Source organism: Oncorhynchus gorbuscha, linkage group LG03 (genome assembly GCF_021184085.1).
Source record: "Oncorhynchus gorbuscha isolate QuinsamMale2020 ecotype Even-year linkage group LG03, OgorEven_v1.0, whole genome shotgun sequence".
In the NCBI taxonomy this organism is placed as follows: Eukaryota; Metazoa; Chordata; class Actinopteri; order Salmoniformes; family Salmonidae; genus Oncorhynchus; species Oncorhynchus gorbuscha.
The window spans coordinates 70,402,434-70,608,149 of record NC_060175.1 but is presented as its reverse complement, the minus strand read 5'-3'; the positions used below and the strand labels follow the sequence as shown (position 1 = coordinate 70,608,149).

The 205,716-nt window shown below is 43.4% G+C and overlaps 2 protein-coding genes and 1 non-coding gene across 9 annotated transcripts in view; 2 read left to right on the top strand and 1 right to left on the bottom strand.

Moving 5' to 3' along the window:
* Positions 1 to 28,248, top strand: part of LOC124031824 (paired box protein Pax-7-like) — a 64,516-nt gene extending 36,268 nt beyond the window's left edge. For both annotated transcript variants that reach the window (XM_046343536.1, XM_046343535.1), the window contains exons 7-10: positions 4,357 to 4,522; positions 4,887 to 5,086; positions 24,194 to 24,449; positions 27,327 to 28,248. In XM_046343536.1, coding sequence (XP_046199492.1) covers positions 4,357 to 4,522; positions 4,887 to 5,086; positions 24,194 to 24,449; positions 27,327 to 27,442 — 738 coding nt within the window. In that variant the 3' untranslated portion in view covers positions 27,443 to 28,248. The remainder of the gene's footprint in view (positions 1 to 4,356; positions 4,523 to 4,886; positions 5,087 to 24,193; positions 24,450 to 27,326) is intronic.
* Positions 28,249 to 32,264: 4,016 nt separating this feature from the next.
* Positions 32,265 to 32,319, bottom strand: LOC124032466. Its single transcript, XR_006838284.1, has one exon. It is a non-coding gene; the product is annotated as a U7 small nuclear RNA (small nuclear RNA).
* A 48,922-nt stretch (positions 32,320 to 81,241) lies between these two features.
* Positions 81,242 to 205,321, top strand: LOC124031823 (voltage-gated potassium channel subunit beta-2-like). Of its 6 annotated transcripts, none has more exons than XM_046343534.1 (16): positions 81,242 to 81,665; positions 90,873 to 91,025; positions 91,605 to 91,658; positions 172,662 to 172,705; positions 173,038 to 173,075; positions 173,759 to 173,838; positions 174,578 to 174,622; positions 181,453 to 181,497; positions 186,305 to 186,348; positions 186,579 to 186,665; positions 192,821 to 192,906; positions 193,039 to 193,159; positions 193,674 to 193,768; positions 194,815 to 194,935; positions 195,380 to 195,468; positions 201,476 to 205,321. In XM_046343534.1, the coding sequence occupies exons 2-16, from the start codon at positions 90,949 to 90,951 to the stop codon at positions 201,563 to 201,565; spliced, it is 1,116 nt and encodes a 371-aa protein (XP_046199490.1). In that variant the 5' UTR covers positions 81,242 to 81,665; positions 90,873 to 90,948; the 3' UTR covers positions 201,566 to 205,321. The 6 variants fall into 6 exon arrangements, with proteins under 6 accessions (XP_046199490.1, XP_046199487.1, XP_046199485.1 ...); XM_046343531.1 differs by lacking the exons at positions 81,242 to 81,665; positions 90,873 to 91,025; positions 91,605 to 91,658 and adding exons at positions 105,062 to 105,233; positions 113,962 to 114,335; positions 187,239 to 187,283; XM_046343529.1 differs by lacking the exons at positions 81,242 to 81,665; positions 90,873 to 91,025; positions 91,605 to 91,658 and adding exons at positions 113,724 to 114,335; positions 187,239 to 187,283.
* Positions 205,322 to 205,716: the final 395 nt, after the last annotated feature.

The window sequence follows — 205,716 nt, the reverse complement described above, 5'->3', positions numbered from 1 at the left end:
GTGTGTGTGTGTGTGTGTGTGTGTGTGTGTGTGTGTGTGTGTGTGTGTGTGTGTGTGTGTGTGTGTGTGTGTGTGTGTGTGTGTGTGTGTGTGTACGTCTGCATGTTTGTGCGTGTGTGTTCATGTGTGTGTCTGCATGTGTGTGTGAGGATATATGTGTGTGCCCTGGTTCATGTGGACCATCTGTGGGCAGTAAAACAGCATATCATACCATCTCCAGTGGAAAGAGAGAGAGAGAGGCCCCGCGGCCCTCTATCAGGGCTTGACCTCTGGATGCCTATGTCATGTAACCTCAGCCCTTTACTCTCCAAAACCCCTCTGCTCTGATGCCCTCACCCTGCCACCTAGAGCTACAGAGAGAGAGCGACAGAGAAACTGAGAGATAGAGAAGAGGCTACTGCAAAAGAGAGAGAAAAGATTGATGTTGGGCTTTTTCATGCCTCTTAGTCGCTGTTATGTTGGACTTTTTGGCTGTGAAATTCAATCACGTTATCCAGGTTTTACTCGTCATCGTGCCCGTCTCCAAGTCATTCCCCCCGCCAGCCAGCCCAACAGTAATCCCAGACGATATCTCCCCAACTGGAGAAGATACGCTCGCACACACGCACACAAAGCACACACACACACACACAGGCACGCACTCACACAGGCAGGTATACACACAAAAAAATAGAACAGAATGATTTTTAGCTCTGTTGTGAGCTAAACTAGGTAATTTACTACAGTCTTTATTTAGGGGAGGAGCTGGGGAGTATGAGAGAGAGAGAGAGAGAGAGAGAGAGAGAGAGAGAGAGAGAGAGAGAGAGAGAGAGAGAGAGAGAGAGAGAGAGAGAGAGAAAGAGAGAGAGAGAGAGAGAGAGAGAGAGAGAGAGAGAGAGAGAGAGAGAGAGAGAGAGAGAGAGAGAGAGAGAGAGAGAATCCTTCCAAGGTGACATTGCAGTCAGACTCCAGAGCAGAGTATCAAGTCCTTGGTGGTGCTCAGAGCAAGCCTCTTAGGAAATCCACTGAGCCCTGCAGCCGCACTCACACAGAGCAGACTTACTGTAAACACACACAGTGAAAAATCTAAATAAAACCTACAATGTGACTGGTATGTTAAATGCAATGAGCTTTCAGTAATGATTTTATTCATAAGGAGTGGACGTAAAAACCTGTCACAAGTATCTTACGCAGTTGTATGGATGAGATTCAGTTGTCATGAATCTTTGGTACATCGTTTGTACACCGTTGGTGGTGATTCTGAAGTGAAGCAGAGAAAAGGCTGCCAAGTTTGTGAACTGAGAGTGTCTTAGCTCACTCCTCTCACTCTTAGCACCTAGGGCAAACACTGCCTCGTGTAATTATTAGAGTCTACCCTTCGAAAATAGAACTCCAAATGATATTCTACACTTGAAAGGCATGTTTTTCATTTGCACAAATGTAAAACTGCAAATGTAGTCGGTGAGGAGAGGAAGAAAGTGGGTAGCCTGGGGGAAAGTATAGGTGGTGTGTGTGTGTGTGTGTACTTTCACTCACTTTTATTCTCATATTTTGTGTGTGCGCATGTGCGTGTGAGCGTGTAAGTGCGAGCACGTGTGTGTTTGTGTGTGTCTGTGCCTAATCGTGCGTGTTCAGGTGTGGTGTGTAGGCTATCCATCTGCGTGTAGGCCCATACTTGTACAGGGTTTCTCTCTTTTATTTGCCACGTTTAATTAAGACCCGGCAATTAGTGTCCTGTGGAGTTGAAAGATGGGTAATTTGTGCCTATAGCCACGCACTGCTCTTTCATTTACCATTCTGCTTAATCTGGGCCTATGGGAGTGGAGAGGGAGGCTGACAATACAAGAGGGACAGGAGGGCTGGGGGGCTGAGGGAGCTATAGCTGGGGGAGTGGGTGAGGCCGAAGTCCTGCTGAGCCTGAAGCTGGGGGGAGGTGTTAGCACCTGGAATATCAGTTTGGGCCTATCACTTTTGCATATATTGTAGGATTAAATTAAGTTGAAACTTTTTGTCGAGAATGAGTCATTCATTGATGTCTATGGGAGAATGGTGTGTAAGTGTAGAGTTTGACACACTTCTCTGAAGTTAAGATTCTCTCACAGTAATGTTATTCAGCAATCACGCAAGAGAAGCATCTGTGTTTCAGACCTGATCTGGCTGAGCCATATGGACGCGCGCGCGTGTTTGTGTGTGTGTGTGTGTGTGTGTGTGTGTGTGTGTGTGTGTGTGTGTGTGTGTGTGTGTGTGTGTGTGTGTGTGTGTGTGTGTGTGTGTGTGTGTGTGTGTGTGTGTGTGTGTGTGTGTGTGTGTGTGTGTGTGTGTGTGTGTGTGCAGTGGAGCACAAATGTGCATCCCTGTCCTAGGCCATCCATCCGTTGATCCATGCGAGCCAGCTGAAAGGTAGCGTTACTGGGGCTGAGAGAGAGCCTGTTTAAAAAGGCCTCTTTGTGGCCCATTCAAGCCAAGCCTCCATTGTAATCCTTCTTTCAGCGGCCCTCTCAATGGGCCGGGCCCATTTGGGAGACAACAGGAGATTAACTGCACAGACAGTGTATTAAGTGCTGATGAATCGGCCCCAAGAGCCATAGATCAATGACACAGGCCAACAGTCTCCTACTGCATATGTAGAAACATACATACAAATTTAGGATCTTAATTTGATCACCCAAATCAAATCAAATCAAATTTGATTTGTCACATACACATGGTTAGCAGATGTTAATGCGAGTGTAGCGAAATGCTTGTAAAATAAGCAAAGAACGTTACAGTCTCTGATGACCTTGTTGCAGGATAACTTTCCCGCAATGCAAGACATTTAAAACTTGTAGTGTATTTGAGGTTTAAAAAGGCTCCTGATGTCTGTAATTTCCACTTGATTTTCCCTTACAAAAAAATGGATCAACCCCTATTAAAATGTCAATGAATTATAATCCACATAATAATTCACATTTCCTGTTGGTGCAGGATTATTGTCCTGCTGTAGCAAACTGGAGCCTTTAACTGGTTATTTAAACACACATAGGTAGGTCAGGGAGGGGAAAGATCCCTTACTGCCCGTTTTAGTTGCATTGCAACATTCATGTTCGTCTTGAGTGTCTGACCTGTGTTTTGTCTTGATGGCCTCAGTTTGAGACAGCGTTGACTAGGTGCTCAAAGACACATACAACGTTTGTTTATCAGGAACACCTTCCTAATACTGAGTTGCACCTCCCCCTTTTGCCCTCAGAACAGCCTCAAATTCGTCAGGCATGGACTCGAAAACGTTGCACAGGGATGCTGGCCCATGTTGACTCCAATGCTTCCCACAGTTGCGTCAAGTTGGCTGGATGTCCTTATTCTTGATACACACGGCTGGATGTCCTCATTCTTGATACACACAGGAAACTGTGCAGGGTGAAAAACCCAGCAGCGTTGCAGTTCTTGACACAAACCGGTGCACCTGGCCCCTACTACCATACCCCATTCAAAGGCACTTAAGTCTTTTGTCTTGCCCATACACCCTCTGAACGGCACACATACACAATCCATGTCTTAATTGTCTCAAGGCTTAAAAATCCTTCTTTAACCTGTCTCCTCCCTTTCATCTACACTGATTGAAGAGGATTTAACAAGTGACATCAATAAGGGATCATAGGTTTCACCTGGATTCACCTGGTCAGTCTATGTCAGGGAAAGAGAGTCCTTTATGTTTTGTACACTCAGTGTATAATGCCGGCAAAACCTTAAGCCCAAACCTATTTTCAAATAAAATTAATCTACTTTTGCCTTGTCCCAATTGGTACCCTATTCCTTTTAGTGTCCACAGATCTATGTTCAAAGGTTGTGCACTACTTTGACCAGAGCCCATAGATCTCTGTTTAAAGGTAGTGCACTACTTTGACCAGGGCCTATAGATCTCTGTTTAAAGGTAGCACACTACTTTGACCAGGGCCCATAGATTTCTGTTCAAAGGTAGTGCCCTATAGGGAAAATTTGGGACGCACACGGTGTGAATCAGCCTTTCAACCCAGCTGTCCCATTATGTATGTATTTGATGTATTCCAACACCAGCACATCTGAAACTAGTCATCAGCAAGCCCCTGTTAATTGAAGCAGGTTTTTTTTGCAGTAATTTTGCCCATGGTGTGTGGGGCCCTCACACTGATGGTGTTAATTAAGATTTAAATGTGTTTGATTGACACGATAGCGATTATCACCCCCAAAATAACACTGGGTCAACCAGTTTGAATGAACAGTTAAACAGTTAATTGCAGGTTCTTTGCCTTGGTCTGCCTCCCTCCCTTTTAAGTCTTTGTTTTCTATTTTTCTCTCTTCTTATTTTCCTCCTTCCTGCCGTGCAGTCTCTCTTTCATTCATGAAAATCCTCTTTCTCTCTAGGTGTGGTTCAGCAACCGACGGGCCAGGTGGCGTAAGCAAGCGGGAGCCAATCAGCTGGCGGCATTCAATCACCTGTTGCCAGGCGGATTCCCAGGCAGCGGCATGCCCACGCTACCCACCTACCAGCTCCAAGATTCCGGTTACCCCACAACCACACTATCACAAGGTATAGACATCTCTACCACCACCTGCAAACACATGGCCCTAACATGTAGTGTTGAGGTACCATTATCAAAGTTGGTTAGCCACGTAGTGCTAGTGTGATCTAATGCTAATGTATTTTAACCTCGTCTGAGACCTGAAGGCGAATGTTATTGTAGCTCCTTGAGCTACTGCCTAGGATTTAGGTCAGTGGGCTAACACAGTCTCGTGGCGCATAGATGACATCTGAGTCACGTGCTTGATTCGACCTGTTACAAACACCCAGTAGCGCTAAGATGATATTACATTCCTATGGTGCTGTGTATGTGATCATCACCCATGACCTTAAATGTGATTTCTCCCTGGTCCTCCTTCTGCATAAACCCCAGACGTTAGTGGCACGGTTCACCGCCCTCAGCCATTACCACCGTCCACCATGCACCAGGGAGGGCTGTCGGGCGGGGATGGCGGCTCGGCCTACGGCCTGTCGTCCAACCGTCATGGCTTCTCCAGCTACTCCGACTCCTTCATGAGCCCCTCGGCACCCAGTAACCACATGAACCCCGTCAGCAACGGCCTCTCCCCACAGGTAGGTGCTGGGGTTCAAATGGTGGCATGTCAGGGTGTGAGGCAGTGTAATTCCACTGCTCTGAGGGTGTGTGTGGGTGTGTGTCCAAGTCACGCTGGTGTGTGAGGACAAGTCTTCCGCACTAAGAAATGTACCTGCAACCCATAAAGAAAACACTCCAAAGAGAGTATACTTTTCCACGTCCCATTCAATTCAAATCTAAATATTGTGCTGTAAAGAAAAGGACTATTCTTGCTACAGCGCCAGAAAGCGAATCTCGATTGATAGTTTTTTCTTTTCTTGTCCTACTGTTTATTGTTATTGTTTATTAGGATCTCTGATAAATGCTATGATTGTTGGTTGCATAAGTCCAAAACATGCATTCTTGCATTTAGGAGAAGAGTCGTGTTTTTGTCATACCTTGGAAACCCAGTGTCTATTTTGATAGAGTAACGCTCAGTGGCTTGTCTCTGATTAAGAGGGTCTCTCGTGGCTTTGACTGTAAACGTGTCAAGTACAGAAGATACCAATATCCTCTTGCTACAGGGGGATTTTGGATGATAATGTTTGACAATTAATTTCATCCCACATCCCTGAGCCTCAAATCAAACGAGGACGATTGTTTGACACACGTGGATTCTAAACGAATTAGAGTTTGAACTCGAAACCCACAACCATGTTCGACAAATCCTTCGCTCGACTCAGTAGGCACTACAGGGAAACAACTAAGACGAAGATATCCTAGCAAAGAAAAGACGTAATCACATTCAACTAATGAGTCTTTTCACGCAATTGTCGAGCTGTGTCTACCGACATCATTTTCGGAATTAACAGACTTCGCCGTCAAAGCGCTCTGTCCTAATGCATTGTAACTGATAAAAAAAAAATAAGGCTTAGCTACCCAAGACAAACTTCCATAGATGAATATTACATGGTGAATGACCTAGGCATGAAGTATTTTTCACTCAGAAAATAGAGATGAATTCATCATTGAACGTTAAGGCATTATTCTATGAGACAGGTATACCATTTTAATGTTATAGAGCTTCTTCCTCAGATTCTAAGTGATAACTCGATGTTAACTAGCCTGCTCTGCCTCTTCTGTGGGAGGTCCATCGGGTTTTTACATAAGAGTCTTTCTTTTCTTGGTCATCTCTTATTAGAGGACAGTGGACTCGATAAGGGAATGCTACACCGCTGTAATCAATTGGTGTCAGAGGCCTTTAATGTTTCCTTTCCCCTCGATCGTCCGCAATGCCATTGTTGTGCGTGCTCGTGTGTATGTGTGTGCGTCCGTGTGTCATGCAAATAGGAATTGTCCACTTTATCCTCTCACGGCATCTTGAACAATAACCATTGAGAATGAGAATTTCTGATCGTGCTTGATTTTTAACGGCCACAGAATAGAGAATAGGACGGATGTTGATGCAAACCACTGGTGAGGAGGAAATTATATGCAATTACTCACCAAAACTGGGCAGTCCAGCCCACCCTGAGCAACAAGATCTGACTAACAAGCAGAAAATAAGATTGAAATGGTGTTTAAAGAGTCTCAAATTTAATTCAATGCCACATTTGTCCGCAATTACCCCCGCATTCACACATATTTTATTGCGAGCGCCCCCCCCCCTGAAATATATCTCAAAGCAGATTGAGAAAACTGGTAATACTTCCACTCTTTTTTTCGGTGGAGAAGAGAAGAAAGAATGAAGGATTTGGGTGACAAAAAAGAGATTTTCTCTTGTACTGGAGAGTTGGGGGATAACAGGCACGTTCCTCAGCGTTTTCTGATTGTTAATCGTAGTGGTGAGGCTTTGGGAGGCTAATGCTTAGCGCTGCAAACCTGCATAAATATCAGGGACATGGGTTGGCTTTTCCTTATGATTATTAACGTGACTCCCTCTCTCCCTTGCTTGTTCGCCGGTAGAACAGATCAAATAACAAGACTTCCCTGTTTTACATTAGGGATTACGACGCTATAGTTCCCAAGCCTACTGTATGGGCAAGAAGAGATTTTTCTATTAAGAGGGGCCTTTACTTTGATTTTGCATACGTATGCGTTTATGTATTAGCAAAGGCATTTGAAAGTGACTTTTTAAATTCAATTTGATTCTAATAGGAAATAACTGAACTCTAGTATTTTGTCAATTTAATTTCGAATAATATTACTCTAAGAATTTAAGAAGACGTGTTTCATTTGCATTTGAAGTGACAGAAACATTTCAATCACGTGATGTTAATTCACAGCACCTCAGAAAAAGACATGAAATCCGTAACAATGCGAGTTGTGTCAGCAACAGAGAAATGAGTTGTTAAAGCAGGTGGATCAGTGATTCACAACCACAACCCATCCATTCTAATACGTCGCTCCAAATGGGTGCTTTTGTAAAGGTGTGTGTGTGTGTGTGTGTGTGTGTGTGTGTGTGTGTGTGTGTGTGTGTGTGTGTGTGTGCGTGCGTGCGTGCGTGCGTGTGTGCGTGCGTGCGTGCGTGCGTGTGTGTGTGTGTGTGTGTGTGTGTGTGTGTGTGTGCGTGCGTGTGTGTGTGTGTGTGTGTGTGTGTGTGTGTGTGAAAAAGTTGTACATTTCTCCAGTCTTAGCAGCACTTAGCAGCACTATCTCTTCTCAACTCCCTTCTCTCTCTCTCTCTCTCTCTCTCTCTCTCTCTCTCTCTCTCTCTCTCTCTCTCTCTCTCTCTCTCTCTCTCTCTCTCTCTCTCTCTCGCTCTCTCTCGCTGTCTTTCGCTCTCTCTTACCCATTCGCCCAGGTCCCCATGTGACATGTGGCAATCCCATCAACCTCTCATTGTGGGAGAAATTAATGTCGTCCCTGACAGCAGGACTATCACAGTTCAGCCCTCCAGACCACCACACTGCGCTCTGCGCAAGCAACCCCTGGCCGTGCCCCTGCAGACACAAATACTATCCTCTCCTCCCCTTCTCTCCTTCCCTGTCTCCCCCTTTTCTGCAGGGAAGGCTCATAGCATATGCTGAAGAAGCTGACCCCCCTCATTTTTTTCTAAATCGAAATTCCTCCTCTTCTTCTCTTTCTTTTAAACCCCCCCTCTCCCTAAAATGTCATGCTTTTCCCGTTTCTCTCTTTCTCTCTGTGGAGTATGTTTCTCTGTCCTCAGTGTGGGCTACTATTTCTCCAATCCTTCTGTATGCCTTTAATAAAGCGTTCTATATGCGCACAGCAGAGAGAATATTTCCTTTACAGCAGGCAGGAACATATGGGAGGAGATGCAGCTTTCCCCAGTATGATTAGCCCGTACAGTGCCAAAGCACGGGAATATATATGGAAATGCACGTGAAAGTGTGCGTGTGTAAATACAATTATTTTATTCCCCCGTGCTTTTGTTGTAGTTTGTTGTTGTGTGTTTATTGGGGATGTGAGCAGAGGAGCATTCTTCAGCCAATCCAGTCTTTACAACTTCTTCTTTCCCAAAGGAACATTTCTGTTCCAAAGTGGTTGTTTGTTCATTTCCTTTCCTCGTTACAAGACTAAGGTGTTTTAGGGAGTTTGTGTCTTGTTGGTTGTAATTGGTTTGACAAAGCTTGCAATGGAAAGAGCTTTACTTTGATCCAACTGTGGTTTATGCAACTAACATCAGCCCCACAAAATATTTATTCCACCAATTCTTGTACCAGGACAAGCATTGTGTCTTGAAGCGATACAGGTATTTGCACATATTCCATACTGTCCCACTTTCTTTTGGTGGGTTGGTGTTAGTGTACAAATGCATACTATTGAGGTTTTTAAATAACTTTTAATATCTCACCTTTGTAGCTGGCGTTTAATTTTTTTTTGCTTTCTATGTTATTTTATTATTGTTTTAATGTAAAGTGTGTAGCGATTCCAAATGCACTTTAAATAAAGTGCATTTATGTTGTCAACAACAGTAAACAGCACTTACAATTGCCAAGTACTGTACTGTAGATGTAAACACAAGCCAGCTGCACCTTCTTTTCCCTCCCTTTTGTGCACTACATGAAAAACCTGTTCCAACCACATTCTATTGCTTATTTCATTCCCCGATTCCGATATAACATGTTATAGACAATAGCAATCTGCATACTGCGTACCTCAGACAGATTACTAGTCAAGATGAAATAGTTCAAACTGAAGATATGAAGATAATATGTTGTAGTAGCATTGTGCCAGAGTTGAACACATTTGTTCTCTGTGGGTGTTGTCTTGTTTGGTGTCCATTGAACGTTCCTGGAGGCTGCCAATCATTGAATGCTCCTGGAGGCTGCCGATCATTGAATGCTACTGGAGGCTGCCATTCATTGAATGTTGCTGGAGGCTGCCAGTCATTGAATGTTCCTGGAGGCTGCCATTCATTGAATGTTACTGGAGGCTGCCATTCATTGAATGTTGCTGGAGGCTGCCAATCATTGAATGTTCCTGGAGGCTGCCGATCATTGAATGTTCCTGGAGGCTGCCAATCATTGAATGTTCCTGGAGGCTGCCAATCATTGAATGTTCCTGGAAGCTGCCAATCATTGAATGTTCCTGGAGGCTGCCATTCATTGAATGTTACCGGAGGCTGCCATTCATTGAATGTTACCGGAGGCTGCCATTCATTGAATGTTCCTGGAGGCTGCCATTCATTGAATGTTACTGGAGGCTGCCATTCATTGAATGTTACTGGAGGCTGCCGATCATTGAATGTTGCTGGAGGCTGCCAATCATTGAATGTTCCTGGAGGCTGCCAATCATTGAATGTTCCTGGAGGCTGCCAATCATTGAATGTTCCTGGAGGTTGCCAATCATTGAATGTTTCTGGAGGCTGCCAATCATTGAATGTTCCTGGAGGCTGCCAATCATTGATTGTTACTGGAGGCTGCCATTCATTGAATGTTACTGGAGGCTGCCAATCATTGAATGTTCTTGGAGGCTGCCATTCATTGAATGTTACTGGAGGCTGCCATCCATTGAATGTTCCCGGAGGCTGCCAATCATTGAATGTTCCTGGAGGCTTCCATTCATTGAATGGTGCTGGAGGCTGCCATTCATTGAATGTTACTGGAGGCTGCCATTCATTGAATGTTACTGGAGGCTGCCATCCATTGAATGTTCCTGGAGGCTGCCATCCATTGAATGTTCCTGGAGGCTTCCATCCATTGAACGTTACAGGAGGCTGCCATCTATTACATACTAACCTCAAATTGTTTGTTATTTGTTTAAAATGTAGTTTCCCTCTCTCTCCCCCCACCCTGTATTGTAGTTATATCTAACCTTGTCCTGGTAAAACTGATGGCTGGCATGGCTAAGACTTAGACTAGTTCCATTAAGCCCCTTTTGTCCCTACCAGTGAGAGGTAGGGAGTGATTTCCCAGTCTTGAACATGTCTTGAACATAACTCTCCATATCTCAGTCTGTGTTTGACAGCCTATCATCTTATACAAGAGCCTGTCCAGTCTGAGCTCAGGGTAATAAGGGAAGGCTTATAAGACAGGCTTCTCACCACGATTTGTTGCATTCTTTTTAATCAAGTACGAGCACTGGGATTTAACCTCTAGAAAGTCCATAAACAACAAAATAGTTGTATAAAACTTACTTGAAATTGAATCATTTGTCTTTTTTTGATGACATGACAACATGCACCATCATTCTGAGCAAGGGGGGGGGGGGTGAAATGAATAGAATGAGAAATACATTTTTTTTTTAAATGCAGTTTATGATACCACTGCATTAGCGTTTTCATTGCGAGATCAACCATCTTGACCCCTCCGTCATGTTTCCAATCATTTACATGAGATAACAATGTCGGGTGTGTTTCCAAATGATGAGCTTGAAAATAGCATAATGTCTATGCCCTCTGACAGGCAATAATTCAATTTGGATAGTGCATATTGCTTTTGGCATCTGATGCACACACAAGACGTTTTGTGCCTCCCCCCTTTCAAATTGAATGCGAAAGAATTACTGACTTTCATGTAGGAAACTAGCAGTAGAATGCAGCCAATTCCAAGTATTATTGAGTGAGAAAATTACAATATGAAAATGCTAGCCTTGTGATGGGAAAGTGCATTTGATATGTATGCAGCCTGGCTCTCAGTCATTCTGTTACAGCCTTGGATTCTTGATGAAATAAAGCTGATCTTATTGAACCACGTTTAAAAAAAAAACTCTATTTGGCTATTTTCGGTCACCCCATTGTCAGACTGTTTTCTATATGAAATGTCAGATGACAGGCACAACGCAACGTTGGTCCCCTAATCCCTCGCTGTCAGGACACACAACTTGTTGACCCGTCACAGATAAACAAACAATTACCCACAAACAAACCCCAACTAAACCCATAAATTCATCATAAAAGTCAACAAAAGCACACACACAAAAATACTGAGAAAAAAAGTCAAGGTTTTTCCTCCTTAATTTCAATTGCTGTGGTGGTGAAGGAAGATTTGTGTTTTGGAATGGCGGAAGAGCTCTGGCTAGCATTTGATGTCGGGGAGTGTGTGTTTGGGTGTGTGTGTGTTTGGGTGTGTGTATGTGAGCGAATAAGGCTGGGGTTTCAGCACTAGGGGATCAGAGCCACTGTAGCGCTCCCCGGCTCTCCCTTTGATCCATATCCCCAGGCCTGCCTGCCTGTGCTGCGCGCGCTAACTCAGGCCTCACTAGTGATTCCTGACAACTGTCTGCCCGAGATAAGGGGAGGGGGCCCTCTCCTCTCCCTCTTCCCTCCCTCCTGTTCTCTCTCTCTCTCTTTCTCTCTCTTTCTCCCTCTCTCTCCCCTCACCACAGCACTTCCATTAGCACAGCAGCCACTTTTTAAAAAGGGGATGAATATTTAAGAAGCCTGCACAGGAGTTGCCAAAAAAAAAAACATTTACCAGGGGAGATGTTTTTGGCTCCCTCTCTCTCTCTCTCTCCCTCACCCAGCCCCCTCTTGCTTTTGACAAGACACTGTGCACCTGAATGTCAATGAGAGAGAAATAAATAAATATATATATATATATATATATATATATATATATGTCTCTCTCTCTCTCTCTCTCTCTCTCTCTCTCTCTCTCTCTCTCTCTCTCTCTCTCTCTCTCTCTCTCTCTCTATATATATATATATATATATATATATATATATATATATATATATAGATAGAGAGAGAGAGAGAGAGACTTGTGCCTCCTTAGTCTCCTACATTATGAAAACTTGGGGGTATTAAGCTCTTTCACTGGGCACCGTGTCAGCTGGCAAGCTCCGGTGTCAACATATCAAAAAGGATGAATGCATATATTTACATCACTTCCATACTTAGAGAGAGGGAAAGCGGGGGGAAGGGAAGAAGAGGGTACATACTTGTTAATTAGAACTCATCCTAAATACAGATGCTGTTTCAATTTGGCAAGAATAAAAAAAAGTAAGAAGCTTTAGAAGAGAAAAAGATGAGACCTGCCAAGAAAATCAGGCGAATTTAAATCATATCCACTGGCGGAATGTTTTTTTTTAGCATACATTTTTAGCATTTACTTATTTATTCATTTTGCTTCTTCTTCTTCTTGCTATTTTCTTCTTCTTCTTCTTCTTTTTGCTATTTTCTTCTTCTTCTTGCTATTTTCTTCTTCTTCTTGCTATTTCCTTCTTCTTGCGATTTTCTTCTTCTTGCTATTTCTTCTTCTTCTTGCTGTTTTCTTCTTCTTCTTCTTGCTATTTTCTCCTTCTTCTTGCTATTTCCTTCTTCTTGCGATTTTCTTCATCTTGCTAGTTCTTCTTCTTGCTGTTTTCTTCTTCTTCTTCTTGCTATTTTCTTCTTCTTCTTCTTCTTCTTCTTCTTCTTCTTCTTCTTCTTCTTCTTCTTCTTCTTCTTCTTCTTCTTCTTCTTCTTCTTCTTCTTCTTCTTCTTCTTCTTCTTCTTCTTCTTCTTCTTCTTCTTCTTCTTCTTCTCCCAGCGCTGGAAGCGTGGAAATAAGAAAATACGAGTCTTCCTGGTCTGGTAATTGTAGGTAGTAGAGTTTCAGTGGTACGAATGAGTGGAAAGCCCTCCTCCTTCCTCCTCTTCTCTTTCTCTGTGGTGCTCCATTGGAAGAATGGACTCAATAGCCCTTAAGCCCCTTAAAAGGTGTTTGAGTTATCTCACGCAGTGCCTCCTGGTGGTTAGGTAGGCCTATCGCTAGCCGAAACCGTCTGGAGGTAAAATAATTCAGAATATAATACGGTACTGTACTGAACAATGGGAATTTGAGAAACCAGACATAGGGGTTAGGGCAGGTGAATGGTTATCAAAATGATAGGATGTCCTTGTGATTACTGAGAATACAGACAGGCCCACAACATGGTGAAATTTAATATTTTCAGGACTCACTGGTTAACTTGGTTGCTCATTCATTTACTTTGATTGCCTTTCTGTTGTCAAGTGGTACTTGGTATTATTGGACCTTGTCAAATCTAGTCTTTGTATTCCTGACCTCAAGATACTATTATATTATTTATTTAGATTTCTCTGTTGACCATTGGACATCTCTCTCACTCTTTTCACATTCTCTCCAATTCACTCTCACTCTCTCCCTTTAGGTCTGACATCACCTCCGTCTTCCTCTCCTTCTTTCTATTTGCATATCTCTCCCTCTATACCCTATCTCTCTCTCTCTCTCTCTCTCTCTCTCTCTCTCTCTCTCTCTCTCTCTCTCTCTCTCTCTCTCTCTCTCTCTCTCTCTCTCTCCCTCTATACCCTATCTCTCTCTCTGTCTGTCTGTCTGTCTGTCTGTCTGTCTGTCTGTCTGTCTGTCTGTCTGTCTGTCTGTCTGTCTGTCTGTCTGTCTGTCTGTCTGTCTGTCTGTCTGTCTGTCTGTCTGTCTGTCTGTCTGTCTGTCTGTCTGTCTCTGTCTGTCTCTGTCTCTGTCTCTGTCTCTGTCTCTGTCTCTGTCTCTGTCTCTGTCTCTGTCTCTGTCTCTGTGCCCTCACTCTCCCCAGAGAGGCAACATTATTCCCCCTCTCAGAGGTGAAAGGCTAGGGAGGACAATAAAAATGCTATTTAAATGCAAGGTTGTTTGTGTGCGGGTGAGAGATATTTCTCCTGCTGAAAGTGAGGATGCTGTTGCATCCTGATAAATAGCGAATATAAGGGAATGCGATTTACATTTATCTTGCAGAGGCAGCCAATATGAATTTCAGTAAGTCGTAGAAAATGAGGATTTAAGTGGAGTGGTGGAGACCGAAAAGCACACTCTGGGACCCACGCAGTTGCAAAGGCCTGTTAGATCAGTAGCTGTGTTTCTTTATTACACTCTATGGGCTTGGCATTAACAGGATCTTAAATACTGATCATATAGGCATATATATAGTATATACACTGAGTATACAAAACCTTAAGAACACCATCTTTTTCCACAACATAGACATATTAGGAAAGTATACTCATTGTATATACTGTACATTTCCATTATTTCCATAAGAGACTTCATTATAGAGGTTCTGAGTTCCTTTTAACAGCTATTTTCACAGCCTGTTATCTAAACCACAGACAGTAAGTACACAATGGCTATCAAATATAATGGAATATATGAATGGAAACACAACCCTATCTTGGGGATGCAGGCGGGCTACAGCATACACTAACAGCCTTGGAGAGTGGTTTTCTCAATCTAAATCACCCTTTTCCCCATATAGTCTTCCTGCTACTGTAGGACAACAACACTACCTCAATTGTCCCATTGACCAGTAGCAGGGTTCAATTTCAATCAGAAACAATTTCACTATGGGTACAGATCGGTGTTCTTATTGTGCCATAACCTCTGTGGGTCTTTTTTGTGACTCCTTGGGCCTCAGCCTTTCACAAGGTGGAACTGTCCGGTCAAAGTTCAGCATCCGGTCAAAGTTCAAAGGTCAAAAGGTTGGAAGGTCATTGAGTCTGGACTGTAGGGGGGCTCTGGCCACTGCTGTGAACCTGCACCAGACACCCAGAGGTGAAAGATTAGCAGGGTGCATGTGCTTCCTGTTGGTCACAGATACCACTCTGACAGGTGGGGAAGCCGTGATTGATTAGCCTGGATGGTGAGTGTAGGGTTTAGTCTGGTTTAACCAGGCTAATAAGTTATTGATAAACCTTAGCATAGCAAAAGGTGCGACTGTCACTCCGGTCAATCAGACCATGTTGGTGTTGGTCCAATGTTACTGTACCGTAGGCTGACTTTTCACCATTGATGAACAGCCTTTCCGTTGCTCCTCTTTGAAGAAACGTATACAAAACTTCAGACAGGAAAGTAACCTATTTTTTCAATTATTTGAAATTGAAGTCTCGCTCTCTCTCTGCACTGCGGTCACCAGCTGGCTTGTGCTAACAGCAGCCCTCTCCCACTCGGTCTCCAGCTGAGAGCCATTTCACAATTTATTTGCATGTAATTATGGGCTATGAGGTTCCAATATTAGCACTGTCAAGAACAATTTGACCTGACATTCTTCACTGGGCCAACTCCCCGCTGTTTTTAGCAAACAAAACTCCCCCCTCCGTCCCCCTCTCTCGCTTCCTCCCTCGCCTCAGTGAGTTCCCACTTCCCACCATCCGGTAGCAGCACCGGCTCTCGCGGGCTGGTCGGAGAAAAAAACCCACACTCTGGCGAAATCATTAAAGGCTGCCGTTTAATTTGGTGGAGGCGGCGGAGTGGAGAGGCGAGAGGCGTGGGAGGGAGCAAAAGGGGGAAGGGGAAGTGGAGAGGGGTGCAATGGGGGAAAGCTTACCTTGTTCCTGGCGTTCCTGAATCTATCCCGGTTCCATCGCTGTCATATTACCCGGAGAGGAGAGCGGATTGCTGCTACGCCTCCTCTGCGATGTGAGCCCCATAGAAAGCATTAACCTTTGGTTAGTGAGGGGCCTTGTAACACTTTGGAGTTGTTAAGAAGCGCTGACGGGTTTCTCCTGTGCCACGGCTTCACTCTACTAAGCCAAGGCACACACATACAGAGCAGTTAGCAGTGCAGGCGAGAAATGTCCACGTTCAAAATATAAAAAAACATGGCAAAGGATGAATATTGATGACGCTACAGTATCACACTGATATGGTTTTAGTGGTAGCTCATTTACATAATAAAAACATGGGCATTCTCGGTATGCGTGAGCCTAGAATGTTAATATTTGTTGCTTACTGCATACATTTTTACAAAAGAGTACATACTAAATAGTATGTAGTAATTAGTCCACAGTATTTCGTTTTAGTACGTAGTAGGCAAGACAGATTCCGGCTACGGCCCATGTCACAGTGTGTGGTAGGAAGTGTGTTGCAGATCACTGAGGGTTAAAGGAGCCATATGGCCAGTGTTTCCCATAGCTAAACGTGTTGTGGTAAAATGACAGCTTGTTTGGTTACACGTTAATCGCTGTCATCTGCGCCTGGCTTGTCCCTGCCCAGTTCCTGTCACTGTCAATCAAACGCCTAGTTTGAATCAATTAAAGACTTCCAACGGAGCACCCTTCCTCCCTCCATTTCTCCCTCTATCGCTATATCCTCCTCCCTTCCCCAGCCCCAGTCTCAGCCCAAGCCTCAGCCTCAGCTCCAGCCTCATCCCCAGCCTCAGCTCCAGCCTCAGCCCCAGCCTCAGCCCCAGTCTCAGCTCCAGCCTCAGCCCCAACCTCAGCCCCAGCCTCAGCTCAAGCCTCAGCTCCACCCTCAGACCCAGCCTAAGCTCCAGCCTCAGCCCCAACCTCAGCCCCAGCCTCAGCCCCAGCCTAAGCTCCAGCCTCAGCCCCAACCTCAGCCCCAGCCTCAGCATCAGCTCCACCCTCAGACCCAGCCCCAGCATCAGCCCCAACCTCAGCCCCAGCCTCAGCCCCAGCCTAAGCTCCAGCCTCAGCCCCAACCTCAGCCCCAGCCTCAGCCCCAGCCTCAGCCCCAGCCTCAGCTCCAGCCTCAGCCTAAGTTTCAGCCTCAGCCCCAACCTCAGCCCCAGCCTCAGCCCCAGCCACAGCCCCAACCTCAGCCCCAACCTCAGCCCCAGCCTCAGCCCCAGCCTCAGTCCCAGCTCCAGCCTCAGCCCCAGCCTCGGGTCCAGATCCAGCCCCAGCCCCAGTCCCAGCCTCAGCCCCAGCCCCAGCCTCAGCCTCAGCCTCAGCCTCAGCCCCAGCTCCAGCCCCAGTCTCAGCTCCAGCTCTAGCTCCTACCCTTCAAAATCCCTCACCCACGCCTCCCATCGTTTGTTGTATTTTTGGCCGACGCCGCTTTTCACTTTCAATTAATGTGCTGTGGCCAATTAAGGCACTGACATGCGACCGGGTGCCCCAATCAGCACTGTCATCTGCTCCCTGCCACCCTGCCACCACCCTTGGGTCTGACAGAGCGATGGATAGAGAGATGGATGGAGAGAGAGAGAGAAATAGAGAGAGCACAAGAAGGGGGAAATTGTGAGAGAGGCAGGATAGAGAGGACATCAATAAATGGAGAGAGATAGACAGAGAGAGGTTGAGTGAGTTAGAGAGGGAGATAAAGAGTGAGAGATAGAGGGAGAGAGGTCCCGTCCTGTTGGCTGCTCAGAGATGCTAATTACCCAGCTCTGTCTCCACGGTGACAAAACCTGCTAATTGTATTTATGCATTGGCTTTTACTTTGACACCCCTATTCTAATACTGTAGCCCAGTCCCCCCTTGATGGGGGACTGGGCTACAGTATTATAATAGGGGTGTTAACTTGTAACTGGGTTGCAGTATATATTAGAGTTGTGCAGTTTTTGGAGACACCCATTTTATTATTTTCTATCTTTCATGCCATGGACCTCTTCTTTGCAGATTTTAAATTTCAATATTTAATAGAATTTCCAACTGTATGGTGCTGAAAATGTTATATTTTTTCAGTGCGCGAACATACTTTCACCTGGTGGCCATGGCTGATTCTCCTAAATAGCAAATAGTAGCTACTTCATTTACATTACAATTGAATACAGCAATATAATCTGAGGTCACTATTATCTGTCTCTTGAATTGGCATGCGATTACATCAGATATGCCAAAATGATCTATTTTTCAAAAGCAGCATTGCTCGACGAATACATTTGTTTTTCATTTGGGGTTGATTTGTTTGCGTACAACTCAGGCTTCATGACATTGAAATCTTCTTTTTTTCAATGATGGGGGAGTTGGGATTTCAGGATTATTGCCTTTGACAATGAACCCATCTGCTTGCCGTAGAATGGCATAAGCTGATCTTGTAATTACTGATGATTGCATCAGATATTCACAATTCAATACTGTCATGCTTCTTAATTAGCTGTTTTCATCTCTGCTTCATATAGTTGCACCGGTCGCTGACTTCATTTCCATATAGGCGACATACTCTACATTTATGCTACGTTAATGAGATATCAACCTACGTTGAAAAGCCTTCAACAAATAACTCAGTATGAGGGTTGGCAATGGGAGTCATTCTGTGGCCATACAGATAACCTGGTGACATTTGGAGGGCTCAACCTTTGTTCAACCTACAACCAACATATCAACATTGTAAAAGGCTACAACCTACACTGAGAAGCCTTCGACAAACAACTCAAACCATCATAAGCTGGTATCACGGTTGGAGATCTGGTGGTGAGTGGGAGATGTCATTCTGTAGACTTGAACCTGGTGACATTTGGAGTTGTCCGTCTTTGTTCCACCTACAACTAACATAATATCAACCTACCTTGAAAAGCCTGGCAAAAGACTCTAGCTAACCCCCGTAAGCTGGCATCACGGTTGAAGATCTAATGTCGAGTGGGAGACATTCTGTGGCTTTCAGATAACCTGGTGACATTTGGAAGGCTCAGTCCTTCCCACTCTGCGCCCGACCCCTCTACCTGCCGACCACTGAGGGGCATGAAGGCACCATTCGGGGGTGTTTGAGTCAGGGTGAGAGGAGAGGCTTATCCAGTCTCCTCCAGAATTTGTGTGTGTGTGTGTGTGTGTGTGTGTGTGTGTGTGTGTGTGTGTGTGTGTGTGTGTGTGTGTGTGTGTGTGTGTGTGTGTGTGTGTGTGTGTGTGTGTGTGTGTGTGTGTGTGTGTGTGTGTGTGTGTGTGTGTGTGTGTGTGTGTGTGTGTGTGCATGCTTGTGTGTATTTGGAGCATGGAGTGGGCTGATGGCACTGAGGTTGGCTACAGACAGACAGAAGGTCCTATCAGCTCGGCAGGCAGGCAGGCCCGCAGGCCTACACAGCAGTCCTACAGGGGCCTTTGTTACTCATCCCTCCTCCATCCATCCCTTTCTGTCTCTCTCTTTCTCGCCCCTCTTTCCTCCTACACCACTCCTTTCCATCATCAGACCTGTGCTGTGAGAGGGAGAGGGAGAGGGGAGGAGGGAGGGAAAGAGAGGGAGGGAAAGAGGGAGGAAGAGATATGGGCCAGGTGGAGTGGTTTTTGGTTGTGTGGGGATGTCGTGGTCTTTAGTGCACAGTGTGATCTATATTCCCACGTGTGGTTTATTAAGACAGTGTTTCGTACCTTGCCAGTTTACAGTGCCTCTCTGTAGGTGGAGTCCTTCTATGAAGCTTTACTCTGGGTAATGTAGTCTGTCGTATTGTTTGGAAGAGGGGAACTTTATTCACAATGACAAAGAGAAATATTCACGATATTGCAGTACAGGTAATGAACACGTTCAGGCAGAGTAGAAAGAGATACTCATTGTTGAATTATTATCAATCAACCTTGAAATGTGTACATGCAGTATTTAGACATTCCGTCGTATAAGTTATGAGGGCACGGCTTGACAGCGCATCATACTGAAACCAGCATCGTGTTCATTCCAGATGAAATAGGACATCTCATTACAATGCAAATAGTATGTATCAGTTCCAGTCGTGTGAGACTACCACTCTATTTTGGGGGGCTATTAGAAAGAGAAGGCCATTAAATTGGTTCTGTCTCCGCCTCCGTAGCATTTCCACTTCGCTCCAGCTGAGAAAAAAACTGCCGCAACCGGGTCTGTCTGTTTCGGTGCCGGAAACCCAACAAACAGCAAGCTCTCGTCGAACAGTCACACAGAGACAAAAAATATAATTTAACAGTTCAGGAAATTAGGATTGCATGAAAGGCGGCTTTTTTGTGTTGCAAACGTGCTATTTATTTATCTGAAAGGATGCACATTGTATCAATTTACACTTCTCCGTTTACACGGCCGGAGGCTAGGGGGCTCAGAAGTTGAGAGAATTAATTACTTGTTTTATTATTACTTATAAAGTAATCTATCTGGTGTGTGTGTGTGTGTGTGTGAGAGAGAGAGACAGACAGACAGAGAGTGGGAGGCAGGGAATGCCCTGAGGCAGTGTCCTTTAAACTAGGTCCTGGCTTACATTATCTCCCCTTCCAGAACTGGCACAGACAGCAGACAAATGAAAACTGAGCTAGTAAAGGGGATGTTTCCCAAAATGAGAGAGGGTGAGCGAGGAGGGGGAGGAGGAGGAGGAGGATGAAGGGGTAAGTAAGGGGGAGGGAAATAGAAGTGAGAAGGGTGGCGAGGGTTGAGAGGGTTGGAGAGCCACGGAGAGGAGCACATTGTTAAGAGAAGAGGGAAAGTTAAGTGTGTTTTTCGACCAGGGGGTATTTTTGCACCACTTCAGAGAAGCTTTGTCCCCCTCTCCCCCCTCCCTTCCTCTCTCTCTCCCCTTCTATCTCTCTCTCCCCTTCTCCCTCTCTCTGGCCTGATCGTGGTCTTTGAGTTGGAGAGTAGAGAGCCTGGGGATATTGTTTGTCAGCCGGGTTGATTGGCAAATGTTCCCTGCTTCCTCCCAGCAGTCCTATCAGATACTAAGAGGTTACACTCAAACATGTGGAAAGAATATAGATTTTTACTTAGTGACGGTGGTAGTGGAAGTGCAGGAAATAATAGATTACAACGGCAACCCATGGCCGAGGTCTGGACCTCACTGTGCCTACACTCCCCTCCACCAACCATCTCTGTCTCCACACACACACACACACACACACACACACACACACACACACACACACACACACACACACACACACACACACACACACACACACACACACACACACACACACACACACACACACACACACACACACACACACACACACACACACACACACACACACACACACACACACACACACACCATACAGATAACCTGGTGACATGTGGCTAGGGTCACAGCAGATCGTGTCGCTACACTGTGTGGCTTCCACAACTGTAGAGAGAGCCAGTCACTCACATCCCAGAGACAGCCTTCCATTGACTGCAGTGCTAGAAGGGGCTGGAGAGACCAAGCCGACAATATCTCACAACATCTCTCCATGAGTCTCACATAAAGGCTTCGCCTATAGCTCTTGCTGCACTCTCCAAATATTCCCCTACGAGTCGCCGATTTAATTGACGTCAATAAGGTTATGCTAAATATGAAGATTTGAATAATTTGGGCTTTCAGCGCCACAATGGGCTCACCATGGTGACAGAACGCTTACCCGCTGCCCTGAATAGAGGTGTCAGGCCCCCTTACCTCATCCCCCTCGTCCCCCACACGGAGGCTTTGACACCTCCCGGGTCGCCTCTACCCCACGTAGGGCTCTAAATCGCCTTCCTGGGGAGACTCAAGCCCCTTAAACGCTCCTCAGACACACACTAATGCCCTCACCGGGCGCTGGGGGAAATTCTGTCAAATGAAGGAGAAAATAACGGCCTGGGTCGGGCAGAAGAATGAGGATTGAGGATTACAGGTACTTTACTAAAAGAGTTCTTAACGTTTCGTTACGATGTGTCCATCTTGGAAAACGAATATAATGTAAAATGGAGAATTCCATACTTGGCCATCATTAATGACTTTTTCCTCTCTCCAGAAAGACTAAAAACTACGAGATAAAACATGTATATCGGCCTATAAATACACTATAACACCATTAAAATAATTACCCCATTTTAAAAGGAGGGTGACATGACTGTTGAGGAAGTGTGCATGGAATGTGGCGTGAATTCTAATTGGAACCACTAGATTTAGCATGGCGCTGATAGCATTGCGTTTAATTTAAGGGACAGATAAGAGAAGAGTGGAGGAGAATGGAACCGCAATGAAGCGCCTGTTAAGTCCCTCTCCCTGCCCTCCAGCCGCTTGCCTATCCTAGACCCCCTCGCAGAGTCCCCTGTCCCCATACACTCATGTTCCCTACACCCTACTCAGCTAGCACATAATGTATTGAGAACCATACGCTTCTTAGAGCTTGGGAGAGCGCTTTTATTGGAATTTACTTCAGCGTAACGTTTGTTTACAGGTTTCCTCATGGTTCTCTTTCAAGTCATGTTCTCAGAACATTAAGAAAACATTCCATAAAAACTACAAGAACACATTAGTAACGTTCATAGAACGTTCTAAGAATGTAATTTAAAAACATGCATTCCGTTCTCAGCATCAACAAAACTATCTCTGTCCTCTATCTTGCATGATTAATGCCTAAGCAAATACATTTCCTTGTCCTATCTGTACTTGGAGTTCAAAAACGTTAACCCAAACTAAGCTAGCAGTGTTATTAAAAGTCTTATTGTTTTCAGAACGATATTTAATTACCTTCAAATAACCTAGAATTTCCCTTCTCAGAACGTTAATAAAGCCTCCTAGGAAAACTTTCAGCGAACCATAGTAAAACATTCTCAGAACATCCCTGGAATCTAAAAATGTATGTTCCCAGAATAGGTGAAATGTTCACTTCTTTTTCTCAGAACGTTCTAGAAAACGTTCTGTTTTACCGGTCAGGAAACATATGGCTTCGTTCCCAGAACCAATGACAAAGTAAAAATATGTCGTTCTGCACCTGAGCAAGGCAGTTAACCCACTGTTCCCCGGGCATCGAAGACGTGGAAGTCGATTATGGCAGCCCCCCGCACCTCTCTGATTCAGAGGGGTTGGGTTAAATGCGGGAGACACATTTCTTTCCATTTCCCTTTCCAATGGAAAACCAAAAACATACGTTCCCACAACATCCAATGAATCAAATGTGCTAGCTGGGTATGTAGTGTACCCTTGTCCTCTTACACCCTACATGTAGTGCAACCTTGTTCCCTACACCTACGGTGTGTACCATTGTCTCTTATGTCTCTTATGTGCCCCTCTCCCCTACACCATATGCACTTGTTTGTGCACACGTAAATGCATGAAAGTGTGAGTGTCTGTGTGTGCACTTTGAAGGGCTGATACATCTGTCCTGGTCTTGGTACAGTAGCTGGTGACCTCACCCTCTTTCAGGGACCTCCTGGCCCTTATTTAAAACAGACAGGTTCTGGGTTGGGCTGAGGCTGCATGTGGGCTTGATTGTGTGGCCCGCTCTATTACTGGCTAATTGGTTTAGCAGCAGGAGTGTAAAGGAGCCAAAGGGCACTAGAGCGTAGCAGAAACTCAACAGGAACCTGATGTTGTAGCTAGAGGAGGCTCAGAGTGTGTGTGTGTTTATTTTGTATTGTGTGCCTTTCCCTCCATTTATCCATGCACTTCTCCCCATTCCCATCTTAGCTTTGCGACATACTCTAATGTCAAGTTTAGTTCAAACAGCTGGGTTGTTGTTTCTCTCAGCCCGCTGACCCTTGCATTCTTACTTCCACTGTGATGATCACCATGTTCCTTATATACTATACTACTTTTATAGGGTGCCATTTCAGAATGTCTTTTCATGACACCAAACCAGGCAGCACTGGAAGTTTAGCATGTTATCACCTACAGTGTGTTATCTGTGCCAATCAAAGCTGAAGGAAGACATAGCTGCTGTGTCTGTCTGCTGAAGTCTCCAGAGGCATCTAATGGAGACTCCTTAGGATCTTATTTAAACAGTGTGAATCATTCATGAGCTCTGGGAGACAGAGCTGCTCTGGGAGAGCTGCAGGGGCTACTACAGATTAGGAGGGCTCCCCAAGTGCTTGTTGTGGAGCAGGCCCCGGGACGAGAGGTGTCTGCCTGTGCCAAGAGAACCCCCCCCATCTTTATTTTCATCTCTACATCTCTTTCTCTGCCCACCCTCCTCTTGCTAGTGTCAAAAGGAACACTGCTTGCCTCAACGTTAGTTCAGTCATCCACTTAATAACTCCCAATATTATAGACTGAGCAACTCTCTATATTTTGTCAAGTTTGTTATGCAATAGTTGAACCCTTTGCCTATATATACTGTACCATTGATCCACAGCACACTGACTGAGCTTCTCCTCTCTCCCCTCCCCCCATCCCCCCAGGTGATGAGCATCCTGAGTAACCCCAGCGGCGTGCCCTCACAGTCCCAGCATGACTTCTCCATCTCGCCCCTCCACGGCAGCCTGGAGTCGTCCAACTCCATCTCGGCCAGCTGCAGCCAGCGCTCCTCAGACCAGTCCATCAAGACGGTGGACAGCATGGCCTCCTCCCAGTCCTACTGCCCTCCAACCTACAGCACCACCAGCTACAGTGTGGACCCTGTTACGGCCGGCTACCAGTACAGCCAATACGGACAGAGTGAGTCGTGGGTTACTAGGGGTAACGACATGCAAGGGGTTTAGGATACGTGTCGTTTGAGAGACACCGTCACCTCTTCTGTTGTAGCGCAAGACATGAAGTGCCTGACAGCTATAGTCTTGTGCCATTAAAATGGCTAGGTGTGTATCAAATCAAATCAAATTGTATTGGTCACACGCACATGGTTAGCACATGTTATTGTGAGTGTGGCGAAATGCTTGTGCTTCTGGTTCTGACAGTGCTGTAATATCAAACAAGTAATCTAAAAAATTCCACAACAACTACCCAATAAACACAAATCTAAGTAAAGGGATGGAATAAGAATATATACATATAAATATATGGTTGAGCGATGATCGAGCGGCATAGGAAGGATGCAATAGATGGTATAAAATACAGTATATACATATGAGATGAGTAATGCAATACATGTGTGTGTGTGTTTGTGTGTACGCCTCCGTGGGTACACACCCATCTAATGGAAGAGGTTTGGAGTGTGTGTGTGTGTTTGATGAGCTTTTATTTAAGATGTGTAGCCTGGGTGACAGGAGAAAAGAGCTTCCCTTCGAGGGTGAACAAGTATTTACCCCCTTTCTGATATTCTCTATTTTTGTTATCAGATAAAGGGAACCAGAGCTTACAAATGATTTATTATTATTTGATTTATTTAATTAACAAATCAAATGTATTTATATAGCCCTTCTTACATCAGCTGACATATCAAAGTGCTGTACAGAAACCCAGCCTAAAACCCCAAACAGCATGCAATGCAGGTGTAGAAGCACGGTGGCTAGGAAAAATTCCCTAGAAAGGCCAACACCTAGGAAGAAACCTAGAGAGGAACCAGGCTATGAGGGGTGGCCAGTCCTCAAAGTTACGCAACATCCATTTTCCTTATGTGAAAAAGTAATGGCCCCCTTACACTCAATAACTGGTTGTGCCACCTTTAACTGCAATGACACCAACCAAACGCTTCCTGTCGTTGTTGATCAGTCTCTCATGTCGCTGTAGACTTGATTGTGTGTTTTGGATCATTGTCTTGCTGCATGACCCAGCTGCGCTTCAGCTTCAGCTCACAGACGGATGGCCTGACATTCTCCTGGAGAATTCTCTGATACAGAGCAGAATTCATGGTTCCTTCTATTAAGACAAGTCGTCCAGGTCCCGAGGCAGCAGAGCATCCCCAAACCATCACACTACCACCACTATGCTTGACTGTTGGTATGAGGTTCTTACTGTGGAATGCGGTGCTTGGTTTTTGCCAGGCATAATTACTTTTTCACACAGGGGAATTGCATAACTTTGTTAATTAAATAAAATACGTATACCATTTTAGTGTTGTTTGTAAACTCGGGTTCCTTTGATCTAATATTAGGTTTTGCTTGAAGATCTGATAACAAAAATAGAGAAAATCAGGAAGGGTGCAAATACTTGTTCATGGCACTGTAGGTCTCCCCCCCCGCCCCACACACCACACACACACACACACGCACACACATTCCCTACCCAGCTGTCAGGGTGACGGACAGGTCGGCAGACGTCCTCCCCGCCCACAGGTGTGCCTCTCCTACCGTTACACCTCTACTCCTGACAGCTTCCTTTCTCTACTTACCGTCAGCCCCGTCAACATCCCCGACAGCAGTCTGGCACGGTCTACAGTAAGACGCACACAAGCGCACACAGACACACACACACACTGTGCCTCTCTTCTGTCACACCCTCTCCACTTCCTCCTCTTATGACAAAAGAAGGGGTTCAAATCACCTGCAGCGGGGAGGAGCATCAGAAAGAGCGACAGACTAGACATGTTTATAAAAAAGAAGGGAAGACGGGCCAATAAGCCCTAATGCCAGCATGCTAATATCCACCTTCAGCAGCCTGTCTGTGCCATGTCTAAGGCTGTATAAGCTGGCCTCCGGTTGGCTCCTTTGTTCGGCGATGACACATTTTCTCCTAATATCAGTCATTTGAATTGGACACAATCTCAAAAGAGCCAATTGAGGCACGCACACAGGACAGATAGAGACGCAGACATCAATGCAGACGTGCACACAGCAAAGACAGACAGACAGAGCTACACACAATCTATTTCTACCTGCACGTTCCGTAACGTTGTTCCATACGTGGCCCATCACTAGGATGGAGGGTTAAATGGAGGGCTTCCTTAGTCTTGCCCCCTTGTTCCTTCCTAGTTCTCCTGTCCTCTGTTTGTCCCCCCTGACGCCCAGCCCTGCGGCCCATTGGCTACACCTCTGCCCCAACCAATCAGCCTCTCCTAATGTCTTTTTAGCTTGTGTGGGGAAATTGAAACAGTGTGAGGTGTGAGCTAGATCAATACCCAGCCCCTGGGTTGTCATGGGGGAATGTAGGTAGTTGGGGTTTGACCCCATGACCCAGTGTCTGCCCGCAGGTGAGAGTATACACGTGTTCCTGATAAAGTTCTATTCTAGTATTCGGTCAGTCAATTCAGGAGATCAGAGATCCGTCCAGTCACAGCCCTGCCTGGTTGGATGACTGGCCGAACCCTGGGGGCCGGGTTAGTTAGTTAGTCACACCGTGGCCGTGTTGAACAGGATGTGTGTTTTGAATGGGACACACACATGCACACACACACACAAATGTTTGCCTCTGTAACACGCATACACACGCACGTACACACGAATGGGTAGTGACTATAGAGAAACCATTTGCAGGCGGGGAACCAAAGGAAGCACCAGGTTACTGCTAAATAAGGTACATGTGCCAAATGTATTTGTAAAAATCTCGATAAAATCAAACATGATTGATTGCTTGATTGAATTGTATTCATTCATTATGATGGTGTCTTTTCACAGTAGGCTAAGTACGTGCGTATTTGTCCTGTGCTTCCATCGACAGCTGCTGTGGACTACCTGGCGAAGAACGTGAGCCTGTCCAGCCAGCGGAGGATGAAGCTGGGAGACCACTCAGCCGTCCTGGGACTACTCCAGGTGGAGACGGGACAGGCCTACTAGATTAGTCGCACTACAGTCCCCCATCTCCCCCACACTAGCCCCTTGACCTGCTACCGGCGCCTCTCCCTCACCCCTATCTCTCTCACTGCCACCGCCATCACCAACGGGAGAGCCAGAAGTGTGTGTGTGTGTGTGTGTGTGTGTGTGTGTGTGTGTGTGTGTGTGTGTGTGTGTGTGTGTGTGTGTGTGTGTGTGTGTGTGTGTGTGTGTGTGTGTGTGTGTGTGTGTGTGTGTGTGTGTGTGTGGGTATGTGCAGACGTGTTTCTGTTTTTGTGTGTGTTTGTGGGAGAGAGACAAGACAGAAGATCAAAGCACTTGTAGTCTTGAAGAGAGAAATGGACTGAAATTGAAGCAGCCATTCCAGGAGGAGGAGCAGGGAGCTGTAGCTACAGTCTCTTTCCACTGTTCAACCATTTCACAATTCCTCCTCTCATCCTCAACCAAGAGACCCTTACAGGGCTATGGCGAGCTAGAGGGGAATGAGCTCCTACTGTCTTGGGCCCCATATTGAAATGGCCTGCCCGACCTACGCTACCAAGAGTTAACACATGCAGGCCGAACAAGTGTAGCTTATCTTTCATTCCCAAGTTTTTGGACCAGGTCATTTGTTACGGTACTTAGCTACTGGTGTTATAATTCTATTTGTCATTATAACTGTGGCTGTTCCTATTGCTGTTCAAAATTATAATTATTGTTACAATGTTGTTTACTTTCCATCTTGTCAAAGATTTCATTGGCGTTTGCTGGTATTATTTGAACAGATGATTTAGAGGAGCTTACAGAGAAAGAAGGGAGGGGGGTGAAAGAGAGAGAGAAAGAGAGGGAGGAGGGGCTTACGGAGAAAGAAGGGAGGGGGGTGAAAGAGAGAGAGAAAGAGAGGGAGGAGGGGCTTACGGAGAAAGAAGGGAGGGGGGTGAAAGAGAGAGAGAAAGAGAGGGAGGAGTGGCTGAGGGGGGAGAAAGAGAGGGAGAAAGTTGAGAAGGTCTGATAGCAGCTTGCTACTGAAGCCTCTCATGTCATGGATTTTGACCTTCCCACTCTAATCTCGTGCCCGACATTTCTAAAGGAACTTAAAGGCTACTCTGTGGGACGTTGAGCTCCTCAGAATCATCTGGGAATGAACGGCCAATGGGAAACTCCTAATTCCAGAGGTCCGCTTCACCCAGCCTCCCCCAGGCATTGATTGGCTACAGGGACCAGAGGATTGTTTTGAGGGGAAGAAAATGTTCAATGTTCAAGGACATCCATGTGTTTAGCTAACGCTAGGTCAATCATTACTTGCCATTACCCTTTCGAGGTTGTTTGGAGGTCTTTTCATGGGTAGTGGCGGTTTTAGTGTGTCATACTTAATGTATGTGTGTCTTACAAAATTATGACCAATATATTTGCATTATTTCTCTCTAAAACAAGAGTGGTGCAGCATTCCAAAATCACAAAGTCCTTGAACTATGGAAATTCATTCTATTTTTTTATATTTTACATTATTTTGTTTGAAAACTATTCCAAGATATGACAGTTTGTATTGGATATTTGTGCCATACAAACTGTTTTATTATCTGCATCTCACATTATGCATCCCAGAAAATGACTCTAAGTTCTTAAAAGGTATAGTATTCACATCAGTCTGATATAATATGAAATAGCCCCCCAATACATAACAGATGTAAAATAAAACTTAAATATTAAAACTGTAGAATCTGATCGTATTGGAACCAACCATATTCTGGTTAAGTAAAAAAAAAAAACAGTGAATATTTCATTCAAAATCTGATTGTGTATGGGTTGTTTATATGAAAACATGTTTTGTACTAAAACATATCAATGATGATTATGAGTTGAGATGGTTGAGAAGACATTGATGGTTGAGTGAATGCTGCATCTCTTGAAGTCTTACAATGTATATTTGTGTTACATTCCTGAATATTTGTTTGTTTCATTTGCTCCTTTTACTATGTTGTATTGATGTAAAAAAAAAAAAAATACAGATTGTATTTTAGCTTTTGCTCTTAAAATTGATTGATGAAAATGAACAATACCACTCAATTCACCAATTTCTGTAACCGGAAAATATGGATGTTAACCAATATCCGCTGATCAAGAGAACAGCAGAGACATTTTCACATGAAAAAGTGTATCAGAGCAGGAATATTGAATTGGAACTCAGACCTGAGAGAAAAAAAGTCATTATTCACATTTACATTCCTATTGGAAGTTGATTCTTCCCCCATTTTAACAGACGTTCCCCTCCTGTTGGGACCAATGGATTGTTCCTGTCAACCCTCACAGACAACATCTTACGTTCCCCCACTTACCTATCTCTTCCTGGGGCATAACATGAGGCGCGGACACTGACCCTTGAACTTGCTGTGGGGTTTCATGGCCTCATATGCTCATTTTGGACACACACATACCTGAATGACTTTCCAGGACCTTAAAGGGATACTTCGAGATTTTGGCAATGATGCCCTTTGTTTACTTCCCCAAAGTCAGATGAAATTGTGGATACCTTTCATTAATGTTTCTGTATCCAATATGAAGGAAGTTAGAGGTAGTATTGTGAACCATTGCTAACTAGCGTTAGCACAATGACTGGGAGTCTATGGGTATCTGCTAGCATGACTTCCAGCCATTGCACTAACGCTACTTAGCAATTCCCCTAGAGCAATTTAGCAACTTCCTTCAAACAGCACACAGAGCCATAAAAATGGTATCCACGAGTTCATCTGACTCCCGGGAAGTAGATCATTGGCAAAATCCTTGAAATATCATACCCTCTCATCCAAACCAGTCCAATCAGTATTTTCAGGAAACCCACACAGACTTTATGGCTGCTGTGCCAATCAGTGCTCCCCACAACCCTTCCAATTGGTGTATTTTCTACGAAAAGAAACAGAGAAAAAAAAACCCACGTCCCTGACCTCCCCCTCTACACCAGTTGCCCCCGCCTCCCGCCTACCTGTAGTTTTTTTTTACTCTTGCTTTATTCTATTTCTGTTCAGCATGTGTGTATATTACCATGGCATAATTTATTCTACTGTATGAAGTATTAGAGTAGTGGGAAACTTGTATTGGCATTTACTACCCTCAGCCTGTTGGTGTGTTGACTGTAACACTGGCGTAACTGTTATCAATTAAAGCTCTAAAACTGGACCAAGACCACTGCTTGGTCGACTCTTTTATTTCACTGTCCTTTATACTTATTTAGTACTTTATACAGTACCTAAGTACCATACATTTGTATAAGTACTGCTGTATATTTCATACGGGATCTGGTTCTGGTTTACTGTGATCAAATAGTGTTGACCTCTGCTTCTCAAATATACTGTTATTTTCCCCATGATAATCAAATCTTTAATCGTAATAGGCAGAATAGAAGAGCAATTTAATGCAGGCGTTTTACATTCAGATATTCACATTAGCTCATAGGACAAAATACCCGATCATAATATCCCCTTTCTACTACATTCCAGAAAGCTTTGATGTCAAGTACATCTATAAAGTAACAGTGATCAGTGATTTAAGATCCCAAGAATCCCCGTTTGTACAATCCAGCGTTGAATGAGCCAGTGTTTACCAGGGGCATCACTACATGACCTCACAGAGGAGGCAGTATGGGGATGTCAGGCCCTCGGGGCATTGGGGCCCTCGTTATGTGTCGGTCCCCAGTAAGACTAGCTGTCGCCATTGGTGTCGGCTAATGGGGAGCCGAGCAAATCAAATCAAATCAAATTCTCAGGCCCAGGCCCATATAGACAAAGCATCTTAGAGTAGGAAATTGGGGCTGAGAATGGAAACATTTTACTCCTACTGTTATGGGTCAAAATAAAACCTTATGCACGAGCCTCTTTAGTTTAGATTTGGGAGAGCTGTCCAAACCAGTTGAGAGTTACCAGGAGGTGTCTTGATAATAGAAAAAGGCCGTGTGTTTTGTGCCACATGCAATTGCTTTGGAGTTGTTAAAATAATGTTTCACGTGGCCTATTTCACATGATATGCCTAAATACTTAGAACCACTAGCTAGGCTAATCAGTATCACACGTTTTTCTTTCGATTATTTATTTAACACACATCATGTTATTTCAAGTGATCCTTTTGGAGTCCAATATCACATCATCATCATCATCATGTTGACAAATAGGTTGTGACTTGATGCCTACTGTGCCAAAGCAATTTAGAGTTGTTAAACTGAAGTGACGAGTGTAATATAACGGTAATATTATTTTTTTAAATCCACTTTTAACAACTATCAGAATTTGTTATAAAAAAGGTTAAGCATGCCAACAAATTGATCGTATCAGGCGAAAATGATATCAAACATTTTACCATTGCATCTTTTGATGGTTGTCTAAAGCTTGCTATAGCTGGCGATGACTCATCATAATTGGTTATTCCCCATCACCCACATGGAAAAATAATATAGTGTATACTATGGTAGGACTACTATAGTTTTCACTGTAGTGTTTTTGGAGGACTTTACTGTAGTATTCACTAAAGTGTTTCTGCAGTCTTTCAGCCCGCAAAAACACTACAGCGAATACTGTAGTATTTACACTTGACTATAGTATAAATACTGTAGTCTGAAAAAGAGTAGAATATAGCATAGCAATAACTGTAGTGTTTTTGCAAACTATAGTGTACTGTAGTACTTACTGTAGTGTTTTTGCAAACTATAGTGTACTGTAGTACTTACTGTAGTGTTTTTGCAAACTATAGTGTACTGTAGTACTTACTGTAGTGTTTTTGCAAACTATAGTGTACTGTAGTACTTACTGTAGTGTTTTTGGGGACATTTTTGTATTATTATCTTTGATATAGAGGTGGGGGGGGCATTCTCCTTGAGGATACCTACTGGAGAAATACTAAAAGAGCAAATGTTCCATATCTTGTAGGTAGAACTGGGTTCTGAACAGAGTTAAGCACTTTTGCTCTTTCCTAAAACCACAGGGAACACAATGTATTGTCTAAATATTGGCATGTAGGTTTCTCACTTATGGGTGGCACAAATTGGGATATGGGGGAGGGGGATTGGCAGGATATATGCAAATTAAATAATGTGGTATTTACTAGAGTTTCTTTGGACTGTAGTGCTTTTGCAGACATTTCTGTAGTATTTACTACAGTGTTTTTTTGTGTGGATAATCCTGTAGTATTTACTATAGTATTCTACAGTACAGTTCAAAATTCTATACAAAGCACTAAACATGATCGAGGGATACTACAGTGTGTAGAATAGTATTTTACAGTATACTACCGAATTATATAGTAAGTACTGTAGCATTCTATAGTAAACTGTAGTATTTATTATGTGGGCATATGCAACAATGTCAATGAGCATCATCACTATCTTTCCTTTGAGGTACCTCAAACTGTCGTGATTACCAGCTGAGATAACATTTTATGAATTGATTTTACTCCTGTCTGAGCAGTGTCTTAACATAATCCTAAAACCCACTTTGAGCTGGGAGTTTTTTTTTATGTCTTAGAAAAGGATTCCAAGGACCTTTTCTGAGATGCTTTGTGGATACTGCCCCTGACCACAGAGGCTATTTCTGGGCAGCATGTCTTGGGTCCATTTATTAATTTAGCAGACACTCTCATCCAGAGACACTTACAGCAGTGAGGACATACATTTTCTCATACTGGTCCCCTGTGGGAATCAAACCCACAACCCTGGCATTGCAAGCACCATGCTCAATCAATTGAGCCACACATGCACAGTACAGTACAGTACAGTACAGTACAGTACAGTACAGTACAGTACAGTACAGTACAGTACAGTACAGTACAGTACAGTACAGTACAGTACAGTATAGTGTCTATAGTGTCTATGTGTGTGGTGTGTTTGTTTGTTTTGAATGTCTCTTCTCAATTTCTGTACTGAAAATATTAAAAGTGATCACACTTAAAAGCGCACTCTGTCACTTTAACTTATGGTCAACATTGCTGCCCACGGCCTGTACTTGTTTTGGTAAATGAGGTGTGTTTTCTGTGCAAATTCTAGGCCAAATGTGTTTGCAGTAACTTCGGTTGTAGCTGCTTGGGAAGTTAAAGTTACAGATTCTACCTTTAGAAAAATATGAACCTACTTGCATTTTTATCTTGTAATTTATTAAAGTGAGGTACTGTACATGACTGACACTTGGGAAAGAGGAGCATGTAACCCCCCATTACATCAGTTCCCATCCACCTTGAGGAGAACCCCTGGCTAAAATATTCAAATCCAGTCAATAATCTCAAACCTGGCTATGGAGTGAGGGCTTTGCTTCAGGGGGGCTCAGCTCACTGGTTCCCCACTCTCTGTGACCCAGCCCTTCTATCCTAACACACTACTGTTCCTCGTGACGAATAATGGGTTAGAGTTGGCCCTCAGAGCAGCCAGGCTGCATCCAGGACCTTGATTGGTTCACCCCACCCCTGGGTAGGCTGATTTAACCAGCCACTCAGTGCATTCTATTTAATGAAGACTTGGCCATAATGGCAAACTGGATCAAGTCATCACAGTTGACTTTATAGCCCCTAGGGAACATTTGATGCAGTTTCGCTGATATATTGATACAGTCAGCAAATCTAAGTTCTTCAATGAAACGTCACGAAAGCGTGATGACCACACACGCGCCCATCATTGGGGAAAACATTGGAGGAGTCTCAACAGGGCCGCCCATCAAATGTAGAAAAAAATATTTAAATGCTACGTTACATGCTATATTCCATGTTACAAGTGGAAATGTATAGTAAAGATTTTATTTGATTTATTATGATTAATTACTGCATGTATTGAATTGGCGTTCTGGTCTGAGAAGACAAAATATTGGCGCCTTGAATTCTAATTATACAGAGATAACATATTGAAAACACTTGGCAAGGGAGTAATCTATTAAAGCAATTAACCTGGCAGCCGAGAGTACAAGGTCCCGCACTTTCTCAGTAATGAGTATTTTGGGTCAGTTCAACGTTATCATTACGACAGAAGGGAAAACCGCCAGGAGGTATGGAATGATTAAAACCTGTTTGAAGAAGTTTCGAGGGCCGCTCTCCCGCTCTCCCGCCCCCTGGCCTTTCCTCTCCTTCCCTCTCTCCTCTGCTCCCTACTCCCACCAGCCCCCTGGGGTATTGTGTCGTTCTGAGTCTGCTGTGTCAAACACTTGAAAATGTCACAATGAAAGCACTTACAAAGCCTAACATCTCCCTAAATCCTATAATTATTCCAGGATACATTAGGTACCTGAGCCGCGGCTCTCAGATGGGCGCTGAGGGGATTCCACTGGATTCCGACATTCCCACAATCAGCTTACGGAGACAGATCGTCATGATTGGCTAATAACCTGGAATGGTAAGTAGTGCGCTTAAGTCAGGAGAGATTGTTGGGGAGAAGAATGTATCCTTTTTAACTAACACTGTCATTCCTGGGCCGCCTTTTATTTCGGTGACAGATTTTATTCTAGCTGACTACAAAAGGGTACGAGGCAATATTTTCAGAACTAGTCCCCCCCACCCTACCCTTCCACCCACCCTTCTTTCATTTCAAGTTCCTCTTAAAACCTCCATCTTTCATGTGCTAGGCCTATATCACCAATCCCCTGAATGTACGATTACAGTCCTCAATATCAACCTCTGGTGTTATGCACCCTACCCTCTCCCCCTCCCTGCCCTCTCCTAGAACCCCGCTCTCTAATCCCCACACTCCAGCATCACTCTCAGTATTAAGCTGGGAGGAAACTGGAGGTCTTTACTAACCCCGCTGCTCTCCGAAGACACTCAATCAGCCTCGTTGACGAAAAGAGCCCAGTCGACACATTTGAACCAAAAGTCTTTAGCCCCGTCTGTAAACTCTCCCTTTCAACGCCAGACGAAGTGTCAATAACGCCACCCTCATCGCCCGCCATCTCACCAAGGGAAAAAAGGAGGCAAAGAAAGAACGCCCTTGGGATTTTAACTTGAAAGAGCCTTAAGTTGTTGAATGCAGAAAAGTACAAATATGAGATAAGATAAAAATGCAGAGGTCTTGTATTTATTTACATAAGTAAAGATCAGTTGAGTTTTCAGACTGATTCATATTAATGCAGAGCATGAAAATGAGTTGAGACAGTGGCAAACCCAAATAAAGAAGAAACCCCACCACATATTTAGTCAGGGAATACGTACATAAACCCTTTTTTAAAAGAAGGGAGCTCCTAACAGGCGTGAAGCCTGTGCATAGACTAATACACAGAGACAATTTTTCTAGATAATAGCCTATCACGCAGGATACAATTTAAATAAAAAAAATGTAATTTTCACCTTGAAATGAACAAATGATTACAATTTCTATACAAATTAAGGCATCCAGGCTGTGCCTCAGTACTGTGCTGGGGCCATGAAACTTGACATAATTACCATGAAATACATTTTCAAATATTTGTATTTTGTCCATCGTTTTCGAACATGCCCGTCTCTGCCTTCTGCAAGCTTGTGATCTCACCTTCTGGGGATGATACAAAAAAAGAGAGAAGAAAATCATCTAAGATGAAAACCCCCTTCAACAGATGAGATAACAATTTGAAAAAGGGGAGAGAAAAAACAAACAGTAAATTGCAGCGGTTGAGCCTGGCACCCCCTGCAGTTATCTCTTAGAGCCAAATGATGGCTTCTTATCGTGGGAATCATATCTAATGGTTATCTGCTCAGATGCTTCTCACCCCCCCCCCCGCCTTCCCCTACTCTCTTGCCTCTTCTCTCAATCCACACCAAAGTAGTTGTTTATACCTGATTATAAATCTGCCTGAGCAGAAAAGATGTTAACTTGTGCGTTTCAGATTGAGAGTCAGAATAAATTGGGAGCTATATGAAAGGAGAGGCGTTTAATTTCAAGGAGAGGCGTTTCATTTCTTGGCGGGTAGAGGAGCCGTGGGGGGCTCTGGGTGATGCATACTGCTGTAAAATGTTTGCTATTGCTTCTCCACTGATGAGGCAGGTATTATCACATGTTAAGACATGATAAAGTGACATACCCATCCCGTAGCTGTGGTTGACACCACACATGCACCTACAGGTCCCTACACCTTCCTCCTCAATATATGTTGTCTGTCAGATTCCGGGACCTGAGAGACAGACATACATCAGATCTCAGCACTTGACCCCATAATACCGGAGGTCAGTGCTGGCGATTTCACACCCGAGATGAGAAGGAAATGAACAGTGAGGCCCTCTGAAGCAGTGGCTTGTGGGGAAAGTGGCCATGCTGCAGGCTTGGCTTCCTTACAGCTGCGCTCCCCTTTTCACTGTGGGGCCACAGGTACAACGGAGAGCTGCAGAGACAGAAAGGAAGAAAGAGAGAGAGAGAGAGCAAGAGAGAGCGAGAGAGAGAGAGAGAGAGATCGCTTTGCCTCAACCCGGCCCCCCGTGGCCCTCCCTCTACCCCCCCACCACGGGTTAGCGGACACAGCTGGAGAGCAGCTCCTTATGCATTCATGAGCCGACGTTGCGGCTAAATAAAAAGCTTCATTACAACGCTAAAGTGTTACTAATTACATGTACCTGCCACCCGGCAACCCCTGAAAATCTAATGTGACACACTCGATTGGAAAATCTATTCCATCGCACTGTGCCCCTCTGCTCCGTGGAAATGTCCCTAACCTCCACCCCACCCATTTTAGCTCTCCTCATATTTACTATTCTGTTGCCATTATGTCCAACCAAGCCCTTTGCGCTGTCTGTCACGACCCTAATATTAGCTGAAAATTGGACTTTGCAAACGTAACAGGGGAGGAGGTGAGGGGGACTGGGGGAGGAGAAGCCCAGTAGGGGGGCCCAGCTACATTAACCCCCTTCTGAGACGAGGCAGAGAGGAGGAGAATCTCAAGTCCACTGGTGTTTACTTTCACTGACAGTGTCTGTCTGTGCAGCATTAAGCTAGCTATGCTTAACTGAAGGTGTTTCAACACAGCACAAATGAGGTCAAGTAGCATTGTTAATCAATTCATTGGAATGAATTGAATAAGGGTTCGGGGAGACAGACAGATTAATCAAATAGATTTTTGAACAACAAAAATATGAACAACAATTGCTGTGCTATTCTTGGCTTTCTTACTCGCACGGTTTCGGTAATAGCTGCTTTTTTTATACTTACAATGTCTTCGATGCGATTGTCTTACCGCACCGACTGTAGGGCGTTCTGGACAAGAGCATCTTCTAAATTACTTTAATGTAAATGTCTACTTCCTTAAACCCTTTAAGGGGGAGGGGTACTAAGCTTAAATATGGAATTGTTTTAAGATGGTCATACAATGGGGGCTATAATACCCCTTTAGGTACTATAGCCCATAGAAATGCATAGAATAACACATTCATAAATTGCAAATAAATGCATCATAAAGATTAAGGTTTTGAAGTGTCTTTGTTATATCTAGGAGATATAAGAAAGCTCAGGAAATATATATTTTGGACACATTTATTATCCCCTTATTTTTGTTGCCACAAAACACCTCCATACTACCATTTGCATTACCTCCAGACCAGACCCGTGACACTTGTGGGGGTCAAAGAGCAAAATGGAGAACATCCTTTCCATAGAGTTTGTAGGTTAAACCGTTCGGACGCTACAGACGTTTTTTTGACAAGAATGCATTGTCTGACAAATACTGCTGTAGCTTGGCCACCTTCCACCACCAGATGAGAAAGGACGACATAGGCGGATGCGGGAGATTGAGAAGCAGCTTGAAATAGCTAGCTTAAACTGATGGATTTTTTTTTGTTATGTTACTTAGATTGACACATGGCTGCGTCAATAGCGTAAGGACAGACGCTGGGAGATGAGAAGCAATTACGAGGACTGAACATTTAATGGATAACAGACAAGAAACAAACAAAGACAGCGTCTGGACAGGGGAATACATAACGGCATCAATGCTGACACGGAAACAAACTGAGGAACAGACAGATATAAAGGGGCAATCAACAAAGTAATGGAGTCCAAGTGAGTCCAATATTGCACAGATGCGCGTAATGATGGTGGCAAGTGTGCGTAATGATAGGCCACCTGGCGCCCTCGAGTGCCGGGGGGGGGGGGAGCAGGAGAAGGCGTGACAAATAGACTCTTATTAATTCTCAACTCGGAAGGCACTGGTGTCTTTTCAACTTCAATCGGTTTGGAATTTAGGAAGTGCTACGTTATAAAATTAAATACACATTTTTGTGTCATGAAGTAATAAAAAAAAATACAGTATTTACTGCCATCTTTTTGGTTTCGGATATTCTCTCATTGATAAAGACAGGTGAGTGTCACTTAAAGTGACGCTTGTTTTATATTGTAGTTGACAAGACGAATAAGAGTATTTTCCAGGTGTTTTACCAGAATGTCTCTTATCATGTGCACCTCATCATTTGATGGGCCTTGGTGTGGATGGCAAGGTGGCTGTGCATCATAGAGATTATCTCATCGGTGCTCACCAAGACCTGGTTGGCGAAACCTTTGCTTCTCCCCCTTTCAGAGGTAATGCAGCACACAGCATGCCAAGACCACGGTTTTCATGAAGGTGTAGTGGATGTCGGAGTGTTTTTGTTAGCGGATCCTTCATCTCCCCTTGAGGTGCCCAAATGTGTGCTCCATAACTACTCGGATAGGTTCTGCCTGGAGAAGCCCTTCACCAACCACAGGAGGAGAGGATATGCAGGATCTCCTGCGATCAGGAGAGGTACTTACACTCCTTCTACATCAACCTCAGCCTGGGTTCACGTCTGAGGTTATCTGTACAGGTTGGATGTGGCCAAGACAACAACCCTGATTAGGTATTTGTTATCCACAACCACATGTAGGATGTTGGATGGCAAGCCCTTTCTGTTAACCAAATCCTAGTATCCCTCTAATGGGGGAAGAATTGGGGTATGAGTCCCGTCCAGTGCTCTGTAGACCCGTGGCACACCATGTGTCAGGTAGTTGTGACGCGTTATCTCCTGTGCCTCTATATCTCCAGGCAGCTTGATATGGCTCCTCATCCTCCTTTTGATGGCTGTACAGACAGTCTTGCTGACTCCAAACAACTCTACAATCATCCGATATTGGCACATGTGGCAGCTTGTCCAGTGCAATGGCAATGCACTTACTGGTGGGTACAGGAGCACAAGGGCTAGGCATTATCGGTCCAATAAATGGTCCTATGCTCTCAGACAAATGCTTAAATGTTGGTGGGGACATTCTAAAATGTTGAAGCCAAAGGCTCTCCGTGAAATGCCCCTGGAAACCATCTCCCGGAACTGCCTAACGCACTGCCGTTGCCAAGGGTTTGGCGCAGTGGCACAGTGGAGGGGATTTGCAATTGTTTATGTTCCTGATAGGTCAAAATGTAATTGAGGGCAGGAGCTGAGAACTTGAAGCAGCTGTCTGGTATTAGACTCATTTGACACGGTAACAACATGAGATCAATAGGGGCCTCATTTATAATCGTTTCATGAATTTCACACAAAATTTCTGCTTTCGCCATTTCTAAAAATTCTGAGCATATACAAAAATATTTCGATTTATAAACTTGCCGCATGCCATAGATACGCATGTTTCCCATAAAGCATGTGTGAACAAGCATTAATACTCCACCTGGTAAACCATTCACCTTTTATGGTTACAATAACGCCCATTATTTGCTGTATTATTTGAAACTATTGAAACTAAGGCCATGGAATGCAGCTTCTATAAGAAAGAGCAATAACAATTTTCATCACATTTCTGTAGAGGTGTGGGCAGAATGTTTCGATACTTTGCAGTGACATTCAGTGGCGTGTATTCATGGATGCGAAGGGAAGCCAGGCCCCCCCCCAAAAAATAAAAAATGTATAAAATAATTGATATTTCGTCTCTCAGTGTTAATTATTTTCCTTTAATTCGCAAGAGGCTGAATGTATCTCACCCGGAGAAAGCATCCAAGCAAGCAAAACAGCACCCCCTGTCTCTGTATGTGTAGGCCATCTATATGATGCTGTCTGGTCAAAAAGAGTATGACATTGTTGTCGCCATAGCATTGAATGCAAGGGAAGCCAGTGAGAATTTGGCCTCCCTTGATAAAAAGGATAAAATAATAGCCAATCAGTGTTGAGCTAAACTGAGTGAGCTCAACTGTGAATGGTCCTGTAGCGCCCCCCCAAAAAAGGGTCAAGGGAAGCCAGTTTGGATTTGGCTTCACTCCAATAAAATTGAGAGCAAACATCATTGACAGAAACAACATGAATTGTTGCATCTTATTGTGTTATTGTCCTCCGGTGGCTAGCTAGCTACCAAAAATTGTCCCTTTCCTAAATTAGCCATGCATGGAGATAGGGATCTGGACTTGTGGTTTTACGTAATTCTTCTGTACTGGGCAATGATTATAACCACGATTCTGATCCAACCATAAATTCATACATTGTGTCCCTGACCTGAGAGGATAGAAGTTAGATCTAGATGTAGAAGGATAATGTTAACTAGCTTAACGTTACCCATGAAAGAAAGTTAGGCTAGAGAGCAAGCATTCTAGCCAGGTAGCCTAGGACAACAAAAATAAAAGCCTGTTCTGCATGACGGAGTCATAGACCGTTTCTTTCAAAATTAAAGAGTGGAGGATGGCTTTGGCGTTTCTTTACAAGTAGCGTGAGTCAACATGTTTTATCTAGGCAAATGCACCCCAATTTGATGATGTTGAAATGATGAAGTTGAAATGCTGCTGGAATAATGGAGGCAGCTCCTGTTTTTTTTTTGCAACTTGAGATAACTCTAAATCAATAGTTGTTTAGTAGTCGGAAAATGTCAGAAACATTAACTTGCTTGACCATACAGTAGGTCATGTAACTGTTTGTTACATGCAATATGCTTTGTGGACTTCACAGGACAGGGGTTGCTCTCTGGTTTTTGTTTCTCGGCCTTTAGGCCTATATATCAGCAAGGCATATGAACTAACAGATTATAGAGCAAACAACGCAATTTTGACAATACATTCAATGCCTTCGAAAAGATTGATGAGTAAAAACAAATATTGTAATCAATTTTAGAATAGGGGTGTAAAGTAACAAAATGTGGAAAAAGTCAAGGGGTCTGAATACTTTCCAAAGGCACTGTAAGTTGCTACATGGCGTTCTTTTCTAGCTTGGCTTCCCCAATGATTTTACCCACGCACTGCTACTGGTGACTTTTTCAAACTAAACACCAATGCTGCCTAGTGTCTGTCTGCGCATTCTGCAAGATTGATTGTAATATTCAAAACAATTTAAAACTAGGCTAAATGCTACAGCCCACACCTCTATGTAAAATACTAATTGTTCAATTTTTAGTTTATCAATAGATTATTGGGTTTTTGTGTCCTGCCTTGGTATAAGTGCTTCTATTGCACAGCAATTCTGCAGGACTACCAGCGATTTCTGATGTATTGTTAAGAAATCAATCGCAGCATCAAAGGCCTTACATGGCCTACTTCAGTGGTTCCCAACCTTTTTCGATTACTGTACCACCAACTGAATTTTTCTCTGCCCAGATTACCCCTGAAGTACCCCTTCGTGTGCATTTTTCCCAGTAAGCCTATAGTCTCACCAGTTTTCTCAAGTACCCCCTATGGATAGGCCAAGGACCCCCAGAGGTCCTAGTACTCCTGATTGGGAACCACTGGTTTACTTCAATGTAAAATATCAACTGTTCCCCACTTTTAATGCAGAATAAATTCCTCACCTTTTCTGGCCATGATGTGAAGTAGCCATACAACAAATTACCATGCGCATCTATCATTTAATTGGAACTTGTAGCCTAATAAATAGGTAGGCTAATGTATATGGAGGCTATTTCAAGTTTTGCAATCCCATAGGTAGTTAATAATATACAGTGAAACTTCTCAGGGATAGCCCCCTTTTTTTGCCTCAATGATATACCCAAATCTAACTTCTTGTAGCTCATGCCCTGAAGCAAGGATATGCATATTCTTGGTACCATTTGAAAGGAAACACATTGAAGTTTGTAAATGTGAATTGAATGTCGGAGAATATAACAAAATAGAGGAAAATACAAAGAAAAAAACAACTGGTGTTTTTTTACCACCATCTTTGAAATGCAAGAGAAAGGTCACAATTATAACCATCACTCTGATTGTAATTCCAATAGTGTTCACAAGATGGCAGCAGTGTATGTGCAAAGTTTCAGATGGATAACTTGTGACTCAAGACTTTTAGTGTGAAGTCCCCAGGTACATGTGGGCAAATCGTGAAGGAGACATTCGCATACATATTCCATTTTATCTGCAAGAATATTGTCAAATCTCTATACTCGGACACACAGTGGTCCTGTGTGGCTCAGTCGGTAGAGCATGGCGCTTGCGACGCCAAGCGTCGTGGGTTCGATTCCTGCTTTTGTCGCTTTGGACAAAAGCGTCTGCTAAATGGGATATATTATTTATTTTATATATACTTTGTTTTAGCTTTCCAAGTATTAGTAACCATATTATAAGTTCAACATTTGTAAAACAACCCATTTTCATAACTTCTTCTCTGAATATCCTTATAATTTTTGTCTAAAATGAAAAGGCATGCTGTCATACAAGGTTAGTAGCTACAGTTTAACACATATACATGGTTTACAAGCCCAGCTCATTGGCTATCTAGCTAGCTTCGTTTGACCCCGATTGTTGCTTTTTTGACAAAGATACAGTCGTTCAAGTGATGGCCGCCATGAATGCGTTGCTCTCTGACCAAATATGGTGTCCTATAGGATATACTACACCAATAATGAAATAGTGAAGTCTTGTTACCTTCTAGGATCTCTGAGGAATAGATATGAATGTGATTGGACTCTTTGAAACAACGTTTAGGGTGAGATTTTCACAGATTCCTTTCAAATTGAACGATTGGTAATTCAAAATCAATCGTGCATTCTATGTGGACCTTTTTAGGATATGAAAAAGGATTTTATGTAAGAAAACAACACTTCATGTTATCTCTAGGACCGTTTGGATGATAAATCAGAGCAAGATTTCAGAATGTTAGTACACATTTCACCTTCAGAGGCGAATGTATCAAACCTATCGCAGTGAAAAAACTGTTTTGTCATTGGGTGCTCTCCTCAAACAATAGCATGGCATTTTTTCGCAGTAATAGCTACTGTAAATTGGACAGTGCAGTTATATTAACAAGAATTTAAGACACATATATATACCGACATTTGTTGTTTCTCTACAATCTGCGATCTTGACATAACTCGCTGCATGATTTACAAAAAAATTAAACACTAATTTTTACTTTTCTCTCAAATGGAAAATGGCTGCATTCTTGTTCATGTTTTTCTGTTGTTTTTATTTTATATTATATTTTATATACGCTTTTAATCATATCCCCATTTGCACAAAATACTTTCTTGCCAGCTTGCAATACAATATTTCATTGACTACCAGATGTGTGGACACATGGTTTAAAGTTTGTGAAGAGTTGAGCACATTCTCATGTCAAGTACATTCTTTATAAAATAACTTTTGCATAAAAACTGGTGCATGCACATTTTGGGATATAGTTTGTACACACACAGGGTTTAAAAATGAGGCCCCTGATCTGATGATTTATTATTTCGGCTCTTTGGGTTGCAAGCAAGATTGTTTTAAAGTAACTGTCCAGTGTTTCCAGGTTTTTATTAAATATGACCTATAATGAATTACAATATCAGTTAAATAGTTTTCCTTCCAAAAAATAGTAAATAAGTATGTTAAAAAAACAACTTTTCTGTGTTGGAATGGTGTGGGCTCACGCCAACAATAGAATGGTGTGGGCATATACCGGTCATTCAAAATATTCATGCCAGTAGATGGCTGATTGGCCAGCTCAGCCAATGAGGCAGGATGACATCATTCTCCATGAGGAAACAGCAAGCATTTTTTAAATGTCTGTTTGATACAAGTTTGAGGTGGGGTTGTTGAAGTGTTTTTTTCTACAGTTTATGCTTTGGCCACACGAGTATAAAGTGAGTCAACAACATTATTTGGGTGTGAGTTAAAATAATATTAACTTTTAAAAATGAGATTTTCACTGGACATTTACTTTAACACGCAGTGCATATAATGTAGCATTAGTAGCATTTTAAGAAATCCAGCACTACTGTATCTATCGTGCAGCTTTGTGTTACGTACTGAGATTAAATTAGGCTGTTATTGTTGCAAACACTTGTGTAGCAGTCTGCTAGCTCGTAGCATGCCAAGCTTCATTGATAGAGAGCATGGTAGCTTTGTTAGCCAGCATTGCTAGCAGGCATCCATTCAGTAGCCTAGGATTTTGTGATGACTTGCCTGTTAATTGTATAATAAATGTTGTGTTATAACAGGCCTACATGTCGTGTTAGGCCTATGCAACCTTGTCATTTGTTCATTCAACATGTCTGCCTGTTTGACTGATAAATTCATATGATGTCAAACCCAATGTTCTGCATTTTTCTAAATGTTACATCAGTGTTTTGAGCCCACTTTGGTATTCATTGAGCTCCATTATTGCCGTTGTTTGGCAAACACTAATAACCCTATAAGGTCCGGGCTTCAAAAAGTCTGCCATTCAGCTATCTGACACATCATTAATTATTCATGTAATAATAGGTAACTGTGGTCCACCTGTGAGCATCTGCCAAAAGAAAATCACTACTCCACTAAAATCAAATCAAATGTTATTTGTCACATGCCACGTAATCAACAGGTGCAGACTAACAGTGAAATGCTTACTTACGGGTCCTTTTCCAACAATGCTGAGTTGTTGGTGAGTTTTCCCCCCATTATTTTCTGCATATCCTCTGAAGCTCTGTCAGGTTGGATGGGATGGATTTTCACATGTTCAATCGGGTTCAAGTCGGGGCTCTGGCTGGGCCACTCAAGGACATTCAGTGACTTGTCCCGAAGCCCTGTCCTGTTGGAAGGTGAACTTTTGCCCCAGTCTGAGGTCCTGGAGCAGGTTTCCATCAAGGATCTCTCTGTACTTTGCTCCGTTCATCTTTGCCTCCATCCTAACCAGTCTCCCAGTCCTTGCCGCTGAAAAACATCCCCACAGCATGATGCTGCCACCACCATGCTTCACCATAGGGACGGTGCCAGGTTTCCTCCAGACATGACGCTTGGTCTTCAGGCCAAAGAGTTTCTTTTTTCTCATGGTCTGAGTCCTTTCTTGGCCTTTTGGGGAAACTCCAAGCGGGCTGTCATGTGCATTTTACTGAGAAGTGGCTACCGTCTGGTCACTCGACCATAAAGGCCTGATTGGTGGAGTGCTGCAGAGATGGTTGTCCTTCTGGAAGGTTTGCCCATCTCCACAGAGGAACTCTGGAGCTCTGTCAGAGTGACAATCAGGTTCTTGGTCACCTCTCTGACCAAGACCCTTCTCCACCGATTGCTCAGTTTGGTCGGGCGGCCAGCTCTAGGAAGAGTCTTGGTGTTTCCAAACTTCTTCCACTTAAGAATGATGGAGCCCACTGTGTTCTTGTGGACCTTCAATGATGCAGACGTTTTTTGGTACTCTTCCCCAGATCTGTGCCTTAATACAATAATGTCTCGGATCTCTACGGACAATTCCTTCAACCTTATGGCTTGATTTTTGTGCTGACATGCACTGTCAACCTTATATATGTAGGTGTGTGCCTTTCCAAATCATGTCCAATCAATTGAATTTACCACAGGTGGACTCCAATCAACTTATAGAAACATCTCAATGATGATCAATGGAAACAGGATGCACCTGAGCTCAATTTCGAGTCTCATAGCAAAGGGTCTGAATACTTATGTAAATAAGGTATTTCCCTTTTTATTTGCTTTGTCATTATGTGGTATTATGTGTAGATCAATGAGGAAAATGTTTTATTTAATACATTTTAGAATAAGGCTGTAACATAACAAAATGTGGAAAAAGTCATGGAGGCTGAATACTTTTCGAATGCATTGAACAGTATGTGTAGTACCAGCACCGAGTCGATGTGCAGGGGTACAAAGTAATTGAGGTAGCTACATGTATGTACAAATAGGTAGGGGTAAGGTGACTAGGCAACAGGATAGATAATAAACAGTAGCAGCAGCATATGTGGTGAGTGTGAAAGTTTGTGTGTGAGTTTGTGTGTTTGGGTGTATGTAGTGTGTGGGTATGTGTGTGTCGGGGTGACAGTGTAAGTATGTGTGAGTGTGTGGGTAGACTCCAGTGTGTGTGCGTACAGTCAGTGCAAGAACGTTAGTGCAAGAATTGGTAAATGCAGGTAGTCCGGATAGCCATTTTTGTTTTGCTATTTAGCTGTCTTTCTTAGCAGTCTTATGGCTTAGGGGTAGAAGCTGTTCAGGGTCCTGTCGGTCTTAGACTTGGTGCCTTGGCACCGCTGCCGTGCGGTAGCAGAAAGAACAGTCTATGGCTTGGTTGTCTGGAGTCTTTGACCGCCTGATCCTCTACTCTCTGGGATGGGGGATGTATTTAATGAATTTAATTCTGGGGAACCGTATTGTGTGTTATACCAGCAGTGTCTTAGACATGTGGACCCATGGTATCTTCATCTTCGGTAGCTAAGGGACAGCTGTACACAAATGACCATAACAATTTACTCTCTGCTGAGTCCGACTTGTAGTGTTTCTATCTATTCATTACTGAAGAGTTGGGGGATGGGGACTGGGATGAAACACACACAAACACAAACACAAACACAAACACAAACACAAACACAAACACAAACACAAACACAAACACAAACACAAACACAAACACAAACACAAACACAAACAATGATTATCTCGAGAGATTCCCTTGCGTCTTGTAAAACCTATAAGCCATGTAAAGATGAGAAACCCATAGATCTAATTCCCATCTTTTCTAATTCAATTTCTGGTCTTCCCTTTGATTCACACTCATGCTCTCTCTCTCTTTGCTGCGGCCCACTCGAACATTTGTCAATTGTTTTGTCTACACAAAGTTGTGAGCACATGCACAGATGAAGAATGCGCACATAGAGAAAAAGACATTGGTTCATTATTTTGCAAACATGGCTCTATTCGTAAAGGACTTTCAACGAAGAGTTCTCATGTCTAACACTGTGAGTACAGTCGCTAACCCCATCTCTCTGGCTTATTGAGTGATGCGACAGACAGGCAAACTCCAAACACAAAAACACACCATGGTGCACACAGGTTACATGGCACAACCGCTCCTCTGCTTTTAGTGCATTGCTGCTCCTCTGTCCTAAGTCCCTTTACACTCGGGTGGTAAAGCACCGGGGCTTTAGCTAGCCATTGTCACTCTCCTGCACGGATCAGGGTGAGCTCTAACTGGCTGCCACACTGATGTGTGAACAGGCAAAGTCAATCTCCACTTTAGCCACCATCGAAGACGGATTGCGGATGCTCCCGATTAACGTGTGACAACGGGACCTGGGGAAGAGGATCCTGGTGCATGGCTTGCAAGTCTGCTGCCGTGTGTTCATTGAACCAGGCGGCTCTGCTACTGCCTACAGGACAGAGCATTTGATGTACACACAATGACAGGGTGCAACAATGACCGACCGACAGACAGACAGACAGACAGACAGACAGACAGACAGACAGACAGACAGACAGACAGACAGACAGACAGACAGACAGACAGACAGACAGACAGACAGACAGACAGACAGAGAGACAGACAAACATTTCAATAACACACTTTTGATTCTCCTATAGCTTGTCTCAGTATTCATTGTCTAGCATCAAGATAGTCAGCAGAACTGACATAGTTCCCTTCTGAAGCACCTGCGCTAAAGATATTCAGCCCCTCAGGAAATCTGCATAGGAACTAAATCCTCCTCCCATTGTCCTTGTGAGCTGCCTGTAGAACAGGGAATATCTCCACTCTAACCCACCTGCCTTTGGATGGGAGGCAATTACAGTAGGATTTAATGTACGGGTTAGCCCGGGATTACAAAGCTTTATAACACTGTTGGAGCAACAATGGAGCGACCCTACCCCATATCGTGGTTGCGTATGTATGGGCTTCTTGGCGAAATGAGGAAACTAGCTACAAGGCCCTCAATTTAATTTGAAGGATCAGACGCTCGGCTGATAATGGAGTCAGATCCCATACGATACTGCAAGACGTTTTAGACGTCTGCAGGATTACAGGCTTTGGTGACTCAATCCCCCCCCCCCCCCCCAAAAAAAAGGACAAAGCGCTCAGCTGAGAGGCTGTCTGACATGAAAAAGCGTGAATGAAAGAATCAAATTAAGAGGAGAAACAGCAGCTATGCTAATGATTTGTTCCCTATCTATAATGTAACCTAGAACACGGACACCATAGCACATAGCCTACTGCAGCTTTTGGAAAGCAACTGTTGACATTGGATTGTCCGTGGTTTGGGACACTCTGAATTATGTTTTTTTATATCCTTGAAACCTATTTGAGATGATTTAAGTTTATGTCCTTTAGGAAATAGGGTATGAATGTTGATTTTCCCTACTCTTAACGAAAGACTGTTAACACAAACGGACACATCTCTTAAAGGGCCAATCTGCAGTTCACCAACAACAAAGCGGTCACCTGCCGCTGTTTTAGTAAACATTTATAAGTTAAATTCTTCAAGGATCAATGGGTATATTTTATTAATTTAAAAGTCAATCAAATGTATGTACCAATTACAGATTGCCCCTTTAAAACTGTCTACGTTTGTTTAGGCTTTATTTAACCAGGTAAGTCATTGATAACACATTCTCTTTTACAATAATGCCCTGGCTCCACATATTCATTTGCCTACCAGTGTGCTTGCAAGACTAGAGAGTACATAACAAAACAGTTGCCATTGAGCCTCTGGACAGACCTGCCTGTCCTATATACCCTCAACTGGGCGGGACAGCTCACAGAACTTCTCATGAATCATCGGTTAAGAGATCTCATGCCTTCATCCCAAATGGCTCCTTAAGCCTCCTGGCCCCGCTCCTCTCTCCCAGCGCTCAGTCACCCCCAAAATATGATCAGAATCGGGCTGCTTCAGGTTTCAGCCGGCCATGACTTTGGTTTGGGGAGGGGGCACTAGCAGTAGCAAGACCTCAATCGGGGGCGGGGAAGAAGATAGGAGCATCACTTTCCCAGGGTTCTGACAACCAGAACAGCTGAGATTCCTCCCCCCCACACCATCCCACCAGCAGCCCACCCCCCTGCTGTCCCTTTGCCCAGGGATGTCTCACTGCTGGTCCCACACAGATGTGTGAGGGAGAGTGTGGTTGTGATGTGGTGCCAAGCGGCGAGGCATGTGTAATGAGAACGAGAGGGACCAAACGTAGCTGGGTCCTGGGTAATGTTTTTCCTCCCATGGACGACGAGAGTACAGGAGCAGCTGTGCTTTTTCCATTCCACTCCCTCTCTTTTTCTCTCCATCCCTCTCTTTATTTATTTTCTCTGTCACTCACTCTCTTTCTTCTCCCTCTCTTTCTCTCCCGCTCCCCCTCCCACTCCCCCTCCCGCTCCCCCTCCCGCTCTCTCTCTCTCTCTCTCTCTCTCTCTCTCTCTCTCTCTCTCTCTCTCTCTCTCTCTCTCTCTCTCTCTCTCTCTCTCTCTCTCTCTCTCTCTCTCTCTCTCTCTCTCTCTCTCTCTCTCTCTCTCTCTCTCTCTGTCTGTCTGTGGTTGCCCTAGACTAGAGTAAGAGCCAGTCACTGAGGAGGGCCAGCTGGAGTGGACGAACTGGCATGGTGGGGGTGTGCTGGGGATGTTCTGTACACAGACTAGCACACATGGCAGCTTGCTGGCACGTAGGCATGCACACGCAGGTCCCAGCACCAACACATACAGTAAGCCAATCCACTGCCTCAGACATGAAAAAATAGCTCCTCCATATTGCAGAACTGACTAATGTCTTCCTCATCACGTCAAGTCACTTCCTTTATTGGCACTATCGTGTGAATCAGGCTTCCATGTTAGTGTCCAAGGCCTGTCTATGCTGTCTCAACATGACTATAATGCATAGTATGTTGTATGTCATTATTACATGCCCACCTGAAATCATATGGCTCATAATTTGAGTAATGTGAATAAATCATGCAATACATCCTATGATCATATTCCAATCCCCTGGGCTAAGAATACAAGGCCTGTTCAGTGGTCTGAGCTGTGTGGCCATCAGGATCTGCTGCAGGAAGAGGTTCGTTAGTGGCTTAAGTAGATTTAATGTCCTGATGGTGTGGGTGGATGGGCTGGTGTGTGTGTGTGAGCCTGTGTGTGTGGCTAACAAAATGTACTTTTTGACGGTTATTCGTTGGTCTAAATGGTAGGTTATGCAACGTGGCACAAGTCCCCATTCATGTTGGCATGCGCTCTCTTTTTTTACATGACAGTAAATGTGGAGAATATGGGTCCCATGCTTACACACAGAAGACACATCTGTGAGTAAAGAAGCTGGACATGTGAACTGGATATGTGTCCTATTTGGGGTCCAAGATAAAGATAGAGAGACAGACGGACAAACCGAGAATGGCAGACAGGCGGACGTGACACTGTATACATATGTGCATTACTGGACTGATCGCAAGGACCCAGTCAAATAAAAACGGTCAACTCTAAAGACAGAAACGCTTTATTTCTATCCTATGATGGGTGCGAGGCAAATGGTTGAACGTGGGGTTAACGTGGGTGGCGGTTTTACTTGTTCTCATGTTTTCCAGAGATCTTCAAGTGAGGGGGAGAAACTGAGAGCAGGTGTCAGGCAGATCCCATGCTCTCCTGCAAAACATTGTGAATGTCAGAGAGGAAAGCACGAGTTGAAAAAGGTCAACATCTGTTCATATCACCATACCAACGCAGCTGGTGGGCAGCTGCTCTTCCTACAGACACTGCCATGTGTGTGTGAGTGTGAGAGTGAGTACCCACAGCTCAAATTGTTTCACACTGACTCTACCTCTGGAGATTTGATTCTTAGAAGAGGTTTGACCTCCGTTTGTCAGGAATATGGGTATGCTTGTTGGTAGTATGGACCTTTCCAGCCATGTAGTCGGGTTGCCTCCCTGTACATTTCCAATGGAATTGCAATAAAAACGGGCTTTATATTTGGGAGGCTAAGCTTCGGCCTGCTGAAGAGAAAAGAATAGAAAGATAAAACACCACAGGCCTGAACCCCATGTTTCAAAGGAGTGTGTGTGTGTGTGCGTGTGTGTGTGTGTGTGTGTGTGTGCGTGTGTGTGTGTGTGTGTGTGTGTGTGTGTGTGTGTGTGTGTGTGTGTGTGTGTGTGTGTGTGTGTGTGTGTGTGTGTGTGTGTGTGTGTGTGTGTGTGTGTGTGTGTGTGTGTGTGTGTGTGTGTGTGTGTGTGTGTGCGTGCGCATATGCGTGCGAGAACATGTGTGATGTTAAAGGGAAGTAGGATTACATATCCCTTTCACCATATTGCTCAACAAAACCCCCAAAACGTTAAATGTTTTTAATGGCATTTTGTATAATGTTGTGTGAAAAAATCTCGCTCACATTGGCCCCCAGTTTCTCAAACTTTCCCAATTACAATTCCAACAACACCTCATGCCCTCTCCCATGGGCGGTGTCAAGAAAGCAAGTTGTCGTACACCCAGAAGGGGACAAAGTAGTTCATGACAGAGTGACAAACAGACATTTTCCTGGGGGCGGGGGGAGACATCTCTTACACAAGAGACTGGGCTTACACAAGCACCCAGTGTACTGCCGCAGAGCCCCCCCCCCCCCTCTCTCTCCAATCTAGTGGATCCTCTTAACATCCCACCCCTCACGACAGCCCCTCACCCCTCATTCCTATATCAGTAGAGGCCTACAACAGCGCTCTATGGTGGCATGTCGCTGATCGCCGACCCTTGCTGCATGCCTAACAACTACAGGGAGCACGCTGCTTTTAAGTAGAGTAGGGGAGTGGGGGCGAGGGGAGGTGCCATTTCCTCTGTTGGATTTGGCTAATAAAGATGGACACGTAAGCCTGTTGACGGCTCGCGGTTCAAAAAGCCTCTTCGTGAAAGCCAGTGCCACATTCCCTATCTGTCTCGGAAGGGCTTTTTTTCCTATTGAAGTTGTCGCTGAAGGCACTGCAGGGTTGTTTTTTTCCATTCTGAGAAGCAGCACTGTGATTACCTCTCTTTAAGTCATTAGAACACAGAGCCCTGGGATCTTTTGTTGCAGCTCTGACTCACAACCAGACGTGTTCGAACAGTAGGCAGGTGGAGTGGAGGGAATACATTGGCAGGGGGAGGCCAGAGCTGCATCCATTCACTCTAAATTATTGGTGCCTGTTTTCCCCCCACCTGGTCCATCCTGATCCCCACAGCTGTTTCCTGCTACCTGATCCCACATAGTGGCTCGTAGATGTGTGACTAACACGTTTGTGACTGACAGGTCGCTGTCAGTCAGAGCACCTACAAAACAACACCCTCTCTTTGGGAAACTCTATGGTGACCCACTGACATTGTGCTTCAGTCCACGACGCATGAGGCCAGTGATAGTATCATTTATTTATGTTCCAACGGTGCAAAGAAAAGCATTAAGAACAGTTTGGAATTTGTTTTGTCACACAGCTAATTTGATTTACAGTTAAAAAGTAGACGGAATAGAAAAAGATATTCACACACACACACACACACACACACACACACACACACACACACACACACACACACACACACACACACACACACACACACACACACACACACACACACACACACACACACACACACACACACACACACACACACACACACACACACAATCGCTTTGGTGCTATTTTGGTGCTATATGCTACAGTACATGACACTGTTTTCACATTAGGTAATACACTTGCACTGCCCACCAAAATGTACTGAAAATCAAATGTCCGTCATTTCTATCCCATGTGTGATCGAAGCTGTGATCATTGAATCACAGTAAATGTCCTCATTGTTCATGCACGTTGGGAAAAAACCTTTTGGCATGGCGAATCCAAGCCTGACATTGATCTGTATTGATGTCATCGCATGCCTCATCCATGGCTTGAAGATGGATGGCACGCTCATGAAGATGGCAATCATACACATGTAGTGTATTGTACTTGTGTATTGTTGTGGTTCTGCGTGGCTCAGCTAATAAGAGCATTGCACCAGAGTTGTGGGTTCAATTCCCACTAGGGTCACACGGAAGAATAAATAATGGACTCACTGTTGTCACTGGATGAAAGATGAAAGCATCTGCTACAACTATGTAAATGGCAGGTATTAGAGTATTAGAGTACTGTATTGGCCAATGCAATTTTTGTGGAGCAAAAAGGACAATCATTTCAAAAGTAATGTGAGTATTGCATTGTGAAAAACAAAAACGTTCAATGAATTGCAATATGCATTGCAATATGAAACATGTATTTATAGAGGAAAAGTTTGAGGACAAAGTTACTTTATGATTGTGTGTGTTGTACTTAGTCAATTGACAATGTTCTTAGAGTTTTAAAACAGCCTTTTTCATGATTTGTTTTGAGTTTTGTACCAAGCGGTGCGAAAGTCGCACCAAAGCGATTTAAAAAAAGGTCATTTGTTCATCCTGACCTAGGAGTGAAAGGATGGTGGGAGTTGCCTCTAAGATGATTCACTAGCAACATTTGACATGTTGTGCTTTTTTGGGGGTTGTTTGTTGATAATGCTGCCCTCTATTGACAGTACCCAGTACTGCTGTGATTAACCATATACAGAGGAGATTCCTGTCTTACTTTGAATGATTTTGTGTTAAGTATCAAATATTTTTGGAACATCAAGAGATGTCATTGACGTGACCTGGGTGAATGGGGCGTCACTGATGCTGAATAAGTGATTCAACTTGTCGAATATACGCTTATAATTCATAGGTCTACATCAAGGAAAGTGTTCACTCTTTCACAGTACACTATACACAAAAGAAACAGGCAAGAAGCTTGTCACATTGACTCAGATTATTGTCGAGACGATCAGAATGGTCTCAACCGGTGTGACTCACAACCGACGCTGGGCGGCTGCGAATTCAACAGGTTTCGCGGGATTCTTTGAGGGGATTAAAATGAGGGGGAATAGCACTTCATGTCTCGGATTGTGGAGTGAATCAGTGGAGTGATGAAGACTGGTGGAGGAAGAATAGGAGGAAGACCCTGCATGTGTTATCCATCATGGCCTGGGATGAGGATATTGGCCGTTTGGGACCCCATGTGAGCACAGATTGGAATGTAGGTGTCACAACAGCTGTGCAGAGGTATGCTGAGAAGTGGATGCCTGCCTACATGCCGACAACATGCCTGAGATGGCTGCTGAATTCCTCTGTGCACCCCCCCCCCCCCCATCCCCGAACCACACACACCTCCCCACCCCCTGAAAGCATAGCCCACAACTCTCTCACACACATAAACACACAGACGTGCAGCAACACACAGACACACTGACACAAAAAAAAATCACACATAATACACACACACACACACACCATGCCTCCCCACTGCAGACCACTTACATCTGCTGACTAGTGGGAAGACAATGAGGACATTAATATGACCCATAGTCCTTTGCTGCGGTGTCTGTAACATGTTTCACTTGTCAATTGGCTGAAACATCAATTTCCACCCTTTTTAAAGGGCCGAATATCCGTTCAAAATTTAAACAAACCGAATCAGCGTGACTCTTCCGAGTTTTTCTAGGATCTTCACAGCTCTTCCCTGGCGTCGATGTAAAATTGTGTGACCTCATAATTAGCTTTGCTCAGAAGACGGTGGTCAGCCTTTTGGCAGTTCGCCATTTTCTTCTCATTTCCAGTTCATCTGCATTCATTTGAATAAAATAACTGAGACTGAGGACTTTCTGGATTCTACTAAAAACACACCTATTACATTTGAGTTAAAAACATGACATTTGGGTTAGAGAAATAAGATGCCATATGTGCTTCTGGCAAACAGAACGGTGGTGAAACCTTGAATATCGCCCATTTGACCTTCAAACTCAAAGCACAGATTCAAATCCTTACTTGTGGAATATTGTACTATTTATCAAACAGTACTATGTCTCAGTTAAAGTATGAATGCATGTTATAAGTGTTTATTTCAAGTGTTCCGTTAAAGCTAGAATCCTTAGTTGCAACATACATTTTTCCTTTACTTAGAAATGAATGACATGCCCATTGATTCTTGGAGTAAAGCAATCTTATATTTTGGGTTATCATGGGGTAGTTGAACCAAGGTCATGAGGCATTTATACCTTATATTTTTCAATGTTTGTAAACCATGTAAATGTAAACAAACACTGTATAGCCTCAAAACATGGTTAAAGCTACAATTTTGATATCATGGATGGTCAGTCCTTGCATCCATTGCTCTGTCTATACATTTGATTTTGGTTAGAATTCTCCAGGCCCATCATCTTTACCAAAACAGAGGCAGGGTGATACACTCGATTTAGTTTCTAGCTTATATTCTTTTGACACAACGTTACAGTGCACTTATTTATAAGGTTTTATTTATTTAACTAGGCGAGTCAGTTAAAGAACAAATTGTTATTTTCAATGATGACCTAGGAACAGTGGGTTAACTGCCTTGTTCAAGGTCAGAGTGACAGATTTTTACCTTGTCAGATCGGGGATTCAATCTTGCATCCTTCCGGTTACTAGTCCAACGCTCTAATCACTAGGCTACCTGCCACCCGAAAGTATCTGTATGGATACCGGAAATAATACTTTGGCACATAATTGTATTACATTATGTCAAAAGAAGAGTTGACGAGGTTTGGCAAGGGTTTTGTGACTGGCATTGTCCTGACATTTACCAACATTTTGTGAGATTTGATTTTGTCTCATATTTTTCAACAAGTTCCAATTAAATTAATCAAAAATACATAGGCTAACTAAATGTATTTATTTAAAGTAAAGCAAATAAATGACCCCGTGACAATCTTTTTCTTTATAGAATTGAAGGAAGAAAAACAAAGAGAATTGTGACCTACAGGTCATATCACGTAAGTTATTCAAACTGGAAAAACAAAACATTTGTGTTCATATTTTCCCCCAGTACAATTTCAGGATTTCACTCATCTAAAAGTGATTCATATTCTAACTTGATTGCATGTGAATATGGTCAGTCAAAAACTGCCGCTGTTGCGATATCGCTTAACGCCGGTCACAATTACTGCTGGCCATTTGACTACGAGACTTAATTAGAAATTGAAAGAGAACTCGGTACAAGGAAGCACTTTGGAATTACCCTTTGATGCCAGGCATTTAGTACAAAAGCTCCGAGTTCACACACAGTTCCATGGAGCATGTCCTATCTGCAGAGAGAAGCTGAGGAAAAGAAAGACTACGAAAGAAGAGAAAGCAGTCTTTGGATTGTGACACACAGCAAAACTTCTTCTCTGAGGCTGTGTGTGAAGGATAGATTATAGGAAGGAAAAGATGCAGATGAAGAAACATCTGTCTCTTTCTTCCACCGTTGTTTTCCTCTCCGGCCTCCCCCGATGAAAAGTGCCTTCCCTCTTTTCCTCAGCAGCACATTTGTTTTCCATTCATGATTATCCAGTGGTGGAACGCCAGGCCTGCTTTTCATGGCGAAAAAAAGCGGTGAGGGGACATGATCCCAAGTTGATTAATTTCTTATATCTCCGGGTGATATGGCGCAGAAATAATGGATTGCGGGAGCGGCCACTGTTGGATCTCCATTGTGATGCCAAAATGTCACCTTTCTGATGTGACAGTGGCAGAGATATTAAAGGTTCCATATTTGTTATTTCGTCCTATCGCACTGCAATGGAGAAGGGCCATTTGTCAAGGTTTATTTTTCAGTCTGGAGAATCATACACTCTCTGTCTTATCTGCTCTGGACAGTAAACCCAACACTTCACTACATTGACAATAGGAAATCGTGAAAATAAATTAATACATTTACCATATCTTTGTAATATGGTCATTTCCTATCTGAATGAAACACATAGCACAGCTAACAGAAAAATCTATATACGTTTCTCTGTATGTATGTGGAACAGTGTTGCTTCTGCCCCTCTCCTCGCGCCAACAGTCACACTAAAAGCATTGCTACCTATCGCCCTAAGAAAGCCGGGTCCTTTCAGAGCAAGGGAAACAACGACTTCAAGGTCGGGTGAGCGAGTGACGTCACCGATTGAAACGCTACAAGCACGCACCGCTAACTCACTAGCCATTTCACACCGGTTACATATGCACGTTTATAATTTTAAATCAAAACTACAAGGGTTTAACATTGAGTAGCCATCCCACCACACTTTTTCAATCATCCCCCCCCCAACTCTTTTGAACATGCATTTCCGTCTCTGTCAAAGAGTCTCAACATGCCACACTTTGCCTGGTCTCATACATTTGTAAAAGAAGCAAACATGAAATAGAATAAAAGTGGTTAGCTAGTGTTAATAGTCTCTTTAGCAGGGACTTAAGGGGAGAATGCATAGTGGGGTGGATGAATATAGGGGGATCCTGAGGTTAACTCTACTAAGTACAGCAACACAAAGTGAAGCCCAAAGTGATAATAACAAAAAAATGCAGTACAACTCGACATTACACAGAATTTACTGAGCTGTCGAGCCTTTGGCTTGTACTGTCAACTCCACCGGTTTGAATTAGGGGTAAATATAATTGTGAAATGTATTAGGGTTGTTCTCTTTGTTGCGGGTCCATTCTTTATCCTTAAGGACACGAAACAAACTGTCATGGCGAGACAAGACAGAGAAATCAACTGCAGGATACTAGATTTACTGTCTACAGGAACAGTATTCCCTATCCTATAATATGGTATAAATCTTTCAAACATTGTACTTCCATCCAAAATAGCAACTTATGGCTTTACTATTTAAAAACGGCAAAGCTACAACACACATACCAATGCAAACATTTGAGCTTTTATTAAAGGTACATACCAGAAGTTTATTTGGTCATTATTTACCTTACATTTTGGCATTAGGCTTAGAGTGTATCTTTAATTGTAGATGAAGTAGCAATATCGCTGTAATATTATAGAATAGTTCTCAGCTAGGTGAAACAGTCTGATGCTCTGCCACTTTGATTTCCCTCATTGGTTACGAATGGTCATGTTCATTTGTCACTGTACCCACAACAGGATTTTTCAGCCTAACGAAGTGTGAACGAACATGTAAACTTAGCCAAGTTTTAACAGATAAGGCTTTCTACCCACGCCTACACACACACACACACACACACACACACACACACACACACACACACACACACACACACACACACACACACACACACACACACACACACACACACACACACACACACACACACACACACACACACACACACACACACACACACACACACACACACACACACACACACACAGCCGTGCGAATCCCAGCCACCGTGACCAGCAGTCAAAGCGCAAACAGATTTGAGGGGGATAAAAAAAAAAAGTTAGAAAGAAATGGCTTCAATATCTGGTGTGTAAATCTCGGCATGAGAGAGATGGGGGGACTTAAGGGGTAAGGGAGTTGAGGGAGTTTTGCAGATGAGGGGATGGAGGGGGAGAACATAGCAAATTGATGGCCTCCATATGTTCATGGGTGCTGGGCTCGTCCAGTGAATGACAATACCCTGAGCCGACTACAAGGTAAGGAGGATAAGGTAGCTTATGACGGCTACCGTGTGAAAGATTGTGTGACTCAGTCTGTCACGCTTCTGTTGCCATCCACTGTGCTGGGAGCTCCTCTCTATCTGGGAGGTTTTTAGGGGCCCCACGGGGAAGGGGCTGGGGCTTTAGCCATTCTGTCTGTACCCACTTATAGTGGTTCATCATCAGTCCAGAACTGACTAGCAACATTTTTGCAAAAAAAATGGCCACCGTTGTGTACTTCATTGACTGCCAGCTTCCATAGAGTTGTTTAAGTCAATGAGCACACGAGTTTGATTATTTGCTAATTATCCTTCCGTTAGCCTATCTCTCTCATTATTGATTTAATGATATGTGTCTTGTCAGTTTTGATAATTGTTACTGTGTTGATTTTCGGCAAAGAGTGTTTAAGTTGGAATCAATCACCGTGTGAAATCTGAGAATCCAGTAATTATTTATTTCCTGAAAATACTTGGTGTGTAGGTCTCTGGCACTGCATACTGCACATTTGAGTCATTCTCATTTGACATGGCTCGCACAAGGGCCCAACAACCTGGCCTTATGATCCAAGTATCTACCCACTGGGCACAGATGTCAATTCAATGTCTATTCCACGTTGGTTCAATGTAATTTCCTTAGTCACTGTCATAGCCAGCTACCACCCGGTACTCTACCCTGCACCTTAGAGACTGCTGACCATTGTACATAGAGTCATTGAACATTGGTCACTTTAACAATGTTTATATACTGTATTCTCGTCATAGCTCATCCTATAGAACATCTGCTATACACACCTTTTCTATTCATATACTGTCCATACCGTCTTTACACACCAATATATGTATATATATTTAAAGACTGTGTGAATCAGGCCTTCATGGTCGAATTGCTGCAAAGAAACCACTACTAAAGGACACCAATAAGAAGAAGACGCTTGCTTGGGCCAAGAAACATGAGCAATGGACATTAGACCAGTGGTAATCTGTCGTTTGGTTTGAGTCCAAATTTGACATTTTTGGTTCCAACCGCTGTGTCTTTGTGAGATGCAGAGTAGGTGAACGTATGATCTCCGCATATGTGGTTCCCAACGTGAAGCATGGAGGAGGAGGTGTGATGTTCCGGGGGTGCTTTTCTGGTGACACTGTGGGTGATTTATTTAGAATTCAAGGCACACTTAACCAGCATGGCTACCTCGCATTCTGCAGCAATACGCCATCCCATCTGATTTGTGCTTAGTGGGACTATCATTTGTTTTTTCAACAGGACAATGACCCAACACATCTCCAGGCTGTGTAAGGGCACCTTGACCTAGCCTCCACAACCACCCTACCTCAACCCAATTGAGATGGTTTGGGATGAGTTGGACCGCAGAGTGAAGGAAAAGCAGCCAACAAATGCTCAGCATATGTGGGAACTCCTTCAAGACTGTTGGAAAAGCATTTTAGGTGAAGCTGGTTGAGAGAATGCCAAGAGTGTGCAAAGCTGTCATCAAGGCAAAGGGTGGCTACTTTGAAGAATCTCAAATATAAAATATATTTAGAATTGTTTAACATCATTTTGGTTACTACATGATTCCATGTCTTATTTTGTAGTTTTGATGTCTTCACTATTATTCTACAATGTAGAGAATTGTAGAAATAAAATAAAGAAAACCCCTTGAATGAGTAGATTTGTCCAAACTTTGGACTGGCACTGTATGTATATTCCAGGTCTCTGACATTGCTCGTTCTGATATTTCTTATTTTCTTTATTTTTCTGGATTATTTTCTTAGACTTTAAAAAAAGTAACCTTTATTTAACTAGGCAAGTCAGTTAAGAACAAATTCTTATTTATAATGACGGCCTACCCCGGCCAAACCCGGACGACGCTGGGCCAATTGTTATCCTCCTTATGGGACTCTCAATCACAGCCGGTTCTGATACAGCCTGGAATCGATCCAGAGTCTCTAGTGATGCCTCTAGCAATGAGATGCAGTGCAGACCGCTGCGCCACTCGGGAGCCCAAAACATTCCAATTAATTTGTTTTATTGCTAGGTATTACTGCACTGTTGGAGCTAGACACAAGCATTGCACTGCACCTGCGATAACATCTGCAAAGCTGTGTACTCGACCAATAAACTTTTATTTGATTCAACCACTGTGCTCTCTCTCTCTCTCTCTCTCTCTCTCTCTCTCTCTCTCTCTCTCTCTCTCTCTCTCTCTCTCTCTCTCTCTCTCTCTCTCAATCAGCCATTTGAAACCATATCCTTCATTTCCCCTACTTAGTCCAGTGTATGGTAATGGAAACAAGCACCAGACAAACACACTGGCCTCCCAGTGTAATACAGCCATAACTCTCTGTGTTTGAGCAGACGGAGTGGAGGAGAGGCACTCCAGAAATGGGACTCACAGCATTAATCCCTGTGTCTTTATTACATTCCCACTCAACACACTGGTCAGCTGGCCCCTGCTCCAGGAACAGTGGGCAGTAGTCTCTCTCTCTCTCCCGCCCTCTCTCTCTCTCTGTGTTTTATATTATTAGAAGAAAGAAATGGATGGCTTGATTTAGTTGTGCAATATCTTGAACATTATAATAATGATGGTTAGTCACCGTGCAGCTTATTTCCCTTCAACAGTATAAGCAGAGCCAAGTAGATAGTTAGATACAGTTCAAACATAATGATTCATAAGTACTACTATTGGAGACTCACGCTTTGCCCTTTACCTCGGCTGTAATAGAGCTAGCACCATCTTGTGGCACTTGAGAAGCTAAAGTAAATTCCTGGCCATTTGTTGGAAACCTACATTGTGCTAAGACAGCTAGAAACAGGGGTTTCGTGTGCGACAACAGTGACTTCAAGTTGAATTACAACAGTGTAACTGAAATATGTTCTGTTGTTCTGCCAAGTGTAGATCAAGCCACCTGACACTTGTTCTCTGCCTGTTTCTCTGGACGACTGTTGTCATTACAGCTGGTGGAGATTTAGCATGATTTACACCCCTCAGTGAAGTGTTTTAGCGGGGTCTAAGGGTGCGTCTCAATAGTCAAACATTTCCCCCGATTCTCTGCCCCTCTCCTTTAACTGCACTAATCTGGAGAGACAATATATGAAACCAAAGATTTTATGTGTCCAGTGTTTTCAGATCAGCTTGGATAAAGGGAAGGAAACAAGACCTACTTTTGACTTTTGAGGTGTACCTTAGGTACCTGTTCGTGAAACGACATGAGTGGAATACGTGGTCAGAATGTAGGCCTATATCTGGTGCAGTATAGGAGACATGATATGCCATCGCACAAGTATGGCTGTCTGTTGCCTTGACAAACATAAAGACATCATTCACTGCTTTTATGACTATTGGACAACATCTTGAAAGATATAGACTCCAAAACAGTTTTTATTAACAGCTTGCAAGATAGTCACTGCAAAGAGATGTAATGTTCCTCAACAAAGTTGAGAAGATGCGCTGGGTCTGCTATCACCACGTTTTTCTTTCTTATTGTTTGTCGGTGTAAACCAAAATTGGATTCTAACCGGAATTCAAGGGGAAGAAATAGGGAATTAATCATAAAAAGAGGTGGAGGAGTAAGCAAAAGAATAGCCGGGACAGTAATTAGTCTATAAAAGCTCTTTGTTTGTTCCCTCCTTGTTGTTGGAAAGGCTTTCCCCCCCTGCTTTACAAGACAACAAAGAGGGCCTAGAAAAGAAAGTTGGATCTTCAGGAGGATGCTCTCACCATGGCAGATTTAACTTTACCGCGCAGCACAGATGGCTCAGCGGGCGAATTTACATCGTCAGCGTCCCCCCCCCCCCCCGCCTAATCCCCATTCTTCCGAGGTTACCTGGTTTACAAGCAAGTTTAATAAGCATTTGCTCAGTATGTTCATATGCACACTATAAGCTCCTTTTGTGCAGAATCAAATAAATAAATAAATAGAAAGAGGGGAAAGAGGGTGCCTGTGTAGAGAGAATAGCTGGGGTATCTGCTGCTGTGTTGAGCTGAACCGTACCCAGCTGCATATTTGGGTAATCATCTTGACTGCCTGGTGGATTTGCTCACAGATGTAGGAAATAGGCTGGCTCGAGCAGCTAAAATCTTTGTTTGATCCGTTGTTTCATTGGGCTCTTTTAAGAAACACAAATACAGAATATCTCAATGCAGCATAATGCACGGCAGTGCATTAAAACAGGACGAGTAGAACGCCTGGTTATTCAATCTCTCCCAGATTTACACTAGGAATGTGATTCTCAGTTTTTCCACAGGACTGTTTGGAAGTGGGAAGGTCTTTGTCTGCGAAGATGCATGTGCCGAGATCTTTGCTTTGGCGTTTGAGGACTGGCTTGACCTTTCTCCCGTTTACATAATCCTGTGAGACAATGATAGCCATTGTGTCTACTACATGGATAAGATGTGAAAACCTGCTCTTTAAATCAGTTATTTCAGACCAGTCTAATTATTTTCCACAATAGACAAATTAGACAAACTATGAACATTTGCACAGTGCAGATTTGAAAAGCCTACAAAATCATGTATTGTCCTATATCGCCCCCTGGTGTTAATCTAATGGCAAAGCAGTGAATGATTTATGATGTTCTCATTTTGCAAATTGTTCAACCCCCACTCATTCCTTATGCGTTTCAGTTGTCAATATAGTGATACATACAGCATTTTGGTAAAAAGGTAGGGAAGAACAGGGTAAGGTAACAGATGAGTTACCCAGACTATCTAGATAACTGACCAAACCCTAACCCGGATGATGCTGGGCCAATTGTGCGCTGCCCTGCAAGGCAGCATCCCGGAGTTGCCACTTCACTGTTGACATTGAGACTGGTGTTTTGCGTGTACTATTTAATGAAGCTGCCAGTTGAGGACTTGTTTCTCAAACTAGACACTCTAATGTACTTGTCCTCTTGCTCAATTATGCACCAGGGCCTCCCAATCCTCCTTTTATTCTGGTTAGAGACAGTTTGCGCTGTTCTGTGACTGGAGTACATCATTGTGCGGGATCTTCAGTTTCTTGGCAATTTCTCGCACGGAATAGCCTTCATTTCTCAGAACAAGAATAGACTGACGAGTTTCAGAAGAAAGTTATTAGTTTCTAGCCATTTTGAGCCTGTAATTGAACCCACAAATGCTGATGCTCCAGATACTGAACTAGTCTAAAGAAGGTCAGTTTTATTGCTTCTTTAATCAGAACAACAGTTTTCAGCTGTGCTAACATAACTTGTTATGAGAATTTCGTTATCAATGTTCATAAACTTCAATTAATCTACTCAGTCTGCAACCGAGAGTTTGTAAGGTTCTGGTTTAAATGAAACAGACAGATTTCCCAGTTTACAATAGTCAAAACGTTTATTCACGAGAGCACTCTGAAGTCCATTATACAAACCCAGTCTTTATAACACACACAAACAAGTTCAAATCTTAAGCTATGCCTTGCTCAGACAGTCTGTGTTTTCCCACTACACAGATACATTGTTCAATCTGCAACATGTTTCATAATTTTCTGCAAGCCTAACGGTTTCTCCCCTCCATGGGTGGAGACAGAATGTCCTGTAAGGAACACAGTAGTACAACTCGTCTGTCGATAGCTCCTCTTATCATTTGTTTCCCACTTCCACCCTGCTTACATACTAAAAAGGAACAAAGGTCCTTGTTCTAATTCTGACTAAAACTACTAAAACTACACACATCATGATTCTAATACATTTCATACAATTATATGGTTTCAGGGTAGAAATATTTAATCATTATCTTTTAAACATATAAATTATTTTATCAAACTGCAAAAGGGTTTTCTAATGATCAATTATCCTTTTAAAATTATAAACTTGGATTAGCTAACACAACGTGCCATTGGAACACAGGAGTGATGGTTGCCTATGTAAATATTCCATAAAAAAATCTGCCATTTCCATGTACAACATTAACAATGTCTACACTGTATTTCTGGTCAATTTGATGTTATTTTAATGAACAAAAAATGTGCTTTTCTTTCAAAAACATGGACATTTCTAAGTGACCCCAAACTTTTGAACGGTAGTGTATATTGTCCTGCGAATAGCCCATCCTAGAAACGTTGTTTGCAAAATTCACAGCCTGCTACGCTTGTGAAAAACACAGTTAATAATAATAATAATAATAATAACACTTTCCCCCCCTTCCACTTGTTAAAGGTTCCAATTTATATATATATATTTTAATAAATGTGTATATTTGAGTTTAACCACAATATTTGTTGTATTATATGTTCAGTCTTTTCTGGTGGAGTAAACTGAAATTGCAACCAACTTTTTATGGCTTCTTTAAAAAATAACGATATTTTGGAGATATTTTTGTTTTCAAATAACAGAAAGTGAGCGAGAAAAAGGTCATTCTTGAACATGAGGTGAGACAGTCTTACTAATTTGTAAATAAAGCCAGTTTGGTAATTTAGAATGATTTATTTCTGTTTTTAGAGGGAGAGAAACCAAAAGCCTACCGTCGCCTCATAAAACCTGTTTTTTGTAAGAACATTGTACATGGAATTGATTTTAGGAAATGTAGTCTAATTAATTTGATTATAATTATGGCGTTTCTATTCCAAGAAAAACTCAAAACTAAACCCTCAGGGGTTTATAGAGCTCTGCAATGCAACCTATATTTAACTAGGCAAATCAGCTAAGAACACATTCTTATTTACAATGTTGGCCCACACCAGTCTAACGTTGCTTCCAGAGGCGGTTTGGAACTCGGTAGTGAATGTTGCAACCATGGACAGGTGATTTTTACACTACACGCTTCAGGACTTGGCAGTCCTGTTCTGTGAGCTTGTGTGACCTACCACTTCGTGGCTGAACCGTTGTTGCTCCTAGATGTTTTCACTTCACAATAACAGCACTTACAGTTGACTAGGGCAGCTCTAGCAGGGCAGAAATTTTATGAACTGACTTGTTGGAAAGATGGCATCATATGATGTTGCCACGCTAAAAATCACTGAGCTCTTCAGCAAGGCCATTCTACTGCCATTGTTTCTCTATGGAGATTGCATGGCTGTGTGCTCGATTTTATACACCTGTTTCAGGTGTGACTGAAATAGCCAAATCCACTCATTTAAAGGAACATCCACATCATGTTGTATATCTAGTGTATCTATGACCAACAGATGCATATTTGTATTCCCAGTCATGTGAAATCCATTGATTAGGGCCTAATTAATTTATTTCAATTGACTGATTTCCTTAAATTACCTGTAAATCTAAGTAAAATCTTAGAAATAATGCATGTTGCATTTATATTTTTGTTCTGTATAGTGTAATTGATGATATACGACTTATAAAGTATTGTTACATTTCATTTGCTGTGTTAAACCTACACCTTTGGAATGAATAGCTGTTGATGAATAACTCTCCACTTGGAAGTTTTGCCCAGCCTATTGTTTTTTTGCTGATAGTGGATACAACGTTGAAGCTCTGACATTGTTTCAAAAGTACAAATTCAACATGTTTTATACAAGGTTTGTCAATGTTGAAAATTGGTTACAACGATGACATAATCCTGTGGTTGAAATTTCAACCTCAAAACAACAGTTGATGACTTTTATTCAAATCCAAAGTATTTTCCACGTAGATTCCACGTCACAATATGTTGACAAATTAGGTTGAAACAATGTTTATTCAACCAGTTTGTGCCCAGTGGGTAGTGTATTTCTCCTCTAGAGGACACCATCTCATTACAATAACTTTGACCCTGGGAGGACTACACTTTTAATAGGTTTACATAGATATAGACAGTGAAAAAAATATCAAGAAGAAAAATCTTATTAGGGCTGTGAAGGAGTTTAGGCTATTAGCCTATATAAAATAGGCTGTAGGCTATGCTACTCAGTGCAGTGTCTCGTTAGGGATATCTATACCTTCTACCTGCCGCCATTCATTATAGGCTATCATCAAGCTGAGGCTATTGAAGGCTGTAGCCAAAGACAGTGCTGTAGCATAATCTGCATTAGGCCTTCCTTTTCACAGCCATTGGCTCGTAGGATTATGCAACTTTTATTGACTAACCTGTCATTCGGAGATTACATTTGCAGCGTGTGTAGTAGGCCTAGATGACACCAAAGGGAGCCTGGGAAATAGACACATTTCTGAAAACAACTGCTTGAAAAACATACAGCAACGGTGACGTAGGAATCTTACAGGAACATGAATATCAATGACAATTTCAACTGTAGGATCAAATGGCGCGTGGTTTAGGTTGATTATATATGGCCCAATGATGGACCAGGCTGGCACAAATCATTGGTGGTAAAAACATGAGGATTGGGCGCGAGACATGATTGGGAATTCTGCTCTTGCTGTCATCTATTGACAACAATTTACAAAGCAATAAGCCATTCGACTTAGAAATGCAGGAAAAAGAGGCACACACCTGTTTGTTTTGTAGTTGGATGCAAGTGCTGAAGAAGGCTTAGCATTTGGCAGGCAAATGTCAGTCAGTTCACCAAGCTTGTAGCTATGGCAAACTAATTGTGTTGGCTACATTTCCCTGATAGCATAAATATCTCAAAACAGAATGCAAAGCAAATCGCTATTCATGTCTCATAGATTAATAAAGTATGGTTCCATTTCATTTGCTCTGTTGAACCTACCCTTTGGAATGACTTTGATGGAGAGTGGTACTTAGTAATGTATTCAGTAATGTATTGTATTGTATTTCCTCTAAGCATAACACTTTGTATTCAGGACAAAAAGTGAATTGCTTTACCAACTTTTTGACAGTTTTACTTTAGTGCCTTGTGTCAAACAGGATGCATGTTTTGGAATATTTGTATCCTGTACAGGCTTCCTTCTTTTAAATTAGGTTAGTATCATTGTTGATCCAACCTCAGTTTTCTCCTATCACAGCCATTAAACTCTGTAATTGTTTAAAAGTTACCAATCCCTGAGTGGTTTCCTTCCTCTCTGGCAACTGAGTTAGGACCGACGCCTGTATCTTTGTAGTGACTGGGTGTATTGATACACCATCCAAAGTGTCATTAAAAGGGAGGTTCAATGTCTGCTTTTTAAATGTTTACCCATCTACCAATAAGAGCCCTTCTTTATAAATGTTTTTGTTTTTTGTTTGTTATTTATTACGGCAGGGTAGCCTAGTGGTTAGAGTGTTGGACTAGTAACCTGAAGGTTGTGAGTTCAAACCCCCGAGCTGACAAGGTACAAATCTGTCGTTCTGCCCCTGAACAGGCAGTTAACCCACTGTTCCTAGGCCGTCATTGAAAATAAGAATTTGTTCTTAACTGACTTGCCTGGTTAAATAAAGATAAAATAAATAAAAAAAATTACAAAAAACACAAGGAAGGGGTAACATTAAAGTATTAGAACATGAAGGACAAACAATACAATATCAAACATGTATCAGTCTTTCCACAACAGAACCATCCTTAAGAGCCCTTCTTGTCACGCCTTGGTCTTAGTATTTTGTGTTTTCTTTAATTATTTGTTCAGGCCAGGGTGTGACATGGGTTTATTGTGTTGTCGTATTGTTTTTTGTTGTTGTAAGCATTGGGATTGTGGCTGATTAGGGGTGTGTCTGCATAGGCTTGGCTGCCTGAGGCGGTTCTCAATCAGAGTCAGGTGTTTCTCGTTGTCTCTGATTGGGAACCATATTTAGGTAGCCTGGGTTTCACTGTGTATTTTGTGGGTGATTGTTCCTGTCTTTGTGTAGTTGTTCACCAGACAGGCTGTATAGGTTTTCACGTTCCGTTTGTTGTTTTTGTATTTATATTAGTTATTTCATGTATCGTCTATTTCTTCATTAAAGAACATGAGTAACCACCACGCTGCATTTTGGTCCGACTCTCCTTCAACAGACGAACGCCGTTAGAGAATCACCCACCACACCCGGACCGAGCGGCGTGGTAACAGGCAGCGACAGCAGGAGCAGCGAAAGAAGGAATGGACATGGGAAGACGTGTTGGATGGCAAAGGTTGTTACACTTGGGAGGAGATACTGGCCGGAAGAGATCGCCTCCCATGGGAACAGGTGGAGGCACTTAGGAGAGCAGAGGCAACCGGAGATAAGAGCCGACGATACGAGGGTACACGGTTGGCAAGGAAGCCCGAAAAGCAGCCCCAAAAATGTATTGGGGGGGGTGATCAGGGAGAGTATGGCAGAGTCAGGAGACAGACCTGAGCCAACTCCCCCTGTTAATCGTGAGGAGCAGCGTTCAAAGGACTTCTGGACTTGGGAAGAGATATTGGACGGAAAAGGACCATGGGCACAGCCTGGAGAATATCGCCGCCCCAAGGAAGAACTGGAGGCGGTAAAAGCGGAGAGGCGCTGGTATGAGGAGGCAGCACGGCGACGCGGATGGAAGCCTGAGAGTCAGCCCCAAAACTTTATTGGGGGAGGCTTACAGGGAGTATGGCTATGCCAGGTAGGAGACCTGCGCAAACTCCCTGTGCTTACCGGGGGGCTAGAGAGACCGGGCAGGCACCATGTTATGCTATGGAGCGCACAGTGTTTCCAGTGCGGGTGCATAGCCCGGTGCGGTTCATACCAGCTCTTCGTATTGGCCGGGCTAGAGTGGGCATTGAGCCAGGTAAGGTTGGGCAGGCTCGGTGCTCAAGAGCTCCAGTGCGCCTGCACGGTCCGGTCTATCCAGAGCCACCTCCAAACACCAGTCCGCCGGTGGCAGCTCCCCGCACCAGGCTTCCTGGGCGTGTCCTCGATCCAGTACCACCAGTTCCAGCACCACGCACCAGGCCTTCAGTGCGCCTCGCCTGTTCAGCACAGCCAGAGCCATCCTTCTCTCTAGCGCTGTCGGAGCCTCCCGCCTGTTCAGCGCAGCCAGCGTTTTCCTCCTCTCCTGTGCTGTTGGAGTCTCCCGCCTGTTCAGCGCTTCCAGAGCCTTCCTCCTCTACAGCGCTGCCGGAGCCTCCTGCCTGTTCGGAGCAGCCAGAGCTGTCAGCCTGTATGGAGCAGCCAGAGCTGTCAGCCTGCATGGAGCATCCTGAGCTGTCAGTCTGCATGGAGCAGCCAGAGCTGTCAGTCTGCACAAAGCTGCCAGTCTGCATGGAGCAGCCAGAGCTGTCAGTCTGCATGGAGCAGCCAGAGCTGCCAATCTGCATGGAGCAGTCAGAGCTGTCAGTCTACATGGAGCAGCCAGAGCTGCCAGTCTGCACGGAGCAGCTAGAGCTGGCAGTCTGCACAAAGCTGCCAGTCTGCATGGAGCAGCCAGAGCTGCCAATCTGCATGGAGCAGCCAGAGCTGCCAATCTGCATGGAGCAGCCAGAGCTGTCAGTCTGCATGGAGCAGCCAGAGGAGCTCGATCCGCCAGTCAGCCATGATCTTCCAGATCTGCCAGTCAACCAGATTCTTCCAGATCTGCCAGTCAACCAGACTCTTCCAGATCGGCCAGTCTACCAGACTCTTCCAGATCCGCCAGCCAGCCAGGATCTGCCGGAGCCAACTACCTGCCTGAGCTTCCTCTCAGTACTGGGCTTCCCCACAGTACTGGGCTTCCCCTCAGTCCCGGGCTTCACCTCAGTCCCGAGCTGCCCCTCAGTCCCGAGCTTCCCCTCAGTCCCGAGCTTCCCCTCAGTCCCGAGCTCCCCCTCAGTCCCGAGCTGCCCCTCAGTCCAGTGGGGTTCTGGGTGAGGACTATTAGGCCATGGTCGGCGGCGAGGGTGGATTATCCCAGGACGCGAGGGGGAGGAACTATGACATTTATGGAGTGGGGTCCACGTCCCGAGCCGGAGCCACCACCATGGACAGACGCCCACCCGGACCCTCCCTATGGTTTTGAGGTGCGTCCGGGAGTCCGCACCTTAGGGGGGGGGGGGGGTTCTGTCATGCCTTGGTCTTAGTATTTTGTGTTTTCTTTAATTATTTGTTCAGGCCAGGGTGTGACATGGGTTTATTGTGTTGTCGTATTGTTTTTTTTGTAGGCATTGGGATTGTGGCTGATTAGGGTTGTGTCTGCAAAGGCTTGGCTGCCTGAGGCGGTTCTCAATCAGAATCAGGTGTTTCTCATTGTCTCTGATTGGGAACCATATTTAGGTAGCCTGGGTTTCACTGTGTATTTTGTGGGTTTGTTCCTGTCTCTGTGTAGTTGTTCACCAGACAGGCTGTATAGGTTTTCACGTTCCGTTTGTTGTTTTTGTATTTATATTAGTTATTTCATGTATCGTCTATTTCTTCATTAAAGAACATGAATAACCACCACGCTGCATTTTGGTCCGACTCTCTGTTATGCAGGTGAATGAGGACCCAAAAGCGACTTGGCGAAAACAGAGTCTTTATTCCAGTAAAGGAAATAGGCAATACTCCTAGACAAATCAGAGCAGAAAACAAAACATAAAAAACTAATTCCACTCGTAGTGACGAGGACAGACTGGAGACTCGACCATAAACTGTAGGTTGCCTCGGGAAGGCACCGACCGTAGCAGACTCAGACACCTGCTCACACGCAGCATCTGAGGGAAACAAGACACAGCACGGCGAACAATATACAAGGATCCGACAGGACAGAAACGGAAGACAAGGGGAGAAATAGGGACTCTAATCAGAGGAAAAGATAGGGAACAGGTGTGGAACAACTAAATGATTGATTAGGGGAATAGGAACAGCTGGGAGCAGGAACGGAACGATAGAGAGAAGAGAGAGAGGGAGGGAGAGAGAAAAAAGGGAACGAACCTAAAAAGACCAGCAGGGGGAAAACGAACAGAAGGGAAAGCAAAATGACAAGACAATATAAGACTAAACATGACACTCTCCTTCAACAGACGAACGCCGTTACACTTCTTTGCGAGGCATTGGAAAACCTCCCTGGTTTTTGTGGTTGAATCTGTTTGAAATTCCATGCTCCACTGAGGGACCTTACATATAATTGTATGTGTGGGGTACAGAGATGAGTTAGTCTGTTATGCTGGTGAATGAGGACCCAAAAGCGACTTAACGAAAACAGAGTCTTTATTCCAGTATATGACAAAAGTAATAATCCTGGATAAATCAAGAAGAAAACAAAACAGGAAAAAACTTAAATCCACTCTTAGTAACGAGGACTGACTGGAGACTCGACCATTGACTGCAGGTTGCTTCGGGAAGGCACCGACCGTAGCAGACTAAGACACCTGCTCACACGCAGCATCTGAAGAAGACAAAACACGACAGGGCGAGACAAGGACACAGAACAGCGAACATCATACAAGGATCCGACAAGGACAGAAGCGGAAAACAAGGGGAGAAATAGGGGCTCTAATCAGAGGGCAAAATAGGGGACAGGTGTGAAAAGAGTAAATGAGTGAGTTAGGAGAATGAGGAACAGCTGGGAGCAGGAATGGAACGATAGAGAGAAGAGAGAGAGGGAGGGGGAGAGAGAGGGATAGAAAAAGGGAACGAACCTAATAAGACCAGCAGGGGGAAACGAACAGAAGGGAAAGCACAAGGACAAGACAATATATGACAAAACATGACATAGTCATTCAAAAACCCCGTTAAACACTATTATTGCACATAAAGTGAGTCCAAGCAACTTATTATGTGACTTGTTAAGCAAATGTTTACTCCTGAACTTATTTAGGCTTGCAAAGAAAGGGGTTAAATACTTATTGACTCAAGACATTTCAGCTTTTCATTTTGAATTAATTTGTTTAAAAAAATAAAAAATAAACATTTCCACTTTGACATCATGGGGTTTTGTGTGATGGCCAGTGACCAAAAATCTCAATGTAATCAATACATTCAGGCTGTGTAAAAACTTTCTGAAGCCCCTGTTGGCCTAAATAGCAGCATTGATGATTGATAAATTATAGTCACATTTAATTTGCTCTCTTAAACCTACCCTTTGGAATGACTTTGGTAGTAACAGTGAATCTATTTAGTTTTTAAGTGATATCTCAACACTCGTTCTCACTATAGCACATTGGTAATAGTGAGAAACAAATATCATAGCTAGGCTGCGCTTGGTAAAAACATTGGATAGGAGACCAAAGGGTATCTGTAGATAGATCAATTCTCCAGTAGGAGGTGCTGCCCAGGCTATTGTATATATCTTTTTTTCTGATAGTGGGGATAACGTTGAAAGCATGACGTTGTTTTAAAGGTTCAACATATTTCATACAAGGTTTGTCCCAAATTTGACATTACATTATTCAGATGTAGTAGCCTACAAACATCAATACATTATTCAGTAAATACCACCCCTAGATGATTAAACAAAAAACGTTTGGTTATAACACAATAGATTTAAAGAGAAAAAGGGGGGGTGGGGCAGAGAAATACAAAGGAACATAGGTCTCTATCGGACATGGGAAGCTATGAATACATATGCACTTGCTCGTTCGGATAACTTACTTACTTACGGACTTTATTGTCCTTATGGGGAAAGTTTGTTACAGTGTCGTGTACACATTTAAAGTGGCGTTTAACTACAAAACAAAATTGACAATACAACTGTCATAACAGTTATGCACCAATAAAATTAAGAATAGTAAGAAATAAGAAATAAAACATTAAATGAAAAAAGAAGAAAAGACAAGGCTGCTGGCCTTACGGAGTCAATGGGAACATTCGCCCAAGCTGTTTAGGAGGGATATCACACCTGGCACAAATGATTGTCTCGTTCTGTTTTTCCTGCTAAGGGGTGCCCTATACCTGCGCCCTGAGGGGAGTAATTCAAAGTCCAGGTACAGGGGGTGACTTGGGTCTAAAATGATTTTGTGAGCCTTATGGAGGGCCCTGACCTTAAAGATCTCATCCAGGCCTGTCTGTTTGACTCCAAGTACCTTGCTTGCTGTGGTAATAATCCTTCTCAGCATGTTTCTCTGGCTGACAGTGGCATTGCCAAACCATCAAACAATACAAAAAGTTCAAATACTCTCAATAAAGGATTTGTAAAACAGAGTCATTATAGTACAGTCTATATTAAAAGAACCCAACTTTTTTTTAGAAAGTACATACTTTGTTGGCTCTTTCTGTAGATCAGGTCTGTACATTTACTCCACTGAAGCTTATTGTCCAAAAGGACACCCAGATATTTCTATTCCTCTACAATTACGATATTCTGACCTCTGATAGATGTTGCAGAGGAAGGTGTTGTACTCTTCCTGAGGTCTATGCACATCTCTTTGGTCTTGTTGGGATTGAGGACCAAGTGTGATTCCTCACACCACTCTACAAAGTCATCTAGGACCGGGCCATGATGTTCCTCATCATCATGCAACAGGCTGATCAAGGCAGTGTCATCAGCGAACTTAACGAGGTGTCTGTCAGTATGGGAACGAGTCAAGGAATGTAAATCAGTATTTACGATTGAGCTGGTGATGTGAGGCTCTGGTTTGCCCAGTCGAGGTCGCCATTGTCCTTTGTAGATTCTGCCAGGTCGTCGTGGAGTGAGAGGTTCATCTGCGTCGGTCAATGTTTTTACTAGATTTGTTACCTTTGCAGCTGCAGTCTGTTAGGCTGGAGTCTAGGACTCACTTCTTCTTGAGTGATCAATAGTTCAGAGGTCATACCATTTCACGCGTGGTGCAAGCTCACGTTTTCTGGCCTGTAGAGTTGAAATTAGACTTAGCCAATTTTTAACTTGAGGACAAGACATCATGGTATTTGGAACTGAGTTGACTTTTCATCACGGGGCTTTTATTCTAGAGTGGAAAAGGGGTTGGTTCATCATTTCCAACCAATGCCTGTTCACTTGGATGTGGTGACTGACTGGGCACCAGTTACCATAAAACAGACCATTTTCATTTTATAAGACTAAATCACATTGTTATCTTTTCAAAAGTATTCTTATACTTTGTTAAACATTTTATCCAACATTCAGATGCAAGCCTCATAACTGAGGAACCTGTATAAACAGAGTTAGGGTAATGTGGCTGTATTGTCATGAGGTCACTGTCACGGCCGATGCTGGAAGAAGACCAAGGTGCAGCGTTGTGAGCGCACATTTTCCATTTTTATTTAAAATGTCGCCAACAAAACAAGAAACGAAAGAAACAACCGTGAAGCTTATAGGGCATTAGTGCCACAAACAAAGTTAACTTCCCACAAAGAAAGGAGGGAAAAGGGCTACCTAAATATGGTTCCCAATCAGAGACAACGATAGACAGCTGTCCCTGATTGAGAACCATACCTGGCCAAAAAATCATAGAAAAACAAAACATAGAATGCCCAACCCACATCACACCCTGACTTCACCAAATAGAGAAATAAAACATCTCTCTAAGGTCAGGGTGTGACAGTTACAAACATGAGACAGAATGGACAGGGTCGTAGCTGGCTTCTCCACTGATTGTTTCCACATTCTCTAAATTAGGAATACTTTTTAATTCTCCAATTCGGGGAGGTAGAAGTATTTGGCAGGAGAGTTCCTTTGTTTTACTGTGAAACTCTCTCTCTCTCCATACTGCATGGTCAGGGAGAGATGAGTCTCTGCGCTGAATGTATGATGTGGTTGTTAAAGTCATTTCTGCTAGAGGGCTAGCATCATGACACAGATGTGCCAAGCTTGTGCCAAGCATCATATCCAAGAAGACTCAAGGCTGTAATTGCTGCCAAAGGTGCTTCAGCAAAGTAATGAGTAAAGGATCTGAGAATGTACGTAAATGTGATATTTCCCCTTATATTTGAAAACATTTCTAAAAACCTGTTGTTGCGTTGTTATTATGGGGTATTGTGTGTAGATTGATGAAGATTTTTAAAGAAATCAATTTTAGAATAAGGCTGTAACTTAACAAAATGTTGAAAAACTCAAGGGGTCTGAATACTTTCCGAATGCACTGTATCATAACCATTGCAGATTAAATTCCTCACCTTTTAAGGTCACAATGAGTTCATACCATGCACACCTCTTATTTAATTGTGCCTATTTGATAGGCTGTTATAATTACAACTTACAGTATAATTTACCAGTCAGTTGATATTTTGCACTGAAGTGTGTAGGCCTACTGCAGTTACATCTTTTTTTTAAGAGAAGACAATGCTTCGGAATCGCGGGCAGTGCAGCATATTTAGGTTCATGAGAAGAAGTTAATGCAAAACGTTATTGTATTCATTATTATAATATTTGCAATGGTTGTTGTCTTTCAGAAATGGTCAGATACAGCAAATGTCCCTGCAAAAGAAAACATTTTCCCAACACCTCCAAGGACATTTGATTAAGTTCTCCATGCATTGGCTATTTCCTTTAAATATTGTCATGGCCTAATTCCATTACTTCCAAAGTATACAGAAAATAAGGGCTCTATTGTCACCATAAAAGGTGAATGATAAGCATTTTTTTTAGGCGGAGTTATAATGCACGTTGACACGAGCACAGTGTTACGACAGGTCTGATTTATTACGGGAAACATGTGCACGTATGGTGTGATCCAAGTTTAGAAATCTCTCTATTTACATTTATGGTTATAAATGAGGCCCCGTGTACCTAAAACTGAAACCTCGTGACCAGCTGGAGAGCCGTTTGACTGCAGTGCTAACGTCTGGCATTGAAATTGGTTGGTCTCAGTTCAATGTGATGCCGTGGTCTCAGGGAAGTTGATCAAGTAAGATGTTAATGTCAAGGTGATAGTCATTGTGTTAAGTAGGTTGCGCTCAGAGGCCCTGAAGCAATATCTTGGATTACCAACGCCAAAATGAAAACCTGAAAAGCCTATGCATGTTCGTCAGGCATCTCTATTATTAGCTAGATATAGCAAGATGGCCAAGCCTATGAGTCTTGTTCTCAGCCAAGCAGAGCACATGCTGCCAGCACTACCCAACAGACCCTGCACCAGATGCTCTCACCACATGAGATGGCGTCAGGGGAGATGGCTGGCGTTTTACGGGCTCTTAACCAATGTGCTATTGTGTGTGTGTTTTTTCTCGCTTATCTGTAACTTATTTTGTACATTGTGTTTCTGCCAACGTCTCTTATGAACGAAAATAGCTTCTGGATATCAGGACAGCGATTACTCACCTCCTCATCAAAACCCAGCGCAGCAACACAATTAGACCCAACCAAATCACGAGAAAAAAAGATCATTACTTGACATATTGGAAAGAATTAACAAAAAAACGAAGCATACTAGAATGCTATTTGGCCCTAAACAGAGAGTACACAGTGGCAGAATACCTGACCACTATGACTGAGCCAAACTTAAGGAAAGCTTGACTATGTACAGACTCAGTGAGCATAGCCTTGCTTTTGAGAAAGGCCGCCATAGGCAGACCTAGCTCTCAAGAGAAGACAGGCTATGTGCACACTGCCCACAAAATGAGGTGGAAACTGAGCTGCACTCCCTAACCTCCTGCCAAATGTATGACTATATTAGAGACACATATTTACCTCAGCTTACACAGATCCACAAAGAATTTGAAAAACAAATCTAATTCGATTACCTCCATTATCTACTGGGTGAATATTGCTGCTGTCCCATCACAGCAGCAATATTTGTGGCCTGTTGCCACAAGAAAAGGGCAACCAGTGAAGAATAAACACCATTGCAAATACAACTCATATTTATGTTTATTTATTTTGTACTTTAACTATTTGCACATTGTTACAACACTGTATATAGACATACTATAACATTTGAAATGTCTTTATTCTTTTGGAACTTCTGTGAGTGTTATGTTTACTGTTTATTTTTGTTGCTTATTTCACTTTTGTTTATTATCTACTTCACTTGCTTTGGCAATGTTAACATATGTTTCACATGCCAATAAAGCCCTTAAATTGAAATTGAATTGAAATTGAAGTGATATCATTGACGTAGGTCCGAGTGTCTTGAAAGGATCCAATGGCGAGTACATAATCCCCCTCTACCATCAGTCCTATTAGCCAACGTGCAATCATTGGATAATAAAATGGATGAGCTCCGATCAAGATGATCCTACCAACGGGACATGAAACACTGTAATATCTTATATTTCACGGAATCTTGGCTGAAAGACGACATGGATAACACTCAGCAAGCTGGGTTTAAGGTGCATCAGCAAGATAGAACAGCTGCCTGTGGGGTGGCGGTCTGTGTCTATTTGTAAATTACAGCAGGTGCACAAAATGTGATATTAAGGAAGTCCCTAGATTTTGCTCCCCTGAGGTAGAGTATCTCATAAGCTGTAGACCACACTATTTACCAAGAGTGTTATCATCTATATTCTTTGTAGATGTCAATTTACCACCACAAACCAATGCAGGCACTAAGACCGCACTCAAAGAGCTGTAGAAGCAAACAAGAAAATGCTCATCCAGAGACGGCGATCCTAGTGGCCGGGGACTTTAATACAGGGAATTTCTACCAGCATGTTAAATGTGCAACCAGGGGGAAAAAATTCTAGCCCACAATTACTAAACACACAGAGATGCGTACAAAGCTCTCCCTTTCCCTCCATTTGGCAAATATGACCATAACTGTTTACAAGCAAAAATGAAAGCAGGAAGAACCAGTGACTCGCTCAATACGGAAGTGGTCAGATGACGCAGATGCTAAGCTATAGGACTGTTTTGCTAGCACAGACTGGAATATGTTCCAGGATTCTTCCGATGGCATTGAGGAGTACACCATGTCAGTCACAGGTTTCCTTATTGTCCCCACAGTAACCTTACATACATACCCCAACCAGAAGCCATGGATTACAGGTAACATCCTCACTGAGCTAAAGGTTAGAGCTGCTGCTTTCAAGGAGTGGGACTCTAACCTGGACGCTTATAAGAAATCCCGCAATGCCATCCGACGAACGATCAAAGTGTCAATACAGGCAAAGTGTCAATACCGGACTAAGTTGGACCATACCACACTGGCTCCAAAGCTCACTGGATGTGGCGGGGCTTGCAAACTATTATGGACTACAAAGGGAAGCACAACTGCGAGCTGCCCAGTGACACAAGCCTACCAGAAGAGCTAAATTACTTCTATGCTTGCTTCGAGGCAATCAACACTGAAACATGCATGAGAGCATCAGCTGTTCCGGACGACTGTGTGATCACGCTCTCCAAAGCCGATGTGAGTAGACCTTTAAACAGGTCAAAATACACAAGGCTGCAGGACCAGACGGATTACCAGGACATGTACTCCGAGCATGCACTGACCAACTGACAGGTGTCTTCACTGACATTTTCAACCTGTCCCTGACCGAGTCTGTAATACCAACATGTTTCAAGCAGACCACCATAGTCCCTGTGCCCAAGAACACCAAGGTAAACTGCCTAAATGACTACTGACCCGTAGCACTCACGTCTGTAGCCATGAAGTGCTTTGAAGAGCTGATCATGGCTCACATCAACAACATTATCCCAGAAATCCGAGACCCATTCCAATTTGCATACCGCCCCAACAGATCCACAGATGACGCAATCTCTATTGCACTCCACACTGCCCTTTCCCACCTGGACAAAAGGAACACCTACATGAGAATGCTTTTCATTGACTCCAGCTCAGCATTCAACACCATAATGCCCTGAAAGCTCATCACTAAGCTAAGGACCCTGGGACTAAACACCTCCCTCTGCAACTGGATCCTGGACTTCCTGGCGGGCCACCCCCAGGTGGTAAGGGTAGGTAACAACACATCCGCTACATCCAACACTGGGCCCCTCAGGGGTGCATGCTCAGTTCTCTCCTGTACTCCATGAGATCCTCTCATAGTGTGTATGGCCCAGTACATCACTGGGGCCAAGTTTCTGCCATCCAGTACCTCTATACCAGGCGGTGTCAAAGGAATACCATGAAAATAGCCAAAGACCTCCCCCCCTCCATTTTTACGCTGCTGCTTCTCTGTTTATTATCTATGCATAGTCACTTTAACTCTACCTACATGTACATATTACTTCAATTACCATGACTAATCTGTTCCCCCGCACATTGACTCTGTACTGGTATCCCCTGAATATAGCCTTGCTACTGTCATTTTATTGTCGCTCTTTTATTAATAGTTATTTTCTATTTCTCTTCATTTTTGTCTCTACTTATCAAATGTAATGCACTGCAGTGCTAGCTAGCTGTAGCTTATGCTTGAGAAGATTCGTTCTCATATCCTTTGATTGCGTGGACAAAGTGTCATGCTGCAAGAGCTCTGATAGGTTGGAGGACATCCTCCAGAAGTTGTCATCATTTCTGTGTAAGTCTTTGGAAGGGGGTGAGAACCATGAGCCTCCTAGGTTTTGTTTTTGAAGTCTGTACCCAGATGAGGATGTGAACTAGCTGTCCTCTAGCTACACAATAGCGCGACCCTACATAGTGCTGTTGAGGCTACTGTAGACCTTCATTGCAAAACAGTGGGTTGAATAAATTATTTGGTGATGTGTATATATTTGGTGTAGTTTTATCTGTGTAACCTCGGTGTAGCCTCTGAGGGGCCTCCACTGCTCAGCACGCTGAGTCTTTTACACTGCAGGTTGTGACATCTGTCACCCAACACACCAGACTATAGTATCGCTACAGCCTGGCAAGCAAGGGTAACCAATTACTTTCTTGACGCATGGCATGTGCCCAGTTTAGTTATAAACCCAATATCAGAGCTGGAAACAAACCATTAGAAATACAATTGAAAATGTATTATTGTGCAACGGAGATAGACACCCTTGGGGTGTCAAAAGTTCCTCATTGGTGCTTACTTTTCTGAGTCAAGCTAGTGTTTTTGAGCTGAGTCAAGCTGGTCAAGCTAGTGTTTTTCCTCATGGCAGCAGTTCTTTCTTTTGATAACGATGACCTTCGGGCAGAGTTTCAGCAAAGTGCTGAATATTTGAGTCTGATGGAAAAAAATAACCACAATACATTCCATATGACCATATACACCTCTGTGACAGAAACTTGAGCCTCTCTGGAAGAAGTGCTCATCTCCCTTTTTGTGACCCTGCTTTGAGAGGTGACAGATCCCATTTAAACTTCCATTCACTTTGTGTGGCAAGACTAACTTTGCTTTGAGCCAGTGTGTCAGAATCTTAGGAGAGGAACTAGCATGATGAGCAGCATTGTCTGAGACCTGAATGCTTGTGTTAGCTCCCCAAGCTTACACTCAGGAGACACACGGTCTTGAGGTGGGCAGAGGACCTGGGTTTGATACCATGTCTGTCACACAAGGAACAAAATTAGAGCAATCACTTGAGGTTCAAGATAATTTCCAGAGTCAAAAGGTTTCTACTGGGCACATATGTCAGTTTAACATCTAGTTTTGATTTACATTTGGTTGAGTTGTCAACTAACATGAATTCAACTTGAACTCAACAAAAAAAAATCATTGGATTTAGGTGAAAAAAACACGAGATTGTTGATTCAAGCGTCATCACATGTAATTTTTTTGTTGAAATGGCGTGGAAACAACGTTGATTCAACCAGCTTTTTTTTGCCCTGTAGATATTGTGCATTGTATCATTTGATTGAATATATTGTTAGGTCAATATATGTCTAGTTTCTATAGTAGATCTGATATTGCCACAAGTGTGTGCATGTGTCGGTGCCTGCGCCACGGATAAAGAGGGAATGCTCCTCCACTATGACTCTCAGATACTCTGAGTTTACTCATCACATTATCTCTCTCGCGGTATAATTTCTCTCTCCCCCCTCACTCCCGATATGCTGTTGCGCAAAAGCAGACACTGCAGGGAAGAATACAGCAAGTGAAGCCTAGCCACCGGCATCCCCCTTTTTCTCCGTCTTTGTCCCTCTCTCACTCTCTAGAAGAGATCTCTGCTTACCCTTCCATCACCACCCGTCATCTCCACCGTCTGAGCCAGGTTGGGGTTAGCTAAACTGGGCATTGGCAAAGGACAAAGGTGGGTACTGAAGCTCAATGACATTTCTCAATAACTAGTGTTCTGTTTTAGTCTAATAGCATGCAGTAGCACTGTGCTGGAGGACAGAGTAGACCAGATACCGGTGTGCTGAATGTGCATTATGGCTGGTTGCTGTATAGTAACATTGCAGGGCTGCAGTGGTCTCTAGCAGACGATTATATCATCTTAACATGTTTATATTTTCTTGCTGTGCAAACCAGACTTGAAAGTTACCTGCATGATTGCCTCACTAGAGATGGTCTGCCACCAGTAGTCATCTTCAGTGAATGTCCTCTTTGAGGTATCTCTTAATTATGATGAACTATTTGTTTGCTATTTCTGCATATGGTTTAGGTGTCAGTTTGATGCATGTTTAGAGGACACTTTCAGTTTCCGTGGATATGAAACTAGTTTTTTTGTGCAGACTTTGCCTTGTCAAAGATTGTTGGCCGAGTGTTACACATGCAGTTTAATACTCCAATCTGCTCTTGCTCAATTACTGAAGTGTTTAGCTAGAGTGTTTTGGTTTTGCGCATTCATTGCATGTGAGATTGGGAATCATTCCAAAACGGGGGTTGTGACTGTTGCATTGTTTGGTGCAGTAAACTGTTGAATACTACAAGCGAGTGTCCTGGATCAAGCGAGTGTCCTGGATCTGTGAGTTTGAATACGCTTTTAGAGAACAACATTTATCCATTGATCAAAATATCCGTTTTTTTACCATGGTCCAAATTCTTGACTCAGCAATTATAGACCAAGCATTAGCAACAGATTTAAAAATACTAGTGGAAGTATGGCTACTAGTCATACACAACTTTGTACCATACATGCTCCTGTTTTGTATATGAGATGCTTGTTTATCTATTGTTTGATCATACATAAATCATTTAATCCCGTGGAAAGAGTATTTGGCGCATCTGTCAGTGGTATCCTCAGTTCAGCTAAGAAGTGGATCATTATGCTCTGCACACTTACAGCACTGTTATCTGAACATTGACACGATGTGTCCAGCGATGATGTCAGGAAGTGGGGTCGTGACTTGTTGCAAGGCGTTGCTCCCTACCTCACTGGATCGTATGTTATGTGCCCTCTGACCTGGGGCTCTACAGACTGACTGGGTTGTGACAAATATTAGATGATGGATCTGTCCTGTGAAAGGAGCAACTATTTACTATAGGCTATTTGGGTCATATGATTATCGGGACATTATTTTTACCTCAGTAATAGTAGAAAACGCTATTCCTGTGTCGTCTGCTGAAGTTATTGCTTGTGAATTATGTATTTATGCACTTATGTGGTAATGCTGTGCTGTGGTTTGTTGAGATGCAAGACAAATTACCCGAAAGGGACAAAATAAATTATCATAATAATAATCATTATTATTATTTTTGGAAGTAGGAACTGTTTGGATCAATGGATTTGTATCTGAAGCAACCTACATTCTCCAAATGTTCTGTTCTTAGAGTGAATATGAGCCATGCTTTGGTTATTTGGCTATTTTGTTTAAATCCCTGATAGTAAACTTCTAACATCCTAGAAACCTTCTAATAGCCATTTCAAAATGGTTACTAATACCCTCCCAACCCCTTAGAGCTTTGCATCTGGTGTCACATATCCTGCTGTTTCCATCTGAGTTAACACCATTAAATATTGACGACTGTGAAACGGAATCACGCTCTGTATTAAATAGTCACAAAGGTTTACTCAGAGCAAGGAGTTGATGGTCCGAGGAACATTGGAGAAGGAGGATGAGATAAAAAACATAGCCTAATTACAAATGGGCTTCAGATGGAGACCTTCAGTCAAGATCAGTCTCTTGGTCTTGTCATTTTTTCTCTAAAAGTCAAAAATCACTTCTGGACCCATAGATTCGTAATGTATCAATGCTCAGTTATAGAAATCCATCCGATATCATTCAGGGAAAAAGAAGTTGGAAAAAGAACACGGTCAAACCTGATGCAAGTCTAGGTTTGGTTATTGTAGGTGGTGCTAAACAATTGACACAGTTTGTTGTAAATGTGTAGTTACAGAAAGGTAGCACAACTGAAGGTCCTCTCCTCTCTGCCTTCATCGTCCAGGAGTGCTCTTCAAATCAAATCAAATCAAATTGTATTTGTCACATGCACTGAATACAGCAGGTGTAGATCTTATAGTGAAATGCTTACTGACAAGCCCTTAACCAACAATGCCGTAAGAAGTTAAGAAAAATAACAGTTCAGTAAAAATTGAAAATAAAAAATAAAAGTAACAAATAATTATAAAGCTGCAGTAAAATAACAATAGCAATATGTACATGAGTTAAATCAAATCAAATCAAATGTATTTATATAGCCCTTCGTACAGCTGATATCTCAAAGTGCTGTACAGAAACCCAGCCTACAACCCCAAACAGCAAGCAATGCAGGTGTAGAAGCACGGTGGCTAGGTAAAACTCCCTAGAAAGGCCAAAACCTAGGAAGAAATCTAGAGAGGAACCAGGCTATGAGGGGTGGCCCGTCCTCTTCTGGCTGTGCAGGGTGGAGATTATAACAGAACATGGCCAAGATGTTCAAATGTTCATAAATGACCAGCATGGTCAAATAATAATAATCACAGTAGTTGTCGAGGGTGCAGCAAGTCAGCACCTCAGGAGTAAATGTCAGTTGGCTTTTCATAGCCGATCATTAAGAGTATCTCTACCACTCCTGCTGTCTCTAGAGAGTTGAAAACAGAAGGTCTGGGACAGGTAGCATGTCCGGTGAACAGGTCAGAACAGTTGAAACAGGAGCAGCAGCACGGCCAGGTGGACTGGGGACAGCAAGGAGTCATCATGCCAGGTAGTCCTGAGGCATGGTCCTAGGGCTCAGGTCTTCCGAGAGAAAGAGAGAATTAGAGAGAGCATACTTAAATTCACACAGGACACCGGATAAGTACTCCAGATATAACAAACTGACCCTAGCCCCCCGACACATAAACTACTGCAGCATAAATACTGGAGACTGAGACAGGAGGGGTCAGGAGACACTGTGGCCCCATCCGATGATATCCCCGGACAGGGACAAACAGGAAGGATATAACCCCACCCACTTTGCCAAAGCACAGCCCCCACAACATTAGAGGGATATCTTCAACCACCAACTTACCATCCTGAGACAAGGACGAGTATAGCCCACAAAGATCTCCACCACGGCACAACCCAAGGGGGGGGGGGGACCAACCCAGACAGGAAGATCACGTCAGTGACTCAACCCACTCAAGTGACGCACCCCTCCTAGGGATGGCATGAAAGAGCACCAGTAAGCCAGTGACTCAGCCCCTAAGTGATTGCATAAATAATAAACAGAGAGTAGCTGCAGCGTAAAAGGGGGGTCTGGGTAGCCATTTGATTAACTGTTCAGGAGTCTTATGGCTTGGGGGTAGAAGCTGTTGAGAAGCCTTTTGGACCTGGACTTGGTGCTCCGGTACCACTTGCTGTGCGGTAGCAGAGAGGACAGTCTATGACTAGGGTGGCTGGAGTCTTTGACAATTTTTAGGGCCTTCATCTGATACCGCCTGGCATAGAGGTCCTGGATTGCAGCAAGATTGGCCCCAGTGATGTACTGGGCCATACGCCCTACCCTCTGTAGTGCCTTGCGGTCGGGGCCGAGCAGTTTCCATACCAGGCAGTGATGCAACCAGTCCGGATGCTCTCAATGGTGAAGCTGTAGAACTTTTTGAGGATATGAGGACCCATGCCGAATCTTTTCAGTCTCCTGAGGGGGAATAGATTTTGTCATGCCCTCTTGATGACTGTCTTAGTGTGTTTGGACCATGATAGTTTGTTGGTGATGTGGACACCAAGGAACTTGAAGTTCTCCACCTGTTCCACTACAGCACTGTCGATGGGAATGGGGGCGTGCTCAGTCCTCTTTTTCCTGTAGTCCACAATCATCTCCTTTGTCTTGATCAGGTTGAGGGAGAGGTTGTTGTTCTGGCACCACACGGCCAGGTCTCTGACCTCCTCCCTATAGGCTGTCCCATCGTTGTTGGAGATCAGGCCTACCACTGTTGTGTCATTGGCAAACATGATGATGGTGTTGGAGTCGTGCCTGGCCATGCAGTCATGAGTGAATAGGAAGTACAGCAGGGGACTGAGCACGCACCCCTGAGGGGCCCCCGTGTAGAGGATCAGCATGGCGGATGTGTTGTCACCTACCCTTACCACATGGGGGCGGCCCGTCAGGAAGTCCAGGATCAAGTTGCAGAGGGAAGTGTTTAGTCCCAGGGTCCTTAGCTTAGTGATGCGCTTTCAGGGCACTATGGTGTTGAATGCTGAGCTGTAGTCAATGAATAGCATTGCAACATAGGTGTTCCTTTTGTCCAGGTGGGAAAAGGCAGTGTTGAGTGCAATAGAGATTTCATCATCTGTGGATCTGTTGTGGCGGTATGCAAATTGGAGTGGGTCTAGGGTTTCTGGGATAATGGCGTTGACGTGAGCCATGACCAGCCTTTAAAAGCACTTCATGGCTACAGACAGGAGTACTACGGGTCGGTAGTCATTTAGGCAGGTTACCTTACTGTTCTTGGGTACAGCGGCTATGGTGGTCTGCTTGAAACATGTTGGTATTACAGACTCAGTCAGGGACAGAATGAAAATGTCAGTGAAGACACTTGCCAGTTGGTCAGCGCGTGCTCGGAGTACACGTCCTGGTAATCCATCTGGCCCTGCGGCCTTGTGGATGTTGACTTGACTATGGATATACATTCATTTATGAATATTGAAAAATATAGACATGAATATTGAAAAAACACAATTTTGGATTTGGCACATTTTGTAATATATTGTTGAGCATAATATACTGTACGGGCATATCAAAGTTCCAAAATGGAATCTCTGCTACTTTAAGAGTTATGATCCAATTTGTAGGCATTACCAACAGAGTGAATGTGAAATTGAATTCAAAGTGGCCGTCATCTGCTGGTGATTTTCAGGATGTGCAATGATACAGGAGGGCTGTGTTACATTTCCTACTATACCAATTTCTCTATAAAATAACTTTAAAACTGGCAGAGGTCCCACTCTGAAACTTTGATCTGACCATAGAGTATGACCACATGTTCAACAATATATTGAAAAATAATCCAAATCCAAAATTGATTTTTTTTCAATATTCAAATACATGTTTGTATTTGCCAATATTCAGAAATATTGAAATAAAAAAAATACATATATATTGTGGTATTTTTTTCTCCTGGTTTCATATGGAATCACTCAGTAGGCAATTTATTTTCATCACAATATTATTATTAAAATGTTTTACATTTGATTAATTTAGAAGACGCTCTCATCCAGAGCGACTTACAGCAGTGAGTACATACATTTTCGTACTGGTCTCTCATGGGAATCAAACCCACAACCCTGGCACTGCAAATGCCATGCTTTATTAACTGAGCCACACAGGACCTGATTATGATTTGGTCGTAGATTGTCTGCTGATTGGGATTGTATCAACTATACACTCTATGTCCTCTCTATACTGTAGCTGCATCCCTGTGTGATCCCAGGCTCTAGTCTTTCCCATCAGTGTCACTTCAGGCATAGCTGCAAAGTGAGCACTCTGTCTCTCCGACACCTCTCCTCCCTCCCTCCCTCCCTGCTGCTGAAAGCCGATGATGATGGCATGAGACAGCAGAAATGCGAGCTGAGGGTGATACATCAAACGTCCTCTCCCGTCGGAAGCCAGCTGCGGACGCCCGACCATCCACTTGTGTTGGAGTTTGTCCCAGATGAGTTGTCATTGGCTGAGAGCAAGCTGCAGAGTCCCCATGTGTTGCTCCACGATACACTTTCAATGTATTCCTCCTCCCTTTGCCATCTCTCCTTTCTACCTCTTTCTATTCCCCTCTTTGTTTGAAAAACTGGAGTCTACCTGTTGGAGATTCATGTAGAGGTTTGGTTTACGGTTTCTATATGTCGTGTCACCTCATGCAGCACTGACTTTAGAGAGGACGCACACATTTAGTTGACTATGGATACGTTGGACACCTTCCCGTCTGACATCTTGGTCTCTAGCTCTTGGGAGTTGTTGATCCACGACCATGGCTTGTGTTTGGTTCAAAGAGAGCTGCAGTCGGAGGAATGTGGTGGGTTGTTTCAGTTGCTAATTTAGGCTCAAAAGTTCCAGGAACGGTGGAACTCAGACTCTTCACTTGTTTTATGGCACCATTTCTGTCGTGTTTCATTCGGTGCCAGGAAAATTCTTCTTGGCTGGCTCTCTGCTTCCTTGGCCGGAACAAGGCCGGGGTGCAAGAGGCAGGAGCAGGTCGGCCTCCCCGGGCTCCTCGTCAGCACAAACACACGCTCTCACGCACACACATAAAGACACACACGCACACACACACACACGGGAGGCAGGAGAAAAATGGAGAGGGCATCTGGGATCTATGTATTTTTAAAGTAGAAACCAGGTTACTGCTTAGTGTAATGCCTACAGCTATGCACTACATTTTCAACACCAAATTCCATGTGTATGTTGGCAGTCAATTTTTATTCATCTGAAAGGATTGTATAGGTGTTAGCAATTTGGTGAAAATTTCACCCAGCCTATCAGAGGGAAAGGTGGAGCAACCCCCATATTGCTTATACTTTAAAAAAATCACATTCTGTTCAAGTGCCTAGGGGGAAAGGGGTTCTTTTTGGACTGGGCCATAGTCTGAATTGGTCCATGTCCCTCTTGGTTGCCATTCTCCCTGCTCAGCCTCCTATTGTAATCTGTTATTCTTGGATTGAGTCAGACCTTTCCACTTTTTAATGAACTTCTATTCTTAGATCGAGGGAGTATACATTTCCAATTACACCAGCGGTTTTAGGCTGATTTATTAGACCAAGGGCAAGGGACGGATTTAACAGTGAAACTCTATGACAGTGGGAAAACTATGGTTGCATTCATTAGTGCAGAGCGTAGCAAAATCTACTGTTTGTACAGTGACATCAATTTAGGCCTATTGTATGTTATGGACGATGATGCCTTTGTGTGACTAAATGCAGAGTTGGCCAAAAGTGCTGTATTACAGGGGCACCATAGTTCACATACTGTATCTATATCAAATTCAGATTCAGATTCTTCTTGCCAACTGATTCCTCATTACGATTTAGAAAGGAACATTGTCACAGATGACTAATGCTGAATCTGAATATTGAAATGTCGGGTGTGTCTGAAATGAGACCCTTTTCCATACTGTATATAGTGCAGTACTTCTGACCAGGGCTCTGGTCAGGGCTCTGTCCAGGGCTGTGGTAATGCACCATTTAGGGAAAAGGGTGCCATTTCAGACACATCCGACATTACAATATTCAGATTCAGCATTAGTCATCTGTGACAATGTTCCTTTCTAAATCGTCATGAAGAATCGGTTGGCAAGAAGAATCTGAATTTGAAATAGATATGTGAACTATGGTGCCCGTGTCATACAGTACTTTCAGTAGATGGAGCACTATTTCTAATTGTATAGTGTCTCTTTTCCCGATGAAGAGCTGTGAGGGGAGGGGGGGGGGTGAGACCTCTCGTTGTTTGGATTTGAAAATCAAACCGTTGTGATGGAAGGGGGGCTGTGCTTGTGGGTGTTTGAGTGCGAAAGACATGGAGGAGAATCAACCAGTAAAAGCACAGCCCCCTTCATTATCAAGGCATAATGTCAAAACAGACTTTCCAGACTGAAGTCAGGAGGATTTTGAGTTTGGTATCAGCCAGACTACAGAATATCTTCCAGAAACTGCTCAATGGCTAGTAGGCAACCATCACTGCTGTGGCCAGCCCTGCTCTGTATCTCAATGAGTTGGAGGGGGGAGTTTGGAGTCACCTTCACATGATCTGCCCCTGCTTTTACATGACCGCTCCCTCATAATGCTGAGGGTAATGAGTCGTAACATTGATGCACTTCAGCCACAGAGACCACACCAGAGCATGCAACAGCCCTCCTTTAAACAGTGGCTTGAGGCCTATATATTTTGACCTTTATTTAACTAGGCAAGTCATTTAAGAACCAATTCTTATTTACAATGACGGGCTACCCCAACCAAACCTGGATGACGCTGGGCCAATTGTGCACCACCCTATGAGACTCCCAATCACTGCCGAATGTGGTGCAACCTGGACCCAAACCAGGGACTGTAGTGATGCCTCTTGCAATGAGATGCAGTGCCTTAGACCCCTGTGCCACTCAGGAGCCCCAAAGACTCACCTTACATTCTCTATCTGTGACCTGGAAGGTGAACAACTCTCTTGGTTTTACAGTGGATTTTATTTAAACTGTGGGTTTCAGTGTCCATTTTTAAAAATCATACTGTTGGACATGACCTTCACTAATACAGTGAAAAAAAGACTAACGTTTCGAGTTGGCCATTTTATTCAACAGCCATGGCCCCCTCCTTGCATTTGGATCGGCATTTTTAGATCTGAACCAAATCTCTAACAATGACACCACATCATCTGCTACAATTGTATTTATATCAATCATCCTACAACATTTGGTAGAATTTTTTTAATTTTGCCTTTCCGTTTCTTCTCAAACAGAGTTAGGGGAAATAGAATCCAACGGGGGGACAGAATCAGAGAGAACACTGGCCTTTTAGTAGATTGGTTCAGAAAATAAATCCACAGGGTCTCAATCCAGGGACTGAGGATTGATTGTCACATTTTTGCAGGTAGAAATGTGTAAAAAGCAATAATGAAATGGGACTTTTATTAAAGGGATTTGCTTGCTTTGTTCTGATTGAGCATGGTCAGGTATTGTTAGAGAACAGCAACATCTATTGGAGGGTTTGTCCTTAGAACATTATACAACTAATGACACTTCTGATGCTTCTAGAAACACTATCAGATAGGCAAACATCTTACCAATACTTGTTTCCCTTTGGCTATGTGCAGAAACCCTTAAAATAACCCAGTCTGACTTCAGAAATGTATTTCATGAAGGGTGCTTCTCCCCCTCTGAAATGGTGATGCACACCCCACATAAGTACAATGTGACAGTTACAACCCTTCAAAATACCCTACATTGTCATGAAAATCCCTTAGCAGACTCAAGGAGGCACTATAGAACAATATAAAATTGAGAGCGCTGAAGCCTCTGGAAACACTATCTAGTTTCAGAAATTGTATTTATTTAAAGACCTTATGGAAGACTCACCATACATTCTCTAAACCCAGCAAGTTCAGTCTTACCCTGTCATTTCTTGTCTGTCCACAGAGGTAAGAGATCATAGGTGAGAGAGTGACCCCACAGCAGGCGTTCCATCCCGGCACGCTCCCCTCCTCGTGACCTCATGTATCCTGAATCCAACCAGGACTCGCCGGCGCGCCTCTCCCATAAACAGCATGCATCCCCTGGCATGATCTACAGGTACAACAGACACACACACACACACACACACACACACACACACACACACACACACACACACACACACACACACACACACACACACACACACACACACACACACACACACACACACACACACACACACACACACACACACACACACACACACACACACACACACACACGTACACCTAAACCTTACCCTAACACTATCCTAATTCTAACCCTAACTCCAATTCTAATCCTAAACCTTAAGCCATTTATCATTTCTCCGCATTTTTGAGGGTTTATTATTCCTGTGAGGACTCTTGGTCCTCACAAGTTGAATAAAATGTGTACACACAGAAACACACGCGCACACACACACACACGCACATCGACACGCTCACGCACACGCACACACAGAATCAACACTAGGTGGAGCCATACATGTATGGCTGAAAGATTACAGCCTCACAGCAGCAGGGAAATTTGGCTTAGTCCTGTAGATCTGTTTTATTTTACCCTTGTATTACTTGTAGGTTTCCTTGTATCTCTCTTGCTTGCTTGACAATGCTCTCTCGCTCCTGCTCGCTATTTTTCTATTTTTCTCTCCAGTGCTCGGTATGGGAGCCATGGGAGTCCCAGCAAGCGACAGCTGCAGTACTACAGGTACAATTTGTCTGTCTTATATCCCTCCTCCCTGGATATACAGTCATATTCTCTGTCACTCCTCGGTCAATGAACCACAGTGGTATGCCTGTGGAACCAGCTCATAAAATATTAAAGATGCACTATGCAGAAATGGCTCTGCCATTTCCTGTTTGCTAAAATTAATTTCTGAACGACCAGCTCGAGTCGGTCTCATGTAGCAAAATTTGAAATGTTTTTTATTTATTTTTACATTGGATAAAAGTACAGCTACAAAATTGTATATCATACACTACAGTTGAGGAACAATGGGAAAGTAATTCTGCTTTGAAAGTTGATAAACTTGTAACCTCACTTTTGAGAAAATGGCCCTTGCATGTTTTGGTACCTACTGGAGAGCTCTTTTTTGTCTACACCCTTTCAGCATCGTTCACACCCTCTTAAGCTTTAGCCCCACCCATCTCTTTAAGGAGTCACATGTGAGGCTATGTACTAAACATCCAAAGATTTCAAGACTAACGGCTGGCTTATACTACGGGTGTGTTCATAAATGTAATTTGGAGTGCCAGAGTGTGCTCTTGGTGTTTGTAAACTCATAGCATTGTCAGATTGTCCATTCATAAATTCAGAGCATTTCGCTCTGGGAGCGTTCAGAGTGCACACAGGATGCTCTGGCTGAGGAGTGGGGTTGATCCGAGCTTTCTGACCTAACAACAGCAGTCAAGCACCTAAGCTAACTTGCTAACGTTGGCTCGCTTGCGAGCCACTTCCAGACACAAATGAGAGAACAGCTCACTTTGACCATTTTATTTGCCCCACCAGAGCTGGTTAGGCTGTTTTTATGTTATCCAGAGCATTGGTGACTGCAACTGTGCTGCTGGCAAACATTTTGTGACGCTTTTCTGCCAACGTTTACTGACACCGGCCATATTCAACTGTTGTTGAGCGTTCGTAAATTCGTCAGTTATTCTGCACTCTTGCACACTTAGACGAGAGTGCTCTGAAATCTGAGTAGATAGCCCGAGCGAATCTACCAGCTACGTCTATTGACAGTTGTCGCAGTGACATCATAAACATTCTATTGAAATAGTTACTTGCATAGTGGAGTTTTTGTTAAGACTTATAGCTAGCGAGCTAAACAATAATATGAATAATATTACTACACAGATCATACACGGAATGTTAGCTCGCTGGCTAACAGTACAGTTAAACTTTAAATGAAAAAGACTTTGTGATAAAATTACAAATGTATAATATCTGAAAATGAAAACTCTCTTACCCATATACATGGATGGATGCTTCTCCCTCTCTGTCACGGATGCCATGGTTGCCCTTAGTTTGAAGATGTAATCCGGAGACAGGTGTTTTATACAACAGCCTTCTGTGTGTTCTCTTTTCGACTCTGTCTGCATATTTGCAATCAAACACCAGAATATTTTTCATGTCCTTAGCTATCATACTCTAATTCCACTGATTTCAAAACTCTGTCTTCCAGAAAGTGGAGAGCAACACTTATGCAGTTCTACTACGTGATATCTTCCCAAAAGGCCGTGTTAGAAAGGATTACCTACACATACTAACCAGCTCATATTATAGACAGAAGCTTGCTTTATGGCAGACCAATCCGAACTCATCTCTCGGCATGTCCATTCCAATCATTATCTCAGACAATCATGGCTAGTGGGAAGGTTTTCTAATTTTTCTGTGGCAAAAACCAACTAGGCTCGTAATTGAACACTTTTATTCATATTTACAGATGGTATACACGTTTGTTATTAAGGTACGTTAAAGTTCACATGTTCCAGAAGGCATTACTGCCCAAAATTGCATTTTGATTTAAAAAAAGATTTACGCTCAAATGGCTCTCCTGTTTCCTGAAACAAGTCACATTTCAGTTTATTTGACAAAACAAGCAAGTATAGTGTAGAGAATCATTGTACCATCTTAACCGCTGTGAAATATGTTTTCCATAACCAAAAATATAGTATTTTCAGCTGTTTGAAGCTAGTGTACAAAACTGAAAGTAAAATATGTAAAAACAACACTTAAGAACGGGAAGCATAGAAACAAAGCATATAGAAATGATCTAACGCTTCTTAGACTTGCTTTCAATGAGAATGACAGATGTGAAAAACCCAGCAGTGTTGCAGTTCTTGACCAAACGGTACACAAGAAACCTACTCCCATAAAGGAACTTACATTTGTTGTCTTACCGATTCACCCTCTTAAAGGCACACGTGCATAATCCATGTCTTAATTGTCACAACGCTTAAATATCCTTCTTTAACCTGTTTTCTCCCCTTCATCTACACTGATTGACGTGACATCAATAAGTTATCAAAGCTTTCTCCTGGATTCACCTGGTCAGTCTGTGTCATGGAAAGAGCAGAGCTGTGTTCGAATACCCATACTAACATACTGTATACTACATACTTAGTGAGTATATACTACATACTATATACTATTAGTTCATTTTAGTATACTGTAAATGAAGAGTATCGTTTCAGTTGAGTGTACGAGAGCTTTGCCTGTCTATCGGAAATTGATGTGGTTGTTATGCAACCTCTTGCTAGCTTGTTAGCATAACAAATGACTAGCTAAACATTTTCCGATTTTGGGTGCATTCGTAAATTTAATTGCTAGAGTGCGCTCTGGTCATTCGTAAATCCAGAGTGTTGTCAGATTGTCCATTGGTAAATTCAGAGCGTTTCGCTCTCGGAGCGTTCAGAGCGCACACTGGACGCTCTGGCCGAGGAGTTGGGCTGATTCCGAGTGTTCAACGCCAGTCAAGCACCTAAGCCAACTACTTCCAGACCCAAATGAGAGAACACCTTACTCTTATCATTTTACTTGCTCTAGCAACTGTGCTGCTGGCAACGATTTCATTATACTTTTTTGCCAACATTTACTGACACCGGCCATATTCAACGGGTGTTGATCATTCATAAATTCATCAGTTATTCTGCACAAGAGTGCTCTGAAATCGGAGTAGATAGATAGATAGAATTAACAATGTCCATTGAAACACACAACAACTCTACCACTTAGCTAAGAATGATGTGAATAATCAAGTCAATAAATGTCAGGTAGTTAGTTAGGTAGTTATTATACTGCCTGGCAAGTTTGATATATTAGTAACCAACTAACGTTAGGTAATTAGCTAACATACTTGTACATACTGCTGTAATGCTATGAGGTTCATAAGGATAACGTAGCTAACAAATTGTCAGCCAACATAACGTTTAACTTATTTGAAAAGTCATTGCTTTATTACATTGCATGTAATAACATGCTAACATGCTAACAACATGCTAACATGTTGTTAGCATTTGTCATAATTGGTTAAAGCAATGAATTTGTATCCGCTGTCGTCGGACTTCGGCTGCATATTTTCTGCCATTTTCTTCAAATCTGAAAATGTTGTAAAGCCATGCCCATTTTCTGAAGAATTGCATTATGGGCCCTAAAAGCACAGAAAAGGTGTCCACTGCATAGATACTTCGTATTTTGGAGAATTTAGTACGACATCCGGGAACTTTTGGCATACTAACTATATCCATACTATGACCAATAAGCATATGATATACTCAAATCACATTACAAATAGTATGGTTAGTGCGGTTAGTATGAGTATTCGAATACAACTCAGGTGCTCTTAATGTTTTGTATACTCAGTATATATACAGTAGGTACAGTGCCTTCGGAATGTATTCATACCCCTTTATTATCCCCTTATTCCACATTATGTTGTCTTACAGATATAATTCAAGATGGATTACATTTTTAAAAAGAATCTCATCCATCTACATGCAATACTCCATAACGATCAAGCGAAAACATGTTTTTAGAAATGTTAGCAAATTTATTGAAAATAAAATACAGAAATATGAATTGACAGTATTGCTAGACAACCATTTTCAGGTCTTGCCATAGATTTTGAAGTAGATTTGAGTCACTCTGGAACATTCCCTGTTGTCTTGGAAAGCAACTCAAGTACCGTCCAAAAGTTTGGGGTCACTTAGAAATTACTATTGTAGCTGGAAACGGCTGATTTTTAATGGAATATCTACATAGGCATAACGATGCCCATTATCAGCAACCATCACTCCTGTGTTCCAATGGTACATTGTGTTAGCTAATCCAAGTTTATCATTTTAAAAGACTAATTGATCATTAGAAAACCCTTTTGCAATTATATTAGCACAGCTGAAAACTATTGTGCTGATTAAAGAAGCAATAAAACTGGCCTTCTTTAGACTAGTGTTGTGTCTTTGGCATCATTAAACTGAATAATTATTTATCAAACAACTCTCTGTAATTATTATTACACGATTAAACTGATTAATCATGTAATTGTAATTAACTAGGAAGTCGGGGCACCAAGGAAAATATTCAGATTACAAAGTTATAATTTTCCTAATACAACTTTTCAGATATTTTAATATCTGATCAATTAGTCTTCTGATTAATGAATTCTTCTTTCCGTCACGTTAGTCTCATTCCAAATGTCGTAAATTGTTGATAATCTCCACGAACCCAGTCTTCACTATGAGTCATCCATTCATCAATTGTTTTAACTCATTTATTTATGAACTAACTAAACAATCACAGAAGTGCACACACAAACAAACAAAGTAAATATGGTTACAAGAAATGATAGGGGAATGTGCCCTAGTGGGCTAAACCGGCATGGCGGCTTGTTAGACAAAAGGGGAATGGGGGTCAGCTGAGAAGTCACTACAGAGTTGATAATTATAACAATTGAAATGCTAATCCTTTGAACATGAATGCTCACTCATTCGGGAACAATTGCAATCAATATATATATTTACGATCAGTGTCGTCGGGATCTCTGTTGAAAAGTTTGTTTCTTTTGGAGAGTCTGTCTGCCCTAGGCTAAGAATTTAACCACGTGGGATGGTTAAAAGATTCAGCAGTCTGGTCTCAAACCTTGGCCCTCTCGTTATCGAGGTAAGCTGGTCTGCAACGTTTGTCTTCTCGTAATTGAGAGAAACATGGTCTGGTGAAAGAATTCTCAAGGTGGGGGTTTTATTCGGAAGAGCAGAAAAAGGCTGTCTCATAACGCCAGGTCCTAACTGTGTTCATGGGGGCGTGCCAGTGACTTAAGTGAAACTTTACACAGAAATACAATTCTCTCGCATTACATCATAACATAGCTTCCCATAATTTCACAAATAGTTTAATCTTTCCTCATTCATCCTGTACATTAATTAGATGCACGCCTCATATCTGAGGCTATTGTATAAACAGCGTTATGGTAATGTGGCCATATTGTCTCCCATGAGTTTCACAAAATTGTACCAAACAGACCAGTTTGTAGCTGGATTCTTCACCAATCTTTTATACCTTCTCCAGAACATAAATGTTGTTTGGACCTCAACTTCTGTGATGTGGAAGAAATTCCTTTGTTCTCTCTATGAAACTTCACTCTCTCTCTATACTGTCTGGCCATGAGGCAGGATCTTCCCTAGGAATTTACGACCTCTTTGACCACAGCAGCCTGGGTGTAACAGAGAGGGAGGTAGGGGGATGGTGCATAGAAAAGGCTGGTGCAGAGGGAGGGTGCGGTTCTTTTTCCCATCTTAATCTTTTCTTTTTATTGGCCAGTCTGAGATATGGCTTTTTCTTTGAAACTCTGCCTAGAAGGCCAGCATCCCGGAGGTGCCTCTTCACTGTTGACATTGAGGCTGGTGTTTTGCGGATACTATTTAATGAAGCTGCCAGTTGAGGACTTGTGAGGATCTGTTTCTCAAACTAGACACTCTAATGTATTTGTCCTCTTGCTCAGTTGTGCATTGGGGCTTCCCACCACTCTTTCTATGCTGATTAGAGCCAGTTTGCATTGTTCTGTGAAGGGAGTAGTACACAGCTTTGTACAAGATCTTCAGTTTCTTGGCAATTTCACACATGTAATAGCCATTTCTCAGAGCAGACTGATGAGTTTCAGAAGAAAGTTATTTGTTTGTAGTCATTTTGAGCCTGTAATTGAACCCAAAAATGCTGATGCTCCAGATACTCAACTAGTCTAAAGAAGGCCAGTTTTATTGCTTCTTTAATTAGAACAACAGTCTTCAGCTGTGATAACATAATTGTAAGTGTTTTCTAATGATCAATTAGCCTTTTAAACGAAACGTGCTACTGGAACACAGGAGTGATGGTTGCTGATAATGGGCCTCTGTACGCCTATGTAGATATTCTATAAAAAATCTGACATTTCCAGCCACAAATAGTCATTTACAACATTAACCATGTCTACAATGTATTTCTGATCACTTGGACAAAACTTTTGCTTTTCATTCAAAAACAAGGACATTTCTAAGTGATCCCAAACTTGTGAACGGTATTGTAGAATTGGCAGTGTGTTTTAGGTTATTATCCGGCTAAAAGGTGAATTAATCTCCCATTGTCTCGCAGAAAGCAGTCTCAACCAGGTTTTCTTCTTGGATTTTGCCTGTAATGTGTATGGAATTTTCCCCGAACATAACACTTTGTATTCAGGACAAAAAGTTAAACACATATTTTTTTTGCCGCATTTTTTGCAACATTACTTTACTGCCTTGTTGCAAAAGGGATGTATGTTCTAGAATATTTGTATTCTGTATTGGCTTCCTTCTATTCACTGTCAATTAGGTTAGTATTGAGGAGTAACTACAATGTTGTTGATCAACCCTCAGTTTTCTCTTATCACTGACATTAAAATTACAGTTTTTTTTTACAGCCTGTTAAATTCAGGCTGAAACACAACAAAATGTTGAACAAGTGATGCACTGTATATACAGCGAGCTCCAAAAGTTTTGGGACAGTGACCATTTTTTGTTGTTGTTTTGGGTCTGTACTCCAGCACTTTGGATTTGAAATGATACAATGACTATGCAGTTGAAGTGCAGATTGAGTTTTAATTTGAGGGTATTTTCAGCTATATCGCATAAACCACTTAGAAATCACATCACTGTTTGTCCGTACTGCCCCCATTTTAGAGGACCAAAATGATTTGGACAATACAGTCGTGGCCAAAAGTTTTGAGAATGACACAAATATTAATTTTCACAAAGTCTGCTGCCTCAGTTTGTATGATGGCAATTTGCATATACTTCAGAATGTTATGAAGAGTGATCAGATTAATTTAAATTAATTAATGCCATGCAAATGAACTGAATCTCAAAAAAACATTTCCACTGCATTTCAGCCCTGCCACAAAAGGACTAGCTGACATCATTGCCGTGTTGACGAGGACAAGGCTGGAGATCACTCTGTAGTGCTGATTGAGTTCGAATAACAGACTGGAAGCTTCAAAAGGAGGGTGGTACTTGGAATCATTGTTCTTCCTCTGTCAATCATGGTTACCTGCAAGGAAACATTTGCCATCCTCATTGCTTTGCACAAAAAGGGCTTCACAGAAAAGGTTATTGCTGCCAGTAAGATTGCACCTAAAACAACCATTTATCGGATCATCAAGAACTTCAAGGAGAGCGGTTCAATTGTTGTGAAGAAGGCTTCAGGGCACCCAAGAAGGTCCAGCAAGCTACAGGACCGTCTCCTAAAGTAGATTCAACTGCGGGATTGGGGCACCACCAGTACAGAGCTTGCTCAGGAATGGCAGCAGGCAGGTGTGAGTGCATCTGCATGCACAGTGAGGCGAAGACTTTTGGAGAATGTCCTGGTGTCAAGAAGGGCAGCAAAGAAGCCACTTCTCTCCAGGAAAAACATCAGGGACAGACTGATATTCTGCAAAGGGTACAGGGATTGGACTGCTGAGGACTGGGGTAAAGTCCATTCCTCTAATGAATACCCTTTCCAATTGTTTGGGGCATCCGGAAAAAAGCTTGTCTGGAGAAGACAAGGTGAGCACTACCATCAGTCCTGTGTCATGCCAACAGTAAAGCATCCTGAGACCATTCATGTGTGGGATTGCTTCTCAGCCAAGGGAGTGGGCTCACTCACAATTTTGCCTAAGAACACAGTCATGAATAAAGAATGGTACCAACACATCCTCTGAGATCATCTTCTCCCAACCATCCAGGAACAGTTTGGTGACGAACAATGCCTTCTCCAGCATGATGGAGCACCTTAACCATAAGGTAAAAGTGATAACTAAGTGGCTCGGGGAACAAAACATCGATATTTTGGGTCTGTGGCCAGGAAACTCCACCGACCTTAATCCCATTGAGAACTTGTGGTCAATCCTCAAGAGGCGAGTGGACAAACAAAAACCCACAAATTCTGACAAACTCCAAGCATTGATTATGCAAGAATGGGCTGCCATCAGTCAGGATGTGCACCAGAAGTTCATTGACAGCATGCCAGGGCGGATTGCAAAGGTCTTGAAAAAGAAGGGTCAACACTGCAAATATTGACTCTTTGCATCAACTTCATATAATTGTCAATAAAAGCCTTTGACACTTATGAAATGCTTCTAATTATACTTCAGTATTCCATAGTAACATCTGACAAAATATCTAAAGACACTGTAGCAGCAAACTTTATGAAAATTAATATTTGTGTCATTCTCAAAACTTCTGGCCATGACTGTACATTTGTATTAAAGTCGTAAAAAGTTAAATATTTGGTCCCATATTCATAGCACACAATGACTACATGACGCTTGTGAATCTACATACTGTATCAGGTATTAAGGTAAGAGCAAAGTGCAGACTGTGTGAAGTAACAATGTTTATTGTAACAGCAGGGGCAGGCAAATGACAGGTCAAGGCTGGCAGGGGTCGATAATCCAGAGTAGGAGCAAAGGTACAGGACGGCAGGCAGGCTCAGGGTCAGGGACAGGCAGAGTGGTCAGGCGGGTGGGTACAGGGCCAAAACGCTGTAAAAGGGAAAAGGTGATAGGACAAATGCTGGTAAGTTTGACGAACTGTCAACAGACAAACAAAGAACACTGGTGTAAATACACAGGGGATAATGGGAAAGATGGGCAACACCTGGGGGGGTTGTTTTAAACAATTCTACATTTATCTGGATGCTACCATGATTACAGATAATCCTGAATGATCTGTTAATAATCATGAGTGAAAAAGTTACAGACTCACAAATATCATACCCCCCCCAAACAATGCTAACCTTCCCTGTTATTGTAATGTGGAGAGGTTAGCATGTCTTGGGGATATGACATTTGAAAGTGGAGTACAGAGTACAGAGCCAAAACAACAAGTATTCAGACCGTTTGCTATAAAACTCTAAATTGAGCTCAGGTGCATCCTGTTTCCATTGATCATCCTTGAGATGTTTCTACAACTTGATTGGAGTACACCTGTGGTAAATTAAATTGATTGGACATTATTTGGATAGGCACAAACCTGCCTATATAAGGTCCTACAGTTGACAGTGCATGTCAGAGCAAAAACCAAGCCATGAGGTCGAAGGAATTATCCATAGAGCTCAGAGACAGGATTGTGTCGAGACACAGATCTGGGGAAGGGTACCAAAACATTTATGCAGCATTGAAGGTCCCCAAGAACACAGTGGCCTCCATCATTCTTAAATGGAAGAGGTTTGGGACCACCAGGAATCTTCCTAGAGCTGGCCACCCAGCCAAACTGAGCAATCGGGGGAGAAGGGCCTTGGTCAGGGAGGTGACCAAGAACTCAATGCTCATGCTGACAGAGCTCCAGAGATCCTCTGCGGAGGTGGAAGAACCTTCCAGAAGGACAACCATCTCTGCAGACTCCACCAATCAGGCCTTTATGGTAAAGTGGCCAGACGGAAGCCACTCCTCAGTAAAAAGCAAATGACAGCCCGCTTGGAGTTTCACAAAAGATTGTCTGGTCTGATGAAACCAAGAATTAACTCTTTGGCTTGAATGCCAAGTGTCACGTCTTGAGGAAACCTGGCACCATCCCTACAGTGAAGCATGGTGCTGGCAGCATCATGCTGTGGGGATGTTTTTCAGCGACAGGGGCTGGGAGACTTGTCAGGATCGAGGGAAAGATGAACAGAGCAACGTACAGAGATCCTTGATGAAAACCTGCTCCAGAGTGCTCAGGACCTCAGATTGGTGCAAAGGTTCACAATTCCAACAGGACAACAACACTAAGCATACAGCCAAGACAACGCAGGAGTGGCTTCGGGACAAGTCTCTGAATGTCCTTGAGGGTCCCAGCCAGAGCCCGGACTTGAACCCGATCGAAGACTCCCCAAATACATGTGTGCCAAGCTTGTAGCATCATACCCAAGAAGACTTGAGTCTGTAATTGATGCCAAAAGTGCTTCAAATCAAATCAAATTGTATTGGTCACATACAGGTGTTTAGCAATGTTATTTCAGGTGTAGCGAAATGCTTGTGCTTCTAGCTCCGACAGTGCAGTAATATCTAATAAGTAATATTTCACAACATATACCCAAAATACACGTAAATCTAAGTTCGGAATGGATTAAGAATATATATACATATATGTCAGTGCGGCATTGGACTAAAATACAGTGGCAAAGTGTAGAGTACAATTTTTACGCCTTATTCACCACATTGTCTGTGTGGGTGGATCATTTCAGTTTTCCAGTGATGTGTACTTTAGAGTGTTTTCTATCCAAATCTACCAGTTATATGCATATCATATATTTTGGGCCCGAGTAGCAGGCCTTTTAATTTGGGCATGCTTTTCATCCAAAATTCCGAATGCTGCCCCCTACCCTAGAGAAGTTAAAGTAATTATGGACTGTCATTTCTCTTTGCTTATTTGAGCTGTAATATGGACTTGGTCTTTTACCAAATAGGGCTATCTTCTTTATACCACCCCTACCTTGTCACAACACAACTGATTGGCTCAAACGCATTAAGAAGGAAAGAAATTTCGCAAATTAACCTTTAACAAGGCACACCTGTTAATTGAAATGCATTCCAGGTGACTACCTCATGAAGCTGGTTGAGAGAATGCTGAGAGTGTGCAAAGCTGTCATCAAGGCAAAGGGTGGCTACTTTGAAGAATCTCAAATACATGATTCCATATGTGTATTTCATAGTTGTGATGTCTTCACTATTATTTTACAATGTAGAAAATAGTAAAAATAAAGAAAACCCCTTGAATGAGTAGGCGTGTCCAAACATTTGACTGGTACTGTATGTCAAACACATTCACATGTAGCTGCTTAGTAAATGAAACCCCTCAGTAAATTAGGGATAAAAAAGTATATTGAAAGCAGTTGCTTCCTCACAACTGTGGTTCCAGAGTTAATTACATGTAAGCAATTAACATCCCATCATGCTTAGTGTCATGTATAAAAATGACCAGTTGCCCATTGTTGTGGCCTCCATGGCTAGAAGAAGAGTTCTCGGTGACTTTGAAAGAGTCGTTTCAAAGGAGCATATGGGCGTAAAGGGTGTGTGCGCGCGCATGTGTATGCATGTTTGTGTCTCAGTCACCAGATCTCAACACTTATGGGAGATTTTGGAGAGGTATCTGAGACAGCTTTTTCCACCACTATCAAGAAAACACCAAATGATGGAATTTATTGTGGAAGAATGGTGTTGTGTCCACCCAATATAGTCCCAGACACTATACCATGGCACATTGAAGCTGTTCTGGCTGCTCGTGGTAAACCAACTCCCTATTAAGACCATTTATGTTGGTGTTTCCTTTATTTTGACAGTAACCTGTGAATGTACTGTATACATATCTCAAGCACAATGTAAAACCACATTATCTCTGATGACCTGTGTCCCCTTTGATTCCAATGAAACCCTTAGACACTGTCGACAAAACCCACTGCCCCGAAGATTGGATAGCTATGCAATACAATATGGCAAAATGACATGTAGCCTACCGGAGAGCATAGTGGAGCTATTATATTTCTTATAACTATGCCAGTCTCTCCAATCAATATGAATTGGCTAATGGCCCAGGGGGTAGCAGGTACCCACGGAGCATGTGCACACATGCACGCAAACACACACACATGTTTTCCTTACCCTCTACCCGTGGGAAGCACTGGGATGTTACAAACTGACACATTCCGACAGCAGCGAACTTAAAGACTCCATTAAAAAGTACCAAGCAGTTAACCAATGGATATCAGAGTTTTCTATTTAGGGTTGGTTGGGACATGGCTGGCAAATGGTAGATCCTAAATAATAGATAGGACAATTTTCAGACAAACCTGGTCCTGTTAGTTGCGTTGGAACTGCAGACTTTATGCAGCCGTGCTTTTGTACTTCCAAGTGGTACAACGTTGATGGCTATCTTTGTATTGATGGGAAGTTGGACAGTGATTTCAGCATGAAAGAAGAGCTAGTACAATGTGTTTGAATGTTTGGTATTTGGTTGGACTCTTATTTGTTATACAATTCCAACCTTGTTGGATGGATGGAAGGAAGATTTTCAAATGATTCACAGGGCCAACGAGTTATGGAGAAAGAGCAGTTCATGCAGTGATGGGAAAGTGGTGTTTTAGGAAACTTTACAGAGCAGGCATAAACATGGTTTATGTCCAAGGTGCTATGTGACTGACACACACACACACACACACACACACACACACACACACACACACACACACACACACACACACACACACACACACACACACACACACACACACACACACACACACACACACACACACACACACACACACACACACACACACACACACACACACCTTCTGTGCCCCCAGACCGCAACTAACTATGCAACATCCCATTAAACACTATAATACGATTTTAATCATTGGCCCCTCATAAGAGATTAACTTGCAGTCCTTATTTGACCATTCTTGTGAGGACTTCTGGTCCACAAGGATAGTAAAACCAAACACACAGACACAGACACACACAGACACAGACACACACACACACAGACACACAGACACACAGACACACAGACACACACACGCACGCACGCACGCACGCACGCACGCACGCACGCACGCACGCACGCACGCACGCACACACACACACACACACACACACACACACACACACACACACACACACACACACACACACACCTTCTGTGCCCCCAGACCGCAACTAACTATGCAACATCCCATTAAACACTATAATACGATTTTAATCATTGGCCCCTCATAAGAGATTAACTTGCAGTCCTACAAATTCGCCCCTTGTCTGTAGGTTATCTTCCTCTAGCCCCTTAGTATGCATGGAGCCAGTGAGGGTGTGTTTTACATTTTATATACACACACATACATCAGAACAGGCAAAAAATGTCTTTCTAGTGGTTCAGACAATCAAAAGCTTTTAGTGCAAAAGCGACCTGAATAATTTACTTGGGGGAATATTTTGCTGGTGTTTGTAGAACAGAAAGGCGTCCTCTGATAGGCACAAAAAGCACTTCCTGTCTGACATGTCATGGTGAGGGGAGGAGGAGAGGAAAAGGTGGGGGTGTAGTGCTGGCCGTTGCTCACTGGCTGGCACACCACTGTAACTGCTGTAACTGTCCTGGACAATTAGTAGAGCAGCTTGACGCCTCTGCGCTTCTTCCTCTTGTCTCTTTTGGGGCGGTGACAAGATATCCTCATTTTTGTTAGTTCGGGCCACCATCAGTCGTCTGAATGACTAGCGCTAGCGTGGTGCAAAACCCCTACATGAGTCGACCCCCTACCCGGAACAGGGTAAGTGTTAGCCTCACACAAGCTAATGTTGGGAAGAATGGATGGAGAAGGGATGAAGGGAGGAAGGGAAGGGGGGGATGCTGCATGGAGATGCTGCCCATGGCCTGGACTGCGTGTGGGACCCTGTGTCCGGCCAAGAGCACGCTGGGTAGGGAGAGCAGGGTGGTGGAGGGGAGGATGGATGGTTGGATTGATTTATTTCCCAATCCTCGGACACTGACTTCAGCATGACTACTGCTGCAAATCCTCAGTCAGCCAGTAAGGCAGACTCGCTGCTGCTGTTTTCTATCTTAGTCATGAAGAAGGGATAGGGAGAGGAGGCTTTTGAAAAATTTAGTCGATTCTTTCCCATGGCTCAGTAGGGGCTTGTGTTGGCTGCTAGTCGGGAAGATGGAGGCTGACTGTCATGGAGGGAGAAACACAAAGATGCTCTAGATTTGTTTGAAAAAGGATATCGTACAACATATGTGTTTGTTTCGTTTAGATTTTGTCTGGACCCAGAGGTATTACTGTACTGTATGTCCTCCGTTAATATTTGGTGTGGTTGGCGAGTGTAGTGTTTTCTCTAGTTGGACTGAATTCAGTATTTACATGCTATGTACTGTATCAGAGGAGGTGTGAACAGTGATGTTTTATAGCATAATTGATCTGGGGCCTGTTCAGAAGGGTGCAATGTTACAAAACTTTCAGATAGATACAGTGTCTAATGAAATTCTACACACACTTTGCAAAGTTTCACATTTTGCTGCCTTAAAACTAAATCTAAAAAGGGATTCAATTAAAAAAGATTCCTATGTATCTATTCAACCTGCTCTACATTCTCAAAGTGACAGAAATATATATATAAATGTATCTTCATAAAAAAATATGTATGTCTTGATTGCGCATGTCTTCACACCCAAGAGTTGGTACTTGTTGGAAGCACCTTTGGTAGCAATTATAACTGTGAATCATTTTGAATACCGTAAAACTACAATTAAATGCTGAGTCTCTGGGCAACGGAACACATTTCAGCAAATAGACCAGTTTCAAATAAACGCTGGGTCTAAATTAATTGTTTACTGGGCTACCATTAATTGTTTACCATGTTTATTGTTTAATTTGTTAAATGAAATAATTCTGTAATGACTTGAAACAATTATGGCAATCATCTGTATTTATTGCCAGTAAGAAACTTCTTGCCACCGAACTGCTAGCTAACTTGCAAGCACAAAAACAGTAAACAAACCCCCAGAAATCGACTAAAATACTGGAAGTGAATGCTGGAATGAAATAATTAACTAGGAAAATCAGCAAAAGCTGTGTGCATTAAGGAAACTGACGCCTGGCTCAAATAGAAGCCTGTCTCTAATAAGCGTCTGTTGTGTTCAGTGATTTAAGCAAATACATGCACAGGCTATCAATTTAAGTTTTACGGTAAGTGCCTATTCTCATTGACAAACATTTAAGGAGAGGCAGAACCACAAGATTTCAATTTACATAGTATGTAGATAAGCTTTTCAATTTACATGGCATCCTTGCCTTATCTTTTGTTGTGGCTGGCAATGTGACATTCTTGCTCACAGTAGACACTGACTAGCCAGTAAGCTTGCAAACTATTCAACAATGCAAATACATTTTCTTCTAAAACATATTAGCTACAGTACACTCTTGAATTGTCAGGTTTCAGGTAAGACCCAAATGCAGACTGTGTTGAAGTAACACAGTTTATTACAGCAACAGGGCAGGCAAACGACAGGTCAATGCAGGCACGGGTCGATAATCCAGAGTAGTGGGCAACGGTACAGGACGGCAGGCAGGCAGAGACTCAGGACAGGCAAGGGTCAAAACCTGGAGGGCAAGAAACCGAGAGACTAGGGAAAAATAGTAGCTGAGACAAAACGATGTTTGACTCGACAAACAAGAAGAAGGGCTGTGAGACATGGGTTTACATCTAGACACATGAAAAGTAGGAAGTATATGGAGAGTATGATCTTGAAGCAAGGGGAAAGGTCTCAGCTTCTGGGGGTGTAACCGCGGGGCTATAGTGGCGTGCCAGCGCATCCGGTTTAACATCCCTGGGGACCGGTCAATGTTGCGGAAGCGAACCATTAAGCAAAGCATCAATACAGGACTAAGATTGAACTGTACTACACTGGCTCCGACGCTCATCAGTTGTGGCAGGGCTTGCTTGCAACCTGTTACAGACTACAAATGGAAGCACAGTCGAAGCTTCCCAGTGATACGAGCCTACCAGACAAGCTAAATAACTTAAATGCTCGCTTCGAGGCAAGTAACACTGAAACATTCATGAGAGCATCAGCTGTTCCGGACGACTGTGTGATCACGCTCTCCGCAGCTGATTTGAGTAAGACCTTTAAACAGGTCAACATTCACAAGGCTACAGGGCCAGACAGATTACAAGAACGTATACTCCGAGCATGCGCTGACCAACTGGCAAGTGTCTTCACTGATATTTTCAACCTCTCTCTGTCTGAGTATGTAATGCCAACATGTTTCAAGTAGACCACCATTGTCCCTGTGCCCAAGAACACTAAGGTAACCTGCATAAATGACTACCAACCCGTAGCACTCACATCTGTAGCCATGAAATGCTTTGAAAGGCATTGGCTCACATCAACACCATTATCCCAGAAACCCTAGACCCACTCCAATTTTCATACCGCCCCAACAGATCCACAGATGATGCAATCTCTATTGTACTCCACACTGCCCATTCACACATGGACAAAAGGAACACCTATGTTGGAATGTTATTCATTGACTACCGCTCAGCGTTCAACACCATAGTGCCCTCAAAGCTCACCACTAAGCTAAGGACCCTGGGACTAAACACCTCCCTCTGCAACTGGATCCTGGACTTCCTGACAGGCTGCCCCCCAGGTGGTAAGGGTAGGTAACATCACATCTGCCACGCTGATCTTCAACACGGGGGCCCCTCAGGGGTGTGTTCTTAGTCCCCTCCTGTACTCCCTGTTCCCTCATGACTGCACGGCCAGGCACGACTCCAACACCATTATTAAGTTTGCTGATGACACAACAGTGGTAGGCCTGATCCCATCTGATAACCTATAGGGAGGAGGTCAGAGACCTGGCCATGTGGTGCCAGGACAAGACCCTCTCCCCCAACGTGATCAAGACAAAGGAGATGATTGTGGACTACAGGAAAAGGAGGACAGAGCACACCCCTATTCTCACCGACAGTGCTGTAGTGGAGCAGGTTGAAAGCTTCAAGATCCTTGGCATCCACATCACCAACAAACTAACATGGTCCAAGCACACCAAGATATTCATGAAGAGGGCACAACAAAACCTATTCCCCCTCAGGGTTGCATCACTGCCTGGTATTGCAACTTCACGGTCTCCGACCACAAGGCACTACAAAGGGTAGTGAGTACGGCCCAGTACATCACCGGGGCCAAGCTTCCTGCCATCCAGGACCTCTATACCAGGCGATTTCAGACGAAGGCCCTAAAAATGGTCAAAGACTCTTGCCACCCTAGTCATAGACTTTTCTCTCTGCTACCACACAGCAAGCGGTACCGGAGCACCAAGTCTAGGTCCAAGAGGCTTCTAAACAGCTCCTACCCTAAGCCATAAGACTCTTGAAAAGCTAGTCAATGGCTACCCAGACTTTTTGCATTGCCCCCCCCCCTTCTATGCTGCTGCTACTCTCTGTTATTATCTATGCATAGTCACTTTAATAACTTTACCTACATGTACTTATTACCTCAATTACCTCGACACCGGTGCCCCCCTATATTGACTCTGTACCGGTACCCCCTGTATTTAGCCTCACTATTGTTATTTACTGCTGCTCTTAAATTATATTTTATTCCTATCTTTCTTTTTTATTTTAGGTATTTTTCTTTAAACTGCATTGTTTGTTAAGGGCTTGTAAGTAAGCATTTCACTGTAAGGTCTACACCTTTGATTTGATTTTCTCATTCATACTAACATTAAATGTAGCTTGCAAAATAATAACACAGCTAGCTAGCTATGAAACATTAACATTTATTCCTCTCATATCGAATATAATAGTACAGTTTCAGCGTATTAAAGTTACCTAATTTGATCAATATTATGAATGTTATGATGAGGTAAAAGCAAAATTGCGATTGAAAATGTTGATAATTCGCTGATGAGTTGATCAACTTCTTGTTGCATGCTTCTTGCCTGGATGATGGCTCAGGGCAGCATAAGCTTCCCTTTCTTAAAGACAATTTTCAGAATGTAACAGGTGAAAACTCAATAAAAAAAGTCTAAAAGTTGTTTTCATTTGAAGTTAAAGTGTACTGTTAGCTAGCTAGCTAACGTTAACTGGCTGGCTCGCTAGCTAACGCTACGTGTATGATCTTATTATTCGTATCTCAGAACCATTTGCTTTGCTAGTTATAGCCTTAAGTTCGCTAGCTAACATTGAACCTGGTTGGTAAGCTACCTTTGGATTCATACAGGGTCGTAATGTCATGAGTTGGGATTAAGGTTCATTGTTTACCAAGCTAACTAGCTACAGTTGAAGTCGGAAGTTTACATACACCTTAGTCAAATACATTTAAACTCAGTTTTTCACAATTCCTGACATTTAATCCTAGTAAATATTTCCTGTGTTAGGTCAGTTAGGATCACCACTTTATTTTAAGAATGTAAAACAGCAGAATAATAGTAGTGAGAATGATTTATTTCAGCTTTTAATTTTTTCATCACATTCCAGTGGGTCAAAAGTTTAAATACACATAATTTTTATTTAAATTGTTTAACTTGGGTCAAACGTTTCGGGTAGCCTTCCACAAGCTTCCCACAATAAATTGGATGAATTTTGGCCCATTCCTTCTGACAGAGCTGGTGTAACTGAGTCAGGTTTGTAGGCCTCCTTGCTCGCACACGCATTTTCAGTTCTGCCCACAACTTTTTCTATAGGATTGAGATCAAGGCTTTGTGATGGCCACTCCAATAGCTTGACTTTGTTGCCCTTAAGCCATTTTGCCACATCTTTGGAAGTATGCTTGGGGTCATTGTCCATTTGAAAGACCCATTTATGACCAAGCTTTAACTTCCTGACTGATGTCTTGAGATGTTGCTTCAATATATCCACACAAATTTCCTACCTCATGATGCCATCTATTTTGTGAAGTGCACCAGTCCCTCCTGCAGCAAAGCACCCCCACACCATGATGCTGCCACCCCCGTGCTTCACGTTGGGATGGTGTTCTTCAGCTTGCAAGCACCCACCTTTTCCTCCAAACCTAACGATGGTCATTATAATCAAACAGTTCTATTTTTGTTTCATCAGACCAGAGGACATTTCTCCAAAAAGGACGATCTTTGTCCCCATGTGCAGTTGCAAACCTCAGTCTTGCTTTTTTATGGAGGTTTTGGAGCAGTGGCTTCTTCCTTGCTGAGCGGCCTTTCAGGTTATGTTGACATCGGACTCATTTCACTGTGGATATAGATACTTTTGTACCTGTTTCCTTCAGCATCTTCACAAATTCCTTTGCAGTTGTTCAGGGATTGATTTGCACTTTTCACACCAAAGTACGTTCATCTCTAGGAGACACAATGCATTTCATTCCTGAGCGGTATGACGGCTGCGTGGTCCCATGGTGTTTATACTTGCATACTGTTGTTTGTACAGATGAACGCGGTACCTTCAGGCGTTTGGAAATTGCTCCCAAGGATGAACCAGACTTGTGGATGTCTGGTATTGGCTGATTTCTTTTGTTTTCCCCCTGATGTCAAGCGAAGAGGCACTGAGTTTGAAAGTAGGCCTTGAAATACAGCCACAGGTACACCTCCAATTGACTCAAATGATGTCAATTAGCCTATCAGAAGCTTCTAAAGCCATGACATCCTTTTCTGGAATTTTCCAAGCTGTTTAAAGGCACAGTGTATGTACTTAGTGTATGTACACTTAGTGTATGTACACTTCTGACCCACTGGAATTGTGATACAATGAATGATAAGTGAAATGATCTCTCTGTAAACAATTGTTGGAAAAATGACTTATGTCATGCACAAAGTAGATAGTTTGTTAACAAGAAATTTGTGGACTGGTTGAAAAACGTGTTTTAATGACTCCAACATAAGTGCTTGAAAACTTCTGACTTCAACTGTACATGTCTTAACAATGCAATGCAAGTAACCATTTCAATAGAATGTCACTGTGACTACTGTCGATAGACGTAGCTGGTAAATTCCTTCTGGCTATCTACTCTGATTTCAGAGCGCTCTCATCTGAGTGTACAGAGTGCAGAATAAATGAAGAATTTACGAATGCTCAACAACCATTGAATATGGCCGGTGTCAGTAAACGTTGGCAAAAAATGTAAATTGTTGCCAGCAGCACAGTTGCAGTCACCAACGCTCTGGATAAAATAAAAACAGCCTAACCAGCTCTGCTAGGACGAGTAAAATGGTCAAAGTGAGATGTTCTCTCATTTGTGTCTGGAAGTAGCTCGCAAGCTAGGCAACGTTAGCCAGTTAGCTTGGGTGCTTGACTGCTGTTGTTAGGACAGAACACTCTGCTCAAACCTTAAATAGATGGGTGGAGCTAAAGCTTAAGAGGGTGTGAACAATGCTGAATGGGTGTAGACAAAGAAGAGCTCCCCAGTTTGTAGAAAAATATATAAATGCCATTTTCTCAAAAGTGAGGTTACAAGTTTATCAACTTTCAAAGCAGAATCCATTGTTCCTCAAATGCAGTGTATGATATATCATTTTGTAGCTATGTGTCTCTGCTTTCATCCAATGTATATAAAAAAAACACAATTTCAAATTTTGCAATGTAAGACCGAATCAAGGTGGTCGTTCACACTTCTATACATTTCAGCTGTTTCAAAAACATTGCTCTGCTATTAGTATTTTTACTGTATGAATGTTGGGCTCAACAAGACAATTCTGTTAACACTGGCCATCTTAGAGCAGGGCAACTGTCAGGCATTACAATATTGTCTCTTGAGAATCTCTCAAAACACTGTATTTTCAAGTATTGTGGTGGCAGCACCACAAGTTTATCAGGATAAAAATACATGAAATTAGCAAAGCCCAGGTAAAAGGTTAGTCTTCTTCATACCTAACCCTGGGATAGAGTTTTTATTTTCAGCTGGACAATTACACAAATGTGTAAGCCAAAGACACACCAGAATGGCTTTCCAAGAGGTGTAATTGCTGCCAAAGGTGTTTCTACCAAGTATTAACTCTGAGGTGTGAAGTCATACACAATCAAGACAACTTCATTTTTAGATTTTTTTATTAATACATCTTTTTATATGTTTCTTTCACTTTGAAAATGTGGTGTAGGTTGTGTAGATAAGTATTGAAACAGTCTAATTATATCCCTTTTTTTAGATTTCAGCCAGCAAAATGTGAAAACTGTGCAAGAGGTGTTATTCCACTAGGCACTATTTTGTAGAATGGATATGATTGTCTGTTATGAAGGGAATTGAGTCAGTTATAACTATAACATTTAGATAAGCAACATTAGCGACCAGATCACTTCAAATTGACTCAATCATTTGATGTTTCTTCGAAGTGAGATGTATACAAACGTGAAACATTCACAACCATTGTTTTATGGTAAGCAGTGGCAAACAATAGCGGAAGTAGGCAATGGGTATTTAAACGAATCAGAAAGAAGGATGACTAAATAAAAAATGAACGTGAATCTAAAAATAGTGAACTTGTCTTTTAAAATAGCATTCCACGGGGCCTGAAGCTATAGTGACCTCTAATTATGAAAGAGAGTAGTAATGTAAACACACGGTTGAACATGAGAGCCACATGCAGGGTCTCTTCGTAAACATTTTACACCACATTTCTTCACATGTCAACGGACAAAAGCATTGCCCTGTGCATTTGCTGTTGACTTTTATATGTTGACACGTGGCGTTACAATGTAGTTCTCCAAAGACGGACCTTATCTGAAAGTTGATTTGATTAAAAGGCTAGCGACCCGCTCTCTCTCCGTCTGTCTATTTTTTGACAATCCCACAATCCCAAGTTAGTGGACAGCTTTAGATAATTGGGTGCTGGCCAGTTCTCAAGAGAGTCGTCACTCAACTTGCCTCTCACTCCCTCCTGCCACGGCTGGATGTGGCATAATGCTATGCCCTCCTCCTCCCCCCAACATTCTCTTTGCATGCCACTGTACTCACACACGTTTGCTCCTGCCACCAGAGAGTTTCTGACAGTGCCACACTCGAGTAACACCACACGTTTCACCTTGCTTACTGGACCACACCCACCCCGGAAGAGCCCCTATATCAGTTTTAAATGGCGCCCTTGTGTTTGTGTCTCTTACACAATGGTGCGAGGGCTAGAGGTGGCGGTGCTGGTGGAGGGGATTGCCTGCCAGCTCTGATTACAGGCCGTGATGCATGGGGCTGGGGGTGTTTTTGTCCTGTCACCCACTCAGAGCAGAGGAACAGGTGCTATTTAAAGCCACTGCTTTGTCCCACTCCCCTCCGCCTCGCCTCAGGGGCTCAGTGGCCACACACAGCACCAGCACTGCACTCTCTGCATCCGTACAGTCCGTCTGTCCTGTCTGTCCGTTTGACGACACTGCTTCGGGTGGCAAACCTATACTGTCTCTGACCGGGGTGGGCACTGGCAGTGCTGCCTGGGCATGTTTGGCACACACAAAAGCAGCCTGAGCGAGGTGCGGGGTGGGCACGGGCATGGAGGGGCCGGACGTCGTATGAGCCGCCAACAGAGTGTCCCTGACCACCAGATGCCCAAGCCGGGTGGCAATGGAGCTGGCAGTGGTGGTGGCGTCAGTAGCGGCGGGCAGGGGCCTCCTGTAGCCAGCATGAGGCGGAGCAGCAGCATCAGCAGCGGCGGAGGCAACACCGGCAACTCCGGCACGGGTAAGATGCTGTCCTTGTCGTCGATGAGCGAGAGCGTGCGCAGTGGCCTTAGCTGCTTCCTGTCAGAGCAAGCTCTGGATAATGAGGAGCGGCAGCAGCGCAGCGACCAGCTGGCTGAGATGCAGCGGCTGAGGGAGGTACGTGCCGCTGCCCAGCTCAAGAACCTGGAGGACTTTCTGAAGATGAACGCTGTGTCCCTGCGGGAGTGTGTGTCCTACACCACCGGGATGAGGTACAGGTAAGGGCTAAGTGGGGAAGTGGGATGGGAGGCTGGCATGAGCCACAGGTTAGCGATGAGGTAGAGATGAGGTACAGTCCTAACACATCTTTAGTAAACCAGCACCTAAGGAAATACGATCTATTTTGCACTCCTCAACTGGGCTAATGGCCTTGGGCAGGCATAATGTTGAGGTTGAAGTTCTCAAAGGTTTAGCAAGATAAGGGCTAAAGGTTAGCAATGAGATTGGGATGAGTTTTAGGTAAAGGGGAGGAGATTATCCTCATCCTCAAGCCAGGCTCAATGTATGAGATTAGAGTGGTAGATTGTTCTACTGTCCATAGCAAGGCCTACTGTCCATAACGTATACAGCCTGAGAGAGAAGACAGAGGGAATCAGCCACACACTGCTGATTTAACGGCAATCTCAAGGAACTATTTACGAGAATGAAAGGTGGCAGTTTTCTGTGAAGGTATAATGAGTCCATTATCTCTACAGTTGGCATCCATAAATAGCCAATGGGAAGGATTATCGTGCCTGATAGCAGTAGGTCTTTTTTGGAGTGTGAGCACACCGGGGTGCGGCCCGGGCTCAGCTTTTAGTCTGTTCCCCTGGATTAGAGGATTCTCTCCTGTTAAGCCTTAGGGACAGCTCTGTCATTGACAAACAACTAAATGTCCAAAACCAAGTCATTTAAAAAAAAATGTGATGACGTTGAATCAATGTGGAAAACTGATTGGATTTGCAAAAAGTTAACGCGTAAAGGAATTGAGTCTCTTTTTCACCCAATGTACGTGTCATCCCTAACTAGACATAGGGGAGTGACAATTTTTTTTTTTTTTTTTTACACGTTGTGTTATATTCCACTTAAATCCACTTTACAATTCTGTAAATGATTGGGAAAGACATGTAGAAAACAAATAGCCCTTTATTCAATTCATTCAGTGCTCCACATACAGAATCTTACATGAAACACATTTTGTACATGCTAAATATCATTCTTGAAACACCTCAAACAAGATATTTATTATGTCAGTCAGTTAGATATGCAGTCCAGAGAGACCAACTCAGAATGTTGTACCTGGGATACAGGAGAACAGACTGAAGTTGGATCGGATATGATAAGTTGCTAACCCAGTACAGCTTGAAGAGTTTGTCAATTGCTCAGGTTAGGCCCTCATCCTCCAGTCGGATGGCAACGTTGTCGTTCCTCGCAATGTTCAAATACTGGCGGGCTGCTCTGTTCGGAAGGCGAAGGCACACCGTACAGGGAACGGATGCTAGTTCCAGGCTGAAACCAAACAAACACAAAATATCTTTACAATAAAACTGCTATCTTAGATACAGAACCTTACAAGTTCTAGGAGAACTTACCTCAGATGCCAAAAATATATATTGAGTGTGCTACTCTATTTATTTGTATAGATTACAGTGTATTATGGAGGAAAACAGGTTCAAATGAACTGGGACATTTACTATTTGTATAAAACAGGGCTAAAATGTTACCCGTATGAAATGTTCCCCTTATTCTTATAAAGAGTACATTTACCTTGTTCTTGTTTCTTATTCCTCCTGCTAGCTGGCTCACTCCAGGCTGTCAGTTGAACTTCTCATAGTGTGTTGCGTGTGGGTCACAGTGTGGGACCGTGGCCTAGATGCACAATGATGTCGGATCTGCAAAGTCAATAATCAAGCACATTTAGCATGTGTTGTATGGTTTTCAGCTTTTAACACATTAATTGCAGGAAGTGACACAAAATGTGTCAGAGTAGACACTACACATAAATTGTGTTGTTCAACAACACATTTTATATGAATGTATACACTGGCAATGGTTACCATTCTTTACATGACAGCAGACACCAAGGTTGGGGTCAATTCCGAATGTCTGAGTTTAAGTAAATTCAAACAGTGTATTTGAATTTAATTCGAATTGGCCACACCTCACAGGAAGAATAATTAGAATGTTATTTGAATTGAAGCAAGTAGAATTTAATTCAAACCAATTCAACTGAGACGTGAACGTCTCATTAATTTGACAAATCTTTCATCAAAATATATTAATGCAAAGAATACACATACCATTTCGAATATTAGTTTGATCACAACTCAAAGATGTAAAACAGTATTTGTCTTTGTCATGAGGTGTTACAGATGTCGGTTCTTAATATGACCAATTTTGTCACAGAAGGAAAATAATCCTGCAGCAGGAGGATTTGAAGGGATTTTTAATATTTAGAATTGCCGCCAGGTGGCAGCTAGGAGTGGTGTTTGTAGGATATACAACAACTTAGACTGGAGGTCTACTGTGCGACAGTTCAAGTAGCCGATGTAAGCTACGTGCAGGCTTCCGCGCGTCTCGTGTGAATTCTTATGTGGATTGTAATAAATTTACAATATTTGTAGGGGGTAGATGTATTTTTTTGTTAGGGTAAATCCATGTTTTTAGATTAATTATTTTATCATATGTTCAAGGCAAGCATTAGGTAAAATGCATTTATGTTTATCTCAGCACCAGCAGCTGCTGACAACGGCACACATATGCTAGCGCAGACATGGGTTCGAATCCGGCCCATTGTTGACCATAGAACTTTTGGAGAAACTAGTACTTTTCTACTTACTCTTTTTGGGCTGTACTTGTACTCTTACTCAAGTCATTTCTGAGGATTTTTTTGTTCTTTGTTTCTCAGCCAGACACAATCTAAGGTAAATTGCGCTTTAATTACCTTCTGCCTTTGTAATGTTGTATATTTCTGGAGTATGATTAGTATTTCTAAAATATAATTCTTGTGTTGAAATGGTGTTTCGATGAGTGCAAATCAAATGACTAGTTAGTTAGCGTTGGCTGAGAAAATGTTTTTTAGCTCCCCATATGATCTCTGTTCGTCTATCCACCTTGTCATTGGCATAAAGAGTGAACAGATTAATTAGATGTGTGTGGAAATAGCTAGTTACCTTTTGGTTGCCACTAAATAAACTGGCTAAGCTAGCTAACTACTGTAGCTGCAGTGTCAACAATTGTTCTAGCTAACTTTAGCTAGCTGCAACGGGTCAGTCCACCCCAGCATCCTCCCATGCATTGCTCTCTTCTGCTCTGTCTGTGTGTGTGTGTGTGTGTGTGTGTGTGTGTGTGTGTGTGTGTGTGTGTGTGTGTGTGTGTGTGTGTGTGTGTGTGTGTGTGTGTGTGTGTGTGTGTGTGTGTGTGTGTGTGTGTGTGTGTGTGTGTGTGTGTGTGTGTGTGTGTGTGTGTGTCATTCTGTTTTTATGGGTCTATAAGCATCTCTGTCAGTGTATCATCTCAGTAAACTTTTTTGTACCATGTACAAGAAATCACATTTTTTCTTTTTATTGACAGCTTGTAAAGGCACAACCAAAGGAGAGGAGAATAAAATAGAAAATACCCTTCAAAGTGGAAAGGAAAGAGAAGGAGGATGAAGGGTAAATCTAGAAGGGACACAGCTTTTGGCAAAAAATGTACTTTTCGTAACATAGCAGGTTAGGAGGAGTATGTTAAGGTTAGGAAAAGGATTAGGGTTAGCTAGAATGCAAAAAATAAAAAATGTATTGACATCAATTTAATTCCATAGTAAAATGTGTCTGATTTGCATACAGTACCATTCAAAAGTATGGACACACTTACTCATTCAAGGATTTGTCTTTATTTTTGAGCCAGTTTCATCAAAGTGCTTGATGTTTTTTGCGACGGCACTTGAAGAAACTTTCAATGTTATTGAAATTTTCCGTATTGACTGACCTTAATGTCTTAAAGTAATGATGGACTGTTGTTTCTCTTTGCTTATTTGAGCTGTTCTTGCCATAATATGGACTTGGCCTTTTACCAAATAGGGCTATCTTCTGTATACCACCCCCTACCTTGTCACAACACAACTGATTGGCTCAAACGCATTAAGAAGGAAATTCCACACATTGACTTTTAACAAGGCACACCTGTTAATTGTAATGCATTCCAGGTGACTACCTCATGAAGCTGGTTGAAAGAATGCAAAGAGTGTGCAAAGCTGGCATCAAGGCAATGGGTGGCTGCTTTGGTGCCTACATGTTTCCATACTTATTATTTCATAGTTTTGATGTCTTCACTATTACTTCTACTATTACAATGTAGAAAATAGTAAAAATAAAGAAAAACCCTTGAATGAGTTGCTGTGTCCAAACTCCAAATCTTTTTAGTATACATTCACCAACATCACCGTCATTGAAACTGTACAGCCAATGGACTGTTTGATGTCATTCTTCATTAAAACTACCTGTGCTGGGGGACATCTGCAAGATGGTGCTGGCAGGCTTTAATAATAAAGGAATGTAAAATCACAATTGCACTAAGTTGTATTCTGTCACAGTTTACCATAAGGTGTACAAACTACATTTGTACCTAGTACTTAAGTACTTTTCTGAGTGGATACTTTTTTACTCTTACTTGAATAGTTTCTTTAGAAAGCTAATTTTACTTGAGTAAATTACAATCTAAGTAACACTACTTTTATTTAGGTACGGATTTTCATCACTCTACCCACTTCCGCAAATTATACACTATAAAACGTGGACGAGCATCCACACTGGAGGCCTACATCTGTCAATCAACTGATGGCCTTAATCAATTTACCAATTTAGCTAGGGAAACACAAACAGCAGATTATTGGTTTTCACACCTTTCATTATGTGACTATTGATAGGCTAACGGGTAGCCTACAAAATGTAGCCTATTGGAATATAATCAAATAGCAAGGGGCCTATTATAACCATCGATGACACTAGATTATCACCAACTGATGTCTCGTTAAACCATCAATATACATTAAACCATCAAAATTCACCTGCACAACTGATCTCAATTCCAACCATTGTTGGTTACATCATCACCGTTCCCTAAAAAATTTTTTTCGATGTTACCTTAGTCGCAGATCTGTAAATATTGACGAGATGCTCATTGCTCCACCCTAACAACGGTAGTCGTCCCAAAGGCAGGAATGCAGGCGACAAGCTTAGGCCTGCATATTAGCCCATAGAAACACATTGGGCTTATTCTGGACTTATTTTTGCGAGAGTGAGCCCACTCGCTTCGCCTCTTCCTCTCTAACTTAGTGCTACTTGCAACCAAAGTCAGTCAAGATATGTTCGCCCTCTTGTTGGTATTGTAATCCAAACAATTTAGTCCTTTTTGAACAGACTAGAAATAAAGTATTTCCTCATTTACCACAGCCAATCTGTAACAATTTATCCGACACTTTGTGTGAATTTGAAACTAATGTTGCTGTACTTTTATAATTTTATTTATTTACTATTCATGTTATCCAAAAGTGGCTGGTATGGTCATTTCTTATCAAGATCGGGAGTAAAATGATCCTGGACTGTCCATATTTGAAATGTGTTAATATATCAAGTCAAATGGGAGATTGCGTTATTTGTGCCAGAAGGGCTTGGGCAGGAATAGAACCCACGCTGACACAGTATCCTATTTACACTTTGTAGTACATTTTGACAGAAGGATACATGTTTCTGACTCATATCAATGCCACAAAGGCTTCTTTCTTACTGAGAAGTTGTTTTTAGGGGCAGTTGCCCTTTAAGTTCTAGGTCAAATGATGCTAAACAAAAATATTAACACAACATCTAAAGCGTTGGTCCCATGTTTCATGAGCTGAAAAAAAAAGATCCCAGAAATGTTCCATTCGCACAAAAACCTTATTTCTCTCAAATGCTGTACACATGTTTGTTTACGTCCCTGTTAGTGAGCATTTCTCCTTTGCCAAGATAATCCAACCACCTGACAGGTGTGGCATATCAAGAAGCTGATTAAACAGTACGATCATTACGCAGGTGCACCTTATGCTAAGGAAAATAAAAGGCCACTCTAAAATGTGCAGTTTTGTCACACAACAAACACAATGCCAGAGATCTCAAGAGGTCTCACGTTTTGAGGGACCATGTGTTATGCAGGTGAGTGAGGACCCAAAAGCGATATAACAGAAACAGAGTCTTATGTCCAAACAGGGAAAACACAAATCCTCTAGTTTAACAGGAGAGTCCCCCTTCTAGTTGTTGAGGAGAGTTGCAGGGCTAGCGGCAACAGACTGCAGGTCCCTTCGGGTAGGCGCGGGCCGTAGAGGATAGAGACACCTGCTCACACGCAGTATCTGATGACGAGGCAGAATACAACAGGACGGAACAAAGGCAAAGCAAACAAGGATCCGACAAGGACAGAAGCAGAAACAGAGAGAGAAATAGAGACTTAATTAGAGGGCAAAATAGGGGACAGGTGTGAGAGAGTAAACGAGGTCGTTAGGAGAATGAGGAACAGCTGGAAGCAGGAACGGAACGACGATAGAGAGAGAGAGGGAGAAAGAAACCTAATACGACCAGCAGGGGGAAACGAAGAGAAGAGAAAGCACAGGGACAAGACATGACAATACAATACATGACAGTACCCCCCCACTCACCGAGCACCTCCTGGCGCACTCGAGGAGGAAACCTGGCGGCAACGGAGGAAATCATCGATCAGCGAACGGTCCAGCACGTCCCGAGATGGAACCCAACTCCTCTCCTCAGGACCGTACCGGGAAACGATGAACAGGGAATCTTAGTGCAATTATTATTATAAAAATGAGACACGGGTAGAGAACTGTAAGAGTTTGAGCAATCAGGACCAAACAGGCCAGGAGAGTAACAACTTGGGACAGACTGAGACACAGCAAGGCTGAGACCAGGAACAGGAGAGAGGTGGTGGCTGAGGACAGACTGAGACACAGAAAGTGCAGGAGAGATGCGGTGGCTGGGGACAGACTGAGACACAGCAAGGCCAGGAGCAGGACCAGGAGAGATGCGGTGGCTGGGGACAGACTGAGACACAGCAAGGGCAGGAAAGATGCAGTGGCAGGGGACAGACTGAGACACAGCAAGGCCAGGAGCAGGACCAGGAGAGATGCGGTGGCTGGGGACAGACTGAGACACAGCAAGGGCAGGAGAGATGCGGTGGCTGGGGACAGACTGAGACACAGCAAGGCCAGGAGCAGGACCAGGAGAGATGCGGTGGCTGGGGACAGACTTAGACACAGCAAGGCCAGGAGCAGAAGCAGGAAGAGAGTTACCGGACTTAGTCTGCGCGCAGTCCGAACAAGCAGCCACGAAACGACGCGTGTCACGCTCCTGAGTGGACCACCAAAAACGCTGGCGAATCTGTCTGCCGAGGTGGCCGGCTAACTTGGCAGAGTGAGCCCACTGAAGAACGGCCAGACGAGTAGGAATGGGAACGAAAAGAAGGTTCCTAGGACAAGCGCGGAGACGGAGTGTGAGTGAGTGCTTGCTTTACCTGCCTCTCAATTCCCCAGACAGTCAACCCGACAACACGCCCTCAGGGAATCTCCCCTCGGGGTCGGTGGAGGCTAATGAAGAACTGAAGAGACGGGATAAAGCATCAGGCTTGGTGTTCCTTGAGCCCGGACGATAAGAAATAACGAACTCGAAACGAGCGAAATACAGCGCCCAACGAGCCTGACGCGCATTAAGTCGTTTGGCAGAACGGATGTACTCAAGTTTCTTATGGTCAGTCCAAACGACAAAAGGAACGGTCGCCCCCTCCAACCACTGTCACCATTCGCCTAGGGCTAAGCGGATGGCGAGCAGTTCGCGGTTTGCCACATCATAGTTACGTTCCGACGGCGACAGGCGATGAGAAAAATACGCGCAAGGGTGGACCTTATCGTCAGAATGGGAGCGCTGGGACAGAATGGCTCTCACGCCCACCTCTGACGCGTCAACCTCAACAATGAACTGTTTAGTGACGTCAGGTGTAACAAGGATAGGAGCGGATGTAAAACGCTTCTTGAGGAGATCAAAAGCTCCCTGCGCGGAAACGGACCACTTAAAGCACGTCTTGACAGAAGTAAGGGCTGTGAGAGGAGCTGCCACTTGACCGAACTTACGAATGAAACGCTGATAGAAATTCGCGAAACCGAGAAAGCGCTGCAGTTCGACACGTGACTTAGGGACGGGCCAATCGCTGACAGCATGGACCCTAGCGGGATCCATCTGAATGCCTTCAGCGGAAATAACAGAACCGAGAAATGTGACGGAGGAGACATGAAAAGCGCACTTCTCAGCCTTCACATAAAGACAATTCTCTAAAAGGCGCTGGAGAACACGTCGAACGTGCTGAACATGAATTTCAAGATAAACGAAAACAAAGATGTTTAGCATGTCTCTCAGTACATCATTCACTAATGCCTGAAAGACAGCTGGAGCGTTAGCGAGACCGAACGGCAGAACCCGGTATTCAAAATGCCCTAACGGAGTGTTAAACGCCGTTTTCCACTCGTCCCCCTCCCTGATGCGCACGAGATGGTAAGCGTTACGAAGGTCCAACTTAGTAAAGAACCTGGCTCCCTGCAGAATCTCGAAAACTGAAGACAAAGGGAACGGATCACGATTCTTAACCGTTATGTCATTCAGCCCTCGATAATCACGCAGGGCGCAGGGTCCCGTCCTCTTCCTTAACAAAAAGAACCCCCTTCGGTGGGAGAGGAGGAAGGGACCACGGTCCAGGGGCGTTGAGAGCTACAGACAAATAATCTTCGAGAGCCTTACGTTCGGTAGCCGACAGAGAGTCTAGTTGGTACCCGGAAGGAGATCAATACAACAATCATACGACCGGTGTGGAGGAAGGGAGGTGGCCCTGGACCGACTGAAGACCGTGCGCAGATCATGATATTCCTCCGGCACCCCTGTCAAATCACCAGGCTCCTCCTGTGAAGAGGGGCAGAAGAAACAGGAGGGATAGCAGACACTAAACACTTAACATGACAAGAGACGTTCCAGGAGAGGATAGAATTACTAGACCAATTAATAGAAGGATTATGACACACTAGCCAGGGATGGCCCAAAACAACAGGTGTAAAAGGTGAACAAAAAATCAAAAAGAAATGGTTTCACTATGATTACCAGAGACAGTGAGGGTTAAAGGTAGCGTTTCACGCTGAATCCTGGGGAGAGGACTACCATCCAAGGCGAACATAGCCGTGGGCTCCCTCAGGCTTCGTCCATAAAACAGCCCTCCGCCCCAGAGTCTATTAATGCACTGCAGGAAGCTGCCGAACCGGTCCAGCGTAGATGGACCGACTACAGGAACTTGACGGAGAGACCAGAGTAGTAGCGCTCACCAGTAGCCCTCCGCTTACTGATGAGCTCTGGCCTTTAATGGACATGAAATGACAAAATGACTAGCGGAATCGCAATAGAGACAGAGGCGGTTGGTGATTCTCCGTTCCCTCTCCTTAGTCGAGATGCTGAATACCCCCAGCTGCATGGGCTCAACACCTGAGCCAGTGGGGAGATGGTAGTGATGCGGAGAGGGGGGACACTGTTAACGCGAGCTCTCTTCCATGAGCTCGGTCGAAGATCTACCCGTCGTTCTCTCGAATAGCGAGTTCAATCAAAGAATCCACGCTCTCCCGGGAGAGAATCTTCCTTTACCTCAGCGTGGAGCAGAGAACGAGCGAGCAACGCCGGCTCGTTCCAGTCACTGGAGGCAGCAAGAGTGCGAAACTCTATAGAGTAATCCGTTATGGATCGATTACCTTGACATAGGGAAGACAGGGCCCAGGAAGCTTCTTTCCCAAAAACAGAACGATCAAAAACCCGTATCATCTCCTCCTTAAAGTTCTTATACTGGTTAGTACACTCAGCCCTTGCCTCCCAGATTGCCGTGCCCCACTCACGAGCCCGTCCAGTAAGGAGAGATATGACGTAGGCGATACGAGCAGTACCCCTGGAGTACGTGTTGGGCTGGAGAGAGAACACAATATCACACTGGGTAAGGAACGAGCGACATTCAGTGGGCTCCCCAGAGTAACACGGTGGGTTATTAATTCTGGGCTCCGGTGGATCGAGGCGGAGATTGTGAATATCCTCCGAGAGGCCGGAGACTTGGGCGGCCAGGGTCTCAACGGCATGTTAGCAGACAATTCCTGTTCGTGTCTGCCTAGCATCGCTCCCTGGAACTCGACGGCTGAGTAGAGAGAATCCTCGCTGGGTCCATTCTTGGTCGGATCCTTCTGTTATGCAGGTGAGTGAGGACCCAAAAGCGATATAACAGAAACAGAGTCTTTTAATGTCCAAACAGGGAAAACATAAATCCTCAATCATTACAGGGGAAGTCCAAACAGGGAAAACACAAATCCTCTAGTTTAACAGGAGAGTCCCCCTTCTAGTTGTTGAGGAGAGTTGCAGGGCTAGCGGCAACAGACTGCAGGTCCCTTCGGGTAGGCGCGGGCCGTAGAGGATAGAGACACCTGCTCACACGCAGTATCTGATGACGAGGCAGAATACAACAGGACGGAACAAAGGCAAAGCAAACAAGGATCCGACAAGGACAGAAGCAGAAACAGAGAGAGAAATAGAGACTTAATTAGAGGGCAAAATAGGGGACAGGTGTGAGAGAGTAAACGAGGTCGTTAGGAGAATGAGGAACAGCTGGAAGCAGGAACGGAACGATAGAGAGAGAGAGGGAGAAAGAAACCTAATACGACCAGCAGGAGGAAACGAAGAGAAGAGAAAGCACAGGGACAAGACATGACAATACAATACATGACACCATGCAATTGGCATGCTGACTGCAGGAATGTCCACCAGAGCTGTTCCCAGAAAATGTAATGTTCATTTCTCTACCATAAACCGCCTCCAATGTCGTTTTAGAGAATTTGGCAGTACGTCCAAATGGACCAAAAAACACAGAAGATGTGTAACCACATCAGCCCAGAACCTCCACATCCAGCTTCTTCACCTGCGGGATTGCCTGAGACCAGCCACCCAGACAGCTGATGAAATTGAGGAGTATTTCTGTCTGTAATAAAGCCCTTCAGTGGGGAAAACCTCATTCTGATTGGCTGGGCTTGGCTCCCCAGTGGGTGGGCCTGGCTCCCAAGTGGGTGGGCCTATGCCCTCCGAGACAAACCCATGCTTGTGCCCCTGCCCATCCATGCGAAATCCATGGATTAGGGCCTAATGAATTTATTTCAATTGACTGATTTCCTTATGTAAACTGTTACACAGTAAAATCTTGAAATTGTTGCATTTTGCATTCATATTTTTGTAAAGTGTTAATTAAAATTCAAGAATTGAATTGGAATTAAAGAGAAAGCCGCAACTCAATTCAGAATAGACCCCAATCCTGGCAGACACCCTCATTATGTGGGAGGGTAAGATTGCATATAGGACTATTATGTGAATTTTACATGATAATGTTTTTTTGAGTATAGACAGCACAGCATTGGAGCGTTGTGTGGCATTATAGGATAGGATACAAATACACCAAACCCACTGTGGAAATCAGGTGAACTTGCCTCAGTGCAGCTGAACTTGCTTCATGTTGCGTTCCTCTGCCCACGTGTTGCTGATGCATGCCAGATCTTACAATGCCTGGATAGGTAATTTAAGTATCATATAACCACATCATATGTTATAGCAATCTGTCAGTCGATTACACATTCGATGACATGGAACGCAACCATTGGTTGATGAATGCAATGTCTGTGCGTGGGAACACGACTTCAGAGTTTCATCCAGCATTTCCTTCAGAGTTACAACCTATCCAAATGCACTTCCTACCGCTTCCCCTTGGCCTTAACAGTTCTATGTTTGGAGATCTGAAGGGTCTGGACAGTAGTGTAGTGGTGGAGCTTCCGCAAAATATTGCTTTCACTGTGCACATCTGCAAATATGGATGGAGTTAGGGCCAAGGGGAAGGGAGCAAACTGGGACCGGCTGGTGTCTGGTGTAATCACCAGAGGTGTCAACTGACCCTATTATGTTGTGAGGGTAAGATGACAAACGATCAAAGCCTTTTGATGAGTCGATCATTTGAATCAGCTGTGTAGTGCTAGGGTAAAAACAAACACGTGCCCCCCTTTGGGATCCCCAGGATCAGGATTGAGAACCAGTGCATTAAAGGAATGTACTCTGGGGACATCACAAGCAATGTAAACTACTTTCAGCTCTGTTCAAAATAAGAGATCAGTTACTTCGAGTGTCACTGTTCACAAGTCATTGTCGCCAGCAAATTGGTGATTGAAAGACAGTTGCTGTTTTGACCTGAAGCCATGCAGAATAGACTCGGGGATATGACATGACTGTATGACACATGACATCCCATGATCCCCGTGATTCGTTATCTCAGTTTTCTTCTGTGAGCAATCGCTTGAGTGCGACAGGTCATTGTGCTCTCGAGTTACTCAGGCCAAATTGCTTGTGAAGATGGCTCTCTCTGACTGACTGGAGTTTGGCCTGGCCTGTGCGTAGCACACCTGGGTTCAAATACAACTTGAAATCATTTCAAATAATTTAGCTGTGCCTGATTCAGTTTGTCTGGTGCAATGGAACCAATGCAATAGTCACAAAATGACACACCCTGTCCATCTGGCACTCCAAGCAGGCTAAAGCAAATGCAGAAAGTATGTAAAAGATTTCAAATAGTATTTGAACCCAGGTCTGGTGAGTAGTTTGTTGGCCGTCCTCTGAAGTTTCCCCACACTAAGCTATAATTACTTTCTGTTATCAACTCATCTGGGTGTAATTGGAGCTTTATCACAAGTGCTAAGTATATATCGAATGCTGTCATCGGCTCTACATTGATATGTAATTGATGGCAGTCGTGCCTTTTTGTTTCTCCTTATTTGTGAAAGTGTGTTATGGGAAGATGCCGTTAAACTTTGTTATGTGAGTACTTTCCTTCACTAAATTTTCATTATGTACTTATTTACAAAGATGCTCTGGTTTTTCCTTGTCTTGAAAGTACGTTATTTACAGTCAGACAAAGCAAAGAATGGTCAAGTCTCGATCATGGTTTTTCCTCATCATTTTTCAATTTCTTAAGGTTTTACGTTGGTTGTCCGATACAAAGCAGTGCTTACCAGGGCTGTGCACAGACCTTTCAGGGTCTCAAAATAAAAAGGGCACCCCCCCCCGCTTGATGTTTTTTAAACTTTTATAATTAATATCTTGAAATTCATAACATAACAAATGCCTCTGTATCGAAAATGTTTACATTTTTGAGCATAGGCCTATTCATTTCTGCAACTACACACTGAATCATCACAAATTGTAAGCAAGCTAGTTACAGTGCCTCCTAAACACATGACTGACATCGGGAAAAGTTCAGCTGATCATTGATGTTGATGACTGATGTAAATCGGCTTGTTAACTAGCTCAATTTCTTTTACTGATTATGATTTATCTTTAATGCTCGTATCAAATAATAACTACATAACACAAATCACCATTTATAACTGATAATATATGGCTGGCTGGCCAGTAGCTTGTGGGGATATTTTAGTATGGCTAAAGCAGGGGTTCCCAAACTCGGTCCTGGGCCCCCTGGGTGCACGTTTCGGTTTTGCCCTAGCACTACACAGCTGATTCAAATAATTAAAGCTTGATGATGAGTTGGTTATTTGAATCAGCTATGTAAACCTTGAACTAGGGTGTAGACTACATGTGTTGCTGCTGCCCTGACACATGTGCAGCTCCCCACATCTTGCCTCTCTCTGCTGTGCGTATCAACCAACCAAACCAAATATTGATGACGTAGGCTAAATCAAGTGTTATCAAGTGTTAATCAAATGTTATGCTGCTGTGACTGTACTGTTAATATTTCAACTAAGTAGCTAGCAGATATGGGCAGTATTTATGTTACATGCATTTGAAATATCTTTTTTGAATTACTTCTGAGTATTTTGTATTACACTGGGCTGAATTACACTCCAATGATATTTCCGAGAGCTGTAAATTGTATTTTCGAAATACTTTTCAATACCATTTTTTAAAATAACGGTTCACCATTTTATGGTCCCCTTTCATCCTGCATTGGTATCAGAATTCTGATGGCTAAATGAACTACACTGAACAAAAATATAAAAGAAACATTCAACAATTTCTGAATTATAGTGCCATCAGACTTCTGATATCAATGCAGGATGAAAGGGGCCACAAAATTGAAATACATTCATTGAAATAAATTCATTGGGCCCTAATCTATGGATTTCACATGACTGAGAATACAGATATGCATCTGTTGGTCACAGATACCTTGAAAAATAGTAGGGATGTGGATCAGAAAACCAGTCAGGATCTAATGTGACCACCATTTGCCTCATGCAACATGACACATCACCTTCGACATAGAGTTGTCCCACTCTTCTTCAATGGGTGTGCGAAGTTGCTGGATATTGGCAGGAACTGGCACACGCTGTTGTAGACATCAATCCAGAGCATCCCGAACATGCTCAATGGGTGACAAGTCTGGTGAGTATGCAGGCCATGGAAGAACTGGGACATTTTGAGCTTCAAGGGATTGTGTACAGATCCTTGCGGCATGGGACCGTGCCATATCATGCTGAAACATGAGGTGATAGCGGCGGATGAATGGCACGACAAAATGGGCCTCGAGATCTCATCACGATATCTCTGTGCTTTCAAATTTCCATCAATAAAATTCCATTGTGTTCATTGTCCGTAACTTATGCCTGGATATACCATAACCCCAGCCCCACCACGGGGCAACAACTTGACATCAGCAAACCGCTCGCCCACATGATGCCACGATGCCATTGAAGACACAACTGTAGCTAGCGACCTCCACCATTGGAGGTTCCTGAGAGGAGTAAGGGGAGGACCATCCTACTCAGTGAATTTCATATAAATTAAAATAGTAAAACATTCAAAAAGCTATCATTTTTAGATGAAACTATACTAAATATGTGCATGTCACCAATTAACCAATTAAAACACACTGGGTGTTTCTTAAAATGCATATACCGTCCTCAGAGCACACAAATTGGAGCACAGGAGGGTATGTATGAGTCCAAGTCAAAGTATGCTAAACAGAGTCCGGAGGGCACTTCTCAAATGTGTACTCCATTTGTACATACTGTGTTTTGAAGCATGAATCGATGCAAGCTTCAACACAAAGTATGCACGGAAATCATTATTTGAAATGAAGCGGGGGAAAGACTCTGTCCTCGTCTGGGTACATAACTTTAATAAAAAACCTAGGAGGCTCATGGTTCTCACCCCCTTCCTTAGACTCACACAGTAATTATGACGACTTCCGGAGGACGTCCTCCAACCTACACTACGTACATGACCAAAAGTATGTGGACACATGCTCGTTGAACATCTCCACTAGATGTTGGAACATTGCTGCGGGGACTTGCTTCCATTCAGCCACATTAGCATTAGTTAGATTGTGCACTGATGATGGATGATTAAGCCTGGCTCGCAGTCGGCGCTCCGATTCATCCCAAAGGTGATTGATGGGGTTGAGGTCAGGGCTCTGTGCAGAACAGTCAAGTTCTTCCACACCAATCTTGAAAAAACTGTTTCTGTATGGACCTTGCTTTGTGCACGGGGGCAATTTCAATAAGCATTTCTCTATGGCTGGCCATGCTTTCCTCCTGGCTACCCCAACCCCGGCCAACAGCCCGCACCGCCCGCAGCTACTTGCCCAAGCCTCCCCAGCTTCTCCTTTACCCAAATCCAGATAGCAGATGTTCTGAAAGAGCTGCAAGACCCATACAAATCAGCTGGGTTAGACAATCTGGACCCTCTCTTCCTAAAATTATCTGCCGCTGTTGTTTCAACCCATATTACCAGTCTGTTTAACCTCTCTTTCATATCGTCTGAGATTCCTAAAGATTGGAAAGCTGCCGTGATCATCCCCCTCTTCAAAGGGGGTGACACTCTAGATCCAAACTGTTACAGACCTGTATCCATTCTGCCCTGCCTTTCTTAAGTCTTCGAAAGCCAAGTTAACAAACCGATCATTTCGAATCCCACCGTACCTTCTCCGTTCTGCAATCCGGTTTACGAGCTGGTCACCGGTGCACCTCAGCCACGCTCAAGGTACTAAACGATATCATAACCACCATCGATAAAAGACAGTACCGTGCAGTCGTATTCAGCAACCCGGCCAAGGCTTTCGACTCTATCAATCAACGTATTCTTGTCGGCAGACTCAACAGCCTTGGTTTCTCAAATGACTGCCTCGCCTGGTTCACCAACTACTTCTCGGATAGAGTTCAGTGTGTCAAATCTGAGGGCCTGTTGTCTGGACCTCTGGCAGTCTCTATGGGGGTACCACAGGGTTCAATTCTCGGGCCGACTATTTTCTCTGTATATATCAGCGATGTCGCTCTTGCTGCGAGTGATTCCTTGATCCACCTCTACGCTGACGACACTATTCTGTATACATCTGGCCCTTCTTTGGGCACTGTGTTAACAAACCTACAAACGAGCTTCAATGCCATACAACACTTCTTCCATGGCCTCCAACTGCTCTTAAACGCTAGTAAAACTTAATGCATGCTCTTCAACCGATTGCTGCCTGCACCCTCCCGCCCGTCTAGCATCACTACTCTGGACGGTTCTGACTTAGAATATGTGTACAACTACAAATACCTTGGTGTCTGGCTAGACTGTAAACTCTCCTTCCAGTCTCATATTAAACATCTCCTTCACTCACACTGCCAAACATACCCTCGTAAAACTGACTATCCTACAGATCCTTGACTTCGGCGATGTCATTTACAAAATAGCCTCCAACACTCTACTCAGCAAACTGGATGCAGTCTATCACAGTGCCATTCGTTTTGTCACCAAAGCCCCATATACTACCCACCACTGTGACCTGTATGCTCTCATACCTCATCCCCATATTGTTTGTATTTACTTTTTTTGCTATTTTGCACACCAGTATTTCTACTTGTACATCATCATCTGCACATCTATCACTCCAGTGTTAATTTGCTAAATTGTAATTACTTCGCTACTATGGCCTAGTTATTGCCTTACCTCCTTACCCCATTTGCACACACTGTATATAGACTTTTTCTAATGTGTTATTGACCATACGTTTGTTTATTCCATGTGTAACTCTTTGTTGTTTGTGTCGCACTGCTTTGCTTTATCTTGGCCAAGGTCGCAGATGTAAATGAGAACTTGTTTTCAACTGGCCTTACCTGGTTAAATCAAGGTGGAATAAAAAAAATACATATTGTCATGATGAAACAGGAAAGGGCCTTCCCCAAACTGTTGCCACAAAGTTGGAAGCACAGAATCATCTAGAATGTCATTGTATCCTGTAGCGTTAAGATTTCCCATCACTGGAACTAAGGGGCCTAGCCCGAACCATGGAAACAGCCCAAAACCATTATTCTTCCTCCACCAGTTGGCGCTATGCATTGGGGCACATAGCGTTCTCCTGGCATCCGCCAAACCCAGATTCGTCCATCAGACTTCTAGATGGTGAAATGTGATTCATCACTCCAGAGAACACGTTTCCACTGCTCAAGAGTCCATAGCCGTGTGCTCGATTTTATATATCTGTCAGCAACGGTGTTGCTGAAATAGCCCGAATACACTCATTTGAAGGGGTGTCCACATACTTCTGTATATATTGTGTATGAGCATGAGAAAGACAATAGTTGAACTGTTTTGAACAAATTCATTTTTTCACAAATTAAGGAGAAGCAGCAGGGAGAGTTATATTTTTTTTTAACTTACAGTACTTAGCTAGCTAATGCAGCTAGCTAATTTAGCTTACTCAAACACCCGGCTCAAACAGAGAGGAATGTAATTTATGTAAGCTAGCTCGCTCAGGCTATCGAACACTGAACTTTTTATTAATTTGCTACTGGGGCTAGCCCTTGTAATTGTACTGCATGATTGTAGTGGGTTTGCTAGCACGTTAATGTTAGTTCTATTAGCTATGTTGACTATGACGTTAGCTAATATGGTGACAATGACATAGGCTGTGTGTAGTAATTAGAAGTCACTTAATTAGCCAATGTCAGTTAAAGGCCGAATGCAGCCATTTTTATCTCAATATGAAATCATTTCTGGGTAACAATTAAATACTTAAAATAGCTTCTTAGCAAAGGGCAATTTCTCTGGGAGGGGTCTGATTGGGGAGGGGAAAACTGAAAATGTGCTGTCATTGGCAGAGAGGTTTGGAACTCTCTGTCCTATTGGTCTATTAACTAATTGACCACCATGGTAGGCCAAAACTCCATCCCACCAAAAGAGGCTGAAATGGCTGGCAATCTTTTCAAACAGCTCTTACATTAAAAGGGCATTATCCAATTTCACAGTATTATTCCAACCATATATTTTTTATTGGTAAATCAGTTGAGTTAGTCTAACCAGCTATCCACAGTAAACTTGTAGTAATCATGGCCGAATTACCGAAGTGTCCTGACATCCAGTGGTCCCCCATTGATTTTGTTAGTCACTCTCACTCAGATATCATATTAACATGTAATAAGTCGCGGCAAAATGTGTAGAAATGCAAGAAATTAGCTGTAAAACTGCTCAACAAAATTGTATTGTTAAGCAAACATATTTGTTTACCTTTTTTTAATAAAATACTTTTTCTGCTAACAGATCCCTCTGTAAGTATTCAATTGTAGTTTTTATTCCCGGTGCTGAGTTAATGTGAGTTAACGTGGAGTGGCTATTTGTATAGCTAAAGTTATAGCAACCAGTGTGATAATGGCTGGGGTCATTTTTGCAGTTCTCCAAACAGCATTTTAGAGTTTTTAAAATGAAATTGTATAATCAATTTAATATCAAATTATTAGTGCGTGTGTAAACATACTCATTGAGAACTGGTCTGGCATATTGCAATGGCACTGTAGTCCAGCAGGTGGCAGCACATTTACACCCATGTTCCGCTGCAGATGAATGCATACATACAGTAGATTCACATTGAGTTCCATTGTTTCTTAGATTGAAACTGATGTCTTTAATAACTGATGTGGAAACATTTCACTTTTTTTACTAGAAGTTGTAAACAGAGTTGTATTTGGAAGCTAACATGGGGATCTTTAGGCATCAGCTCAGTGCAGTGCTTTTACTAATCTAAAGTGTTAAAATTGTAGCATGATCTAAAGACAAGTACTCCTTCAAATGTTGGTCTGGGCTTAGAAGTGATTTAAAATGACATACAGCACTGCAACAAGAATTGTTTAACCAACTTTGGTGAGTTTGTAAAAAGGCTATGCATCAGCAACGTCTGCCCTGCTGCCTGTGACACCGATGACGAGTTATGTTCTTTTCTGAATCGCCCAGTAACATCAAGATCCAGTTGGCCTTATTTTGGCACAATGACTCACCATGTTGAACTTAACAATGCTGAAATCCATTATTCAACACTTGAAAAACTATTGAATTAAACGTTTCCACTGAATTTGAATATATGGTGATGATAATAATAGATTGTGTTTATTCAGTACTTTCTTTTGGTGCTTTAGGCTTACATTGTGAGCAGGTGGCAGTGATTCACCTCATCCGCTACTAATGTAATGTATGTTACTAGTCTATCTGCCTGTCTACTTGTCTACCTGTCTATGTATGTGTGTGTGTGTGTGTACATGTAAACTCAGCAAAAAACTGTCAACTGTGTTAAATTTAACAAACTTAACATGTAAATATTTGTATGACCATAAGAAGATTCAACAACTGAGACATAAACTGAACAAGTTCCACAGACATGTGAATAACAGAAATTGAATAATGTGTCCCTAAAAAAATCCACCAGCTGCATTAAGTACTGCAGTGCATCACCTCCTCATGGACTGCACCAGATTTGCCAGTTCTTGCTGTGAGATGTTACCCCACTCTTCCACCAAGGTACCTGCAAGTTCCCGGACATTTCTGGTGGGAATGGCCCTAGCCCTCACCCTCCGATACAAACAGGTTGCATACGTGCTCAATGGGATTGAGATCCGGGCTCTTCGCTGGCCATGGCAGATCACTGACATTCCTGTCTTGCAGGAACAAGCAGTATGGTTGGTGGCATTGTCATGCTGGAGGGTCATGTCAGGATGAGCCTGCAGGAAGGGTACCACATGAGGTAGGAGGATGTTTTCCCTGTAACGCACAGCATTGAGTTTCCCTGCAATGACAACAAGCTCAGTCCGATGATGCTGTGATACATCGCCTCAGACCATGACGGACCCTCCACCTCCAAATCGATCCCGCTCCAGAGTACAGGCCTCGGTGTAACGCTCATTTCTTTGACGATAAACGTGAATCCGACCATCACCTCTGGTGAGACAAAAAAGCGACTCATCAGTGGAGAGCACTTTCTGCCAGTCCTGTCTGGTCCAGCGACGGTGGGTTTGTGCCCATAGACGACGTTGATGCTGGTGATGTCTGGTGAGGACCTGCCTTACAACAGGCCTACAAGCCCTCAGTCCAGCCTCCCTCAGCCTATTCGCGGACAGTCTGAGCACTGATGGAGGGATTGTGCGTTCCTGATGTAACTCGGGCAGTTGTTGTTGCCATCCTGTACCTGTCCTGCAGGTGTGATGTTCGGATGTATCGATCCTGTGCAGGTGTTGTTACACATGGTCTGCCACTGCGAGGACGATCAGCTGTCTGTCCTGTCTCCCGTGAGCACTGTCTTATGCTTCTCTCAGTACGGACATTACAATTTATTGCCCTGTCCACATCTACAGTCCTCCTTTGGTGTTTTTCAGAGTCAGTTGAAAGGCCTTTTTAGTGTCCTAAGTTTTCATAACTGTAACCTTAATTGCCTACCATCTGTAAGCTGTTAGTGTCTTAACGACCGTTCTACAGGTGCATGTTCATGAATTGTTTATGATTCATTGAACAAGCATGGGAAACAGTGTTTAAACCCTTTACAATGAAGATCTGTGAAGTTATTTGGATTTTTACGAATGATCTTTGAAAGCCAGGGTCCTGAAAAAGGGACGTTTCTTTTTTTGCTGAGTTTATGTGTCCTCCTGTTTCAACCATCCTTGTGGCAGACCTGATGAGGTCCTCCTCTTTTCTGCTCTTTAGTTAAAAGCTCCCGCTGCATTTCCCATTCTTTTTATTTTATCTGTTTTTTGATGGTGGTGGTGGTGATGGTGGATTGGCCTTTGGGGAGAATATTCCAAATTAAATAAGGAAGGATTCTCTTAGAACTTTTCTCCTATGTACAGTGCCTTGCGAAAGTATTCGGCCCCCTTGAACTTTGCGACCTTTTGCCACATTTCAGGCTTCAAACATAAAGATATAAAACTGTATTTTTTTGTGAAGAATCAACAACAAGTGGGACACAATCATGAAGTGGAACGACATTTATTGGATATTTCAAACTTTTTTAACAAATCAAAAACTGAAAAATTGGGCGTGCAAAATTATTCAGCCCCTTTACTTTCAGTGCAGCAAACTCTCTCCAGAAGTTCAGTGAGGATCTCTGAATGATCCAATGTTGACCTAAATGACTAATGATGATAAATACAATCCACCTGTGTGTAATCAAGTCTCCGTATAAATGCACCTGCACTGTGATAGCCTCAGAGGTCCATTAAAAGCACAGAGAGCATCATGAAGAACAAGGAACACACCAGGCAGGTCCGAGATACTGTTGTGAAGAAGTTTAAAGCCGGATTTGGATACAAAAAGATTTCTCAAGCTTTAAACATCCCAAGGAGCACTGTGCAAGCGATAATATTGAAATGGAAGGAGTATCAGACCACTGCAAATCTACCAAGACCTGGCCGTCCCTCTAAACTTTCAGCTCATACAAGGAGAAGACTGATCAGAGATGTAGCCAAGAGGCCCATGATCACTCTGGATGAACTGCAGAGATCTACAGCTGAGGTGGGAGACTCTGTCCATAGGACAACAATCAGTCATATATTGCACAAATCTGGCCTTTATGGAAGAATGGCAAGAAGAAAGCCATTTCTTAAATATATCCATAAAAAGTGTCGTTTAAAGTTTGCCACAAGCCACTTGGGAGACACACCAAACATGTGGAAGAAGGTGCTCTGGTCAGATGAAACCAAAATTGAACTTTTTGGCAACAATGCAAAATGTTATGTTTGGCGTAAAAGCAACACAGCTCATCACCCTGAACACAACATCCCCACTGTCAAACATGGTGGTGGCAGCATCATGGTTTGGGCCTGCTTTTCTTCAGCAGGGACAGGGAAGATGGTTAAAATTGATGGGAAGATGGATGGAGCCAAATACAGGACCATTCTGGAAGAATGGAGTCTGCAAAAGACCTGAGACTGGGACGGAGATTTGTCTTCCAACAAGACAATGATCCAAAACATAAAGCAAAATCTACAATGGAATGGTTCAAAAATAAACATATCCAGGTGTTAGAATGGCCAAGTCAAAGTCCAGACCTGAATCCAATCGAGAATCTGTGGAAAGAACTGAAAACTGCTGTTCACAAATGCTCTCCATCCAACCTCACTGAGCTCGAGCTGTTTTGCAAGGAGGAATGGGAAAAAATGTCAGTCTCTCGATGTGCAAAACTGATAGAGACATACCCCAAGCAACTTACAGCTGTAATCGCAGCAAAGTATGGTGCTACAAAGTATTAACTTAACATTACATTACATTTAAGTCATTTAGCAGACGCTCTTATCCAGAGCGACTTACAAATTGGGGGGGCTGAATAGTTTTGCACGCCCAATTTTTCAGTTTTTGATTTGTTAAAAAAGTTTGAAATATCCAATAAATGTCGTTCCACTTCATGATTGTGTCCCACTTGTTGTTGATTCTTCACAAGAAAATACAGTTTTAAATATTTATGTTTGAAGCCTGAAATGTGGCAAAAGGTCGCAAAGTTCAAGGGGGCCGAATACTTTCGCAAGGCACTGTAACAATATACATATACACTGCTCCTCCTCCTCCAAATAGTAATGTAATGAATCAAAACATCCACATATACACTGCTCCTCCTCCTCCTCCAAATAGTAATGTAATGAATCAAAACATCCACATATACACTGCTCCTCCTCCTCCTCCAAATAGTAATGTAATGAATCAAAACATCCACATATACACTGCTCCTCCTCCTCCTCCAAATAGTAATGTAATGAATCAAAACATCCACATATACACTGCTCCTCCTCCTCCTCCAAATAGTAATGTAATGAATCAAAACATCCACATATACACTGCTCCTCCTCCTCCTCCAAATAGTAATGTAATGAATCAAAACATCCACATATACACTGCTCCTCCTCCTCCTCCTCCAAATAGTAATGTAATGAATCAAAACATCCACATATACACTGCTCCTCCTCCTCCTCCTCCAAATAGTAATGTAATGAATCAAAACATCCACATATACACTGCTCCTCCTCCTCCTCCAAATAGTAATGTAATGAATCAAAACATCCACATATACACTGCTCCTCCTCCTCCTCCAAATAGTAATGTAATGAATCAAAACATCCACATATACACTGCTCCTCCTCCTCCTCCAAATAGTAATGTAATGAATCAAAACATCCACATATACACTGCTCCTCCTCCTCCTCCAAATAGTAATGTAATGAATCAAAACATCCACATATACACTGCTCCTCCTCCTCCTCCAAATAGTAATGTAATGAATCAAAACATCCACATATACACTGCTCCTCCTCCTCCTCCAAATAGTAATGTAATGAATCAAAACATCTACATATACACTGCTCCTCCTCCTCCTCCTCCAAATAGTAATGTAATGAATCAAAACACCCACATATACACTGCTCCTCCTCCTCCTCCAAATAGTAATGTAATGAATCAAAACATCCACATATACACTGCTCCTCCTCCTCCTCCAAATAGTAATGTAATGAATCAAAACATCCACATATACACTGCTCCTCCTCCTCCTCCAAATAGTAATGTAATGAATCAAAACATCCACATAAAAAACCAATAGAGGTTCAAAATGTTTTTGTTTCTTGTGTTTTTTTTCAGGCAATTTCTGGTCTCACATTGCATGTTAGAGTTATTTTACACAGATCCACCACATATTTTAAGGAACATGAGTTGATACAAGTCAACAGGAGTGTAGACTGCGTACCATGGTAATAAAAACATAATGTCAGATTTGGCTGACTTGGCTATGTTATATTCCATTCTACTCTAGTTTCCCCGGTAATAGGAACAGGAAATGGGTTTTGTCTGTAAACGTTTGTCTGTTTTTGACTGCCACAATTACTGATTTGATATTGATTGACACTTTCGGAATCAAATCAGTATACTGTTGTCAATGAAGCTAGCCCCTGATGTTGGGGAGTTGTTGAATGAGAAGAAAGAAGGTTATTGAGTGGAAAAACGTAATTGATTGTTCGTCGATGTAGATTCATCTTTTAGAAGACACTGAGATCCTTTATTTGACAACACTGCTGTCTGGCCGGGACCTATAAACCAGGAATTTGTTCATCCATTCAACATTTGACCATGAACATTAATGCCTGTATTCCCTCGGCTATAGTAGATAGCCTCATACCTCTTGTGTAAAGAATCACAGGAGACTCTTACTTCAGTAACACAGGTGGCACTATGGTCCCCTGTCCCCACCAGGTCTGTCTTATAAAACCAAGGAACTTGGTGAGGACAAGCCTGAAAAGCAAAGCCATTTGAGGCCATTGGAAAATAACTATCTGTGTCATGCAGGTGATAGAGGACCCAAAAGCGACTTAACAGAAACAGAGTTTATTCAAGTCCAAACAGGGAATAACAGAAATCCTCTAGTCTGTAGAGGGGAATAACAAGAGAAGCGGCCACAGACTGCAGGTCGCTTTCGGGTAGGCGCAGGCCGTAGTAGACAGAGACACCTGCTCACACGCAGCATCTGATGAAGGCAAAAAACACGACAGGACAGGGCGAAACACAATCACAGCACGGTGAATACTAAACAAGGAACCGACGGGACAGGAACGGAACACAAAGGAATAAATAGGGACTCCAATCAGGGGAAAGGATCGGGAACAGGTGTGGGAAGACTAAATGATGATTAGGGGAATAGGAACAGCTGGGAGCAGGAACGGAACGATAGAGAGAAGAGAGAGCGAGAGAGTGAGAGAGGGAGGGGGAGAGAGAGGGATAGAAAGAGGGAAAGAACCTAATAAGACCAGCAGAGGGAAACGAATAGAATGGGGAGCACAGGGACAAGACATGATAATAAATGACAAACATGACAGTACCCCCCACTCACCGAGCGCCTCCTGGCGCACTCGAGGAGGAATCCTGGCGGCAACGGAGGAAATCATCGATGAGTGAACGGTCCAGCACGTCCCGAGACGGAACCCAACTCCTCTCCTCAGGACCGTAACCCTCCCAATCCACTAAGTATTGGTGACCCCGTCCCGAGAACGCATGTCCATGATCTTATGTACCTTGTAAATAGGTGCGCTCTCGACAAGGACGGGAGGGGGAGGGAAGACGAACGGGGGTGCGAAGAAAGGGCTTAACACAGGAGACATGGAAGACAGGATGGACGCAAACGAAGATGTCGCGGAAGAAGCAGTCGCACAGCTCCAGGATTGACGACCTGGGAGACACGGAACGGACCAATGAATCGCGGAGTCAACTTACGAGAAGCTGTCGTAAGAGGAAGGTTGCAGTGGAAAGCCACACTCTCTGGCCGCAACAATACCTTGGACTCTTAATCCTGCGTTTATTGGCGGCTCTCACCGTCTGTGCCCTGTAACGGCAAAGTGCAGACCTCACCCTCCTCCAGGTGCGCTCACAACGTTGGACAAACGCTTGAGCGGAGGGAACGCTGGACTCGGCAAGCTGGGATGAGAACAGAGGAGGCTGGTAACCCAGACTACTCTGAAACGGAGATAACCCGGTAGCAGACGAAGGAAGCACAATTGTGAGCGTATTCTGCCCAGGGGAGCTGTTCTGCCCAAGACGCAGGGTTTCTGAAAGAAACAGTATGCGACCAATCGTCTGATTGGCCCTCTCTGCTTGACCGTTAGATTGGGGATGAAACCCGGAAGAGAGACTGACGGACGCACCAATCAAACGACAGAACTCCCTCCAAAACTGTGACGTGAATTGCGGACCTCTGTCTGAAACGGCGTCTAATGGGAGGCCATGAATTCTGAATACATTCTCAATAATGATTTGTGCCGTCTCCTTAGCGGAAGGAAGTTTAGCGAGGGGAATGAAATGTGCCGCCTTAGAGAACCTATCGACAACCGTAAGAATCACAGTCTTCCCCGCAGACAAAGGCAGACCGGTAATGAAGTCTAAGGCGATGTGAGACCATGGTCGAGAAGGAATGGGGAGCGGTCTGAGACGACCGGCAGGAGGAGAGTTACCCGACTTAGTCTGCGCGCAGTCCGAACAAGCAGCCACGAAACGGCGCGTGTCACGCTCCTGAGTCGGCCACCAAAAGCGCTGGCGAATAGACGCAAGAGTGCCTCGAACACCGGGATGACCAGCTAACTTGGCAGAGTGAGCCCACTGAAGAACAGCCAGACGAGTGGAAACAGGAACAAAAGGAGGTTACTAGGACAAGCGCGCGGCGACGCAGTGTGCGTGAGTGCTTGCTTAACCTGTCTTTCAATTCCCCAGACTGTTAACCCGACAACACGCCCATAAGGAAGAATCCCCTCGGGGTCAGTAGAAGCCACAGAAGAACTAAACAGACGGGATAAGGCATCAGGCTTGGTGTTCTTGCTACCCGGACGGTAAGAAATCACAAATAGAAAAACAACGCCCAACGAGCTTGACGGGCATTAAGTCGTTTGGCAGAACGGATGTACTCAAGGTTCTTATGGTCTGTCCAAACGACAAAAGGAACGGTCGCCCCCTCCAACCACTGTCGCCATTCGCCTAGGGCTAAGCGGATGGCGAGCAGTTCCACATTACCCACATCATAGTTGCGCTCAGATGGCGACAGACGATGAGAAAAATAAGCGCAAGGATGAACCATCGTCAGACTGGAAGCGCTGGGATAGAATGGCTCCCACGCCTACCTCTGAAGCGTCAACCTCGACAATGAATTGTCTAGTGACGTCAGGAGTAACGAGGATAGGAGCGGACGTAAAACGTTCTTTAAGAAGATCAAAAGCTCCTGGGCGGAACCGGACCACTTAAAACACGTCTTGACAGAAGTAAGAGCTGTGAGAGGGGCAGCAACTTGACCGAAATTACGAATGAAACGCCGATAGAAATTAGCGAAACCTAAAAAGCGCTGCAACTCGACACGTGATCTTGGAACCAATCACTGACAGCTTGGACCTTAGCGGAATCCATCTGAATGCCTTCAGCGGAAATAACGGAATGAAAATAACGGAGGAGACATGAAAAGAGCACTTCTCAGCCTTTACGTAGAGACAATTCTCTAAAAGGCGCTGTAGAACACGTCGAACGTGCTGAACATGAATCTCGAGTGACGGAGAAAAAATCAGGATATCGTCAAGATAGACAAAAACAAAGATGTTCAGCATGTCTCTCAGAACATCATTAACTAATGCCTGAAAAACAGCTGGCGCATTGGCGAGACCGAACGGCAGAACCCGGTACTCAAAATGCCCTAACGGAGTGTTAAACGCCGTTTTCCACTCGTCCCCCTCTCTGATGCGCACGAGATGGTAAGAATCAAAGGTCCAACTTAGTAAAGCACCTGGCTCCCTGCAGAATCTCGAAGGCTGATGACATAAGGGGAAGCGGATAACGATTCTTAACCGTTATGTCATTCAGCCCTCGATAATCCACGCAGGGGCGCAGAGTACCGTCCTTCTTCTTAACAAAAAAGAACCCCGCCCCGGCCGGAGAAGAAGAAGGCACTATGGTACCGGCGTCAAAGGACACAGACAAATAATCCTCGAGAGCCTTACGTTCGGGAGCCGACAGAGAGTATAGTCTACCTCGAGGAGGAGTGGTCCCGGAAGGAGATCAATACTACAATCATACGACCGGTGAGGAGGAAGGGAGTTGGCTCGGGACCGACTGAAGACCGTGCGCAGATCATGATATTCCTCCGGCACTCCTGTCAAATCGCCAGGTTCCTCCTGAGAAGTAGGGACAGAAGAAACGGGAGGGATGGCAGACATTAAACACTTCACATGACAAGAAACGTTCCAGGATAGGATAGAATTACTAGACCAATTAATAGAAGGATTATGACATACTAGCCAGGGATGACCCAAAACAACAGGTGTAAACGGTGAACGGAAAATCAAAAAAGAAATAGTCTCACTGTGGTTACCAGATACTGTGAGAGTTAAAGGTAGTGTCTCAAATTTGATACTGGGAAGATGACTACCATCTAAGGCAAACATGGGCGTAGGCTTGTCTAACGGTCTGAAAGGAATGTTATGTTTCCGAACCCATGCTTCGTCCATGAAACAACCCTCAGCCCCAGAGTCAATCAAGGCACTGCATGTAGCACTCCGAACCGGTCCAGCGTAGATGGACCGACATGTAATACAAGATCTAGATGAAGGGACCTGAGTAGTAGCGCTCACCAGTAGCCCTCCGCTTACTGATGGGCTCTGGCCTCTTACTGGACATGAATTAACAAAATGTCCAGCAACTCCGCAATAGAGGCACAGGCGGTTGGTGATCCTCCGTTCCCTCTCCTTAGTCGAGATGCGAATCCCTCCCAGCTGCATGGGCTCAGTCTCAAAGCCAGAGGAGGGAGATGGTTGCATGCGGAGCAGGAAACACCGTTGATGCGAGCTCTCTTCCACGAGCCCGGTGACGAAGATCTACCCGTCGTTCTATGCGGATGGCAGAGCAATCAAAGAGTCCACATCTGATGGAACCTCCCGGGAGAGAATCTCATCCTTAACCACTGCGTGGAGTCCCTCCAGAAAACGAGCGAGCAGCGCCGGCTCGTTCCACTCACTAGAGGCAGCAAGAGTGCGAAACTCAATAGAATAATCCGTTATGGACCGTTCACCTTGGCATAAGGAAGCCAGGGCCCTAGAAGCCTCCCTACCAAAAACTGAACGGTCAAAAACCCGAATCATCTCCTCTTTAAAGTTCTGGAACTTGTTAGAGCAATCAGCCCTTGCCTCCCAGATAGCTGTGCCCCATTCTCGAGCCCGGCCAGTAAGGAGTGAAATGACGTAAGCAACCCGAGCTCTCTCTCTAGAGTATGTGTTGGGTTGGAGAGAGAACACAATCTCACACTGCGTGAGAAAGGAGCGGCACTCAGTGGGCTGCCCGGAGTAGCAAGGTGGGTTATTAACCCTAGGTTCTGGAGGCTCGGCAGGCCAGGAAGTAACAGGTGGCACGAGACGTAGACTCTGGAACTGTCCAGAGAGGTCGGAAACCTGAGCGGCCAGGTTCTCCACGGCATGGCGAGCAGCAGACAATTCCTGCTCGTGTCTGCCGAGCATGGCTCCTTGGATCTCGACGGCAGTGTAACGAGCGTCTGAAGTCGCTGGGTCCATTCCTTGGTCGGTTCCTTCTGTCATGCAGGTGATAGAGGACCCAAAAGCGACTTAACAGAAACAGAGTTTATTCAAGTCCAAACAGGGAATAACAGAAATCCTCTAGTCTGTAGAGGGGAATAACAAGAGAAGCGGCCACAGACTGCAGGTCGCCGGGTAGGCGCAGGCCGTAGTAGACAGAGACACCTGCTCACACGCAGCATCTGATGAAGGCAAAAACACGACAGGACAGGGCGAAACACAATCACAGCACGGTGAATACTAAACAAGGAACCGACGGGACAGGAACGGAACACAAAGGAATAAATAGGGACTCCAATCAGGGGAAAGGATCGGGAACAGGTGTGGGAAGACTAAATGATGATTAGGGGAATAGGAACAGCTGGGAGCAGGAACGGAACGATAGAGAGAAGAGAGAGCGAGAGAGTGAGAGAGGGAGGGGGAGAGAGAGGGATAGAAAGAGGGAAAGAACCTAATAAGACCAGCAGAGGGAAACGAATAGAATGGGGAGCACAGGGACAAGACATGATAATAAATGACAAACATGACAATCTGGCTAATGGGTGCCATGGGCTGTTTGTTGGAAAGGTGAAGCAATTTCTGTGTATGTGTTTTTTATGTATTTATTTATTCCACCTTGATTTAACCAGATAGGCCAGTTGAGAACAAGTTCTCATTTACAACTGCGACCTTGGCCAAGATAAAGCAAAGCAGTGCGACACAAACAACAAAGAGTTACACATGGAATAAACAAACGTATGGTCAATAACACATTAGAAAAAGTCTATATACAGTGTGTGCAAATGTCATAAGGAGGTAAGGCAATAACTAGGCCATAGTAGCGAAGTAATTACAATTTAGCAAATTAACACTGGAGTGATAGATGTGCAGATGATGATGTGCAAGTAGAAATACTGGTGTGCAAATAGCAAAAAAAGTAAATACAAACAATATGGGGATGAGGTATGTAGTTGGAGGCTATTTACAGATGGGCTGTGTACAGCTGCAGCAATAGGTAAGCTGCTCAGATAGCTGATGCTTAAAGTCAGTGAGGGAGATATACAGTGGGGCAAAAAAAGTATTTAGTCAGCCACCAATTGTGCAAGTTCTCCCACTTTAAAATATGAGAGAGGCCTGTAATTTTCATCATAGGTACACTTCAACTATGACAGACAAAATGAGAAAAAACATCCAGAAAATCACATTGTAGGTTCAGGCTCCATAGGCTCTGCCTCAGGATAGCCAAAGGAGGGAGGCGAGTGGTGAGGTGGGCACTGACAATCCCGAAGAAGATTATCCAGACGGATGTCCATAGCGATGAGTGCGCCCAAGGATAGGTTGTCATGCCAACTCCATCTGGACCTTTTCGCACAGTCCTTTCCAGAAGAAATTGCGGCGCGCCAGCTCATTCCATCCGGTAGAGGCTGCCACAGTCCAAAAGGTGAGGGCACCCTGCTGTTGTTGGAGAGGTCAATGACCTCCCTCTCTGCCCTCTGGAGAATGGTCGAAGACTGCCTGAACAGAGCCATGAACCTCTCATAGGAACTCAGGTCCTCCTCTCCTCTCTCCCAGGCGGCTGTAGCCCACACCAACGCCCGTCTAGTCAGCAGGGAAATTACTGTGGCAGCCTGGAACCTCTCTGTGGTGAGGGCTCCTGTCTGATAGACGGAGCACTGGAGTAGGAAGCTACGGCATTTTGATGGAGCACTGTCATACTTCTCCTGAAGGAACAGTAGGTCATTGCTGACCTGGGCGGACGGCTGGGTGGGCTGGGGGACTGGCTCACTGTGACGACCCGTGGTAAGAGGCCCTTTGATGGGTATGTAGAGTCTCGCTGGTGGTGTCCAGGTGGTGGAGAATGTGGAGGACCTCCTCCATGGCCGTACCCAGTTGCACCAGCTGGTTGTTGTGTTGGTGGAGTAGATGACCCTGTTCCTTGACCTTCTGGAAGATATAGAGTTTAATAACAATAAAGCAAGGCAAATGAAGAAAACTGGATGCGTACTGAACATGAAAACAAACCAATACTGCCTGATACCTGAGGCTACTGAGGGCTAAATAAAGGTACACCAAGGTGATGATGATGTCCAGGTGTGCGTAATGATGGGGAGCAGGTGTGCGTAATGATGGGGAGCAGGTGTGCGTAATGATGGGGAGCAGGTGTGCATAATGATGGGGAGCAGGTGTGCGTAATGATGGGGAGCAGGTGTGCGTAATGATGGGGAGCAGGTGTGCGTAATGATGGGGAGCAGGTGTGCGTAATGATGGGGAGCAGGTGTGCGTAATGATGGGGAGCAGGTGTGTGTAATGATGGTTGTTTTCCAGGGACGTTGGTTAGTAGACTGGCGACGTCAAGCGCTGGAGAGAGGGAGCGGGAGTAGGCGTGACATAAGCTTTTTGTGCTTATGGAACATTTCTAGGATCTTTTATTCAGCTTAGGAAACATGGGACCAACACTTTACATGTTGCGTTAATATTTTTGTTAAGTATATTTTGTCAAAATGCATTTTTATTGTACTTGACACACACCAAAAGCACTAAAATGCATTTACATTACTATTAAAATGACTACAAACATGATACATTATTGGTCATGTAATGAATCCATGTCTTTCATGTACGTATGACAACTAAAAAAACAAATTTGACGAGAGCATTGAAAACAATGTCCAATGGGCAGAACTTAACGTGTACTGGGTCATTCCATGAAATGAGTTCCTTTGCATCTCTTTGATATGTTATGTACAAATTAGGCACCAATATTGCATTTTAAAAGCCTGTTATATGAATAAGTGCCTTTTAATATAAACCATATGGACAATTCAATAAAATAGATTTTCAATATGAATAAAGACTTGCTGAATTACCAAAATTCTGCATTTTGACATGCCCCTATGTGCACCCTCTGCACACCCTCTGCGCACCCTCTGTGACTTATAGGAAGATTTTAACCTACGTACCACAAAACAACGAAACGTTTTTTACCATTATTGTAAGGCCATAGTTATTTTGTTGCTTTGACAAAGTTATTTCCAAAGAAATGTGATTAGTGATTCATTTACGTCTGTCCCTCATTTTAAAGTCAACCCTGTTACGTGGACTGAAATATCGTTTTAATATGGTGAAACTATTCCCTTTGAAATATTGAATTTAAAATAAACAATGAACATCTAATAGTCAAATCATACTGTGAAAGCAGGTGAGTTGGTTCGACTCTTTTTGACACTTTTCTGGTGTTTAGTGGTGAAAAAACTGAGCGGTCGAGCATTACACGTCAACCCTGTTACCATTAGATAAACAAGCTAGAAATGTTTTAGCAATATATTTTTGGGGTGTGGATCTTGCATTCAATGTTCCCTCCCTGTTGCACAAGGGGATTCATGGCTGATTTAACTTGTCATTAATTACCAGTTGGAGGGGACGTTCAAGTGGATTTTTTCCCTGATGTGTTCAATTCCCACTTCGCACTTGGTCACGAATGCACCATAACACCGCTAACCATCCACTGTAAAACCACTTATTCGAAGCACAAGACCTAGACCTACACTTTGACACGTGCTTAAACATGTGCTCTTTATGAGAGAATGTTCAAATTAGGTGAAATTAAAAATACATGTTTTACTCAGTCATCACAATTTAAATTATATCATTGCCAAAACATTATCTCCTTTGATCAATATGCACAGAGTAATTTAAGAAGCTGAATTAGGAACTGCTTTGGCCTCCCTGTAGACTAGATATCTTAGCTATGCATTTCTGGAATTGTCAGCCATTACATGCATTTTGAGCAAAGATGCAAATGTATGTAAATGCATCTCTGGCATACATTTAAGACATTACATGCATTTGACCAAAGATGCAAATATACCTACATGTATTTGAAATACATTTTACGTGACGTTAAATATATTGAAATATCCATGCTAGGTTAGCAAACGTTGAGTAGGTGCATGCCTGCTCCGCATGATATATTGTTTACTGCTGCTGCTAGGCTAGCAGAACAGCAGAGAGGAGAAGCGTGACTGGAAGGAGAGGATAGCATTTTTGTATTTTTCTTGTATTTCAAAGAATTGTAACGATGACCGTGGTCATTTTTCTGAAAACAAAAAATTCCATGATCGTCACAGCCCTAGTGTGTGTGTGTTTGTTGAAGTGAATGAAGCTGCTCTCTTTAAACCCAGCGAAGAGGACAAGCATTTCTGGCATTGTTTTCCCACAACTCTCCCCCGGCCCCTTTAGAGGAAAGGCTATTTCTGTCCCTGCCTGAATTTGTGAGGCAGCAATGCACACCCCTCCCACTGTGTGTGTGTGTGTGTGTCCTTAGCCCAGGGTTAGGATAACTCTGGGCTAAGATAATGCAGAGTGAAGAGGCGTAAAGTATTTTAGCATTATTATTTGTTTCAGAACAAGAGTGAAGACCATAGTGTGTGTTTCAAGTTTCAAGCTTGGTTAGTCGTATGTAAGGGATACACATGGTATACACCGTTCAATTAAATGCTTACGTGTGTGTGTGTGTGTGTGTGTGTGTGTGTGTGTGTGTGTGTGTGTGTGTGTGTGTGTGTGTGTGTGTGTGTGTGTGTGTGTGTGTGTGTGTGTGTGTGTGTGTGTGTGTGTGTGTGTGTGTGTGTGTGTGTGTGTGTGTGTGTGTGTGTGTGTGTGTGTGTGTGTATATGTGCAGTTGTCTGTATGTGTATATGTGCCTGTGTGTGTGCACATCTTGGCGGGCCATGTGCGAGCCTGTATCTCTATGTGTGTCTCTGTACGTATGTGGTATGTGCACTCGTCTGTTTGTATGCGACTGAATTTCACATTAATGTAAACTGGCCTGGAAAATAAAGTGATTTGAGCAGGAACACTGCGTCAGCTTCTGTGGATAAAAGAACACAGGCCAGCACGGGGGTGGGCAGTGTCTTACAGACTATGTTATAGTAGCACGCTAGTTCCAGTCACAGTGACTAATATTGAATTCCCCCTCCAGCCATTCTCATGACCTGCCTTGCACTGTAGGAGACCAACATCTGCACAGAGCTACTTTAGGCTCTGCACAGGGTGGATGGGAAATGTAGGCTGTGATATATAAAAACGGATATAAAATAATATAAAAGAGGATTGCATACAGTATCTGTACATTTGACCAGGGACATGCTGTTATGCAGGTGAATGAGGACCCAAAAGCGACTTGGCGAAAACAGAGTCTTTAATCCAGTAAAGTAAAAATACAATCATAAAGCACAATTCCACTCGTAATGACGAGAACAGACTGGAGACTCGATCTTGAACTGCAGGTTGCCTCGGGAAGGCACTTGAACGTAGCAGACTCAGACACCTGCTCACCACGCAGCATCTGAGGGAAACACGACACGACAGGGCGATACACAGACACAGCACGGTGAACAATAGACAAGGATCCGACAGGGCAGAAACGGAAAACAAGGGGAGAAATAGGGACTCTAATCAGGGAAAAAGATAGGGAACAGGTGTGGGAAGACTAAATGATTGATTAGGGGAATAGGAACAGCTGGGAGCAGGAACGGAACGATAGAGAGAAGAGAGAGAGGAAGGGAGAGAGAAAAAGGGGAACGAACCTAAAGACCAGCAGGGGGAAACGAACAGAAGGGAAAGCATAATGACAAGACAATATAAGACAAAACATGACAGTACCCCCCCACTCACCGAGCGCCTCCTGGCGCTCTCGAGGAGGAACACTGGCGGCAACGGAGGAAATCATAGATCACAAACAGTCCAGCACGTCCCGAGAAAGAACCCAACTCCTCTCCTCAGGACCGTAACGAAAAACGATAAAAAGGGAAACTAGGGTACTACTCAAAAAAAAAATGAGACACGGGTAGAGAACTGAAAGCTTTAGAGCAAACAGGACCAAACAGGCCAGGAGAGTAACAACTAGGGACAGACTGAGACACAGCAAGGGCAGGAACAAGAACAGGAGAGATGCGATGGCAGGGAACAGACTGAGACCCAGCAAGACCAGGAGCAGAAGCAGAAAAAAAATTACCAGACTTATTCTGCGCGCAGTCCGAACACGCAGCCACGAAACGGCGCGTGTCACGCTCCTGAGTAGGCCACCAAAAGCGCTGGCGAATAGAAGCAAGAGTACCTCGAACGCCGGGATGGCCAGCTAACTTGGCAGAGTGAGCCCACTGAAGAACAGCCAGACGAGTAGAAACAGGAACGAAAAGAAGGTTACTAGGACAAGCGCGCGGCGACGCAGTGTGCGTGAGTGCTTGCTTAACCTGTCTTTCAATTCCCAGACTGTCAACCTGACAACACGCCCAACAGGAAGAATCCCCTCGGGATCGGTAGAAGCCACAGAAGAACTAAAGAGACGGGATAAAGCATGAGGCTTGGTGTTCTTAGTACCCGGGCAATAAGAAATAACGAACTCGAAACGAGCGAAAAACAACGCCCAACGAGCATGACGCGCATTCAGTCGTTTGGCAGAACGGATGTACTCAAGGTTCCTTTGGTCAGTCCAAACGAAAAAAGGAACGGTCGCCCCCTCCAACCACTGTCGCCATTTGCCTAGGGCTAAACGGATGGCGAGCAGTTCGCGGTTAGCCACATCATAGTTACGTTCCGACGGTGACAGGCGATGAGAAAAATACGCACAAGGGTGGACCCCATCGTCAGTATCGGAGCGCTGGGACAGAATGGCTCCCACGCCCACCCCCGACGCGTCAACCTCAACAATAAACTGTTTAGTGACGTCAGGTGCAACAAGGATAGGAGCGGATGCAAAACGCTTCTTGAAGAGATCAGAACAACAATCATACGACCGGTGAGGAGGAAGGGAGTTGGTTCTGGACCGACTGAAGACCGTGCGCAGACCATGATATTCCTCCGGCACTCCTGTCAAATCACCAGGTTCCTCCTGAGAAGAGGGGACAGAACAAAGAGGAGAAATAGCAGACATTAAACACTTCACATGACAAGAAACGTTCCAGGAAAGGATAGAATTACTAGACCAATCAAAAGAAGGATTATGACAAACTAGCCAGGGATGACCCAAAACAACAGGTGTAAAAGGTGAACAAAAAATCAAAAAAGAAATGGTCTCACTATGGTTACCAGATACAGTGAGGGTTAAAGGTAGTGTTTCACATAATATACTGGGGAGAGGACTATCATCCAAGGCGAACATGACCGTGGGCTCCCCTAACTGTCTGAGAGGAATGTCATGTTCCCGAGCCCAGGCTTCGTCCATAAAACAGCCCTCCGCCCCAGAGTCTATTAATGCACTGCAGGAAGCTGCCGATCCGGTCCAGCGTAGATGGACCGGTAAGGTAGTACAGGTACTTGACGGAGAGGACCGTCTAGTAGCGCTTATCAGTCGCCCTCCGCTTACTGATGAGCTCTGGCCTTTAACTGGACATGAAATGACAAAATGACCAGCGGAACCGCAATAGAGACAGAGGCGGTTGGTGATTCTCCGTTCCCTCTCCTTAGTCGAGATGCGAATACCCCCCAGCTGCATGGGCTCAACACCTGAGTCAGTGGGGAAAGATGGTAGTGTCGGAGAGAGGGGAGACACAGTTAACGCGAGCTCTCTTCTATGAGCTCGGTGACGAAGGTCTACCCGTCGTTCAATGCGAATAGCGAGTTCAATCAAAGAATCCACGCTGGATGGAACCTCCCGAGAGAGAATCTCATCCTTAACCTTAGCGTGGAGTCCCTCCAGAAAACGAGCGAGCAACGCCTGCTCGTTCCAGTTACTGGAGGCAGCAAGAGTGCGAAACTCTATAGAGTAATCCGTTATGGATCGATTACCTTGACATAGGGAAGACAGGGACCAGGAAGCTTCTTTCCCAAAAACTGAACGATCAAAAACCCTTATCATCTCCTCTTTAAAGTTCAGATAATCGTTAGTGCACTCAGCGCTTGCCTCCCAGATAGCTGTGCCCCACTGCCGAGCCCGACCAGTAAGGAGTGATATGACGTAGGCAATCCGAGCTCTCTCTCTTGAGTATGTGTTGGGTTGAGAGAGAACACTATATCACACTGGGTGAGAAAGGAGCGGCACTCAGTGGGCTGCCCAGAATAACATGGTGGGTTATTAACCCTAGGTTCCGGAGGCTCGGAAGACCCGGAAGTAGCTGGTGGCACGAGACGAAGACTCTGATACTGTCCTGAGAGGTCGGAGACCTGAGCGGCCAGGGTCTCAACGGCATGCCGAGCAGCTGACAATTCCTGCTCGTGTCTGCCGAGCATCGCTCCCTGGAACTCGAGAGTAGAGTAGAGAGAATCCATAGTCGCTGGGTCCATTCTTGGTCGGATCCTTCTGTTATGCAGGTGAATGAGGACCCAAAAGCGACTTGGCGAAAACAGAGTCTTTAATCCAGTAAAGTAAAAATACAATCATAAAGCACAATTCCACTCGTAATGACGAGAACAGACTGGAGACTCGATCTTGAACTGCAGGTTGCCTCGGGAAGGCACTTGAACGTAGCAGACTCAGACACCTGCTCACCACGCAGCATCTGAGGGAAACACGACACGACAGGGCGATACACAGACACAGCATGGTGAACAATAGACAAGGATCCGACAGGGCAGAAACGGAAAACAAGGGGAGAAATAGGGACTCTAATCAGGGAAAAAGATAGGGAACAGGTGTGGGAAGACTAAATGATTGATTAGGGGAATAGGAACAGCTGGGAGCAGGAACGGAACGATAGAGAGAAGAGAGAGAGGAAGGGAGAGAGAAAAAGGGGAACGAACCTAAAGACCAGCAGGGGGAAACGAACAGAAGGGAAAGCATAATGACAAGACAATATAAGACAAAACATGACACATGCCCCTTCGTCAGGAATGTTTTCAGACCAATTTCTCAAACATTCCAACTGGTTAGGCATACTGCAGTGTCTTACTATGTCTTACAAGATATGGACAGCTCATCTCGAATATTGTTTGTCTGACTGTGGCCCTTTGATTTAAATACACACATGCACATTTTACATTTGAGATATTTAGCAGACAGTCTGCAGAAGGAGGCGAGAGAGAAGACTGTTCAACTCTCCTCTCCATCTTTGCAGGCTCCCCAGTGGTGCTCCCAGTGCTCTGCCGTCAAGGCGCTCATGATTAATTCATCAGATGTACTGCCGCAATGACTGCTAGCATTAGCTGGGAGCCTGCATTCAACTCACAAATGGCTAGCGTTGAATGCTACAGCGAAGTTGGTATTTTAAGGATTTACATCAAAAGGAAGAAGGGATGACTGAGATGATCGAGAGTTCTAGTCGTGTTCTAACCGCACTTGGCCCGAGGTTAAGAGAGATTTTAGTCCAGGACTAAACAACGTCACCCTTGCACTTTCTAATGTATGGCTGGGCGCCAATAAGATATGTATTGCAATTCTCACGATTCTATATGTGTTGTGGTTCGATGCTGTGATCTTATTGCGATTTGATGTTACAAACATATTGCTCACTATGTGTTCTACAGTGAGACAAAAAGAGAGCATGAAAACATTTGTTTTGATCAGTTATGGAAATAAAAGTGCTGAAAACATGTTGGTTCACTATTTAAAATGAAAATGGAGAACAAGCTATAGGATGAAAATTACCAGAGTTTTGGCGTAGGTACACCTGACTAGTGCTAGCCTAGGATCATGTTAAAATGTCTTAAAGAGATAGTTCGTGATTTTGGCAATGAGGCCATTTATCTACTTCCCCAGAGTCCAATGAACTCGTGGATATCATTTTTATGTCTCTGCGTTCAGTTCGAAGGGACTGACATTAGCGCAATTGCTTACTAGCATTAGCGCAGTGACTGGAAGTGTATTGGAACATATATCACAATGACTTGAAGTCTATGGTAACAGCTCGCATGCAATTTGCTACTATAGTCTGCTAATCATTGCACTAATGCTAGTTAGCGTTGGCTCGTGAAACTACCTCTGACATACCGGACACAGATATATAAAAATTGTATACACAAATTCATCTGACTCTGGGGAAGTAGATAAAGGGCGTAATTGACCATTTTCCAAACTATCCCTTTAAGGAAAACTCTGGGCTAAAATAATGCAGTGTGAAAAGGCGTAAATATGTTAGCATTAGTATTTGTTTTAGAAACGGAGTGATGACCGTGTGTGTGTGTGTGTGTGTGCGTGTATACTCAAGTGTGTGCGTGTTCGTGTATGTGTCGATGGCAGTTTTCTCTGACACCTTGTCCACCACCTCCACGTGCATGATAAGTATCTTCAAAACCAGTTTCATACTACGTGTCTGTAAAATGGGTGTCAGAGAAAAGCAGCGAGGGAGAGATTGGCCACGAGGGGAACCCATTGAACGTTATTGAGGGATTTTAAATGATTTCACCAGCTTACCAAACTGGGGATGCTAAGTCTCTGAACCGAAGAGTGAGTCCTTGACAGATTAAATCTTCCAGTCGTGTTTGAAGTACTGAGAGGCAGAAAGCAGAGACCAATCTGGGATTAGCACTTTGAAAGGCCTGCAAACAAGTAGTCAAGAATCATTGAGGGGCAGAGTATGACATTGAGGGGCAGAGTGGGATCTAACGGTCGGAGGTCTTGGTTGAATGGCTAGGATGTGAATGTGATGCTGTGGCTGTGTAAATACTACATAAATAAATACTGTATCTGGTCTATTGACAGTATTCGTCAGACAGAATACACAGTAGCTGATTAACCTGCATCGTGCATCGTGTTTTTAAGTGTGGGTGAGCAGTTCTGTCCGTTGGGTGAAGATAAACGCACACTGTTGAGTGTGGTTAACACACGTGCATGCGGATTTGCACACACATGCGTGTGCAGTTACAAAGAGGGCAGCCAGTCAGTCTTGCAAACTGAGGCCAGAGGAGATGAGCTCCCCTCAGCCCACCCACACATCTCTCAGTCAATGTGACTGGGTTGTGTGTCAGAAACATTTGTGTTTGTGTGCGCGTGTGTGTGTGTGCGCGCGCGTGTGTGTGTGTGAGAGAGAGTGATAGAGAGAGAGAGAGTGAGAAAGAGAGCGAGAGAGAGACTGTTTTGTGTGTGGGTGCATACATGTGTTCACACTCATATGTGTGCTAGTGCTTGCAGCAGCTAATAAGGATTAAATAAATACAATAGTGCTTGCTCACACAACCTTTCCCATCCAGTCAATCAGCTCATGACAGGTCAATCTGGCTGCCATGACAGATACGGCACTATTCCAGGACACATCTAATTACAATCCACTGTCTTTGTGAAATTGTCCAGTTAACATGTGGCATCCCCTTGATTGGCCCGTCACTCAGAACCAAGTGGAAACCCGAATCGAACTTGTTCCATCTTCAACTGGCACCATCAGTTAGAGTCTAACTGCTCTGTCTGTCTGGCTGGTTGACATTGACTGTGCTCACACAGAGGTAGATGTGACCGCCTAAATAGTGTGTGTGTGTGTGTGTGTGTGTGTGTGTGTGTGTGTGTGTGTGTGTGTGTGTGTGTGTGTGTGTGTGTGTGTGTGTGTGTGTGTGTGTGTGTGTGTGTGTGTGTGTGTGTGTGTGTGTGTGTGTGTGTGTGTGTGTGTGTGTGTGTGTGTGTGTGTGTGTAGGGGGGTAGCTTGCCTAGGAACCCTGTTAGGAAGCAGTTAGCTAGAGGCTGATCCAGGAACAGCTGCCCCTCTGCCTGCAGAGATGTGAGTTGCAAGTCACTGCTGGGTGTAACGCATACCTATCGCCTGTGTGGAGGCTGATTTTCCATGACACACATATTAACAGACACATTAACACATATTATACTGTACCCAGTGTACACACATCCTTTTCTGTTCTCACAAGAGGAGTGTAAGGGTCACTGTTACACACACAAGTTTGTTTTAATTCTCCTTGTGGGGACCAAACAATTGATTCCCATTCAAAATCCAATTTTCCCTAACCCCTAACCCTAACCCTAACCTTAACCCTTAATCTAACCCTAACCCCAAACCCCTAACCATAAACCTAACCCCTAACCATAAACCTAACCCCTAACCCTAATTGTAACCCTAACCTGAAACATAACCCCTAGCCTAAAATAGCCTTTTCCTTGTGGGGACCTGTGAAATGTCCCCACTTCTCAGAATTGTCCTTGTTTTACTATCATTTTGTGAGGACAGTAAACCAAACACACACACACACCTCAAAAAGTGGTGTGTACTAACTATACAGGTGCCATCCAATGAAAACTTTGATCCAAGGAGGGATGCTTTAGGATGAGCTCATTTTAATGTTTAAAAGAGGTGGAGATTGGAGGAGACAAGAAAGGAGGAGAGGAGAGGGGAAGAAAGGAGATGTCACTGGTCTTAGTAGATGCACACACACGCACGCACGCACGCACACACACACACACACACACACACACACACACACACACACACACACACACACACACACACACACACACACACACACACACACACACACACACACACACACACACACACACACACACACACACACACGTCATAGTTAAGTCATCCCCTAAGGAGCCCCTAAGGAGCCAGATGCAGTACTCCAGGGCCCATATTTATAAAGCGTCTCAGAGTAGGAGTGCTGATCTAGGATCAGTTCGGCCTTTTAAATTAGGTGATGTGGACCCGTAATCACAAAGTGTTCCAGAGTAGATGTGCTGATCTAGGATCAGTTTGAGCTTTTAGATTAGGGGACCTGATTCATAGATTAGATTACCTGCATTCATAAAGCATTTCTGAGTAGCCTTTTAGATTAGGGGACCTGAACTTTTAGATCATAATGAATAAGATTACATGGACACAGGGTACCTGATCCTAGATCAGCGCTGCTACTCCTGTGACACTTTATGAATACAGTTCCAGTGACTATAGGGGAGTGATGGGAGGAAAGACTGGGCCTTTCTAACTCTGGACGGAGCTCAGAGGGAGTAAAAGCCAACCAGATGGTTCACATTTTGTTTCAACATGCATGGCCCTAATTTTAGTCCTGACCGTTCACTCCCCCTTTATTCTCTCTTTTGATGGGCAGTGGCTTTTCAACGGGGTAGTTTGCCCTTCGTTGTAAGCTACAGTAAAGCAGTGCATGTCCCCTATCGAGTCAACCAAACTAGAGCATGCAGAAATGTGGAACAGGTTCAAGAAAATGTAGCCTATAAGTATTGGGAATGATGGATTATACTGCACCTCGCACTCATTCGACACACATCAGGGGTTGACTGATTTCGCTGACATTCGCTGACATCTCGCTTTCGTATATATGTCTATCGTATATATGTTCTCTAACGCAAAGTAGAAAAGCAGTATGAGGGTCTGTGCTCATGCGAAAATGAATGGTGACCGGTGCGTGAGAGAATTCTTTTTTTGTGTTCTTCAGTAAATACTCAGACTCAAAACACAAAAAGCAAAAAACAAGGAGGCCGAGATGCATTATTCATGAATCCCAATGTCAATGATGTTAAGTGCCACATGTATCCTTACGCCATGTCAAGTGAGGGAAAATGACTTTCATTGCCTTTGTGTCAATGGAAAAAAATTGGTAATTCAGTTGACAGTGTTGTAAACTGCTCATGTTCATTGCTCTTGACCTGCTCCTAATTTGACACGGGTCAGGTTGTATAACAAGCATTGTTCCCGTGCTAACAGAGTCTGGATGTTAGACTTTCAACCTGTCCTCACCTTTCACCTCCTTCCACTGTAGTCAGCAGAGGAGAGGACACAGGGTTTGACATTGACAGTGTCTGTCTGTACCGAAGTGGCTGAACAATAATCTAAAACAATTGTCTTGTTCAAAATGTGAATGTCTTTTTTTTTTTTTTACCTGGTAAAATAAAATAATTAGTATGGAAAGAGGTAGGGGGGAAAAATAAGCATAAGAACCAATTTAATATAGAAATGAGTATGTTATAAACTCTCTGAAATCGGCTTGAAGGAAGTGTGCAAGCGTGTGTTTTACTGATCAGTGTTCGTTTGTGAAATGATGAGCATTAGCTGATCTAGAACGGAATAGTTGAGGCGATCCCTCGCTCGCTCTCTCGCTCACTCGCTCTCTCTCTCTCTGTGGCGTGCGCTCCTTCCAGACGGGGAGACACATCACTGCGCTGAGTTGGACTACACTGGACACTGAGCTGCTGCAGTCTACTCTCTGTCTGAAGCCCCTTTATCTCCTAAACTACTAACACTAGTAGTTTGCTCTTGAGATCGGACAGCCGGAATCTGAAAGGTCTGTTTTTGTCACTGTTCTGCCTCTGAAAGCCACAGTGGATACTGTGGACATACTGGACACTGAGCTGCAGCAGACCACCTCTCTTTTCTGCACTGCCGGACAGTTTGCCACGCAGTATCGAACTCGTAGTTCAGCTGCTAGCAGTTTGTTTTCTTTCATCCTGTGCTTCTGGGGGAGGGAGGCAAAGACTTGAGACAGGATGCTAACTGCTGGTTGACAAGCCGACTCGGGAAGGTCTTCCTTTCTGTTGTCAACTTTGTTGTCTCCTTCAGTGGGTTCCTCAAATTGAGTGCTTAATTTCCGTCCGAGTCGAGTCTAAGCTGCCCTACAGGGCCATCATCATTGGGTCACCACCATGCAGGTGTCGTTAGTGTGCTCGGACAACCACCGTGGCGGTGGCGTGACACGCACCACGGAGGAGCGTCTGAACCAACGGAATTCCAACAGCCCCAGTTTGGGCACCAAGAACAAGTTCCGCGCTGTGGCCATGGTGGCCCGCAGCCTGGGACAGCTGTCCATCAACATTCCCTCGTCCAGCGACCAGAGCATACGCACTGGCATGAAGTATAGGTAGGAGTCCAGGAAAGACCCCATGCATGCACCTGGACAAGAGCTGGGGAGCCATATGCATGAAGTGTCTTGGAGAACGAGTGCTGACAGGATCAGTTTTGCCTTTTAGATCACAATGCAGGTTGCACCTGATCCTAGATCAGCACACCTTCTCTGAGGTGCTTGATACATATGGCCCCAGACCCCAATACTGTACCATCTGTGGGTGAAATAGTTCTCTGTGCTCTGTCAAGAGTGGGATGTATAGATATGACACCCTGACCCTATACCTTAGCAAGAGTGTAAGATACTGTCTGTACAAATTGTAATGACGAGACCCTATACCTGCAACCTTGCAAGAATGGCAGGCATGAGTAGAAGAGACCTTGTCTCTCTGTTCAAGTGTGTATAATAGTTTGAGACATTACCTTGCTCTTTGATTTGCTGGTGCACATGTGTATATGACTGTGCAGGAAAGAGAGAGAACCGATTTCAAGGATGACTGATTGTAATGGGGCTATGGAATGATGCTCATAGTTCTGTCTATTACCTTTCTCATTATTCTCTGACCTCATTATAGTGTTGACTGTGAAATTAACGAGACGGATAATCAACTTAATGCCAATCAACTAAGTGGAGAGTGAATACGTTTTTAGCTGAATTCAAGCGGGATGATACACTTTACAACTAGTCTATAGCTAGTATCATTACTTTAAGACCTTTCCTGACATAACATTATTATACACCTTTGGGAGAAATGTTTCAAATCATGCATACTATGTGATGGATTCAATAGAACTGTACTTGTAAGAAAAGTTTTAGTGACATTACAGCAGTTCCTCCTGATGCTGAAGCTTGTAATCAGCAGTGAAAGGAAGCTGACAGCTCAAACGACTCCCCGTCACTACTATACTGCTATGAATGAGACGAGCAGAACGGTCTTAGCGCTATCAGTCTTAATGAATTAGACATTGAAGTGGAAATAGAGCTTAAAATTCTTACATTTGACTTTTAAGGTAAAGACTGAGAGATCGAGCATTTTGTCATTAAGCTCGGGTGGAGCTTTGATGATAAAGCGCCCTTTAACTTTTAGTGACAGTTGTGTGTTTTGTCTTTTTTCCTCTATTGAGTCACACAAAACCCCTAGCAAAATATCTTCCTCCTCACTACACACACACACACACACACACACACACACACACACACACACACACACACACACACACACACACACACACACACACACACACACACACACACACACACACACACACACACACACACACACACACACACACACATTTTCGTGAAACTTCATGACTTTTTGGGGAGTAAAAATGTTTCACATACTTAAAAGAAAAATCCCTACCTCCTAACCCTAATCCTACCCCTTAACCTAACCTTAACACACACGCACGCACACACCACCCCTCAGCCCTAATTCAGCCACAGTTGTCCATCTCAGATACATAGTCTATGGATACATAGTCTATGATGTAGGTTGGAATCTCTGAAATGTGTTTAATGTATTCTGACTGTAGACAGTATATACATGTACTGTGTATGTTACTGTACCTTTGACAAAGCTTTCAGTACAAGCAGTATTACTGATTCCTGACATTATAAATTTGAAGTGTCCTGAAATTACTTTAATGTTGCACTGACATTTCTAATACATACAGTTGAAGTCGGAAGTTTACATACACTTAGGTTGGAGTCATTAAAACATGTTTTTCAACCACTCCACAAATGTCTTGTGAACAAACTATAGTTTTGGAAAGCCGGTTAGGACCGCTACTTTGTGCATGACACAAGTCATTTTTCCAACAATTGTTCGCAGACAGATTATTTCACGTATAATTCACTGTATCACAATTCCAGTGGGTCAGCAGTTTACGTACACTAAGTTGACTGTGCTTTTAAACAGCTTGGAAAATTCCAGAAAATTATATCATGGCTTTAGAAGCTACTGATAGGCTAATTGACATAATTTGAGTCAATTGGAGGTTTTCGGGTGGATGTATTTCAAGGCCTACCTTCAAACTCAGTGCCTCTTTGCTTGACATCATGGGAAAATCAAAAGGAATCAGCCAAGACCTCAGGAAAAAAATTGTAGACCTCTACAAGTCTGGTTCATCCTTGGGAGCAATTTCCAAACGCCTGAAGGTACCACGTTCATCTATACAAACAATGGTACGCAAGTTTAAACATCATGCAGCCATCATACCACTCAGGAAGGAGATGTGTTCTGTCTCCTAGAGATGAACGTACTTTGGTGCAAAAAGTGAAAATCAATCCCAGAACAACAGCAAAGGACCTTGTGAAGATTCTGGAGAAAACAGGTACAAAAGTATCTATATCCACAGTAAAACGAGTCCTATATCAACATAACCTGAAAGGCTGCTCAGCAAGGAAGAAGTCATTGCTCCAAAACCGCCATAAAAAAAGCCAGACTACAGTTTGCAACTACACATGGGGACAAAGATAGTACTTTTTGGAGAAATGTCCTCTGGTCTGATGAAACAAAAATATAACTATTTTGCCATAATGACCATCGCTAGGTTTGGGGGAAAAAGGTGTCTTGTAAGCCGAAGAACACCATCCCAGCCCTGAAGCACAGGGGTGGCAGCATCATGTTGTGGGGGTGCTTTACAGCAGGAGCGACTGGTGCACTTCACAAAATAGATGGCATAGTAAGGAAGGAAAATGATGTGGCTATATTGAAGCAACATCTCAAGACTTCAGTCAGGAAGTTCAAGCTTGGTCGCAAATGCATCTTCCAAATGGACAATGACCCCAAGCATACTTCCAAAGTTGTGGCAAAATGGCTTAAGGACAACAGAGTCAAGGTATTGGAGTGGCCATCACAAATCCCTGACCTCAATCCCATAGAAAATTTGTGAGCAGAACTGAAAAAGCGTATACGAGCAAAGAGGCCTACAAACCTGACTCAGTTACACCAGCTCTGTCAGGAGGAATGGGCCAAAATTCACCCAACCTATTGTGGGAAGCTTGTGGAAGGCTACCCGAAACGTTTAACCCAAGTTAAACAATTTAAAGGCAATGCTACTAAATAATAATTGAGTATATGTGATGAATGTGAAGAAAGAAATAAAAGCTGATATAAATCCTTCTCTCTACTATTATTCTGACATTTCACATTCTTAAAATAAAGTGGTGATCCTAACTGGCCTAAAACAGGGAATTTTTACTAGGATTAATTGTCAGGAATTGTGAAAAACTTAATTTAAATGTATTTGGCTAACGTGTATGTAAACTTCCGACTTCAACTGTAACTTCAAGGTGCCACAGCCATTGAGCTTCATTCAATCCCTGTCAACAGGAGATTTAACATTCTACAAACACATTTCGTACAAGCACTAGCTCAGCCCCAGGATATACTTTAGTTTAGTTTCATGTCAAGTCAAACAGCAGTTACCTAAAGTGCCGTCAGAAAGTATTCCCACCCTTTGACTCTTTCCACATGTTGTTGTGATACAGCCTGAATTCAAAATGGATTGTGTGATGTATGTCAACTTCCGACTTCAACTATATGCTGTATAACATGGCTTTGATTAAGCTTTCAGTAGAAGATATTATAGTGGGGTCGATAGATTGGTCATAGATTAAATGGACTTTTTCCTCTCCTCTTTTCTCCATCCAGCCTCAATATTCCCTAATGAAAATGTGCAAACCAGCAGAAAACTCCATTCCATAAATGCTCGTTTTTTCTTAGGAAGGGAGGATTAAAAAAAGTTAGCATTGTCCATAGACAACTATTGAAATGAGTTAAGAAATCCCACAAAATTGTCAACAGTGACACTGGAATCACAGAGAAAGGTTAATTATGACCATCGACTTCCGTTTGAATATCCAAGGAAGGTGATTCAATTAAAACCAATCTTTGATGATTACATTCAAAATGAATAAATGTAATCATCAGGGGGTAAATGTCAATTGATAACATGCTAACATCTTTGTTGAAGGAGAAACATATGAGATGTAATAGAAGTAATATTACAGACCATACGTTCTCGTTCAAAGTAATGCTTCGTGTCTTGATCTATGTGTCCTTTTCTATGTTCGGAGCTGTATCAAAAAGCTACAGTACTGTATACGGTGTCAAAGCTGACTGAAAAACCTTGTTAGTGCATAGGTCAAATGTGCTTGTTGATGCACATTTGAATTTCCTGTCTTTTTGGCTTCAGACAAATGCTAAATATTATTGTTTTTTATTAATACTATTCCCCTCTCATAGACAATTGTTATAGTACAGTATGTTTTCCGTATGTTTTGTGGCTTGAATTTTTCTGTGAAACGTTTTTACAATTGTATCTGACAGTCTAGAAAGTCCTAATTGAATCACTTGAACGGCTTGATGCTTGATACTGTAGCTACGTACTTAACCATAACTTTGATGAAATATTGAAATATTAATTATTCACAGATGCCATCTTTACCTACTTAGGTCAGGGAGTACAGGGGGGATGTTTTGTAACAAACACAAACACACACAAATTGAATGAGCTGTGATTACGTTTATGAGGATGATGATGATGATGATGATCATTATGTTCCTATCGGTCATCTACCACTATAAAGAGATGAAAGGTTAATTGAAGAGCCGGCCAGCCAAGTTCTACTGTTAGTCCTCACTGTCAATTCAGATAAAATAACCTAACCATGTTAATTATGCAAAGTAGTACCACACATACAGTGTGTGTGTGTCTGTGTTTGCTTGTGTGGATGTTCATGCATGCGTCTGTGTGTGTGTGTGCATGTGTTGTTGTGAATGCTACTTCGTAAGGTGTAAGGATTTCTCCATTTAGTTATTGACTGGATTCGTCTGGAATTTCACCTTTTAGTTATTGACTGGATTCGTCTGGAATTTCACCTTTTAGTTATTGACTGGATTCGTCTGGAATTTCACCTTTTAGTTATTGACTGGATTCGTCTGGAATTTCACCTTTTAGTTATTGACTGGATTCGTCTGGAATTTCACCTTTTAGTTATTGACTGGATTCGTCTGGAATTTCACCTTTTAGTTATTGACTGGATTCGTCTGGAATTTCACCTTTTAGTTATTGACTGGATTCGTCTGGAATTTCACCTTTTAGTTATTGACTGGATTCGTCTGGAATTTCACCTTTTAGTTATTGACTGGATTCGTCTGGAATTTCACCTTTTAGTTATTGACTGGATTCGTCAACCAGTCTTTTTTCTTGTTTTCAGCATGTTTTTCAAGAATGGCGAGGATCAAATCAAATCAAATCAAATTTTATTTGTCACATACACATGGTTAGCAGATGTTAATGCGAGTGTAGCGAAATGCTTGTGCTTCTAGTTCCGACAATGCAGTGATAACCAACAAGTAATCTAACTAACAATTCCAAAACTACTGTCTTATACACAGTGTAAGGGGATAAGGAACATGTACATAAGGATATATGAATGAGTGATGGTACAGAGCAGCATACAGTAGATGGTATCGAGTACAGTATATACATATGAGATGAGTGTGTAGACAAAGTAAACAAAGTGGCATAGTTAAAGTGGCTAGTGATACATGTGTTACATAAGGATGCAGTCGATGTTGTAGAGTACAGTATATACATATGCATATGAGATGAATAATGTAGGGTAAGTAACATTATATAAGGTAGCATTGTTTAAAGTGGCTAGTGATATATTTACATAATTTCCCATCAATTCCCATTATTAAAATGGCTGGAGTTGGGTCAGTGTCAATGTCAGTGTGTTGGCAGCAGCCACTCAATGTTAGTGGTGGCTGTTTAACAGTCTGATGGCCTTGAGATAGAAGCTGTTTTTCAGTCTCTCGGTCCCAGCTTTGATGCACCTGTACTGACCTCGCCTTCTGGATGATAGCGGGGTGAACAGGCAGTGGTTCGGGTGGTTGATGTCCTTGATGATCTTTATGGCCTTCCTGTAACAACGGGTGGTGTAGGTGTCCTGGAGGGCAGGTAGTTTGCCCCGGTGATGCGTTGTGCAGTCCTCACTACCCTCTGGAGAGCCTTACGGTTGAGGGCGGAGCAGTTGCCGTACCAGGCGGTGATACAGCCCGCCAGGATGCTCTCGATTGTGCATCTGTAGAAGTTTGTGAGTGCTTTTGGTGACAAGCCGAATTTCTTCAGCCTCCTGAGGTTGAATAGGCGCTGCTGCGCCTTCTTCACGACGCTGTCAGTGTGAGTGGACCAATTCAGTTTGTCTGTGATGTGTATGCCGAGGAACTTAAAACTAGCTACCCTCTCCACTACTGTTCCATCGATGTGGATAGGGGGGTGTTCCCTCTGCTGTTTCCTGAAGTCCACAATCATCTCCTTAGTTTTGTTGACGTTGAGTGTGAGGTTATTTTCCTGACACCACACTCCAAGGGCCCTCACCTCCTCCCTGTAGGCCGTCTCGTCGTTGTTGGTAATCAAGCCTACCACTGTTGTGTCGTCCGCAAACTTGATGATTGAGTTGGAGGCGTGCGTGGCCACACAGTCGTGGGTGAACAGGGAGTACAGGAGAGGGCTCAGAACGCACCCTTGTGGGGCCCCCGTGTTGAGGATCAGCGGGGAGGAGATGTTGTTGCCTACCCTCACCACCTGGGGGCGGCCCGTCATTGACTCTTTTGGTCTGCATTTACCCATGATTTCAAAGTGAGAAAATACTGCTTTATTTTATTTTATCATAACATACAGTGCATTCGGAAAGTATTCAGACCCCTTGACTTTTTCCACAATTTGTTACATTACGGCCTTATTCTAAAATGGATTAAATAAAACTAATGACTCACCAATCTACACACAATAACCCATAATGACAAAGCGGGATGTTAGATTTTAGAAGGGTACCAAAACACTTTCTGTAGCATTTAAGGTCCCCAAGTGACCTCCATCATTCTTAAATGGAAGAAGTTTGGACTCTTCCTAGAGCTGGCCGTCCAGCCAAACTGAGCAATCGGGGGAGAAGGGCCTTGGTCAGGGAGGTGACCAAGAACCTGATGGTCAATCTAAAAGAGCTCTATAGAGTTCCTCTGTGGAGATGGGAGAACCTTCCGGAAGGACAACCATCTCTGCAGCACTCCTTTATGGTAGTGGCCAGACTGAAGCCACTCCTCAGTAAAAAGCACATGACAGCCCGCTTGGAGCTTGCCAAAAGGCACCTAAAGACTCTACGACTATGAGAAACAAGATTCTCTGGTCTGATGAAACCAATTTTGAACTCTTTTGCCTGAATGCCAAGCGTCACGCATGGAGGAAACCCGGCACTATCCCTACGGTGAAGCATAGTAATGGCAGCATCATGCTGTGGGGGTGTTTTCCAACGGCAGGGACTGGGAGACTAGCCAGGACCGAGTTAAAGGTGAACGGAGCAAAGTACAGAGAGATTCCTTGATGAAAACCTGCTCCAGAGCACTCAGGACCTCAGACTTGGGTGAAGGTTCACCTTCCAACAGGACAACGACCCTAAGCAAACAGCCAAGACAACGCAGATGTGGCTTCGGGATAAGTCTCTGAATGTTCTTGAGTGGCCCAGCCAGAGCCCGGACTTGAACCCTATCGAACATATCTGGAGAGACCTGAAAATAGCTGTGCAGCAACGCTCCCCATCCAACCTGACAGAGCTTAAGAGGATCTGCAGAGAAGAATGGGAGAAACTCCCCAAATACAGGTGTGTCAAGCGTGTAGTGTTATACCCAATAAGATCATTTCTGCCAAAGGTGCTTCAACAAAGTACTGATTAAAGGGTCTGAATACTTATGTAAATGTTTTTTTTTTTTTATAGCAAAAAACATCTAAAACCTGTTTTTGCTTTGACATTATGAGGTATTGTGTGTAGATTAAATAGGGGAAAAAATGTAATACATTTTAGAATAATGCTGTAACTTAACAAAATGTGGAAAAAGTCAACAAGTCTGAATAATTTCCAAAGCCACTGTATGTCCCCCCAAAATAAATTATTGAGCTTTCTTATATCACTTAGATATAGGACAGACACTTCAAAACTTTATTACTTATGATTCAGTTTTTGACTGTCTTTTTTGCAATTCAAGAATGTGTTATTCAAGGCGTTTTGATAGGCTATAGTAGTAAACTGCCACATTCGATATCATATCCCCCCCAAAAAGTAAAAAAATAAATAATTAAATTATATATATATATATATATATATATATATACCTAAAGGGGTCCTAAAATTCAAAATCAAATACCCAAATGATCCATGGTATGGCCGTCTTAAACAATTACATGTTAGGGTAGTCAAACCTTGTTCACCAAGGACCTGGGAAAGAGTTGCAGGGTGGAGGAGAAGTATTTATAAAGGATAAATAACCATCACTTTGCAGAAGGCCACGCAAAAACCCTTAACTAATGATTAGTAAATGGATTATAAGGACCTAATTTTTTATGACTCAATATTAAACACTTTAAAAGTTGTTTCTAAATGTGTGAATAATTACATTACTAACATTTACAAATGTTTAATGATTAATAAATTATGAATAAACAATTTTTCTTTCGTAACCGGCCGCGACCGGGAGGTCCGTGGGGCGACGCACAATTGGCCTAGCATCGTCCGGGTTAGGGAGGGCTTGGCCAGTAGGGATATCCTTGTCTCATCGCGCACCAGCGACTCCTGTGGTGGGCCGGGTGCAGTGCACGCTAATCAAGGTTGCCAGGTGCACGGTGTTTCCTCCGACACATTGGTGCGGCTGACTTCCGGGTTGGATGGCGCTGTGTTAAGAAGCAGTGCGGCTTGGTTGGGTTGTGTATCGGAGGACGCATGACTTTCAACCTTCATCTCTCCCGAGCCCGTACGGGAGTTGTAGTGATGAGACAAGATAGTAGCTACTAAAACAATTGGATACCACGAAATTGGGGAGAAAAAGGGCTAAAATTCAACAACATTTTTTTTAATTAACTATTTTACCTATCCATTATAAATGAGTTATTATAAAGTGTTACCCAACAATGTTGACTGCCATCACTTCAAACCTATTGAGCAAACACTCTGTTTTTTTTTACTGTTGCTATGAATCGTTACTGTAGCCTATGCTATTTAATAAACTATAGTATCAAATCAATCCACAATGGAGTATGGCAAGAATATTATGTGCCCCCAGCCGAATTGGAGTTGATGACAACACAAAGGCTGTCAATAACCCACAGAACTTGAGCCAATGGCATGCAGTATTAAGCCATGAAACACCCTCGTCACACCTAGAATTTATTTATTGACCAAAACCCAGCCCTTTCACAACACCGCCAGCTATTGTGCTCCTACTTCCTGCGGTAAACATTTCGGACACACCTCAGGATCTATTGCGCTACCACCAGCACTACGATTTACCATTGTGTTAGGTTTGTTAAAATAGAGCCCAAGCATTTTCTATGCAGAACAATCCCTGCACACACACACACAACCTCCCCATAACCTTGTGTAAGGGCTTCCTCAGATCCATTAAGTACTTTCTACAGAGCTACGTTGGGCCCCACACAGACACTAAAGTCATGTGCCTTTGATTTCATGATGTGCCTTTGATTTCATTTCATGTGTATTATCCATCTCTCTGCCCGCTGCTCAACAGCAGTTTGGTGACATCGTCGAGGAGTGGACAGCAGTTGAGAGAGAGGTAAAGAGGGCGAGAGTGTTAAACGTGTGTTATAGAGAATAATGAGGGAGGCAGAGCGAGGGGAGCGACAGAGCTTTGGAGAGGTTGACAGCCAGAGATGGTGATGGTGAGCAGGTGAGGATGAGAGGGAAAGTGAAGAGATAAGAGCAAGAAAAGAGAGTGAGACAGATTGAAGAAATCAGTTTAATTTAGACTGTCCACCATTGAGGAGGAGAATTTTGTTCTCCATTATTTGATCACTGTGGGCAGAAAAAGAGATTGAAAGTGCTGCTTTAAAACTAGAATCCTTAGTTGCTACATCCATTTGTGGACTTATAAATTAATAATTTACCCATTGATTCTTGAAGAATACAATCAATAAATACCTCTTGAGCTTAGTTCAACTGCTGTATCCCATCAGAACCCAAAATATAAGCTTGTTTTACTCTAATGGTTGTAAATAATGTATATGAATATAATGTATATAACACTGTATAGCATCAAAACATGGTTAAAACTATAATTTCTCATCATGTATGGTATGTCCTTGCATCCATAACTCTGTTTTTGACAGTGGTTACATTTCTCCAGGCCCATCCCTCCCGTCCATTTTTACAGAAACAGGGGCAGGGTGATCCTATTAGGGATCAAGGTAAGACCCAAGTACAGACTGTGTGAAGTAAAGATGTTTATTGTAAAACCAGGTGCAGGCAAATGACAGGTCAAGGCCAGCAGGGGTCGGTAATCCAGAGTAGGAGCAAAGGTACAGTATGGCAGGCAGGCTCAGGGACAGGCAGAGTTTAGTAATTCAGGGGTGGACTAAAGGTACAGGACGGCAGGTGAGCTCGGGGTCAGGGACAGGCAGAGTGGTCAGGCAGGTGGGCCCGGGGTCGGGACAGGCAGGGGTCAAAACCAGGAGGGTGAGAAAAGAGAAACTGGAAAAGGCAGGAGCTAACGAACTGGCAACACACAAACAGAGAACACAGGTATAAATACACAGGAGACAATTGGGGAAGATGGGTAACACGTGGAGGGTGTGGAGACAAGCACAAGGACAGGTGAAACATATCAGGGCGTGACAGATTCGCTTTGTTATTGTTTCAAGTAAGGATTCTATCTTTAAGAGGTGATTACGTAAACACCAGTGGAGGCTGCTTACGGGAGGACGGATCATAATAATAGCTGGAACGGAGCAGATGGAATGGCATCAAACCATGTGTTTGACGTATTTGATACCATTCTACTTATTCCGCTCCCGTCCTTCACAATTAAGGTGCCACCAACCTCTTGTGATAAAAGCTAAATGCTCGGCACTATCCAGCCCTCTTTTAACTGATACCGGGGCCAAGGCAACTGCTTGGTAACACTGAGAAAGAACCACTGTTTGTTTGTATACACTATACAAACTTCCCATATAAGGATGTAGCCAAGCTAAAAGGAATGAGGAAATGGAAAATATGGGGGGGGGGGGGTTCAGGTCTTTGCTTCAGGTCATCATTGTAAATAAGAATTTGTTCTTAATTGACTTATGTATTTGGGCTGCAATTTCTGAGGCTGGTAACTCTAATGAACTTATCCTCTGAAGGAGAGGTAACTTTGGGGTCTTCCTTTTCCTGTGGCAGTCCTCATGAGAGCCAGTTTCATCATCATGTCTGATGGTTTTTGCGAGTTCATTTGAAGAAACTTTCAAAGTTCTTGACATTTTCCGCATTGACTAACCTTCATGTCTTAAAGTAATAATGGACTGTTGTTTCTCTTTGCTTATTTGAGCTGTTCTTGCCATAATATTGACTTGGGTCTTTTACCAAATAGGGCTATCTTCTGTATACCACCCCTACCTTGTCACAACACAACTGATTGGCTCAAAGAAGGAAAGAAATTCCACAAATTAACTTTTAACATGGCACACCTGTTAATTGAAATGCATTCCAGGTGATTACCTCAGGAAGCTGGTTGAGAGAATGCCAAGAGTGTGCAAAGCTGTCTTCAAAGGGTGGCTACTTGGAAGAATTTCAAATCTCAAATATATTTTTATTTGTTTAACAGTTTTTTGGTTACTACATGATTCCATGTGCGTTATTTCATCGTTTTGATGTCTTCATTATTATTCCACAATGTAGAAAATAGTCAAAATAAAGAAAAACCCTGCAATGAGTAGGTGTGTACAAACTTTTGACTGGTACTGTACCAGTATAAATAACAGTGAAATAAAGCTTCCCCTCTGTGGTAGCTCTCGCAAAGCTAACATCCACTCTTTGTCTTATCATACCCAGATGAACTGTTTTGCTCTCATAGCATTACTTTCTTGTATATCTACTGCTTATACCTTACACTTTCTTGGATCTTCTTTCTCCCTCTCATATCTCATAACACATCTCTCCACCTCCTCCCCTATACATTACTAAGGCGCTTGAATAATCTTGCATAACCACACACTCAACCCAATTACTCTATATATTAAAGAAACACAGGGTCACTTCCTAATTCAGATCTGTTAGTTTACACCGGCTTGCTAACTAAGAGTCAACACTGCTCTCTGTCATGGTATGAGATGTTTTACGATGTATGTGTGCGTGCATGTGTGACTCACAGTATGTGATGTCTGAGTACGAGGCTTTTATGTGGTGTGTATGCATCTGTGTATGTTTATATACTACATGACCAGAAGTATGTGGACACCTGCTTGTCGAACATCTCATTCCAACATCATGGACATTAATATGTTGTTGGTCCCACCTTTGCTGCTATAACAGCTTCCCCTCTTCTGGGTGCGGTGACTTGCTTCCATTCAGCCATAAGAGCATTAGTGAGGACGGGCACTGATGTTTTGCGATTAGGGCTGGCTTGCAATCGACATTTCAATGCATCCCAAATCTGTTCGATGTAGTTAAGGTCAGGGCTTTGTGCAGGTCAGTCAAGTTCTTCCACACACCAATCTCGACAAACCATTTCTGTATGGACCTCGCTTTGTGCATGGGGGAATTATCATGCTGAAACAGGACAGGACCTTCCCCAAACCATTGCCACAAATTTGGAAGCACTGAATCGCCTACAATGTCATTGCATGTTGTAGCATTAAGATTTCCATTCACTGGAACTAAGTGGCCTAAGCCCGAACCATGAAAAACAGCCCTGCCATTATTCCTTTTCCACCTAACTTTACCGCTGGCACTATGCATTGGGGCAGGAAACGTTCTCCCAGCATCCGCCAAACCCAGATTAGTCCGTTTAACTGCCAGATGGTGAAGCGTGATTCATCACTCCAGAGAATACATTTCCACTGCTCCAGAGTCCAATGGAGGCGAGCTTTACACCACTCCAGCCAACAATTGGCATTGCGCATGGTGATCTTAGGCTTGCGTGCGGCTGCTCGGGCATAGAAACGTGTTGGGGAATGTGTTGGGGAAGTGAATTGCTTAATGAACACAGCTGCCTTACATACCATGGGGCTTGGGTGAGGGCAAGCTGAGTCTCCCTATGACTGACTGCATGAACTCTGATTCCACAGTACCACTTTTCCATAAGCCTCTTTATAGGGTTCAGGTGTTACTCATGACTTCGTTGAGATAACCAACAATGGAGCAAATCAGGAAGCTGGTCTATCACAGGGCCATACCCCTAATCCATCTCCTTATTGCTGAGTGCCAAGTAAAGAGACATTGAGTATTACGTATGACTAGGGATCGAATCCCCAAACCTTCCAATCTCAGGTGGCCACTGAGTTGTCCGAAAACACCATAGGAAAACACCAGAGCTACTGAACAGTCCTTAAGTCCTTAGCAGCATAGAGATGGGTAGAGTGTTCACAAAAATAGGAGTGCCCTCTTTCCATCTCTATGTTTAGCATATGTTTGTATCTAAAGTGACTTAAAGTTAACATGCAGTATATTCAGTTGCCTATGTGGGATGTAGCCCGGCAATTGAACCCACAACTTTGGTGTTGTGAGCACTACACTGACCAACTGAGCCATCTGAACCATCAATCAATCAATTTGCCCAGCCCTTTTCATAGCAACATTGGTAGTTATGTGCTTCACGGTAACCATGGAGAGGAGGAAAGGTGTATGTAGAACAGCATGGCTTTGCGGCCTTGGCGTTGTGGGCGCTAGAGAAGGAGCTCGGCAAACCGGAGAATCAGGAAACAAAGGCTACATATTCATCTCCAATTGACTCCTTGAGGCCAGTCTCTGCCCCTACCCCTCCCTCACCCCCCTCTGTATCCAGGGATGTGGTAGTAGCAAAGGCCCTCTCAGTGACACTGAGCACTGGATTATGGGGGATCTCTACACACACACAATGCTTTGAGTAATCTTGTCACCGTGGCATATGCACAAGGCATTTGTATCTCTCACAATTGCAGTGAAATAACTGGGTCTTCTGCTGTAGCTACAGTTATAGGACTTCACTGTCAGATCTCTATCTCAACCAGAAGATAGCAGAAAGCTGCTCTTGGACCCGGAGTTGTTCCCGGAGTTTGATCTGAACACATGGGACACTGTCCTAGCAGTCTGTTGAGAAGTCTGCAAAGAATCAATGTGTTTCCATTTATATACTGTGAGATATATGATGTGAAATCAACCATAGAAACCCATATATAGAAACCTTTTGCTAATAGTATTTCATAGGACTCTGGTCAAAAGGAGTTCACGATATAGGGAATAGGGTGTCGTTTGGGATGGAGAATCTCCAGTTCATGCTATTCCTCTTCTCCTTCTGTCACAGCACAGGTCAGTAAAGTCATTTTTCACAGCCTAACATCTCTTTTTTTGACAGAAACCTGGGCAAGTCTGGATTGAGGGTGTCTTGCCTGGGATTAGGTGAGTGTGATGATCCATTCAATTGAACTCAATGTCATGTTCATTGTCCTGGTAGGAAATGCATTGTGCAGTCAGGAGTTACAAAAGATACAACGTTTGTTCACCACATTCTCTGCAGACAATGGACTTCCGCATATGCATGGCTGCTCGCTTACACACACACACGCGCACTCATAGGCGCGGTTCCCCGGACACTAATTAAAACTAGTCCTGGGGTAACAAGCAAACGAAAGGGAGAATCTCCATGGGAAATTATTTGAAGTTCAGGACTAGGTTTAATCTGGGTCTGAGAAACCACTCCATAGAGTTCTGACACTCTCTATTCTCCACAGGCACGTGGGTTACCTTCGGAGGACAGATCACAGATGAGGTAGGCGGAGACTCCATACTCACAACATCCATTGTCCATGTCCACAGTGTATGTGACGTAGTGGAGTCAATATGTGCGATATTAGGGTGACATCCCAATTCAACCATGAATCTAGCTGTCAGTATCCAGTTTAGTTGCTTGATTGATTATTATTTTAATTAAAATCACATTTTAGGTGTAGACTAACAGTGAAAATTCTTTCTTACGGGTCATTTCCCAACAATGCAGAGTTAAAGATAAAGATACAAATAAAATGTAAACAACGGGGCTATATACAGGGAGTACCAGTACCGATTCAAGGTTATTGGGGTACGAGGTTATTGAGGTCGATATGTACTGTGTATATAGGTAGGGGTAAAGTGACTAGGCACTTAACAAGGATAGATAATAGGCAGTAGCAGCAGCATATGTGGCGAGTGTCAAAATGTGTGTGTGGCGTCAGTATGTATGTGTGCACAGCGCATGTTATCCATGTGTCATTGCTTTATGCTAATCAACTAAAGCCTTTTCACTTTTCAGACCTTCTATTAGACAGACACAGACACCTATGTCATCTCTCTCTCTCTCTCTCTCTCTCTCTCTCTCTCTCTCTCTCTCTCTCTCTCTCTCTCTCTCTCTCTCTCTCTCCCTTTTTTCACTCTCTCACCCCCTTTCTCTCTCTCTCTCTCTCTCCCTCTCTGTAGATGGCGGAAGAAATAATGACATTGGCCTATGAGAACGGGATCAATCTGTTTGACACAGCGGAGGTCTACGCTGCAGGGAAGTGAGTGCACGCACTCATGTACGCATGTGCATGCACACATGCACACACACGTGCATACACACCACACACACATCCACTCTTCCATTCCATCTCCGTCTGTTTTACTGGGCCTCAGTGGCTAACCACTTTGAGGTCACTGTAGCTTCAGAGTGTGGTTGAACTCCCATCCCCTCCAACTGCATAAGAACATCTTCAACTGCATTACGTGTGTGTGAGTGTGCATGTGTGTGTGAAATAATTGCTAATAACACTCACACACCACATACAGTACACACACCACAAATACACACTAACAAAGCTGTGTTTGATAAGAGCTGTCACATAGAGGAAGATGTGCTTGATGGGAAATGATAAGAGCCATTCATGGAGAACACATAGGTCCTTGGGGCAAAGATGTAACATCTGTCAACAGCCAGAGAGATGCATCGTCCTCGACCCAATCCTCCCTCTATCCTTCCCTTTCACATGCTGAGAATGTCCTTTTGGAGAGAGAAAGAGAGAGCGAGAGACTGAAAAAAGTCTGAAAAAGCGATAGGCAGAGCATTATTCTCTGCTGTCACGTTTCAGTAAATCGCCTGCTTCATTAGCCTTGACCTCATAGACCAGAAGTCTCCACTGCTCTCCTATTTCACAAATTGTGCTCTGTACTTCCCTCATGCACCATGTGTCAATAACATCCGAAGAATGGTATTCATTCAACTTCCCATGGTTGTAAGAATTTGTTGTTCTTCTCTTGCAGGGCAGAGGTCGTATTGGGAAACATCATCAAGAAGAAAGGTTGGAGGTGCGTAGAGTTTAATGGGATTTCTGTTGTCGCCCGGAGCCATTTTCACACATGCCCCTGTGTGTGTGTGTGTGTGTGTGTGTGTGTGTGTGTGTGTGTGTGTGTGTGTGTGTGTGTGTGTGTGTGTGTGTGTGTGTGTGTGTGTGTGTGTGTGTGTGTGTGTGTGTGTGTGTGTGTGTGTGTGTGTGTGTGTGTGTGTGTGTGTGTGTGTGTGTGTGTGTGAAATTATTGCTAATGCCATCTATGCTGGAAATTATTATATATATATTAATTTTTTTATGAGCATGGCCTTATTTCTATTACAGCATATTGGATGACTGCAAACACAATTTACTTTCATAGCAGCCACATCTGAACAGCATGATCACTTTACGCGTTGTATAATTCCTTCTCGCATCTACGCGCTCTCCTCCTCTTACCTTTTCCCTTCGCTTGTGGACTTCAGTGCTGGTCTGTGACCAGGTGAAGAAACATTTCCAAGCCAACCATTCATATCATAACTGCTAAACGCTACTCACAGCCTACATCGTTGTCACCATATTAGCTAACACCATAGACAACATACAGTGCTTTGCAAAAGTATTCACCCCCTTGGTGTTTTTCCTATTTTGTTTCATTACAACCTGTAATTTAAATAGATTTTTATTTGGATTTCATGTAATGGACATACACAAAATAGTCCAAATTGGTGAAGTGAAATGAAAAACTCTTCAAAAAATTTCAAAAATTAAAAACAGAAAGGTGGTGCGTGCAAATGTATTCACCACTTTTGCTATGAAGCCCCTAAATAAAATCTGGTGCAAACAATTACCTTCAGAAGTCACATAATTCGTTAAATAAAGTCCACCTGTGTGCAATTAAGTGTCACATGATCTGTCACATAATGTCAGTATATATACACCGGTTCTGAAAGGCCCCAGGATCTGCATGGATGGCGCTAAATACAGGGACATTTTTGAGGGAAACCTGTCTCAGTCTTCCAGAGATTTGAGAGTGTGATGGAGGTTTACCTTCAAGCAGGACAATGGCCCTAAGCATACTGCTAAAGCAACACTTGAGTGGTTTAATGGGAAACATTTAAATGTATTGGAATGGCTTCGTCAAAGCCCAGACCTCAATCCTATTGAGAATCTGTGGAATGATTTAAAGATTGCTGTACACCAGCGGAATCATTCCAACTTGAAGGAGCTGGATCAGTTTTGCCTTGAAGAATTGGCAAAAATCCCAGTGGATAGATGTGCCAAGCTTATAGAGACATACCCCAAGAGACTTGCAGCTGTAATTTCTGCAAAAGGTGTCTCTACAAAGTATTGACTTTGGGGGAGGTGAAAAGTTATGCATGCTCAAGTTTTCGATTTTTTTGTCTTATTTCTTGTTTGTTTCACAATAAAAAATATTTTGCATCTTCAAAGTGGTAGGCTTTCATACAACCCCCCCAAAATAAATGTTAATTACAGGTTGTAAGGCAACAAAATAGGAAAGGGGGGAGATTAGCAGTTACACCGGCGGGCACTGTTGGCAAGAAATCAATAAAACCAAAAGCTTACATTGACTTGGATAAGTTCCAGTGTTGGAGAGCCATAGCCAGCTACGTAACATAGCTTATGCTTTCAGAACTAGATTCATTCTCTGATCCTTTGATTGGGTTAATTAACATAAACACATAGCCTACAAGCTACTGATGCAGACCTTTGGAACATTTACATTTTAAAAAGTCTAATAAAGGTATGTAATATAGCCTACACCTTCACAATAAACCCATTATTTATTTTAGACAGGTCTAAAGAAACATGATATGAAGAAAATGTAGTCTATTTCAGAAGAACAGAATAGCATACTATTGTCTTTATGTTAGGTCCTGATCTGGCTATGCCATATGGCTGTGGGCTACACTAGTTCATTTAGCCACAATATTAGCTTAGAATTCCATGACATTATTTTATATTACTTTATAGTATGAACAATACATTTGAACAAAGCTGAATAAAATAGAAATGATATTTTCTTCAAACGATTGGAGGGAGTGAGCACATGCATTCCGTGTTGAGAGGTTAACAAACAAATAGCTATTCCTATATGCTTACTTTATAGTTAATAATGTTACTTTAGTTGTTCTACAAACGTTGGGCTCGATGTTTTGTTTTTTAACACATTGTAAGGCTACTTGATGCGACTAATGATTATTTTGAAAAAAGTTGCTTGAAAGGCATGAGCTCTGCTTTGGTTTTTTTTGTGCAGGCTGTACACGCATCTTCAGTCTCTCATTCACAATTTGAGAAGCACTTGATAATGCCTTGAATTTCCCGGCGGCATCCACTTTGTGTGGCCATAATGCAACCTAAAAAAAACATGCCTTTTGCAGCCCTTCTCCCTGAGTGCTGCCTGCTCCGAAGCACCTCTCATCTCACTCACACTGCTCTCCTTCATGTGATCGGGTCTTTCTCAAAAGCTACAAGTGAAGACAGACGCATCCGGGACGCAACTGCACAAGTCCTTATCCAATTCCGAGGTGCATATTGAAGATATTGGAAGAACTGTCCACCTTTACTTTTCGTCAGCAACAAAAAGATGAGGCCTAACAAACAACAAAAGCACCCATGTCAATCTACTATCCCCCATCGTACAAAAGTAGAGATATTATATTCTGTGCGAGAAATCAATATTCCAAACATAGTCTGGTACAGTTGTGGGATGCGATAGATTCCAAATAAATACAACCACTAGCAATGAGGCTGATGCAACAGATCAGAACGTTTAACTTTAAATGTTAATAAACTATTAGGCTATTTCTTCACATTATAAGCGCAGCAATACGCACATGGTAGTAGACTATAAGCGCAAATGTTCCATTAGCGGAAAACAGCATTATCAAAAGTGACGCAAATGCAATTATGCATGTAATGCTTTTATTATAAAGGTGCATTTTTATGGTTAAAATGATCTTCCCCAAACCTCAAAGTCACGCGCTGCGTATGTATGCCAGTTAGGCTCTACACCCATTGTAAATCAGATTAATGTGCCTCATTTGAAGACATTATTTGTCCACTTTAGTTGTGATACAAACCTTATCAAAACATATAGGCCTATGGGCTAGGCTACATGAGGTGTGCGACTATGATTACAAAGTCGTACATAAAGGGCATTGTTTCTTGCTTTAAGCTGGACATAATTGACAAGTGATAATATATCATTCATAAGTGATAAGCTAATATTGTCACCCATCAGACTATACTTGATTTAATCTTTCATATTAAAATATACATGTGTGAAATTCGTTTGGATTTAGAATGGACAATTGTCATGCACCTATCTCAAAACGGGCAGGGGAAAAAATACATGTCATCTCTGCACTTACAGTCCCTTCTACATTTACATTTAACATTTAAGTTATTTAGCAGACGCTCTTATCCAGAGCGACTTACAAATTGGTGCATTCACCTTATAACATCCAGTGGAACAGTCACTTTACAATAGTGCATCTAAATCTTAAAGGGGGGGTGAGAGGGATTACTTATCCTATCCTAGGTATTCCTTGAAGAGGTGGGGTTTCAGGTGTCTCCGGAAGGTGGTGATTGACTCCGCTGTCCTGGCGTCGTGAGGGAGTTTGTTCCACCATTGGGGGGCCAGAGCAGCGAACAGTTTTGACTGGGCTGAGCGGGAGCTGTACTTCCTCAGTGGTAGGGAGGCGAGCAGGCCAGATGTGGATGAACGCAGTGCCCTTGTTTGGGTGTAGGGCCTGATCAGAGCCTGGAGGTACTGAGGTGCCGTTCCCCTCACAGCTCCGTAGGCAAGCACCATGGTCTTGTAGCGGATGCGAGCTTCAACTGGAAGCCAGTGGAGAGAACGGAGGAGCGGGGTGACGTGAGAGAACTTGGGAAGGTTGAACACCAGACGGGCTGCGGCGTTCTGGATGAGTTGAAGGGGTTTAATGGCACAGGCAGGGAGCCCAGCCAACAGCGAGTTGCAGTAATCCAGACGGGAGATGACAAGTGCCTGGATTAGGACCTGCGCCGCTTCCTGTGTGAGGCAGGGTCGTACTCTGCGGATGTTGTAGAGCATGAACCTACAGGAACGGGCCACCGCCTTGATGTTGGTTGAGAACGACAGGGTGTTGTCCAGGATCACGCCAAGGTTCTTAGCGCTCTGGGAGGAGGACACAATGGAGTTGTCAACCGTGATGGCGAGATCATGGAACGGGCAGTCCTTCCCCGGGAGGAAGAGCAGCTCCGTCTTGCCGAGGTTCAGCTTGAGGTGGTGATCCGTCATCCACACTGATATGTCTGCCAGACATGCAGAGATGCGATTCGCCACCTGGTCATCAGAAGGGGGAAAGGAGAAGATTAGTTGTGTGTCATCTGCATAGCAATGATAGGAGAGACCATGTGAGGTTATGACAGAGCCAAGTGACTTGGTGTATAGCGAGAATAGGAGAGGGCCTAGAACAGAGCCCTGGGGGACACCAGTGGTGAGAGCGCGTGGTGAGGAGACAGATTCTCGCCACGCCACCTGGTAGGAGCGACCTGTCAGGTAGGACGCAATCCAAGCGTGGGCCGCGCCGGAGATGCCCAACTCGGAGAGGGTGGAGAGGAGGATCTGATGGTTCACAGTATTGAAGGCAGCCGATAGGTCTAGAAGGATGAGAGCAGAGGAGAGAGAGTTAGCTTTAGCAGTGCGGAGCACCTCCGTGATACAGAGCAGAGCAGTCTCAGTTGAATGACTAGTCTTGAAACCTGACTGATTTGGATCAAGAAAGTCATTCAGAGAGAGATAGCGGGAGACCTATTCAGACCCATTGACTTTTTCCCACATTTTGTTACATTAGACATATTCTAAAATCAATTAAATAAATAAAATTCTCAGCAATCTACACCCAATACCCCATAATGACAAAGTGAAAATTGGTTTTTAGAAATGTTTGCAAATGGATTAAAGATTTTTTTAAACAGATATCTTATTTACATAAGTATTCAGACCCTTTGCTATGACTTGAAATTGAGCTCAGGTGCATCCTGTTTCCATTGATCATCCTTGAGATGATTCTACAACTTGATTGGAGTCCGCCTGTGGTAATTTCAATTAATTGGACATGATTTGGAAAGGCACACACCTGTCTATATAAGGTTCCACAGTTGACAGTGCATGTCAGAGCAAAAACCAAGCCATGTGGACAAAGGAATTGTCCGTAGAGCTCCGAGGCAGGCATGTGTCGAGGCACAGATCTGGGGAAGGGTACCAAAAAATGTCTGCGGCATTGAAGGTCCCCAAGAACACAGTGGCCTCCATCATTGGAAGAAGTCTTCCTAGAGCTGGCCGCCCGGCCAAACTGAGCAATCGGAGGAGAAGGGCCTTGGTCAGGGAGGTGACCAATAACCCTATGGTCAGTCTGACAGAGCTCTAGAGTTCCTCTGCGGAGATGGGAGAACCTTCCAGAAGGACAACCATCTCTGCAGCATTCCCCCAATCAGGCTTTTATGGTAGAGTGGCCAGACTGAAGCCACTCCTCAGTAACATGCACATGACAGCCCACTTGGAGTATGCCAAAAGGCACCTAAAGACTCTCAGACCATGAGAAACAAGATTCTCTGGTCTGATGAAACCAAGATTGAACTCTTTGGCCCGAATGCCAAGCGTCACTTCTAGAGGAAACCTGATGGTGGCAGCATCATGCCGTGGGGATGTTTTTCAGCTGCAAGGACTGGGAGACTAGTGAGGATCGAGGCAAAGATGAATGGAGCAAATTACAGAGAGAGCCTTGAGAAAAGCCTGCTCCAGAGAGCTCAGGACCTCAGACTGGGGCGAAAGTTCACCTTTCTACAGGACAACGACCCTAAGCACACAGCCAAGACAACGCAGGAATGGCATCGGGACAAGTCTCTGAATGTCCTTGAGTGCCCCAGCCAGAGCCCGGACTTGAACCCAATCGAACATCTCTGGAGAGACCTGAAAATAGCTGTGCATCAACGCTCCCCAACAAACCTGACAGAGCTTGAGAGGATCTGCAGAGAAGAAGGGAGAAACTCCCCAAATACAGGTGTGCCAAGCTTGTAGCGTCATACCCAAGAAGACTTGAGGCTGTAATCACTGCTAAAGGTGCTTCAACAAAGTACTGAGTAAAGCATCTGAATACTTATGTGAATGAAAAACAATGGGGGGGTCAACTAACTGAAACATTGGTTTAAATTCCACTGAACACATTGTCTTGAGCATACAGGAACACCATTGTCCGCTGCACCTGTCAAATCTCTCTCTCGAATTTCAAAAATGTTCTGTCTCAGCAGCTTTTTTTAAGGGAAGATGGAGGAGATTGCTAGTGGCCAGACTTGTTTGTTACTCCTGTATTTTTGTTATTTTATGAATGGTGAAGTGCACTTAACGCTAGCTATCTAGCCTGCAGGGTATGCCGGGTAGTCAATGGCATTGGATGGGAGCGCTGAGGGGAAACAAACATGCTTCTCCCCCACTTCTGAAGAAGTACCCTGCTAAAGCCCACAGCCCTTCTCCTGTTTGATTATCATCAGAGGCAACAGCAGGAATCAAGGTTTTCCTAAAAAGTGCTATTTATTAGTTGCTTTTTATTTGTTTGCATAATCAGTTACATAATCAGTCAACAATTAATTACTGCAAGTTAAAAAAAATAACACACCAAATGAAATAGGTTCAGAATGAATTGTTTTTCTGTCAAATCGTCATTGGGGCCAAGGGGACTTAAGTGCAGAAGAATTATAATTAAATCATCCTGAAGAATTATAACATAATGCACTGGATCTCCCATTTCCAAGTCAGAATGCTCACCATGTACCTGTCCCTCATACACTTCTCTCTCCTTACAGGCGCTCCACTTTGGTCATCACCACCAAGATATTCTGGGGAGGAAAGTACGTATTACACTTTTTTAAAACCTCTTTCTTTATGTGTGTGTGTGTGTGTGTGTGTGTGTGCGTGTGCGTGTGCGTGTGCGTGTGTGGTGCGTGTGTTAGAGGCAGTATTGAGGCTGTATGACTCTTAATTGTTTTCCTATGAGGAAACGGGGTCGATCCCCTCCTATGAGAATGCCCTTTCACTGAGGATCAATTAAAAGGGCATTCATTAGTGGCTGCTTATAAATAAATGATATGTACCCACTGATTCTTGAAGAATATAACGTATAAATGCCTCATGAGTATCAGGTATCAAGGTAAGACCCAAGTGTAGACTATGTGAAGTAACAATGTTTATTGTAACATCAGGGGCAGGCAAATGACAGGTCAAGGCTGGCAGGGGTCGATAATCCAGAGTAGGAGCAAAGGTACAGGATGGCAGGCAGGCTCAGGGTCAGGGACAGGCAGAGTTCGGTAATCCAGAGGTTGTGCAAAGGTACAGGACGGCGGGTAGGCTTACGGTCAGGGACAGGCAGAGTGGTCAGGCGGTTGGGTACAAGGTCAGGACAGGCAAGGGTCAAACACCAGGGGGACAAGAAAAAGAGAGGCTGAGAAAAGACAATAGCTGACAGGACAAACAAGATGAACTGGCATAGACAGACAGAAAACACAGGTATAAATTCCCAGAGGATAAGTGGGGAAGATGGACGACACCTGGAGGGGGTGGAGACAAGTACAAGGACAGGTGAAACAGATCAGGGCATGACAGTACACCCCTCCCTCTAGGGATGCCACATGGTGTTCCACCTGGGCGGATACTTGGTTGACTGTGGTGCCGGCGGGGAAAGTCGGCGATAATGGAAGGGTCCAGGATGGATGTCTTTAGCGGCAACCCAGCACCTCTCCTCCGGGCCATAACCCTCCCAGTCAACCAGGTACTGGAAACCACTGCCCCGTGATCAAACCCTCAGGAGGCGTCTCACCGTGTACTTTGGCTGGCCATCGATGACACGGGGAGAGGGATGGGCCTAGAAACAGAAAACAAGGGGGAATCAGACATGGTTTTGGCTCTAGACACAGAAAAGCTAGGAAAAATACAGAGGGTATGGGGCAACAGAGGATGAAAAACAGAGGGGCTAATGATCTTGGAGAGGGGGGAAAGGTCTCGGCTTCCGGGGGTGTAGCCGCGGCACTATAGCGACGTGCCAGCGCCTCAGGCTTGAACTTCTTGGATACCGGTTGGTGCTGTGGAAGCGAAGTGGCCCGGGCCTTACTAACCCCTCACGGAGGTCCTGGTACTCTGCGGAGCTGGCAGAGAGGTCCGGGGAAATTTCCTAGGAAGACGTCCCGGGGCAGGCAGAGCTGACTTCAGGCAATGAGTGTGGCAGGATGGGCTCCAGCCCACGGTGGCACCAGTAGCCCAGTCAATGGAGAGATTGTGTTACCTGGAGCCAAGAGAATCCCAATAACATGGGAACTAGCAGAAATTGTATCATCTCGCTGTGATTCCCCGACACTCGTAGGTTGACGGGGTGGTTTGGTGGGTGACCTGGCCTATAGAGTGCCCGTCCAGCGCCCTAACACCCATGGGAATGGGGAGGGGTTGAGTGGGGATACCCAGGTCGGACGCCAGGGCAACGTCCATGAGACTCACATTGGCCCCTGAATTGATGAGTACCTGGAGAGACTTGGACTGGTCGCCCCACAACAGGGTGGCATGGAGAGGGGGGTGAGTAAGGAGAGAAGACCAATTATCTTTAAGACCCACTAGTGTACTCACTCCAACAGATGAGCTAGGTCTCTTAAAGGGACAGGTAGACACAAAATGACCGGCAGTATCGCAATACAGACAACTCTAGGTCACAAGTCTGCGTATGCTTTCGGCTGGAGACAGCCTAGACCTGCATCAGCTCGGGAAGAGGTGAATCGGCAGTCTCCGGAGGCTCTTGGAGGGACTCGGGTAGGCTCGGATCCTCTCGGGGACGTAGACAACGGGGACTTCCGGAGTTCATCAGCTGCAAGGTGGGATCCCTGTGTGAGTGTTTGGGACTGCAATAGGACCTCTTCCGCAATCGGACCTCTACGTTCCTGTAGCCGACCATCAATCCGGATGATTAAAACGATGAGTGAGTCGAGATCTGTCGGTAGTTCTCGGGCTTCCAGCTCATCCTTTATCTCCTCCGATAATATGGGAACTTGTCGAACAGTGGTTCCAGGTACCCTCTGCTGCTAGCGTGCGGAACTCCATCGCATAGTCTGCAACACTGAGGGTGTCCTGCCGAAGCTGGAGAACTTCCGGGCAGTCTCTCTCCCGGACAACGGAGCCTCAAACTTTTCTCACCTCTGCCACGAATACCTCCAGACTGAGGCAGATGGCGGATTGTTTCTCCAACACCGCCGTGGCCAGGGAAGTGCCCTCCCGGACATCAGCGTAATAATGTACACTACATTTGAGTGGTCTGAGGGGAACGAAGAAGGCTGTAGCTCAAATGAGGGAGCACTGGGAGAGAAAGGCCCGGCAGGTTCTGGAATCTCTATCGTAGCGCTCCGGGGGAGGTTAGCGGGGTTCCAGGGAAACCGGGGTGACGGCACTGCTACCAGCCTAGTTAGAGGGACTAGGAGGTTACTGTTGTGGTAGGCTGCCTAGTAGGCAACCCACGGAATTTCTCCTGCAATGCGTCCATGACTAGGTCGTGTCGTTCGGCCACGGCCTGGAATCCTTCCATCAGACCACAAAGCAACTCCTCGTGCCTACCAATGGTGGCTCCTTCGGAGGAGATGGCATTGCAGAGCTGGACCAAGTCTACTGGGTCAGTCATGGCCAGTTTGTACTATCAGGTATCAAGGTAAGACCCAAATGCAGACTGTGTGAAGTAACAATGTTTATTGTAACAACAAGGGCAGGCAAACGACAGGTCACGGCAGGCAGGGGTCGATAATCCAGAGTAGAAGCAAAGGTACAGGACGGCAGGCAGGCTCAGAGACAGGCAGAGTGGTCAGGCGGGTGGGTACAGATCAGGACAGGCAAGGGTCAAAAATGAGAAAAAGAGAGGCTGGGAAAAGACAGTAGCTGACAGGACAAAGGCTGCTAAGCTTGACAAACAAGACAAACTGGCACGTACAGACAGAAAACACAGGTATAAATACCCAGAGGATAAGTGGGGAAGATGGACGAGGGGGTGGAGACAAGCACAAGGTCAGGTGAAACAGATCAGGGCAAGACAAGAGCTTGGTTCAAGTGTCCTACCCCATCAGAACTCAAAATATAAGCTTATTTCACTCGAATGTTTGTAAAAAATAATACTAAAAAAATAAATGTAAACAACCACTGTAATAGCCTAAAAACATGGATAAAACTATAATTTTGATAACATGGATAATCAGTCCTTGCATCCATAGCGTGGTCTATTAATTTGAAAGCGGTTAGATTTCTCCAGCCCATCCCTCAGGTTTTACTGAAACAGTTGCAGGGAGAACACTTAGTCAATGTTTTAATTAAGAATTGCTGCTTGAATGGTCTTGCCTAGCACTGACAGGAGGCACCAATTCAACTTTAATACGTTTCTGTCTTGCATCATAGAGATGGATAGAGGGCACATGCTGCACCTGCTAAAACATGCTGTGTGTAAAATGTGCCCTCTATCTATCTCTATGTCTCACATTCAACCCACCAATATGGATCGAATACAGTGAACATCTGTACTGTATCAGTTACAGTATGACATGTGAAACTGTGAATTGTAGCACGGAGATGTTAATAAATCCTCTTAGGGATGATGCGGAATTGAGTTCCTGTGCAGGAACATCAATCAGCGGAAATTTCAGAGCGCCACCTATAGTTTTCGATAAAACTCAAACTTTCATTAAAACACACATGCAAGGTACTGAATTAAAGCTACACTCGTTGTGAATCTAGCCACCAAATCAGATTTGTAATATGCTTTTCGGCGAAAGCATGAGAAGCTATTATCTGATAGCATGCACCCCCCAAAATACCAGAACGTCACCTAAACAACAGATTTTGTGGTAGCCGGCGCTACACAAAACGCAGAATTAAAATATAAAACATTCATTACCTTTGACGAGCTTCTCTGTTGGCACTCCTATATGTCCCATAAACATCACAATTGGGTCTTTTTCCCGATTAAATCCGTCATTGTATACCCAAAATGTAATTTCATGAAGGCCTGTCTGATCCAGGAAAATTCTGCTTTACAAGACGCAACGTCACTTTTTAAAATTACAAAAACTTTTACAAATCACTTCAAAACTACTTTTCTAAACCAACTTTAGGTATTAATAAACGTTAATAATCTATCACATTGATCACGGGGCGATCTGTATTCGATAGCAGCAAGTCTTGAAATCATACTCCATGTTTTCACTTTCATAACATCCTCTGGTGCGCCCCAAGACAGGAAGTGCCTATACGTCATCTCACCAAGGATAAACCAGCCATGAAATGCCAATACTGGCGACAACGTGTGGAAGCTGTAGGGATTCTAATCGGATCCTCATCTATTTTCTCTCGCCGTAAACAATACATTGACTGGCGGATGAATATTTTGTTTTTGTTTTTGGTGAACAGTTTTCCCAGGGATTTTTACTCCTAAACACGTTCTGTTATAGCCACAGACACGATTTAACCCGTTTTAGAGACTTCAGAGTGTTTTCTATACACACATACTTATCATATGCATATACTATATTCCTGGCATGAGTAGCAGGACTTTGAAATGTTGTGCGATTTTTAACAAAAATCTGCAAAAATTCGCATCATCCCTAACATACATCCTGACAAGGGCATTTGTTGTTTGCTTATCAGAGCAGAAACAGAAAGAGGGTTGTCCAGAAAACATATCATCGAAGGTAAGCCATTTTAAGCCACTTTTATACTGAGTTATTATTACATGGACAGTGTGGTAGCCTATATACTTTCAGGATATCAATATGACATTTGGATCCAATCCAGTCATTCACTACATTCAGTACATCCTGTATATACAGTGCATACATGAGAGCATTAAAAACAAACAGGATTCTGGCTTTAATGTAAAGTATTACCGTTATCTTGATGGTCTTTGCCCTATATAATGCAGGACTAAGGGCATCGCTAGACCGACTGCAGCTAGAGTATGTGGATGTCGTTTTCGCAAACAGACCAGACCCCAACACACCTATGGAAGGTAGGCAGCACTCTTCTTTGAATGCTGTTTGTTTACATTCATCTGTGGTATGTTCAGTGCTGTGCATCTGCTGCACCGTGACATATTCTTGTCATAAACAGACCACCTTGCATCCAGTGGTGCAGCGGTGCGGTAATAATGTTCGGCCAGACTAGAGTCTCATGCGTACATATTATCTACAGACAGATAAATGGCTCTGTGGTTTGGACCTTAAGGTTACATTTACTTTTATTGGGTACATAAGTCTTACGTTTTTCGAATCCTAGATGTAGAGATAGGACACAGTTGACAGCTCAAACATCCTCTTTGCATAACAACTGCAGTAATATATGATTGTCTAAACCCAAACCTACCGAACAGGGGCATGGGCAATGGTTGACAAATTTCTATTCCTGTCACTGATTGAAATGGTCAGTAAAGCATTGTGAACTTTGAACTTGAGCTCAGTCAGTGCATGATGGGGCTCGCTGTATTGGGCTGTGGCTCCCACCCTGCAGGCCCTTATGTATACTTCCAGATGTCATTCATTCACAGACTGGTCAACGTCTTCACTCTCTTTGTTTTTGTCACCAGGAGACCCATTTCACACCTCAAAGTCCAAGACATTCATCATAGAAGGTACATGGTACCCTTAGTCAAAACAAAGTGTTCAATCAAACACCCCTTTAAACGAAAGGCATTTTATGGCAGTGACTTGATAAAAGTAGTCCTCCCTCTGTTATCCTACCATTCAAAACCCCATTTAAATCCATAAAATGTTGGACTTTTCGTAGTGCTAGCACAAAAGGGTGGTCTACTGTAGTAGATTGATTGAGTGTTTGATTCATATTTGATAACGTTACATCTTGTAAGTACATTTTGGAGAAATTCACAGAATTTCATGGATCCCTCAATCATTGTAAAAAAACAAAAAATCCGTAACTTGTTTCCTTTCTCATTTTCACTTCAAAGCTTTTTTTTTCCCCTCATGTTTTCACCATCAATTCATGACTATAACCGATATGTTTAGTTGACAGAAATAAATAAACTGTTTCTGGGCTCATAATGCCAATAATGCCAATGTGGGCAGTTTCAGTCGTCTTGAAAAGGCAATTTCCACTTTTTGTTGTTGGAAGAAATGAAACTTAAAGATGTCCATTCTCTCCCCGACTGACAATTGTAACCAAAATATGATGTAATGCTTCCAGAATCGTTTGATTTACTTAGTTGGGTGTCTTTCAATTTCTCTGTCTGTTTCTTTTCTCTCTCGCTTGTTCGCTCTCTCCAACTGTAACTTCTTATGCCAGATGAAGGCAATTATGTGGAGTTCCATACCATATAGAAAGAAAATCAGGATATGAGGTGTACCAAGCCACGTGTACCATTACACTAGTCATAAAACATTGTGAAAGCCCCATACCAAACCATTCCTGACCATTACTGTTGTCGTTAGCATCACTCATCCCTCCCATTTCTCATACGACTGGCTTGGTTTCCTTTTACTTTGCAAGATGACCGCTGTCGGTGCTGCTGCGGCCTCCATTGTGAACGCTGTCTTGACTGCAGTGTCTGTCTCTCTCTTGCCTGAGCATGCAACCCATCAGGGCTTTGTTCCAGCCAAGCAGTAACCCAATTATACTAATCAGAGTCTTGATTAAATACTAATTAATGGGTGGAATAGGTTTTATACTTGGGTGGAACAAAAACGTGCACCCATATGTGCCATAGGAGGGAAAGAATGCATACCCCCAGGCTAGATGATGGTTTTGGAGCCACTGAAGCCTTATTCACAAATCTTCCTTTTTTTCTCTTTACAACAGTTAAAGCCTGTACAGATTTAACAGCAGAGAAGAGACAATACGTTTTTATGCCGTTTTAGAACAAAGTTTGCTTGATCTGAATGGTCTAGTTTTAGAATGTCTAATTTTGGCTGCTGGAGTTTACAGAATTCCACCTGTCAAAACTTAGCCAAAGACTTGAGACGAGACTGGTCCGTTTAGCCAATCAGAAAACAGTATGTTGACATTCTGTTTTAGCCAAGCAGATAGGTAGCTAGCCAAGCAGACAGCTAGCCAACTATTTTGCTCTAGCTAGCCTAGCTTGCTGATATATCTCTGACAAGTTACAAAGTGGGCCCTGTTTCTGGTGCATGTATTTTCATGATACTTGTTTGCTACAACAAGTGGTAACTGTCTCAGAGTTTTAAAAAATCTGAATGCGCATCTTTAGTCAGCTGTTCTAAAACACATCATTTTAAAACGGGCTAGTTTTTTTCTCGTCTCCTCTCTCCATATGTCAGCGTTATATCTCAAATAAAATAAAATATCATTTTACAGCAGGTAGAAAAGGTGCAGTGAAATACTTGTGTGCTAGCTCCCACAACATTGCAGTTCAATAATCAATATCAGCTATGAAAGGACATTTACTGAAGTAAATGTGGTGTGCTTGCTAGTCTTGAATTCTTTATGGTTGTGAAATAGTAGTGTTAGTGGTAGTGATGGCAGTAGTGATGGTGGTAGTAGTAGTAGTAATGGTAGTAATAGTGTTTTCATAGGCTGTGTTAGCTATAGTGACCTATTTTGGAGTGGTTTGTAGGCGTGGGGCTATTATAGTGGGTTATAGTGGGCTAGTATAGTAGGCTAGAGTACTATATCATCATAAGGCATATCATATATTTTTAAGTTGTCAATGTTTTAGTTGTAACATTCTGTAAGTTTTGTGCCAGTTATTTCAGTTTAGAATGTTGAGGCCTGAATTCCACCATTGAAATAAATGGAGATAAGACAAGCTTCATAGTTTATAAAGTAGGAATGGTATCAAAAAACGGTGTTGAAGCCATCTATGTTGAGTCTGTCTCCACATGTCAACATTGGGGTGGTGTTTGTAGCTGAAATGGCTCAGTGGTGAATCCAAATGTTGCCTTTGAAGTCTATGGAGCTTTTATGCAAATATAAAACTGTTATAGTTCCAAAAGCACAAAGAGCATCAACAATCTTTTAACATGCAATCTAAGTTGAGTCAGTCTGTACATGTCAGTATTTGGTTTGGTGTTTGTAGCATTAACGGTTCAATTAGTATTGAAATGTGTTCTTTAGGATGTCTATTGATAGTATTTTGTTTCCTATGAATTAATGTTGGCTAATCCAAATTCTTCGCTTTAAGGCCTTTAAAGCTTTTATGGACATTTTAGAATGGTTGTAGTTCAAATAGTATAAATTGTATCAAAAAGCTGTATTCAAGCGCACTATTCCAGAATGGTGTCGACGTTTTTGAGTTTGAATGGCGTTTCTAGCTTAAACCATTGAAAACTAGCAGCGACTGGTATTTCTTCCATTAAAGTCTATAGCCCCTAAAATATATTTGGGTTTATGCAAATATGGTTGCAGTATGGAAAGTATAATTCGTATCAAAACGTTTTCTTCAAGCAACAGTACCAGTGGCAATCTGCACGTTTTAAAGTTGCTTTGGTGTTGGTATATTTAACGGCTCAAGAGTATTGGCGAATCCAAATACTTCCCATTTAAGCCTAGGTACCACCATTAAACAGTGATGGTTCAGAAAGTATACATGGTATCAAAACGCTGAATACAAACAACCTATTCCAGACCAGTCTGCACATTTTAAAGTTTGAATGGCGTTTCTTGCTTAAACGGTTGAAGACTAGTTAAGGGCTACATTTTTTACCATTCAAGTCTATGGCCATTGAAATGCATTGGGATTTATGCAAGTATGGTTGTAGTGTGAAAAGTTTTTTCAAGTGCACTGCAGATGGTGAGCCTACATGTTTGAAAGTTGTTTTGGTATCGGTAGATTTTACGGTTTTGACGCTACATGTGGCCGTGGAGAGAATAAGAAGAAGAAGACGTTTTAACAGTTTCTAAAAATGAACTTGTAATATAAGAGTTATTATGCATAGTAATAGCCAGATATGTACACAATAGGATCTAAAGTATAGAGTATAGATAATGAATGTGCTATGTCAAGTACAACTGTATTTACAAATATAAAATGGGTAGTATCTTGGTCGCGGTGTTGAATAAATAATATATACTAGAGCAGCACTGTGTGTGTGTGTGTGTGTGTGTGTGTGTGTGTGTGTGTGTGTGTGTGTGTGTGTGTGTGTGTGTGTGTGTGTGTGTGTGTGTGTGTGTGTGTGTGTGTGTGTGTGTGTGTGTGTGTGTGTGTGTGTGTGTGTGTGTGTGTGTGTGTGTGTGTGTGTGCGCCTTCAGAAATTATTCACACCCCTTGTGAATTTTGTTGTGTTACTAGGTGGGTTTCAAATGTATTTTAAAAAAAAGGTTTGTCAATGATCTACACAAAATACTCTAATGTCAAAGTGGAAGACTAATTCGAACATTTGTCAAAAATGTTTGAAAAATAAAACACATATAGCTTTATTATATAAGTATTCAACAGTGATTACAGCTTCGAGTCTTTCTGAGTATGTCTCTAAGAATCAGAGAGGGGTGGGGGTCTGCCATAATCGACATCCACGTCTTCAGTGCCCGGAGAACAGTGGGTTAACTACCTTGCTCAGGGGCAGAACAACAGATTTTTACCTTGTCAGCTCGGGGATTCGATCCAGCAAGGTTGCCTGTATCTTTGTACTGATTGAGTGCATTGATACACCATCTAAAGTGGATATAATAACCTGATCAAAGGGATATTCAATGTCTGCTTTTTATAAAAATGTTACCCATTTACCATTAGGTGTCCTTCTTTGCGAGGCATTGGAAAAACCTCCCTGGTCTTTCTGGTTGAATCTGTGTTTGAAATTCACCACTTGACTGAAGGACCTTTAAAATAATTGTGTGTGTGGGGAACAGGATGGGGTAGTCATTTAAACACTGTTATTGCACACAGAGTGAGTACATGCTACTTATTATGCGACTTAATAAGCTCATTTGTACTTTAGGCTTGCCATAACAAAGGGGTTGAATACTTATTTTTCAACAAAGGGGTTGTTCATTTCTAAAAATGTCTAAAAAAAGAATTCCACTTTGACATTGTGTGTAGGTCAGTGACACACAATCTCAATTGAATCCATTTTTAATTCAGGCCGTATCACAACAACATGTGGAAAAAGTCAAGGGGTGGGAATACTTTCTGACGGCACATTAGGTAACTGCTGTTTGACTTGACATGAAACTTAATTTAAGTTTAATCCCGGGGCTGAGCTAGTGCATGTATGAAATGTGTTTGTAGAGTGAAAAAAAAACCTATTGACTGAGTTGAATGAAGCTCAATGGAAGTGGCCCCTTGTAGTTACATGTAACAATGTCACATTTTGGGTCGAGTTATGAAGTAATTCACAGTTGTCTTTCAAACGTGTAATTATAAAACAGTTACATAGTGGAACAAGAAAATGTGTAAAAACATATGACAGAATCTTCAGCAATTGGATGTGTAATTATACATTCCCTGTTCCAATTGTGTAATAACTGACAGCGCTATAACCTTATTACATATAGTTACAGTATAACACCTATGTAATTACTATGTTGTTACTTCAGTTATAACTGTAATTACATAGTAATAGGGGAAACATAAAATACTGAATGTCTCATTATCTGACAGCATGACATGTTTAAAATTAAATTGTTCTGCTAGATTATGAGATTTACAGTATTTTTTTTGCACAGAGCTGTTCTCTTTAAAACAGCCTGTTTTTAAAATGTAATGTTTCTTATATAAAAGTAGCATGAAAAGCTTTGAAGAAAACTCTGGGTTTTGGATTGACCCTACTGCTATTCTGACTCTGACATGAATAGTGTTGTTTTGCCCAGATAAAATTGGTATTTGACTGTCTGATTTGTGACTGTAAAAACTTAACGCATAAATACCTTTGTGTGTCAAATCAAAACAAAAGCCAAAAAAAAAAAGAAAATCAATGTCAATTGACTCCCCAAAAAAATGACATAGTATCCTTCTCTCCCCATATGTTTCCTTGCTGATTATTGAAACTGATGTATACATTAACCAGGTAGCTCCTTTGTGCTTTTACCCTTTGTCCAAAATTCTACGTGGACTTTCCTTCTATCTCCTCTTTCTCTTTCAATTCTCGTACATCCCTCTCCTCAATACCTTTCCACCCTCTCTCTTAATCTCACCTGTTCCCACCACTGCTCTTCTCCAATGTCGGGGCCAATGGGTGAATGGTGTCTTTTGATTGGCAGAGACGGTGCGGGCAATGACCCATGTGATCAACCAGGGTATGGCCATGTACTGGGGAACGTCGCGCTGGAGCTCCATGGAGATCATGGTGAGTTGGAAAACGGTTGAAACACGATTGAACCACAAAATAATCAATGACTTATTCCCATCACTGTATTGTTACGATATTACATTGCTCGTCCCTGAGCCTGTTTGCTGCTGTTCGTTGTCTGTCCTATAGGAGGCGTACTCAGTGGCCAGGCAGTTCAACCTGATACCCCCTATATGTGAGCAGGCTGAGTACCACATGTTCCAGAGGGAGAAGGTGGAGGTGCAGCTTCCCGAGCTCTTCCACAAAATAGGTAAGTTACACAGCAACCGTCTGCCTCCCTTCGGTTTGACCCATAAAGGTGGATAGAGGATGCACTTAGTACAACGATAAAAGATGTGTGCCCTCTTTCCATCTCGATTGTTCCAGCGTTTAATAAGGGTAGATCCTGAAAGAGCTGAGGTCTGCCATTTGTGCCACAATAATACTCCATGTGCTGCTATTCATGTTTGGTAATGTGGCTAATGCTAGCCAAAAGTTGTGATAATTGTAATGTAGCTAATATACATTATTTGTATTTTGAATTAATCACTCTTAGGAGATGCTCTCAGTCCAAGTAGCTTGTCAAGGCACATAAAGACCAAGGCATGGAAGTCATAATGGCGGTAAATCTGGGTATTCATTAGGCACCAAATGGAAGAAAACGGACTGAAACATAGAGGGCCTACCTGAACTTGTCCAATAAGAAACACTTTTTTTCGATTTCCGTTGCAAAATGTTTTGCTACGGTGTGCACTAATGAATATGATCCCGATGTCTCTGTGCAGGTGTGGGTGCCATGACGTGGTCTCCGCTGGCGTGCGGGATCATCTCAGGGAAGTACGATAGTGGGGTACCCCCGTACTCACGGGCCTCACTAAAGGTAACCTTTGACCCTTGACGAGTGACTGATGCCTTATCCTCTCCAGCCCACATCTGTCACACCCCTTTGCTTCTGGTTGTAGTTGGTGTTTTTTTCTAGTCCTGCCACTCTGCCACCTTCCTTTCTGCTAACAACAGTTTATCCTGATAGTACATTGTTGTAGGACGTTCCTCTGAACTAATGCGTGTCAATTGAGGATTGAAGACTTTGAGAGTGTCAGGAAAGCCATTCGGTGTATATGGGTCAGCCAGCTTCAGTTGAACACACACACACACACACACACACACACACACACACACACACACACACACACACACACACACACACACACACACACACACACACACACACACACACACACACACACACACACACACACACACACACACACACACACACACACACACACACACACACACACACACACACACACAGTGCTCTTTCTACAGTATGTGTGATGTACCATGCTGTCTATAGCTCTCCTGCTCTTGTTCAGTGATATCTTTGGCTTAATAATCCTCCAATGATGGGATATATGCTACTAATTTCCTATGTCATACACTCCACTGGTGGAAACAGGCTATTTAAGTCCACTCAAGCACACAAATGTGGAAACACAGAACCAAGGTCTTAGACAGAGGGGACAGGTAGCTGTGTGTGTGCAATAACCAGAGGCAGTCAGTTACAGTCTCTGTGTAGTTCACTCACATTGCAGACATCTGCTCTGCCACTGGTGAGAGATCCACACACACTGGATGTGTTATGTGTGATAAATGTATAACTTTCAGCCATTCACAGAAAGGCATCTCTGCACCCCGGAGGTTTCTGGATACAGTAGTCCTGAGCGAGAGTGTGTGTGTGTGTGTGTGTGTGTGTGTGTGTGTGTGTGTGTGTGTGTGTGTGTGTGTGTGTGTGTGTGTGTGTGTGTGTGTGTGTGTGTGTGTGTGTGTGTGTGTGTGTGTGTGTGTGTGTGTGTGTGTGTGTGTGTGTGTGTGTGTGTGTGTGTGTGTGTACTGTGCGTGCGTGTGTGTACTGTGCTGTGACAGGGCTACCAGTGGATGAAGGACAAGATCCTGAGTGAGGAGGGGCGCCGTCAGCAGGCGAAGCTGAAAGAGCTGCAGGCCATTGCCGAGCGACTGGGCTGCACCCTGCCCCAGCTCGCCATCGGTAACACACACCTGCCGCTCTCTCTTTTTCTCTCTGTCTGTCTGTCTGCCTGTCCTGTCCAGCCATCCGTCTGTCTGTGTCTTTTGAGCTCCAACGTGTTAGTCAGTCATTAAAGCAGTCTGTCCGTCAGTCAGTCTGACTTATGCAATCTATCTAACAGTTTTCACAACAATGTCAAATTACCAGAGTTAGCAAATGAGCTAACTGTCGTCCATAGTCTGTCTGTCTAGTAGGACCTCAAGTGGGAGGTTGGTCAAGTCCCTGGTAGTCAAATCTTTGATGCGTTGGTTCAGCTTACGTCACAGTGTCTGAGAATGAGTCTTTGTGGTCACCTGAAGTCACTTAGTTGCACTGGACGTGTGTGTGTTTCTTCAGTCCTTCACTGTGCTTTGTGCTTCCACACACACAATGTTAATTTTCCTGTGTGGTTGTTCCCTCCCACAGCATGGTGCCTGAGGAATGAAGGGGTGAGCTCTGTGCTACTGGGGGCCTCCAGCACAGACCAACTGATGGAGAATCTAGCAGCAATACAGGTCAGAAGTGAATACTCCACACACACATCCACACAAGTACTCACATTCACATATACTGTACTTATGCATGCTTGCTCAGATACCACATACACATGATCTCTCTCTCTCTTTCACACACACACACACACACACACACACACACACACACACACACACACACACACACACACACACACACACACACACACACACACACACACACACACACACACACACACACACACACACACACACACACACACACACACACAATGGGTGTGAACCCAGGTGTGCAAGAACTCACATTCACACATACCTATGGATACTTACTCACATACCACATACACATGCTCACCCTCTCTCTCCACACACTGAGAAATACCTTCTAAATGAGCATTGCCTCTAAGTGGTAAATACAGTACCTTCGGAAAAAATTCAGACCCCTTCAACTGTTCTACATTTTGTTACATTACAGTCTTACACACACAATACCCCGTAATGACAAAGAAAAAAACGTTTTTTAGAAACTGAAATACCTAAGTATTTCCAAGTATTCATCCCCTTTGCTATGAGGACTTGAAATTGAGCTCAGGTACATTCTGTTTCCATTGATCATCCTTGAGATGTTTCTACAACTTTATTGGAGTCCACCTGTGGTAAATTCAATTGATTGGACATGATTTGGAAAGGCACACACCTGTCTACATAAAGTCCCACAGTTGACAGTGCATGTCAGAGCAAAAACCAAGCCATGAGGTCGAAGGGATTGTCCATAGAGCTCTGAGACAGGATTATGTCAAGGCACAGATCTGGGAAAGGGTACCAAAACATTTCTGCAGCATTGAAGGTCCCCAAGAACACATTCATCATTCTTAATTGGAAAATGTTTAAGATTAATCCTGGAGCTGGCCGCCCGGCCAATCTGAGCAATCGGGGGAGAAGGGCCTTTGTCAGGGAGGTGACCAAGAACCTGATGGTCACTCCTACAGAGCTCTAGAGTTCCTCTGTGGAGATGGGAAAACCTTCCAGAAGGACAACTATCTCTGCAGCACTCCACCAATCAGGCCTTTAGGGTAGAGTGGCCAGACAGAAGCCACTTCTCAGTAAAAGGCACATGACAGCCCGCTTAGAGTTTGCCAAAAGGCACCTAAAGTCTCTCAGACTATGAGAAACAAGATTCCCTGGCCTGAATGCCAAGCATCACGCTGGGAGGAAGCCTGGAACCATCCCTACGGTGAAGCATGGTGGTGCCAGCATCATGCTGTGGGGATGTTCTTCAGCTGCAGGGACTAGAAGACTAGTCAGGATCGAGGCAAAGATGAACTGAGCAATGTACAGAGAGAGCCTTGATGAAATCCTGCTCCAGAGCACTCAGGACCTCAGACTGCGGCGAAGGTTCACCTTCCAACAGGACAACAACCCTAAGCACACAGCCAAGACAATGCAGGAGTGGCTTCTGGACAAGTCTCTGCATGTCCTTGAGTGGCCCAGCCAGAGCCCGGACTTGAGCCCAATCTAACATCTCTGGAGAGGTCTGAAAATAGCTGTGTAGCACCTCTCCCCATCCAACCTGACAGAGCTAGATAGGATCTGCAGAGTTGAATGGAAAAACAGCAAAAACAGGTGTTCCAAGTTTGTAACGTGATACGAAAGAATTCTCGAAAGGTGCTTCAACAAAGTACTGAGTAAAGGGTCTGAACCATTCTATTTTATATTTTTATTAATAATTAGCACATAAAAAATAAGCTGTTTTTACTTTGCCGTTATAGCTTATTGTGTGAAGATTGATGAGGCACAACGTAACAAAATGTGGAAAAAGTCAATGGGTCTGAATACTTTCCAAAGGCACTGTACATCTGCTTATTAATTTCCAGAACATTTTGTTGTTGTTTTGTTTTTTACATTGTGGCTCAATTAAATGTTATACCTTATTGGCAAACATTTCCCTTTGGGGTAATAAACTGTTTGCTTGTGGTAGAGTGGCCAGAGAGAAGCCACTTCTTAGTAGAAGGCACATGCCAGCCCGCTTCTGGATATCAGGACAGCGATCACTCACCTCGGATTAGACAAAGATTTCTTCAACAACAACAACAAGCAGGACTCATGCGATATTCTCCAAACACCCCACAGGGCAGATATCCCAGTTATTCGCAATAGGAAGCGACACAGAGGACGAAGAGCCGGATGCATCGTCCGGACCCACAGGAGGCAACTAGGAAAGCTGCCGTTACTGTCAATATGACTCGCCAATGTGCAATCCTTGGACAATAAACTAGACGAGGTACGATCACGAATATCCTACCAACGGGACATCAAAAACGGTAATATCCCATGCTTCACGGAATCGCGGCTGAATGACGACATGGATATTCAGCTGGCGGGATACACGCTGCACCGGCAGGAAGACCGGGGAGAGGGGGGGGGGGGTCTGTACATATTTGTAAACAACAGCTGGTGCACGAAATCTAAGGAAGTCTCTAGATTTTGCTCGCCTGAGGTAGAGTATATTGTGATAAATTGCAGGCCACAATACTTGCCTAGAAAGTTCTCAGCTATACTTTTCTGGGATGTTTATTTACCACCACAGACGGATGCTGGCACTAAGACCGCACTCAGTCAGCTGTATAAGGAAATAAGCAAACAGGAAACCACTCACCAAGAGGCGGCGCTCCTAGTGGCCGGAGACTTTAATGCAGGGAAACTTAAAACAGTTCTACCAAATCTCTATCAACATGTTAAATGTGCAACCAGAGGGCAAAAAATTCTGGATCACCTGTACTCCACACACAGAGATGCGTACAAAGCTCTCCCTCGCCCTCCATTTGGTAAATCCGACCACAACTCTATCCTCCTGATTCCTGCTTACAAGCGAAAATGAAAGCAGAAAGCACCAGTGACTCGGTCTATAAATAAATGGTCAGATGAAGAAAATGCTAAACTACAGGACTGCTTTGCTATCACAGACTGGAACATGTTCCGGGATTGTTCCGATGACATTGAGGAAAATACCACATCAGTTACTGGCTTTATCAATAAGTGCATTGAGGACGTCGTCCCCACAGTGACTGTACGTACATACCCCAACCAGAAGCCATGGATTACAGGCAACATTCGCACTGAGCTAAAGGGTAGAACTGCCGCTTTCAAGGTGCGGGACTCTAACCCGGAAGCTTACAAGAAATCCCACTATGCGCTGCGACGAACCATCAAACAGGTAAAGCGTCAATACAGGGCTAAGATTGAATCATACTACACCGGCTCCGACACTCGTCGGATGTGGCAGGGTTTGCAAACTATTACAGACTACAAAGGGAAGCACAGCCGCGAGATGCCCAGTGACATCATTTCTAAATCACTTCTATGCTCGCTTCGAGGCAAGCAACACTGAGGCATGCATGAGAGCATCAGCTGTTCCGGACGACTGTGTGATCACGCTCACCGTAGCCGATGTAAGACCTTTAAACAGATCAACATACACAAGGCTGGGCCTCCCGGGTGGCGAAGTGTTTAAGGGCCACCAGAGACTCTGGGTTTGCGCCCAGGCTCTGTCGCAACTGGCCGTGACCGGAAGGTCCGTGGGGCGACGCACAATTGGCCTAGCGTCGTCCGGGTTAGGGAGGGTTTGGCCGGTAGGGATATCCTTGTCTCATCGCGCACCAATGACTCCTGTGGCGGGCCGGGCGCAGTGCACGCTAACCAAGGTTGCCAGATGCACGGTGTTTCCCCCGACACATTGGTGCGTCTGGCTTCCGGGTTGGATGCGTGTTGTGTTAAGAAGCAGTGCGGCTTGGTTGGGTCGTGTATCGGAGGACGCATGACCTTCGACCTTCGTCTCTGCCGAGCCTGTACGTGAGTTGTAGTGATGAGATAAGATAGTAGCTACTAACAATTGGATACCACGAAATTGGGAAAAGGGGGTAAACACATACACAAGGCTGCGGGGCCAGACAAATTACCAGGACGTGTGCTCCGGGCATGTGCTGACAAACTGGCAGGTGTCTTCACTGACATTTTCAACATTTCCCTGATTGAGTCTGTAATACCAACATGCTTCAAGCAGACCACCATAGTCCCTGTGCCTAAGAACACAAGGGCAACCTGCCTAAATGACTACAGACCCGTAGCACTCACGTCCGTAGCCATGAAGTGCTTTGAAAGGCTGGTAATGGCTCACATCAACACCATTATCCCAGAAACCCTAGACCCACTCCAATTTGCATACCGCCCAAACAGATCCACAGATGATGCAATCTCTAATGCACTCCACACTGCCCTTTCCCACCTGGACAAATGGAACACCTATGTGAGAATGCTGTTCATCGACTACAGCTCAGCGTTCAACACCATAGTACCCTCAAAGCTCATCACCAAGCTAAGGAACCTGGGACTAAACACCTCCCTCTGCAACTGGACCCTGGACTTCCTGATAGGTCGCCCCCAGCTGGTGAGGGTAGGTAGGAACATATCTGCCACGCTGATCCTTAACACTGGAGCTCCCCAGGGGTGCCTGCTCAGTCCCCTCCTGTACTCCCTGTTCACCCACGACTGCATGGCCAGGCACGACTCCAACACCATCATGAAGTTTGCTGACTACCTGTGTCATCAGCAAACCTAATGATGGTATTGGGTCGTGCCTGATCACTGACAACGACGAGACAGCCTATAGGGAGAAGGTCAGAGACTTGGCCGGGTGGTGCCAGAATAACAACCTATCCCTCAACGTAACCAAGACTAAGGAGATGATTGTGGACTACAGGAAAAGGAGCACCGAGCACGTCCCTATTCTCATCGACGGGGCTGTAGTGGAGCAGGTTGAGAGCTTCAAATTCCTTGGTGTCCACATCAACAACAAAATAGAATGGTCCAAACACACCAAGACAGTCGTGAAGAGGGCACGACAAAGCCTATTCCCCCTCAGGAAACTAAAAAGATTTGGCATGGGTCGTGAGATCCTCAAAAGGTTCTACAGCTGCAACATCGAGAGCATCCTGACCGGTTGCATCACTGCCTGGTATGGCAATTGCTCGGCCTCAGACCACAAGGCACTTCAGAGGGTAGTGCGTACGGCCCAGTACATAACTGGGACAAAGCTGCCTGCCATCCAGGAACTCTACACAAGGCGGTGTCAGAGGAAGGCCCTAAAAATTGTCAAAGACCCCAGCCACACCAGTCATAGACTGTTCTCTCTACTACCGCATTTCAAGCGGTACCAGAGGGCCAAGTCTAGGACAAAAAGGCTTCTCGACAGTTTTTACCCCCAAAGCCATAAGACTCCTGAACAGGTAACCAAATGGTTACCTGGACTATTTGCATTGTGTGCCTCCCCCCCAACCCCTCTTTTACGCTGCTGCTACTCTCTGTTTATCTTATATGCATAGTCACTTTAACTATACATTCACGTACATACTACCTCAATTGGCCTGACCAACCAGTGCTCCCGCACATTGGCTAACCGGGTTATCTACATTGTGTCCCACCACCCGCCAACCCCTCTTTTTACGCTTCTGCTACTCTCTGTTCATCATATATGCATAGTCACTTTAACAATACCTACATGTACATACTACCTCAATAAGCCTGAACTAACATGTGTCTGTATATAGCCTGGCTACTCTTTTTTCAAATGTATTTTTACTGTTATTTTATTTCTTTACTTACCTACCTACCCACACACACACACACACACACACACACACACACACACACACACACACACACACACACACACACACACACACACACACACACACACACACACACACACACACACACACACACACACACACACACACACACACACACACACACACACACACACACACACACATTTTTCTCCGCACCATTGGTTAGAGCCTGTAATTAAGCATTTCAATGTAAGGTCTACTACACCTGTTGTATTCGGCGCACGTGACAAATAAACTTTGATTTGTTTACTATTGTTGACATGGATTTGATGACGTGTAGTGGCATTGAATTTGAATTCCAATGGGGACATTGTGTTCATTATGTCATTCTCCTTCTCTCACAGGTTCTTCCAAAGTTGTCGTCCTCCATCGTTCATGAGATGGATAGTATCCTAGGCAACAAGCCCTATAGTAAAAAGGACTACAGATCCTAGAGGCTGCCTGAGGAACATTGTTGGGGGGCGGAGGTCAGCATCTTCCTTCTTCCTCGTCTGCGACCAGCTTCAGTTGAACAAGACACCAGGCACCATGGGAAATATATAGCCATTGAACCACTTGGGAAAGTCAATCAGAGTATCTAAATATATATATCTTTCTCCCAACCCAAAGATTTTAGAGTAGACTTGGAGACATTTCCCATCCGAGGAATTGTATTCACCATTCACAGTCCTTCACAGTCCTTAAACTATTTATTCTATAACAGATTCTTGATTGAAAAGGTTCCGAATCCAGAATACATTTGAAAAGGTTTTTGTCTTGTATAGGTCCCATAAAATAAATTGATCCAGCACTCCATTAAAGACGCACTATGCAAAATCACAAAAATTCAAATAGTTCGCTTAATTTCAATATATATGACAAAACAAGCAAGTATAGTGCAGAGAATCACTGTAACATCTAAACCGCTGTGAAATATGTTCTCCATAACCAACAATATTTTCAGCTGTTTGAAGCTAGTGTGCAAAACTGAAAGTAAGACACAAAACAAAACTTAAGAACAGGAGCACATAGAACAGATCTGCCGCTTCTTAGACTTGCTTTCAATGAGAATGACATATCTTTAACACACATTTCTATGTGAATTTGGTCAGGTCGCCCAAAACCTTACATATTGCAACTTTAAATAGCTAATACTAAACATTTGTTGAGATTACCAACGCTGATACTATTCCATGTGTAGATAATAGAAATATAATGATGAGTGGACATGATTCTGTATCTGATATAAAGGGCATGTGTCCCACTACTCTGATGATGAGTTGAAAAAGGACATTGAACACTTAAATAGTTAGTATGGTTAAACCACACCCATTCAACTAAGGCAACTTGGGCTGCCATCTTTTCAATTGGCAAAAAGTTGAGATCTTGCCTGCACCCACTCTTTCTTTAGTATACAGACTGAACCATTAAGATATATTTCTGAATTTCACCTAGCTACAAGACTGTACATCTGCCAGTCAGTGTGTTTTTTGTTGTTGTAAGCCTACCGAATGGCTGTGTCTATCCTATTCATTGTATTTTTCCACTTATATACCTTTACACACACACTCTCTCTCTCTGCATCAGTGTGAAGAGGGCAGCCCTCCCAGCCGTGTACAGTAATGGCTTTTCAGAGAGCACTCAGTGAGAAAACCCCTTGCCTCAAAACTCTGTCACATCCTATTGTGACTGGATCAGGTTAAGTGTTTTTAACTTTTTACTCTCTGTATCGCAGAAGACAGAGTCCCGGGATTGGTCATGCAATTTTCCCAGAGTGCTCGATAAAACAGCTTCCTGTGTTATGAAGTTATGTAACACAAAACAGAACGAACTGGCACCACCAAAAACTACTTCTCACACAAAACAGAATGAAATGGCACCACCAAAAACTACTTCTCCTGAAAATATATATGTTTGATTAAAGTGTAATGTTCCAGTTTCATAAATGCTTTCTGTGAGCAGACATATTAGTGTGTGTGCATGTCTGTGTGTGTGTGTGTCTGTGTGTGTGTGTGAGCTCACTTTACCTGGTCGTGGTCACTGCTGTAGTTGGACAAGAGACATGTTCACTCATCTAAAGCCAAAGAGAACACCCCAACACACATATTACTGTACTGTATAATACTCAAGGCATCTAAGTGGTTTCTGCCAGTCAGAGTGACTGTGGTTAGTTTTGATTTCAGTCTCAACGTCGCTTGAGATTCATTTAGGAAGGCTTTCATGCAGCCTAGTCTCCTTTCCTCTGTCATTGAAGATGTGGGAACATGATATTTGGGAAACACAGTTGCAAACATAGTATTTTCTGTGTTTGCAATGTTGCATTTACTGTCTAATGATGTTGTGTCCCTATTCTAAATATTGTTCAAAAGCATTTGTGACCTAGACACACCGGTTGTATCTCATTCTAAATGAGATAGAAAGAGAGAAAAAGAGAGAGGGACATGTCTCAGTCAAAGTCAACGCTGCAAACCTCAGGAGTATCTTTGTTGGGTCTTTGGCGCCACCTTCAGGTCATAAAACATCAATGGCAGCATTGATGTTGATATTTCTTGTCTGAGAAAACACCCATCCTGTCTACAATTGTAATTAAAACCTGATCCATGCTTCACCCTAATATTTTGAGCTATATATTTTGATTTGATAACGTAATTTCAATTTGGCAAGATAACTTGCCATTATAGCGACATGCTCTAACTATGGCAATGGATGGTCAATGGTATGATACCATTTAGTAACAAGACAGTGAAGTCTACAGTAAATACAATTTTGTAACACCTTACCCTCCAGTTTGCATAAGTATCTATACCCATTGGAGTTGTGACACTGAGATAGTTGGCCCACATCAACTCTGCTGTCCAACCAGTTACTGAAATAAATGACTGGGTCTGAAATGACTGGAACTTGAGCATTAGGTCTGATGATAGCTTAAGGTAGGCTGATGGATGTGCTTCCAGGATAACTTAGCCCGTAGTTCAGCACAACATAGGCCTGCAAGATTTATGGGGTGTCCAGATTTGCAGGACACCAGACAAAAAAAAGTGACTGTTTATATATTGCATGGGCACCCACTAGTAACACTACTCTTTAGCTAATGTTGATACAAATACAGCATATTGTCTGAGTGTAAACCTTCAGCTTTTTAAAAGTTGTCTACCTATGTTTTACATGTAACATACCTATGTTTCGTATGCTTAAATGATGTATCTAAGGATTACAACTGGCCTCGCCTGTAAGGCTTTTGGGCTTTCACCAAAGCTCACGACTGAGCAGCATATAGGAAACATCTTATTTTAAAGACAGGTTATATACTGTAACCGCTCAAATTGTACAGTTGCATATGTGTGTGAGTGGGTGCATGTGTTCATGAGTGCGATCCTGTGTATGGGTGTATACCAGTAACCAACACTGCTCTCTTATGTTTCGTACTGTGTGCTCTGATGTTGACTTTGTGCATTTCTCTGAGCTTGTGGTCACCAGGCCTGGTTCTACCTAGTCCCAGTGAGCTACCGCACAAGGTATCTCTACATCAGACTGTCACTTAGAAACATTAAGTAAAGGAGTGTGTTGGGAGCTAGCCTGGGTGCCAGGAGAAAGAGATGGGCACCCAAGCTATGCGTGAGCCTCATCCAATGAAAAGTGATTATTTAGCCACGGATCACTCTCTTTGGGTGTGTTTTAAAGTAAATTTACATTATATAACATTTCTATCCTTTCCAGATTGATGGAATGCTGGTCAGACACAAGTAAATGCAGCCCGAGCATCTAGTTAAGGCACGCTATAAAGACACACACTATGTTGTAGATAAGAGCAAACATAATCAACTAAGTAGAGTACGCTACTGTGCATTTCATGTAAAGGGACTAATTCACAAGCTATTTTAATGGTCTTATTTTTTACACACACAAATACTGTGCAGCATAGGAATCTGTAATATAGTCAACTGCAAGCTATTTGTACATTTGCAATGTCAAAATACATAATGGATTCACAGATTCTTTCTGTACTGTATATAATCTAAATTCTGTATATACTGTATGGCTGTTAGCTATCACTTCCTGCCTATGTTTTATCTTCTGTTCATTTTGCAAGCATTGCTAACTGAATTGTGATTGAAGCAGACTTTAGGTGAATTGTGTTTACAGCTTGAGAACGTATAAATATAAAAATAAATGCTATAAATAAAAAATAAACGTATTGACTTCATACAGAACATGACTTGACTGTGTGGAAATTTGTTCCCATTGAAGATGATCAAGTTTGTAAAGCAAAGACACTTAAAGCGGGTTGAATTGTTTATATTTAGTCGTAAACCTATCCAATCTGGAGAAGAAAAGTGATGGTGAAACAAGAGACAAAATTATTAGATTGTAAATTAGTTTGTTCATTTTCGATTTCAATTCATATCAAAATACAACGTGGTGCAAGGTGCCCTTGTAAATTACATTTTGATTATGTAACATTTTGCTCGCAACACAACACAGGCGTGTTGATGGAGTGTCCAGATTTTCAGTCCACCAGACAGAAAAGTGACTGTTTATATATCGCATGGGAACCCACTATGACACTACTCTTTAGCTAAAGTTGATACAAATACAGCATATTGTC

Bases quoted from the DNA above. Each gene is read 5' to 3' on its own strand.
- LOC124031823 (XM_046343529.1), top strand. From the start codon at position 113,857: ATGTTTGGCACACACAAAAGCAGCCTGAGCGAGGTGCGGGGTGGGCAC. The intron at 114,336-172,661 runs GTAAGGGCTAAG...TTTTTTTGACAG, and splicing joins ACCACCGGGATGAGGTACAG to AAACCTGGGCAAGTCTGGAT. The intron at 194,936-195,379 runs GTAACACACACC...TCCCTCCCACAG, and splicing joins CCTGCCCCAGCTCGCCATCG to CATGGTGCCTGAGGAATGAA.